Consider the following 287,092-nt stretch of genomic DNA (forward strand, 5'->3'; position numbering starts at 1 on the left):
GAGCAGCTGGAAGGGAGGCACAAGAAGAGGAAGCTGGGTGTGCAAAGGCCCGTGGTAGAGATGGGGAGTGGGGTGTGTTTAAGGAATGGAGAGGGGGCTGATCAGCTGAAGCTTGGTAGACGAAGGGGAGAGTGGTCCAAGGTGAGGTTTCCAGAAGGCAAGGGCAAGATCACACAGGGCCTAGTTGGCTTAGTAAGGAGTTTGAAATTTTTTTTTTAAGCAGAATAGGAAGTCACCAAAGAATTCCAGCAGGGGAGAGACAGGACCAATTTTTGTGCTTAAAAATGTTCTTTCTGGAGAATGGACTGGAGGCATCCTTGGGGTTCCTTTTTTTTTTTTTTCATTTGAGTCTCACTGGCTGGATTGCAGTGGCACCATCTTGACTCACTGCAATCTCTCCGCCTCCTGGATTCAAGCAATTCTCATGCCTCAGCCTCCCAGGTAGTTGGGATGGCAAGTGTGCGCCACCACTAATTTTTAGTAGAGACAGGGTTTCGCCATGTTGGCCAGGCTGGTCTCGAACTGCTGGCCTCAAGTGATCCGCCCACCTTAGCCTCCCAAAGTGCTGGGATTACAGGCATGAGTCATCACACCCGGCTGGGGTTCCTTTTTTGTGAACCCATTTTTGTGGGAAGAGGGGTCCTCTCCAGATGTTATCATCTGTGGCCAGCAAAGAGTTCAGGGACCTGGGAGACGGAGGGAGAGAGTCACTCAAACCCAGATGCTTGCTTGGCCACATTTAACATGGCGACTTTCCCATCATAAACCAACAAAAGATGTGCCCGGCTTCGAGCAGCATCTTGGGATGAGCAGAGCCTGGCTGGGCTGGAGGATGCAGCAGCTTGCCAACGCTCTCTCTCCAGGATTTCAAAAGTGGAATTAGAAGACTGGAATTACAGACAGATGCATTTCAGTCCTCTATTACTCTATTAACATCTTTTTTTTTTTTTTATCACCTGAACTCTTTTCCGGTCTCCCGGCTCCACAGCAGGGGTCCTCATGTGATTTCTGCCGGGATCCACCCCCACTTTCAGGGAGCAGGGTTTGAGGTGCTGCCCCTCCACTTTTCAAAGCCTTCCCCCTGGTCATCAGAGAGTGTCTCCTCGGGGCTGGGCTCTGTGAAACAGGGGACTTTCTCTCCACGCCCCCTCCCTACCTCTCCCTTCTCTCCACCCCTCCATTTTCTCTTCTCCTTTATATTGAGTTATCTATTCAAAGCAAAGCCATCTCCTGGAACTGCCCGGATGGGATCCTGTCTCCCATCAAAGCTGCAGAGTCTTTCTCTGGCCCAGCTAGTTGTGTCTGTTAAAACTTTAACTGCCACAGCCTTTGGGGGTGGCTCAGCCTGGTGGTTAGGGATGTGGTTTGCTGATTACAGCGAGGCCTGAGCTGGCTGCACAGACTACCTGTAACACAGACAGCCTCGGTGAGTAAAATGAGCATGGGCTCTGGAGTCACACTGCTTCAGTTCACCATCTGGCTACACTGTTGACTGGCAGTGGGACAGCAGCGGGCAAGTTAACCTCTCTGAGACTCAGTGTCCCCATCTGTAAAATGGGGATATGGATTGTAGCATCTTCTTCATAGGGCTATTAAGGGGATTAAAAAATATTAAGAGGCATGTGAAGCACTTAGCACGTGGACATATTCAAGGAAGTTCCCTGTCATAGCAACCAGTAAAATTCCACCAGATTCTCGGGAAGCTGAGATCATGGAAACATAGAAGTTTCCAGAGATGCCACAGGAAGCAAAGGGAAGGGGAAGGATCCCCTAACTTTGCACTTCCTTCTGTCCACCAGTCTTTCATTAGCGCCCTTCAGTGGCCAAACCCATCTGGAAGCCAGAAAGAGAGCCTGATCTTTTTTTTTTTAAGTTCTGGGATACAGGTGTAGAACGTGCAGGTCTGCTACACGTGCCATGGTGGTTTACTGCACCTATCAACCTGTCATCTAGGTTTTAAGCCCCACATGCATTAGGTATTTGTCCTAATGCTCTCCCTCCCCTTGTCCCTCACTCACCAACAGGCCCTGGTGTGTGATGATCCGCTCCCTGTGTCCATGTATTCTTATTGTTCAACTCCCAATTATGAGTGAAAATATGTGGTGTTTGGCTTTCTGTTCCTGTGTTAGTTTGCTGAGAATGATGGCTTCCAGCTTCATCCATGTCCTGCAAAGAATCTGAACTCATTCTTTTTTATGGCTGCATAGTATTCCATGGTGTATATGTGCCACATTTTCTTTATCCAGTCTATCATTGATGGGCATTTGGGTTGGTTCCAAGTCTTTGCTATTGTAAACAGTGCTCCAATAAACATACATGTGCATGTGTCTTTATAGTAGAATGATTTATATTCCTTTGAGTATAGAGTCTAATCTTTTGCCATTACTTTCAATGACAAAAACCACAATTACTTTTGCACCAACCTAATAGCTCCTTCCAGTGCAAAGTAAGGCAGCAGAGGAACAGGCAGGAATGGGGAGTGGATCCAGGAACAAGCAGACGTCACATACAGTGTGCGTGCATGTTGATAAAAGATAAACCTCAGCCGAATTAAATTTAAAGGAGTTTAATTGAACAATGAATGAATCGCGAATCGGCAGACCCCAGAATCACAGATTCACAGAAGCTCCGGGGGTGGCTCATAGTCAGAATAAATTTATAGACAAAAAAGGTAAAGTGACATACAGGAATCAGAAGTGAGCTACAAAATAGCAAGATTGGTTACAGCTCAGCGTTTGCCTTATTTGAACGCAGTTTGAACACTCAGCAGTCTATGAGTGGTTGAAGTATGGCTGTTGGGATTGGCCAACACTCAGCTATTGCTAGGGGTGCATATGATTAAGTTAGGTTTTCAATTTTGTCTGACTATTAAACTAGGTTACAGTTCATCCGCAAGGACTCAAATATAGAAGTACGGAGTCCTTCTCAAGCCATATTTAGTTTGCTGTAACAGTGTGCATGTTTCACTTTGTGGGGATGCAGTCTAGGTTGCACGTTCATAGATATAACACATCAAGGCCAGGCATGGTGGCTCACACCTGTAATCCCAGCACTTTGGGAAGCTGAGGCAGGTGGATCATTTGGGGTCAGGAGTTCAAAACCAGCCTGGCCAACACAGTGAAACCCTGTCTCTTCTAAAAGTACAAAAATTAGCCAGGCATCGTGGTGCACACCTATAAACCCAGCTACTCGAGAGGCTGAGGCAGGAGAATTACTTGAGCCCAGGAGGCGGAGTTTGCAGTGAGCACAGATCATGCCACTGCACTCCAGCCTGGGCAACAGAGCGAGACTCTGTCTCAAAAAAAAAGGGAGGGGGAGGGGGGTCTACCCTATATGATCTTCACCAAAACCCTGTAAAGTAGGGAAACTAAGGCTCAGAGCGACTGCTTTATCCTTTATCAGGGGCCACATGAGCCTTTAAGCCCGTTTCCAGAGTGGCAGTCCAGCCAGTTTTACCCAGCACCTGCGCTCCTGACTGACCCCATTTGGCCCTGAAAGTTAGCTCAAGTGAGACTTTTGGTCAAACTGCAGTCTCAGAGTTAAACAATGGGTACTCATGGACATAAAGACAGGATCAATAGACACTGGGAACTGCTAGAAGTGGGAGGGAATGAGAGGAGCAAGGGTTGAAAATGGGGGGATGCAGTCTAGGTTGCATGTTGGGTACTATGCTTGGTACCTGGGTGACGGGATCATTTGTACCCCAAATCTCAGCATCACACAATATACCCGTGTAACAAACCTGCACATGTACACCCGAATCTAAAATAAAAGTTGAAAAAGAAAAATGACACTGTGGTGTTGCCACATTGTGAAGTGGCTGAAGGTGACTATACTCTCAGTAACTCAGATCTGCTCCTTCAGGAGGGCAAACTCTGAGACAAATACCCCAGGGTAGCTGCTCCCACTTGAATTTTTCTTATATATAGGCTTTAGCACTTAGACTTGCTTCCCCAGCGACACTCAGCCTAGTAACATAGAAAAGGTAAAAAGAAGGCCAGGAGTGGTGGCTCACACCGATAATCCCAGTACTTTGGGAGGCTGAGGTGGGCAGATCACTTGAGGTCAGGAGTTCAAGACCAGCCTGGCTAATAAGGTGAAACTCCGCCTCTACTAAAATGACAAGAATTAGCTGGGCGTGGTGGTGAGCACCCAGCTACTTGGGAGGCTGATGCAGGAGAATCACTTTAACACAGGAGGCAGAGGTTGCAGAGAGCTGAGATTGCCCCATTGCACTCCAGCCTGGGCAGCAGAGTGAGACTCCGTCTCAAAAAAAAAAAAAAATCCCAAAAGCAAAAGGTAAAAAGAATTAATTACAATAGATAGAGAGTTGGTAGAGAGTTGGATAGATGATAGCTTTGGGGAAGAAGAATATTTAATTCAGTTCAGATTAAAATGCAGCATAAATTAGTTGCCGACAAGAAATCCAAACTGTTGCCCTCCCTTTCTGTCACCCCTCCCAAAGGCTCCAGGTAAGTCTGGGCAGGGCCAGGAGGGAGGACTGTGGCTGCCTGTCCTGTCCCTGCCCTCCCTCAACCCAGGCAGCAAGCCCCCACCCAGGCCTGTTTTTCCTCAGCACCAAAGTCCAGGGTCTAAGGGGAAGTCGGCAGGTATTTATTAGGACGGTGCAAAAGTAATTGCGGTTTTTGCATTACTTTTAATAAGTAATGCATGCATATGCATGCTTCACTTTGGGGGCATGCAGTCTAGGTTGCATGTTCATAAATACAACACATCAAGAAACAACAGCAAAGCATATTGCATGGTCTACCCCATGTGATGCTCACCAAAACCCTATATGGTAAGGAAACTAAGGGTCAGAGGGACTGCTTTATCCGAGGCCATGCAAGCCTTAAGCATGTTTTGAGAATGGCAGCCCAGTCATCCTTACCTGGCACCTGCACCCCTGACTGTCACCATTTGGCCCCAAAAGTTAAGAGCAAGCATGCCAGAAAGCGTTTTTCTTTTTTCTTTTCCTTTTCTTTGGGGGATGCTTGGGGAGAGGGGTTGGGAAGAGGAAGGATGATCTCATCTCTTATTTTAATAATGAATCACTGGGGCCCTTGCTAGTGGGAAGTCCAGACTCTGCACCCCTCAAGCCTCCCACTCCTGAATTGTGTAATCACCCTGGGGGCTTACCCAGTCCAAAGGGAGAATCAGCCTGGAATCCAGAAACCAGGAAGAGAGAAAGCTGGGAGCAGAAAACACAGGTCAGAAGCTGGCCTGCAGATGTGCTTCAGGTGACAGACACCATGTTGCCCCACACAGGTTAAACATCAATGAATTGTTATCAACTTTTGGGTATCAGGAGCATTTTGAATTTCTGGCTTCTTTTGAAAAGTGAATTGTCAGGCCGGGCACGGTGGCTCATGCCTGTAATCCCAGCACTTTGGGAGGCCAAGGCGGGTGGATCACCTGAGGTCAGGAGTTTGAGACCAGCCTGGCCAACATAGTGAAACCCCATCTCTACTAAAAATACAAAAAATTAGCTCGGCATGGTGGCAGGTGCCTGTAATCCCAGCTACTCAAGAAGGCTGAGGCAAGAGAATTGCTTCAACCCAGGAAGCAGAGGTTGAGGTGAGCCAAGATCACACCATCACACTCCAGCCTGGGCAACAGTGTGAGGCTCTGCCAGAAAAGAAAAGAAAAGAAAAGAAAAGAGAGAAAGAAGGAAGGAAAGAGAAAGAAAGAAAGAAGGAAAGAAAAGAAAGAAAGAAAGAAAGAAAGAAAGAAAGAAAGAGAAAGAAACAAGGAAAGAAAGAAAGATAGAAAGAAAGAAAGAAAAGAAAGAGAGAAAGGAAAGAAGGAAGAGAAAAAGAGAGAAAGAAAGAAAAATGAGCTGTCTGGCCACATGAGGCTCACATTCCTGCAGGGCAAAGATGCTGACACTGGATGGGACTGCCTCCTTACCTCAGGCCTGAGATCCCCAGCTAGCTGTAGTCTCCACCACTCCCTAGTGATCCCCCAACCTTCCAGTTAATTGTCATTTGTCCCAGTTCTCAGGCTGTGTTCCTCTGCCTCCCTCGTTCTACTCATTTCAGATGACCTGCCCTGTAGGCATCTGCATTTGCGGGTCCCAGTCTCATTCACCTACTGTCTTGTTTCTGTCCTTGCCACTTGCCACCAGCTCCCCTGGCACCACACAGAGCCCCAGACCTGCCCTCCCCAAGTTCCCTCCCACTCTGCTTCCTCATGAGACCTCCGTGTGGAGGAGGAGTTTCCTCTCCATTCTTTAAACATGCACTTCCCTCCTACCTCCAAGCCTTTGCTCATGTTGTTACCCTTGCCTGTTTTCCCTATTTCTCCTTTAGCAACTAATTTTAGCCTATTAGTTGTTCTTTATTTCTACCATAACAAATGATCATACTTAGTGGCTTAAGCAACACATATTTGTTCTTTTATAGTTCTGTAAGTCAGACACACGTGTCAGCAGGGCTGTGTCTCTGATCCCTATTTTCTTGCTGGCTGTTGGCTTCTAGAGGCCACCTATGTCCTTGGCTCGTGAACTCCTTTCTCTACCTCCAAAGTCTAGTCTTTCTCATACTTGGAATCTCTCCTTCTTTTCTCTTCTCTTCTCTTCTCTTCTCTTCTCTTCTTCTCTTCTCCAGCTCCATCGTTCCTGCCTGTGATCACCAGCCCTTGAGATGAGCTCGCAGCAAAGATCTGAGTGGGAGCCAGGGGATGAGTCAGACTGGAGCCACAACCCGCAGGAACCAGAGTATTGACAGCCCAGGGAGGCCTCTGTTTCTGCAAGAATCAATTCCCAGGAGCCTATTGACAAATGTGTCCCTTACTTATGTGCTGTCATTGCCTTTTCTATTGACTTAGCCCCGAGGCTAAAGAGGTGAAAGATAAACTGGATCTGTGGGCCCGTCATCTCCTGGCTTCTAAGGCTGCCTCCCCACGCCCCTCCTTCTCCTTCCGTTTTTATTCTTCTAAATGCCCCTCTGAGATCCCTGTTATCACACACACCCCTAAGGTGATATCAACACATCCATTTCATTCAGCAATGATTGAGCACCTACTGTATGCCACATGTGCTGGGCATCCAAAGATGAGAGAACCACAGTCAAGGCCTCAAAGTGTCCTCAGAAGTGACACACCAGGGTCTCAAGACCATAAATTCACAAGATCCCAGAGGAGTCCTCAGAGTAGAGAGCTGACTCTGATTCTAGGGGAAGAAAGCTTCACACAGGGGCCCCTCAAGCTGTGTCTTGTTTTGGTTTTTGTGAGACATGGTTTCACTCTGTTGCCCAGGCTGGACTGCAGTGGCACATTCTCGGCTCACTACAACTTCTGCCTCCTTGGTTCAAGTGATTCTCCTGCCTCAGCCTCCCAAGTAGCTAGGATTACAGGCATGCACCACCACGCCCAGCTAATTTTTATATTTTTAGTAGAGACAGGGTTTCACCATGTTGGCCAGGCTGGTCTCGAACTCCTGACCTCAAGAGATCCACTTGCCTCAGTCTTCCAAAGTGCTGGGATTACAGTTGTGAGCCACAGCGCCATGCCTCAAGCTGTGTTTTTAAAGAGAAAAGAGTAGAGCTCTCCAAGGACCAGAGGTGGAAGAAGACTCTTCTAGAGTGCAAATAAATGAAGGTATCAGACAAGGCTAGAGTTTAGGATATGTATCAGGGGAGCGGAGATGGTGAGGAATAAAGCTGGGTGGAGAGAAGAAGAAGCAAAAGTTGCCAGGAGCCAGATTGGCAGGGCATTCTGTGTCACCCTAATCAGTCTGGACTTAGTCCCATAGGCAATGAGGCATGGAGGATGAGTTTTAGGCAGATAAGTGACACAACCAGATTGGTATTTTAGAAGATGACTCCTCTGGCACCATGAAGACTGGGTTTGAGGGCAGGGCTGAGAAATTGGAGGCTACTGCAAAGGTCCAGGCAGAGATGTTGAGACCCTGAGCCACAGGCAGGGCAGTGAGAGAGTGCTGAGAGGACAGATGCAAGGGATATGTTGTGGGTGCCCAAACAGGTGTCCCGCAGATGTCCTCTGCAGAGATCCCTGCCTGGGGGTGAGCCAGGCCTGAGAGCTGGAAGATTGACATCCTGCAGACTGGGCGGGTTGGAGGAGAAAATGAACTCTGGAGAAAGGGGACTATTCAGGGCAAAATCACCTGTCTCCAGGCCAACTGATAAGCACTGCACAAACTGACTGTGCAAACAATCGCAGGGATGGCTGCTCAACACGAAGCACTGTGACAGCACAGGGATCAATAATCAACATTGAGAAAGAGGGAGATCCGTAGGGGCAAGGAAATAAGAAACGCCTACATTTGGGCCAGGCATTATGTTTAGGAAGCATTCCAGCTCCTTAATTACTACATTGGCAAAAATGGATCAAATGAACTACATTTTACAGTTGAGAAAACTGAGGCTTAGGGGCGTTTCTGATTTGCCCAGGAATGCAAAGCTGATACAGAAGGGAACTGGCACTAAATCCCAGTCCCTGGAGGCCAAGTTTAACTCTGGCTACACTCTCCTGACCTTGCTCTTTGCAAATTCTGGGGCTTCTCAAATGTCATCTGTTCCATGTGATCTAACACTTGACCATTCTCTAATTATGCTACTGGGTAGTAGTGGCTGAACATGGGAGAGCTATGCTATGTGGCAGGAACTGTTCTAAACACTTCAGCTGTTGTGAACTGACCTAAGCCAATTTGCCCATTCAACAGCTGTCAGGCTCTTTTTGGAAATAATAGGGGTCTCTGATAATTAGAGGAAGGTGGGAGCTATACATCTCCCCCTATCAACCTTGCTACCTGGTGGTTTTACAATGAAAGTCGTTCTGCCACATGTACAAAGAGGCAGAAAATCACCCACATGTGGGTCCCAGTAAGTCCCACTCTGCCTCTGCAGCACTCTGACACACATTTTGCAGGAAAGAATCATTTTGCAGTCATAGCTCAACAGCAGGGTCAGCTGGCCTTCTGGTTGGACCAGAAGTCAGAAGAAAGACCAAATGGAGGTCTAGACCTAGAAATTTCCTCTGAAAGTGTCAGGCAGCCAGCTTTGCCAGATTCTTTTATCTTGTACATTCCAGGGCAAAAGTGTCTGTTCAGTCATTTTAGCCAACCTCCTATCTTTTTTTTTTTTTTTTTTTTTGAGATGGAGTCCTGCTCTGTCGCCCAGGCTGGAGAGCAGTGGCACGATCTCGGCTCACTGCAATCTCCGCCTCCCAGTTTCCAGCGATTCTCTTGCCTCAGCCTCCGAAGGAGCTGGGATTGCAGGCACCCGCCACCACACCTGGCTAATTTTCGTATTTTTAGTAGAGATGGGGTTTTGCCATGTTGGCCAGGCTGGTCTTGAACTCCTGACCTGAAGTGATCTGCCCACTTCGGCCTCCCAAAGTGCTGGGATTACAGACATGAGCCACCGCAGCCGGCCTTAACCATCTATCTTGAGTATTGCTCACTTCGTCAATGAAATGCATTTTTTAACATTCTTTATGCTAATGAACTGTACCATGGATGCACATTTAAATAGCAATATTTGAAGCCCCTGCCATGGATACTCCAGAAGGTGGATCGTTTAACAAATGCTCTCAGAGCACTCCCTAGGTGATGGCATGGTTCCAAGCACTTTGAACTTTACACATCCTAACCCATGTCATTGTCACAACAATCCCATAAGGTATGTACAATTTTTATCTTCATGTCACAGGTGAGGAAACTGAGGCATGGAGAAGATGACCATGGCTGAGGTCTGTTCTCCCCTCTCTATCCACAGAGCCAAACTGGATACTGGGAACACAATAAATAAATACCTGTTGGTAATAGGTAATAATCACCAAAATGGAGATTGGTTCCACTGAATGGCCTGAGATTGGACTGTGTGGTAGAGGATGGGTAGCAGCTGAGAGCTAGCCTGTCATGACTGATGGAACCCATTTCACACTTATCATGCTTCCCACGTGCCTACCTCCAATTCTCTTGCATCCTTCATGGGTAGGAGTTGGCCTTGGCCAGGGCCTGGTTGCCTAAGTGTCTGCAGAGTTGCCTATTTGGGCTTTCGCCAACAGAGACAGAAGTATATTATGCATCTTAGGATTCTGTATTACCCAGCACTCAATCAATTCTTCTAAAATGAGTGAATAAATGCATGACTCAGGGAGAGGAACCACACAGCTCTGTGTGTGGTGTTGTTTCCACTTTTGTTTAACTCCTTTTATGAAAATTTGCTCTTTCGATTATCATGCCAATTTGGAGGAAAATACATGGTTCTCATAATAAATTTGAAATAAATCAAGCAATGCAATAGGAAAAGAGAGGAAGATAAATGAATATGGATCCAGAACCTACTGTGTGCCAGGCATTTTCACATATGTCATCTCAAAAATATATCATCAGAAATATATCATCACACGAAACTTATTCAAGACAGGCTCAGAGAGGTTAAGTGACTTGCCTAAGATCACACAGCTAGTAAATGGCTTTTCTGCTGACTCTGTCTGATGCCAACCCAGGCTCTTGCTAGCACACTACAGAGCTAGCATACAAATGTGCTTAGGGAAGGTGGCAATGCCAGGAAGTGTCTAGAAGTACATTTTAGAGAGGTGCTCAGAGGTCTGCCTTCCTCAAAAGTAAAAAGGCTTTTGAAACTATCACAGCATACTCTATTCAGAAAGTCAACAAATCGAGACAGAAAGGGACACCCAAATCTCAAGATCCCTGCTCTCTTTCAGGTTTTCTATTACACAGAAGGGAAGGGGGTAGCTTTCCAACATGCAAAATGCATGCAGAATTTTATGCAAAAATGTTTAATAAATCAATGATGCACTTAGAACAAGAAGCATCACATGGCCCAGGTGCTGTTTGTGAGGCTGGAGATCCAAGGAGGCTGACTTGTGTTTCCACAGAGCTGATTATGGGATGGGAGAGATGCACGAGTGTGATAAACTCTCCTCCATAGACAATCACTGAACAGAGGAAATTTAAAATGTGAGAGGGAAGATTGAAGCCCCACTGAAAGATTAAAGAAAGGAAGGAAGTACAAATGGGCAGATCAATGATTCTGAGGTGTTTAATTCACACTGGGCTGTGCCACATTTGGAGGCTGCAAGTCGTACTGCATCAATGGCTCTTATCTTTCCAAACTTCGTAGATCACAGGAGTCCGAACCACCAATGACTTAAAGCTAGGGATCCTTATGGAAATAGGGAGGCACCTCTGAATTTGGAGTCCATGGCTTGGCCATGAGCTGTAGCCAAGAGAGGGATTTCTGTCTGTCTTCATTCATTTATTTTTCCTAAGAGACAGAGTCTGACTCTGTCACCCAGGCTGGAATGTAGTAACATGATCATAGCTTACTGTAACCTCCAACTCCTGGGCTCAAGCAATCTTCTTGCCTCACCTTGTCCTGCTTGGGACAGCTAGGAGTTTTATAAGCAGCTAGGACTACAGATGTGCACCACCACACTTAGCTAATTTTTAATATTTTGACATAGAGATGGGGTCTGGCTATGTTGCCCAGGCTGGTCTCAAATTCCTGGCCTCAAGCTATCCTCCCGCCTCAGCCTTCCAAAGTGCTGGGCCTACTATCTTTTGATCAAACATGGTTGCCCACTGTTCTTCCCCAATGCTGCCCCTGACTTAGTCCAAGCCCATGCCATCTCCTGCCTCACCTGCTGAGGTAGCCCCCTCCTGGCTCTGTCTGTTTCTGCTTCTGCCTCTTATTAAATCCATCCTCCCATCTAGTTGCATTTATCTTATAAAAACCTCATCAGAGGCCAGGTGCGGTGGCTCATGCCTGTAATCCCAGCACTTTGGGAGGCCAAGGCAGGTGGATCACCTGAGGTCGGGAGTTTGAGACCAGCCTGACCAACATGGGAAGAACCCCATCTCTACTAAAAATACAAAATTAGCCGGGCGTGGTGGCACATGCCTGTAATCGCAGCTACTGATGCTTACTCTGCACCAGGTCCTGAGTGAGGACATAAAAATCGGGCAATGGACATGACTGACATGGTCCCTGGCCTTATGAAGAACAGCACGTGAGTGATGAGGGCACAAAATGAGGCTGGAAAAGTAAACAGAGGTCAGATCAAGCAGGGTCTCCATAAGAAATGGGGATTTTATTCAAAGTGCAAAGGAGGCTGGGCATGGTGGCTCACGCCTGTAATCCCAGCACTTTGGGAGGCTGAGGTTGGGGGATCACCTGAGGTCAAGAGTTTGAGACCAGCCTGGCCAACATGGTGAAACCCTATCTCTACTAAAAATACAAAAATTAGCCAGGTGTGGTGGCACGCACCTGTAGTCCTAGCTTCTCGAGAGGCTGAGGCACAAGAATCGCTTGAATCTGGGAGGCAGAGGTTGCAGTCAGCCGAGATCATGCCGTTGCACTCCAGCCTGGGCAACAAGAGCAAAATTCCATCTCAAAACAAACAAAAAAACAAAGTGCAAAGGAAAGGTCTTGAAGAGATTTTTTTCTTTTTTTTTGAGATGGAGTCTCGCTCTGTCACCCAGGCTGGAGTGCAGTGGCACAATCTCGGCTCACTGCAAGCTCCGCCTCCTGGGTTCATGCCATTCTCCTGCCTCAGCCTCTCAAGTAGCTAGGACTACAGGTGCCCGTCACCATGCCCGGCTAATTTTTTGTATTTTTAGTAGAGATGGGGTTTCACCATGTTAGCCAGGATGGTCTCGATCTCCTGACCTCGTGATCTGCCCGCCTCAGCCTCCAAAAGTGCTGGGATTACAGGTGTAAAGGACTGCGCCTGGCCAGATCTTGAAGAGTTTTAAGCAGGGGTGTGATATAATCTGATGAGGTTTCTTTTTTGTTTTGTTTTTGTTTTTGTTTTTGTTTTGACAGAGTTTTGCTCTTGTTGCCCAGGCTGGAGTGCAGTGGCACAATCCTGGCTCACCGCAACCTCCATCTCCCGTGTTCAAGTGATTCTCCTGCCTCAGCCTCCCTAGTAGCTGGGATTACAGGCATGTGCCACCACGCCCGGCTAATTTTGTATTTTTAGTAGAGACGGAGTTTTTCCATGTTGGTCAGACTGGTCTCAAACTCCCAACCTCAGGCTATCTGCCCGCCTCGGCCTCCCAAAGTGCTGGGATTAAAGGCGTGAGCCACTGCACCTGGCCTCTGATGACGTTTTTATAAGATAAATGCAACTAGATGGGAGGATGGATTTAACAAGAGGCAGAAGCGGAAACAGACAGAGCCAGGAGCAGACTACATCAGCAGGTGAGGCAGGAGATGGCATGGGCTTGGACTAGGTTGGAGGTAACAGAAGTGGAAGGTGCCGGAAGGATTTGAAATGCATTTTGGAGGTAGAAACATGCCAATAATTTGGATTTGGGAAGGGGGAGGAAAAGAAGAGCCCACGATTTCTCAGGTTTCTGACTTGAAAAGCTGTGTGTGTACTAGAGCCCTTGTCTAAGGGAGCAGAGGAAGTGGCTGTTCATTCCTCCTGCTTCCCAGCTGGCACTGCTTGAGCACCGACTGTGTGCTGGACACTCAACACCTGCTTCTGCAAAAAGAAGAGAATCAGTATCGCGGGTTCATCCAGACTCATGCTCAGCCTCATAGACAGGCACGCTTCGTCTGGCCGTGCTGAGGGGCCACATGGAATTCACGATTGTCACTATGTCCTAGGGGCTTCCTTCTCCTGCTTAACCAACTCCAACCTGTGCTCACTACCTCATAAGGTTTTTGTAAAAATGAAAACTGACCTGGAATTGACCATGGGGGGATAAAATGTTATTTTTCCTATAAAATTCACTTACATGATAATGTAAATCATGCCAAATGATCAAATTTTTCTTTTTTCTTTGGCCAACAAGAAGATTAGCTACAAATTTGTAGCTCAGATTAATGACTGTGTAGAGCTGATGGTTTCCACAATAGCATTCTGGTTTTCTCCTTGATATTGATTAATCCAACTACACATCCTTGCCTGTCTGCCCCGTGGATCAGCCTAGCCATGTTTGTGGCCCCAGCCATCTCTGAGGAGACTAAATATAGATTGTGATGTTCACCCAACATCTGGCTGAGCCATTCAGGTTTCCTGATTTGGGTACTTGGGCTAAGGGATGTGGAATGAATTTCCAGCTAATAGTTGGAGTGGGTGCTGTGTGTGCCCACAGGTCCCCTCTTCACAAACGAGGAACCCTTTCTTTCAGCTGCCAGGTGTAAGCTGCAGAGGGCTCTCAGCTGAGGATTACCCTTAACCAAATTATTATTATAATATAATTTGGTTATATAGTATATAGAATAATTTCATCCAGTTATTTTCTGAGGACTGTTCTTAACCAAAGAGAATTGCCCAAAGTCACACCTCTTCCAGGAGGGCAGCTCCTATCCAATGGTAGGACCATCCCAGTACAAAGGTCCAGTCCTCTTGGGTCATCACAGGACAACACTGAGGCCATCCTAGATCCAGAACTTTCTGTGGATGGGCCTCTGTTGCAACTGCATTGCAACCCCTTCTTCTTCTGCCCAGTCCTGCTTTCCTCCCTCCCCCATGTGTACGGAACCCAAGACTACGCCCCTGTCAAACTTTCTGCACACAATCTCAGTGGCTCTATTTCCCAGCAAACCCAACCTAAGATGGTAGTGGCTGCAGTTGCTGGAGGGGCACTGGAAAGGCATCATTTCTTTAATAAACACTGGGCCCATTGCCACAGCTAAAGAGTAATATAGTAAGGAAGAAGAGAAAATGAAAACTGGCCAGGCAATGGGAAGTCTTAGCTTTTCAATATATTGTTTTCTTCAATAAGTGCTCAGGTAGCCCTACTCCAGGCCCTGGAGTCCATGCAGTAGAGTGGCAAAAGCAGTTGGCTTGAAGTCAGAAGACTTCAAATCCTGGCCCTGTTTTAAGCTATGTGCCCTTGGGCAATTTATTATATCTAACCTCTCTGAGCCTCACTTTCTTTAACTGCAAAATGGGCCAAATTACCTTACAGAGTAGTTATAAAGCCTTGTAGGAGCTCAGGATTGGAAAACCACTTGAAACACAGAAGCTCTTCAATACGTATGCTCAAAAATGCATTCCTTTCACAAATGTGGGGGCATCCTAGTGCCTTCCAGGTCAGAGAATGGGACGTGCAGTACCAATGAATTTCCAGTGGATATGAACATACTGAACTGAGCTTGGGGCCTTGCAGCAGAGCTGGGAAGGGCTCATGCCCAGTTAACAAGGCATTTCCATTGCTCCTTCCTCCCAAAAGTGGAAGTTAATGGAACAGGCAGGGGGGCTATGAGACCACAAGAAAAAGCAGGGACTTCCCTGCAGGATGTCTTCTCTGATCAATGAAGATTTTAGGAATTTATCTGAAGACCAGCCACGTGACTGAGCAATTTCATTGTGAAAATGTAACTCCACAAGGCTGGAACCCAACCTGTCTTCTTTACTCCCTAGAGCACTGCTGGGCACATAGTAGGTGCTCAGTAAACACTTGTGGAATGAATGACTGAATGATCTTTAGTTCCTCACCCCGCAAAAAAGTCTGATGATTTCCAGATGTGGTGTGTGTGCATAATTTCTGGGTAAATGCTTTGAGGGCAGCATTGTGGCAACAGCCCAGGGGCCCCTCCCATGTCTCTGTGTGCCTCCATTGTTTTCCAGTATCCCCTCTAGCTGTGCAATGCTTTGGCTGCATCACTTTCTCCCAAAGCGGTGTCTGCAAACCAAGGCCCTCTTTTAGTAAATACAGTTTTATAGGAACATAATCATGTCCATTAGCATAAGTGTCACTTGGGGCTGCTTTTGTGCTACCACTGCAGGATTGAGCAGTTGCAGCAGAAAATTACTCTCTGGCCCTTTCAGAAAGTGTACATTGATCCCATCCTAAAGAGATCAAATTAGACAAGGGTTCATCCCCAGAAGGTGGTCATTCCTTCCCTGGGTTGGAGACTAGACTTACCGAGAACCAGGCCCTTTCATCTCTGAGGGGCTCAGCAAGTCTCATCCCATGGAAAGACTTCACTGATTTCAAAGCCAGGGTGTTGTGCAAAGGTCTGTTCTATGCCCACTGTGGCACTAGGCACCTTACCTTTATGCTCCCATATACACCTCTCAGTAACGCCACGAAGAAAGAGCTACATTATCCCTATTTTATAGATGAGGAAACGGAGGCCCAGAAAGGATAAATGACTGGCCTGAGGTCACACAGTGGGGAGGTGGCAGAGCTGGGGCTCAACCCCAGGTCTGTTCTGAGTCCAAGCTGCTGCTTTTAGGTGCTTCTCTAGGCTGCCTCCCCTTCCTGAAGGCTTAGCAGGAAGAAGCCTCAAGGTACTTGAGGAAAACAAACGTGAAACACGTTTGTTCAGGCCCAACAGGTGATTGCTGCATAAAAACAATCCCTCAGTTGGTCATGGTGGCTCACACCTGCGATCCCAGGGCTTTGGGCGGCTAAGGCAGGAGGATCACTTGACCTCAGGAGTTCAAGACCTGCCTGGGCAACAGAGTGAGACCCCCGTCTCTACAAAAAATTTAAAAATTAACTGGGCATGGTGGCAAGTGTCTGTAGTCCCAACTACTTAGGAGGCTGAGGCAGGAGGATCACTTGAGCCTGGGAGGTTGAGGTTTCAGTGAGCCACAATCGTACCACTGGACTCCAGCCTGGGCAACAGAGTAAGATCCTGTCTCTTAAAACAAAAACAAAAACAAAAACCGATCCCTTGCCTAGAACATCAAAGGGTGGGTGTCTGGCAAGGGCCTTGTGAAGAAGCCTTTCCTTTTGGTAAAGAATCAGCCAACTAGAGAAACCAGACTCCCAAGGCCTCCCATGCAGGGCAGGGACTCCCTCCAGCGGTACGTAACCCAACACGTGAGAAAATGTCACCCAGGGAACAGAGAGACCAGATTAACTTGATAACATCTGAAACCCCCATCTGGATGAGCACTAAAGCCTTTGTGTTTGGATTTAAAAACCAGAGATCCCAGGTAGGTTAGTTCCAGCTCCCCAGCTAAAGACGTATTACGTGATTAGCCAGCCTCTTTTTCCTTCTAAATTAAAAGGATTAAGTATATTTTAGAGAATGTTCTCCTTTAGGACTAACTGTAGAAATTTATTTAATTTCACTTTGTCATGATAACAACACTTTAGGGAAATAAGAGACAATATGTGGAAGGCCTGCAGTTATTACAAAAAGAGCAAAAGTGTTCCCTTTTTGTTTGAAATAAAGAGAAGATTACATGTCAGGGAAATTAATCTCATTACAAAGATGAACAGCAAACTCACCAGGTCACTTCCTGTTGACACAGGAAGAAAAGCTTCTGGCTTGTTTTCTGGGAATCTCTCCACAAAGTCAGAAGGTCAGTAATTCATGCGAGGCAGTGGAGGGGAAAAGAGACGCCTGAGTCACATGAGTGATTTCATGGTTTGACTTGTCTGAACATTTCCGTTTTTGTTTTTTACCGTCTGTACAAACACTGTGAAGACTCCAGCAAAGTCCTCATGTGTGCTGCCTCCTTGGCCCTTGCTCTGGGATCAAGTAACCACCAACAAAATCCTCAGCACTGCACCGATGTCCTGTTTAGCCACCATGTCACCGTGGCCACCATGTCATGGTAACCACCTCCCATCGTCCCGCCCATGAGGATTGCTATTCCATCGCCTTGTTTCACTCTTTTTCATAGAAACCACTAACGAAAATTAACTGTTTACTTTTTCACTGTCTGCCCATCTCCTCCTCAACCAGTTCACATCTGCCTCCTTCATCCCCACATCACCAATGCCTGGCTCACAGCAGAGCTTCTGTAAGTATTTGATGAATATTAATGGAGTGTTCATGAATAAGTTGAAGTGTGCTTAAAATTTCACAAATACTTTTAGTTTTCCACATCCAGTTTTTCCTTTCACATTGAGTTGGCTATGCTATCTAAGGCATCCTGGTGATAACATGTCCAACTGTCACATGGATAAAGTGGTCATTCATTTGTTCATTTCATCCAACATAAACTTATTGAGCGTCTATCCAGTGCTGGGCATCTATGCCAAGGATTCAATGGTGATTGAAACAGAGTGCCTGCTCTCCTGAGTTTTCAGTCTAATGGGGACAATGGGAAACAAATATTAATGAAATAGCAATACGGCTGTGACATTACAACCTCATAAATGCTGTAAAGAAGAAATGCATGCAGGGCTTCTGAGGAAGTAATGTTTGGGCTAAGAGATGAAAGATGCATTAACTAGGAGAGTTAACTAAATTAACTTGCTCAGGAGTGAGCAGGGTTCCAGTTAACAAATTTATGGTTGTCATAAGGATTAGGGGAAGGACAGAGTAGGGCTAGAGAAGAACTTTCTAGGAAAAGGGACTACAGCCAGGCGCAGTGGCTTATGCCTATAATCCTAGCACTTTGGGAGCCTGAGGCGGGTGGATCACCTGAGGTCAGGAGTTTGAGACCAGCCTGGCCAAGATGGCGAAATGCCGTCTCTACTAAAAATACAAAAATTAGCCAGCCATGGTGGCATACACCTGTATTCCCAGCTATTCAGGAGGCTGAGGCAGGAGAATCACTTGAATCCAGGAGGCAGAGGTTGCAGTGAGCCAAGATCACGCCACTGCACTTCAGCCTGGATGACAGAGTGAGACTCTGTCTCAAAATAATAATAATAATAATAATAAAAAGAAAAAGGGACTACTAACATGGGCTTGTATTATGGTGATCAGGTGGATGTTGATGGTATAGGAGGCGGGGTGGGGGGAGTTGATGGCTGCCTAAAATAGGATGGAGACAAAAATATGTGGATAAAAGAAAATAATGTGGAAGTCATTTAGGAGGTAAAATGGCAGGACCAGGACTTGGCTAGTCCTTCAAGGCTCATCTGGTGACTGGGGCATTCTTTTGGGCTGGGATCTGTGGGGCCCTCCCCGGCTAGCAACTTGGCTTTCAGAAGTAGATGCAGCCACTGATGCAGTCCACGTGCCAAACAGGGATGGCAGGTAGGGGCAGGGCTGGGCAGGGGGGCACAGGTGAGCACATGCCTCCGCTGGCAGCAGCATTTCAAAACCTGGATTTATGACTCAAGTCAGGAGGATTCCTGGAACCCAGGCATAGATTTCTGTGGGCAGTCAGTTGTTTACAGGAGATTAAGATCATGCCTATTAAAGAGATCAATTGTGTCCACAAGAACCCACACTTAATAGGTAATTGCTGCTTGACAGAACTCTACCTGCAACCAGCATAGCTAAATAAGGAACATAGGAAACAATTGTCCTGAAATATGAACACCATGTTTTTTTTCCTCCGCTTGATCAAAGAAAGACTCCAGCAAAAGGGGAAAAAATAATTAAAAAGTAAAAGTCTTACCTAATGAGGTTTAAAACAAAACTTTTGAAGCCAACAAGCAACTGTGGGCAACACTTCAAAGGGCCCAGAATCAATGTTTGTCAATAGCAGTTTTGCATCCTTTAATTTATGTCTCATGAATATAAAGTGTGATGTTATTAGGAGCCCATCCATGCCTTAATTCTGTTTGAGATTTGATGAACCAGAAGTCTATTAACATTCTGTACAAATCAGCACTGGCAGAGGCCTGTGGCACAGGCTTCACCTGATCTTTTATCCTGAGGCTGGGATGCTAGTCACGCTGTCAGGCTTCCTGCTCGGAACACCCAGCAGCTGTCATGTGCACCGTGGAGCCAGGGGGCTATGTCAGCTACTTTCTTTGGAGAGTTTCTCCCCAGAAGAGAAACCACTTCATGACTCAGCCCAGCCCCAAAGTTGCCATTTGTTTAATCAAGATAGTTAGTTTGCAAAACATTAAACATTAAACAGTATTTGATGCCTAGTTAATAATTTGCATCCTCTTCATTTGTTCCTGAATCCTTGGAGACTGACATTTTTCCCCCCTAAAGGCATAGACAACAAAAGAAATTTTATTGAGAGGAAAACACAAGTCCTTAAACTGCAAAGATGTTTGCCAGGATGTCTGATCTCCATGTTCTGCTGTTAATGGCTCTGGTGGGAAAGACAGCCTGTGGGGTAAGTGTTCTTTTCTAATATTTGTAGTTGAGAGACTCCGAAGTTTACTAGGAGGACCAAGCTAGGCTGGGAGTGATGAGAAACTTTAGAGTGAAAGGCTGGAGTTGCCAAGTTGGAGATGTTCTAACTACAAGAACCAATGCAGGCCTGTGGCTTGGTTTCTTTTGAGCAGCCACTCCCATGGGAACAGGTGTCTGACTTGAGCCATCTTGGAGCGGAGCCTCCATGAATGCATTCCAGCAAAGGAGACTGGGGCAAGAAAATGTGCCCCAGGGCATGGATTGTAATCTGTCATGGATCTCATAGACCCCTTTGAGAAGCCATGGAAAGCTATAAACTCTCTCCCCAGGAAAATATACCTATCTATTGGTGCTGACACACACAGTTTTCCAGCGATTTGTGGCTGACACTAGGGTAAGAAGCAATGTGCTATGGCCTTAGAGGGGAAGCCTGCTGACTGCAAAAGATCCTGGCAGTGGGTCTGCATAAATAGTTTGGATTTGGGGAGAAGCTTTGTGTTTAGTACTTTGTCTCCTTTTCCCTGTGACAGCAGCAGATGAGGCAGAGAAGGTGAGCAGGGGCCCAAGGGAGGTTGCAGTGCGCAGGGAAGGGAAGTCCCATCAGAGAGTCTTGAACGGGGGACTCAGGACCTTCCGGAGCAGATGACTTGTCAAGATGTTAGTTCCTTCTGTGTGCCATGGTCCAAGAGTGTCAGATGGATCTCTGTGGGCATGGAAAGAGGACCTTGCACAGAAATAGAGTCTCCTTGGAGTTCCGTGCTGGTTGTGGTCTGAGGCATGAATGTGGGCTTTGGAGCCAGGGTTCGAATCTCAGCTTTGCCACATTCTAGCTGTGGAATGTTGGGCAAGGAACATAATCTCTCTGAGCCTCAGTGTTGTCTTCTGCAAATCAAGTGCTAACCTCTCATAGATTTGGGGAGGGCCACAAGTAAACGAGGTCATGTATGTGGCTTGCAAATAAATGTGAGCTCTACTCCCTTAAAATGTCAAGAATGAACACAACTTCTCCATAAAAATCAGAGAATGCTCCGCCTTGTTCGGGAGGGGTGGTAGAAAGTGGGCAGAGGATAAGAACTAAAATAACAGTCATAACCTCTCTGTCTTATTAAGTACCTTTGCATTTTGTTCCCCATTTCACTCCATAGAGCGTTTCCTGAATGAAGCAGATTAAGTTACAGTTTTCTGATTAGCATGTTTTTAAAACAATAGCTTCTCCTTTCTTTTCCGTCAACTGTGCTCAGACACCTATCTTAGCTCTGTATTAAGTTGCCAAGTGACTCACTTCTGAAAGGGTTTTCTTTTCAAATCATGACTTGTGTGTGTGTGGTGGTTGTAATTACAAATTGTTGTCAAGCCCCTACATCATTTGATGGCTTGTTGGTGTCTGAGGCCGAGACACAGCAGAAATACCACAGGTCTAGAGAAAGGCAGGAGAAATCATCGGAGGCCCACGCGGGGCCCAGAGAACATACCAGTCGGAAAGAATTAGATCCTAAACTTTGCGGGCAAGGAGAAACGTTGACACGGTATGTTTGAAGTTCACAAAAGGATAATGGTCCCGAAAAATCCCTTTTTTGCAAACCCCATTGAATTTTTAGGGTTAGCAATGAAATTATAAGTCAATAATGGATAAAAGAGAAAATATGAGAGTTAGCCTTCAGGCAATGAGCTTAGTCAATTCCAAAGAGAGGATTCGGGGCTTTGGAATGCTTTCTTACCCCAGATGTGTGCCAGACAGGTGGTCGGGAAGGCGGCTTGTGTTCCACAGGCTGGCATACAGACATCAGGGGAAAGTGGCCAAGTCGTTCAGATGCTTTGGAGAGTTTGGGGCGTCATGGGGGTAAAGAAGCCACATAGCCAGCTGGGCTGGGTGGCCTCTCCAGCCCCACACAGCTAAAAGTCATAACTAACTGCTACCATTTAATGAGAAGTCCTGAGTGCTAGCCCCTGAACTTTCCATGAATTGGTTCATCTCTGGAAGGACCCCAAGAAGTAATTCCTACTATGCTCCCATTTTACAGAAACGAAGCTGGAAAACTGGGCCTGTCCCAAGTCATACAGCTGATGAGTGGCAGAGCTGAGCTCTGGATTACAGACTGGTTTCCGTGTAGCCAGTCTCCTGTCTGGGGCCCTGGGTGAGGATGAGATTTCTTTGGTTCGTACAGCTTCAGGGACATGGCTTTTCCTGTAGGGAAAGGCCTCTTAGACCAGGCACATGTTTGCTGGGTGGAGTGTAATGGACTCCACGTGTCTCTGAAACTCCAAAGAAAGGCAGCTATAGGATCTGTGGTCACTATTCATTGGAAAGACACCCAGGTACTCTCCCATGAATTCAGATCATGTAGCAAATGAGGACTGTTCTTTGGGATCATCTGTCATGGAGATTTTTATTCTGATATCCACTAGCCCAAGAGATATGGGTCAAAAATCATTGCTGTGAACTCCAGGGCATCATTCATTGTGCCTTGCTGTTCTACTCGAGGTTTGGTTTTCCTAACATATCATTTTTGAGCACCTGTCCAGCACAACCTCATATCATTATCCCTGTTTTATGGATGAGATACAAACCCAGAGATGTTAAAATGACTTTCTGGCCAGGATTGGGGCCAGGTCTGTCTGACTCCACATTCATCACAGGAGGCCTGCTTAACTGTAAATAAGGCGTGGACTGTCTTAGAAATCTCTTCTTGCTAGGATTCTTAGAGTGATTTGGGGCCCAGCTGGGCTCAGCCATAATGGAATTTGGCCTCTCCAAGCCCAGAAACCAGAGGACAATGTTTGTCAAGCTTGCCTGCTTATCTCAGCCCATCCCTAGAAAGAAGAAAGACAAAGGCTTCTCCTCTCCCCTGCAAAGGAGGTGCTTTCAATTAAAACAATGTTTACATTTCTGGGCTTTTAAAACCCTAGAACTCTAGAATCTTCCCAGGGATAGAGCCACAAAACAGTTTGCATAGGTCAGAAGTTGCAAATTGGCAGCTTGAAATACACTCTGCTCACAGCTCAAGTTTAACTTGGTGGATAGAAGATTGACTCCAAGAGTATTTTAGTTTTATTTTAATTGCTTGGCCACATTTGAAAATCGGAACACAGAACATTTCCCATTAAAGATACAGATTCCCAGCTTTTCTTGAAAATCAGACATTTGAGTAGCATTGGGTTCACATTCTTGGCTGGCACCATGGAGAGGGGTAGCCACCGCTGCTGTTATTAGATGAAGTTTGAGGCCAGGCATGGTAGCTCATGCCTGTAATCCCAGCACTTTGGGAGTCCAAGGTGGGAGGATTGCTTGAGGCCAGGAGTTTGAGACTAGCAACATAGCAAGACTCTGTCTCTATCAAAAAAAATTTTTTTTAAATTAAGCGGGTGTGGTGGTACATGTCTGTAGTCTCAGCTACTTGGGAGGCTGAGGCAGAAGCGTCACTTGAACCCAGGAGGTAGAGATTGCAATGAGCAGAGAAGGTGCCATTGCATCCTGCCTTGGCAACAGAGCAAGACTCCATCTCAAAAAAAGTTTAAAAAAAAAAAGAAAGAAAGAAAAAAGAAGCTTGAGTTTCCCAGATCCTGCTCCTCTCTCTTTCTTTGATTCTTTTATTCTTTTTTTTTTTTTTTTTTTTGTAGAGACTGGTTTTTGCTATTTTGCACAAAGCTGGTGTTGAACTCCTGACCTTAAGTGATCCTCTAGCCTTGGCCTCTCAAAGTGCTGAGATGACAGGTGTGAAGCATCATGCCTGGCCCCCATACTATCTAGAACTCTTCCTCTTGACCAATGTGCATTGTCTGCCTGGTTCTGCCTTACTGCACTTCTCTGGTTATTGCTCAGAAATGCTGTGGATATTGACTTATCGGACCAAGTTTGGGATGGGCAAGTGACCAGGCTCAGCATCCGATTAATTCAAGCATCCACACCTGCATGGGCTCCAGGACCAAACAAGGTCTTGGACAGGAAGATGGGAGCCACTCTTTTCAAAGCCTCCAGAATGCCAGTCTCTTTCGGGCCTAGGAGAGACTGAAGAGGCATTCCTCCCTCTTACTGCCATCTACACGGTCTTAGGGAAAGGGGAGGGACTGATTTTCACTGCAAATTCTCATAGATTTTTTTTTAACTGATCTGAAGCACAAATCCAACTCATTACCTTTAGCGGTGTACACTGGTATTTAGGGAAATCAGGTCGCAGGAAATCACATGTGTATACAGGCACGGGTATATTTATATTTTAAATTCATTAGAGTTTCCTAAATGCAAGAGCAATTCTGCTGTCACAGAGAAACAGCATGGCAGAATATTTGGCAGCCGGGATTTTAAATAAAACATGCTTTTTCTTCATAATTAATATAACAAGGTTTCCTGGCTTAGGACTTGGCAACGATCCCAGGAAAAATGGTTGGCGGGGAGGGGGTTGGTGCGCCATGCCTGTGACCCGCAAACAAGTTCCAGGAAAAGTTGATGCTGAGTAAGTTCTCCTTAGTCGGCTCTTCCGGCACTCTGAGAAAACAGAACAAACTCACTGACAACAGTGGCTATTAATAATAGGAGTAGTAAGAGTAATCGTAATAATTAATAGTAGCAGCAACCACGTATGAAGTCTTTACATTTGCCAGATGTGGCATGCTTTATGTTTATTATCTCATTTAAGCTTCTCTCAAACCCTATGAGTTAGGGACCAATGTCATTCTCATTTTACAGACAAGAAACTAAGCATAGAGCAGTTAAATCATCTACTCAAGATGGCACCTCTGGGAGGTTACAGCTCTGGGATTCAAGGTCTGCCCAACGCCTAGTTCTATGCTCACAAGCACTGTGGTTGAGATCATCATGCCTGGCACTGCCCAAAGACAAACAAGACCGTTTTGTGTGGTATCAAAGGTGTCAAAATGGGCAGCAGCCTGAGACTCCAGCTTCCAGCAGGAGACAAAGTCGCTCCCATCTGGACGTTCCCTCAATAGCCCCGAAGCTTTGCTTTCCCTTTGCTTTCCGACACCACAAGGATCGAGTCTTGCCGGCTAGCAAACCAGTTCGTTCAGTGTTTTCAAAACTTCAGTCATGAATGAAGCCATCTTCAGAAATTCTGCCAAAGCCCAAATTAGTTTCTTAATACTTTTGTTAAAGACTCACCTTTTCTCTACCTAAATTGATTTAGTTCTAAAGGAAATTGTCATTACTACAAAGAAAGCGAAGTGATGTCATTGAATTCTAGCTGGCTGCTGTTGACATGCTAAAGGTCTGAGCCTGAAGCGGCTTTATCCTCCTTAGAGGAAAGATCAGCAGGAGGCAGAGGATAGAGACACCAGCACCCGCCAGTCCTTCCCCCTGGTGGGATTGGAAGGCTTGACAGTCAACCTGAGAAAAGAAAGACTTTCTCACGCTGTGTTTTCTGTTTTATTCTAATGCTGTTACTTCACATCCTGGCTAGGCACCATCTCAATCAACTCAGATACCCGCAGTGGCTCACATCTGATGCCACGGAAAGCGCAGGAGTGAGCACAGCTTCAGCAGAGGTGGTGCTGATGCCTAGCGGGGGAGTTACCTTCCTGAAGCCCTGGGCTATTTGCTGGGGCTGACTGACCAAAAAGGGAAACATGGGGGCTTGTGCTTATGAGGCGGCCCCACGCTCAGCTGTGCTTTGGTTTTGTCCACTTGCTTGTCTTAATTTTTTTTTTTTCTTAGACGGAGTCTCGCTCTGTTGCCCAGGCTGGAGTGCAATGGCGCAATCTTGGCTCAATGCAACCTCTGCCTGCCAGGTTAAAGCGATTCTCCTGACTCAGCCTCCTGAGTAGCTGGGATTACAGGCAACTGCCACCACGCCCAGCTAATTTTTGTATTCTTAGCAGAGACAGGGTTTCACCATCCTGGCCAGGCTGGTGTCAAACTCCTGACCTTAAGTGATCCACCCGCCCTGGCCTCCCAAAGTGCTGGGATTACCGGCGTGAGCCACCGTGCCCAGCCTTCGCTTGCCTTTTAAAAGGGCTTCCAAGAGCATTATCATATGCAGAATTTTTACCCAGTCTCCTTGTCTTGGATGGCCTCACTCCCTAACCTTCAAAGCTCCCCTCCACCACCATCTGTTTGCACCAAGTCCCTGGGATGAGCCATTTGTACAGATATTTCTCACCAAGTCTCACCTGCGGAGTAATCATTGCAAATGCCATATTCTTCCTGAGCAGCCAAAGTTCCTTGAATAAAACATTGGAATTGGGAAAGGGAATTCTTACTTTTATAATTGGGGAAACTGAGGCACAGAGAGACTCAACAAATTGCACAGGAGCAAAGATAGGCCCTGAGTCTCCTCAGCCAGAAGCTTCACACCCAAGAGAGCTTGGTATAACCAAAGCGTGGCCAAGGGCAGAGTCGCCTGGGCACTGGAGGAAGATGTGTGTTGTGTTCCCAGCCCACCTCAGACCCATGGACGCCAAACCTCTGCGGGTGGGCCCCAGGGATCTGTATTTTTATCAAGTTCCCCAGACAATTCTTATGCACATTGAGGTTTAAGAACCAATGTCTTTAAAATGGAAATTCTCCGGATGTAACAAATGGGACTCTTCTCTTTCTGCCCATTGCCCCTGTCCCATCTCTGCCTGCCACTGTCACACGAAGCTGCAGCTCAGCCCTTAGCTGGGTAGGGTCTGAGTGGCCAGCTCTGGGCTTTAGAGCAGGGAAGCTGCACAGAATCCCTCTGAGCCAGGCATAGGTGATCGGCGTCAGAGCCAGGAGACTTGAGCCTGAGTCCCTCCCCTGCCCCAATGTGTCCATGTCCTTACACAAGCCACTTCACCATGCTGGGCCTCATCTTCCTCCTCTGCAGATGAAGGGTCTGAGCCAGTTCCTCTCTACAGTGGCTCCTGGCTCATCACTGTGGTCTGGTGAACAGCTTCACCCAGGTGTCCAGGAAGGAAACCACCCACAGGCACTGCTGGCCAGCACCTTCACCTTTGGCTTCCACATTCTCCCTTGAGAGTTTTGCCCCCTTCCCCTGAGCTTCAGGTGAAAGCAAAGCTGCAGTGAACCTGCCAGTCTTGAGACGGCATTGAGCAATGTGTGCAAAAGCCAGAAGGGCAAGATTCCTGTGCCTACGAAGGGATGGAGTTGCACCACTTCACACCTATTAGGATGGCTCACTTCATACCTATTAGGATGGCTATCATTTTCGAGAATGGGGAATAACAAGTGTGGGTGAGAATGTGGAGTAATTGGAACCCTCAGGCCTCGCTGGTAGGTATGTAAAATGGTGCAGCCACTGTGGAAAACAGTATGGCGGTCCCTGACAAAGTTAATCGTAGAACTACCCTAGGACCCAGCAATTCCACATCTAAGTACATATCTGAAAGAACTGAAAGCAGAGACTTGAACAGAAATCTGTACACCAATGTTCATAGCAGTATTATTCACAATAGCCAAAAGGTGTAAATGACCCATGTCCATCAAGAGATGAATGCATAAACAACATGTGATTAGATAGAGACAATGGAATACTATTTAGCTGTAAAAAGGAAGGAAAGTTTGATACATGCTACCTAGAAGACCTTGGAAACACGATGCACAGTGAAATAAAGGCAGTCCCAGAAGGACAAATATTGTAGGATTCCGCTTCCATGAGATACTTAGAATTGCCAAATGCACAGAGACAGAAAGTAGGCTAGAGATTAGCAGGGCTGAGGGAGAATAAGAAGGAGGCGTTTCTGTTCAACGAGTACAGTCCATGCTGGGGATGACGAAAAAGTTTGGGGATTAGAGAGTGGTGATGGGTACACAGCATTGTGAATGTAATTAGTATCACTGAAAGGTACACTTACAAATGGTCAAAACGATAAATGTGATGTTCTGTATATGTTACCACAATTTTCAAATAAAAGGACTGAGTGGCTTGGCACAACTGCTCATCTTAGTGTCTTCTAGGATAAAGTTGGTTAGACAGAAAGTCAAGGAGGGGCAGAGAGAGAAGGAGCCCGTGTCTCTGAATCCTACTGATTTACAGTGTAATCTTCTTGGGGGTGGGGAGTGTATACGTCTAGTCTATTTTGTCCTATCTTTAATCCAGTGATGATTTCAACTCAGGCTGAAATGACATCGCTTATCTTTGTAGCAGGAGCCAGAGAAGAACAACATGAGGGAGGATTTGGCCTGGGCACTGGCAGCCACTGCCCTCTGCCACCTCCACTACTCGCTCTGGCCTTGAGCTCTTTGCCCAGCAAGGGGACTGGCCCTGCTGAACTGTGCACACTTGTCCCTGTCCACCTTCCAGTCCAGAGGTTGCAGCCTCAACCATGGCCATGGTACAGAGGTCTCTCCTCCCCAGCTGCCCTTGGGAGTAACGCACCTCCCTGGTGGTTGGCAACATGTGGCCTACCACCAGGCATAGGGTAGAACATGCAAGGAAGAAGAGATGGTGTGATTAGAGTCCCAACCTTTTATCCAGCAAGCAGAAGATTTCTCTGCTCTTAGTTCATTCGGAGCTGAGCCTCTGTCCCCAAAAGACAAATCTGGCCCTATCTCCCCCATCACTGCCTCCTAATCCCTCTGAGAACATTTTCTACCAACGAATTTCTGGAACACATCAACTCAGACTGTTAGGCTTTTTGTTTTGTCTTCCAGAAGTTTTGGAATTCTGGAAGGCAGAGGAAGAATCTTAGTTGAAATAATCACTGGATTAAATATAGGACAAAATAGACTTGATGTATGTGCACCCCACCCACAAGGAGATTACACTGTAAATCAGTAAGACTCAGAGACTCGGGATCCTTTTCTCCCTGCCTTCCTCACTAACCAACCTTAACCTGGGAGGACACCAGACTTTGAGACTCTGGTGGCTTAGGGAGTTTAACATTGCTAAGGGCCTGCTCCTAACCTTGAAGTCAGTGTCCTGAGCCAGGGATCCATTGAGAAAGCCCAAGTGCGGAGTAGAATAAACAGTCGTTGGATCTAGAATGGTCTTGCTAAATATACTACAAAGCAGCTACCTTACCATGTGCAGAAGCAGCAGCGTCCACCCTTTAAGAGAAGACGGGTCAGCTGGGACCATGTGCTATTTTAGCCCTGTTGAAACTAGGAATGGATGTGGTGGGAGAAGTGGGCAGTGGCTTACGTGCCTTTTGATCTGAGTGAAGATGTTTGTTAAGATGTGTTTACCGCAGTAGGCTGGCCAAGGCTCAATCTGACTTTTGTACTTTCTCCAGCTGTCACTGGGGCCAAGTAGGCCCTCTCTGTGGCCTGCCAGGCCTAGGCCAGATTGGATAAGCTTTTTTTTTTTTTTTTTTTTTAAGACAGAGTCTCATTCTTTCACCCAAGCTGGAGTGCAGTGGCACGATCTCTGCTCACTGCAGCCTCCACTTCTCAGGTTCAAGCGATTCTTGTGCCTCAGCCACCCGAGTAGCTGGGACTACAGGCTCCTGCCCTCACGCCTGGCTAATTTTTGTATTTTTAGTAGAGATGGGGTTTTGCCATGTTGGCCAAGCTGGTCTCCAACTCCTGGCCTCAAGTGATCTGCCCACCTCGGCCTCCCAAAGTGTTGGGATTACAGGCGTAAGCCACTGCGCCCGGCCCACAGATAAGCCTTTTTATAAAGCATTCCAAGAACAGTGCCCCTGATTTTGAACCTAGCTCAACACCTGCCTCTCAAGGTTAATGAGCTTTTCTGTTTCTTTCTCCTCCATCCTTGCTTTATTACTGTGTACACGTGGCAGCTTCCTGGTCCCTCACAATGGTGACTAAGAGCAAGGACTCTGATGTGAGACTGACAGTCTCCTGTTCTGGCTCCAGCATTTCCTAGTTAAGTTATTTTAGACAACTTAATATCTGAAAACCTCAGTTTTGTCACCTCTAAATTGGATATAATCATAATACCTAAATTATGAAGTATTGTGTGCAACAAACAAGACAAAATGTCCGTAAAATATTTAACACAGTTGATGGCACATTGTCAGCTCTAAAGGAATGTGAACTGAGATAACAGTTTTCTCCCTAGTTATCTCTTCCTCCTACTCTTCCATCGATCTTTCTCTTTGAATGTGCAAGTCTCAGGAGTAAGGGTTCTTCTATCATTTTCTTGTCTCTGGGAGAAGAGATAATGGAATGATGGAATGAAAGGAGGCAAATACTGTGTCCACCCTTCCCACCTACCATCATCCAGGTTAGTTTCAGGGATCCGGATATAGGCATAAGTAATTGACTATCAGCCTGGACTTTCCCATACGGTCCCTAAATATCCAGCCAGGTGTTCGGACTACCAGTTTCCACATTGCACCACGGCCCCTCTCTGTGGGTGGACACTGTGAGTCACAAAATGAGTGACTTGCTTCAGATTCCGGCGACCCCCTGACAGGCAGCCCAAGCTGCACATCGGCTTCAGGCTCCCCGAGAGCCCAGCCCAGGAAGTCTCGGCTTTCTTTTTGTTTGGTTTCCCTCCGAGCGCCAGCTCCTAGGAAGGGCACGTCTGCCACCTGCTGGCTGTAGGCAGCATGGCACCCGGCTGTCCCTCAGGCTCCAGCTGGAGCCAGGATGCGCAATGCTGGCCCAGGTGCAGGTCCTGGAGGGCCCTTCCTTGCTGGACCCCGAGGAAGGATGTCCCTCAAAGTCTTCTGCCCACTTCTTAGGACATGGCCCACCCTGTTCGGCTCAAAGAGAAGAATTCGTAGGGAATCTCCAAAGGACTGGGTGGAGACAGGTCTAGACAGACAGGCCCTGCCCTGAGAAAGGCAAGGCAGGGAGCAAAGACCAGGACCAAGGCCCAGATGACTGGGGGTGATGAGGGCGAGATTGAAGAAGGGGTAACCTTTGTCCTTGAAGTCTTAGTGTATTAGTCCATTCTCATGCTGCTAATAAAGACATACCCAAGACTGGGTAATTTATAAAGAAAAAGAGGTTTAATAGACTCACAGTTCCACATGGCTGGGGAGGCCTCACAATCATGGCAGAAGGTGAAAGACACGTCTTACATGGTGGCAGGCAAAACAGTGTATGCAGGGGAACTGCGCATTATAAAACCATCAGATCTCCTGAGACTTAATCACTATCATGAGAACAGCACAGGAAAAACACACCCCCATGATTCAATTACCTCCCACATGGTCCCTCCTATGACACATGGGAATTATGGGAGCTACAATTCAAGATGAGATTTGGGTAGGGACACAGCCAAACCATATTAGGGTCCCCTCATGGCACCTCTCTGGCACTCAACCCCAGAGGTACCCATTTCTGGCAATCCTTCACCCTAAGCCCAGGAGCACCCCTAAGGCCTAAGCTGCCCTTCCTCTGCCAGGCCTCCCCACTGCCAACCCCCACCCTCAGCCCCAAACAGAACACCTGTCCCATCTCACTGCCTGCAGAAACAGGGTGTGGGGGAGGTGGTTAGCCAGGAAGTCATTAGACAGAGGCACAGTCCCCGATAACAAATGACCTCTCTTCCTTTTTTTGCATTCCTTTCCCCTCACCAACATGTTATTTTGTAATTTTTTAAACCTACAGAAAAGTGGGAAGAATAATGCAATGAATATTCTTCATCCAGATAGATGCCACAATTGTTAACATGTCGTTATGGTTGCTGTGTCTCTCATTCTCCTGTGTGTATAGTTGTTTTGTTTGTTTGTTTGCTGAATCATTTGCAAGTAAATTGTAGACATCACTCTACCTCACCACGCATCTCTCTCTTTTGTTTTTTTCTTAGATGGAGTCTCGCTCTGTAGCCCAGGCTGGAGTGCAGTGGCACAATCTTGGCTCGCTGCAAGCTCTGCCTCCTGGGCTCACCCCATTCTCCTGCCTCAGCCTCCCGAGTAGCTAGGACTACAGGCCCCCGCTGCCACATCCAGCTAATTTTTTGTACTTTTAGTGGAGACGGGGTTTCACTGTTAGCCAGGATGGTCTTGATCTCCTGACCTTGTGATCCACCCACCTCGGCCTCCCAAAGTGCTGGGATTACAGGCGTGAGCCACCACGCCCAGCCAGCGTCTCTTAAGAATAAGTACATTTTCCTACAGAACTACAATACCATTGTTTACTCTCAAGAAAGTCAACATTGACACAATAATATTGTCTAATATGTCTATATTCAAATTTCCCACTTGTTTCAGTATCTTAGTCCATTTTGTGTTGCTACAAAGGAATACCTGAGGCTGGGTGATGTATTTTTTTTAAAAAAGAGGTTTATTTGGCTTGGATTTCTGAGGACTGGAAAGTCCAGGATTGGGCAGCTGCTTTTGGCAAGGGCCTCAAGCTGCCTCCACTCATGGCAAAAGGGAAAGGGGAGCCAATGTACAGAGATCACATGGCAAGAGGGGAAGCAAGAGGGAGGGATGGAAGTGCCAGGCTCTTTTTAACAACCAGCTCTCCTAGGAACTAATAGAGTGAAACCTTGCTTACCCTGAGGGTGAGTACTAATCCATTTGTAATGGATCCACCCCTATGCCCCAACATTGAGGCCCCACCTCCAACATTGGGGATCAAATTTCAGCACGAGGTTTGGAGAGGACAAATATCCAAGTCAGCCCAAACCACAGCACTCAATGTCCTTTTTGCCATTGTTTTTAAATCCAGGATCCAATTAAGAGTCACACACTGCATTTCGTTGCCATGTCCTTTACTAAAAATACAGTCCTCCCATCTTTTTTTGTCTTTTATGGTGTTGATGTTTTTCTGGAGGCTAGGCTAGGTGTTTTGTAGAATGCCCTGCAATTTGAATCTCACAATTTGGATCTGTCATGTTCCTCATGAGTAAATTCAGGGTAACTATTTTTGCCAAGAGTACTATCTGTTGATATTTTACATCCTCAGTACATCATATCAGGATGCATTATTTCTTTTTATTTTTCTTTCCTAATTTATCATCTACCTAATTCCCAAAATCATGTAAGGAAGCCTACAGTAAAACAGAAAATTAGAAATTCTGCAGAGGGTAGAAGCAGCAAATATACCAAACTGCCTAGCTTGATGTATCTCATTGATCTCAGCTTTCTGGCGGCCAAGACCCAAAGGGAAAGCTGTCTAGTGGTAGAACTCGCATTTCTTTAAATCAGGGTTCAGCAAACTTTGTAAAATGTCAGATAGTAAATGTTTGGGGTTATACTTTCTCTCTACAAAAGCAGCCATAAACAAACAGGCATGGTTGTTTTCCAATAAAACTTTATTTACAAAAACAAAACTGCTAGGCTTGGCCCAAGGGCCCTTATTTGCTGACCCCTGATTAAAGTGGAAGAGAGCATACTCCAGTTATTAAATGAGTAATACTTTCTTTTTCAGGTTGAGTACTGCATATTAAAGGAAATATTTATGTCATTATTTATTTATTCAGCAAATCTTTTTGAGGAATGCCATGTGCCAAGCTCTATGCTAGGTATTGGGTAATACATCAATGACAAAACAGACAAAATCCCTGCCTTTCTGGAGGACAGAGTCTGATGTGAGAGACAGGTGACATGCAAATAAACAAATGTAAATCTATGCACTGCAGTAAGGATTATGGAGGGAATAAGCGGGTGCAGTGACAAAACAGTGGGGATAGGGAAATGTCATATTGATGGGATATTTCAGGGAAGATGACACTTAAACTGAGACCTAGCGAAGGTCATAGAGGGGGGCTTCCAGGCAGAGGCAACAATAATTGCCAAGGCCCTGAGGTGGGAGGAATTTATCTTGCGCCATTTTGAAGCCAGGTGTGGCTGAAGCTTAGTAAAGGGGCAATGGGAGGGAGGAGTATGGGAGGAGATTTGTAGGTCATGGCAGGTGTTTGCATTTTATTCTAAGAACAACGAGAAGCCACTGAAGGGTTTTAAGCATCTGTCCATCCCCAATCCCCAGGAACTGTCACCTGAAGAAATCACCTAGATTTCAGCATGAATTCCGAATCCTATCACAGCTATGTGACCTCCGAGTCCAAATTTTCTCATCTGTAAACAAGGCTGATGCAAGCCTCTTCATAGGGCTGTTATAAGTATGAAATGCAGCAATGTGTGATCAGGCAGGGAGTAGATGAAACTCACTGCACCTGACGAGCACACCAGTACCTGGGCAGCCGTGTTCCAAAGCAAGGACAGGTGCAGACAACTGACACGAACCCCTGCTGTGGAGAAGGACAATGCTTCAGTACTCAGCGCGCACAGGTGGTGGTGGTGGAGGGGGTGTATCTTCAAATAGACCCCATTGCCCCTCCCTTCAACCTCTAGCCCAGCCACAACCATCAGAAAGCACGCAGTGCACCTGCACCCCATACGATCTCCTCTGGCTGACAGCTAAGGAGCACGCCCGGCAGAGCTCCATCTCAACGCTGATCTGCTGTGTTGTTTTGTTTTTCAGTTCTCCCTGATGTCTTTATTGGAAAGCCTGGACCCAGGTAAGTGTGCTGATCTCCCTGGGGCTTCCCACCAATCCCAGGCTGGTTCTGGGCTGGTGAAAAGGAGGCCTAAGTATGGAAGTGTTGGAGGGACCTCAGGGTTCAACTGGTTCCAGGTTGTCACAGGCACCTTTGAGAACTTGCCCTCAAAATTTGTGCACCCACAATGCTTTACACAATTTTGAGTTTCCTGTGGACACTGATGAGCCCAGGCTCAGGATCCCAAGGGAAATACTGCCTACGTACTTAAAACCCTTGATTTTATAAAGAACTGAGGCCTAGAGGGGAAGCAATTTACTCCTGGCCACACAGCGAATTGGAGGCTGAGATGAGGTGAAAGGCTGAGGCAAAGTGAGGGCGAGATGAAAAATGCATGGCTCCAGGCAGGCCGCTCCACCTCTTTTTGTGCGAGGGCGGCCTCCGGGCTGACCTGCCCTGGTGATACCCTCACACCAGCACCTCTGCTGTTGTCTTCTCTGCCCAAATGGTTTGCTTCCTCAGGCTCGACGCGTCTACCACCAGGTGGGTCCTGTATCTTCACAAGGGCTCTCTGTCTCACAGACTCGCTCTCTTATTGTCTCCCTTTCCTGTGTCCTCGGCCTTGTGCCCACAGCGTGCGCAAGCTAAGCAGGGCCACCCCTTCCACATCATGCACTCCTAGTCCTTTGGCTCTGGGTTCGAGTCTCCCTTTGCAGCTCTGAGCCGCAGTGGAGAAAATTCTGCTCGCCACTCCATCTGGCCAGAGGCCAACAACCCCACTGGTAGAGATCTATGCTGGTCACCCACAGAGCGCCATAGCCAGGCAGACAACACATGGAGACTGTGGCCACATCTGAACCTTGAATCAAGGATTTATTTGGCACAAAGATGGCAGTAACTGGGCCAAAGTCAGTTTGACAGTCAATATTGTCCAGCAGCAAACCCTGGATGGGCAGAAAGATGAGGCCAGGTCTTCATTCTGTCCCAGGTGCTCAGAGGATATTTGTGGAGTTGAAGAGAAATATATATTGGCATGGTGTGTGGGGTTTTGAGAAAATCCGTGTCTTTCCCCAACACGAAGGATATTCAACGACACATAGTTCAGTTCCTCTGAAGGCGCGTATTTCAGAGAGTTATCCCCTAGCTGATGAACACACCACCACCCACACGTGGAGTCCAGGGAGGAGCCAAGACCAAGGGGCTGGAAGGGTGGCCTCTTCCCCAGCCTTAAGCCCAAATTGCTCAGGCACCGCTGAAGGGGATCCCTGGGTCTGATTTTCAGAGATACAGGGCTGTGGGAGCTATGGGGTGACACAGTGGAAGAAAAAGAAGTGCGGAAGACTCAAGGGCCCTTGACTTTACTGCCAGCTGCCAGAAAGTTGTAAGAGACATCTACAGTGAGTTCATGACACCCTGGAATTGTGCAGTGAACAACTTGAGCAACTGTAAGCAGTGGCCCTACTGAACAGAGACCATGGAAAGGGAGTGGAGTTAGCCAATGTGCCCATAGATTTATAGCTTTAATCAAACAGACTGGGAGCTACAGGGTCAGATTTGATCTGCAAACAGGAAGAACTTTCTCACTATCAGAGTTGTTCAAAAATCTGAATGGGCCACTGGGCTCTCAGGAGGTAATGAGTTTCCCATCACTGGAGGCTTTTTAAGCACAGGCTGAAAAACCTCTTATAGGGAGTGAAGAGTATTTAATTTAACCCTCAAGAAACTACCTTCAGACAGTTTGGTATATAAATGAAGGGACCCTGAAGCAGACTTCTCCTGGGATCCAGAGTCCATCTCGAGGTGTCATAGCCTCCAGGGAGTGGGCTGAGTTGTAGAGATTGGGCCTTTTTGCAAAGAGTAGATTCAGTTTAAAAACATCCCTGTTCAGTGTCCGACTTAACCTCTCACAGGGGTTGTGCTTTGATGGTATTTGTCAGCTCCCTGCTGGCTCTAGACAACAGCATGGCGAAAGAGACCCCGTGCTCGTGCCCGTGGGCAAGTTGCTTCTTTGGTTGATCTTGCTGGAGACAGCGCACGGTGAGGGCCTTGCTGGAGCAGAAGGTGCGCATTCCACAGTCCCCAGTGGGTGGTGGAGGAGGTAGCCAGCAAACAGCACAGACTCTGCCAATCTCCCCAAAGCAGGTGCCACGACAGCCAGCAGGCCTGTGGAAATGCCTCTTCAAAGCTGGCTTGGCTCTGCCCAGCAATGCAGGCTGAGCCCATCCATCAGCTGTCCTACTGCCTGCCAGCGAGAGTGTCTGCTGGGCTTGCCCCGCCAGCCAGATTGGAAGTGTCAAATGCAGGCCGACAGGGCTGGGGTTTGGAGGAGGCCCTCAGAGGAGCCGTCTGTGCCACAGTGATGGATGACACCAACAGGGACGACATTCCGGGGATTTTGATTCTGTTCCACACATCTGGCAAGCTCCTTAACCAGAGCAGCTGCAAAGCTCCCATCGCAGGAACTCTGAGCATTTTCTGAGAGACCCCAAACATGGACTGAGTTAATCCTGGTCAAGGGACCTGGAGCATGTGCTTAAGAAGGTTTCCCAATGCATGCTACTTCCTGAAAGCTAAAACCCAAGGACTTTCATGAAACCCAAACCTATAAGAGATTCCAGGATCGTAAAAAGGCAAATAAAACTTGGAGTTAGGTAGACCTGGGTTATGATGTCATCTCATTTGGCCTTCATTTTTCCTTATCTGCAAAATAGGAATAATAATACCTATGCTATAGGGTTGCTTTAAGGTGAAGTAAGATTGTGGGCAACCACATTTATTTAGTTTAGTGTCTGATACATAGAAAATACTCAACACATTATAACCTATTATTAGGATAATTTGGCTTAACTCAGGATACTCTCATGATTCTTCCTGATAATTTCTAGAAACAGACTGAAAACTAGACAAACTCACAAGAATTTCTTTTTATTCCTGATAGAAAATTCTTGAACAGCTGCCCCTTTCTTTCCCAAAGCTCCTCCCTTTTCTATAGCCTAGAGAAAGTCACAAATAATCTATGTTTAAACCTGAACTGTTTTTCTACAATCTACCAGTGGAACCAAAATTTATGGCAGGCTACTGTGCCTCTCTACCCAGGAAAATATGTGGACGAGTTTCTAGATCGCTACAGAGCTCATCAGGTATTTTCTTTGCCAAGTACATTTGACCCATTTCTTACACAGTTTCTTACTGAAATTCCCTATTTGCTCTGCTTTAAGCAGACACCATTTTTTTAGCCAGCAAAGCTGCATGCAGGCCAATCAGAAAGCAGAAAGGCTTAGCCACTAAGGGAAAAATAAATCCGTCAATCACATACATTAACTACAGGTAGGGCTTTGTGCTGGGCACTCTGGGGTTAAAAGAGGAATGGAAATGGCCCTTCCTTTTAAGAAACTAACTATCAAGTTGGAGGAAACAAATAAGATAGACCAAATACCCAAGAGAGGTGCCATCTGAGGTCTAGCTATGACACTTAAAACTCTCCAGCCAACTGGGCCACAGAGGAATGCTCTTGAAACTAAAATTCTTATCCCATTAGCAATCTAATATCAATCAAGCCCTGTGTGTCGGTTTGTTATTATTGCATAATACGCTACCCCAAACTTAGTAGCTTAAACCACTGACCATGTATTTAGGTCACAATTCTTTGGGTTGACAATTTTGGCTGGGTTCAGCTGGGCAGTTCTTCTGGGCTGCATCGGGCTCAGTTGATCTTGACTGGGCTTGCTCATGTGTCTGCAGAAGCTGGCAGATTGGCTGGCCTCTTATCTTGCTGAATATTGGCTGGGCTTTCTTATATGTCTGAGGCCTCAGCTAGGACCACTAGGCCAGCCGTTGTCCACATGTTCTCATTTGCTCTTGCAGAATAGGCCAAACTGTTCACATGGCAGTCATGTGGGTCCAGGAGTGGGAGAGATACAGAGTCGAGAGAGAACAAGACTTCTTAAGGCCCAGGCTCTGAGCTGGCACACCGTCCTTCCATCACACATGCTATTGGCCAAAGCATGTCCTAAGGCCAACCCAGAACCAAGGGGCAGGGAAACTGACTCCATCTCTTGGTGGGAGAAACTGAAAAGTCACATTGCAAAGGGTGTGGGTGCAGGGAGGGGTGGAGAATCAAGGGCTATTTTTGTCATCAGATTGGCTCATACTGAAGCAGAGTTTCACTGTGGAACTTGAGGGCGCCAGGCCTAGACTTGGTCACTTCTAGCTCCCTCACCTCTTCACTACTCTTTAATCTCCTTCCTTAGCTGGCTTTCATCCCCCACCCAACCTTGGCTGGAGGCTTCCTTGAGGACAAGGCCACATCCTACTCTTATTTGTATAACTCTGCACCATTCCCAATGCCATCCTGAACCTGGCATAACACTTGGTCCATTGTAGGTTCACAAGACAAGTTACATATGCAGACAATAGGATTAAGTGCCAACATAATGGGAAAGACAAAATAAGGTTTAATCCTAGAAGTGGAGAAACCCTCCCAGATGATACTCCTGTAAAGCACCTTCAAATCACATGGCAGCCCATCCCAAATGGAAAGGATCTTTGTGACTTTCCTTGCACAGCCACCAGCTGGATGGCTTCTTCCACCCTGGCTACCTGGGGCCACTGAGCTCTGCTCGTTCTATCCATCTTGACTGAGGCCCATGGGCCCTAGAGAATAGGAAGCCTTTCTTAGCAGCAATATGATTCAAAGCCTATGTATTTTATTTCTTCTTTGGCTTCACTGAGAGGTAAGCAGACCTTGTTAATAGGTCTGGATTCAAGTCAAAATCCTCTAACAGACATTTCATTCATCCCTCGTCACCTGGAAAAGTCACACCATACCATCTACATCAGAATCTTCCCCATTTCTAAATATCTGCAAAAGAAGTAATTCTTAATGGCCTTGCCAAGATTAGCTGGTCTGACTGCCAACCTGTGGGAGAGATGGGAGAAATTACAGAAGCAACCTGAAGGGCATTTATCTATAAACATCTGTTGGAAAAACAAAAATAAATTCTTCAAAGAACAAGAAATAACTAAGCAATGCAATCAGCTCCTTATCAAACCCCATTGTCTCTCCTAAATGTCAGTTTGAAATCTTTCATGTCAAACTCAGAAAAACATTTTTTTCCTCATTTTCTCCCTCTCTTTCTCTGCTTTATCACGCTAGATGGAGGAAAACTTTATTTGCTCCAGGAAGACAATGGCCTTATCTTCAACCTGGATCCTCAGCCCTAAAAAGGTGGCCTCCCCTGGGAGCATTTTCATAGTGGGGAAAAGCACTTCGGGAGAAATAATGAGCAAGCCAAGGGAGTCTTGACTTGACACTGTGATAAATGAGGTGAAACTTTGGCAAGAAACCAGAGTTGGCGTATTCAAAAAAGAAATAAAAAGCTAGTTCCATTTTAATGGGAAATATAAAACAGCCATTGTGCAAAAGTCGATTTTTCAAAAGCCAGAGAGATAAAGACTCTAACAGAATGACTGAGAGACGAGTAAGATAATGTGGTTGATAATCAGGCTTAGGTAAAGTGCCATCCTCCAAGCCATCAGCTGGCTCCGTAGGAGTGCCTTTTCAAGTCAGCTATCTGCATTTGCTCGCGCCTCATTATCATATGCATCTCTGGACAGCTTCCTTGCAGCTTCAACTTGCCGACTTGCCATACTCCAGCCGGCTGGAGAGAGCAAAGTCAACCTGACTTTCTTCAAATCCCAAACTTCCACAGACCTACCAGCCACAGAGCTACCAGGATCTCCCCGCCAAGGCCCCAGAGAGCAAAGAGCTTGAGTCCAGCCAACCTTACACATACCTGTTTTTTTTCCCAATGACCAGTCTAGTGTGAGGTTTACAACTGTAGGCAAGATCCATGAACTTTTATAAGGTTATCCTTGGGAAATTCCTAATGAGCAGGCTGGATAGTCAATGGGGATGGTGGGACACATTTTCCCAAGGGTAAGTGTGGGAGTACCCAAGGCAATGTAAGACCCCAGTTGAAACAGTTGAGTGCTACAGTTGAGCTAGTGAGATTTAGGGGTTGTACGGAGACAAACTGCCATAGTTCATATCCTGCCCTTTAGTAACTATGTGTCCTTGGCCAAGTTACTCAATCTCTGTCAGCCTCAGGTTTCTCAACTTAGAGTGAACAATACACCTCCTAGATTTTTATGAAGATGAAGTTAGATGGTGCATGTAAAGTGCTTAGCACAGGGCATGGTACATAATAAAGGCTCAAAAAATGTTATCTGTTAAAATGACTCTGTAGATAATGCTTGACCATGACCAAAAGAAAAATGATGAGTTTTCTTTGATTTCATTCAGCTTGGTGACTAATGAAGTCCCATCAAGAAATATTATCCACAGGATGAGGCAACCAGGCACTCAAGTATAGTGTGATCTGACCCCGGGCAGACCCCATGTAGGACCCTGTAGACGTGCTAGGTCCCAATCCTCTTCCTGCTGTTCAAAGATGAGAAAATCAAGACTTGATAATACAGTTGGCTTTCCTAAGTTCAAGGGAGTAGAAAGCTGGACTTCGCTTCATCTCTTCACTTCCAATCAGGTGCTCATGACCCTGCTAAATGTCAACACTACCTTGCCGGGTCATAGCGTCCCCCAAGTGAAAAGATGCAAAGCCTGAGCCCTCCTTTCCACTCCCCTCACTGTGCAGAGCTGGAGAGACACATGATTCCTCCTGCAGGACTTTGAATTCTTTGGGGAAAAGGTGTCCAACTAAATAAAATGCTGGCCTATTTGAGTGTAATGATTAGGATTTCTTCTGTCCTGTTACCATCCCTGCAGACTGGACCCCTGACCAGTATGATTACAGCTACGAGGATTATAATCAGGAAGAGAACACCAGTAGCACACTTACCCACGCTGAGAATCCTGACTGGTACTACACTGAGGACCAAGCTGGTAGGTACCAAATCTCTTTCAGGGACTCTCCTGGGAGAAGGTCAGAGCGGAGTGTATGTGGGACCACATGCAAGGGCCTCTCTCTCCGCCTCTCTGGCCAGTATTGTGAAATAGCTATGGAAGAAATTATTTGGACTGGCTTTTTTTTCTGTTAGATTCATATGCTATGAGGACTGGGGAAGTTCTTAGAGACCATCTCCCCTACCCTCAAATGACAGATGAGGTAAGTGAGGCTAAGAGAGGAGCTGACTTGGCCAAGGTCATGCAGCAAGTTAATGCAGCATTGTCCAGGTTTCCTGATGCTGTGAATAGCAGCTGTATTCAAAATCACTCCCATAGCTTAGATTACAGGTCAGACCCTAAGGATGCAGGAAGTCCATGTCAGCCTTGAGTACCAGACTGTAGCATGTACACATTCAGCTTTGGGACTTTCCTTCCCTCATGCCTTTGCCAGAACTTTTCCTTCCCTTCCACTTTTTCTTTCTCCCTTCACTCTTTAGAAGCTTTCCACAATTGTTAGATTGTGTGTGTGTATGTGTGCATATGTGTGTGTGTGTATTCATACACATGTGCTCCTACCACACTTGTTTTTGTTTTTGTGGCTTCTTAACCCAAGCAGTGGGACAGAAAAGAAGAAGCTGGGTCCAAGCAATGCCATGTGACTAAACCAGGAGAAGGAATGGAAAGCACTTAGCAGCTGGAATAAAAGCTGTGTAACTGTGCAAAGTGGCCTGGAAGGCAGGGCCAAGATACAGGGCATGGGGGAACATCAGAAGGGACCATCAAAACAAGAGCAGGGCCCAGGGATCCTAGTTCCTGAACCAAAGAACAATGTGTGTGAACAGAAGGATAAAGAATTCCCCAAGGGAAGATCCATTCAGACAACCATGAAAAGCCACAGGCACAGATGAAATATGACAAAATCTAACTGAACAAGTAGTTGAAGAAAGATGAAGGCCACTGGGTCATTTCCTCCTTGCCGCCAATTCTTCTGTCACCCTCTTGCCTTTGGTCTTCTCTCCTGATGTTCAGAAAGCTTGCGTTTCATTAGGGGTGGGTTTTCTTTCCCCACTCCTGACCTCCACCCCTGGGCACTGGAAGTAGGGGAGGTCTTCAGGCTTGTGAAATACCTTCAGCATCAGAGACAGACCCTGTGGCACTCCCAGCAAGACTGGGAGGAGAAAAACACTGATGAGGGAAAAGGGGAGTTTCTCAATGAGAAAGGCCCCGTCCAAAGCCAGGCCGAGGGGAGACAGTCGTGGTTCCTTCTCGCCTCTCCTCTCACTAACCTGAATCCCTCTCTCTGGTCAGGTGACTGCAGTTTTCCTTGCTGTTTAGGGACAACATATGTTTTCCTCCTTTCCCCAGTTTCTGGCTCAGTAGTTACTCTCTCATTTGGGGCAGGAGACTGAAATTTGATGAAAAATTTGGAGGGGGGCGCTTCTCACCTGCCTTTCCTTACCAACATTGCCTTCTTCCTGTGTGTCTTAGATCCATGCCAGCCCAACCCCTGTGAACACGGTGGGGACTGCCTCGTCCATGGGAGCACCTTCACATGCAGCTGCCTGGCTCCTTTCTCTGGGAATAAGTGTCAGAAAGGTGAGTCCGTCATCACTAGTCCACTCTTCCCTCTGAGTTAAACAAGAGGCAGTCCTTTCTGTGTGAGAAAGCACTGCGCAATGCCATGGAAAGGATTATAACTGCAATACTGTATCATGCATAGTGTATTCCTCTGCAGGGTCCCAGGCAGCCTCTCACTGGATCCTCACCCCTGCACTGTGAGATGGAACTAGTACATCCATTCTCCAGATGGGAAGATTGAGGCTGAGAGGGGATAAGGGCTGGACTCTAACCAAGATATATCCCAAACTCAGGACTTTGTGCTTAGAGTTTAGTCTAACTGCAACAGAGCCATGTTGTCCTCAAATGGGAGAGCAGGGAGGATCTCAGGGCACATGAGACCCAACCCAGTTAGAGAAAGGGAACCCAGAGAGTGGGGGCATTTGATCAAGGTCACACAGCTAGCTAGATGTAGAGCAGAAATTAGAGCCCTCGTGCCTGACTTCTGGCCCATGCTCATTCATTCTACCATACTCACTGTGTCTGCTGCCAGTGAACTCTTGTGGGCATAACATGAGGCAGTGGAATAAAGCATCAGGAATAGGACTCCTAGGGGCTAATTTTACCCCTAGAGAAAAGCTGTATTCGGGCTGCTCTAGCAACCATCTTACTTCGTGGAGGGAAGTGGGGCCTTAGGTATATGTACAGCTTTGTGGTTGACTTCTTCCCTCGGTGCCCTCTTCACTTATTCTTTTCATTTTCAATCCTGCAATTTCTTCAGTAAATTTTTCAGGATGGTTGAGAATATCGAGTATAAACACAGTGTCTGGGCTCACTCCTCAACTTCTCAGAAAAGTGACAAAACTGTAAATGCATTCTGAAGTTAGCTAGAAAATGGAGAGACTAAAATTGCAGCTCTGTTTGGTGAAGGTGTAACAATTATCAAAGTTTTTTTATTAAGATATAAAAATTAAGACTATGGGCATGGGAAGCAATGTGGGAGACAATCCTCCATGACCCAAAAATTAGACAGAAGCCTTGTCCTGGCATAGCCCAGTGTTTCAGGACCACGGACAAGGCTACAGACACTGTCAGTCACCCCACCCTCAAACATTGTTTTATACATGTATCCCTCTAAGGAAAATGTGCCCCAAATAATGTCTTATGTTATGGATCTCCTACAGTGCAAAATACGTGCAAGGACAACCCATGTGGCCGGGGCCAATGTCTCATTACCCAGAGTCCTCCCTACTACCGCTGTGTCTGTAAACACCCTTACACAGGTCCCAGCTGCTCCCAAGGTAAGTGGTGGAGGCCCCTTCGACGCTAGACTTTCTGTGCCCTATCTTGTACCTGCACCCTTCTGCATGGAAGGCCAGATGCATCTGATGTTTTTGTGGCAGGCACCCAAGATGGTCCTTTTCCCTAGGCTTTCTAAAGATTCATTATCCCTGGATTGACTCCACCCAGTGGGAATTGACTGGTCTGTGTCCCTTCCCACCCAAAAAGAATCATCTTGAAACTCACTTCTTCCAGGAAGTAGACCCTGATCTATTCCTGAGAGGGACCAAGTAGGGGAATGAATACATATCGAGTCCCTGCTGTGAGGCAGGCATTGTCTCAGGAAATTTACGTTCTCTTTTGCTTTCTCCAAAGACACCTCAAGGAGGAGCTTTACAGATGAAGAACCTGAAATGTAGACAGATTAACTCATTTGCTCATGGCCACATGGGTATCAGCAGGCAGAGCTCTACCTAGCTCAGACAGGGCCCACCACTCCTGCTCCGTCCATGCTTCTTTGTTTCCTTACTGACTGACCCATCTACTTATGCACTTAGGCATGGCCTCCAGCCAGATTGCTTCATCCACATTTGCTTATGTTCTTAAGGCTTCTGTGTACACTTACTAGAGTGTCAGTGGATCTGTCTTTCCCATCTGGTGACCCATCTTTCGCGAAAGGATGGACACCAGTAGAATGCCACCAATGTCTCCTTGTCATCTCAGACATGGGCTGCAACTCCTTCTGAAGAGCCTTCCTGGCCCCATTCCTGTGTTCACAGTGGTTCCTGTATGCAGGCCAAACCCCTGCCAGAATGGGGCTACCTGCTCCCGGCATAAGCGGAGATCCAAGTTCACCTGTGCCTGTCCCGACCAGTTCAAGGGGAAATTCTGTGAAATAGGTATGGGTCTCTGCCACCATCAGGGCCACAAGTGAGGCCTCTGGAACCCTTTCCTCTCTGGGTTTTGTTGCCAGAATGTGGTTCAAATCAAGTTTCCCAAACTCGACTATTGCCTCAGCCTTCTCACCTAAAGGGATAGGGCGTGTCTGGCTTCCTGTAAAGAAAGTAATAAACTGGGGTGTAGTGCAGGCAAGTCAAACCACTTGGGCATCCCTAGGCCCTAGCCCACCTTCCATCAGTTCTTGTGTGAGCCAGAATTAAAGAACTAAGCTCCCACACCCTACAACCACTATATTTCATGTTTTAAGCAGGATTAAATGTGGGACATTCAACACTTTTTTTTCTGAAATTCGTGGTGAAATCTCAGGGCGATAAATATGCAGGTCCAGTTCTCTCACCATGTCACATACCCACCAAGCCCTTTTTGGGAGTGGCATGCCAATGGCTGTTGGTTCTCACATTGCTACCTGCTCTCTCGGAGGTTCTGATGACTGCTATGTTGGCGATGGCTACTCTTACCGAGGGAAAATGAATAGGACAGTCAACCAGCATGCGTGCCTTTACTGGAACTCCCACCTCCTCTTGCAGGAGAATTACAACATGTTTATGGAGGATGCTGAAACCCATGGGATTGGGGAACACAATTTCTGCAGGTAACATTTACCTTATTTATGCTCAGTTGATTTTGGTCACTTATTTTAAAACAGATCATTGAAATTCATCAGCCTCCTTTCTAGGAAGATTTTCTTACTCAGCAAGGCAATGTTATGCTGCTGTAGTAAACAACTGCCAAATGTCAGTGGCTCAAATACATCAAAGTCTATTTCTGGGCTGGTTGCTGTGGTTCATGCCTGTAATCCTAGCACTTTCAGAGGCTGATGCAGGCAGATTGCTTGAGCCCAGGAGTTTGAGGCCAGCCTGAGCAAAATGGCAAAACCCCGTCTCTACCAAAAAAAAAAAAAAAATAGCTGAATGTGGTGGTCAGCACCTGTAGCCCCAGCTAATCAGGAGGCTGAGATGGGAGGATCATCTGAACCCAGGAGGTCGAGGCTGTAGTGAGCCACTGCACTCCAGCCTGGGTGACAGAGTGAGACCCTGTCTCAAAAAAAGAAAAAAAAAAAAGAAAAAATGTCTATTTCTTACTAATGTTCCATGTGTCATGTGGGTTGGTGGTGATGATGGCAGGGGATTCAGCTCCACAGGCTTACTCAAATATTCAGGATCAGCAAGAAGAGACTGGGAAATGAAGCATGAGTTTTTCTCTACCTCAACCTAGAAGGGACACATCCTCTTCCCACACATACTTTGTTGGTCAGAAATAATCACATGAGCCCACGTAACTTCTAGGCAGAGATGGAGAAGAGCAAGTGGAAGGTCTGTTGAAGGTGATGGTCTCTGGCCCAAGGATGTTCAGGCTTTCCCATGTGAGGCTAATGCCACCACCCTCCCTGGTGGTGATCTAGTTTCCTTCTTCCTTTTCTGCTGCCTCCAGGCCACTCTGTTGGCTTCCTGCCACTACCCTTTGTCTGGCCAAGGCCAATGAGTCAGATGAGTTGCAGGTGAGGGGGTCTTTGTATGGCTTTGAACTGGCTTCATAAATGAGGATTTTTTCTTGTTTTTTTTTTTTGTTTGTTTGTTTTTGTTTTTGTTTTTTTGAGATGGAGTCTCACTCTGTCACCCAGGCTAGAGTGCAGTGGCACCATCTCAGCTCACTGCAACCTCTGCCTCTCAGGTTCAAGCAATTCTCCTGCCTCAGCCTTCCAAGTAGCTGGGATTACAGGTGCGCACCACCACACCCGGCTAATTTTTGTATTTTTAGTAGAGATGGGTTTCACCATCTTGGCCAGCCTGGTCTCGAACTCTTGACCTCATGATCCACCTGCCTTGGCCTCCCAAAGTGCTGGGATTACAGGCATGAGCCACTGCACCCGGCCATGAAGATTTTTTTTTTTCACAAAACACTAGTACTTTCCACTTGCACTCACCTTGAGCTGTTCCCTTTGTGGAGCTGTCTTCGGGGGCGGGGGGAGGGGGGGCCTCTTGGCAGCCTTTCTCAGAGGATTCCCATGCATAGAATTCAAAGCCTCAGGCAGAGGAACCCAACTCTCACCATGTTTATGTGATGATTTTACTCTCCTGATATAGAAAGGTCTTCATCAGGGATCTCATTTCTTTTCCTACAAATAATTTGGTATGTCCTGTGGATCTGGCATGAGACTTGGGACCGCTTTCTTGTCCTTGAGATTTTCCTCTAGAAGAAAAGATTTTGCCAGAAAAAATACTATAAACACCCTTCTGTTCTAAGGTTTTGTAACCTGATGGAGGATTCAAAGAAATGTGGTCCCAGGGGGAGCACAAGAGTCTAGCACCTTCTTATCCAAAGGTTCTTTAATAAGATCCAGTGTGTTCATCAAGCCTTGACTCTGAGTTGTTTTGTTTTGTATTTTAGAAACCCAGATGCGGACGAAAAGCCCTGGTGCTTTATTAAAGTTACCAATGACAAGGTGAAATGGGAATACTGTGATGTCTCAGCCTGCTCAGCCCAGGGTAAAGGCCATGGCTGTTCAGAAGCCCAGGGGGTGGGGGGGATGGAGATTTGTAGGGAGATGTCCCTGGCACCTGGTCCCTCCCTCACCCTGTTCTTCCTCCACACCTGCTTTACCAATTCCCATCCCAGTGCCAGCCCAACTGCCCAACTGTCTGCACCCACCAGGATGCCAAGCAGGTCTGGATACCTTTGTGGGTTTAGGTCAGGTAGTCCAACTCTAAACTCATGGTTTCTGACTCCAAATCAGTGCCCTCAACAGATATTTACCCATCTCTTGCTGTTTGCCAGCCACTATGCTGGGCACTGGGTGTGCAATGGTGATCAAACTGGCTGGGCTCCCATAGCCTCTTAGGATGCAAAGCATTCAAATTCCAGCCTCACAGTCTTCCTGGCCATCTGTCCTGGCCCCGCTCTGTGCCCACATCTAGAATGATGTGCCCTTCCACCCTGACCAGTGGGATTCCTTCCCTGAGCAGTTTCACATATGTGCCTTTGATCTTATGGTTACTTCTGTCTATAACATACCATCCCATATCTGTTCTTGTCCATATACAACTATTCTTTGAGAACCAACTCAAATATCCCCTCCTCCAGGAAGTCCTCCTTGATTTCTCAAGTAAAATGTTATCTCTGCCTCCTTACAAACCCTAAGGAACAGGACAAGGCACCACCTATACAACATTTACTGCTCTCTCCTTTTGTGTCACAGTCATCTGTGCAAATGTCTTATCTCACCTATTCTAGTTCATCTGAATATCCTCCCCTCTACCCTGAAAAAGCCTCCACAATTGTAAGTGTGCACTAATAATGAAAGGTGCATTGATGATGCACATTTATAATTGTGGGGGCTTTGTCAAGGTGAAGTACATACCCAGTGAGGGATTTGTATATTTACATAAACATAATGTGTGTGTGTACATGTCAATCTTAGGAGTCACATACTTTGAAATGGACAAGAAAAAACTACATTGTTAATTCTATAGACTTGCTTTATGTTACGCAATGTATTCAACAAATATCAACTGTGCACCTACTGCATGCCCACCCTGTCTGCACCAGTGCAGTCTCTCAGCTCTGGACCCCTGCTCAGCTGTTGGGCTCAGAGTCATACCTCTGCCTGAGCCCTGCTGAGGAACTGGAGGGAGGCTGAATAGCACAATTTATCTTTCTTGTGTCCCACAGACGTTGCCTACCCAGAGGAAAGCCCCACTGAGCCATCAACCAAGCTTCCGGGGTTTGACTCCTGTGGAAAGACTGAGATAGCAGAGAGGAAGATCAAGAGAATCTATGGAGGCTTTAAGAGCACGGCGGGCAAGCACCCATGGCAGGCGTCCCTCCAGTCCTCGCTGCCTCTGACCATCTCCATGCCCCAGGGCCACTTCTGTGGTGGGGCGCTGATCCACCCCTGCTGGGTGCTCACTGCTGCCCACTGCACCGAGTAGGTGCCGCTGGGAGCAGGGACCAGGGTGGCTTGAGTGGCTGGGGGTGCTCTCCCCTTCCCCTCTGAGCAGCATCTTTGTAGCTCTGTCAGGATTAGGGGGTCTGATCTGTTCAAGGGCAAAAGAAGGGCTCCTGAAAGCCAGAGGGAAAATAGCTACCATGTCTGGAATGTTTACCATGGGCACTGCATTTATTATATGACATTTAATCCTTAAAGCTGTCTGCTGGAAGACAAGCTGAGGAAGGTCAGGGATTTTTATCTGTTTTATTAACTGTAGGATCTCCAGTGTCTTGAGCAGGCCTTTGTACATAGCAAGTGCTGAGTAAATATTTGTGGAGGAAAAGAGTTTATTGTTATTCCCTTTTTGTAAGTGAGGATCTTGAATCCCGGGATTCTTCCTTTACCTTGCCTGAAGTTGTATGGAAAGTTAAGTGGACAAGTAAGATGGAAACCCCATTCTATCTGCTTCTTTGACTTCTTTTGTCCTGCCCTGAATAGAGGAAAGCATGCTCCTTTGTCTGATACCATCACCAATGACCCTTCTGAGTCAGGTGTCTTCATCCATGCCTCCTGTGTGCCTTAGAGAAGCAAGTAACTTCTGGGGAGCTGAAGAGTCACCCCCTCTTCTGAGCTCCCTGTGCTCATGGTCAAGGCTGGTCCAACAAAGTCTGGGTTTTGGAGGTGGCCATGAAGGTCTTCCAGTTCACCTTATAGTAAATGATTTCTCTGGGATTCTAGGAGGTGCTCCTCAAGAGAGGTCAAGCAGGCAAACATTAGCACCTGCCAATGGATTTTAGAAGATTGGTTCAAGATGGCAATGGCTGTTTCTTTGGAAGGCCTAGGGAGAATGGGAGGTCTCCCATGAGAAGTGGGTAAAAGTTATAGCTTATATTTGGAGCTTGCTTCTGTTAATAAAGCACTTCCCTTACATAATCTTATTTGGACCCTACCACAGCAGAGTTCTGTGAGTGAGACGAGGGTTACAAATGAGGAGGCTGAGTCTGCAGAAGGTCAGATTTGCCAAAGGCCACACAGCTGAGCAGAAACAGTGCCTTCCTGACCATCTCATTTTCCCTTGCAGCATAAAAACCAGACATCTAAAGGTGGTGCTAGGGGACCAGGACCTGAAGAAAGAAGAATTTCATGAGCAGAGCTTTAGGGTGGAGAAGATATTCAAGTACAGCCACTACAATGAAAGAGATGAGATTCCCCACAATGATATTGGCAAGTTCCTCTTTCATGGCTTTCCTGAGGGTCTTGTCCTGGGTGGATTTCTCTATGACCAGAAAGCTGAAGTTTGGTTCTAGAAGGTGCTCTTGATTGTTTTTGGTCCCTGTGGACCCTGTGCGGTAGGGAATGTATTCCAGGGATTTTTAGTTTTTGAGGGTATGTGCAAATGTAGATAAATGGGCATATGCTCTTAAACTGAGGGGAAGCAATGCTAGGAACATTGTGCTATGGAATAGGCTTGGCCTGGAATCCCAGCTTCCCAACTTTATCACCAGGAGACAGCTCACCTCCTGAGCCCTCTTTTCTCTTCTATGAAATGGAAACACTGATGCACAACTCTCAGCTTCCTATGTGTCAGGAGACACAATGTGCTTGCAGGCATGCCTGGCCCCTAGCCCCTGGCAGGTGCTCCAGTGCAAATGCAATGACGTTCCTAGCTACCAGCTGCTCAGTTCTGTATCCCGTTTCCCTTTTCATGAGACACCCCCCCACCTCTCTCTCCTTCCTCAATAGCTTTTTTCCCCTCTAATGGCCTGTTTCTTAAAAAATGGATTAGAAATGATTTCAAAGTCAATTGTCATTTCTTGACATGACTCTCGCCCTGAAGTGTTACTCCTTCCTGGGTGGAAGTTCAAAATATGAAATGACCACGGAAGAAGATTTTCAGGCATGGTGGGGGCAGGTGGGGCTTTGCTGTGGCCACCTTCATGAGCAAGTTGGAGCTGGTGCTTCTCTGACAAAGAGGTGACATCGCATCCATTTTCTACCTCTCTCTCCACCTAGCATTGCTCAAGTTAAAGCCAGTGGATGGTCACTGTGCTCTAGAATCCAAATACGTGAAGACTGTGTGCTTGCCTGATGGGTCCTTTCCCTCTGGGAGTGAGTGCCACATCTCTGGCTGGGGTGTTACAGAAACAGGTGAGTCGGCCATGCACTCTCCCATGACTTAGGTGAACTACATCAACCAGAGAAGAAAGGCCAAACTCAACTGCCCTTTTGAAGTTGAAATGAGTGTCATATTCAAAATGCATCAACCAAAGAAAGCATCCACCTCATTGATCAAGCTCTGGTTAAATTCCTCCACCTGCAGGGAGCCTTCCCTGAGTTTCTCTGATCTCCATATCTGTCCCTGGCCCTACCCCTAAATACTTGAATTTTACCAAGCATTGACCCTGCATTTATGGAGCTCTTGCTCCCTTCCTAGTTAGATTGGAAAGAGGAAAGATCATGGATTTTTGAGTCAGACAGACTGGTATTCAATTCTTGACTTTGTCACTTGAACAACTGAGTTTTAGTTTCTCAATAATCATACTTACTTCCCGGGTTTGCAAGCATGATCACAGGGGATGATAGAATTCTACAGAGACATTCATTAAGTCAGCCCTTAGAAGATGGGGGTCAGGTCCCATTCATCTCTGTCTGTCTCACAGTACTTTGCTCGGGGTTCTCCACACAGTAGACATTCTATAAAATTGTGTTAAATCCAGCTGTTGATTTGTCTTTAGGATTTGGTCTAATTTTTAAAAGTAACCAAAGGATTACTTTCCTCATAGTACTGGCAACATTATACCCACTACTACAAAAAAAATTCAGAAAGGTATTTCATGTCTTTTCCAAATACTCAAAATATATTTCTCTTCCTTCGCAAATCCTGTCCTTAATAATGAATAGCGAGAATCACGATAAATAAGTCTGCAGAAATTCCACATATCTGAACAAAGTGAAATGTAATATACAACTTTGAGTCTTTTGAGAAAGATGTCTGGCTAATTGGATTTAGGGTCAGCCAGTAAACTCATTTTACAGCCATTTTCATTGTAGTCCATCTGAACTTGTCAACCTCTATTCTGCTCAATATGGTCTGGTCAGCATGGTGATGTCTCAGTTGGGAATCTTTTGGAGCCTCAGGTTAGAATTATTTTGCTTTTCATAAACAGGCTTCTAAGACTTTATGTTCAAAGCCTTTATGTTCTCTAAGACTTTATGTTCAAAACATGTTTTGATTGATGTCATTATCTTTACAGGGGAAAATGCCTGCTCTAGGAAGCAGGTAGCCTACTGCGCAGGGCACTTCATCCATCCATCCATCCATTCATTCACTAAGAATTGTGCCAGCCCTTTTGTTAGGCCTTGGGAATTTTAAAATGGTTAAGAGAGCATCTATTTCCTCCTGAACCTCATGGCCTACCTGGGGAAAGAGAGGAGGGAATATACTATCTGGTCCATGTATCATGACCAGCACAGGATTGCAGGTCTGCACTGGCATGGTGAAGGCTAAAGATGAGGCTTTTCTGCCCATATCCTGGAAAAACCCTTCCCTTCTGAGCTAAGAGTTGGTGGGCTTCTCCCTGACAATCTGGTTTCTGGTGGGGTTGGTGCCACCCTGGTCCCCACAGTAGTGACTCTTTTCTCTGCACCTTCCCCACAGGAAAAGGGTCCCGCCAGCTCCTGGATGCCAAAGTCAAGCTGATTGCCAACACTTTGTGCAACTCCCGCCAACTCTATGACCACATGATTGATGACAGTATGATCTGTGCAGGAAATCTTCAGAAACCTGGGCAAGACACCTGCCAGGTCAGAGACTCCAAGTGGTGCTTGTGGTAGGAGAGGCTAGCAGGATGTTTCACTAGGCAGAGGACCCTTAGAGCCCTGGGCTGGGAGCTAGGTTCAGAGGTCCACCTGTGGTAAAGCTAAGACACAGGTGAGCTGTGTCTGCCCCCTGGCCCTCTGGTGCATCTGCATCCGCATCAACCCAGGATGACTCAGCATAATGACCACAGAGGTCACATTGCCTGCACTGTCTAATTTAACTCTCACAACACACTGGTGAAGGTGATGTCATGATCACCATTTTACAGATGCTTAGAGAAGTTATCTTGGCCTATAGCAATTGGGTGGCCAGTGGCAGGGCTGGGATTTGAACAATACAGTCTGCAGGACACCAAAGGGGCTTGTGGCCTCAGTGTAGGGCAGCCTTTCTGAGAATCCCAGTAAACAGGGAACTGTCCAGAAGACCAGTGGCTAGAAGGAGAAAGAAGAAGGCCTAGAGCTAGAGATTTCACAGTAATATTAACTCATGATTAGGACTCATGTGTGCGTGTGTGTGTGTGTGGGGGGGGGGGGGGTGTTTTAGCCCTAGAAAACTAAGTATATCTGTAGCCTAGGGCCTTTCAGAACTCCAAGTTGCTGAGGCTTGTGACTCAGAGACACTGTTGCAGAGAGAGAAGGTGGTGGCTCCATCAACCAATGCTAAAGTGACTTCAGGCCCTGCCCCAAGTCAAAGCCCATTCCCCATAGTCCCTTTATCTGTAGGGATCACATCACACAGGGTCCTTTCTAGAATCCCAGGAACACCTCCATTTAGAATTTTCTGACTGTTGTCCCCATAAGCCTTCTAAATGTCCTGGAAAACAGCATGCCAACATTCAAATCCCAACTCCTTCAGGGAGCCTCCCCGTACAAAGGAACCCACAATGATTTGCTGGCCTTGAACTCACTTTGGGATGGGACATCAAGGTTCCTCTCTCCAGGGTTTGTGGCTCTCCTGTGACTATCTGTCTCTTCCCAGTGAGCCAAGGATGTTCACCTACTCAGAGGAGGGGCAGATGGGTGCAATTTGCCCTAAACTCCTTCCCAGAAGATGGTTAAGAAAACAGCTCATTCAGGCTGGGCATGCGTGGTGGCTCAAGCCTGTAATCCCAGCACTTTGGGAGGCTGAGGCGGGCAGATCACCTGAGGTCAGGAGTTCAAGATCAGCCTAGCCAACATGGTGAAACCCTGTCTCTACTAAAAGAAAAATACAAAAATTAGGTGGACATGGTGGCACATGCCTGTAGTCCCAGCTACTGGGGCTGAGGCAGGAGAATCGCTTGGACGTGGGAAACGGAGGTTGCAGTGAGCCAAGAGGGTGCCACTGCACTCCAGCCTGGGCAACAAAGCGAGACCCTGTCTCAAAAAAACAAAAACAAACAAACAAAAAAAAACCTCATTCAATTCCCTAGATAATTGAAGGCTTTCACTTGCAGGCTTTGGAAACAAATAGTTGTGAATTGAAACCTGTTTCTGTCTCTTACTGTATGGCTTTTATCAGTGATGAAAGCAATTCTTCAATCTCAGATGCCTAAACTATAAAATGGAAATCTATCTATAAGATCACAAGGTCGTGGCTAAGTTTAAAATAGAGAATTCATTTTTTAAAAACCTGTCAGTTGTAGTGTTTAAGCAGTATTAAGTTTTTGAGAGCTATCACCCTCAATGTCTTCTTCTCCTCACCATCATCATCCTCGCCACCTTCCGTGAGGGTTTAATATGAACCAGGCACTGTTCTATATACTTTACAAACAATCTTCACAAGAACCCTGGGGGATGGGGATCTATTGCTATCTATGGTTTACAGTGTGAGAAACTGAGGCCTAAGGTCACATGCCTGGCAGGTGGTAGGGCCTGGCTTAAAACCCAGGAGATCTAACCCCATAGACCATGCTGAGCACCTAGGCCACGCTGCCTTGGAGTCCCCAACCTCCTCCCCTATGTGTGCTGAGGGCCCCCGAGAACTCACAGTCATAACATCTGCATCACTGAGAGTTGGGAAGTGCAGCTGTGCGGCTCCTCTGTTAAGCCCGCGTGGACTCAGGGACGGAGGACACTGTTATCTTCTCTCCCTTAGAGTCTTGTATCATGTGAGATGTGGGGAGAGCCTTGTCACTGCTTTCCAGAGAAGCCCACGGAGGCTGGCAAGGGACTCCACCCCATCCCTCCCTGACACCCCCTGGAGAGAGGTGGGGGCATCTCCAGATGTCTCTGGTTCACGAGGATGAGCTTATGCCTCTGTTTCCCTTAGGGTGACTCTGGAGGCCCCCTGACCTGTGAGAAGGACGGCACCTACTACGTCTATGGGATAGTGAGCTGGGGCCTGGAGTGTGGGAAGAGGCCAGGGGTCTACACCCAAGTTACCAAATTCCTGAATTGGATCAAAGCCACCATCAAAAGTGAAAGTGGCTTCTAAGGTACTGTCTTCTGGACCTCAGAGCCCACTCTCCTTGGCACCCTGACACCGGGAGGCCTCATGGCCAACAATGGACACCTCCAGAGCCTCCAGGGGACCACACAGTAGACTATCCCTACTCTAAGCAGAGACAACTGCCACCCAGCCTGGGCCTTCCCAGACCAGCATTTGCACAATATCACCAGGCTTCTTCTGCCTCCCTTGGTAACCCAAGGAATGATGGAATCAACACAACATAGTATGTTTGCTTTCCTTACCCAATTGTACCTTCTAGAAAATCAGTGTTCACAGAGACTGCCTCCACCACAGGCATCCTGCAAATGCAGACTCCAGAATCCCCAGCATCAGCGGGAACCACCATCACATCTTTATTCCTCAGCCCAGACACTCGAGGCACTCAACAGAATCAGCCATCCACGTCTAGGTATCAGAGAGGACCACAAATACAACATTCTCCATCTGCTTTCAGAGTTATTATTTTAATAAAGGAAGATCTGGGATGGGCTGGTGGGCCATTCCAGCTTGCCGAAATCAAAGCCATCTGAAGCCTGTCTCTGGTGAACAAACTTCCTCTCTGGCCTCTCAGGAATCAGGGTGGACATGGCTCACAACAGCAGGGCCTTCTTCTTTTTGACGTGCAGAATCTCAGTGGCATCTGGGTTCACCTCCCCACTCTGATGATCTCCAGCCTCCACTGCTTCTGCCCCCCGCTGCTGAAATCAAACATACCCCAAGTTAAAATGAAGCTCCCCCACCCCCACTCCCGGCCCCGGTTCCCACAGGACACGCTAAGAAGCACAGGGAGCATTTAACAGGCTCACCCTCCCTTTCCTTTTCCCCTCTTCTACCCTCCCCAAGAAAAAGGGCCTTCAAGGCAGGAATGAGAAAGCAAAGCCAATCTCTCATTTAGACCTGGCTTCTTTCTTCTGAACAAAGTAGGGTTCAAAATGCAGACTGTCATATCCAGCGAGTCCCTGACCCTTTCTGCGAATGTAACGAGCAAGCAGTCAGCACAGCCTGGGCTGCCCTGGCCCGGGATTGATGTAGCCCCGGTAGGTTTGCCTCTGCAGAACTAATGGCTGTGACTTCAGAGAAAGCCCTGCAGGAAGTTTAACCTGCGTGTCATCTGCCTGGTCATCTCAGACCCATGAAATTAGGCGCCTTGTTTGAGCTGCGTTTCACACTTCTTTAGAGCTAGCTGACCTTTGGCCAAAAATAAACTTTGAAAAGAAACAATGAGTTTGTCTTTCCCCATGGCCTTGCAAGCCAGGGGTGGCTTTGCAGCTTGCTACTCACGTAAGCTCCCTGGAGACCCAGGCCCCTTGCGTTGGCCAGTTCCGCAGCCCGCCGAGCCATTTCCACTTTGTAGGAGCCAGGAGGGGTCCAGCCAACACCTCTGGTCAGGTTCAAGTCTGATTTATACTTGACCTTGAGGGTAAGAGGGAAGCAAGAGGAATATGTCAGCAGGGTTTGGAGCGGTTTGACCATTAAGTAAAGAAGATTAAAAAGGCAGCCACAGTATGAGACTATGTTGTCTGTCATCAGTAAAGCCAGAACAAGGGGAACAAATTTATCATAAGCAGCATCTCCCTGGCACAGGGGCCGCAATGTGCTGTGAGTCCAGCCGGCATGTTGCTGTCTCTTGCATCTTCCCATTCAAGTGACAAAAGTTACAGTTGGGAGTGGGTGGGGTAGTGACACCTGCTCCACACACTCTGTGGCCTTAGGGAAGCCACTTCCCTTCTCTGGGCTTCAGTTTCTTCCCAGAGAAAGTGCAAAGGCTGGGTTAATAGCTAAGATCCCTTGGAAACAGTTTAGCATAGCCATCGAGAGCTTGGGCCCTCACAGCAAACCAAAAGGGGTTGGTATCCCAGGTCTGCCACTTATTTGTTATGGGATCTTGAGTAAGTCACTGAACCTCTCTGAGCCTCAAGTTCCTCATCTGTAAAATGAAGCAGCCCTGGGGTTGGCATAAGTGCCAATGGCAGGAGGCTTGGAAAGCATTTGACACAGAGCCTGGCCCACAGGAGACACTCGAGAAGTGGTGGTTATTATTGTTATTCTTTCTGGCACTAAAGTGTTAGGTGTCTTGGATTCTCTCTCAGCCCAGCTCCCCCAGAAGCTAACAATGGAACGTGGCATTATGGCCATCTCTTAGGAAGAGGCACCAGGGGAAGGGCCTCAAGGGAGTGGGTGGAGGTGGCTCACATCACTCTGCAGCTGGTGGGCCTTCTGAGCATGCCTGAGGCCCAGCTGCTCCGGGTCGCAGGTGGGCTGGGGCAGGGGCTGCCTGTAGTGCACATCACTGGCCAGCTGCTGGCTCCTCTTGGCCTGAAGGAGGCCGGGCTGGTCTGTGCTGCTGTGAAACTGGGACCGACTCTTGGCAAAGTCCTTCTTGTACTCATTGTCACTCTGGAGCCTGCCAACGTTGAGGAAATGCTTCATCCTTGGGTCATCGTCGACACTGCGGTACCCGATCTGCAGGCCTCGGTCCCGCAGGAAAGCCTCTTTGTACCGGAACTGCAAGTCAGAGGAGCAGAGGCAGATCATGGGTGCCTACCTCCCCCAGGACCAGCCTCACATATGGGGCCATCCCAGGGCATTCTCAGCAGGAGGCTCAAGAGTGGGTTAGAGGCACAGGCTTTGGATTCAAATAGACCTATCTGTGTGGTCATGGGCCTGTTACTGAGTTTCTCCATGAGCCTCAGTTTCCCCATCTGATAAAATTGGAGAATGATCTACACCCCATAGGAGGTTGCGAGGATTCAACCAGATAAGGACTGAGCTTCATGTCTGGCATCAGCTCTGGCCCACTGAGTGGTGGCTACTGGTATTGTCACTATTGTAATTAATACTCCAACAGGAAGATAAATGTGCCCATTCTCACATAGGCCACTCTGCCTTTGATTCTTTCCAGCTTTTAGGGACCTAGTCCAGTGCTCCTCAAACCATCTACAGTGAAGGGCCAGTCCCATTTTGATTTGCTTTTTACATTTCCAATGCATCAAAGACCCATGTATGGTCCTATTGCATGTGGCTAGTATGTAGCAGTACCACTTGTATTTGGTAACACCCAACCTGGCCTTCACCCTTTTCAATGAGATGAGTCCAGTGATCACATGCTTGGATGTTACAACGTCTAATTGCTAAAAAATATTTCAAAAATCCCATGCTCTTAATTTCTGTACTTATCCAATTGTGGACCAGCAGGAAACTGTTCCCAGGTGCGCCTCCGTCTAGCACTGTGGACACTTGTCTAGTCAATGGTGCCCTCTCTTGCAGAATACCTGCTATGTTCCTGACACCATATACGATTTTGTTTTCATTCCTACATTAATCTGGGAGATAAGATCCCTATTTCATAGATGTAGAAAATCAAGTTCAGAGAATTTGAGCAACTTGCCCAAGACAAACAGCCAAATTTCCTAAGTGACTGAGCCAGGATTTGAACTTGTCCATCTAGGGCAAAAGCCCTATCTCTTTCTACTCTACCACACTGAACTTCAGCTAAAAGAAGTCCTTTTATTGCAAATCAACAACCCAAGCTCATATTCATGAACCTCTTGGTACTCATCCATCATCTTTTAAGAGTGCCTCTCTAAAAAGAGAATGGAAATACAGCCCTCCTTGACCACAATTTCTGCCTAAGATGCTAGAAAGTAAAGCCCTTTTTTTTTTCTTTCATTTAAAATACAGTACATGTTCAGTTTTGGTGCAGAGAGAGAGATAATCTTGACAGGTCCTGGTGGTTTGCCTTTCAACAGAACTGGGAAAACCAGAGAAAAACTCATCAGTGACCGCAGGAGAGAACATGGGGGTCTTACATCACTGGCGATCTCCCTAGATGCCCGGGCAGTCTGGAAGGGGATGGCATCCAGCCTGAAGTCATAACTGCCAGCCCGGGTCTGCTCCCAGGAGTTTCTGTAGACTTTCTAGATTGGAAAAACAAAAGCATGAGTAAGCAGGCAGTCACTCCACTGTCTTCCATGTTGCTGGTACTCAGCAGGAGTGGTTCTTAACCTTTGTTGGTTCCTAGGACGGCACAGCCTATAGCTCCATGTCCACCTTGGCGACTCCCTAGCACTGGGATTGGTGGGGTTGGCCGTAAAAGGCTTCAGCTCTAAGCCCCCAACCCGCCCACCCATTAGGCCCTGCTCCTGTGGGGCTTGTGATCTTCGGGTATGGCTCATTTGCGACACCCACTTGGTATCAGAAGCCTCCACCCCACTCCTTCCTGTCTTTGCATTCACTTTCAGTGCTTCGGGTTTGCAGCTTCTAGGTGCCAGAATTCAAGCTTCCAGAATCCAGTTTCTTCCTACATGCTGAAAGTGCTGTTCCTTGGGCCTTGGCACTCATGTGTTTGTTAGCTCCACTGACATCCGGAGGGGCCTCAGCCTGGCTTTGATGCCATGCCTTGCACCATCACTATGAGGCATGCTGCATCTCATATACACCCCTGGTGCCTGCACGAAGGGAAGAGCCTTCACCTGAATTAAATTTATTGTCAAGCACCTGACCGAGTACCTGACCCATGTGTTTCATATCTTCCTCTTTCATTTTTTCCCTTTTCAAGTTGTTCTCACACGCCCTCTGGGAGTCTGTAATCATATCCTCTTAGTCCTCAGGTAGACCCACATCACCGATAGAGGCATCAAAATCTTCTGTGCCTTCATGTAGCTAATATTTTTTTTTCAAGATAAGGGAATGGCTCTATAAAAGGAGGCATCTGGAGATCCCAGTGGAGGGCTGTTCTTTATTCAGCCACAGAGAAGGGAGACAGCAGGAGAGGCGCATCACCAACAGATGACAAAGTGACAGCCCCAGACCGTGTCGGTTGCTCACTCGTTCCACGAGCTACAGCAGGTCAGGGGGCCCTTAAGAACCGTCCTTTTGTCTCCTGGAAATGGAGGTCAAGGCTGGCACTCTGTTCTACGGGGGATTGGGGGGATTAAGCAAAGGAGGAGTGGCAGATGAAAAGCAAAGTGCCCCACCCCATCCCACAACTGGGCCTGGAACTAGAGAGGACCACAAAGTGCTTGGGCCAAGCATGGCGGATCTCATCATTTCTCTGTACTGCAGATCACACCACCTTCACCTCCATCCTCGCCTCTGACTCCAACACCCGATGCCGTAAACCCTGAGCCAAACGTCTACTGTGTTCTAGGCCCTGGAAATGCAGAACCGTTCGTTCCTGGGATAATCACCTAACTGATGAATCACAGAGCCAAAATGATTAGATTTACTGGGTCATCATTGAGTTTAGCAGTTAGGACTGAAAGACATGTAGGAATGTTCAGATTATGACAGACTGATGATCCTCTGTAGCATTCTGCTTTCTGTTTGGGTGGCCCCACAAAGGTTAGAGTAGCAAATAGAGTCAAAACCCTGATCACTCTCTCTAAGGGGCACACCATGCCTTCCTAATAAGAATGCCCGCACCAGATCTGGGCTGGTTATTGACACCAAACTTGATGCAACATCGAAGTCCAATGTCACCCCACTTTGGTGTCCAATGCACCCCAGCTTCTGAGTCTCTGTAACTCAGGGTCAACTAGAAAGCATGGCCCAGATCGGGGGTCTCCCGAGTGTGCAGGCCCCTTTCTCTGGGCGACTTCTCCCTGTGTACTATTTGCTTGGTTGTGATCACTTCCTCCCTGAGTTTTTTATTCTGTTGAGGTTTTTGCCTTGCCACTGGGAGTCTTTAGATTCCGTAGGCGCTTTGATTTGGAACCCTGGGCGTTCCTCTTCTTTATCACAGTGGGCACAGTTTTGTCCTCATCCTCACACATTAGAGTCATTTGATTTTTAGTTATTTCGGCTGCCTTACACATCTCAATGGCTTTCTTTGCCCAGGAAGGTCACTTTCCCTCCACATCTTCCTCACAGAGCACTTGATCCAATTGTGCGTATTCTACACGCCCCCGAAGAAGTGCTCTTTCAAAAGAGGTTCATGAGTTATCCATATCCGCATACCCTGGTGGCTAATTTCAGCTCCAGGACTCTGCAGACCGGCATCCCTTGTGAGAGGGAAGATGCTTCCATCACCAGCCTGGGGTGGCTCTCCTCCTCAAGCCGGGCCCCAAATGCACTGGCAGCTTTATCCCACTTTCTACAGCGATGGGTCTCCAATCGTTCCTCAAATGGAGGCCTTGCCTTCCCCCATCCTTGAAGCATTAATGAGATAGATGTTTTGTGCAGGCTCTGCTGAGGGGGAGGTCCTGCTTCCCCAGATGGAGGTCAGCCCACCAGAGCTGCTGTTCTAAAATTATCCCCTGCACATCCCTCAAAAGCATCAAATGGTCATAATAACTCATATTTACAAAGCACCATCGCATTCACTGCATGGGATCCCACAGGGCTTTACAAACGCAACAAACTAATACACACGCTAACTAGAAGGCGCCTCTCGCCAATCCCTGCAAGGCAGCCACCTCTGGGGTGAACGGTAGCAGCTGTTGATCTGCACGGAGCCCCAGGACACAATGGCCAGGCCAGGGAGGGAAGAATGGCCGGACTCTGGGAGGCCCTACGCTGCCCCAGGCCAACACACTCAGCCTGTGTTATTCTGATCTGACAGTGTCTTTTGATTCTGCCGTCTCTCTACCTGTTATCCAAGGATCACAGCTTTGCTGGCCGAGCGGCCGCCTATTCTATTACAACCAGGGGCCTCCAACCCCTGCTAACAACAAGCCTGGGTTTAGGAAACAGTAGCTTGGTTATGCACGCAAAGGGCACATGTCCAAGGGAAACGAAAGTGTTGGAGGCCACAGTCCCATGCACAAAGGAGCGAGCTGCATTTGGACGGGATGGGCTACCATTGCAGCATCTTTCCAAACTGTGGGGTGAGATAGAGCCACTCTATCTCCAGTGACACTACTCTGAATGACTACAGAGAGGGGTCCAGGAAACAAAAAGAGCAGGTGTCTACACCCACTAGGGCCAGGGGACCACTCCCCTCATGGTTACCCAGCACATCACTGAGATCTTTGGAGCCATACCCAAGTCAGAATTTTAGAGCTGGAAAGAATCTCAGTTTAGCTCAGCCCATTACCATTTTGCAGATAAAAAAAACAAAAACGAGGACCACTGAGGAAAGTGACTGAAAGTCACACAAACAGTTTCTCAGTTCAGTGTCCTTTCTGTTCCAAGTCCTCCTTCCTAGAACTTTTTTTTTTAAAAAAACGAAATCCACATTGGGCACAGATCATTTTACAAAAGTGGGCACACGTTCCATGAACCACCAGTTCACTTACGTCACTCAGATGCAGCGCATTGAGGCGAGCTCGGGTGAAATCGGGATGGTCGGGGATCAGGGTGTATCTGTGCAGGGATTCTGCATCTCCAGATCTATACATGCGCTGTAGATAAGATGGGCTCATGGTAAATAGAGAACTGTGTGGGCTGAAACCACAGGGGAATAGCAACTGACTCCCTTTCCTGCCCCTCCCACCTGAGTGCCCACCGCATAGAACAGAACCCAGTCCTGCCCATGGACAGTGTCCCTCCAGAACCCACAATTTGATGGAAGATGCCTTTATAGCCAGGGTCAGATGGGGCAGCTGGTTTTAAATAGACTGTTAAAAATATTCTTCAAGATCTGCTCCAAATAAGCCACAAACCAACATCATGGTTGGCCATACCTGGGTGTTTTACACAGTAGAAGATGTGTAGATATTTCAGAGAATCTTTGCAATTGAGCATTGGACATGCTTTTTACTAGTAACAAGATACAGCCTCAATGCCTTTGTTGTTTAACATTAATGGTGATAATTATAATATGCATAGTTAATAAGTTCTTTTTGTTATAAAACATCTTAATACATGTTCAAGAAATTAGTATTTTCATAGCCCACCTGGATCACAGGAAGACACAATTTTAAAACTCAAAGATTTATCTGGTTTCTATTTTTAAAGCAGTGATTTAAGAATTACAAACAATTTTAGGAAGTGTTTGAGTCTTATGTACTTTTAGAGGTGAAACTGTAATATTCCGATCAATTCCCAAATTTAACTGAGGCTTTACAAATATGAACCAGTCGGTACAGTAGTCGGGCTGTCTGTGAAATGGAGCAGCTCTGTCACTGTGCATGTAGAACTGAATCCCTTAATTTCAGGGGAAAAACATTAACTTCCTATTCCTTGAAATAAAGACAGGAATGAGGAAATAGGGCTAAATTATACAGAGAGTAAAATCAGGAAGAAGCTTTAAATACAGCTGTTCCTATTTTTTTCTTAACTGGGTTATATTAAGCTTTTAATTCCACTGCCATCTATCAACAAGCAACATGTATCTGACCTAGCCTTTGGCAAGGGATCATCAATAATACTTGGTATTCTTGTCATTGTGATTATGAATCAAACCATGATAAGGAGCACTTATTGAGAACTTACTGTGTTCTATGTACTTGCTAAAACTTTCTGAGCCTTTATTTAATCCTCATTTAATTCATTTAATCTTATGAAATGGTTGCTATTATTATCCTCCCCGAAACCCCAACCTCCTTCAAATAAAGGGACCAAGGTTAGAAGGGATTCAGCAACTGGCCCAAGACCATCCAGGTCATAGAAAGATTTACACACCCATCTGTCCAGATCATCCAGGTAGTAGAAAGAAGGTTTGCACCCCCATCTGTCCAGAGCCTGTGTTCTTAGACCCGGACCACTGAGCAGCAGTGCTACACTGCATGCCCGGGATGAATGACAAGAAAGGACCCACCTCATTGCAGTGCATATAGCTGTTCTTGGCATGAACCAGGTCTGGGGAGTCAACCACTGTGGTGAACTTGATACTGTCTGGTTTTTTACGGTACTTGGTCTATAAGATAAAGACAAAGATTCTCATGAAACACAGTCCAACATCATGCATCTTTCAGGGTGCAGCTTCACTCCACCTTCTCAGTACCTAACATGCCAATCATATTGTTGGAAAACAAGCCTTTCTTCTTGGTAGGTACCTAACAATCAAGAGTATAAAAAGATTCAGCTGCTTCTGTGATATGGAACATTTTACAGGTATTTACTCTCTTGAAGAGAGAGGCCACAAAATACTACGGCTCCCCACAATAAAGGAATTCAGTAAAGGGCAGTATTCAGCATCAATGTGGCCCTGCTTGGATCCTGTCCAAATACATTCTGTTATTAAGAAACTGAAGAAGGCAGTGTCACCTTCGAGGGAATTCCAGGGCAGGGATCCCCAGGCTGTTAGTATGGTAAGGAGTTCAGTTAATGTAACTATTCCTGTGCAAATTTTAACACTATCAGAAATCAGAAAACCTCTGGACACAGAGTCAACTCAGTAGATGGGTGGCAAATTCCTCCTCCTCTCCATACAAAGAATGGGCCAGTTTAGATAACGATTGTACAAAATGTATTTGTTGAGAACTTTCTAATAAATCATGCCTTCAGTTCCTCAGCAGTGAATTCATTTGGAGGGAAACCTCATTCTGTCTTGGGATTTGGTTGCACATGGCCCTCCAAAAATACTGGGAGTCCAGTGGCCATGAGGTCCTTTGGGTTCTCCACTCCATAAACAGATTCCCTCTTCAAAAGGAAATGCTAGCTTGCCCTTGTCACTTGTGGTGGGGACAGGTTGATGGTACCTCGCTGATGAGTTCTCCAGCCTTCTTTGCACTCTCCATCTGTGGGGATCTCAGCGCCAGCCATCCTATGCCCTTCATGCCGATCAGGTCTGACTTGTAGCGCAACTGCAGGGAAAAAAATCATGGGCTTTATCAGGAGAGTGCTTAAGACTAGTACAGCATTTCAAGAAGATCCTTGATTTGTAATAGCATTTATAATAATGCTTCATCACAACATTTCAACATCTTCACTGGGAGTACATTCTGCATGTCGTCAAGTCAAACTGTTTGAATTTGTACATTCTGCCAGGAATTAATTAATGCATCACATACGAGATACAAGAAGGTCCCACCAGTGAATTGGCAGGATTTAAAGCGAGAGTAACAACCTATGTGGACGATCGCATAAAGAAAGAGCTGAGATATATGCTCATATCTAAGCACCAGCTGGGATTATTTTGTTTCATTCTGCCATTGAGGCCATTACCCGCCTGCCTAAATAGAAACATTCTGCACACTGTTCAGGCTTTGAACTCTTGGGTTCAACCTGCTATGACTGGGAGCAAATCACTTTAACCAAAATGTGACTCAGTTTCTCTCTGTGATACTCGAAGTTCATAACAACCCCTCTGTTCTCATAAAAACACCTGCTAGTAGTCAGGGCTAAGAGCCACTCTTTAAGTTAGATTTTTTGTTCTTGTGATAGTGGTAGTGGAGGGGGAAAGAAGTCAATTATAGCATGACTTTAAAAACGGAAACAAATTTGGATGCCACCAGCTAATAGTGAGTAAACCATTTTAACCGCTTCATGCCTCAGTTTACCACCTCCTCCCACTGTTACTCATTATGATTTGTTTATATTCCAAAAATAGGCTAAGCCTTATTTTCTTTCCTCATTTTAAGAGCTCAGAAGTTTAGGCTATGGCATCAGTCCTGGGAGAAAATAATAAATGGTGCTTTAAGACAGTGGGTCTGACTGGTAGCCTTCCCAAATGTTGAATCTCATTACTATTCCTTGATCTGCCCACCATTACCTACAACGAGAAAGTCGCCTGAATGCTTCTCTTCTTCTCTTTATGGAAATTAGGCATTTTTTAAAGGTGGAAAAAGCCTCTCTAAGAAAATCTAAAATTTGGATCTAAACGAAGTTGATGGCATTTCTCTAATTTAGATATAAGCTCTGCTGTAACGCAAAATATCACTCCAGAAATCAGCCTCTCAGCCTTTTTAGTTCTCTTTCATTTCAGGATTCACAGCGTTCCTCACAGCTGGCCTCAAAGAGGGTCCGTTTCTGATCTACTGTCTGCTGGTTAATGCCCCTGTGCAAATTCGACTGTGCCTTCCAACTGGTGAAGGGAGACATCACTCAGGCTCAGGAGCAGGTTTCAAAACCCCATGTCAGTAAGATTGCTTTTTATACCACGATCTTTCAGTCTACACCGGCAAAGCTTTTGCCTTGCACTCTGATAAAGAACAGAGAAAATTGGATAAATTTCTAAGTTGGAGAGAATAATCCTACAGGGCCTCTTCACAGCCGGGCCTTGCTCCTTTCATAAGCGAGATGAAGTGGGGAGCGCTCTTTCAACTTGCCTTTTGTTGAGCTGAACAGTACGATCCCAGGTAAGTCAGAAAGCAAGATGCAGGTTCCCCAAAGATCTGACTATGCCTCCAACTCTCTTATAAATGGATTGTCTATTGATATCTCAGCTCCCAGCCCAGCTTTGACTATTCACGCAGACCCTAAAAACAACACACTTGCCCCAGACTTCATGATAAAAGAGGGGGCCAGGGGAGGGGAGTCAAGAAGAATCTGCTACCCAAAGATGGTTTCGAAGAAGGATTATAAGATAATGAGAGACCTTTCAAAGCTGCACAGCTGAATCTGGCTTCCCCAAATGGCAGCCTCACTTTTTTTCCCCTCTTACATACTAAGGTCTAGAAGACCTCTTCGGATTCACACATGGGGTTACCCGGCACCCCCATTTTGGAGCACTGTGTTGCAAATGCTCAAGCTGCAGCTTTCAGTCCCTGAGTTCTAATGCAGAAGGAATGATGTAAACCATTGTGCCCAGCAAGTGCCTGGGGTAAAGTATATCTTTGTCATATTAATAAGAAACATTACAATCAAGACCTTGTGTAGAGTGGGGTTTGTTTTAGACCCATTATTTCATTCAGTCCTCACACCATCCTGCAAAGAAGGGGTTATATTCTCTCTCTCTCTCTCTCTCTCTCTCTCTCTCTGGAGATGGGGTCTCTCTTGTTACCCAGGCTGGAGTGCAGTGGTGTGATCATGGTTCACTGCAGTCTTGATCTCCCAGGCTCAAGTGATCCTCCCACCTCAGCCTCTCAGAGTAGCTGGGACCACAGGTGTGCACCACCACAACTGCCTCATTTTTTTTTATTTTCTATTTTTGTAGAGATGGAGTCTCCCTATGTTGCCCAAGCTGTTCTCTAACTCCTGGGCTCAAGTAATCTTCCTGTCTCAGCTTCCCAAAATGTGGGATTACAGGTGTGAGCCACCATGCCCAGCCTAAGGAACAGTTATTCCCATTCACAGAACAATTTTGGTTTTCAAATGATTGTTCAGACTCTCAGCAGAGCCACCAGCTGCCATACTGTGGGTAAGCCACACCAGGTAGTGGTTAAGAGGACAGACACAGAGCACCTGGGTTCAGAATCCAGCCACCTGGGGAAGCCAAAGAGACTGAACCAGGAGTTAAGAGGCAAGAGCTAGAAGCCTCACTGTGCCTTGTACTAGCTGTACAGTCTTGAGCAAGTCATTTCCCTACCAGCTGTGGCCTTGGGCAAGCTACTTAGATTACTGGTGCCTTATCGCCGCATCCTGTAAAGAGAGGAGTCATACTGGTACCCACCTAGATATTAAATGAGATAGTTTACACAAAATACTTATGCCAATGCCTAGCCCAGGGTAAGCATTCCATACATTTTAGTTAGTGCTGTTGTTGTTATTTCTGAGGGAAAAACTGAGTCCCGAGAGCTTAAGGAGTCTACCTTAGGTCACACAGCTGTATGCAGAGAGGCTGGGACTGTCTCCGTGACATTTCCTGCATGTGCCTTTCCGGACTCCCAGCAGCCTGGTCTGAGACCACGGAGGGAGCAGGCAACAGCCGACTTGAGAAGCACGGAAGAGATGATGGAATCAGCACCTGCCCATGATGCAGCTTGCCTGGACCAGGCATGCATCTCAGGTGAATTTCTGAGTCAAGCAAGACTGGGCCGGGCTGGTCCGAACTGGGCAAGACATGGGAATGAACCATAGCCACGAGAACCTCAGCATCTCTGGGTCCCCTCTGGCCCTACCCAGAGCTTTCTCTCTGGCCTGGGGAGGGCAAAGTCAGGAGAAGCAGCTGAAGGCTGGGGCTGCTCCCTTGACGTAATGCCTATTTAGCACTTGTTTCCTTTTTTGCATAATAGAAACACGTGAAATGGGAGTTTTGATAATGGCTGCTATCAAGCTGAAGCCTCAGAACCAGCTGAACATTTCAGGGACTCCTGTTCACAGCTTCTTCGAATCCAGACTCTCTCATTAACCAATTTGCAGCTTAAAAGGAATGCGTACAGCATAATATGGTCATTTAAAATTTAAGCAGTCACTTCTTAGCATTTAAAAATGTAATACATATCCTGCCTTTAAAATGTCAGCATAAGATTGCCAACTACAATTTCATGGGAGGGATTCTCCATTTTAGATTATGTTCTCTCTGCTTTCTTTTTTTAGTGTGAAAATGTCCTTTCTTTTCAGAAATAACAGTGACATACATGGTAGCTTAAGGTAGTGTTTGTTTTTTTCCTTCTTCCTCAGTTAGTAAAAAAAATTTGACATTATGTGGATCCCACCATTTAAAAGCCATTTTCCCAAGAATCCCAAAGTCTAAGATGGTGGATCAAATCGAACCTCTTTGCTTTTCTTTTACTTTCTTTTTATTTTTTTGAGACAGGGTCTCTGGTTTTCTGTCACCCAGGCTGAAGTGCAGTAGCACAATCATGGCTCACTGCAACCTCTGCCTCCTGGGCTCAAGCCATCCTCCCACCTCAGCCTCCCAAGTAGCTGGGACTACAGGTGTGCACCACCACACCCAGCTAATTTTTTGTAGAGACAGGGTTTCATCATGTTGCCCAGGCTAGTCTCGAACTTCTGAACTCAAGCAATTCATTTACCCTGGCCTCCCAAAGTGCTGGAATTACAAGTGTGAGCCACCACACCCGGCCCCTTTTTGCTTTTCTGATGGAGAGATGGAGGCCTAGAAAGGGAAGTGACTGCTCATGGACACACAGTGACAGAGCTGGGCTTCCCACACACATCCTCTGACTTCCAGCTCCACCTCCCATACCTCTCCCAGGTGGCCTCTCTACCTTCCTCAGGTGCCTGTTCTGTCCCAGAAGGTTTCTGTTCTCCCAAGAAATAGGCCATTGACAAGAGGGTCCCTGGTTGGGCACCAGAGAGTCATGCTATGAGCTGTTTTGGGGGCCCTCAGGATTGCTTAGCAAATGGAAGGACTTTGTAAGTGGAACTTGGGCTGGCACTTTAGTAACTAAATCCCCTATGTGGGACCCAGATGAAGGCACCCTACTCTACACTCTGCTTGATGGTGAATGACATGATATTGCAGTTCCAGCAAACTGTGATTAATAATGCAATGATAATTAAATTAACAAAATCATTACTGCAATTAATAATAATTGATTATGTGTTTAGAATACCCCACTTGTTGCTATCGACAATTAATCTAGCAGTAGTCATTGCCCTGAAGGCAACCAGAATTGAGGGGCTTGGCGCAAGGAACGTACTCAAACAGCTACTACTTATTCTAGTGTTTCCATGGATCAGGTATCATGCTGTTTCATATAGACCAGTTCTCCACTGAGAACCAGATTCTCAACGGGGGATAACTTCGTCTCTCAGGGACATTTGTTTGGCAAGATTTAGGGGCATTTGTTGTCACACTGGGTGGTGGGGTGCTATGGACACCTAGAGGATAAAGACCACGGATGTTACTAAATATCCTGAAATGCACGGGACAGGCCCCTAAAACAAACAATTAGCCTGCAAAAATGTCAAAGGTGCAGACGTTGAGAAACCCTGACACAGATGGCTGGTTATGTTCTAAAATGAGAGCACCTTCTTCCTAGGGATGCTGTGGGCCTAGAGAGAGGATGTGAGACGCAGTGCCTGCCACACTGCAACGCAGTCCCATTGTCATTATCGTCATGTTCCATGCCATCGTTACCATGCCTGCGGCTTGGAGAGGACATGAACTTGTCCAAGGTCACCCAGCCAGTAGTGGGGGAGCTATGGTTGGAATCTCAGAAGTCTGACTCCAGAATCTTGCACCATGATGTGGGAGGGGCCAGTGCTCTCCACCAGCCTGCTTGGTGCCCCTGCTCAGGGAAGGACCTCCCTGAGGTAGCCTCAGGGTCTATGCCTGTGCTGTGAGGGGCATGGCTCCCTGCTCTGAGCTCCCCCCAAGAGAGCAGGATGGTTAAGAATGGGTTCTGGAGCCCACCCTCCCTAGGCACTTCCCACATGACCTCATCCCTAAAACAGGAGTAACAGCTGCCCCCACGTCAGACTGCTTTCGCAAGTTTAAAAGCAAAGGCGAGCAGTCAGTGAGAGTCGGCGGTGGTTACAGTCTTATCACATCACCACCCTCGTCCTTACTCCGCAGAGCCTAGGCCCTGCTCAGACCCTGTGATTCCATCCCCACTCACTCGGCCTCAAACAGGCCAAGGCTGCTCCTTCACTTCAGCCTCAAACAGGTCAAGGCTGCTCCTACTCAAGTCCTTGGCCTTTGAACTTGCTATTCAGTTTGCCTGGAGTTCCCTATCCCCTTCTGTCTTTTCCTTAAGGCTCTTGCTCAAATATCAACTTTTCAATGAGAACTACCCTAATGCCCTATTTTAAATGGCACACGTGTACGTGCACGCACACACACACACGCACACTCACACCTCCTGCCCCACTTCCCTGCTCTATATGTCTCCATAGCATGTACAACCATTGACATATTACATATTTCATGTATTCACCATGGCTTATCTCCCTCTAGTATAACAGGAGTTTCCTGAGCACAGGAATTTTTTGACTCTTTTGTTAACTGCTGCACTCTCAGGGCTTAGAATGGTGGCTAGTATACAGAAGGTGGTCAATAAAGACTGTTTTTTTTCTGAGATGAAGTCTTGTGCTGTCACCCAGGCTGGAGTGCAGTGGCGCGATCTCAGCTCACAGCAACCTCTGCCTCTCGGGTTCAAGCGATTCTCCTGCCTCAGCCTCCCAAATAGCTGGGACTACAGGTGCATGCCACCATGCCTGGCTAATTTTTGTATTTTTAATAGAGACGGGGTTTCGCCATGTTGGTCAGGCTAGTCTCAAACTCCTGACCTCGTGATCCGCCTGGCTCAGCCTCCCAAAGTGTTGGGATTACAGGTGTGAGCCACTGTGCTAGCCCTCAATAAAGATTAGTTGAATGATTCAATGAATGATTCCAACCTAAATGACATAGACCCAGCAAATCATTGTTTGGGGAAGGCAGATAGGGGCAGGAGAGCCCAAAAGACTAAGGAAGAAGCAGAGATTGACACCCGGGTTTGGTGAAAGGAGAAAGGCTGGGGGCTGGTTTGCATTCCACAAGGCCACCCCTACCTCACTCTGCAGGGCATGGGCTTTCTTGGCCCAGGCCATCTTCAGGTCCTCGGGCAGTGCTGTGAACTTGTGATACTGTGTCCTGTAGTCGTGGTCGCTGGCCAGAGCCTGGGCATTCTTGGCATGGACCAGGTGCACCATGTCCATGGGCAGATGGAACTGGGCTTGGCTGCTGGTCGCCCCCCTCCTGTACTGAAGCTCGCTCTGCAGCTGGCCCATGCGCCGGCAGTGCTGGATCCGGGGGTCGTCTCTTACACTCTGGGGCCCTATGAGTTTCCCTCGCTCCTTCACAAAGTCATGTCTGTAGAGAAACTGCAAGAAAGGGCTGGCCGGTCAAATTCTATCTGTGCGTTTTCATTGCAGACTCTAGAAAAATCACTTGTTCTTACACTAGGAGGTGATGATTATAAGAAAAACCACAGTGGGGCTGGCCTGAGAGTGTGCCTTCCTCCCTGGGGGATGAACAATTAAAACATCGCTCCATTCTTCCTATCTAATTAAAATCAGATCCTCAGAACTAAAGGAAGGGCTTCACTCCCCTTACATGTCCTATGGCCAAAAGGAATTTATCAAAAAGGGTGAAAGAGAAACTTGTGCTTTATCCGTTCGCACTTGGCAAAACATTAAACCCAAAAGACAGGATCCATTTATTTGAAGTCCACATTTTTCTGTGATTTGTTTGTGGGAAAGAGAAAGTCACCTTCATGTCCCAAAGCTATGGACGTTATCAACAGAGTGGCTGAAACACAGCCATCAAATCCTAACACCAATGCGTGAAACTACAGAGAGCCAAGAGGGAGATGTGTTCCGGCTGTATTGCAATTTCTATTGAGAGTTCTCGTTCTAAATCTGGGTGGAGTTAGAAGACAGGCAGTCATGCATTACAAGGGGACCGTCGCCTAGACGTTGCAATTAGAAATAAATCATCATCTCCTTCCTGCTAGAGACCTTTGCCTGAATTTAGCTTCTGATTAATAGAGCCTTTCTTTTCCCCCCTCAAAGAATCTCATTCATAACTAATATATTCTGCAGGTGACATCCTGTCTCACATGGTTATAGATTTGCTTTAATTCAGGAAAATCAGCCGTAGACATTGTTTTACATGAAGTTAACAGAAATTAGGCAAGATGGAAGGTCATATCATTCAACTCACATCACTGGCTATATCTCCAGAGGCCCGGGCAGCCTGGAAGGGGAGCGCTTCTATTGTCAGCTTGTAGCCTTGAGCACGAAGATTACGCCAGGACTCTTTGTATCTTGCCTAAAGTGGGAACACATGTAAATCTTTTTTAAAAAATTACATGAATCAACGAGCAAAGGCCACCCCTTTCATTTATAGCACAGTGTTCCAGAATCAATTTCTGTTTTGTGCAGCAAATCTCATTAGTACACACCCTGGGTACACTCATGGACTCATATTTGTGAGAAGGTGTATTTAACATGAGCATCTAAGCTACACATTTTAAAAAGCTTCTGTGAAGGCCAGAAAGGTCAGTGTTGGGTTACTTCACAGATGTAGACATACATGGCTTTGGAGCATGCTTGAACTTAAGTAACAAAAGGGCTTACGTCACTCAGGTTGGCTGCATTCGTTTTTGCTCGGATGAACTCGGGCAGACCCAGGGTCATTGTATACTCGTGTCTTGCATCCTCTCCAGCTGCTTTATAGAGGCGCTAGGCCAAAAAAATATAATAATAATAATGCAAGAGATAAGTGCTGTGCATTTCTGCAGTGCTGGAAGTCCCTCAACGATAGTTGAGGAAACACAATAGCAAAAAACCGTTCATTGTGTCATGGATACATCTCCAGTCTTGGGGAAGATGTTTATTTCAATAAAGACAATCATTCAGGAGTCAAATCGAGTGATGTAAAAGGAATATGTAAGGAATGGCAATGTGCTTTGCTGAATAATAGGCCAGGGAAAGAAAAATAAATTTAAGAATACTCCTGAGGTTCCTTATATCGTAGACTTTGTCCTTGAGGACAGAGCATAAAGATCATACAAAGACCTGGGAAATTTAGGAGAAGGGAGGTGGAAGGGACATCTCCAAACCCAGGCCTGTACCCTTTACTAAAGCCCCAGGATCCTTTCCACAGGTGAATCACACCAATGCTGCCCTGGATGGCCTCATCTTGTACAAAAACATCCATTCTTATGATTAGAAATGGGTCTATGAGCCAGGCGTGGTGGCTGATGCCTATAATCTCAGCACTTTGAGTGGATGAGGCCAGTGGATCACCAGGTCAGGAGTTCGAGACCAGCCTGGCCAACATGGTGAAACCTCGTCTCTACTAAAAATACAAAACTTAGGGCCAGGCGTGGTGGTTCATGCCTGTAATCCCAGCACTGTAGGAGGCTGAGGTGGATGGATCATCTAAGGTCAGGAGTTCGAGACCAGCCTGACCAAGATGGAGAAACCCCATCTCTACTAAAATACTAAATTAGCCTGACATGGTGGCGGGCGTCTGTAATCCCAGCTACTTGGGAGTCCGAGGCAGGAGAATTGCTTGAACCCAGGAGGCAGAGGTTGCAGTGAGCAAAGATCGCGCCACTGCACTCCAGCCTGGGCGACAGAGCGTGACTCTGTCTCAAACAAACAAACAAACAAACAAAAACAAAACAAAACAAAAAACAAAAAAAAATTAGCCGGGCATGGTGGCAGGCGCCTGTAACCCCAGGTACTCAGGAGGCTGAGACAGGAAAATTGCTTGAACCTGGAAGGCGGAGGTTCCAGTGAGCTGAGATAGCACCACTGCACTCCAGCCTGGGTGAAAGAGCGAAACTCCGTCAAAAAAAAAAAAAAAAAAAAAAAAAAAAAAAAAAAAAGAAAAGAAAGAAAGAAAAGAAAAAGAAAAAAAGAAATGGGTCTATGGTTGCTGAGTTGGCTAACGCCAGAGGCCATCAGAGAAGGCACTGTTATCCCACAGCACAAAGCTCATAAAGTAAGCAGAAAAGATGAAATAGGAATTTAAAAGTGATACTATCACTCTAAAAGATCATGAATTCCATCCTTAAGCCCAAGCTGCAATTTCTTGCTTTTCAGTTGAAGCAAGTAGGAACTAATAGGGTAAATAACCAAATCTCAGCTGACTTCTATAAGTTAGAGTCAGAAGGAGAATCTTAAAACCTAAAGGTGGTTCAAAATGTAATTCTCTGCCAAGCTCACCTATTTTGAACCTGTAAGAGAGCCACTAAGAAGAAGTAGAATCAATGAGGCTGGAATGATAATTTTACAGAATGAGATTCCTTCCCTTGCACCTGCCCTCTGCTGGATACATGAAAGTGTAAATTGGGTAAATGGTGAGTGAGAAGAGGAGAAGGTAGATAATTGAGAAGCCTGACAAACATCTTACAATTTAACTGTCCTTGGATAACCACAAATCCTCCCACATCAGATTGACAATGTAAAATTGGTTAGCCAATATTTGCCTAGATAGAACAAATGAATTACAGACCAGTACTTCTCAGATCTTCATGTGCCAAAGAATCATCTTATGATCCTGTCAAATGACCATTTGGAGTCAGTAGATCTGAGGTTGTGCCTTGCCAGTATGCTCCCAGGCAATGCTAATGTAGCTGGTCTGGGATTGCACTTGGAAAGCAAGACTACAGACAATCCCAGATTCCCAACTGGGCTTTCATTTCCTCTGGAAAATGTTTAGGTTCCATATAATGACATTCTTTTCTTTCCAAACCTCCACATAAACACCCATGCTCTTTCTCACCCCAAACACATTCACGTGTATTTTTAACAATCGAGCAGTTTTTAAAAAGACCATTCCAAAGCCATCAGGAGATTTTACCTCATTCGTTATCTGGTTGCTGAATTTCGCATGAAGGAGGTTGGGAGTGTCTGTCACAGCTGTGTACTTGAATGAGTGGGGATGCTGCCGATATTTACTCTGAATTCACACACAAGAAGGGAAGAAGACGACTCCGTAAGGGATAAAAACCAGAAGCAGAACCAGTTCTTTAAGTATTAGCCATAAAGCCTCGTTTTGCAAAGGCTGCAAGTCTATCACTCCAGAATCCAGATTGTCACCTGCCTTTGTGACCCCAAAACTCACTGGGATGAGGAAGCAGAGAGGAGGATAGGATGGACTGAATCAGAACCTTCTAAATGGAAAAGGGAGATTTAGTCCTTTGCCATGAATGTGAACATGACTATTTAAATTTGTGGTTTGTTCCAGATCTTTGCTGGACAGAGAACCAGTGCTCCTCTACCTTGATGGCATATCACAAACTGCAGCTTTAAAAAAACAGACATGCCAGGCATAGTGGCTCATGCCTGTAATCCCAGCACTTTAGGAGGCCAAGGCGGTGGGATCCCCTAAGGTCAGGAGTTCGAGACCATCCAGGCCAACATGGCGAAACCCTGTCTCTACTAAAAAATACAAAAATTAGCTGAGCATGGTGGTGCACATCTGTAATTCCAGCTACTTGGGAGGCTGAGGCAGGAGAATCGCTTGAACCTGGGAGGCGGAGGTTGCAGTGGGCTGAGATCGCACCATTGCACTCCAGCCTGGGTGATAGAGTGAGACTGTCTCAAATAAATAAATAAATAAACTAAAATAAAAATAAATAAAACTTTAAAATAGGTGTGCCTACACCCCACCCTGAGAGACTGGGATTCAGTAAATTAGTCAGTGGGGCCCAGGCCTCTGCATTTCTTAAGGTTTTTTAAGGTTCTGATGCACCATGAGGTACAGAGACCACTTGCTTTAGAGATTTCTCTGGAAAAGCAAAGCATGAGGTTAAATCTAAACTCCCCTAGCAGGCAAAACATAAGCTTATCTGAGCACTCAGGCTGACTGCTGAACACCTATTACTTCCAGTACCTTCCATTATCCCCTCTTGTCCCTGCATCTACCATGAATTAAAGTCCTGTCACCCTCCCAGGGGTGAGCAAGATTCCCCAGGAAATCAGAAAGCTTAGAATTCTAAGACTTCTTTATTTTTACCAAGAAATTATCACCATTTCAAGCTTATAGTAACCATTTCATATACAGCTGCCAGAAAAGCACAGTGCTTAGATTAGTGCTAATCCTCACAAAAATTAAAAGAGAGGGGTCTGAGTATACCCATTTGACTAATTAAGAAGTGGAGGCTCAGAGAGGTGTAGGTCACTGGCTTGAGGTCACACAGCAAATCAGTGCTGGCCTGGAATGTCAATCTCTCTCTGTTGGTCTTCAAAGGCTGCTTTGTTTGCATTGTACCACAGGGCCACTCTTCAAAGGGACACAGAGAGAATATCGCATGGGCCAGTGAATAATCCTTATATGTTAATAGAGGAACTGACTCCATATCCTCAAAGCTGTCTTAAATGGCATGCAGTCTGAATGGAGAATCCAGTAAGAAAAAAAAAAAAAAAAGTCCAGCCCAGGGGGTTACGGAGTGAGTCACTGCTGCTAAGAGTTTAACATCCAACTGGCTTTAGTGGTAAGAAACAAACTGATTGGCTGGGCGCAGTGGCTCACGCCTGTAATCCCAAAACTTTGGGAGGCCACAACAGGTGGATCACTTGAGGTCAGGAGTTCGAGACCAGCCTGGCCAACATGGTGAAACCCCATCTCTACTAAAAATATAAAAATTAGCCAGGCATGGTGGCACTCACCTGTAATCTCAGCTACCTAGGAGGCTGAGGCAGGAGAATCGCTTGAACCCAGGAGACGGAGGTTGCAGTGAGCAGAGATCGTGCCACTCTACTCCAGCCTGGGTGACAGAGCGAGACTCCATCTCAAATTAAAAAAAAAAAAAAAAAAAGGAAGAAAGAAAAAGGAAAGAAACAAACTGATTATCCTCTGCTGTGGAAATGTCCTGGACACTCAACACCAGCATCTGTAGTTACCTCACTGATGAGTTCCGATGCTTTCTTCCTCCCTTCAATCTCTAACGTGCCTGGAATGACACATGCAACACCTCGCATAAAGTTCAGGTCTGACCGGTACAAATTCTAGAAGAAATAATAAATACAAAGAATCAGAAAAGCCAAGCTCTCAGAACAGGGAAGCAAAGCAAAACCAGAGGTCTCATGACACAGCATCTGACAGCGTCATAATTAGAACTCAAGGCTGAACCCGTCCCTCCGGATATATTAAACTCAGCCAACGCACAAACACTTCTTGGTAAATGCTCACTAGGGGGGAAGCAATGTAGGTCAGAAGAAAATAATTCTGCTGTCACTTGTCTCAGAGTAGCTGTTCCACAGAAGCGAGACAGATTTTTATTTTAATGTGGGCTATCAAAAAATAAACACTGAAGCGGATTGTGGTTAGAAAGTCAGTTGTCTTGGGGCAAATGTGGAAATGGTCTAACAGGTCTTCTAAAACAAAACTCAGCAGCAGCGGGTGGCATTAATTAATCATGGGTTAAGAAAGAACTAATAAATAAATCCAAAAGAATCTGGCAAAGGCCTGCCTGAGTTCGTGTGGGTGGGGGCCAGTCTGTGTACCTGAATGATTCGGGCTGACAGTTTAAAGAGTTCCCACATTCACTCCCCTTCAGCCAGTGAGGCGCCCCCTGGGCGTCCTGCCTTCCAATCGCTATCACAACCAGAGGCAGGGCAAGTGAGGGCTCCGCTCAAGTGACAAACGGGCCCCCGAGATGAGCGTGGCAGCTCCCTCGTTCCTACAGCTGCTCTCAGGTTCCTGACAGTTTATGTCATTCAGTAAACGCTGTACACAGGCGTAAAATCCAAACAGACGACAGACACCCAGATCTGAGTGCCGCTCAGATCGCAGGCACTGCCAAACCAGGAAAGAGGTTTTGTGCGGAGTTTTCTTTTCCTAAGCGGGCCCATTACCTGCAAATCTCATAGCATGGAAACCTAGCAAGCTGGGAAATAAGGTGAGTAGTGAACAGGATGTGGATGCCTGTTGGGAAGAACACTCTGGCTCTCCTTGGGAGTGAGGAAGTCTCCAATGCTTCCTGACCCTCCTGGGCCTGTCTGCTTCAGAAATCGGGATCACGAGTGAGAAATGCATGTCAGAGGAGTACAAAGACTCCTCAAAGGGACCCAAGGAGGGTCTCCAGGGCCCTGATTTCCCTCTCCACTCCCTGAAGTGCGTCAGTCCTGACAGGTTCTGAGCAGCCTCTCCCAACAGATCTTAGCCCTCCTCAGAAGGCGGGTGGCACAGGAACGCATGAAGCACCAAGAGGAATCCTTCCTGAGACTTGAGGCCAGAGGCAATATCATTGGCAAATCTTAAACATGCACAACCATGAACCTTGAGGGCATCTTTGTCATTCAAACCTCAAGTTCAAATCCCAGCCCTCTCTTTCTAACTATAGCTGTGTGATCTTGGACAAGATATTTAACTTCTCTGCATTTCACTGTAATTTCTCTGTAAAATGAGAATAAACTAATGATATGGGCTGATTGTGAGATAATGCATAAAACAATGCTTAGAGTGCAGCAAAAAATAATAAATTGTGGTTATGATTAGATTTGTGTAACTGTGCTTAAGGGATGTGCAGGAACTCTCAGACTGGGTTTCAAAATAAGACTTGGGTTTAGGATTTCTCACTTCCAGAGATTTCACTGAGCCAACAGGAGCCTGGAGGTCACCACCCTGAGGTCCTAAGAGAAGAAGGGGCCCTGAGAAAGAGGCCAGGTCTCCTTACCTCACTCTGCAATTTGTGAGCTTTCTTGGCACAGCTCAGCCTCAGGTCTTCTGCCAAGGAAGTGTACTGGGGCAGTGGATGTTTGTAGTCCTGATTGCTGGCCAGGGTCTGAGCCTTCTTGGCATGCACCAGGGCGGCCATGTCCAACGGCAGATGGAACTGCGCCTTTGAGTGTTCAAAGCCTTTCTTGTAATTCACCTAGAGGGGCAGACAGAGCAACAGCAGCTATTTCAAAGCCACTATTTGCAACAGGACCATCAGGGAGGGCAACTGCAATGCAGTTGTCTGGAGGTAAGCCCAGGGGAAGTTCTTGGCAGGGCCAGTGCTCCTTTCTTGCAGAGACTGGCCTAATAACCAGGGCTTGTCTCTAGGCCCTGACACTTACCACCCCCAGCTCCTGGAGGTCATTGATCTGGATGAAGAAGGCCCATGGTTCCCTCATTTGAGGAACATACAAAAGTCCAAGGAACAGTAAATAATGTCAGTGATTCCCTTGCTCAAATCTTTAGATCTTTCTATTTTTCAGAGGCAAGAAGATGCATCGCTCCCTGCCCACCATATTTTTTCCCATCGCCCACTCAAGTTCAGACACGAGGGATTCTCCTCTCACACTAGCTTAGGAAGAGTTTCTTCAAAGCATTCAATGATTTTCCTAGCCAACGTGGGAGCCAGGAGCAGTGGGGAGGATGCTTGGAGAGTCAAGCCTCAGGGATAGGCATTCCCCAAAACCCAAAACACACCCTGGGAGAGGGAGGGGAAGACCCATTCCAGACCATAGATTCGACTATAGTCCTTGGAGGAGCTGTGTTTAAAGGTCTGGGAAACTCTGGGAATAATCAGATGCAGAATCACCACCTCTTCCTCATCCTCCTTTGTCCTTCCATTGTCTTTCATTGCTCTGGCCACCCCTCCCTGACCTCCTATCCCCACTTCCATTCATTCTGTCCTCACCCTAGCATAATGCCAAGGACAGTTCATATCCAACCTCATATTCTTAGGTCAGCAACTCAAGATGGAAAGGAAAAAAAAAAAGTTATGAATGGGGAAACTGGGGCAGAATACAAAATGGCAGAGAACACGTGAAGCTGTGGAAAGACCATGAGAGGTAGAGCTGGCTCCACGGCCTGGCTCTGCCCCTATGTAGCTGACCTTGGACAAGAGACTGAATCACTCAGAGTTTCTACTTCCCTATGAGAAAATAAGGAAGAATAACAAGATGGAGTTCCTAGAGATAGTCTGACAGTTAACTGAGACACTGTATATAAAAGCGTTTAGCCTCTGTAACATGCTGGATACAGATTTCATCACCAATGTTAGCCAACTCACATATGTGCAAGGAGACAGCACCTACACACATTTGCCAGCCTCCAGAGGGTCACAACCAACAATGACAGGGTCATTGCAAACTCAGACGCCTACAGGGGCCAGGCAGGTAGCATAAAGAAGTAAAGCAGGAAGTGAAGAGGAGGGTGGCTGCCTGGCCCACTGCATGGATCCCTTCTAAATGGAGCTGTTGGTCAGGAAGCCACTACAACCAACTGTAGCCTTAAGGAATCCAGGTCCAGCTTCTGGCCAGAAGCTTAACACTTTTATATAAAATTTTCCATTTTTAAAAATTTGCAATTAATCCACTCTGCAGACGAAATGAAAGACCCCTGGAGGCCAAATCCAGCCCAGGGTCAAATCCAGACCAGTGGCCCATGTCCACTGGTGAAAATTATAGAATGCCCAGCCCAGAAGGGAACTAAGGGGTCAACCAGTCCGGCACCTCATTTTTACAGAGGAGGAAGGTGTAGCCCAGAGGGGACAAGTGATTTAACAATGTCACGTAGCAAGTTAGCAACAGAACCAATACCCATGTCCAGAAGGACAAATGAGGTTAGGTTGCCATGCAGTGAGCGTTGTCAGGTGGGGGCCCTGCAGCCGCTGATGCCTCTCCCCCCACTTACATCACTCTGCAGTGAGGTCGCATACACTGAATGTGCAAGGCTGATATCATCTTCCAAGCTCCGGGAACCAAGCATCTGTCCTTTCATTTTCTCAAATGCCTCTTTGTATTTGTACTAAAGGGAAAGAGAGCGGGAGAGAGGAACAGCTCAGGGATAAGGGACACAGAATGGAAGAGGTGGGCATTGGGTGAAAATGTTTTGTTCTTTTGACAGTAGCTGGGTGAGTTAAAAGAAAATGCGCGGGAGTCGTCAAAAGGGCTATTCTTTCATATGCAAGACTCCCAATGACTAAAGGGCTCGGCTGTGAAATGGCAGGATGCATTAGCACGTGGGCGGCCCCGCACTGGAGGAAGGTGGGTGCATTGTTAGCCATCTCTTCACATGGACTCTCTTTATGAACACCTCGGTGGAGGGTGCATTTCATCTGCCCAGGGTCTATGTTTACAGTCCAGCATTTGGCTTTGTATCCCAGGCTGGGGAATTTTTTGTTGCAAGATATGTTCTTTCTCACTGGTCATTATCTGATTGCCCTGACACAGTCAGTTCGGAGAGGACAGGGAATTATCCACAGGCAAAAGAAGGCAGGAGTTACGGGCAAAAGGAGTGAAAACGGGTTAGTGTTGAACATTGTCACAAGAATGGGGGTGAATGCTCACATCACTTATGATTTCACCAGAAGCCTTTGCTGCTTGGAATGGAAGGGCATCCAACCTCAGTTTATAGCCACCATCTCGAAGTTTGCTCCAGGATTCCTTATAACGCGTCTGTCGGGAAGATGTGCACAAGGAAAGACCTTTAAGTGACCTGGTGGTTTCCTAAACTCTGGCTTACCAAATTGGCAATCTGGTTTGTGGTGGGTCCCCTCCCTCCCCTGGCCAGTTGGAGTTAGAGATCATGGTGGCTTAGCTAAACCCACGTGAGTTGGATCCTGCCTCGTGCCCACCTCTTTGGAGGTAGGCAGGGGATGGGGTTGGGGGGGATGGGTTGAGGCATAGAGGGGAGAGGAAGCAAAGGCTTTAGAGTCAAACAGACACAGTTTTTCTAAGCAGCAATTTGATTGGAAGAAGGCATGAGATTGCATATGCATAGTGCTTTATGTCAGATAGAGAAAAGTCAGATGTATCTACCAAAGAACAGAAATGGTGGGCAGGGGAGCTGACAGATTTTGGAGAGGAGGAGTTAAGCCCCAAGTCTTCCCTTGGTATAGCCACTGGATATACTCAGCTATATTCTGATGTTCCCACTTTCCAGCTCCTCCAAACCAATGCTCTTTGAACTAGGCAGAGAATGTCCCCAGATCATTCTTTCAAATGAGCTGGACTCTTCTGCAGGACCAGCTACATAATGTGCAGGGCCTAGTGCAGATGAAAATGTGGGGCCCCTTGTTCAAAAATATCACATATTTCAAGGTGGTGATGGCAGAACATGAAACCAGCTCAGGGGCTTCTGAGCACAGGGCATTGTGTGCCTGCCCATGACCAGCCCCGCTCTCCCGTCATTAAAACTCGTGCCCCTTGGGTCAGCCTCACCTCACTGATATTCATGGCATTCAGCTTGGCCAGCAGGACTTCAGGGAGGTCAGCAGTCGGTGTGTAATGATGCTTTATGTTTTCTCCTTGTTCCCTGTATAATCTCTGTGGATGGAAGGAGGTTTTGCATGAAACCTAGACCCCATTCCATGCAGCCATCAGCCAGGTTACGCTTCAAGAGTCCAAGCTGCTGCAGCTGCCACCTCCTCATAGAGACATGATTTCGGGCACCCTGCCTCCACCCAGATTTTACAGCTAGCACGGTGACACGCATGTCATTTCCAAGCTCTGCTTCCTAGCTCAGAACATGACAAGCTGAAGCATTCCCCTCAGTGAACGCCCCACTCATAGTAAACTGCTGAGATGGGTGTCAAATGAGAAAACGAGGTTTACTTAACACCTAGTAATAATTTGGTGATTAACTATCAGCTATGAGATGGCATCAAGATACAGAAGGCGAGAAAGAAGATGGCTCTTGTACAGGTGAGGTTTTCTCCTCCCTATCTCAATCCTCCTCCGTTCCCCCGTCTCAAATATTCTTCCCCTAAGACATGTCTCCTGGGTGGATCTGGGACTCTATTTACCCAGAACTCTGACCCAAGCTTCGGATACCCTGATAGTTAATAATGACACATGCAGTTGGCATCAGCCACCAGAGAAAGTTTCCAAACAGGGTTTTTCCATCCCAAATCTTATCAGATGTATCCAAGTTTCTACGTATCACAGCAGTGCCCCCTAGAGTTGGCTAGGATAAGGAAGAAACAGGTATTGTTTTTCTTCATACAAAAGTTCTTGTTTGACCATCTGTGTTTCTCAGAATTCAGTTTGATTCTGATGGGCTGATTATGAAGAAGTTATAAATTCCTAAATCCATAAGCTTGTAAATCATCCCATCCCAGATTCTGACAGGCACTCAGGCTGTTTCAGAATGCCTGTCAAATAAAGCGCAACCAGAATCATTTGCTCAATTGGGAAACAAGGAAGAGAATTTTGAAAGCTATGCCCCCAAGGTTTGTAAATTTTCCCCATGGAAAGTTGAATGGTTTGAAGGTATTTAAAAGCCAGGTTTGCCCTGCACAAAGATCCATGGGTATCTCTTAGCAGAATCAGCCAAACAGGGTTAATCTACATCACAAAGTGTTTTTTTTCAGCACCTCATCGTTCACTTTAGTCTCCAGCCGACCCTGCAACCCTGCACCCCAGCCAACCTTTCCCACAGAGGGAAAAGGGTCAAATCTTGGTTTTGCATCATAAAGGAGTATGGGAAATGGCTTGAAAGTTAGTCTGATGTATATAAATCAGACCCAAATCATGTTCAAAGTCTCTGGGAAATTCATAGAGCAACAATTGCTGCCCTTGGGTCCTAAAGAGCTCTAAGCACAGCGTCAGGATTCCAATTACCAAGAATTTCACCCAGTTCTGAAAACAACACTTTCAGGCAAAAGGAGAGGAGAAAACAGCCTCACCACGAATGAATCGGTGAGACATGCAAATGGGAAGGAGGGAGAGCATCTTGGGGCAGTGGGGTGGTGGAGCCCCACTTGGCATTCTAAGTGCAGTAACACCCCCATTTGCATCCTAATGAGGAAGCACCCCCCGCTAAGGGAGCCTCTGCAAAGGACAGGGAGCGCCTTCATCCTTAGGACAACAGAAGGAGCAAACCCAAGAACCCCTCCGCTTCAATCGCAGTGTTGAAAGAAGAGCCCACTCTTAGAGTCATAATGTATATACATTATCACTTACATCCACTGCTTGGGTATAACTAATTCTGGCCTGGACCATCTCCGGAGTGTCTTTAATACTGGTAAACTTCAAAGCATCTGGATGCTGACGGTACTTCTTCTGTTGAGCAGAAAAAGATCAAAGCTGTGAATTTTGTGCTGCTCTTTCATGCCATTTGAAAGAGAAAATCATAGGTTGCTTGAGATTAGAGTGAATTTGTGAACACAATTATTATTCTGCTTCCTCCATCTTTATATCCTAGGTGCCTTCAGGTTAATATTTGTTTCAATTTAAGAATAACCTCATGTCAATTAACATTAAAGTATTTCTACCTGGTGCAAAGAAAACATCTCAAAATTAGGTTATACTAGTAAAATACTGTAGGATACACACTTAGAAAAGGATTCTTTTTATAGGCTTCAAATACTTTGTCGCAGTTGTTTACATATCTTAGTTTGGGTCTTCTAAGCAAGAAAGAGCATTCAGAGTTACATTTATCCATTTAAGCTTTCTATTTTCCTTCCACAAAAAAACACTGACAGACATTATTGCAGTCAAAACCCTCACATTCAGCAGCCCGCGAGCGTATGCCGTCCAGTCACATTAGAGCCTAGTTCAGTTAACACAGGAAATAATTCTTTAAAATATTACAATAACAGGAAAAAGGGTGCTATTATTCAAAGGAGTCATCACACAGTTTGAAAGACACTGAAGCAAAAAAAAAAAAAAATCACAAAAATGCTGGCAAAGACCTAGATACCCAATTTTGAAGTATTCTGAAAATCTGTTTAAATTAATTTCTTTTTTAAAAATCAAGGTACATTTTTAGGAGACAGAAACCATAATTACTTCAATGAGATCATAGAGTTTATGCTTTCCAAAGCAGAATAATTGTCTTAAACACACTCTTCTTTATCTGGTTGGATTTTTGTACACTGGGTTGTCTTAAGACAACACAAATCAATAGCCAGCTAAATCTAGCTCACCACCTGTTTCTGTAAATAAAGTTTTATTGGAACATGGCCATGCTCATTCACTTACGTGCTGCCTATGGCCATTTTCCAGCTAGTTGTGACAGAGGCAATATGACCTACAAAGCCAAAACTATTTACTATCTGGTCCTTCACAGAAAAGGCTTTCTGACCTCTGCTTTGGATCGTAGGTGTGCGTGTGCATTTGTGGCTCTTTCAACAGTGCCGGGCATTCTCTCTGGAATTAAGAAGGTGGCCCAGGCCGAGTGCAGTGGCTCACGCCTGTAGCCCAGCACTTTGGGAGGCTGAGGAGGGCGAATCACCTGAAATCAGGAGTTTGAGACCAGCCTGGGCAACATGGTGAAACCCCGTCTCTACTAAAAATACAAGAATTAGCTGGGTGTGGTGGTGGGTGCCTGTCATCTCAGCTACTCAAGAGGCTGAGGTAGGAGAATCGCTTGAACCCAGGAGGCGGAGGTTGCAGTAAGCCAAGATCACTCCACTGCACTCCAGCCTGGTTAACAGAACAAGACTCCATCTCAAAAATAAATAAGTAAAATAAAAGAAGGTGGCCCAATTCGACAGTAACTTGTAAATGTGACAGCCTAAAATGAGATGGGGGGGAAAGTTGCTGAAAGATGCCTTGCCTTACTTACTAAACTTTGAGGACTAGTATGAGACAAGCCCATCAAAGAGGATAAGCAAATTTGTTGAGAAAGTATGCAAAATGAGGTGGCTAACTAACAACTGTGGGATACATGGTCCCCTGAAGATCCCTTGGCTGCCAGATTAAGACACACGAAGGAAATCACCCTGAAGTCTAAATTATGCAAATATGGTCTTTAGTCTTCATTTCCTTTTATGAGTGAGCCCAATATTGAGAGTTTGGGATCATGAATCCTCAAACCTAAATGTTTATTCCTGTGAGTTCTTCACATTTATCCTCCCAGAGGGCCTCTCCTGAACTAGAATGAACAAATTATAGCAGTGCTATCCCCATGGAGTTCCCAGGGTCTTCTGAGCCTTGAGTGTTGACCAAGGTCCCTAAAAATCAGGCTGATCAGCATAAGGCCACTTTTTGAAGTCAACTCTGCATTGTGCCAGGTAGTGAGAATGCCGTTCCATGGGAAAATACTAATGCTGGACAGGTGTGTTTGAAAAACCAACAAGGGTGTCTTTCTATTTTAACTATAGGTTCAGAAAGAAAGACTCCTCAAAAAAAAAAAAAAAATCCAGGAGGCTCATTGCCAAAGCTAACAACCTGTGGGACTATGGCCATTATGGTCCCCTCCCCACCCAGAAAAGTCCAGAAAGACCAGGCCTACTCTGAAGACAACTAGGCAAATGGTCACTTGTCTTCTGATCAAGTCTCCCTGCAAGCAAACATAAAGAGCACGGGTGTGAGTGGTCTGATGGTGTCCAGCCTCCTGGGAGCCTTGTCCTGTGCCTCTCCACCAGGGACAATTCTGCTTCCTGGGGGGCTTTCGGCAATGTCTCGATCCATTTTTGGTTGTCACAGAGGGCACTACTGACATCCTTGTAGGACGTCCTGCTAAACATCCTGCGGGGCACAGGATAACCCCACGACAAAGAAAAATCAAAACGTCAGTAGTGCCGAAGTTGAAAAACTCAGAAAGAGCTGCTCATTGACACTGTCCTGAAATACGAAGAAACGACTCTTTTCGCAAGCAGTGGTGCTGTAGGGTCCAGCCAAGGTGGCTATAAGTAGGCAGAACTGAGTAAACTGAAGTGAGACTCTCCCTCAAAAAAGAACCATGTCACATGGTGGCCACCACGTGAATATTCAAAAACTGTTGACTCTGTAGCAGAAAGGGAGAGGAAGAAAATGTGCCTAAAGTCACCAAAGAGCTTTTTGGGTGCCATAAATGTATCTTTTCATCATCTCTCCTGTGTTGCTTCATTAAAAAGGTAAGTTGGTGGGTAGCAATTGAGCTCTGTTTGATTGTCATTATTATTCATAATATCATTTGTCACCCACTTTGTTTTTGCCAGGGCCCCTACTGGTGTGTGTTTCGTACGTGGTTTCCCTCTAATTACCAGCCCTAGTCTGGGTTTTGAGGCCTTTCATGTGGCTTTGCCTTTTTCTTTGCCTTTTGAGTGGAAATTATTTTAATTTTATACAGAGACGCCGCACGCCTAATGCAGCCAGGCCTGTTACAGGCTGTCAGGAAATCTCACCTCGCTAATGAGTTCTCCTGCCTTCTTCGCCTGCTCCACATTTAATGACCCGGTGGCGACCCAGCCCATGCCTTTCATCCACTTCACATCTGCCCTGTATTGGTTCTGACAAAGGAGAAAGAAAAAAAAAAAAAGCAGGCCATTGTTGGTGCACAGACATTTAAAGGGCTATTAGCGGCTCCCAACACAGCCTTGGTGCCAGCTGAGTCAAATTAGATGCCACTTTTGTCTTATGCATTTCTGCAAAGTCACAGGTAGGGCTCCCAAAAGTCAATTAATTCCCCCTTTAATTGGAGCCATCCCTTGGGACAGTGGCTTTAGGCCCCATCCAACACTATTGGGGGTGACGCAGGAGGGGCCAAACCAAGCTTGCCCCTCATTACGGACGAGTCTACTCGGAAAGAAGCACGTCCTCATTGTCTGCATTACCAGTTTTCTTGTTTAAAATGACACACGGGGGACAAGAAAATGAGAATTCACAACAGAACCCAGGCGGGCGCTATTTGAGGGAATTTCACAAGGCAGCGGAGGCTTCCCACAGTGCTGATTCCTTCCTAGCCACCTCAGTGGGGGGGCAGGGTGTATTTCTTCTCATTTCTTTAGTTGCCATTGAATGAGTAGTTTTAATGGAAAGTCATTTAAATGGACACTTCTCTAAAACTAGTATATCACCATCTATCATGAAACAGCTCTACCAGGAAGGGTGTGTCTACACACACACACACACACACACACACAACCTTCCTGTGTGACAGTCTGGCTGCAGCTGACCTGCCTTTTCAGTTCACCCCCATTCTTGTGCAAGAGTTACCTGAAGACAGAAAGTAGAACTGGGAGGGGAGGATAAGGAGGACAGGGAAAGGGTTATTGAAAATTAGCAACCCACCCATTCCAAAAATGGGGACTATCAAAGTCGGGGTGAGTTATCAGCGATGCTCTCCCCTAGCAGGCCACCACTAGGAATGACACAAAGATACCTCCCCCCTGGCAATAAAAAGAAACCTGGAAAACATATGTAGTCCAGAATTCCAAGAAGGAAAAAGTAACTCTATGATTTCTTCTGTGTGTTAGTACAGAACCTAAAATCGGTCTAGTTTGAATAAAAGTTAAACCACTAGCAAAGTAAAGTGTTGCCACTTAGGGATCCAGAAACAGGTGTCCCATAGCATAAATTGTTGCACTGAATGGCTTAGGGAAACACTTGCACTAGCACACACACAACACACACATACACACACAAGTGCACACACTCACACAGAGCTTACATCACTCTGTAAGCCATAAGCCTTCTTGGCCCATTCCACCTTCATGTCTGTGGGCAAAGCCGTAAAGTGATGTTCCGCTGTCTTGTAGCCTACGTCTGTGGCTAAATGCTGAGCTTTGCGGGCATGCACGAGGTGGACCATGTCCAGGGAGACGTGGCATTGGGATTTGGTGTCCTCGAATCCCTTCTTGTACTCCAGCTCACTCTGCAGCTTGGACATTTGCAGTGAGTGGCTCATTTGCGAATCTCCCTGTACATCTTTTGCCCCAATGAGCTTCCCTCTGGATCTCTCATAATCCTCCTTGTACTTCACCTAAATAAGAGGAATAGAGCAGGGATACATTAGAACCTCCTAAAGGAATTGTTAGGCTTCAGACTCCATGCATGGGAGCTGAAACAAAGCCATTGGACAGAATCCTATTAGAATTAGAATCATATGAAAGTTTGCCTTTTTGAGCATCCGATACATTTTCTTTCATCAGTGAAAGAAAATAGTATTACCTATTATTTCCCTTTTCACCTCAGCTGCCAGAAAACTCAGGGTTATAAATAAAAGTAGCCGTGAAATGAGAAGCATACAGAATAGCCAAAGTACAATTGCTGCTCATGAAAGGAACTGAAATTAAAAGATAACTGGAGTACATACATATTTGGGGGAGTATGAGGGGCAAAAAGGAGCACATTGTTTGAAAAATAACACTAGGTCGAGAGTAACAAGGACCAGAAGCAAGAATAAATATGAAAAAGCTGTGAAAACTGTCAGAAGGCACCAGTGTGGGGCATGATTTTCAACATTATCATTGCTCTGGCCAGTGGTAGATTCCGGTTCTACTCTCAGCTCTGACAACAACAACAGTATCAATATCTGCCACCACTTATCGAACACTTGGTATAAACCAAGCACAGGACAAGCCTGTGTAACTCAAGTGCATCCACAGACCAGTGCCGATTTGTAAAATGTTACCAACTAAGAACAAGATAAAGAGCTTATGTCAGAATGTAAACCAACCACATCACCAAGCCAGTTGTTTTTGGTTCACCTGATCTTTTTTTGAAGCAAGACTTTCTCGATAAAGGAAGCAGAGTTTGACATACATCCTTGCTCAAGCTTCTTCTCTCACATCCAACTCCTAACAGATTGCATTAGGCTGTACAACACTTCATGTACGTCAGTTCATTCCATTTCGTTGTCATTATTTTGCAATTACCAATTTACCAGCAAGTTAACTGAGATTTTTAAAGTTTAAACAATCTGCCTGAAGTAACAATGCTAATGGATGATAGAGGTGGGATTTTATACAAGGTCTATCTAACACCAGAGCCTGTATTAACCATTAACAGACCACAACGTCTTTAGAAAGTCATGGAATGTCTCTGGGCATCAATTTATCTGTAAAGCGAGAAATTTGGATTCTTACTCTTGCTACTACTACAAATAATAAGTCATCACTTACTGAAAATCAGTGTGTGGCAAGCAGTTATTAAATAGATAGGCACAGATGTGATTATCTCATTGCAAGGTGATTGCTATCATCTCCATTTTACAGATAAGAATCCTGAGATTCAGAGAGATTAAGAACCTGCCCAGACACTCAGAGAATCTCCCCGGTATAAAAAGGCAGGATTCTGCGGTCTCTTGTACAAGGTGGGGACAGACTCACCTCGCTAGCCAGGTCCCTCTTGGCTTTGGCTGCCAGGAAGGTCAAGGAATCAAGACGCAGCTCAAACCCTTTTGCTTTCTGGTTTTCCCAGCTGCTCTTATACAGTTTCTAAGGGGATTTAGGAGAGAAGGTGAGTGGGTTTTCATGTGAGAGGGTTCTCACGTGAGAGCATTTCTCTAGATTCTAATGACGATTCTAGGAAAGCAATACTGATTATTACGTCCTTCTCTGAGAGCCACAGAAATCATGTAGTCTGAATACAGCCAGGCCTTCTTCCTGCCTTAAGGCCTTTTAACACATAGGGCTTCAATCAAAAAAAGCAGAAATTAAACTCCAGAAGCCTTAACAAATACTAGGAGTTTTCGTGGAAGTCTCAAAAACATGCCAAAGGCAGGATAACATCGCACAACACAGCGACATTTCTGAAAAGTCTATTCTCCATCTCTGTCCACGCACCCCACCCTGCCAGCAGCGGCTCCAGCTGCACCTCTTTCTCTTTCCTCCCGCCTTCCCCCAGCCTCTCTAGTCCACCTGGGTCTTTTCCTTGCGCCTCCTGTTCTCTCTCCTGCTCCTATCTCCAAATGTCGAGATCTTTCTTCTGGAAGCCTCCTTTCCCTTTCTGCATGTGAATCAATTTAACCTCTGTTTCTCCTCCCAATTCTCCTCCCCATCTATTTCTCAGATGAGGAACCCAAAGACCTGGGAGCTAAGCAGGGAGAGCCAAGAAAACACTTTCCCCAGAAGATACAGAGAAGGGGAAGTTGGAACTATGGATGCTTTCATGACTAACAGCTACCACTGTGCACTTGCCTCTGAGTGCTTGATGTATAGAGACTCACTGAAACCTCATGACAACCCAGTAAGGACGGGACTAATATTGGTATCATTTTACCAATGGGACACCTGGAAACAAAGAATTTGCCCAAGGTCACACACCTAGTAAGTGGCAACCGAGGATCAAACCCAGACCATTTGGAGCAAATGTCTGAGCTCTTACTCCCCTCTAACACGATTATGCTGTTTCAACTCTGGCACCTAGAATAACCCCTACCTCCAACCCCAGGATACAATCAGCAGCTCAAGTCCTCCACTAGCTCATTCCTATGAAAGCTGTCCTCCTCTCCCCCTAAAACACTGATCAGGAGCCAGATCTGCTGGGTGAGCTGTTTTTACAACAACCAGATGTATGTAACCTCAGTTGATACAGACACTATGCCATGGCTGGTGGGCTTGGTTTACCAGGTGGCTATACACAAAGGGGAGCAGAGTTCTTGCTGCCCACTCATTCTCTCTGTACCTCGCTGAGATTTGCAGCATTGGCTCGGGCCTGCAGGAAGAGAGGCTCGTCTTTGCTGATGGTATACTGATGGACAGACTGCTCATTTCCTGCCTTGTAGGCCACCTGTTGGGAAAGAGCACTGAGTCAGGAGCAGGTGGCAAGGGCGAGGTGGGCAGGGTGGCATCCCTCATGGTGTCTCTGTCTGGTTGGCACTTCTCTGACTTGCACAGAAAGTCCATTACAAAACCCACCAGATCAGACTCTGAGTGGCAGGATACAGTCAAGGAGATGATGAGAGAAGGAGAAGCAGTGGGGAGGAGCTGGGAGAAAAATGCAGCAGGGAGCCAACCTGAAAACCCCTCCAAGATTTCTCTTTTCACACCTTTCCTTTGGGATGGTATCAACCTCTGCAAGCTGTTGCTATTTACACTGTCTGTGGCCAAAAAAATACCCCACCAGGGGGTTCAGATTAGTACAGACTCCCCAGGTGGGAAAAATAAGAAGCATGCTCTGCCTCCTGCCCCTCCATAATCAACCTTAATCCATTCATGGGTACTGACACCAGGAAGTGAGCATGCGTGGACATCTCCTCCATGGCAAACTTATCACTCTTCTCTTTCTCTCTTTGCTTCCTCTCCACCCCCAACTTGAGTTTCCTGACAGTGGCTTTCTGCTGACTCTGAGTTATGTTGATAGTATCCTTTCTGGCAGGTATATCTTACCTGGACCTTTAGGAAGGAAAGCTAGGAAAGTCCTGGACAGATTGCAGCAACTATGGTCCTCCTTGGTGTAGAGAACTAATCTGTAAATAATGTGTGTGGTGCTTCTTTGTTCTGGCCCCATAAATACGCTTATGTGGGTGTGACCTGCACACACCCCAAACGCAAATGTTTTCTTCCCCCAAGATAATTCTCTCCTGGCTCCAGAATTAGAGTCTTTGATGAGAGATAGGAGTCAGAAGAAAAAAGGAACTAGAGAATATGGAAGCTGAAAAGGAATAAAGTCAGCCCTGCATCTATCCCTAATAAAATCGGGGGAGATGGTGGTGGATGAAGCAAGGGGCCTGGTGTCCAGTTCCAGAAACAGCCTGGAAGCCTGGGGAAAGCTGGGTCCAGCCTATTTAGAGGGAAGGCTCTTTGGTTTCTGGATTGTGCCTGGGCGGCACCTGCTGTTGTCCCTGGAGGTCCCCCAGGCCCATGACACAGCAGCTTGGTGGAGAAAGGGCAGCCCAGGACTCACCCCGCTCTGTAGCTCCTGGCTCTTCTTGGCGTGCTCCATCTGGGAGCTGTCGGTCACGCTGGTGAACTTCAGCTCATCGACCCTCTGCCGGTAGTTTTTCTGTTTCCAAAGGAAAGGGACCCCACAGCATTAGGATTGGGTTGCCCCTACCACCCTACTCATGTGCCCCCACACACACACACATTCTTTCTGTGGTCCAAGCATTTCCTTGGGAGGAATGTTCTAGTTGTTCCTGCAGCTTGAACAGAACCACACAGCCCTGAGACAGCCTGTTCCAGTGAACTTGATTTAGTTGCTATTACTGAATGGGAAATGTAATTTTCTTCCTCAGTAACCCTGTATTTCACCGTGTGCCCTGGGGAGGTATACATTTTATAAATATAGACCTGACATAGGAAGGTGAGGTGGAGGAAACTTGGACTTTACAATGATGAAGACTGAGGTTCAAATCTTGCCTGTACATCCTTCCAGCTTCATTACCTCCGGCACATCACTCAATCCAACCTGAGCCACCCTTGCTTGGAGTGTACAATGGGGACAACAGTAGAAGCTACTTCAGTCTAGTGGGGAGCAGAGGCTTCATCACCATGTTTTACCTGTGAGTCAGGTCCCTGGGACAGTGTTAGGACATAGCCATTGTCATGGTGTTATCACAATTGTCCAGAAAGCAGCAGATTTAAGGAAGGAGACACAGAGCCACAGACAGAAGCCTGCGGTCAGGTGAGATTCGCCTTCACAGTTTCTGATTTTCCAGATCACTGAGGTCTTGTCCTCCTAGTGTCCCCATCTCACAGCCACAAATTAATTGGCAAATTTTCAATGTGCTAATTCTGTCCCCCCTCCGGGACTTCTTGTCTTTCCTGAAGATTAGCTCCTCTGGCTTTTCCATTGAAACTGCCAAAGCTGCTGGGAAAGATGGCCACTGAAAACGGCGTGTGGAAGCAAAAGCTTCACATGGCAGGGAGATCAGAGATGAGCTCACAGCCTGGTTCTGGCAAAACTCCCCATGCCATCAGCAAGAGGGTTATAGCAACCAACTGAACCCAACACAGTGATTGGAACACTGGAAACTCCAAATTTTCTGCCTTTAGGGGAAAAAAGTTCTAGAGAAAACATTCCAAACAGTCTTCTAATTTTCCTCCCTAGTTCCACTGTGTTGAATGGGAAAACTCCTTCACCACATAACTGAAGGGAGTCACATTACCCCGCCATTGTTGGAAATTCCTAGTTAACCCAGACTATGCATTGGTCAAATCACAAGTACTTGCTGAGCAGCCAAGAAACTACTCCGTACAGAGCACAGAAGGAACATAAAAAAGGTGAAGGAAGTAATATCCTCCTGGCCTTGGAGGAGCTTAAAAATTAGTAGGTAATACAGGAAATGAGATAGAAACTGACATTCCTGAATCTCAAGGACCAACTGGCTGCATTCTCTCCCCTCTGCTACACCCCTGTCCAAGACAGACGGGGCTCTGATTGCTCCACCTGGACTTTAGTTGGTCTCCAAGAAGCTAGATAATGAAAGCCCTAAAGGGTTATGCTTTTCTCTCCACCTCATTCTATATTCTAATCCTAAATATGTCTCTGTCTCAGAGGAGGGTGAGTACAGTGGAAATATAAGAGTAAATTACAAGATAAGCTTTTGAGATACAATACTGTCTCATGGTCAAGAGCTGGGGCACCAGATCAAACACACTGGGTACAGATCCCAGCTCTTCTACTTACTTAAAGTGTAACTTAAATCTCACTTTCTTTATCTGTAAAATGGGAATATTAATAGGCTAATCATACCATCTAATCACAGAAGACTGTGGCAACCTATACATGACAGTATGTATATAATACGCCCAAAGTGATGATTCAATAATGATTATCAGCCCTTAAATGGCAGCTATTATTATCACCATTATTATAATTTGCAAGAGATATGCCGACTCAGCCTTCTTGGCCCTGAAACAAGAATCCTCTTGGAAGATTCCAAACAAAGTTCCTGAAATAGTGACACTTCCAAACGAAATGTCCTTCAAACGTCCTCCTCTGCCTGCTGCCAGAGCCAGCTTTCTATGGTGTAAAGAGAGGCAAAGGCTTAGAGCTGCAGGGACCTGGGAGAGTATCTGATCCAACCTCTTCATTTTTATTTTATTTTATTTATTCTTTCTGAGACAGAGTATCGATCTGTCGCCCAGGCTGGAGAGCAGTGGCACGATCTCGGTTCACTGCAACCTCTGCCTCCCAGGTTCAAGCAATTCTCCTGCCTCAGCCTCCTGAGTAGCTGGGATTACAGGCACGTGCCACCACACCTGGCTGATTTTTTTGTGCTTTTAGTAGAGACGGGGTTTCACCGTGTTAGCCAGGATGGTCTCGATCTCCTGACCTCGTGATCTGCCCACCTAGGCCTCCTAAAGTAGTGGGATTACAGGCCAACCTCTTCATTTTTATACGAGGGAAAGAGGATCAGGAAGGTTAAGTGACTTTTCTGAAATCTGCAGTGAATTTAAGGCACAGGCATAATGAAAACAGTATCCTCCAAATACTGGACTTTCTGATTCAAAAGGAATCACAAGCTGCTCACCTAAGAAGTGCTGTTTTCCCAGGTGCTGTATATTACACCTTTCTAAACCAAATTATTCTTTGGATGTAACTGCTACTTAAAGTAAATCAGTAGGCTTCTTTAATGACACCATCTCAGTAAGTTTAAGGGTGTGGAAAGTTAGCTGAGAATGTGCTACAGGTGTGAAATGAAGTACTCCCACTTTGAATCACAGCCAAAATAAATCTGAGGATAGAGAAAGGGAATTAGAGGCAAAGATCACCCTGCATGTGTCAGGGGCTGAGGACTACTGGAGGCCAGAGGCCCCAGTGCAGGTTACCTCGCTGACCAGCTGTCCAGCCTTCTTGGCTTGTTCCAAGTTGAGACTCCCCTCTGTCAGCCACCCAACTCCCTTCATCCATGCCAGGTCAGCCTTGTACTGCAGCTACAAAAGAAAAACCACAAAGCTCTCATTGGGCGCATGGATAGAGACAGGACAAAGTTGATGGGAGAGTTAAGAAGATCTTGATCCTGCATTTGCCTTCCTAGAAGAACTGCTCCCTGCTCCTTTATGGTCAGGCAGATCTCCACTTGGGAGGTACAGCCACCGGGCCCACCTTGTAACAAGAGTAGCATGCTCTACCTTACTGCTGAGACACCGCAACCTTAGCAAAAAGAGTGTTTCTCATATTTGTTGACCAAGGGCCTTTTTTTTGCCAACCTGCTAAATTTCCAAGATTTATTTACCATTTTAAACATTTTCTTCTCCTTGGCTCATCCCCATCACCAACACATCTTGACTTTAGCATTAGCTGTGAGCCCTCCAGTCTCCATTGTGTCAACTATATCTCTACCTCCCCATCTGCCCTTTCTGGCCCCCTGGTACATTTCCTGCAGTTCTTCCTAGTCTTCCAAGTTATGTAATAGACTCGTGCACAGGTTTGAAATCACTCTGAAAGCATGTCCAACTGCAAGAGATGCATGAAGAGAACTGATAATGTGTGGGCTCACCTCGCTCTGGAGCCCATAGGCCTTCTTGGCCCACTGAGTCTTCATATCTTCAGGCAGCACAGTGTATTCATGCAGTTTCTTCCTGTAGTCCAGGTCACTGGCGAGAGTTTGGGCCTTCTTAGCATGCCTGATGTTTACCATATCCATGGGCAGGTGAAACCGGGTCTTACTCTCTTCAAAGCCTTTCTTATATTCAACCTTGAATATACCAAAACAAGGCCCGTTTTGTTAGTTGAAGCCCACCCTTTGCAGGAGTGATGTGAAAATGCAGGAAAGATTTCCGGGCTTTCGGGAGCAGGAGAATCGGCACTCTGGGCACTGCCACCCTTCTGTCAGAAAGGCCCAAGTCCTGGCTCTGAAAGGCAGCATCATGAGGGAGCTGAGGTTCCATACTACTTTGTTTCTGGGAGGACTGTCTCTTGCCAATGCTAAACCTTTTCACCCGGCTGCTCCAGGAGAAAACTCTATTCCCAATTCTCATAGATGCTTTAAGAGATAGAATAAAGAAGCTTGGGCTGCAGAGCCAGACAAGCCTGAGTTCAAACCTGATCTGCCCTCTAACAGCAGGGTGACCTCTGGAAAGTTATGTCACCTCTCTAAGGACTTGTTTCCCTCTGGGAGACTGTTGTGATAAGTAAATGAATAATAGCTGAAACATGCTTAGTACAGGGACTGTCACATAGCAAATACTTGATAAATATTCGCATGACAATAACAATGGTGGTTCGGTGGTGATGATGATGATAGTGATAGTGGTGGTGGTGATGGTAGTGATGATGGTGATGATGGCAGCAATGATGGTGATTGATGATGGTGATGACAATGGTGATGGTAATTATGGTGTGGTGGCAATGACCATGGTGATGGTGAAGGTGATGGTGATAGTGGTGACGATGGTAGTGCTGATGGGAGAAGATAGTATGCTATAGTAGAAGGAGTGTGGTGCCAGGTAATAAGAGTTCTAGGCTCTAATTTGCTACCCCTCTACCACTACTGCTGACTACCACATGGCTTTGGGAAAGACACAGTCTTTTTGACCCCCAGCTGCTCCAACTGCAAATATGAAACACCAATGTGTTCTGTCTAAACTGAAGCCAAATTCTCAATGCCTCTTTATGCCTTATGACTATGCACTTCATTCGGCTTGTTCTGTAGACACATCCAAAATGGCGACCCAGATGCCAACCCTCTTTTGTATTCAAGCTATGGCTATTTAATGACTCATTGGATAATTACATCCAACTGTACCATCAGAGCAGCATAAGTTGGCCTCACAGCTTGGAGCAGGCAATCTTTTGTGTCTTTTTCCCTATTCAGCATCAGCAGGGAAGACTTGATTAGAAACTGGGTCTGTCTCTTCTAGCAGAACTCTCCTTTCCCAAAGCCTCTTGGTAAATGACATTTACCAAGGTTCCTCTCCAGCTATTACAGTTGTTTACAAGCATCGTCATTCCGATTGGCTGGAGCCTGGGAGGCCCCAGCTTGCTAAATATTTGAATACCATAAGTGTTGTAACCACAGGACCAGGACAGCACCACAATAAGCAGGACGCTTTTGGTCCATGAGGGAGAAACTTATTATGCGCTGTTCATTCTTATAGCCCCAGGGTCTCGACCAGTGTCTTGCCCATAGTAGTCACTTGGCAAACATTTGTGACATGAATAAATGCAATTGAACACCTTTGTACCTTGATCAGCAGATGCTGTCACCCTTAGGGCCACACTCCTTATCTATTTAAAAAAAAATAGTATGCTTTGGCAAAACAAATAAACCAAACAAACTTCTTATGCAAGCCAGGAAAGAAAGGAGTTGCAGGTAGAAGTCAATAAAAAGGTTACAGTCCCAGGTGAAGTAGGCCCAGGGAAAACTTTTAAAATAACACAACTGTAAGTGAGAGGTTGGGGGTTAGAAAAGAGTTTACCTCACTGCTCATCTTAGCAATCTGCAGGGAGTGCAGAAGCCTAGAGTCGGCTGTTCCCATGGCTTTGCCTTTTGTCTTTTCATATTCTTCTTTATATTTAATCTTGAGAGAAAGAAGAAGGTCTACTGTGAGTGAGAGAGAAACTTTGCCGTCTAAGGGGCTCTGGTTTTAACAAGTGCAAGGGGAACAATTCTGAAAAAACACCTCCCAGTCTTTCACAAATCCAGAAGAAGATTAAAGTATTGCGATGTTTACAATGTTAAGAGTCATTATTTTTTTCAGCAGGACCACTGACATTTTATTGGAACCATTTCTTATGCATTCCTGAGTTAATGAGAGGAAACGTACATTGCTAGCAAGCTCCCCAGAGGCTTTGGCGGCCAGCAGAGACATGGCATCCAGCTTCATCTCAAATCCTTTCCCCTTTGTCTTCTCCCAGCCTTCTTTATACTTAACCTGACAAACAAAACCACAAGTGAATAGGAGTTGCTACCCATATTCCTGCCAAACGTCAAAGATTTTTTCAAAGCAAAGTTGGATTTTTCCTCTATTTACAGACCAGAGGCTCGGCTGTTGTTATCAAAATGATAACAGTAATTATTAACACAGTTAATTGATTCCTTCGCTGTAGAGCTGTGCAGGCCAGTGGTAATGGAATAGGACAAAGAGAAGCCCCATGTGTTGCTCCTTGCTCTGTTGTTTTCTGATCATGTGACCTTGGCCAATAACCTCTTGGGGCCTCAATCTCCTATTTGCAAAGAGTGTATCATATTCTCTTTCTCAGGATTGCTGTGAGAATAAATTGGATAGAATATATGTAAAGAGATCTTAAACTGGTGAAGCATAACATAAGTGTGGGGTATTGACATTGCCCTGGCAATAACTACTGTTTATTGGCCTTTTCCTAAATGATTTCTACTCATTAACCACAAATCTTCACATTAGGCCTGTGAGGCTCAGAGAAATTAAAGAGCTCACCTACGGTTACATAAATTTAAAAAATGGCAATGCCAGCTTCTGAACCTAGGTCTCTCTGACACCAAAGCCCATGCCACCAACTGTGTCCCTACAATACCTTCTAGGACTTATGATAATTCCACATACACAGTGCCTGCCTCAGGATAGAACAGGCATTTAAACAATGTTAGTTCCTTTCATTTTCTTCTCCTGCCCCCAAAATTCCATCTAGAGTTAGAAGCCAATTCATAGCCCACTTGTGACTCCAGGGAGAATCTGATGATGCAGATTGATCTTCTTAAAACTTAAATTTCCTCCACACAGCAAATCACCAGTTCACTAGGGTGATGAGGATGAGCATGTAGGGGGGTGTGTGTGTGTGTTCACACATAGATTGTACACATGCTCATATAATGGGAATAAATGGCTATGACCAATTTATCACTAGTAAACTACAACGTGCCATGACATAGCAAAATTCAAAGTTACAACTTGATGGATGCCTCTGATGAGCCTTTCTCAGGGACAGACACTTCCCACTTGCTGGACCATCCTGTTATCTTTGTTTTCACATCGCTCTATAACCCCCTCCACCGTCTCCCCACATTGCTCTCTTACCTCACTGAAGAGTTTGGCATTGGTTTTGGCCTTCACCAGCTGAGGAACATCCTGGGGCAATGTGTAATTCAACTTATTTTTCTCATAGTCAGCACGGTAATTCACCTGTTGGATTTAAAATAAATCTGTAGGGTTTTTATATGGGCAGAAAGAGAACTTTAGGGACCCATAGCTCTTTCCCCCTTAGACCCATAGTTGAGAAGGAGTTTCCAGAAAAGGCATTTTACAAGGCAGCCTGTACTTTTTGTGAATGTTTTAAATTAATGAACTGAAGGTGTCAAATGAAAACTAAAGAAACTCAAAGGCACACTTGAAGTTGTGAGTTTGCAAAAGAATTCCCTGTGACTGCTTCACCAACTCCCCTTACACGCACTTGAGAATATTGAACTTTTTAAAAAACATTTGCTGCAGTGCTGAATATCTTGTTATAGGCAGGGTAATTATCAAATGCCTGCCCACAATGACAAAAATCCATCTTAAATCACACACACAAAAGACAGCCAACCAGATATGTGACTCCTGTTGGATGAATACGGCATCATCCGAGAAGCAGTCTTGACCAGAAATTAAACTTGAACTTTGGATGATTGGTGAAACTAAGAATTATTGTTAGATTTTTGATGTGATATGTTAAAATTATATAAACATGTTTTTTCTTTTTTACCTTTTAGAGATTCATACTGAAATATTTACAGATTACATTATACAATACTTGAAATTGGCTTCAAAATAATATGGAAGAGGAGAATTGGACAGGCATATAGATGAAGCAGGGTGGCCATGAGTTGATGGCTGTTGAAGATGGGTGACAGGTACATGGGGATTCATTATGCTATACTCTCTACTTTTGCATGTATTCAAAATTTTCCATAATAAAAAGTTTAAAAGAAGTGGGGGTCATTTTCTGGCTGTAATAAGACATGTGTCACAATTTATGAAAGTCAAATCCTTGGAGGTCAGATGTCCAGAGGCCTCAAAGCAGCAATTTCAAGACCCCTACATCCAGCTGGGCAGGGACAGTTACTTACATGACTCAGCTGCTGGGCATTGATTTTGGCTTGAACAATCTGTGGGGTGTCAGTCACCGAGCTGTACTTCAACTTGTCGATGCTCTGCCTATAATTGGCCTAGGTAAAAACAGGCACAAAAAGATGTCATTTGCTCTTTTCTCAAAGATTTGCTTAGCTCCCTCTCCCAAGCCCAATAAAGTGGCAATTCTCAAATGGCTACGTAGAAAAAGAGTCCAATATTCCAACTGGATACTGACAGACACTCCAAGCCCATAGATAGAAAAACAGTACATTGGAGAGTGAGACATCTAACAGGCAACTCATAAAAGAGGTGAATTAACTGGCCAGTGAACATACAGAAAGATGCTCAGCCACACTATTAATGAGAGAAAGGCATACCAAAACCACAAGATACCCCTGCACACCACCTGAAGAGCCGAAGTTAAAACTGCTGGTAACACAAAGTGTTGGCAAAGGATGAGGACTTATGAAAACTCTCACAACGGTGCTAGCAGAAGTGCAGATTGGTACAACCACTTTGGAAAACAGTACGGCATTTGGGCACATACACATATCCTGTGTCCCAACAATTCTGTGCCTAGGGCTCATTCCCAATGAAAATATATGCCTGAGGTCATTTTATAAATAATTAAAGCAGTATATCCACACATAGTATACTTTCCTATATACGTCTTATACTTCACCAAAAAAGAGGTGTTAAAAAAAGTAAAATGAAAGAGAAACAAAAAGTCCAACCAAGTTATACATGCATCTTCAAGTGGGAGACAATGGAGCATCAGCGACTCCTTGTAGGTGGCCCTAACATGTCCCCACCCCGTACACCAGCCCCTGCCTGGCCCTCACTTCCACCTTGCCAGAGTCCCCAAGGAAATTGCCCTAAGCTTAGCACTTTCGTAGAAGATGCAGGTTCAAAAGAGGAGGAGGCAGAATCGTCAGTGCAGCTGGATGCATTGACTGCCTGGTTCCCACCTCAAGACATCAAGGACTAGGAATTTTCCCCTTTGAAAATACAAATTGCCCTTTCGAATATTAAGAATTATTAGCCATTTGCACACAAGAATATATGCATCATATGCATCCAATCATCTTATTTTTCTCCAAACACACCTGACCAAGATCCACTGCAGAGGGAATGGGAACTTGGGCAGTGAAGTAAAGGAACAGGTTTGAGGCTGGATAGTAGGCGATAAGGCGTGAGGCACTAAGGTGAGCTGAGTGAAAGCCCCAGAAACCTATGCAGGTAGAAGTAAAGCTAGGATAAAGAAAAGAGGGAGAGGTTGTGGATAGCAGATAACCTCTTTCACAGTTTATTTTGATTTATTTGTTATTTAGAGACAGAGTCTCACTATGTCACCTAGGTGGGAATGCAGTGGCACGATCTCAGCTCACTGCAACCTCCTCCTCCTGGGTTCAGGTGATTCTCGCGCCTCAGCCTCCCTGGTAGCTGGAACTACAGGCGTGCACCACTATGCCTGGCTAATTTTTGTATTTTTAGTAGAGACAGGGTTTCCCCGTGTTGGCCAGGCTGGTCTGGAACCCTTGGCCTCAAGGGATCCTCCCACCTCAGCCTCCTAAAGTGCTGGGATTACAGGCGTGAGCCACCACACCTGGCCCTCTTTTAGAATTTAACCAAGGTTATCTGAAATCCAGGTAAAAGAGGAAGAAGTAAACTCATCTCTAACCCTGCTCTCCTTCCCTTATGCTCACCTGGTTCCTTTCATTCATCCACTTGCCCATCCATTTATTTCTTGAACAAACTGTCGTGGGGTTCCTACTCTGCAGAGTGAGCAAACTCAGACATTCCCTGCCCACATAGATATCTCAGATGGGTCCTCACTCCCAGGATCCCAAATTGACCCAGTGCTTCTGGACATCTGAATCTCTGTGCCCACGGGCTCCAGATTGGGCCTGTTGCCAGCTGAGCTCCCCCGGCTTGGCTCAAAGCGACAGGATCACCACTGAACACCTCATTCACAGACTTCATGTCTCTCTTTTCTTGCCCAAGGCCAAAGGCCCCACCCAGAATCCCACACAGTGTGGCAACTTCTTCAGGCCTGGGTTTTGCCTAAGAACAACACCCCTTTTCTGTGTCACCACTATCTACTGACATCTCTGCCTGGACCTCACCTATGGCCTTGGCCAGCCTCCTCTGGCAGCTGGCTCTGCCCTCCCCAAGGGCCCACACCTTGGCCACTCTTGTACTGTTCTATCATTTCCTGTCTGTCTAGACTACAGCCTGATGTCTTTGCTCTTCTGTCTTCCTCCTATCTGCTGCTAACTCCTATGGCCACCTCCCTGAGATGACAGCCCACCTCAAGGAGTCTTTGCAACCCAAAAGTCACAAATGTCTCTGGGAGCCAGATAGACCACTAGCTGGGTACAAGTCCAATGCTTGGCCTTACTGTTGGGGAAGTAAGGAGTCGAGAGGACTATGGCAAAGAGAGGCAGCTGCTGCCCAGCTCTAGGAGATTGTTGTGATGCAACAAATAGGGCGTACAGAAGCCAGATTTTCCAGTTATTCCAAAGAAACCAGAAATCCATATTATGATGCAAAATCTTGCAATTTTTAAATGCTAACAAATAGCTCAATATTTTAAAAATCCAGTGACCCGGGCCAGGGGCAGTGGCTCATGCCTGTAATCCCAGCACTTTGGGAGGCCGAGGCAGGAGGATCACGAGGTAGGGAGTTCAAGACCAGCCTCACCAACATAGTGAAACCTTGTCTCTACTAAAAATACAAAAATTAGCCGGGCGTGGTGGCTCGCGCCTGTAACCCGAGATACTCGGGAGGCTGAGGCAGGAGAATCGCTTAAATGTGGGAGGTGGAGGATGCAGTGAGCCACGATCATGCCACTGCTCTCCAGCCTGGGTGACAGAGCAAGACTTCATCTCAAAAAAAAAAAAAAAAAAAAAAATCCAGTGACCCAAGAGAAATAGGTCTAATAGCCACTTTGGCCCACTGGCTACTAACTTGTATACTCCATGTCTTCCCTGAGTCTGGGTCTTGTATTCATTTCATTTTTGCCTGTCCTAACACCAGCTCATCATAATTATGACTAACACATGGTACTTACTATGCACCCAGCACCATTCCAAGTACATCATGCATGTAACTCATTTAATCCTTCCCACCACCCTATGGTTAGGCACTATTATTATCCCTACCTTACAATGTGGAAACTGAGGCACAGAGACCGAAAGTGGCTTGCTCCAGGTCATCCAGGCAGTAAGTATCAGAGCTATGATTCAAATCCCAGGAGTCTGCCTCGCAAGGTGGCTCTATACCTATACTCTATAAACCTGGTTTGCCAAAGCTAGTGTGCTTAGAGCGATTATTTGTTATATTACAGATGGGCAAGGGGTTCCCCTTAGCCAGAGTTAGCATTGTTTAGACAGGGAAATGCATTCTAGAAACAAACAAATGACTTACAAGTGAACTTCTAGAACAGGACCTAGAAATAACGAAGTGCTCCTGACAATGGGCCGTGGAGTGTTTTGTTGGATTTGGAGATTAAAAAACATCATTAGGCTGGGTGTGGTGGCTCACGCCTGTAATCCCAGCACTTTGGGAGGCCGAGGCAGGCGGATCACCTGAGGTCAGGAGTTTGAGACCAGCCTGACCAACAGGGAGAAACACCATCTCTACTAAAAATACAAAATTAGGGAGCGTGGTGGCGCATGCCTGTAATCCCAGCTACTCGGGAGGCTGAGGCAGGAGAATTGCTTGAACCCGGGAGGCAGAGGTTGCTATGAGCCGAGATCGCACCATTACACTCCAGCTTGAGCAACAAGAGTGAAACTCTGTCTCAAAAAAAAAAAAAAATCATTTTGTGCTTTTTAGTTAATGATTCAAGGAGAAAAGTTTTTGCATGTTCTGAGTTTTGGACATGGGGTGTGTAGAGAAAATTAGGAAATATAAAGTCATTTCAATGTCAACTATTAATTAGATTAAAGTACAGTGACTTCCTAATGTATTAATTCAGGAGGCAAAATTATTATCTCATAATAGAGTCTATTAGAATTCAGAATTATGCATGATAAAATGTCACAAATACTATATTTTTAAATGGCATATTTCTTCCTGATAATTCTGCATTAAGTATGTTACTGAGCACAATTACTTTACTCTGTGGGACATAATTAAAAGTCTCCATGATTAACCACATCTTTGCAACACCACAAATGCTTGGCCATTGCTTCAGTCTACATTTTGAAGGTTTTTTTTTCTTTTTGCTAAAGATAGAGTCTCATTTTAATTCTATTAGTGTTTATAAAATCTATCTAAAGGGAATGCTCTCAAATTAAGAACCCATGCTTGCTTATTTAATTTCATGGCTATTTCACCACCTTTAAGATTACCAGACAGAGAGACCACAATTGTTCTTGTAAATGGATTCCCCAAACTTCCTGATTATTAAAATCCCTACATTATGGGTGATAAACTCAAATTCACATCAGAACCAGGAAGGTAAGCTAAAGGAGGTACAGCAACAGAGAGCAGTCACCACCCAGTCCCAGCCAATTGCTGCCTTGCAGGAACTAGGGCAGAATGTCTCAGGGTTTTCAAGAAAAGGTGAGCGTATTAGTTTTTGTCTAAAATCAGAACTTCCACATGTTGGTTCAATTAAAACAACAACAACAACAACAAAACCCACTGTGTAGCCAAACAAAGCACTTCCGTAGTGCAAATGTGGCTCATGGGCTGCCAGTGAACCCACCTCTAAACTCAATTAATATTTCTAATTCAGTCTGGTTTAAGTCTGTATCAGACTTCCCCGGGTGGGCTTCCAGGTGCCTGGTTTGACTCAGAGTCTTATCTAGATAAATGTAGTAGCAAGTCATGTCATAATGGAAGTACATCTTGCACTCTTTGTGCTACTTATTAGGCATGATTTATAGAATCCTACTGCAAAAGCACATATTCAAATTTTAATAAGGTGCCTTTGATCTGCAAGTTTCCCAGGTAATGTATATAGCAAAAAAAAAAAAAAAAAAAAAAAAATGTAGCTTTGGTAGTGGTCAAGTTTAACTTTGTGAAATGAGTAAGTCAATCCAACCAAACTTCCTGAGAAAAAGAGAAGCAAAGTTTAGGCCCCTGATCAATTCCTCAGCTTCCTTCCTCCTGTTTTATTACACATTTGGAAAGCCCCTTTCATTCAATAAATATCATTTGCCAATGATTGTCCTCTGATGTCTGGGCACTGGGTTGGACACTGGAGATAACCAACTGAATCCTACTGCCCCAACTCTGAGCAAGAGAGAGAGAGACAGATTCAGAGACTTATCTACCAGTAGCAAAACCTCAATCAATTTCTAAAGTTGTACTGATCCCAAAGGAAAGCAAAGGAAAGTAGCACTTGACTTTCATAAATATACGCTGAATTATTTGTTAAATTATTGATTGATTGGAGATAACCTTCTCTGGCAACCACAATACAACCTTTCTTCTAAGCCACCTTAAGTACTTTTTAAGCTAGTAGGTGACTTTTATCTTTTTCTTTGCACTTTTCCGTATTTTCTAAATTTTCTATAATAAACATGTAGTAAAATTCTTGTAATCAGGAAACAAGAAATTTAATTGATTGCACACATTTTGCTTGGAACAAGCCAAACCATAAATAAAATCGCTGCTGTAATAATTAAGGGATACATATACTTTTCCATGTGCTCCTGAGAAAAAATGGAGTCAATAGTACCACTTCCTCTCAACTTGTATGTAGACATTTTATTTTACTTCCTTCAACTCTTAACATACTACATAACAAACCTTTTTTTAAAGAAAGAAAACAAATCATCCTTGCTAAGGAACAAGCATTTGAAATGTGCCCAGCAGGCAAAGCTCACTGAATTCTAAGAGGAAAAACTGAACCTCAGGTTATTTTCAAGACAAAACTAGAGTTGTCCCTAGTTCACATTGAAAATCTAAGGGTGTGCAAACATGCATAAATGAACTTCCTAGTGGAAAATAGAAAAGGATTTCCCTTTCCTCAATCCCTTCAACCTCTTATGAACTGTTGTATCATGTTTCTTTCCATCTTGCTACCTACAAATCACTCCTCAGGAAGGAAGCGACAAGTGACAAAGCAGAAAGAGCTGTTGGAAAAGAACTTACATCTTTCAAGGGCACCAGTTTCATAGCTGTTTGATAGGAAGGCGTGAGAGTGGCTGGGTAGTTGTAGTCGACAATATCATGTTTATAATCAGCTTTGTAGGCAACCTAAAACAGGAAGAAAAGAAGAAGAATGGAGAAATCAATTTCTACTTTCTTTTGGCTTTGTTTGAATGCCATAAGAAATATTTTTTAAATACCCAGAAACGAATTCAGTTTCATCACCTTCAAGGAAAATTAAATTATGTTCACACTTTTGTCTTTAATGAATCTGAATTCCTCTTAATTAGTCCAAAATTAGTTAACTTCCATCTGTAGCACATTTACTTTATATTTCATATTAATTATGAAGCTGCTTGTCATTTTTGTTGAAAAGAAGCATTTTCACATGGATAGGCAATGGAAGAGCTCCTTGGCTAACCCCAAGAAAATAGATGGAAAGGTGAAGAGTCTTCAGAGTATTTAATTTTTTTTCTAAAGATCAAATTGACATTCTTAAGCAGAGAAAATCCGACATTTGTATGTTTTAATAATGAAATCAGTTTCCTTTAAGTGTCCTTTACCTCCAGGATTTACAATCTGGTATTTGTAAATCTATAAACTGGATTGACGAAGCTAAAGAGAGATTAATAGAGTATATGCTACAGGGGAAAACAAGGACTTGATCTACTCTGTTATCCCACTACCCTGACCAGTGCCAGGCCACAGTAGGTTTTCAATGAATACAATGATCAAAAAAATGAATGAAGGAACAAACCAGCTTACCAACCAACCAACTCTCAATAAATCACAAAAGCTTTGGAACCCTGGGGAATTTGGAATAAGAATCATAATTATTCATTTCTCTTTTTCTCTCAGAAATTGAAAGTGTTAACCACACTGGATTCATTATAATAGACTGAAGTACTCTTCAAATTAGAGAAAGCTAATATAAACAAATTGAAGCCTTTGAAAATTTTCAGGGATCTTACCTAGCCTTGGTTGTATCCGCTAACATTTAGAAACTCTTTTGGGTCAGTCTTTACACAGTCTTTAAAATAGAAGACAGATTTTTTTTTAAGGGGAATTTAAAAAGAATTGGCTGAATTCTTCATGCCCTGCCCCACTCCATCCCAACAGACCCTGGCATAAAAGGACTCACGTTGCTTGCCAGGCTGCCAACTTTCATAGCATGCAGAGTGCGTCTGTCCATACCAACTCCTTCATAGCGGCCTCTCATGTGGTTCTGGTAGTTTTCTTTATATTTATTCTACATGGAAACGCAAAGTTTTCAACCAAAGCATTCCCTTCACAAGTAGTTGAAGATAAACTACTCATCTTAATGCATTAAATCCAAGGCATAAATGATTAAATATAACCCATTTAAATAGTCAACGTATCACAGAATAAAAAATAAGGCAAACTTTTTTTTAATAACGTAAATTTCAACCCATCACAAGAAGTTGGAGTAAGACAGGAAGACAAGGAAACATGGGATCAGATGAGCATAGACAGCACAAAACAGACTTGACTTTCTGTGTTTGTTTTTACATTTTTAGTTTTAAATTTACCAGATTTTTCCAATGTGAAAATTTACCATGAGACAGTGGCAGGCACTGACTATGCGGACGTCACATGCAAAGCCCCATGCTGAGGCTGGTACAAATCACTGCATGCCATTACCTCCATTTCTAAATATATGAAGGACAAAACCTGAGCTTTGCCAAATTCTGTGATGTAAAAGTTGGTCACTAGTGCGACTATGTGAAATAATTATGTTATGTGTCAAATGCCACTTATCAAATAAAGAGAAGACCAAAACAGGATGACAAGAGGTCATAAATAGGAAATTTGGGGTATTAAAATCACCTAACCTGGGAGGCCATTGCATTTCTCGGTACTGCTAGTGTTTAAACAGAATACTACTTATGACTATATATCAGATATGATTCTACTTATCTGAGTTAATCTTCACAAGTACTCTATGAGGGGGAAGGAACTATTATCATCCCCATTTTAGAGTTGGGCAGAGTGGCTCAGGGAGCTTAAACAACTGCCCAAAATTGGCCACTTTGCTATTAATAACTGGGACATAAGGTATGTTGGCTCTTAAGCCACTACATTTATGCAAAATAAATTCCTCACTGTGCCTTACACAGTCCCTTGCAATTTTAAATTCTACTATTATGTGCAACTAAGCAAAAGTAAAGCATACTATCTAGTATAGGTCTTTGATGTCCATGAGGATACATCTTCAGACCTGCTCTGAGAATCTCCAAATTTGCGAATGCCCCTCTAGTACATATCTGTTCATCTGTAAGATAGGGAAATAACATCTGGCTCTCCAGGTGACTCTGAGGGTGAAATGAGGTCATATTAACTCAGAAGCACAAAGTCACATTGAGAGGGGACGTCACATGCTCAGCCAGGCCCCCTCACCAGCATTCATCACTATGAGCTGGGCACTGTGCTGCACACAAGGGAAGCAAGGGGACGGAGAGGACAGGTCCCGCCCAGAGGACTCAGGGTCAAGATTGGGGATGTGACAGAATTGAACACTATGAGGACCAATCCCAGCAGGCAACCTTAACCAAAACCCAGGCATTTATGCCTAAAAGGCCATGCTTCTCCAAGACACATAGATCCATTCCCATAGACTGTCCCTCTTAGGAGACCTAAAGACTAAGCTCACCAACAGTGCCCAAACAAAAGCTTAGCGTTAACAACTCACATCACTGGTAAATTTTGAGATCTTGCTCACGTTCCTGAATTGAGGTGTTTCACAGTAGTTGATACTGTGACCTCTACTACTTTCCAGATCCTTCTTATACTCCACCTTGGAAATCAAAACACCAGACACACAATAGAACCAAATCCGAAGTCACTCTTGAAAATGTCCCAGGACTTGACTAGGATATTTTTAGAAAACTTTCAACCCAAGATTTTAACATATCAAGCATAGAATATGCTAAGTTAGCAGGACATATTTTCCTTTATAAAAATGAATCATAATAAATAGCAAATAATTGGTTTCATTCAGAAAATTAAAAGCATATAGTCGCTTTCAAGAACAAATAATATAAGATTTCATAACTCAAAAAATGGCAAAACTGGTTTTACAACTCAGGTAGTTACTCTTGAGTGGAAATGCATTACGGGGATAAATCATATTTCCTGTAATGGAAATGTCTTAGGAGGATGTCTGGTCGTATTCTGTTTCTTGATCTGATTGCTAGTCACACAGGTGTGTCCCACTTAAGGAAATCCTTCCCACTATACATTTATGATGTATGCACATCTTTATAGGTATACTTCAATGCAATTCAACGAGGAAAGTTACTTTACAAGCAGTATAATAAATGAGACCACTCAGATGCAGAGTGTCTTCTAATTTAAAATCAGTTGGCTATTTGAGCTCTCCCGGGTGCCTGGATGTAGGATGTGAGGCTACATTTATTAAATAGACTCCAAGTCATCTCAGGTAATTAGCATGAGGCAGTTAAGGCCAACTACCACCAATAGATGGCTGGTTTGTCTTACTGACTAAACATAAGGACGTAAAGAAATGGAAGGTTCCCTTGCAACTTCTTTACCAAAGGAAATACCCCACAGTTTGTTATCATATCTTATAAAACTATATGGTGGGGGTATGTCTAATTCTAATTCTATAAATACATTTTTATATTCATCCCTTCAGTTACAGTATATTCATATAGAAAGAGGCTAAAATGGGAGTTCAAGACCAGCCTGGCCAGCAGACGGGGTTTCACCCCGTCTCTACCAAAAATACAAAAAATTAGCTGGGCATGGTGGTGGGCGCCTGTAATCCCAGCTACTCAGGAGGCTGAGGAAGGGGAATCGCTTGACGTGGGAGGTGGAGGTTGCGGTGAGCTGAGACTGCGCCATTGCACTCCAGCCTGGCCAACAAGAGTGAAACTCCCTCTCAAAAAAAAAAAAAAAAAAAAAAGGCCAAAATGTTAACAGTGTTATTCCTGGGTGGTAGAACTGCACTCCCAGTGGTATGGATCCAGTTCTGTCCCTAAAAGTCTCTACCACCCAGAATTAGATACTTTACTTTTCCAGGCGTATGACAAAGTGATAGCCTAATGATGGAAAAGGTCCCATCTAGGTCTAGTGTTCTGTGAGTGAGAGCAAAGGCCAGCAAACTTTTTCTATAAATGACCAGACAGTAAATATTTTAGGTTTGGCAGGCTACAAATTCTTTGTCAATTATTATACTCAACTCTGCCCTTGTAGCTCCAAAGCAGCCACAGATAATCCAGGAACAAATGTGATATGAATGTGTTCAAATAAAACTTATTTAAAAAGCAGGCAGTGGGCTGGATTTGTCACTGAGGTTGTAGTGTGTTGACCTCTGGTCTAGAGTACCAGAATCATCTGGAACAGTTGTTTAAAATGCAGATTCCAAAGCCTCAACAGTCATCTACCACTTCAAAGTATCTGAGGCTCCTGATGAGGCTTGGGAAAATATCACTGCTGGTGACTCAGAGCAGCCCCAAGTTAGAGGATCACGGGTTAACTAACAGTTTAGGGTAAAGGACCAGCTTTTAGAGGTTAGAGACGGAAAATATTTTTGGATATTTGCATATCTGTTTGTGAGTTGCAGATAACTTGTTATGTGAATGCTTTGAATTGCCATAATTGTTCCCGTTGCCAGAGGCTGCCAAGTCAAATGCCTTCAGAGTCCAGATAAGAAATGCAAATGAGGGAAAATGCCGTGAAGAACACACTAGGGCATGAGAAGGATATGAGGTTCTACAGGGGATATTTCCTTGCCAAACAGTCCTCACAATAAAAACGTCTTAAACGGTGGGCAAGCCAAACAAAACACACCCCTCAGGCAGCCAGTGCAGCATGTAAGGTAAGGGAAATTCACATGGAATACACAGCTTCTCAGAACTCAGACTTCAGTAATAAGAGAACGAGAGGGGTTTGACATTTGAAACATCTTTCAGATGTTTGATTTGTTTAAAAAGATGGATCCTCCAGTATTCTTTCTGGCAACTAGAAGCCTGTTGCCTGGCACTTTTGAATATTGACAGCCCTGGGAGGATTTAGGAAGTAACTTCTGAACCACCAGAGAAAGATGTAATTGGTTTGATTCTAGGCTGTCTTGTAAATTGCATTTTACCGCATATCTGTTCTTTGAAACCAGTAACCAATGGGTAGAATAGGTGGTGTCACCTTTTTTGTTGTTTGTTTGTTTGTTTTGAGATGGAGTTTCGCTTTTGTTGTCCAGGATGGAGTGCAATAGCACTATCTCGGCTCACCGCGACCTCCGCCTCCCGAGTTCAAGCAATTCTCCTGTCTCAGCCTCCTTAGTAGCTGGGATTACAGTCATGCGCCACCACACCCAGCTAATTTTGTATTTTTAGTAGAGACGGGGTTTCTCCATGTTAGTCAGGCTGATCTCGAACTCCCAACCTCAGGTGATCTGCCTGCCTCGGCCTCCCAAAGTGCTGGGATCACAGGCGTGAGCCACCGCACCTGGCCGGTGTCACACTTTTAACCAGAGCTTTTTATTATAGGGTCACCTCATTCACTGACTATAGGAGATAAAAGAGGTGATGCTCATGGGTGTGACTCTTCCCCCATACGCACCTCACTCACGAGTTTGTTTACGCTCTGAGCCTGTTTGAGAACCAAGTTGTCTTGAGCTGGAAGCGAGTGATAATGTGCAGCGCCTTTCATCTTATTGAAGTCCTGCCTGTATTTTATCTGAAAAAAAAAACACAAAACGGGGCTGGAGTTGATGTTTCCATGCTCTGGGAGGGGAATTACTCCAAAGTTATCCTGGGCTTAATGTCAACATTTACTTAATACAATTTTCTGAAAGAAAAAAAAATTCACATGGCCTTTTCTCTTCATTAAATCTATAAACTACTTTGTCCTTTTTTGTTATTAAAATTTTCCTGGCCCTTTTCACACTTTTTATACTTTATACTCTAATTCTGCGTGGGAAAAAAAAGTCTTAAAATAATCATAACAAAAGTTGTCAGTCCAAACCCATTCTGCCCTTGGTTTAAACATCATTTCCCTGCTAATGAGGGGCAGAGTAATGTCTTTTAACTTCCTTCCTCAGGCAAAGATGGTGCTGTTATGGGTCAATGGGTAATAGGTGAATAGTTCTTTGGTAAAGGAAAGAAAAGAGAGTGAAGGAAAAGGAAAGAAAAAGAAAATGGCAAGGGGCGTGAAATGAATGCTAGGTTCTGTTGAGACCAAGTTCCAGTTGGCATGCTAAGATCTGCAGTGAGCATGTCACTTTTCCAAGTTTAATTATACCCTGCCTTCCAAGGACTGCCAGCAGGCTAACATTCTGCCAATAAAAATCATTTCATCACCGGGTTACACCCAATTTGATAATCATATGACTTATTTTAATCAGCTCTTCCCCTAAATTACTCAATTTCTAATTGGGCCATTTGGCAAAACTCTCCTAACACCCCACTCTGGCTGGCCAGCCTCTGTACTTGCTTCAATGGCCTCAAGCGAGCTATGCTGGCTGTCCGTGTCCATCTCCTTGGAAGCAGACAAATGGGGCCAAAGCAGGCATCATAAATTTGGATGGGAGTTGAGGGCTAACATTCTACTTTGGCTCAGCTATAATAAATGTATCTGTGTGTAGGTTTCAGTAAGCACAGCCTTCAAAGTCTCACTTCTCTGCCTCTGGCTCTGTGGTCACACCTACATGGTACTTACGTCACTAGCGAGTTCGTGAGCTTTCTTGGCGTTCTGATATGCTGGAGTGATCATAGCTGGGAAGCTGCCCTTTCCCCTGTGCTCCTCATACTCCTCCGGGTAACCCTGCCGGGTGCATCAAAAACTTCAGTGAGTAATGCTTCCCTCCCCAGATGGGTGGGGTTCAGCAATGGTCACTCATAGAGCCTATTCTCACAGAGGTTCATCCACCTTGGGTATTTCACTGATGTCCATGTGGTAGTTTAAACATTCCTTTTAAGATGGCAGACCCTGGAGTCAGGCCCACTTACTGGTGCCCAGCACATAGTCAGCACCAAATAATGGCAACTGATATCATGATCATCATCCTTATTTCCACTAGATAAATCAGACACTCTACCACTCTCCCAGGCCCATATGTTATGAAATATTCACTTTTTAACTGACAACCAGGGAAGTCCTTTGTCTTCCAGTAGGTCTCGAACACTACCTTACTCACACCCAGTGGCAGATCTATGTAGAGACCTCCCCCGATGGTACTGTCTCCCCCGGTGGTACTGCCTCCCCAAGTGGTACTGTCTCCCCCGGTGGTACTGCCTCCCCAAGTGGTACTGTCTCCCCCGGTGGTACTGTCTCCCCCGGTGGTACTGTCTCCCCCAGTGGTACTGCCTCCCCTGGTGGTACTTCCTCCCCTAGTGGTACTGTCTCCCCCGGTGGTACTTCCTCCCCTAGTGGTACTGTCTCCCCCCGGTGGTACTGCCTCCCCCGGTGGTGCTGTCTCCCCCGGTGGTACTGTCTCCCCCAGTGGTACTGCCTTCCCCAATGGTATGTGTCATGTAACCAGAAAAGGAGTATTAAACAATGTTTGTAATATGGGAGGAAAACCTCAAATTACCATAAGATTATCTGAAATGGGACTAAATGTATATTTCAGACTAAGGATTATAATCTTTGTCTTAATCCTTTCTTTTATCTTCCCCACACCATCCATCCACTCCCAGAAAGGAAAACCTTCTCTTTCATGACACTGTCATCACATGACGGATAACCCCTCCCTGGCAGCCAGATGTACTTTAAGACCCAGCTTAGGGACAGTCTCCTCGTGGAAGTCCCTGAGTCCTCCTTCACCCCTGGACCTGCCCCAGGCAGAGTCCTCTGTGTTTTCACTGCACTTTTTGCATAAATCTGAAACAGCCCATATGGTGCCCTCATTAGGCTCACGACTCCATCTCTCTGTGGCCTCCTCCAAGCCAGGGGCCTGTCCAGCTCCAGCACCAGGGCTTTGACTGTGGCACACACATTTTCTAAAATAAAATAGTTGGGTCAGATTAGAAAGTCCAGGCTCCCCGTTATCCAACAATGAAAACTATTTAGCCCGAGTTCTCCTTTTTGCCTGGCTGACAGAAGGTTCTGGCCAAATATAATAAGTAAAAAAAGGTTAAGTTTTTTTAAAAGGTTCTCAAATTCTTTGGTAATCTGCTCTATGGCTTTGTCCATTCTGCTCTATAGTTTTGTGTTTGTAACTTTATTTTAGTTTCTCTCTCTCTCTCTCTCTCTCTCTCTCTCTATATATATATATATATATATATGTTGTAAGTGTTAATCTTTTTTCAAGACACCTAATCCTGTTGATTACATGGTATAATCCTTTTAACAAGTCTAGTTACTTGTTAAAAAGAAGAATGAATTGGTTGGCATTTAAGGCACTACAGATATTTATAGTTATCTGCCTGCTGGCTTCTCTCTCGCTCCCTCCTCCTCATGCCCTGGCGAGTCATGCTAAATCACAACAGTGAAATGCCATGCTAGACTGAGTCCTCTCAACAGCTGCTGAAGGTGCTATCAAACAACACTCACTTTGATTCTTGCATTTGTTATTTTCAGGACTGAAAACTTCAATCAAATCGTCCTACTAATCAAGAACCAGCTATGATACTATGAAGTTACATTTCATCTGTACCTACAGACATGTCTAGGTACACATATGAAATGATACATGTGTCTTATAACTACTGGTAGATAGGATTGGCCAAATACAGGACAAAATACTTTTTGCCAAATATAGAAGCCAGATTTTTTTTAAGCTGATTTTTAAAAGTTGTCCTGAGCTTTCCAAACAATATATTTAAAATACAAAACCAGTAAAAACATTTTTCACTGGTTTAAAGCACTAAAAGACCACTTAATTAACTTAGAGAATTTGATTAAATGGCCTTTTAAATTCAAAACCAAGCATTTTTGCTCTGGCAGACATTTTCAAAGGAGTCCCAACCGACCTTCACACACATCCTAAGACTCATATGAGCATATGCCTAACTATGGCAATGTGTCTTTCTAAAGAAGAGAAACAAATTCATTGTGGTTTTCTAAATCATATATGTTGTAGAGAGTCTACTTACTGACAAATAATTCAAACAACTGTCCAATTATGAATAAAAATCACTTAAACCCATGGAATGTATTCTTCCAATACACACACTTGCTCTTCCAATGTTCTTCACTTGCAACTGTGAACAATAATGCTTCCTTTCTACCCTACAACACCTGGCTAGTACCAGAAAAGACAGAGGGATGTGCAAATAATAATTAGCTTGTGATTGTCATCTTAATCTTTTTTTACTCCCTGTCAAGATGTAGTTCATCTGAGAAGTGAAATTGGAAAAAGGGTTTGCATTCTCTGGCATACTGATTTATCTACCAACCTAGATAAAAAAAATTCACTTTCTAAGAAAATGAGCACCACTACTCAGTGAAATGCTCAATATTTTTCAAGATGCATTTTGATCTCTATGTTGCTTATGATAGAGACCAGCTAAGCTTAGCCAATCTTAGTCCTAGCGACTGTTCTTCAATGGACAGATAGGAATGCTTTCTTCTTGGCCAAGCCACCATATTGGTATAAGTCATTTATTAATTTAAAAAAAGAAAGTGCCTCAATCTGTTTTCCTAAGTGGGTCAAGTTGAGCCCTGTGCAATTGTTTGTCCACTACTTTCTATCTTGGAAAATCTACCTTTCATAAAAAAGGTAAAGATAAACCAAAGCCCCACCCCTGATTAAATTGTCATAGCTGTGTCACAGCCTAGAATGGGCCAAACATGGAAAAGAGCAGGTCAGGAGATCATTTTATCACATACCTGGCCATATTGGTCTGCACATTCCCTTGTCAAGATGCCCTCAGCTCCAATGGCTGGACCAGCCATTCCCCTCATTTCTTTTTGATATTGTTGATGGTACCTCACCTGTTTTAAGGCAAAGGACAAACTCGGTGAATTTGACTCCCATGCACAGGAGCCAAAAGAGTAAAAGTGAATGTCTTAATGGAATGTTCTTTTTCTGCTTGGATCTAGGGAGTAGGTATGTCTCAGACATAAAAGTGCCAGGTCATTGTCATTGGTAAAATTGACTTAAAACTATAAAGGAAAACTACTCCCTGGCTTCAGGGTAAATGCAAAAGTCAACAGGAAGTTGGACTCCTCAGACCCAGGTTCACATTCCTCTTTCTCCCTAACATGACCACATTGTCAAGGACACTTACATCACTTGCCAGCTCATTGGCTCTTTTGGCTATCTGATAGGCGGGTGTGATCATCGCAGGGAAACTGCCTTTCCCTCTTTGTTGTTCATAGTCCTCTGTGTATCTCACCTGAAATGAAAAAACATGTGAATCACATGCCCCATGTTTATCAGATGATCTTAGTGAGATGCTCTGCTAAGGGTTCCATGACATCCTGCCCATCTCCTGTCATAGCTCATAAGGCACATAATTGGCTTACAGTTTGATGGGCCATGTGCATCTTATTCATCTTCTTATTCCCAATACCCAGCACAGTGCCTGGCACATGGAGACACCCAATGTGGAGTTCAACACATGCTTGCTAAGCACCTGGTGTGGGCCAGGCACTGGGCCTGGGCAGAGTAATAAGTCCTCAGCCCTCAAGGAGTTGTCAGCCATTTTTGGGAGACACAAGAGTCTTCTCAACCCCAGATTAAGGCTAAAGCAAGAGGAAACCATGTATGACGCAGAAGCTGGATTTGTGCTTCAATGTCCCATTCAGAACAACACTAAGTTCTTGATCTTATTATGCTGTGCAACATTTGGATTATGTAAAGGCAAGTGGTAAAAGTTGTTTAGAAATTATGTTCTCTAATTTGTAGTGGCAAGAGAGATTTCTCTCAGATAACTGAGATACATCCAATTTGGTACTAATCCAATCTAAAGTTTTCTCTTTAAAGAAGTGTTTTTGCAAGGTCTCTGCTAACTGACTTATCAAGCCCAACCATCCTTGACCTCAGGAATTTCTTCTTGTTACCCATGCAGGACTAAAATGTCTCATACATTCTCCCTCCCTCCACCTCCAAGCAAGGAAAGAATGAGGGATCTTAAGTGCAAACCACTACATCTTGGCCTTCCTCATTTCTCTCTCTTTTTTATTAATTTAATTTAATTTAAGTTCTAGAATACATGTGCAGGACGTGCAGGTTTGTTACGTAGGTAAATGTGTGCCATGGTGGTTTGCTGTACGTATCAGCCCATCACCTAGGTATTAAGCCCGGCATGCATTAGCTATTTATCCTGATGCTGTCCCTCCCCTCAACTCCCCTCTGTGGGCCCCAGTGTGTGTTGTTCCCCTCCCTGTGTCCATGTGTTCTCATTGCTCAGCTCCCACTTATAAGTGAGAACATGGGGTGTTTGGTTTTCTGTTCCTGTATTAGTCTGCTGAGGATAATGGCCTCCAGCTCCATCTGTGTCCCTGCAAAGGACATGATCTTGTTCCTTTTTATCATTCTATTATAAAGATACATGCACGTGTATGTTCATTGCAGCACTATTCACAAGAGCAAAGATGAGGAATCAACCCAAATGCCCATCAGTGATGGACTGGCCTCCCTCCTTTCTTACATCACTTTGAAGCTGTGCCCCAGCCTTGCTCCGTAGCAGCTCAGGAGTATCCACCACCGTGGAGAACCTGGAGATGCGTTCATCATGCCCTCTCTTATACTCCACCTGATGAGAAGACAGTAGAGTCAAGGGTGCACCCACCTCACAGCCTCCTCAGTGACCTCTCCCTGTGGCTCTCCTAAAGCTGCACCATCAGGCTACACTCAATGCAAACCTGTGGCAAGTCTTCTGTGGCTTGTTTCATGGGCTCCTCCTCAAAAAGCATCTATGCCAATGTGCTAAGTCCAGGAGTGTGCCAGGGACTGCCACACTCCAACAAATATTAACTTGCTTAATCTCCATAACAATCATATTTGGCAGGACTAATGTTTTCCTCACTTTACAAACGAGAAGCCAAGAAAGAGAGAAATTAAGTAATTTGTCCATGGTCACATAGCACTAAGGGATAGAGTCAGGATTCAAATTTCAACATTCTGGCTCCAAAATCTAAGCTTTTAACAAATAAACTTTGCTACTCTTCCGGTGAACCTGACATCCAGTTAAAAATTAGTGTCTTCGGCTGGCTGTGGTGGCTCACCCGAGTAATCCCAGCACTTTGGGAGGCCAAGTTGGGTGGATCACAGGGTCAAGAGATTAAGACCATCCTGGCCAACATGGTGAAACCCCATCTCTACTACTAAAAATACAAAAAAATTAGCTGGGTGTGGTGGCACGTGCCTGTAGTCCAGCTACTCGGGAGGCTGAGGCAGGAGAATCACTTGAACCCAGGAGGCAGAGGTTGCAGTGAGCCAAGAATAAAAATAAAAATAAAATAAAAATAAAAATAAATAAATAAAATAAAAATAAAAATGTAAAATAATAATGTGTTCAGTGCTAAAGCAAACTCAAGAAATCATGTGGTCCAGACTTTGGGTGAACTATACATTCTTCTCTGTATTTTATAGACATGGTCCAATCACAGCACAGAGAATACTTGACGGGGAAAAGTAAGAACACAGTTTTCTCTGTAATATGACACTAATGGTACCTACTTCCCCAAAGCACTCTCTTACTGTTTTTTCCCTAAATCACGGGGGCTCATTAATGACAAAAATTAGCATAATCAATGGTGAAAAAGCACCCAGGCACTCACTTGGCTGGCCAGCTGGTTGGCTTTCTTGGCCCTTTGATAAGCAGGTGTGATCATGGCTGGAAAGCTCCCCTTGCCCCTGGGTTGCTCATAGTCTTCTGTATATTCCTGTTGGTCAGAACCAATGTCAGCATGAGAACTGAGATGATATTGAATGACAACTAAGAAAACCGCAATAAAACCAATGAAACTAGATTCATAAAGTTCTTCGGAAATATTTCAATCACCTGTAATAAATTTAAAAATGGCTTATAATTGACCATTTGAATAAAACCATCAGCACTGAAGAACTCATATTTCCCATGTCAAAGGGGCTCCTCTTCAATGTTCATATCAAAATATGGGGACCTGGCACAACTCAAGGGCTGCCCTTTGGCTCTAAGGCCTGTAGGTACCACAGCTATTAATTAATACATGGGTGACTTTCCTGTAACTCGTCTGCTAGCAAGAGTACTACAGTATTGGAAGTAAAATGTCTCTTTTTCTTTCCTTCTGACTTTTTGAATATCTCTGATGATTAGTTTTCCTAATGAGACTTATCACCTTAGCATTTGTGTTTCTAGCATTTTCTTTCCATTTTCTAAAGAAAAGTCATGAGGACTAACAGTGTTTTCCAAAGTAGATTCTTCAAAGGGTAAGTGTACCTAGAGGTAACCAGGAGGGACCTAGTTACCTAGAGCGTAACCTGTGCAAATGATTGAGGATTTCCACAGTCTGGGCTAAAACTGTCTTCCCTATGTGAAAGCCTGCTAAGGTCTCTTATGATTTTGGAGGTCAGTACTTTAAAATGGGCCATTGGAGATGGTTCCTTCTGGAGGTTCTAGAGCATAATCTGTTTCTCTGCCTTTTCCAGCTTCTAGAGGCCCACACATTTCTAGTTCCTGCCCTACATGGATTTGGCCTCTGCTTCTGTCACCATATCACCTTTCCTCTGACTCTGACCCTCCTGGTTTCAGGGATTAGGACATGGGTATCTTTGGGGATGATAGCATCATTCTGTCTACCGAAATTGTAAAAGTCAAGGAACAGTCAAACTAATTGCTAAGTAATTGCTAAACCAATTCCTAAAGCAATTTCTAGGGTGCTTACCTCACCAAGAGACTTTCGAGCCTCAACCATCCTTACAATTTCGGGGTCTGGCAGAGCTCCTGGGCACCAAGCATTCCCTTCCCCATATCCAGTCCAATAGGCTCTCTACAAAGGAAGCACATGAAGGGATACAAACACATGCCCCAGACTCCCAGCAACACTTACATACATTGTCAAAAGAAGATATTCTTAAACATTATAAACTCCTATTGGTAAATCCTGGGTCTCAGCTAACTGAAATGTTCATTTATTTCAGGCTAGAAAATGACCTAAGATTCTAAATAATTGAACTTTCTGAGAACCACTTATGTTACAGGAAAATTTTGAATGTAACAACATTTTCTTGCACACCATTGCATCAAGATTGGGCGAGGAGGAGGGGAAATCACTGTGGACAGGTAATCTGAGATTAATCAACATTATTCAGACAAATGTCAAAAACCTACTACCTGTTATGTGCTTGACAACTGACAATGGCAATAAAAGCAAAAAAAAAAAAAAAAAAGGAAAGGCAAAGTTTCTCTTTTAAGATACTCATGACCTACCACCTTGGGAGATAAAACTAACATGAAATAAATAGCAATTAGAAAACAGTTATGTGTTTAAGTGTATTGTCTGAGTGATAAGTACAATAAGAATCTTTAAAAAGCAGTCTGTAAGAGATGGGTCCCATATGGGGCAGGAAGATAGAATTTGAGCTGTACCTCCAGGGCTGAGGGCAATTAGTAGAGGCCAAGGGAGAACGAATGGCATCCACTTTAGAAGGTCCGTTCCATGAAGGCAGGGATTTTCATGTCTGGTTTACTAACGCATCCCAAAAGCTTGGAACAGTGTGTAGCAACTCATAGACTCAATAATTATTTGTTGAATAAATTCCAGGAATGTAGGCTGCCATGAATAAAAGCATGAAGGCAGTGATGGGCTCAGTAATTAGGACCATGAGGAGCTGGGTTTGATTGGACACAAGGGAAAGAGATGGGGAGCCAGGTGGGCTGGAGGGGGGCAAGTTGGACAGGTTGGATAGAGCCAGCCTTTGGAGATCCAGAAAGACAGATTATTCATATGTGAAATTATACTCAACCTGACTAGCAATCAGGGACATCTAAATTGAAACAAGATGCAGATTGTCCAAACACTTATCTGACAATACCAAGTGATGGTTAGAATGTTGGGAAACAGGCATTCTCACACACTGCCTTTGGGAGTATAAAATGTACAGCTATTTTAGAATTCAATTTGAGCCTCCATTAAAATTTAAAAGGGACATACCCTTTGATCTAGCAACTTTGTTTTTTCATTATCTAGTCTAGAAAAACACTCACTTGTATACAAAAGAGGTCTTGAACAAGAATGTTCCTTGCAAATTTGCAATAGAAAAAAAATTTTGGAATAATCCTGTCTATCAATAGGATAGTATGGTATTGTACATCCATTTTTTTTTTTTTTTTCCCTTGAGACAGAGTCTTGCTCTGTCACCTAGGATGGAGTGCAGTGGCACTATCTCAGCTCACTGCAACCTCCGCCTCCTGGGTTCAAGCAATTCTCCTGCCTCAGCCTCCCGAGAAGCTGGGATTACAGGCATGTACCACCATGCCTGGCTAATTTTTATATTTTTAGTAGAGATGGGCCATGTTGGCCAGGCTAGTCTCGAACTCCTGACCTCAGGTGATCCACCCACCTTGGCCTCCCAAAGTGCTAGGATTACAGGTGTGAGCCATGGCACCTGGCCTTGTATATCCATACTTAATGGTGCACCTATGATACACCCATTCACGATAGCTTAAAAGGATGCTGATGTAGAAATATTTCCAAGATATTTGTTGAGTGAAAAATACACACTTCACAACAATGCATATTGTTTCATGAAAAAAGTATACATTTTAATAGAAATATACTGTAAACCAAAAATAAAATTCTAAGCCCCCTAACTATCTGAACAGATCCCTCCTCTCAGCCAAGGACATTCGAAAGTTAACCTGCAAAACTGGTTCAGGCCATGATGGAAAGGGGGAGGTCGAACATGTCTCATTATACCCGCCTCCCTTTCGGAATTCAAGAAAAGCCTACCGACCAGCATTAACACCAACACATACTCTAAGTCTGATAAGAAATATTTACAATCTATTCTCTCTGAAACCTGCTGCTTGGAGGCTTCATCTGCATGATAAAACTTTGGTCTCCACAACCCCTTATTGTAATCCAGACATTTCTTCTATTGATTTCAGGTCTTTAGTTAATAACTCTTTAAATCAATTGCCAATCAGAAAACTTTAAATCTACCTATAACCTGAAAGCCCCCACTTCGAGGTGTCCTGCCTTTCCAGATGGAACCAATGTACACCTCACATGTACTGATTGATGTCTCATGTCTCCCTAAAATGTATAAAAGCAAGCTGTACTCTGACCACCTCTGGCACAGGTTGTCAGGACCTCCTGAGGCTGTCGTGGGTGTGTCCTTAACCTTGGCAAAATAAACTTTCTAAATGGATTGAGACCTGTCTCAGATACTTTTGGGTTTATATAACATATATACATATATAATTTTCAATAACAAGTAATACTAGCTGATATTTATTGTGCCTACCACTGTTCTAAGATCTTTTGTTCATCGCAATATCATTATGTTAGGAAGTGTTTTTGAAGTTCACCTTACAGATGAGAAAGTTGAAGTAAAGAATGGTTAAATAACTCATTTAAGATCCTTCAATAAATGGTAGCATGTCCAAATGTAAATTCTAGAAAGATATGGTTTTATTTGCAAATCAATAGAGAAAAGTCTGGAAGGATGCTATCCACAAGATTGACGAGAGTGGGTACTTGTACAAAGAAAACTGGAATTGGAGGTGGTGGATAAAGGGTTAGCTTTGTACTGTTTGGATTTTTTTTTATAATAAGAATAATGCAAATTCTTATGTGTATATTATGTGTGTAAATAAAATAAATGGCTAAGGAATTCTGAAATGATGAGTCTGTCAACAGACAGGGGAGGTGGGAAGAGTAAGTCAGGGACACCTAGGAAGCTGGGAGCCTCCTGACCCATGTGAGTACAACAGGCTGGAGAGAGGCCAGCCTAGAGGAGGGAAAGCAGCCACCTTGGGAGGCCTCGTAAAGGTCCAGGCAGAAAATGATGTAGATCAGAACGGGGAGAGTGGAGAGAAAAGGGTGGAGCTGAGTGAAGTGTCAGAGAAAGACAGGGTAGCCTTGGTTTCAAACCTGGGTGATAGAAATACAGTGGTTGGAAGGGGAAGACAATGAACCTGGTCTGGGGAAGATAGAGTTCAGGTGATATTAGGACACGCTGATTGAGGTCTTCCATAGACAGCTGGAATTACAAACTGGGTGAAAGGAAACCTACTTGGTTTTCTCTAGAAGTAATAATAATAATACACTCAATTGACATAGTATGTCATTCTTTCTTTTTCCAAACCCACTTGTCACTTTTCTCTCACCTCATTTGCCAGTGGCTGCCTGTTAGGTGCACCTTCCTTATCCTTGGATTTCATGTCCCAGTGAAAAACTGATTTACACTGTTCACCATCTTCTTGGTCATGGATCTGCTCAAGGAAGATGTTGTCAGTAATGTTTCCATCAGAAAAGAGAAAAAAACATAGACAAACAATTCCTAGCTAAAATTGGGGGATTTTGCTAAGTCTCAACTGCAAAGCATCTTCACTGTGCTGCAAGGCACACTGTGCTGTCAGTCTCCCTGTGGTTTAATCTGCACCTCCAACCAGGTGGCACATATAGAGCACCTGCTGTGTGTGAAGCTCTTTGAAGCAGTGCAATTAAAGTGACTGAGATAAAGTCTTTATAAACCTACCACACAATACAAATTAGAGTAACCTCAGAAAACATTGGGCATTAGAGTACTGGTTCTTAATTTTAGTCATGTAACCATCACCCAGGGAGCTTATTAAAATGCTGGCTCCTCAATTTTATGAAGATATTCTTCTTATGCCTCACAATTTTACCTTTAACATCCTGATTTATAATACACCTTGAGTTAATTTTTACATATAGATAAGGGTCAAGGTTCATTTTTTTCTATATAAATACCTAATTACTACAGTACTGTTTATGAAAAGATCATTCTTGCTATGTTAAATTGCAGTGATGCCTTTCTTGTAAGTCAAGTGACCATATACGTGCAGCCCTATTTCTGGACCTTGTGTTGGAGTCCACTGGTCTATTTCTCTCTTCTTGTGCCAATTCTATGCTGAGTTAATAGAGTAAGTCTGCTTTTATAGAGTAAGTCTTGAAATCTGGTGAGTCCTTCAAATTTGTTCTTCAAGATTTCTTGGCTATTTTAGAAGCTTTGTGTTTTTATATTCGTTCAGAATCAGTCTGTCCATTTCCACAAAAAAACACCAGGATTTTGAATGGCACTGCCTTGAATGTATAGATTAATTGGGGGAAAACTGACCTCTCAGTAACATCTTCATAACCTTGAGATAGACAAAGATTTCTTAAATGTAAAAAGGACTAATTATAAAAGAAAAAACATCAGAAGGTCTTAGGTCCAAACTAAGATATCAAAATTTATTAGGTAGGAAGTGAGGCCCAGAAATCGGCAATTTTGGCCGGGCGCAGTACCTCACGCCTGCACTCCCAGCAATTTGGGAGGCCAAGGCAGGTGGATCACTTGAGGTCAGGAGTTTGAGACCAGCCTGGCCAACACAGTGAAATCCCATCTCTACTAAAAATAGAAAAAATTAGCTGAGCATGGTGGTGCACGCCTGTAGTCCCAACTACTCAGGAGGCTGAGATATGAGAATCACTTGAACCCAGGAGGCGGAGGTTGCAGTGAGCCGACATCACACCACTGCACTCCAGCCTGGGCAACAGAGTGAGACCCTGTCTCAAAAAAAAAAAAAAAAAAGAAAGAAAGAAAGAAATCTGAAATTTTTACAAGCTGAAGTTTAAATTCTTAATTTTAAACATAATAAGAAAACAAGCTCAGAGAAAAGTTTAAACCCAAAGGATTCTTGTTCCCTATCAAGGGCACATTCTGATATTGACTTTCCAGGGTTGCTACTGCTTAATGCTACTTGATGCATATATTTTTAAATATATACACTGAGAGATCTTTACATGCTTTTTCCTTGTATTTTTAGGAAACAATTAAATGAACATTACGTAAACTTAAAGTGGGCTTTGTTTGTTTGTTCGTTTTTTGTTTTTACCTACAAATAATACTACCAATATTTTGGGCCAGTTAATTATTTGTTGTGGAGTACTGGCTCGGGCATAGCAAGATGTTTAAGAGCATCCCAGGTCTCCACCCACCAGATGCAATAATACCCCATCAACACCAGTCACGACAATCAATATGTCCCAGACATTAACAAATGTCCCCCAGGTAGGGGTTGGGGGGAACTGCCCTCCTTGAGAACAATGTACTTTAGGAATCAGAAACACAGGACCAAAAGACCAAAATAGATATTCTGTCCACTTCTAGAAAGTTATATTTGCTGTCCTCCTTCCCCAGTGCAAATCTACCACTGGGGAGGGTTTGCCTCCCCTAGGGACCTTTCGTGAGATTCAGGATTACACCAAGGAAACAGAAAGAGGAAAAAATGCCATAAATCTTACCAGTGGGGTAAGGAAGCATGAAGGGCTAAATTTCGTTCTCTGAATAGAAGAAAACCCTAGATGTTTTATTTTTCTAAAAATTCCATTCACACCTACCAAACAGGAAATTCTGTCTTTGCAAGTATTTATTTATTTTTCAAAGGGTGACATTTAGGAGACAAAAAACCTGCAAATCTGCTTTGAATGCCAGCTTAAAATCTCTACTTTTCTCCTTCATCACCATCACTGAAAAATCTCTTTCCTTTTTTGATTTTAGCACTTTCACAATGAATTTGTTTTTTATTCAATTGTCAAAGTCTCCCAGAGATCACAGGGAGGTGAAAAGGTAATTCATAACACACCCTAGGGCAGTTGTAAGAGCTGGGCCCTGTAAGGGATATGGTTGTCCGTTTTACTTTGTCCCTGGTGGGCAAAAAGGAGAAAGTGATCTCAGTAGACAACACACACACACACACACACACACACACACACACACCATATACACATATATACATACATACATACATAAACACCATACATACATATATACACTCACTATATACACATATATACATACCACATATGCATATACATATCCCACATGCATGTACATATACATACATATGCATAAACACATACACACCAAATACATGCACACAATACACATGAACATGTGCACACACATACTCATGCACACACATCACATACACACATATAGATGTGTGTGCACACACATTCACACCTACATACACACATATACACACTCTCCGGATGCACACACACATATATATACACATATATATACACACATATACGCTGTCACATAGACGCAAACAAATACACACACGCAGGCTTCCTGGGAAGCTCACATCACTGTCTGTGGCTGGAAATAGAACCAGCAACAATCCTAGCCTTGCTCCAGGTTGGGCCTGTCATACACAGTTAAAATAAAGTGAGTCCACTCCCACCTCAAAAAGAGGAAAATAGTGTGTGACCTGTTGTGTGATTATAAGGTGGAGACATGCCTGCTGTGGCTCAGTTAGAGGAAAAATACAGACATTATGGATCTTTCTGTAGACACTGTAATAAATGCAAACAGCATTCTGAGGTAAAGTACATCTCCTCATGTTTTATGTGTCAAATCCTCGCTACACAACTGCAGAAACATATGGATATTTGAAAACATGAACAAGTGCTTTTTGTCTTCTGGAGAGTTTGCCACCCTCTGGATATATATGAAAGAGAGCCACTAATAAATATCCTAAAGTTAAACAGATCTGGATTTGTGCCCAACCAGCTGGGTAAACTAGGCAGGTTACTTAACCTCTCTGAGCTTCAGTTTCCTCAACTATAACACAATAATATTACAGAAGGTTCTTGTCAAGAACACATGAGATAATATAAAGAACTTAGCAGAGTGTTCAGTACTCTGTTTAAGTAAGAGCTAGATTCAATATTTATTGTAATTTCATGTAGCTGCTCTCAGACACCAAGAGATGAAAACAAAGTCCTAAAAGAATTAGGCTTCTCAGTAACCTAGGATTACTTGTGAATTCATAAGACTTGTGAATCCCTAGGAAGCAATGATGTCTGAGCAACAATTTGAGCCTCTGTTTCCTCACCGTAAAATGGGATAATAGTAGTATCAACTTCATTGAGTTGTGGTGTACGTTAAATTAATTAAGTGCTTCTACAGTAAATGCTATATATGCTTGTTAAATAAAAGAAATAATAAACTCACAATTAGTTCTAAGCACTTAGTGAAAATAAGGTATCTTGGCAGCATGTGTAGAGAGCCACACAGCAAGGTCACTACCTCTATCTCATACACAGTTTTTTGGGAGGAGGACAGCTGGGCAGGGAAGGGAGTCAGTATGAGGTGGAGCAACATTAGGAAGGGAATCTTGGGTAAAGAGGGATCACTAGAGAGTCTTTCACCTCATGGGTAATTTTCTAATTTTAGAAAGCCACTAAAACTTCATCCCACAGAGCAACTTCTTGTGGGCATGGGTTATAGAAGCTCAATGATTCATCATTTTAATAGGTGCAAGAGTTCCGTCGATAACTGGTTATTTGACAAAACTCCACTATTAGATTTTCAAGAGGTTGGATTTGGCAATGTGGCCTCCATATTTACCTCCCCATCTCAACCCCACACGTCCTAAACTAAACTTCCTTTCCAAAGGAAAACATCTTTGACTTATCCCCACCCCAAGGGGAAAACAGGCTGCCAATAATCATAAGTAATGACTGAATTCAGAGAGACTTAACAGTGTGAAACTAAAGGTTTTAATTTTGTGTACCAGAATGTCACAGGGAAAAGTCAAGATCCTTGTAATATGTTCCAACTACGTAAGCATTGTTTTATGTATTAAGCACCTAGTATATGCAGAGCCTACTCTATAAACTGTCATCATTTTATGAAACAGTCTTGAGCTGGTCAAGACACAAAGATTATACTGAAATCAAGGACCTCAATTATTCAATCTAGATTATCCTGTATATTGGCTCCTAATATTGTGGGAGAACAAACAGTCATATTTGTTACTCAAATGCACTTTACATGTGTATGTGGAGGAAATGGGCAGGTTCACATGCAGACAGAGACACTTAAAAACTTAACATGTGCCTAGCATTGTTAATCGGTATATAATATTTGCACATATTTATGGAGTACATATAATATTTTGTTACATATTAGAATGTGTAATGATCAAGTCAGGGCATTTAGGGTGTTTATCGGCTCGAGTATTTATCATTTCTATTCTAGCTATTTTGAAATATATGATACATTGTTGTTAATTGTGGTCATCCTACTCTGTCTGCTATAGGACATTACAACATGTTCCTTCTTTTATTTATTTAACTTTTTAAGAAATAAAGACAGGGTCTCACTATGTTGCCCAGGCTAGTCTCTAACTCCCAAGCTCAAACCATCTGCCCGCTTTGGCCTCCCAAAGTGTTGGAATTGTAGGTGTGAGCCACTGTGCCTGGCTAGAATATATTCCTTTTATCTATTTGCATGTTTCTACCCAGTAACCAATCATTCTCCATACCCTCCATCCCACTGAAAATTAAATAACTTACCCCACTGATGGCCTCTGGAAATGTCCTCACATTTAGATTTAATGGAGTGTGATAGACACTGGTGAAAGTGTTGTTCTTAGGGTTATGGCTACAACAAATAGGTATAAATCAAAATTAGAAATGTACTTTATCCAAATGATTGAGGGACTATTCTTAAAATTATTTTTAAATAATAACAGTTATTTTTAAAAAATCAATAAATGTAAAACTTAAAAATTAAGTTCGTGATTTTCCAGGCAATGCATCTTACAGAAAAAAAAGCAAATCAAATAAAATCGACATATATAACTGAAAGCCTAAATTTAACTGGAAATGATCACTTGAAAACTTTCTGAAGAAAGTAAAAAAGGATTCTGAAATTATTTAAAAGAAAATACTTCAAAGCTCTATATGCATATTTATGGCCATTACATTGTTCTGCACAGTATTTAATAATTTGACATGAGGTTATAGTGGATATATTTGATCTTTTACTTGGAAGAAATTTGAAGTTTTGTGTCCATTGCATAAAATCCCACCTTAGGTCTCTTTAATGACAGGATACAAGGGAACACTTTGGGAGAAGATATTTCTTGGATTTAACCCTGGGTTATATGATTTGAACGTTTAGTTGGCTCCTTGTTGAAAAACAAATAAAACTCAAGAGGTAGTGGTGGGGGCATCAAACACTTACGCGTGACAGTACGGCTTTTTCTGGTGACTCACAAAGTTATTAACAGACAGCATCATCTTGCAAACTTCACAGTGAAAACAGGCTTTATGCCATATCTAGAAATCATATAGAGAAGATTTAGCAATTACCCTTTTCCCCCCAGACTCAAGGTTCTTATATATTTTAGGGTAAAAAAATGAACTTCGAGGATAAAATGCTGATTTTAAAAAAATTAAAATCCACACACACAGCTATAACAACACTCACGGTTAAATAAATGGATAACTTTTTTTTTTTGAGACAACACAGAAGAAATAGAAATGTGTAGAACTAAATAAAGGTGAGAAAATATAACTTTTTCTTGTGGTTCAAAACAATTTAACTGAAAATTAAATTTCCATATTTACCTATGTCCATATGTGAGAAGGTCAATTTCCTGTGTTTGTTATTATTCACAAAAGCCAAGAAATGTCTACTGACCTGATCTATACAGCTGATCTTCTCGGCAGGATAAACCCCATACCCACACCTAGAACAGGGCTGCACATTCATCTCGAAGCCGGAAGAGAGAGGACAAAGATAGGCAACAGGCAAGAAATGCAAGGAGAACCCCCAGTCTAGTTCAAGTCTTCAAAATCCGACGACCATAAAATTCCTGTGGGCACCTCGATCTTTCAGAATCCAACTTCCACTTTCCTTTGCTGACCTTCTAGTTTGAAGTCAGCAGTTGGATGGTTTTTAAAGCTGCCACTTACTCAAGGGGCTATTTTGGCCACTCACTCAGCACGCATGTGTCTGGGAAATAAGGTGGAAGTATTTCTAGCTGACATGCTTCTCTAAATAGAAAAATGAACTCACAACAGCATCATGTTTATGTGGATAACCAAACCCTGGTGTATGATCAGGCAGCATGGAGTGGTTTAGCACTAGCTGTGATCATGACCCAAGAAAAGAACCTAAAGGAAGATGCCACACCGTCATCCAACAATCAAATTAGAAAAGCTTGCTCTATGCGTCCTATGACTAAAGCAGAAAGGCCAGCTCCCAAAAATATAGAAAATAAAATAGGATTGATTCACTCCTTTAAATGGATAAATATCACACTTGAATTTTAACTTTACCTACCCAAAGCGTTTACAACAGTTAAACTAAAAACTTAATAAGGTGTTAGTTTGTGTTTAGCTTCTACTGGAACGCAAAACTAAAAACTAATGAGAACTCTTGGTGTTTTGGCCTCTGTATTTTATTCTAGAATGTTCCAAGAAGGCCTTTGTGCTTGTTCCCTTGCCTCACAGGCCTTAAAAGAGGTGATATGAAGACAGAATCTCTCTTCCTGGCTTTGGGAAGCCTCTCATTGCCTTCAGTCTCTGCTGAAATGTCACCTTATCACCTTATAGAAATACCTGATACAAAATGGCACCTCACCTGTCCCCACTCCTATCTCATTATCTTCCATTACTCTTAGCCTGCTTGATGGTCTTCATAGTGGTAATCACAGCTGGACATATTACATGTTAATGTTTCTATTTTTAAAAATTGTGTCTCTCCCATCAAAATATGAGTTCTGTCTAAACAGGATCTTTGGTCCTTTTTGCCACTTCTATATCCCCCATGCCTAGAACAAGGTCTGCCAATAAAAGGTGCTTAATAAAGATTTATTGGATTAATGAAATAAATTTAATACTCACACCAAAATGCCTATAGAGGCCAGGTATGAAGTCTAGATAATGGTAGGAACTTTTCCAAATAGATGAGCACTCATCCCATCTGAAGCAGGCAACTGCTCCTCAGTCCCAGCCAACTGTCATCATGAAACAATCAACATTCCAGGTTGCCAAATATCCTGATTTTTCCGGAATATTTTCCAAATATTCTGAGCACACCAGAAGTCTGCATTTACAAATGAAATTCCCCTTTTTGTATATAAAACAATATAACAGAGTCGTGGGCAGTATTTGGCCAGCAGGTTACCAATTTGTGACCTTGGCCCTAAATGTTCTGAGGTTAGGTTGGTGTCCCCAGGTAGGGTGGAGTAAGATGAGTAGTATTTTGGGGTTGTGCTGAGATAGCCAGGGGGTAGGAAGAAGCTCTAAAGCCAATGAAGAAGAGTAGCATTCAAGTCCACATGAGTATAAGGGGAAGGCGGAGTCTCAGGTTTTCCCACATGGGGCTAGGGCTCTCTCAGCATGGGGAGGGGACTCAAAGCAGGGACTCCAGGCTCAGCAAAGACTCCCACACTGAAACGTGATTGGGCAGGAGGGCTGCCACCAGCCTGCAAATGAGAACAGCAATGGGCACAGCACAAAGACCTGCAGGGTTCCCCGGTTGTTTTGCTCTGCACCAGGCTTCTCAAGCCTTACTTAGTGGGTGGGGTGGAAGCTCCAATAATCACTGAAATGAACTGTACCCCAGTCCGGAGGGCTGAGGAATCAGGAGGATTTCACTTAAAAAAGAAGCTTGCAACGTTCCTTCTCTGCCTAAGCTTGTGATTGCAATCTGTAGCCGTTAAAACGGGTTGGTCACATTTGTGAACACAAGAATTACAAAATGCAAGATGCTAAACTGGATTTGTACCATCACTTCTGATTTATTAGACATCAGAAATTGCTAGGAGAAACAACCCCATAGAACTAGAAATGGGATAGTTTAAGGAACTAGAAGTAAACACTCATTTCTGGGGCAAGACAAACACAGACTTCACTGTGTAGTCGAGTCTTGGTTGGTTCACACCACCCTTCTCATGTTATATACAGCCCCTCCTGCTCCTTGGCCTAAGCCCCTCCCACTTGACGCAGGGATTACAGCAGGCCGTCCAAGCCAAGTCAGTGAGCATACCACATTCCTTTGGCCTTAGGAGTTGGTTCAGATAACATCAGTCTTAGCCTGGGTTCTCCAGAAAACAGAACCTGTGTCAAAGGCTTATATGCAAGGACTTTATTCCAAAGTATAATCCAGGGAGCAAGAGTTAGAAGGCAGGAAATGCAGGGCAGGGAACAGTTGGTATTAGGGTTGTTCTCAACGGGGCCACCAGCTGGTATAAAGTGTATTGAATGGCTTGACCATCTTCCAAGGGGCCATATAAACAACCGCTACTCAGGAACATCTACCAGAGGAAGGAAGGGTCCTGTCTCCCATTGGTGAAAGGTTTGCCCCATTGGCCATTAATGTCCATGCTGTGTATGTACACAGGGAGTCCCATGGCATCTCGCACCTCAGTATCAACAGGAAAACACCAAGGGCAGCAGAAGGCCAAAGACACTGTCAGTTGTGCCCACGTGAAGATGGCCAGAGCCCTCATAGAGACAGTGGCCACTACCGAGGCTGAGCCTGCTCAAGTAGGCAAAGGCCCTACGGAAGGTGAGGCTGAGTGAATCTAAAGCAGCCCTTCCAGGTGTCTGATGCACTGGGCTCTCAGCAGAGTCCTGGACCTGGGCTTGGTGGTGGTGAGCTGGAGCCTGATCTTGCAGAGCCTTGTGGAGCCTTGATCTGGGAACTTCGGCCCACACCACCCCACATTGCTCTGGCTTTTTTTAAGTCTTGACTCATAGGGAGCTTTTTGTTTCACATTAATGACTTTTATGTTCAGTATGTGGGCAAGTAGTTTCCTTTTGAAAGTTAAATGTAGTCCTCCTTATTTACCTCTTTTCAATTTCATCCTGTTGATGGTGGTCGCCTTGCTTTAGGCGGTTGAGGTCTTTTTGGACTTGGATTGAGTCATCCAGGATATGAGGTAATCCTTTCTAACTCTGCACCATTTCCAGGGCCCTCCAGGGCTGTGCATATGGACTGGTTTTGAAACTACAGAAAAATGATAAGAGATGTGAAATCAAGGGACAGCTGCTGACCCTTCATTCTGTCACTGTCACTCAGATTAGACGGAAGGTGTTCCTCCCATGCTGGGGGTTTGTTCCTGTTTTAATTTAGGTTGCCCCCCTCAGCAAGGCACAGGGAAGTTATTTGGGAGGTAGTCCCATGAGGCAGGAGTGAGGGTTTAAGGCAAATGAGCCAGGGAAAAGAGAAGAGTCAATAAAGAGCATATCCTAAACTAGATATTATACCACTGTGGGCAGCTGGAGCACAATCTTGCTGGGGACACTCTGAAGATTTGTGTAGAATGTGCCTCAGAATGGTCCCACTGAAGGATGGTGGCTGGGACACATCCACTCAACTCTCATCCCCCATTGGTTGAGGGCAACTGTCAGGGTCATTAACTCCCCTATACCTTTAGGGGAGACCTCTCTCCACAAGCTTAATGGACTTAGGCAGCTTGAAGAAAGCCCAGAGGCAGGGAAGTGGAGGGCCACTGCTGTGGGCGTGTAAAGAGGGCCTGGTGACATGCATGGAGATAACACTGGTGAGCGGAGGGGATGTGATACCAGGTACCCCCAGAGTGGGTCACTCAAGGAAACTGGCAGTGGACAGGGTAAGGGAAAGTACTTATATGAGATGCACCGTGAACTCTCACTGTCCTGCTCTTCCAGGCTGATGGTGTCAACCCTGTTCCATCCGTCCACTCCTCTGCACTGTACAATGCTGCGTCGACACACTTGGGGTGGAGAATTCAGGAAGCAGGGCCTTGTCTTGAGCTCTCATGCTTTCTCAGGTCAGACCTGCCCTTGCCCACCACCCTCACCCCTAACCTTGGGGGCTTCCAAGTGCCCTGGGAGAAGTTATTGGGGGTATTCTCCTGGGGTAAAGTCCCAAGGGTCCTGGCTGATGGGGGGGTCAGCGACCTCAGACTGAAGTTCTTCTGTGGCAGTCATTAAGGCCTGAGCACTAGATGGTGGTGACCTTAATTAGGCAAGGAGCTCTTACCACCCTAGGGAAACCTAAATATTGGTGAGGTTACCTAATGCCCAAGCTTCATTCTGAGAGGTTGAGCAAGTGATCTGTTGGTTTATAGAAACTGTACTCTGTCCAGGAAAATTAGAGAAATTCTACATCTCCTCAAACTTAAATCTGGCTTGAAACCACTCTGGTTTAAAGTTATATATTAGTCAGGGTTCTTCAGAGGGACAGAACCAATGGGGGACATATATGTGTATATATATATGAGATTATTAGGGAGAATTGCTTCACACAATTACAAGGCAAAGTCCCATGATAGGCCGCAAGTTGGAAAAAGGGAAAAGCCAGTAGTTTGGCTCAGTCCAAGTCTGAAAGCCCCAAAACCAGGGAAGCTGACAGTGCAGCCCTCAGTCTGAGCCCCTGGGAGGCCACTGGTGCAAGTCCCAGAGTCCAAAGGCTGAAGAACCTGGAGTCTGATGTCCAAGGGCAGGAGGAGAAGAAGCCTAGTGTGCTGAAAAGCATGGGAAGAGAGAAAGAGGGAGAAGACTCAGCAGACAAGCTTATCCACTTTCTTCCACCTGCTTTGTTCTAGCCAAGCTGGCAGCCCATTGGATGGTGCCGACCCACATTGAGGGTGGGTCTTCCTCTCTCAGACCATCAACTTAAATGTCAGTCTCCTCTGGCAGCACCCTCACAGACACATCCAGGAACAATGCTTCATCAGCCATCTAGGCATCCATCAATTCAATCAAGTTGACACCTAATATTAACCATCACAGTCATTGTTTGCTTTGAAGATGGGATTGTGTCATTTGGTGTAAGATAGGGACCCATAAACTTTTCTGTAAAAAATCAGACTGTAAATATTTTAGGCTTTGCAGGCCATATACAGTCAATCTCTGTTGCATCATCTTTTTCTTATTCTTCTTTTTTTTACGACCCTTTAAAAATGTAAAAACCATTCTTAGCTTGTGAGCTGTACAAAAACAGACCACAGGTGACCTGCAGGTGGTAGTTTGCAATCACAGGGCATCAGGAGCAACCGTGTCTGATGCTCTTGGGGAGAGGGAGTGGAGAGGAAGGCAGAGGAAAGGATTAGGAATCAGTTCAGCCCTATATGGCCTGGGCTTTGATTGCAGTAGAATCTTATTCAGGTGTGAATAATAATATTCAACTGCTACGGTTACCTTTTCCTGGGCCAGGAGACAATGACACACCCTGTGGGTGGGGTGGAAGTTCCCCTCTGAATCAAGAAATGGATAGTCGGCCGGGCACGGTGGCTCACGCCTGTAATCCCAGCACTTTGGGAGGCCGAGGTGGGCGGATCACAAGGTCAGGAGATCGAGATCGAGACCATCCTGGCTGAAACGATGAAACCCCGTCTCTACTAAAAATACAAAAAAGTAGCCGGGCGTGGTGGCAGGTGCCTGTAGTCCCAGCTACTCAGGAGGCCGAGGCAGGAGAATGGTGGGAACCCAGGAGGCAGAGGTTGCAGTGAGCCGAGATCATGCCACTGCACTCCAGCCTGGGTGACAGAGCAAGACTCCATCTCCAAAAAAAAAAAAAAGAAAAAGAAATGGATAGTCACACTGCTGAAGGCAACAGAATCAGAAATGAGGCAGGCTTGAGTGGTATCCATCTGGGTCCACTCAGGAGAGAGAAACCATACAGTAAGCTGAATTAACACAGGCATCCCTCAGTATCCATGGGGGTATTGGTTCCAGGGCCCCTGAGGATACCAAAATCCATGCATGCTCAAGTTCCTTATATAAAATGGCATAGTATTTGTATATAACCTACATATAATCTCCCATATGCATTAAATCATCTCTAGATTACTTAAAGTACCTAATACAATGTAAATGCTATGTAAGTAGCTGTTACCCTGTATTTTTTTATTTATATCATTTGTATTATTGTATTGTTATTTTTTGCTTTTTTTTAAGTATATTTGATCTGCAGTTGGTTGAATCCTCAGATCCAGAACCTGGGGATATGGAGGCTCAACTGTATAACAAATTATAAACTATAACAGCGAGTTGGAATATCAAGAGGTTGGCTAGTAAGAAGTAAAGAGAACTCTGAAAACTGTAGCAATAGCAGATATCCTTGCAAATAACATATGTGTTAGTTTGCTAGGGCTGCCATAACAAAGTGCCACAGGCTTGGTGGCTTAAACAACAGAAATTTATTTTCTCACAGTTCCAGGGGCTAGAAATCCAAGATCACGATATCAGCAGGGTTGATTTCTTCGGAGACCTCTCTCTGCTTGTAGATGGCCACTTCTCTCTGTATCCTCCCATGGTCTTCCCTCTGTATCTGTGTCCTTACTGCAACCAGTCAGACTGGTTGGGGGCTAGGTCTTCATGTGCATAGGGTGTAACTGAGTAACCAATGGGAAACCTCTAGAGGGTACTTCAGACCCCAGAAGATTCTGTAGCCAGTGCTCTTGAGCCACTTGCTCCAGCCAGCTCCCACTCTGTGGAGTATACTTTCATTTCATAAATCTGTTCTTTCATTGCTTCATTCTTTCATTCCTTTGTTTATGCATTTTGTCCAATTCTTTGTTCAAAACACCAAGACCCTGGACAACTCCTAGTCAAGACCCTCCACTGGTAACAGAGGCACTCTCTACAAAACCACCTGAAGCAGGTGCCAGGGGAAGCTGATGGCTGCTGTGTGTTCTGGCTACCAGGTACATTCCAAGAACCTGGTGCTGAGAAGCCATGCCCTCTGAAGGAGCACGCCAGACATGCCAGAACCAGGAAGCAAAACTCTTTCCATCTTATAATGAATCTCCAATGCCCTTTACCCACCAAGGTTAACATGAGGCCACAGGCAAGGGAAAACTACTTAAAGGGCCCAGTTCAATTTCTACAGAACAGACAAAAAGGGTGGATTTGAAGTTGTGAGGCAATCATTCAATAACATGTACAACATGAATTCCTTCTTCCAGGGAAGAAGGGAATTCCTCTTGGACCCTGAGCTTCCTACTCTCTCCACCTGGCAAAAGTCTGCTGGGACCTCAGCAGGGGCCAGGGTTTGGGTTTGGCCTGTGGGTGGTGAGAATGGCATTTCTGTTAATCTTGCAATGTCCTTCATGGAGTCCTGTATAAAGTCATAGCCTGGCCTGAGCTATCCAGTGGAGAATTGGAGAAGCAATCACTGGTGGCACCCCTCAGGGGTGCTATGCCCAGCAGGGTGTGGATGGGGAATTCACCAGCAACCAGAGGGGAGGGCTGGAGGGAAGATTCGGAGGGGCTGGCCCAAGAGCACCTATGAGCCCCTTTGGAAACCATCCCAATAGGGGAAGCTGGGGGACTTTTCTGGAATAAGGGGGAAGGTTCATGCTATAATCATGTGAATATAGAAAGGAAACATAAAACAATGGCATGGTCCAAGGCTGGAGAGACAAAGGAGGTACCTTTACAAGAAAACATCATTTGGATCCAAAGTGTCAGTACAATTATTACAGAGGGAAAAGTTCACAATGGTTTCTTCCCTTCTGTATTTCCCTCTTGTTGATACTGTGATAATCCAGCCTTAGAGCAGTAACTTTGGAATTTCTTGTGCCAGCCCACAATAAGTATGAGGGCAACCCACCCCCAATATTTCAACATAGGTTCTTTCTATTTTCCCTAAGTGTCAGCTGGTCTGAGAAATAAAGAGAAAGAGTACAAAGAGGAATTTTACAGCTGGGCCGCCAGAGGTGACATCATATATTGGTAGGACCGTGATGCCCACCTGAGCCACAAAACCAGCAAGTTTTTATTAAGGATTTCAAAAGGGGAGGGGGTGTATGAACAGGGAGTAGGTCACATGCTTTAAGGGGCAAAAAGCAGAGCAAAAATCACATGCTTCTGAGGAGCCAAATAAAACACAGCAGAATCCCCTGCAGACTTACATGTCCCTGTCTGACAGCTTTGAAGAGAGTAGTGGTTCTCCCAGCACACAGCTGGAGATCTGAGAACGGACAGACTGCCTCCTCAAGTGGGTCCCTGACCCCCAAGTAGCCTAACTGGGAGGCACCCCCCAGTAGGGGCAGACTGACAACTCACATGGCCGGGTACTCCTCTGAGACAAAACTTCCAGAGGAACGATCAGGCAGCAACATTTGCTGCTCACCAATATCTGCTGTTCTGCAGCCTCTGCTGCTGATACCCAGGCAAACAGGTCTGGAGTGGACCTCCAGCAAACTCCAACAGACATGCAGCTGAGGGTCCTGACTGTTAGAAGGAAAACTAACAAACAGAAAGGACATCCACACCAAAACCCCATCTGTATGTCACCATCATCAAAGACCAAAGGTAGATAAAACCACAAAGATGGGGAAAAAACAGAACAGAAAAACTGGAAACTCTAAAAATCAGAGTGCCTCTCCTTCTCCAAAGGAACGCAGCTCCTCACCAGCAATGGAACAAAGCTGGACGGAGAATGACTTTGACAAGTTGAGAGAAGAAGGCTTCAGATGATCAAACTACTTCGAGCTAAAGGAGGAAGTTCGAATCCAAGGCAAAGAAGTTAAAAACCTTGAAAAAAAATTTGACAAATGGCTAACTGGAATAACCAATGCAGAGAAGTCCTTAAAGGACCTGATGGAGATGAAAACCACAGCACGAGAACTACGTGATGAATGCACAAGCCTCAGGAGCCGATTCGATCAACTGGAGAAAGGGTATCAGTGATGGAAGATCAAATGAATGAAATGAAGTGAGAAGAGAAGTTTAGAGAAAAAAGAATAAAAAGAAACGAACAAAGCCTCCAAGAAATATGGGACTATGTGAAAAGACCAAATCTATGTCTGATTGGTGTACCTGAAAGTGACGGGGAGAATGGAACCAAGTTGGAAAACACTCTGCAGGATATTATCCAGGAGAACTTCCCCAATCTAGCAAGGCAGGCCAACATTCAAATTCGGGAAATACAGAGAACGCCACAAAGATACTCCTTGAGAAGAGCAACTCCAAGACACATAATTGTCAGATTCACCAAAGTTGAAATGAAGGAAAAAATGTTAAGGGCAGCCAGAGAGAAAGGTCAGGTTACCCACAAAGGGAAGCCCATCAGACTAACAGCTGATCTCTCGGCAGAAACTCTGCAAGCCAGAAGATAGTGGGGGCCAATATTCAACATTCTTAAAGATAAGAATTTTCAACCCAGAATTTCACATCCAGCCAAACTAAGCTTCATAAGTGAAGGAGAAATAAAATACTTTACCGACAAGCAAATGCTGAGAGATTCTGTCACCACCAGGCCTGCCCTAAAAGAGCTCCTGAAGGAAGCACTAAACATGGAAAGGAACAACTGGTACCAGCCACTGCAAAAACATGCCAAATTGTAAAGACCATCGAGGCTAGGAAGAAACTACATCAACTAACGAGCAAAATAACCAGCTAACATCATAATGGCAGGATCAAATTCACACATAACAATATTAACCTTAAATGTAAATGGGCTAAATGCTCCAATTAAAAGACACAGACTGGCAAATTGGACAAAGAGTCAAGACCCATCAGTGTGCTGTATTCAGGAAACCCATCTCACGTGCAGAGACACACATAGGCTCAAAATAAAGGGATGGAGGAAGATCTACCAAGCAAATGGAAAACAAAAAAAGGCAGGGGTTGTAATCCTAGTCTCTGATAAAACAGACTTTAAACCAACAAAGATCAAAAGAGACAAAGAAGGCCATTACATAATGGTAAAGGGATCAATTCAACAAGAAGAGCTAACTATCCTAAATATATATGCACCCAATACAGGAGCACCCAGATTCATAAAGCAAGTCCTTAGAGACCTACAAAGAGACTTAGACTCCCATACAATAATAATGGGAGACTTTAACACCCCACTGTCAATATTAGACAGATCAACGAGACAGAAAGTTAACAAGGATATCCAGGAATTGAACTCAGCTCTGCACCAAGCGGACCTAATAGATAGCTACAGAATTCTCCACCCCAAATCAACAGAATATACATTCTTCTCAGCACCACACCGCACTTATTCCAAAATTGACCACATAGTTGGAAGTAAAGCACTCCTCAGCAAATGTAAAAGAACAGAAATTACAACAAACTGTCTCTCAGACCACAGTGCAATCAAACTAGAATTCAGGATTAAGGAACTCACTCAAAACTGCTCAACTACATGGAAACTGAACAACCTGTGCCCGAACAACTACTGGGTACATAACGAAATGAAGGCAAAAATAAAGATGTTCTTTGAAACCAATGAGAACAAAGACACAACATACCGGAATCTCTGGGACACATTCAAAGCAGTGTGTAGAGGGAAATTTATAGCACTAAATGCCCACAAGAGAAAGCAGGAAAGATCTAAAATTGACACCCTAACATCACAATTAAAAGAACTAGAGAAGCAAGAGCAAACACATTCAAAAGCTAGCAGAAGGCAAGAAATAACTAAGATCAGAGCAGAACTGAAGGAAATAGAGACACAAAAAACCCTTCAAAAAATCAATGAATCCAGGAGCTGGTTTTTTGAAAAGATCAACAAAATTGATAGACCGCTAGCAAGACCAACAAAGAAGAAAAGAGAGAAGAATCAAATAGACACAATAAAAAATGATAATGGGGATATCACCACCGATCCCACAGAAATACAAACTACCATCAGAGAATACTATAAACACCTCTACGCAAATAAATTAGAAAATCTAGAAGAAATGGATAAATTCCTCAACACATACACCCTCCCAAGACTAAACCAGGAAGAAGTTGAATCTCTGAATAGACCAATAACAGGCTCTGAAATTGAGGCAATAATTAACAGCTTACCAACCAAAAAAAAGTCCAGGACCAGATAGATTCACAGCCGAATTCTACCGGAGGTACAAGGAGGAGCTGGTACCATTCCTTCTGAAACTATTCCAATCAGTAGAAAAAGAGGGAATCCTCCCTAACTCATTTGATGAGGTCAGCATCATCCTGATACCAAAGCCTGGCAGAGACACATAAAAAAAGAGAATTTTAGACCAATAGCTCTGATGAATATTGATGCAAAAATCCTCAATAAAATACTGGCAAACTGAATCCAGCATCACATCAAAAAGCTTATCCACCATGATCAAGTGGGCTTCATCCCTGGGATGCAAGGCTGGTTCAACATACGCAAATCAATAAATGTAATCCAGCATATAAACAGAACCAACGACAAAAACCATGATTATTTCAATAGATGCAGAAAAGGCCTTTGACAAAATTCAACAACGCTTCATGCTAAAAACTCTCAATAAATTAGGTATTGATGGGACGTATCTCAAAATTATAAGAGCTATCTATGACAAACCCACAGCCAATATCATACTGAATGGGCAAAAACTGGAAGCATTCCCTTTGAAAACTGGCACAAGACAGGGATGCCCTCTCTCACCACTCCTATTCAAAACAGTGTTGGAAGTTCTGGCCAGGGCAATCAGGCAGGAGAAGGAAATAAAGGGTATTCAGTTAGGAAAAGAGGAAGTCAAATTGTCCCTGTTTGCAGATGACATGATTGTATATCTAGGAAACCCCATCGTCTCAGCCCAAAATCTCCTTAAGCTGATAGGCAATGTCAGCAAAGTCTCAGGATACAAAATCAATGTGCAAAAATCACAAGCATTCTTATACACCAATAATAGACAAACACAGAGCCAAATCATGAGTGAACTCCCATTCACAATTGCTTCAAAGAGAATAAAATACTTAGGAATCCAACTTACAAGGGACGCGAAGGACCTCTTCAAGGAGAACTGCCAACCACTGCTCAATCAAATAAAAGAGGATACAAACAAATGGAAGAACATTCCATGCTCATGGGTAGGAAGAATCAATATTGTGAAAATGGCCATACTGCCCAAGGTAATTTATAGATTCAATGCCATCCCCAGCAAGCTACCAATGACTTTCTTCACAGAATTGGAAAAAACTACTTTAAAGTTCATATGGAACCAAAAAAGAGCCCGCATTGCCAAGTCAATCCTAAGCCAAAAGAACAAAGCTGAAGGCATCACGCTACCTGACTTCAAACTATACTACAAGGCTACAGTAACCAAAACAGCATGGTACTGGTACCAAAACAGAGATATAGACCAATGGAACAGAACAGAGACCTCAGAAATAATGCCGCATATCTACAACCATCTGATCTTTGACAAACCTGACAAAAACAAGAAATGGGGAAAGGATTCCCTGTTTAATAAATGGTGCTGGGAAAACTGGCTAGCCATATGTAGAAAGCTGAAACTGGATCCCTTCCTTACACCTTATATAAAAATTAATTCAAGGTAGATTAAAGACTTAAATGTTAGACCTGAAACCATAAAAACCCTAGAAGAAAACCCAGGCAATACCATTCAGGACATAGGCATGGGCTAGGACTTCGTGTCTAAAACACCAAAAGAAATGGCAACAAAAGCCAAAATTGACAAATGGGATCTAATTAAACTAAAGAACTTCTGCAGAGCAAAAGAAACTACCATCAGAGTTAACAGGCAACCTACAGAATGGGAGAAAATGTTTGCAATCTACTCATCTGACAAAGGGCTAATATCCAGAATCTACAAAGAACTCAAACAAATTTACAAGAAAAAAACAACCCCATCAAAAAGTGGCTAAAGGATATGAACAGACACTTCTCAAAAGAAGACATTTATGCAGCCAAAAGACACATGAAAAAATGCTCACCATCACTGGCCATCAGAGAAATGCAAATCAAAACCACAGTGAGATACCATCTCACACCAGTTAGAATGGCGATCATTAAAAAGTCAGGAAACAACAGGTGCTGGAGAGGATGTGGAGAAATAGGAACACTTTTACACTGTTGGTGGGACTGTAAACTAGTTCAACCATTGTGGAAGTCAGTGTGGCGATTCCTCAGGGATCTAGAACTAGAAATACCATTTGACTCAGCCATCCCATTACTGGGTATATACCCAAAGGATTATAAATCATGCTGCTATAAAGACACATGCACACGTATGTTTATTGCGGCACTATTCACAATAGCAAAGACTTGGAACCAAGCCAAATGTCCAACAATGATAGACTGGATTAAGAAAATGTGGCACATATACACCATGGAATACTATGCAGCCATAAAAAATGATGAGTTCGTGTCCTTTGTAGGGACATGGATGAAGCTGGAAACCATCATTGTCAGCAAACTATCGCAAGGGCAAAAAACCAAACACCGCATGTTCTCACTCATAGGTGGGAATTGAACAATGAGAACACATGGACACAGGAAGGGGAACATCACACACCGGGGCCTGTTGCGGGTGGGGGGAGGGGAGAGGGATAGCATTAGGAGATATATCTAATGTTAAATAACGAGTTAATGGGTGCAGCACACCAACATGGCACATGTATACATTTGTAACTAACCTGCACGTTGTGCTCATGTACCCTAAAACTTAAAGTATAATAAAAATTAAAATAAAATAAAGGCAATTTGATTCTACTTCTGCCACTAGCAAATCTGTGACGGGGGCAACTTCGCTGAGCCTCAGATTCTTTATAAAATGAACAGAGATTAGTTGTAAAAGCCTCTTTTAGTTCTAACACTGATTCACTATATTTCAGGAATAACCTGCAAGATCCTAGATTTACAAATTAGATAAATCAAAGAGTAATTTAATTGCTTTACTAATAGTATTCTTTGTTTCTCAGATGACTCACAATCGAATTTATTTTATTTTATTTTATTTTGTTTTTGAGACAGAGTCTCGCTCTGTCGCCCAGGCTGGAGTGCAGTGGCGCGATCTCGGCTCACTGCAAGCTCCTCCTCCTGGGTTCCCGCCATTCTCCTGCCTCAGCCTCCCGAGTAGCTGGGACTGCAGGCGCCCGCCACCATGCCTGGCTAATTTTTTTGTATTTTCAGTAGGGACAGGGTTTCACCGTGTTAGCCAGGATGGTCTTGATTTTCTGACCTCGTGATACGCCCGCCTCGGCCTTCCAAAGTGCTGAGATTACAGACGTAAGCCACCGCGCCTGGCCTTGAATTTCTTTACAAAGCAAATTATCTTAGCGTCTAAATGGCTTACTTTACCTCCAACATTTTGGGAACATGGGTATTAAAAAAAGACTAGGGCAGCCACATTAGAAATTGTGTCACTGCTGGTTAAAAATATTCAGGGATTCAGGATTTTCCCGTAAGTTAATCAATTATAATTATTCCCTTACACTTGCCAGGGGTCAGTCTTTTTTTTTCAAACCAAGGAAGCATCCTCACCTGGAGAGATTTGAGCGACAAATACTGAAGTCTCAGGCCCACGGGAAAGCAAGCAAACAGAAAGAGAAGATGGCGTTCTTGCCTGGTATCCGACCACTAAGCATGTACTCCATTCACGCAAGGATTTGGTGGTTCCTAAAAGTAAATACTGTGTCTCTGATATGAATAAAACTACAATTTCTTCTCAGATATTTTACACCTCAGTGTGATTGAGTTTAGTTGCTTCCCTGAGCCAGGGTGAAGAAAGACGTGTGTGTGTGTGTGTGTGTGTGTGTGTGTGTGTGTGTGTTGTGGGGTCAGGGTGAACTAGGTGCGTGTGTGTGTATGAATCCGTGTGTGTGGTGGGTTTCATGAACTAGAATCTGTGTGTTTGTGTGTGGGTGTGTTGGGTCGGGGTGAACTTGAATCCGTGTGTGTGTGTGTTGTGGGGTCAGGGTAAACTGGAATGCGTGTGTGTGTGTGTTGTGGGGTCAGGGTGAACTGGAATGCCTGTGTATGTCTTTTGTGGGGTCAGGGTGAACTGGAATGCCTGTGTATGTCTTTTGTGGGGTCAGGGTGAACGGGAATCCGTGTGTGTGTGTGTTTGGTCAGGGTGAACTGGATAACTGGAATCCGTGTGTGTGTGTGTGTGTTTTGTGGGGTCAGGGTGAACTGGAATCCGTGTGTCCGTGTGTGTGTGTGTGTGTGTGTGTGTGTGTGCGTATGCTGTGGGGTTGGGGTGAACTAGAATCCGTGGAAGTGCTCAGTCTCTCCCGTGTTTGACTGACTCCCGGCCGCATACCCAGTCCCTGACACACGGGGGCGCACAACAAATATTTCCCGAAAGATCCAGGAGCAGCATCTCCACCAGCAAGCTGGGCTGCTGGGTGGGTACTTCCTTCAAAGCTGAGGGAGCGTCCTACGCCCACGCGCGCAGGAGGGCGCCCCCCGCAAAGCAACGTCTAGGAGACCACAGTGGATGCCACAGCGGGCCCGAAGCGGATCAGCCTTGTGGGGTACGCATGCTAATGTAGGCGTGGAGTCCCCCAGGGGGACGCCAGCAGTTCCAGCTGGGATCCAGGTTTCGCTAGGGGAGAGCCTCTGGCTATGGGAAAGGGGTCTCCGAGTTGATGTGAAGGCCCAGGTCGAGGTGTACACTGGGGGCGGGGAAGTGGAGGTGACCACACGAGCGCCCCATCACTGAGCGCCGCCGCGAAATCTGCGCTCTTTGGGTCACTTGGAGCGCGGCCAGTTTGGCAGATTTGTTTTTTTCCCGGAACAACCCGCGGCGGCTCGGCTGTCCCGGGAAACTGCAAACTTTGCTGTGCGCGTTCTCCCGCGCGCGGGCTCAACTTTGTAGAGCGAGGGGCCAACTTGGCAGAGCGCGCGGCCAGCTTTGCAGAGAGCGCCCTCCAGGGACTATGCGTGCGGGGACACGGGTCGCTTTGGGCTCTTCCACCCCTGCGGAGCGCACTACCCCGAGCCAGGGGCGGTGCAAGCCCCGCCCGGCCCTACCCAGGGCGGCTCCTCCCTCCGCAGCGCCGAGACTTTTAGTTTCGCTTTCGCTAAAGGGGCCCCAGACCCTTGCTGCGGAGCGACGGAGAGAGACTGTGCCAGTCCCAGCCGCCCTACCGCCGTGGGAACGGTAACTGCAGCCCCCACCTCGGCCGGCGCCTCTCCAGCCCGCCGGCCGTGCGCGCCTTGCCTCCCTCCTTCCTGCCGGCTTCCTAGTTCCCCCCTGCGCCCCCAGCGTGGTCTAGGGGAGCCTGGTTGAGTGGGACTGAGTGGCCCCGACGGCCTGCGCTGAAACTTTGGGAAGAGGGCCCGTTCCGCTCTCTCCATCGCTTGCCTTGCTCAGCTTGTCCTCCCTTCCCTCCTAGCCGGGGGGCTAGGGGACACCTCGTACTATTCGAGATTTAGGAGAGGAGGGCTCGTGATCTGGCACAGCGGCTAACAGCGAGGGCTCCTTTGCCTGCGTTCCGGTCCCCACCCCTTGCCTGCCGGCGGTGGGACCTCAACCCTCTCTCTGTTAAATGGGAACCACGGTGATCCCCGCAGACTGTTGGCGGGGATGGACAGAGTTGATTATGGTACGCGTTTCGCGGCAGTGGCTCTGTCAAGTCTGAGTACACTGGAGCTGAGCGTCCTTGCTGCAGGGCTCTTAGAGGGACCTTGAGGAGGTGGAAACCAGGCAGGAGACATTTAGACGTGTGGAGTGTTAGGCTCCAGGTGACAGCTTTGCGGTTTATGGAGCAGTAAAATTACTTGTGGGTGATTGTGGGTGTATCATTTCCAGATCTTTATTCTTGAACTTCTGGGCTCCTGGGCTAGTTGACGTGGCCCTCCCTGTTGTCTCAACTTACAGGCTATTTCCTCCTTTTGGGTCTCGCCGGCCTGACCTTCACCCTTGGTACCGCCATTGCCTAGATTCACAGTCCACCTTCTGCCACCTGTAAACTGTGTGGCTTTGGACAGGTTACTTAACGTCTCTGAAGAAGCTAAAGTTTCTGCAATAGCAAAGTAAAGGCCCTGGTCTAGCAGTGCCATGAGCCTTGGGTGACGCAGCGGAGCGCTTGAGTGCCCAGCAGAGCCTCCCTTTCCCCCTCCCAGCTGCTAGAGGCAAGAGGGGGAGGTTTTCAGGTCTTCTCTGTGTGCCCTTTAGGAAGATTTTTATTTGGGCAAGAAGTGAGTCACAAATTGTATGATGTCACTTTTCAGGGGAAGCAGCTGCAGTCCATTTCCCCCTTCATGAAAGTAAAAAGTTCAGACAATAGCTGGGCAGTGACTTCTTACCCAGCTGTGTACCAGTTGCCCCAACATGTGGGCTCCTGTTCAACATGTTTAGAAATAATCACTACAGGAACTTTTTTTCAGTCTCTACAAAATCTTTTTAAAATATGGATGTGGTTTTTAAATATCGGCAAAGGTTGACAGTTGCATATTATCTTAGTCTCGTGGGCAGTGGTGATAATGGGAATATTTCTTGACTATTTAGATTGTGCCACCTAGCATTTTACATGCATTGTTTCATTCATCCTCCCAACCACCTGTGACATAGGTACTGTTGTTTTCCCATTTTACAGATGAGGAAACTGAGGCTTAGAGAGGTCGAGCACTTTTTCTGAGGTCCCATGGCTAATATGTGGAAGAACTGATTCAGCCCCAGATCTCAGGGTTCTCAACCACCCTCTTGGGTCTCCTTGGTTCTGCTGTTTGGACAGCAGTTTATTGAAGGGGCTGAAGGATTTGAAAATACATTTAAGTTAGATTTATAAAGAAAAATGGATTTGGTGCCTGCCATGTACCTGACATTTTTCTATGATTAAAAAAATGATTAAGATGAGGTCTCAGTCTGCAAACAGTGACAATCTTGGTGGCTAATAGTAAGAATAAGAGTTACAGTGACTAACCAAGACTTACTATGTGCCTATCATTGTTAGTGCTTTGAGTGTCTCATGTATTAATTTATTTAAAGAGAAGTTAGACATATTTAACAGTGGGATAAGCAATCTCCCTCAAATGACTGCTCTTTGCAGCCTGGACCTTAAAAAGGGGACAGATATGAGAAAATAATGCCATGTGTACCCTCTACGGACAGCTTGGCAGAACTGAGATAGGTCTGGATTTTCTTGGTGCACTGTGATGATGAAAGGAGGAAATAAGAGGTCAAAACCAGGTCTTGGTTTGACTGAAATGACGTGTCTGAGATCAGGCATTCCCCACTTGGTTACCACCCTGGGCTATGATCGCTCTTTGGAGGTTCCAAAAATCAAGCCCAGTCTCATAGGAATAAGAAAGTAACTAATTGTTTAGCTTTACAGATTTGAAAGAGCCAAGTCCCACCACTGCTGACTTGGATTGTTAGAAGAGACACTTTCTGTCACTGCAGACAGTGTTCAGCATCAACCCAGAAGGATGCGGTAGGTTTCAGACAGAAGACCTAATGGCCTACTGTTTGGAGGGAAAGTTCTAGAAAGCGTCCCATCATTGAGCCACAGAAATCAGCCTGAATTTTACATCTCAGTAGCTAAGTCCAAAGCCCTCTCTTAGTGTCTGAGAAGGATGAGTTTAAGCTATACCCATCCTTTGGTGGAACATTTCAAATGTTTAATGAGTGCACAGTTCTCTCTGCCTGCATCGCTCCCACCTACCCTCTCTGCTTCCCCCTTTTCAGTTCTCAGGTCAGACATTTCCTCCCCTGAGGAGTTTCCCTAATTTCTGTGAGGCTCTTGAGTTTCCCTGGTATGGCTACAGATTGTTCACCCTCAAGGCATACACCACAGTTGCATTTCAAACTAGACGCCATCCTTTTTTTCATGTCTGTTTCTCAACATGGCAGGACCAGGTCAATTTGCTCACAAGTATATCCCTAATTCCTAACTTCTAGTAAATATCCATTGAATGAATGAAGAAGAGTCTCCAAAAGTCTCAGCAGTCCCAATAATATCAAAACAAAGGCTTGGCTTTCTTAGGAGCCATTTTGCTTAGGGTCTTCCCCTTTTTCAAAACCACTTTATTAAGGTATAGTTGAAATATAAAAAGCTAGGCATAGTTAATGCATGCATACCTACCAAGTTTGGAGATAAGCATAGATACACCCATGAAATCATCACCACCTCAACAAAGCTACCACCTCCTAAAGTTTCCTCCCACACCGTTTAATGCTATTATTACTATTATTTTTATTACTACTATTTTTTGAGGTGGAGTCTCAATGTGTCACCAGGCTGGAGTGCAGTGGCGCAATCTCGGCTAACTGCAACTTCTGCCTCCCGGGTTCAAGCGATTCCCCTGCCTCAGCCTCCCAAATAGCTGCGACTACAGGCATGCACCACCATGCCCAGCTAATTTTTGTATTTTTAGTAGAGACGGGGTTTCACCATGTTGGCCAGGATAGTCTCAATCTCTTGACCTTGTGATCCGCCTGCCTCAGCCTCCCAAAGTGCTGGGATCACAGGTGTGAGCCACCATGCCTGGCCAAAACTAGTATTTTTTGTGTGGTAAGAACATTCACCATAAGATCTACCCTTTTAGCAAATTGTAAGTATACCATATAGTATTGTTAGCTATGGGCACTATGCTATATAGGAGATCTCTAGAATTTATTCATCTTGCACAACTGAAACTGTGTACCCTTTGACTATCACTTCCCCATTTCTTCCTCGCTGCCCCCACCCCCAACCTCTGACAACCTCCATTCTATTCTCCACTTGTATGAGTTTGACTCTGTTAGATTCCACATAGATGTGAGATCATACAGTAATTGTCTTTCTGTGTCTGGCTTATCTCACTTAGCGTAATGTTCCTTAGGTCCATCCATCTTGTCACAGATGGCAGGATTTCCTTCTTTTTTTATGGCAGAATAATATTCCATTGTGTGTGTATACCACATATTCTTTATCTATTCATTCATTGATGGACATTTAGATTGTTTCCATAATGTTACAGTGAATGTGGGAGTGCAGGTATCTTTTTGAGATCCTGATTTCAGTTTCTCTAGATATATAGCCAGAAGTGAGATTATTGGATCATATGCGATTTCTAGTTTCAATTTTTTGAGAAACCTCTAGACAGTTTTCCATAATGGCTGTACCAATTTATATTCCCACCAACAGTATAGAAGAGTTCCCTTGTTTTCACATCCTTGCTAACACTTACCTTTATACACACACACATATATACATACACATACACATTATATATGCATATGTGTATGTGTATACACACACACACACACACATATAAAATAGCTATCCTAACAGTTGCGAGATGATATCTTATTGTGGTTTTGCTTTGCATTTCCCTGATGATTAGGAACATTGAGCACCTTTTCATATACCTGTTGCCCATTTGTATGTCTTTAGAGAAATGTCTATTCGGGTTCTTTGCCCATTTTTTTAATTAGATTTTTTTTTTTTTTTTTTTTTTTTGCTATTCTGTTGTGTGAGTTCCTTGTGTATTTTGGATATTAACCCCTTTTCAGATATATGGTTTGTAAATATTTTCTCCCATTCCATAGGTTGCTTTTTCGTTTTTTGTATTGTTTCCTTGCTATGCAGAGCTTTTTAGTTTGGTGTAATCCCACTTGTTTATTTTTGCCTTTGTTGCCTGTGCATTAGCATCATATGCAAAAACTCATTGTCAAGACCAATGTCAAAGAGCTTTCTCCCTATGTTTTCTTCTAGCAGTTTTAAGGTCTCAGGTCTTATGTTGAAGTCTTTAATCCATTTTGAGTTGATTTTTTTGTATGGTGTGAAATAAGAGTCTAGTTTTATTCTTTTGCATGTGGATATCCAATTTTCCCAACACCATTTCTTGAAGAGACTATCCTTTCCATATTGAATATTTTTGGCACCCTTGTCAAAAATTAGTTGACTGTAATGTGTGGGTTTATTTCCAGACTCTCTATTCTGTTCCGTTGCTCCATGTGTCTGCTTTATGCCAGTATCATACGGTTTTGATTACTATAGCTTTGTAATATAATTTGAAGTGAGGAAATGTGATGCCTCTAGCTTTGCTCTTGCTCAAGTTTGCTTTGGCTATTTAGGGTCTTTCGTAGCTACATATGAATTTTATAATTTTTTTATATGTCTGTGAAAATGCCATTGGAATTTAGATAGGGATTGCATTGAATCTGTTCAGTGATCAATTTGAGCAGCATGGACATTTTAACATATTAATTCTTCCAATCTATGAACATGGAATATCTTTCCATTTATTTATGTCTAATTTCTTTCATCAGTGTTTTGTAGTTTTGTTGTTCTGGCTCAAAGAAGAGCAGTGTGTTGCTTAATTTCCACATATTTGTGAATTCTCTAATTTCTCTCCTGTTACTGATTTCTACTTTCATACCATTTGTGGTCAGAAAAGATACATGATATGACTTTAATCCTCCTAAATTAATTAAGACTTGTTTTGTAGCCTAGCATATGATCCATCTTGGAGAATGTTGTGTACACTTGAGAAGAATGTGTATTTTGCTGCTGTTGGATGAAATGTTGTATATATGTCTGTTAGGTCCATTTGGACTAGTGTTGTTCAAATCCACTGTTTCCTAATTGATTTTCCATTTGGATGAAATATCCATAGTTGCAAGTGAGGTTTTGAAGTCCCTTACTCTTATCTATTGCTATTTCTTTCTGTAGTTCTATTAATACTTGTTTTATATATTTAGGTGTGCTAATGTTGATGCATATATATTTACAGTTGTTATGTCTTTGGTAAATTGATATCTATAGTTATAATATAATGACCTTCTTTATCTCGAAAGTTTTTTACTTTAGTCTATTTTGTCTGATATAAGTATAGCCCCCCCTGCTCTCTTTTGGTTACCATTCATATGGATTATCTTTTTATATCCCTTCACTTTTAGCCTATGTGTGTCCTTAAATCTAAAGTGAGTCTCTTGTAAATATCATGTAGTTGGATCTTATGTTTTTACTCTATTTAGTCACTGTATGTATTTTGATTGGATAACTTAATCCATTTACATTTAAAGAAATTATTGATAGGTAAAGGGCTCACTGTTGCCATTTTGTGATTGTTTTCTGACTGTTTTATAGTTCATCTGTTTCTCTCTTCCTCTCTTGCTTCCCTCCCATGTGATTTGATCATTTTTTGTAGTGATATGCTTTGTTTCTTTTCTGTATATATTTTGCATATCTACTACAGATTTTTGCTTTGTTATTACCATGAGGCTTACACAAAACATCTTATAACGTTCTATTCTAAGTTGATAACAACTTAGTCCATTTGGGATGCTATTACAAAATACCCTAAACTGGGTAGCTTATAAACAACAGAAATATATTTCTTGTAGTTCTGGAGGCTGGCATGTTGAAGATCAAAGTGCTAACAGCATCAGTGTATAGCGAAGTTTCATTTCCTTGTTCATTTATTATATCTTATCACATGGTAGATAGGGCAGGGCAGCTCTCTTTATATAAAAGTGCTAATCCCATTTATGGAGCTTTACCCTTTTGACCTAATCATACCCCAAATGCCCCACCTCCTAATACTATGACATTGGTGAATAGATTTCAATGTGTAAATTTTGGGGGGTACGTAAACATTCAGACCATAGCAACAACTTAACTTCACGCACATTCAAAAATTCTGCAGTTTTATTCTCTCCTTCCATGTTTTATGTTATTGATGTCACAGTTTACATTTCTTTATATTGTATATCTATTAACAACTATATAGCTATGGTTATTGAAGCTAGAGTTGTTTTTAATACTTTAGTCTTTTAACTTTAGTAGAGTTCAAAGTGATTTATGCACAGCTAATACAGATGCTCCTCAACCTATGATGGGTTTACATCCCTATAAACCCAATGTAAGTTGAAAATATCATAAGCTAAAAATGCCTTTAATGCAACTAATCTATTGAATTTCAGAGCTTAGCCTAGCCTGTCTTAAACATGCTTATATCACATTAGCCTACAGCTGGGCATGAGAATCTAATACAAAGCTTATTTAATAATAAAGTGTTGAATATCTCATATAATTTATCAATACTGTACTAAAAGTAAAAACAGGATGGGTGTATGGTTACTTGAAGTATGGTTTCTACATGATGTGTTTTGCTTTTGCAGCATTGGAAAGACAAAAGATCTTAAGTAAAACCATTGTAAGTCAAAGACCACCTGTAAATTATTCACATATTCTGGATTTGACTATACACTTACTTTTACCAGTGAGTTTAAAGAATGTCCTTTCATTTCAACCTGAAGTATTCCTTTTAGCATTTCTTGTAAGGCAGGTCTAGTAGTGATGAACACTGTCATTTTCATGTGTCTCAGAAAAGTATTTATCTTTTCTTCTGAAGGACAGCTTTGCTGGATATAATATTTGTGGTTGGCAGTTTCTTTCTTTTAGCACTTTGATTATATTATCCCACTCTTTCCAGGCCTGCAAGGTTTCTGGTGAGAAATCCACCAGATGGTCTTATGGACATTTCTTTGTATGTAATGAGGTGCTTTTCCGTGTGTGTGTGTGCATGTGTGTGTGTGTATGTACATGTATACATGTACGTACATATATATGTATGTACATGTATACATGTACGTACATATATATGTACGTACATATATACATGTACATACACACACGTATATATCAATAGCTTTTGGAGTACAAGTAGATTTTGGTTACATGGATTAATTGTGTAGTGGTGAAGTCTGAGATTTTAGTGCACCTGTAACCCAAGTAGTGTACATTGCACCCAATATGTAGTTTTTAAAAATCCCACATCCTCCTCCCACTCTCCCCTCTTCTGAGTCTCCAGTATCCATTATACCAATCTGAATGCCTTTGAATGCTCATAGCTTAGCTTCCACTTACAAGTGAAAACATAGATATTTGGTTTTCCATTCCTGACTTACTTCACTTAGAATAATGGCCTCCAGCTCCATCCAAGTTACTACAAAGACATTATTGTAATGTCTCCATCTTCATTTCTCTTTCTTTCTTTCTTTCTTTCTTTCTTTCTTTCTTTCTTTCCTTTCTTTCTTTTCTTTCTTTCTTTCTTTCTTTCTTTCTTTCTTTCTTTCTTTCCTTTCTTTCTTTCTTTCCTTCCTTCTTTCCTTCCTTCCTTCCTTCCTTCCTTCCTTCCTTCCTTCCTTCCTTCCTTTCTTTCTTTCTTTTCTTTCTTTTTGAGACAGAGTCCCGCTCTGTCACCCAGGCTGGAGTGCAGTGGCGCGATCTTGGCTCACTGCAACCTCCACCTCCCGGGTTCAAGCGATTCTCCTGCCTCAGCCTCCTGAGCTGGGACTACAGCCGTGTGCCACCATGCCTAGCTAATTTTTGTATTTTTAGTAGAGACAGGGTTTCACCATGTTGGCCAGGATGGTCTCAATCTCTTGACCTATGATCCACCCGCCTCAGCCTCCCAAAGTGCTGGGATTACGGGTGTGAGCCACTGTGCCTGGCCCTCCATCTTCATTTCTGATTTAGCTTATTTGAATGTTCTCTCTTCTTTTATTGGTAAATCTAGCTAATGGTCCCCTGAGTTTATCTTTTCAAGGAAGCAACTTTTTGTTTCATTGATCTTTTGCATTTTTTGTTTCAATTTCATTTATTCTGCCTTGATCTTTGTTATTTTCTTCTGCTAGCTTTGGGTTTGGTTTGTTCTTGCTTCTCTAGTTCCAGGAGGTGTGACTTTAGGTTGTCAATTTGTCATCTTTCAGACTTTTTGATGTAGATATTTAGCACCACAAACTTTCCTCTTAGCACTGCTTCTGTTGTATCCCAGAGGTTTTGATAATGTGTGTCACTGTTATCATTCGTTTTGAAGAATTTTCAAATTTCTATCTTGATTTCATTGTTAACCCAAAAATCAGTCAGGAGCAGACTGTTTAATTTCCTTGTTTTTATATAGTTTTGAGGGTTTCTTTTGGAGTCGATTTCTAGTTTGATTCTGGTGTAGTCTGAGAAGATACTTGATATGATTTTCATTTTTAAAAATTAATTGAGACTTATTTTGTGGCCTATCACATGGTCTGTCTTAGAGAATGTTCCATATGCTGATGAGAAGAATGTATATTCTGCAGTTCTTGGGTAGAATGTTCTATAATTATCCGTTAGGTCCATTTGTTCTGGAGTGTAGTTTAAATTCAGTGTTTCTGTGTTGACTTTCTGCCTCAGTGATCTGTCTAGTGCTGTCAGTGGAGTATTGAAGTTCTCCAATATCATTATGTTGCTGTCTATCTCTTGTCTTAGGTCTAGTGGTAATTGTTTTATGAATCTAGGAGCTTCAGAGTTATGTGCATATATATTTAGGGTTATAATATCTTCCTGTTGGGTCAATCCTTTTATCATACTTTCTTTGTCTTTTTGTTTGTAAACTGTTTTTCTTTAAAGTTTGTTTTATCTGATATAAGAGTAGCAACTTCTGCTTGCTTTCGGTTTCTATTTGTGTGGAGTATCTTTTTCCACCCCTTTACCTTGATTCTATAAGAATCCTTTGTATTAATTAGCTCAGCTTCTTGAAGACAGCAGACATTTGGTTTGTGATTTTTTTTTTAATCCATTCTGCCAATCTGTATCTTTTAAGTGGAGCATTAGGCCATGTACATTCAACATTAATATTGAGGTGTGACCCAATCATCATGTTGATTGTTACCTGGATACTTTGTTTTTTTTATTGTGTTATTGTTTTATAAGCCCTGTGAGTTTTGTGTTTTTGAGAGGTTCTATTCTGTTGCATATTGACCTTTTATTTCAGCGTTTAGAATTCCTTTTAGCATTTCTTGTCGGGCTGATCTGGTAGTGGCAAATTCCTTCAGCATGTGCTTGTCTGAGAAAGACTATATCCCCTTCATTTATGAAACTTAGTTTTGCTGTATACAACGTTTTTGGCTGAGAGTTATTCTGTTTAAGGAGGCTAAAAATAGGGCCCCAATCCTTTCTGGCTTATAAGGTTTCTGCTGAGAAGTCTACTGTTAGTCTGATAGCTTTTCCTTTGCAGGTTATCTGATACTTCTGTCTTACTGCTCTTAGAATTCTTTCCTTCATGTTGACATTAGTAATAGCCTGTTGACTGTATGCCTTGGAGATGTCCATTTTGCCATGAATCTCCCCGAAGGGCTTTGACCTTCTTGTATTTGGATGTCTAAATCTCTGGCAAGGCTAGGGAAGTCTTCCTCAATTATTCCCTCAAATAAATTTTCCAAAATTTTTACTTTTTCTTCTCCCTCAGGAACACCAGTGATTCTTAGCTTTGGCCATTTTACATAATCTCATATTTCTTAGAGACTTTGTTCATTTCTTTTAGTTATTTTTTCTTTATTTTTGTCTGACTGGGTTTATTCAAAAGCCTTGTCTTCGAGCTCTGAAATTCTTTATTCTACTTGGTCTAGTCTGTTGTTAAAACTTTCCACTTGTTTTGTAACTCCCTAAATGTGTCTTTCATTTCTAGAAGTTCTGATTGTTTTTTTTTCCTCTAAAGTATCTATCTCTTTAGAAAAATTTTCATTCATATCCTGAATTTTTAAAAAACTTTCTTTATATTGGTTTTCACCTTTTTCTTGTATCTCCTTGGGTAACTTAATAATCAACCATTTGGATTCTTTATTTGGTATTTCCAAGATTTCATCTTAGTTTGGATCCATTGCTGGAAAGCTAATGTGATCTTTTGGGGGTGTTATAGAACCCTGTTTTGTCATATTGCCAGAATTATTTTTCTGGTTCCTTCTCATTTGGATAGACTGTTTCTTCTAATTATTTTTGAATTTATTTTTGATTCAACCGTTTCTTTCTAATTTCCTTTTTTCCACCTTATGGATGTGACTTCAATGATTATAGCTTATTGTAACCTAATTTGGCTCTGGGTGCTTTTGGCGGTGAAGACTCTGTATAAGTTCCTTGGTTATAGAGAGTCTTTGTATGATGGTTTTCTCAGATGTAGTAGCAATGTGCTTCGTGTGTGAGCAGGTTGACTGTCTCTTGTGGGGTTGGAATGGCAAAAGTCTCTGAAGCTCATCCCCAGTGGTGTGCACTTATTTATTTATTCATTTGTTCATTCATTCATTCATTCATTCCTCCAGTATTACTGGGTTGAACAGTTCAGGCTTCAAGTCAGTATGGGAGTTGTCCCTGGGTAAAAACTGGGTGTGCCTAAAACAGGTAGATAAATACAATACCTAATGGAGGGCAGAGGTCCCAGCCTTGACGTAGGCGGCTGGAGAAGCTGTCATTGAAAAACACTGAGGTCTTTTCAGGGGGAAGGAAGGGGCTACCCCAGCTCCCATCCCAGGCCAGCAGGAGAAAAAACTGCCTCCCATTCACACTCCTGACCCAGTGTTCTGTCCATTCAAACCAGGCAGACACCACTTTCCAGCTGCAGAAATACTGATGTTCCATGTAGAGAGGGATTATAATTACCCCTCATGCAAGCCTGAACCTTGAGGGCACTTGTCCTATGAGGATGCAGTCACCCTGAAGTGTTCTAGAAAGGCTGTCTACAGATGCACCCATGCCACGCTCTTGTGGGAGAAGCCCAAGCTGTAGCTGCAGTGGTGGGTGAGGAGGAAAAGTCTCCTTCTCCAAGACCTGTCACAAGCACCAGGGATGCCTGACTGTTGTAGTAGAGCCACAGACTTTCCCTTCTGAGTTCAGCATTGCACCTGTGCCTCTGCTGAAAAAAACTTCCCACAAGCAGAAAGCTATGGGACTCAAGCTTTGCCATCTGGATTCTTTTGTCCCATGGGTTACTCCTTTGATGTGGTGCACTCCCCCTTCCCCTAGGAGTAGGAGCCCTGAGGGCCAGACTGTTGTGAATGCTGCTGCTTCTCTGGGTCTAGCCACCCAGTGGGGCTGCCACACTCCAGGAAAGTGCCGGGGAATGTCTGCAGGGGGTCCAGTGATGCGACCTGCCCTCAAATTTCCAGCAGTAGGTACCAGCATCTGTTCTGATGGGGGTGGCAGGGAAGTGACATAGACTCTGTGAGATTCCTTATAAATAGCCTTAGTGTGTTGGCTTTCTCACACACTAGCTATAGTAGGAATGAACTGGTCATGTGGACAGACTCAGGACCTACTGATTAGCTGGGGGTAATGCAGGCAGTGGTGACAGATGGGGTCATGCGTAAGTTTTCTCCTTCCTGGGTGCTATGTTATTCTGCCAGCAGATGCTGTAATGGACTGTGTTGGTTGGCCTCCAGGCAGGAAGTGGCACTTGGAAAAGAACACCAGCTGCGGTGGTAGCAGTGGGATTTGTGCTTCTTATGTTACCCAGGTGAGGTACTCTGGTGTCTCAGACAATGCGTGAGGCCATAGAGCTTCCCAAAGTTTCTGTCCTTTGTGTTAAGCTATGGAGTAGGGGGTAAAGGGGCAAAGCCAGGTGGGGGCTGGGTCACGTAAGTACATGCTATGGCTCTCCATGTGTGGGCTCAAGCAGAGGCCCCAGTGGGGATAAGAGGGCAGTCCTCTTGCCGCAGGGGTAATGTTCCAGGGAGGAGTGCAACTGCCTGTGCTGCACAGAAAGTCCACACAGGGAGTGGGGAGTAGCAGGTGACAGTAAGCTCTGCCCAGTTCCCATGCACTTGGCAAGGTAGGTCTCACACCGGTAGTGTTCCACTAGTAGCAGCTAGCTAGGTTCCAGGCATTCTGCTCTCAGAACTCAAAACTGCCCCAGGCCATAAGCCTTCCCAGTTGAGACATACCATGGCTTTCAGGCCACGCCCCTTCTGGTCTGCCTGAGAAACAAAGGTACCCAGCTCTTGTGCTCGTGAGTATAACCCACTGCCCACTCACCCCTCGGTTCTGGCCAAGGGGGTTCATCGTCACTCGAGATTATATCACAAATGTCAATTGGGAACCTCTCTCAACCTATGACAGACTACTGAGTTTGCTGGAAGATGTCCACAAGGTCACCTGTGAGGTAGGACCTGGAATGACTTCCTTCTATCCCTGCTGGAGACCGAGAGCACATGCAATGCACATCCCAATGCTATTCCTTCTCATGTATTCCCCAGTGCTCACTAAATCAGCTTCAGTGCTGGGTAGGGTTAAGACCTTTCCCTGTGGCCTGGATTGCCAAGTTCTCCAGTGGGAATGTATGTCCCAGAGACAGTTTATCCCCCTCACACTCCAGGGACTTAGAATTTTCTACCTGGTTCACAGTATAGGCTGCAGCCCACCACTTCTTTCAAAGGCTCTGTGGTTTCTTTCAGTTTTCCTATTAAGTTCCTGTGTTGCTTCTTGGAAAAAAGTACACAGCATGAATCTCTACACACTATTTTATCTTCCCAAGTGAGAGAGGCATGCTAACAATGCCTCCAATCTGCCATCTTGGAAAAAAATCAGTTGCTTTTCTTTTGCTGCTTTCAAGATTTTCTCCTTATCTGTTTTGACTCTTACCAGTGATTGTAATGTGTCTCAGTGAAGACCTATTTATGCCCAATCTGTTTGGGGTTCTTTGGGCTTCATGAATCTAGATGTTCCTTTCCCTCTCCAGATTTGGGAAGTTTTCTGTCATAATTTCTTTAAATAAACTTTCTACCCTTTTCTCTTTGCTCCTTCTGAGACACCGATACTGCATATATTGGTTCACTTGATGGTGTCCAATAAATTGCATAGGTTTCTTCACTCTTTTTCATTCCTTTTTCTTTTTGTTCCTCTGACTGATTAATTTCAAATGATCTGTTTTCAAGTTCACTGACTCTTTCTTCTGATTGATCAAGTCTACTGTTGAAACTCTCAATTGAATTTTTTATTTCAGACATTGTATTCTTCAGCTCCATAATTTCTGTTTCGTTCATTTATTGGTTTTTATTTCTTTGTTGAACTTCTCATTTTGTTTATTTGTTGTTTTTCTGATTTCATTTATTTGTCTGTCTGCTCTCTTGTTCCTCACTGGGCTTTTTTAAGATGATTATTTTGGATTCTTTGTCAGGTAATTCATAGATCTCCATTTCTTTGGGATCAGCCACTGGAGCTTTATTTTGTTCCTTTGGTGGTGTCATATTTCCTTGATTATTTGTGTTCTTTGAAGCCTCGCATTGTGTGTTCACACTTGAAGAAGCAGTCACCTCTTCCCGTCTTTATTGACTGGCTTTAGGAGAGAAAGACCTTTGCCAGTGAGCTTAGCTAGAGATTCTGGGGATCTCTCACACTTTTTCTCTAGATATACCTGCTCCACACCTCTTGTTCCCTCTTTGGGATTATATGTGTTCTCTCAGTCCTGCAAAGGCAGACCTTGTGCTAAAAGCCTCCTGCTTATTCCTTAGGGTAGTACCCTGAAATGTTCAAAGTTATATGTCTTCTCTCAATCCATCAAAGTTGAGCTGGCTGCTAATATCCCTACCTGCTGTTGAGATCCAAGCATTGTCTGTGGTTGTGTACAGACTGTTGTGCACTGAGGTACATATCAGCTGGTTGAAGGGGTACATAGGCAAGTTGTCCTGCAGGGTTTATGGGAGGGACTTAGGGTAGCATCCATGAGCTGGGTAGCAGAATCTATAGCCGGCTTTTGATAACCATACACTATTTGCACTCCTGCTGCTGCTTCTCCTTGCTCCTGGCTGCCCCAGACGATTCAGCCGTACTATTCCCCTCAGTGTTCTGGGTGGGATGAAACAGAAGTGGGTCTCCTAGACAACATCCTTTTGGGCTGGGAAAGCTGGGTGCTCACTTCACTCTCACTTCCCCCATGGGAGAATTGTGAGCTGGAGGGACCTCTCTTGGAACTGAGCTGTGCCACCTTAGGGGAGGGGTGATGTGGGTAAAGTGAGCTGCTCTTATTATACTCTTTGATGCATCCACTCTTCGATTTTTTGCTCCACCAGTGTGCTGAAACCTCTCAGTGGACTCCTGTGGCCTCACAAAAGTATTCTTGTCCATAGGTGTAGTTGCCAAAATCAGTATTTCTATATAAGAATGAAAACTGGAACCTCCTATTCCGCTATCACACTGACATTTCTTCTTTCTTTTAAAAATAGTGGTTATATTGTGTTGTCATCATATACCCTAGATTGAGCCTTTAAGATTAACTTTAGCAAAAGGGCCAACTTGATTAACACCACATATCAAAGTTAGTGTCTTTGTCTGGTGGATTTTTTTAAAACTTTGACTTACTAGTTTTGAAAATATGTGAGTGTGTATTGTGTTAATAACAGTCTATATTGGAAAGTAACTAAGTCTATGTAAAGGAGACAAGAGAGGCTATCAGGTATTTTCTGCATGTGTGGCCTTATGCTTATCTCCTCTGTGAGTTATCTCCATTTTTGAGAAACTTTGGGTTCTAATCTGAAAAATCTGCCTCCCAACCAGAAACACATTGGTGATGATGAAGGGAGGCTCATGATGTGTTGAGAAACAAGGTGACCATCTGACTTCCCATGGTCATTGTAGAGACCTGGCAGTAGGACTTTCCCTTCTTAGCTCCCTCCCCTCTTCCCAGTTCACCCTCAGATAAGCTGGAAGGTGACACCATAATGCCATTCGGAGTGCAAGGCCACTAGGTTGTCACTTTGCCTCCTTGGACACCTCCTTCTGAACTGCATTCCTTCTCCCCACCTCCAAAAGTTATTACTTGTGCTCAGCGGCACAAAATATTCTGTAAAGTAGATGCCTTCTTGTTTTCCAACTTAATGACAGCATCCCTGGGTGAGCCCTAACTGGAATACAGAACTGCACCTGACAACCGCGGCCTGCTCAGTGAAGTTGCTCAGGGATTGTATCAGAGGCATTTGAACCGGAGCAACTCCATATTGAATAGGGGCTGGGTAAAATAAGACTGAGATCTACTGGGCTGCATTCCCAGGAGGTTAAGGCATTCTTAGTCACAGGATGAGGTAGGAGGTTAGCAGAAGGTAGAGGTCATAAAGACCTTGTTGATAAAACAGGTTGCAGTAAAGAAGCCAGCCAAAACCCAGCAAAACCAAGATGGTGACAAGAGTGACCTCTGGTCACCCTCACTGCTCATTATACACTAATTATAAGCCATTAGCATGCTAAAAGACACTCCCCCCAGCACCATGACAGTTTGCAAATGCTATAGCAATGTCTGGAAGCTACGCTATATGGTCTAAAAAGGGGAACTTCCTTAGTTCCTGGAATTTCCCACCCCTTCCTTGGAAAACTTGTGAATAGTCCACCCCTTGTTTTAGCATATAATCAAGAAATAACTATGAGTATCCCTAGTCCAGCAGCCTAAGCTGCTGCTCTGCCTATGGAGTAGCCATTCTTTTATTCCTTTACCTTATTAATAAACTTGCTTTCACTTTACTCTATGGACTCACCCTTAATTCTTTCTTGCGCGAGGTCCAAACCCTCTCTTGGGGTCTGCATCAGGACCCTTTTCTAGTAACAGTTGGGACCAGGTAGAAATTGGAGTCTGAAGTTTCTCTTTATTCCTGAAAGTTGATCCCTGATCCCTTCATGGGGAAGAAAATGGGACTTGATTTAGGAGAAGTGATTCTAATACTGGCCAGGTGCAGTGGCTCACACCTGTAATCCCAGCACTTTGGGAGGCCAGAGTTTGAGACCAGCCTGGCCAACAGCCTGGCCCTGTCTCTACTAAAAATACAAAAAAAAATTAGCCAGATGTGGTGGTGGGCACCTGTAATCCCAGCTACTCGGGAGGCTGAGGCAGGAGAATCACTTGAACCTGGGAGGCGGAGGCTGCAGTGAGCGGAGATCACACCATTGCACTCCAGCCTGGGCAACAAGAGCAAAACTCCATCTCAAAGACAAAAAAAAAAAATGATTCTAATACTGGCTCTGCCTTGGGCCAGCCACATCACCTTTAGCTAATTCTTTCCCCTTAGGGTGTGTGTTTCATCCAGCCTTCCATTCAATTAAATATTTTAGTAAGCACCTTCTGTGTTCCAGCTACCTCTGCCATAATGAACTTATATTGTCTTATAGGAGCCAAACAGCAGAGCGCAAATAAACAAGCCACATACGAAGGCTATGCGGGAAATGAAGGCAGAGGGTGGGGGTGGAAAGGGCCAGGTAGTAAATATTTTTGGCTTTGTGGCCATCACTCAACTCTGCTCGTAGAGAGGAAACAGCCATAGGCAATACATAAATGAATGGACATGGCTGTTTTCTAGTACAACTCTATTTACTGAAACAAGTGTTGGGCCATAGTATGCTGATTCCCAGACTAGATCAGAAAGGGCCTTAAAATCCAAGGAGATGGCTTTAGATTTGTACTTATAGTTAATGGGGATCTCTTGAAAATTCTCAAGCTGGAATGTAATTTGATGGAAATCTATTTTGTGTAGAACCGTGTAAAAGCATCTGACATAGAAAGAGAGCCTAATACCCCAGGTTGTCGCTGCTTTTGAATTGCGTATGAGCACTTTGTGACCTGCTAGGAATTTAGGGGGAAATTTTCATTGTTGTAAACCTTGACAGACCTTCCACTGTTTCTTGTATGCAGTGAACATACAACAAAATTGTGGTTACTGGATTAGAAGCTCCCTGAGGGCAAGGACTTTGTTTTCTTTGTTGCCATATATGTAGTCTCTGGGATGTAAGCATATTCACATATTTGAATGCATTAATGGGGCGGTAACCCTGAAGCTTAAATATGCAAAACTTCTCACCCCTAGGCGTAATGGAAAACTGTATCACCTAATGAGTGTCATTTAAAAATATCACAGTATCAGTGATGCCACTGACCTTGTGGCTTTTTTTCTCTCTTCCCAGATGGCAGATGATCAGGGCTGTATTGAAGAGCAGGGGGTTGAGGATTCAGCAAATGAAGATTCAGTGGATGCTAAGCCAGACCGGTCCTCGTTTGTACCGTCCCTCTTCAGGTAAGTTTGCTTAATCAGGGACCCTGGACCACGTCAGCCTGCCATGCCTCTGCCATCTCCACCCACCCATGGGGAGGGGGACATTCAGGGAAGGAGGTTCATGCTGAGCATGAGGTTTGCACAGGTTCTTGCTAGCTGTACGTAGCAACACTAGTGTCCTCATGTGCACCCTGTTGTCTGTGGGCCAAGCCCAGGAATGGACAAAAGCAACCACTGGGAGTCTCCTGCTCAGCCGCTGAGTGTCTGGTAGCAGTTCCTAAGTATCAGGGGCTGTTCTCATTAGAGGTGATTTGCAGGCACCTTCAGAACAGAGCCTGGGCTGCTGCTGCCAGTGGGACCAAGTTTGACAACACAGAATCCAAGGGCTGAGGGACAGGAGGTTTTAGGGTGACTCACGCCCACCCTGTGTCTCCTGAGGCATTGCACTGATGGAAGGGAGATTGCATCCTGTTCATTAGTTCCTACCTTTCCATTTCTTGAGCTCACTTTTAAAATTCTAAATTTTGCATTTAATAATATAATAGCTTCATTGATTAAACTCTTGTATGCCTGCTTGGTATTATTGCATTTAGTCTACATAATTGCACATTTAGTTTTATTGTTATCACCATTTGTCAGGTAGGGAAACTGAGGTGCTGTGAGGTTGAATAGCTTGCCTTTTTGCTGATAGTTAGTAAATGGTAAAGCTAAGATGAGAAACTAAACAATGCCAGCACCACTCACTTAAAGATTCTGCTGTGTGCTTCCCATTTAAAAGTCGGGCTAGCTTGGTGCAGTGGCTTACACCTGTAATCTCAGCACTGTGAGAGGCCAAGGAGGGAGGATCGCTTGAGCCCAGGAGTTTGGGACCAGACTGGACAACACAGTGAGAGCCCCGTCTCTACAAAAAAAGATAAGAAAATTAGCTGGGTGTGGTGGCGCGTGCTGGTAGTCTGGCTACTCGGGAAGCTGGGGCAGGAGGATCACTTGAGCCCAGGAGATCGAGGCTGCAGTGGGCCATGATTGCACCACTGCACTCCAGCCTGGGCAACAGAGTGAGACTCTGTCTCAAAAAAACAAGTTGTTTTTTTTTTTAATAAAAAATATAAGTAGGGCTGTAAGGACATGGAGGAACCCCAACCCTCCCTTAACCTTGATCATGGATGGACAGTGAGTGGAACTTCTTGAGAGACAGAAGGCAGCAGGAGTCAGACGCATCACACTTCTTTGGATTCCCTAAGCCAAGTCCTACTGGGAAAGATAGAGAGAGGGATAAAGGCCGAGGTTAGGGAGTGCTCCCAGGCAGTATTCAGGAGGGGAAGAGCTGGTGGGGATGGGCAGCCAGGCTCCCAACACCCCAGAGCAGACCTTGGGCCATATCATCCAACATAGGACTTGGAAAAGTGGGAGAACCCCAACACTGTGGACCCAGATTCCGTTGTTTGCCAGATAGAGTCAAGAATATCCAATGAAATGACCAGAAAATACAGTTCTGACTCCTGGAACTTTCCAAAACCATGAGAAATCGGTGCAGGCCAACTTACTCCCCAAGGAAAGCCCCTTAGAGCAATGGTCTTCAAATGCCTTTGCTTATATGTGCTCAAAATAATATAAAGCTGTGTGTATATTTTAAGGTAACATACACATTTTTGTCAAGATAGTTGCAAAAAATGTAATAATATTTCACTCTTCCGAACCCTTTTTGAGTATCTGACTTCAGCAAGTTGTCTACAAGTGAAAGAAACGGGAATCATTTAATAATCATTTTGTAAGTCAGTTTAAGAACAGACTAATACACAGGACTCCAGCTCAGCAAAGCCTTTTGATGTACTTCCCAGAAATTATTAAAATAAATGGTGTGTTGTAAATACTGACATTTCAAAGTCGTTTCTTTAAATGTACCCAGTGGAATCTACATCCATAGTGATTTTATAACCACCTTTATCCATTAAAAGAATACATGAACAGCTCTCCTGTAACAGCTAGAACTTTTATGTCTTTTTTCCCTTCAAACTTGGTTTTTTCATTCTCTTTTCCTCCACATTTTCTTCTGATGTAATAGATTTAGTTGCTTGAAAGTCTTATTGATCACACCACATCATATACCTATGTAACATATACATGTATGCATATGTGTATCCATATAAATTTTAAGACAGTTTTCTAGATATCATGAGTATTAAAAGAAAGTTCTCCTAGACTAAGTTACTGTTTCAGCTTTAATGAATTCACAATTGATCTGAAAAATAAATGTTAATATATCATTAATATTATTAAATTGTCATTCATCAAAATAATTATTAAATAGAAATTGCATTGAAGTTTCAACTTATAATGGAATGAAGGGGCTCTTAATAAGTTAGTTTCTAAAGAAATGGACAAATAATACTTATTGCTGGAATAAGAAAGAATTTGATATTACCTCTTTTTCCTATTTTTCATTTTTAGAGATAAGATGCACTGAGAAATCATGAATAAATACATGAGATGGTAGGAGTTTTGTTACAGTCATGTCACTTAATTCTTTGAATTCCTTCTGAGTTCTGGACCAAAAAATGACAACTTGATTAGGTCTTTCCTTAATTATGTTGGAAGAATTGGCAATTATCTAACTTACAAAAGGAATTATCATTCCGCCTTAAAGGTATTTAATTTTTTTAGTTTCTGGGAAGTACACCAAAAAACTTGTACCCAAACTTCTCAAACAGTTGTAAATTAAATTTGCTCTTCTTTTATTTAGAGGCAGTCTGTTTAACTCAAAATGTTCCAGAAAAGATAATTAAGCATTAATAAACATTTGTCAGTATCCTTTTTTTGATAAAATGCTTTTAAACCATATGCTTTTTAAAATGTATTTTTGTCAAGACGTTGGAGTTGCTAATGCAGCTCATTCATGTATGAAAATTGTCTGCTCTATAATCTAATGGACAGAGCCAGTCCCTGTCAAACCAGTTAGCCATACCACACTTGTTTGCTGTCAGTAAAGGTCTGATACCATTTTTCAGTTCAGTGAATATGTTATTAGGCATCCTTGTGACAGTCATCTTGTTTCTGAATTCTAAATTTTTATTCTTGGATAGATGAATGGATGGATGGGTAGAAGGGAAGAAGGATGAAAGGAAGAAAGAAAGGGTACCAAGCCCAGCCATGCCATGTTTACCTCCTGGAATCAGTGTTTGTTTTGTTCTCACAGGACTGATATGGTTTGGCTCTGTGTCCCCACCTAAATCTCGTCTTGAATTGTAATCACCATAATCCCTACGTGTTGAGGGAGAGACCCGGTGGGAGGTGACTGGATCATGGGGGTGGTTCCCCCATGCTGTTCTGGTGATAGTGAGTTCTCATGAGATCTGATGGTTTTATGTGTTTGACGGTTCCTCCTACACACACTCTGTCTCTCCTGCTGCCATGTAAGACATGTCTGCTCCCCCTTCCACCATGCTTCCCCAGCCATGTGGAACTGTGAGTCAATTAAACCTCTTTTCTTTATAAATTACCCAATCTCAGGTAGCATCTTCATAGCAGTTTGAGAACAGACCAATACATAGGACTCCAGCTCAATAATAAAAAATCTTTGGAAATAAGGGAACGAAAAAGGCAAAGACATTAAATAAGAACCATCATCACTTCCATTTCATTCTATTATATATATATATTTTAACACATTTTTCAGTATATACAAGCATACTTTGTTTTACTGTGCTTTGCAGATACTGCTTTTCTTTCTTTCTTTTTTTTTTTTTTTTGAGACAGAGTCTCACTCTGTTGTCCAGGCTGGAGTGCAGTGGTGTGATCTTGGCTCACTGCAGCCTCCGCCTCCCAGGTACAAGCGATTCTCCTGCCTCAGCCTCCCAAGTAGCCAGACTACAGGCGTATGCCACCACGCCTAGCTAATTTTTATATGTATTTTAGTAAAGACAGGATTTTGCCATGTTTCCCAGGCTGGTCTTGAACTCCTGACCTTAAGTGATCCACCCCCCGCTTGGCCTCCCAAAGTGCTGGGATTACAGGCATGAGCCACCACACCTGGCCCAGATATTGCATTTTTAATAAATGGAAGGTTTGTGGCAACCCTGCAAACCTATTGGCTCCATTTTTCCAACAGCATATGCTCACTTTGTATCTCTATGTTACATTTTGGTAATTCTCACAACATTTTAAGTTTTTTAATTAGTGTTATATCTGTTACTATGATCTGTGATCAGTAATCTTTTTTGTTGTCGTTGTTCAAATCCAGGATAATCTCTGTAAATGTGATGAGTGATCTTTGATGTTACTATTGTAATTGCTTTGGGGTGCCACAAAGCACACCTGTATAAGACAGCAGACTTAAATGATAAATGTTAAGTGTGTTCTGACTGTTCCACCCACTGGCCATTCCTGTCTCTCTCCTTCTCCTTGGGCCTCCCTATTCCCTGAGGCAATATTGAAATTGGGCCAATTAATAGCCCTACAATGGCCTCTAGGTGTCTATTGAAAGGAAGAGTGATATGTCTGTCACTTTAAATCAAAAGCTAGAAGTGATTCAACTTAGTGAAGGCATGTTGAAGCCAAGACAGGCTGAAAGCTAGGCCTCCTGTGCCAAACAGCCAAGTTGTGAATGCAAAGGAAAAGTTCTTGAAGGAAATTAAAAGTGCTATTCCAGTGAACACACGGATAATAACATTATTGCTAATTATTGCTGACTTGGAGAAAGTTTGAGTGGTCTGGATAGAAGATCAAACCAGCCCCAACTTTTTCTTAAGCTAAAGCCTAAGCCAGAGCAAGGCCCTAACTCTGCAGTTCTTTGAAGGCTGAGAGAGGTGAGAAAGCTGCAAAAGAAAAGTTTGAAGCTAGCAATGGTTGATCCATGAGGTTTAAGGAAAGAAGCCTTCTCCATAAAATAGAAGTTCAACATGAAGCAGCAAGTGCTGATGTAGAAGCTACAGCAAATTATCCAGAAGATCTAGCTAAGATCATTGGTGAGAGTGGCTACACTAAACAACAGATTCTCAATGTAGACAAAGCAGCCTTCTATAGGAAGAAGATGCCATCTAAGATTGTCCTAGCTAGAGAAGAGAAGTCAATGCCTGACTTCAGTGCTTTATAAGGATGCTTGACTCTCTTGTTAGGCAGACTGGTGACTTTAAGCCGAAGCCAATGCTCATTGACCAGTCTGAAAATCCTTAAGAATTATGCTAAATCTATACTCTTTCTGTGCCCTATAAATGGAAGAACAAAGCCTGGATGACACCTGTTTATAGCATGGTTTACTGGATATTTTAAGCACACTGTTGAGACCTACTGCTCATTAAAATAAGATTCCTTTCATTGACATTGCACCTGGTCACCCAGGAGCTCTGGTGAAGATGCAGAAGGAGATTAATGTTTTTATGCCTGCTAAAACATCCATTCTGCAGCTCATAGATCAAGGAGTAATTTCAACTTCCAAGTCTTATTACTTAAGAAATAATGTCTTACTATTTGAGAAATATTATTTCAGAAATACATTTTATAAGGCTATAGTTGCCATAAATAATGTTGGGAATAACATTATAGCTATAGTGTTACCGCTGATGGATCTGGGCAGTTAATTGAAAACCTTCTGGAAAGGATGCACCATTCTAGATGCCAGTAAGAACATTTGCGATTTATGGGAGGATGTCTGAACATTAATAGGAGTTTGGAAGAAGTTGATTCCAACCCTCATGGATGACTTTGATGGGTTCAAGACTTCCTTCAATGGAGGAAGTAACTGCAGGTGTGCCAATCATGGTGGAAATAGCAAGAGAACTAGAATTAGAAGTAGACCTGAAGATGTGGCTGAATTGCTGCAATCTTATGATAAAACTTGAACAGATAAGGAGTTTCTTCTTATGAATAAGCCAAGTAAGTGGTTTCTTGAGATGGAATCTACTGCTGGTGAATGTGCTGATACATTTTTGAAATATACATTTAGAATATTACATAAACTTAGTTGGTAAAGCAGCCACAGAGTTTGAGAGGATTGACATGAATTTTGTATGTGTTTTAACTCTTTTTTTGTTTGTTTTCTTTTAAACTTTTTCCTTTTTTTTTTTTTTTTTTTTTTTTAACGAACACTTTCGTTGAGGGCTGACTTTCAATAGATCGCAGTGAGGGAGCTGCTCTGCTACATACGAAACCCCAACCCAGAAGCAGGTCATCTTTGAATGGTTTAGTGCCAGGTTCGCCAGGAACATGCATTGCGTGACAGGCGAGGGGACAATCACCTTTCTGTTGACTTGAATTTTGAATGAAGTTGTACTGTGAATAAAATGCTATCAAACAGAATGGTATGCTACAGAGAAATTGTTCATAAAAGGAAGAATCATTTGATGCAGCGAACTTCATTGCTGTCTTATTTTAAGAAATTGTCACAGCCACCCTAATTTTCGGCAGCCACCACCAGATTAATCAGCAGGCATCAGTGCTGAGGCCAGATCCTCCACCAGCCCAACAGTTACAACCCACTGAAGGCTCAAATGATTGTTAGCATTTTTTAGCAATAAAGTATGTTTTAATTAAGATATGTATTTTTTGGACATAATGCTGTTGCGTATACTCAGACTGGAGTACAGTGTGAACATAACTTTTCTACCCACTGGGAAACCAAAAAAGTCAGGCGACTCCATTTATTGCAATATTTGCTTTCCTGTGGTGGTCTGAAACTGAGCCGACGGTATATCTGAGTTGTGCCTATATTTGAATTTGGAACAGCCCAGTGTGGTCCCACGTACCCCCATTACTAGTGACATACTTCCCCTTTATCAGACTCATGTATAAGTAAGAAGCCCACCACAGTGCCTGATTCAAGGAGACTCACAGATACATCTTGTTTGTCTCTTTGTGGATGACCTGGAGGTTTCATCACCCTGTAAGTGAGGTTCAGGGTGGGTGAGAAAGTCTGCCCTTCTTTTACACAGTGGGAGATGGGAGAATGGGCAAGGGAAAAGTGGTATCTCTGACAGACCAGTTTTAGAAAAAAATACAAGTGGCAGTTGAGGACCTGGCCATTTATTCTTCCCTTAAGACTGTGCACCCCTGGGAAAGTTTTTGAGTACCTTGCTGGAAGACTTCTGCCTAAAAGACCTTTTATTTTGCAAAAATAGATGTGGTCTGTGGTATGTCCCCCCCACCCCTCAGCTTTAAGTTCTTTGGAAAGATAAATAAGCCTGGAGGGTCTACATTCTGGTCCACTCTACCTTTTTCATAGCATGACTGATGTTGACGTCATTAAAATAAACAGTAAGTATCCCGAGGTCCTCTCTGCAGTTTCAGGAGCACCATGTGACCCAATGACAGATGTGGGGTGCGATGCATGGGAGTGCCACTGGCTCCTCTGGATGTTCGTTGTAGCTGAAGGTGCTCCGCCCCCCCCCCACACCCCTACAACCTTCCCTCCCATCCCATCCCACCCTATTCCAGCTCCCTTCTCTAAGGAGCTCAGAATCACTGTTAGGCAGTGGAGGAGGCAGTAGCATCTCTGACCTGACTCTAATCAAGGACCAGACTGCTCACCTGCCCTCCCCTGGAGACATGAAGGATCCTGGGTTGCAGAAAGAAATATCCCCTTCCCCAAAAAGCCAGGGTGGGACTCAGGTTTCAAATACTAACAGTTTCAAGCCCCTAGACTTGTCTTGGCCTTTTTTTTTGCCTCACAGCCACTAGATGGCAGGACAGCATCGTTTTATTTCCAGTCCATAGGCACTAAAAATCCAGCCTGTTCTTTAAAAAAATATTTAGTGATTTTGTAATTTTCTGATTATTGAAGAACATTTGGAAAACACAGAAAAGCACAAAAAAAATCCAAATATCTTAAAATTTGTAAAGCATTCAGATTTTTAGTTATTTAGAGGAAATCATTGTGGGGCCAGTCCATATTCATTATGAACCACAGTTTATAGAACAGGGTCTAGGGTCCTCCTTGCACTTGAACAGGGTTCTGTCTTGATGTAAATATAACCCTATAGTCCTTGCCCTGGATATAAAGTCAAAGTTTTAACCAAATGCCTAGGCACAGCTACAGAAAATAATAACTAATTGCTGAATTGTAGGACATAGCCTTGGAGCTGTGGGAGGTTGAGGAGGGAAGGATAAGGAAGGACTGGAGGAGGAGCTGAAACTTGAGTTGTCAGGAAAAGCAGGGGGGGTATCAGGGGACCGGTGGAACCTCAGGGCCAGGGTGGAGATGATGGTCAGGCAAGGCCACCGATGTGGCTTCTGCCTAGGAAAGTGGGCAAAATCTGCTGGACAGGGTGAGTTAGGTCTTAATAGCATAGGCCACAAGGAGCCATTGTAGGTCCAAGACCAAGCCCTGGCCAGCAGCCTAGAAGATATTCTCTCCTAGGAACCTGAGAAATCAGAGGCTCCCTTCTGAGCTCTGCTCAAGGTCAGAATTCAAGAAAAGGAAAAAAAGGGGAAAACAGGTTTCCCGCAGTCTCAGATTACCCCTGGGCCTCCGTGGAGTCTCGTGTGTCTCTGCTGAGGAGTTTGTTTACCCTTCTGGTTTCCCAGTGGAAGAGAGCAGGAGAAAAGATCTATTCTCAACATTTGCTAAACTCCCTATTTTCCAGGCACTGGCTCGGATCACATGGGTTTTACCCTTGGCATCATCTCTGTTTTCCAGCCTTTGCCCCCTGGAGGGTGGTTAATAAATGCCACTTGGTTATAATTCTCTCTCCTGGAGGCATCTTGGGCTTCTTCACCAGTGAGTGAAGATATGTAAACACATCCCTATAAAAAATGTGTTATTTGTATAATTATAAGGAAGATTCAAGTGGCATCCTTTTTCATTTGGAGAGGGGTTAAAAAACTGTTTTAGAAGACGCAATGCTTTGGAATTAGAGACAAGAACAAAGAAGGCAGACCTTAATTCATTCCAAAGAATACATTCCAAGTTAAGCAAAAATTGTGCCATGATGCCCATTGATTGAAAGGGGCCAGATCTGGGCCCACTAAAGAAAATATGAACATTGAAATTTATGCAGGGCGTTTACTTTTCAATAAAGGAAGGATTCAAATTCAGCTTCCAGAAAATTGGATGCCTGTCTCCCAAATTTGTACATAGAGAATGATAAAGATTTAATGCTGTATTTGAAGCAGTGATGACACTATGTAAAATAATAGAAGTAGCAAAGTTGAGTCAGACAACCGGGGTTCAGATCCTGGCCCTTCCTCCCACTTACTATTTGAGGGACTATAGCAAGTCACGTGACCTTCCTGTGCCTCAGCTTCCTTATCTGCATAATAGAGATATTGATCTCTGCCCACGGGATTGTTATGAGAATCAGAGTAACCGTCAGCTTCCTGAATTACCTGAATGTGCCTGCTGAGGAAGAAATCATAGAATCATGATTTTAACACTGGGAGAACTTACCTAATTCCCTTCATTATGATCAAGGAAAGGAAGACCAGAGAGGTGATACGTAGCCACCCAAGAGGACCAGGACCGAGACACAGGCCTAACTTGTCCAGTGCTTCCCCCCAGCGTCAGGTGGCACCCACGACTTTGGTGGCACCAGGCTGTTCATCCACATTAATCCACCCACAGAGTGCTTTTTTCCTTCCACCCAAGTGGGTCAGCAAATTTTCTTCGTGTACACGGCTTCTTCTCTGCTTCACTTTGGCAGAGGGATGGTATAGGGACAGCTGTCCCAGCAGGGCGAGCAGTGGGCTTTCCAGTGGCGGAGGGATGGCATAGGGACAGCTGTCCCAGCAGGGCGAGCCATGGGCTTTCCAGCGGCGGACGGATGGCATAGGGACGCTGTCCCAGCAGGGCGAGCAGTGGGCTTTCCAGTGAAGAGGGCCAAGTGTACGTTTCAGGAGCAGCAAGCACAGGACACCAAAACGTGGGCAGAGGTCTAGAAACTGCAAAGCTGTAGCTTCTGCATGTGTGGGATACCTCCAGTTCTTTTCAGTTATTGCTCTTCTAGAGGGGATAAATTAAAGTGAAAAGGTAAGGTAAATCATCAGCTTTTCACAGTAATAGAAACCTAGAACACTATTAGCAGAGAAAAATTAAGCCTAGTAATAGAAAAGTACTATGAAAACATAACCAGTTGCTTCTCACATGAACATGTGATCACAGACAGGAAATGTGAGCGTGGCATTGCATGTTTAACCCCTGAGCTGCTGGTTTTCTTTCTCTCAAGGATCTGTGATGATGAGAATTTTGTTTGTTTTGTTTTGAGACAGAGTCTCACTCTGTTGCCCAGGCTGGAGTGCAGTGGTGTGATCTCACCTCCCTGCAACCTCCACCTCCCAGGTTCAAGCAATTCTCGTGCCTCAGCCTCCCGAGTAGCTGGGATTATAGGCGCGTGCCACCACTCCTGGCTAATTTTTTTGTATTTTTAGTAGAGACAGGGTTTCACCATGTTGGCTAGACTGGTCTCAAACTCCTGACATCAGGTAATCTGCCTGCCTCAGCCTCCCAAAGTGCTGGGATTATGGGCGTGAGCCACCCTGCCCGCCAATGGTCAGTTTTAAGGGGAAAAGATGGGTGGAGTGATTAAGGACTGAAGTATGTTAGCTGTTCTAATGCTGGACCCTGCAGCCGTAATACAGACGTATTGTATCCTCCATTCAGTCTATTAGGCTATTTAAAGACAATTCAGCCTTTTCTACCCCCTGGATGATTTGTTTTAAAGTCATTTGTCAATTTTTATTGTCAGGGACCCTACTGGTTTTGTTTTTTTGTTTTTTTTTTTTAGGGGAAAGAGGGAAATGTGGAGGTTGGTATGTTTTGGGGAGGGGGATCTATTCTTCTCCTTAGCCTCTTTTAAACTGAGTTTGCTTCCCCATGTTTATATTTTTGCAACTGACTTTCAGAGAAAAAAATGTATAGAGCGAATTTTCTCTCCTGTTCACAGACCTGAGGATGGCAGGTGATCAAGAGGCTTGTGCAGGGTAGCAGGTGTCATAACCTCATTGTATCAGCTTCATACCCTTTCTAGACTGTGGTCCTGAACCAAGAAATGGAGAAAAGCGTTGCTGAGCCGTTCACTTTATAAGTGTTTGGTTTTTATGTGTTTGCATTTTCCTTGTTGCATTTGGAGGGTTGAGATGGGGAAATACAGCAACTCCTGGATCGTTCACTTTATGCAAGATCATTGAAAAATGTTTGTATGCCTCATTTAAAAATGAAGGGCTTTGGTATGCTTCCGTGGTCTCCTATTATTTTTATTCACTTGAGTACCTTTAAAGGAAAAACATAACCTAATGAACTTGAACTCTTTAATTCACCACACACTCACTTCCTGTTTTTGTTGATTAACTTACATATAGTTTGACATGTTTTGCCGTCATGTGAGTGCCGTTTTGCAGCCTGGTGTAGATTTGGGACTTCGGTGGGTTGACCATGTGTGATGCTCATCAACTTGAACTGTATGATGGTTTGTTCTGTTGATACTCTGTCTCTTGCTTAGCTATTCCCCTGTCGTTCCCAATTTTTCACTCTTAAAGATTGTGCTCCTGGCTGCATGTTTATGGAAATTTTGTTTTCTTTTTTCCTTTGGACCCCACGCTCACAGACAGTTGCTTTTTTCCACAGGAGCCATCCCAGGGTTGGGGGATGCTACAATGGGGAGCCGGGGCATTTCTGCCGGTCAGCAGAGAAGGGAGAGGCCAGTGTGACCTTCCCAGCCCGAGTTTGAATGGTCCTGTGGAAAACTCCAGCGTGCAGTTCACTGCTGATTCAGTCACAGGCCTTCAGGGCCAGGCAGCCTGTGCCAGTCTTCTATCCCCTGCTGAGCTCCGAGCATGTTGAGTTTTTATTATTACAGAGAAGAAGGAAACTCACTTCCTGTCGTCGCAGAGCACAGCCTAGTTCTGATGCAGAGGGGACTGTTTTCAGATGGAGACACTAGGTACTACTACCTGCACTCTTTCTTTTCTTCTCTGTCTTGCTCTGTGCCTTAATATGTTAGGACTGTGGGGATGCCCTCTGTTGAGATGTTGAGACCATGAATGAATCATCCCAAAAATATTTAGACAAAGTGGCTACGAAAACCAGAGCTCTAGTTCCGAATGAAACAGCTCTGGGGAAATGTGAGCCTGGTGGTGTGTTTACTTTCATGCTGATGAATGTCTGCAGGCAGATAGAGCTACTGGGAATCCTATTCATGGTGATGCTTTAGAAAATTAATCGCAGTGGGCTTCTTGCATGCTTATATTCCTTTCCAAATATAGAAAGGCATAATTCACATTTTGAGTAGCCCAGGGGATCCATAAGAGGATAAAACCTGTATTTATCCACTCCAGTGATGGGGAAAATTACACTTGCACCCGGAGTGGATTGTAAAAATCCATTGTACTCTTTCTAAGGTTTTTCACTTCTTTGTAAAGTAGGCAGAATATTTTTATCCTATAACGTTTTCTGATACAAGTTGCTGTAGGCTCTTCAAGGATGTCTTTTTATCTAAATAATCATGAGAGCTTGGTTATAATTTTTTGACTCTTGACTGTTGTAGTGAAAATGACTGAGTTGACCTCACACTGTGAAATTAGAAGTTGCAGGAAATGGCTCTCTACCTAAGAAGTTAGGACACTCTGGTTCCTTCCTGATAGTTGATGCTGGCATTATTTGTGTTCCTAGCAGAGATTTATGCTTATCTGAACACATCTGGAAATGAAGATAGTGGTACTTGCCCATACTGGCGAAGAAGCTCAACATGAAGAAAGAGATGGGATGGTTAGGAAGCACTGGGTTCAACCTGCTGTGTTAACTTTCCTTTGCATTTTAGTGTACACTTAAGTGCACTTAATAAGTCATTCTACCAAGATATTGTAGTGTGTTGTGATCTTGCTTGTCTGGCTCTAAGCATAGTGATTTAGTAGCCAGGTTTCTTTTTTTAAATCTGCAGTGAATTGTGGAACACAGAAGCTTTTAAGCGGATTTAGAACTTTCAATTCACTGCTCTGGTTTATCTTGGACTTTGCACTTAATGGCAGGTTCCAAAACAAGAATCCTATGTTTCTTCGCAAAGTAATCTTAGTAAAAGTCTTCCGAATATAAACGGGGCCAAAGTAAAGGTAGTTGCATCAGCAGTTAGCAAAGAGAGGAAAAAGAGGAGGATGGATAGAATGGGAAGCGACAAACTCTGGAGGAAAAACTACCCTGGCCAGTTTTATTTGCCTTGTCTTTCTTTGCCTCTCATCTGTACTTTGCAGAATCAGTGGGATAATGATTGTTAATTCAATTTGTAAAGCATAAGCCTATAAAAATATTCATACTTCTTCATGGTGACTTAAAAAATATCTGAAGTGGTTCCTCCACCGTTTGTGTCGTTCATCAGCTTCGGAAGAAAGACTCATACCCGTTGATCTGGACTTGAAAGAATCTCAGTGGCCTTTTCCTCCTGCCCCTCCGTTTGGCGGGGTACAGCAGTTCTCACATGCTTCAGCATCTTCTGCAGTGAGGTCCTAGGAACCTGGAGAAACAACAACAGCCACTTTTAGAAAATCATGTCTTTGGGGATGATTGCCAGCTGAAGAAGTTTCTAATCTGGACCTTTGAAAGCATTTTATTTTCCTTCTTTTTCCCTCCCCAGCTCCCACCCCTGGGAGAACCTGCTGGACTGAGCTATGGACTGTTGCCTTCTTTGTGCCATTGGCTAATTAATTAGCACAATCTCCTGGGAGCCCTTGAGGCCCTTTCTTCTGTCCAATAGCAGTTGTTTAGCTGATGATCTGCTCGACTCCAGCAGCTGATTTCCAAGCAGACAGTAACTCTTTTATTCGCTGCTGGGACTGAGATCACAAAGCATGTCTCCTCTGACTGTGCTGAGAGTGAATTACTGCTCACACCTAGGCTGCCCTGGGGACTCTACACAGTTTGTTACAAAGGAAGGAGACTCTAAGGATGACACTGCCTGCTGGGGCATTTCCTGGAAGGATTTTGGTGGTGGCATTAAAGGAATTTCAGTTTAATGTTCAGCTCAGCTGTCATTGCTGGGAGACCTTGCAGGTTCCAAGGAGAGTTGTAAATTGCCCCCGTGGCCCTAAACATACCCTCACTGCTGCAGAGGGGCACCTTCCAGAGGCCGTGCTTCCTGAGGTATGTCAGGTTCCATCTCCTGGCCAAGAGCCAAGGAGCCAAAAGGCTGTGCACAGCTGGAGAGGTGTTTGATACCGTAGAGCGAGCTGGTGTTCTCCGCCCCACACAGGAGTGTGAATCGGCACCACGCAGGAATGTGGGGCCAACATCTTCCATCAACTTCTCCACTTCCACGGGCTCTGGAAGTAGGCGAGGGGCTTGAAACAAGATCAGAGACAGCAATGAAAGGTCAGAGCCAAGAGGGCCTATGCAGTGGGCGGACAGGCTTGTCATCGTGACCCTCAAGCTTCAGAGGGTCCGAGATGCTCAGACCCTCTGCTGCTGCCATTGATCAGCATGTTGCTTTTGTTCTGTGCTTAACACTACTTATTGGAGATCATCCCAGGAGAACGCCCACACCTGACCTGAGACTCATTCTGTAGGTCTAGAGCAAAGCATAGGATTCCGAATTTTAACAAAGTTGAGAAACTCTGGAATAGGAGACTTGGGGTTACACCTTGGAATGAATCCAGGCTCTATTCCTCTCTAGCTTTGTAATTTTGGACAAGCTGATTTCATCCCTCTCTGTGAAATGGAACTAATACCTCACAGAACTCTTGAAGATTAAATGAGATAATATATGTAAAGTGGTAAATGATCAAAAAATGATGTTTATTATAACTGTATTTATTATTGTTGTTATTGCTGACACAGTGGAGTAAGAAGTTTAAAAGGCTAGGCAGAGGGATAAAGTCACAGTGAAAAATAGAAAAACGGGGTGTCTAGGGAGCCCCCTCAATTAGCACAAAAAAGTATGAATCCAGTGATCTTCAAAATAAGCCAGATCTTGAAATCCGTTTGTAGCAAGCAAGAGACTTTTAACTGTTAAATGGCAATTATTAGTTTAGTGTTTTAAATAACTTATTTGCATATAATAAAAAGTTACACAGAGTTCTTCCACTCTTGCCTACTGTCTGCTCCCAGCTCCCTGTAACACAGATAACCACGCTGAAAGATAGACATAATAATGAACCGGCGTCAGTGTCGGGAGTAAATACCCAAGATTCATTGTCTCACGGCCACGGAAAACTAAGACACAGACACACAAATACTGAGGTTCAGAGTGGAAGTTTAATAAGCAAAAGAAAGAGAAGAGCTCTCTCTACTGCAGAGAGAGGGGTCCAAGAGAAATGGATTGCTGGTTCCGCAGTGGAATGCAAGGCGTTTCATAGATGAGCTTGAGGAGGCAGTGGCTGATTTACATAGGATGCAAAAGATTGGTTGAACCAGGTGTGTCATTTGCATAGGGCACCAAAAACTGTTTAGGGCTAGGTGTGTCATTTGCGTAGGGCATGAAAAAGCTGGCCACCCCACACTCATCTTTTATTATGCAGCTGGTTCTCCACCTGGCCAGCGCCATGTTACCTGTTTCCTTACTGTACATGTGGTGGCAAAGAAAAGGGAAGAGTGGAGCCTCCATGTTAAACATACCTGGCCCTTACGTAGCCCTTTTCTACTGGCATAGCTGCCGGTGTTCACCCGTGCAAGCTTCCAGCTTGCTTATCTATGTCTGCAGCTTGATTTTTCAGACTGCTCTTTGTTAAAAAAAAAGAAATTATTTGGGGCCTGCTTTTTGTTAAAAGGGAAATTCTGTGGAGGACTCTTATACCCTTACTATCTGCCTAAATAATTTCTATCTCCTGTATCAATAACAGTAATAATCATGATGTTTATTTACCACTTACAACAGGACACACACTGTTCTAAATGCTTTGTGAAGATTAACTTGTTTACAGGCTCTGAGCAAATGCTGTTATTTTGTCCTTTTAACAAATGAGGAAGCACAAGCACAGAGAGGTTAAGTAATTTGCCCACAGTCACACAGCTATGCAGTAGAATAGGGAGTCAAATCCACACAGCCCAGCCCCTGAATCCATGGATTTATCTACTGCACCATCCTTCAAGTGTCTCTTTATGCAGATACGAGCAAATCTAAACATATTTTCTTTTCTTCTTTTTTTTTTCCAAAAGGTAGCACACTGCTGCCATTGTTCTGCAATTTGGTTTTGTTCTGCACTTAACACGACTTATTGGAGATTGTCCCACATCAGAACATAAAGAGGTTCCTCATTCTTGTTTACTGTACTGTGTGATTTTGATTAAAGAACCCTCCCTTTATGATCCAACCTGGTTATTATGGGAGCGAGTGACTAATTGAATAAGCTTATGTCTGCCAGATAGCTCTTGTAATTGAAGTGTGCTATGAAGGTTCAACACTGGAAATGGGAGAGTCAGGGGAAATGAGGGAAGAAAACTTATTACTCCAAAAATGTTTCCAGGTAGTATTAGGTCTCCCACCTGAAAGAAATACTCAAGCAAGAGTTGTCCTGCGTTCGGGCTGCCCTAAATTAACTCCCTCTCAGAAATCTGTTCTCTTCCTATATGTGAGCTTTGAGCCTAATGAGGCTGTACCTAATGAGTGTCTCTGCAGCAGCCTTGCAACAAGAATTGGCAAAATGGAAGTGCGGGTACCAGTGTGCCTGCCCCTCCCTCACCTGCCCCTGACATGTCCTGCTGGTCACCAGGCAGGACGGCAGCTCCATTTAGCTGATCACCTAAACAGAGGTGGCCCAGGGCCTCTGACTGTGGTGTTTCTTCAGCACGAAACGCTCTTCACTCATTCACAAAACACTGTTGAGCACCTGCTATGTGTCTGGCACTGTTGTAGAAGCTGGGGGAACTGCAGTGAAGTAGTCCAGGTCCTGCCCTCATAGAGTTTACACTCTAGCAGGAGACAACATAGCTCTGTAATTTGAGGTCAGGTGATGAATTTAAAAATTAAAGCAGGGGCCGGCGTGGTGGCTTACACCTGTAATCCCAGCACCTCGGGAGGCCGAGGTGGGCAGATTACCTGAGGTCAGGAGTTCGAGACCAACCTAGCCAACATGATGAAACCCCATCTCTACTAACAAAATACAAAAAAAATTGCCCGGTTATGGTGGCGTGCACGTGTAATCCCAGCTACTCCTGAGGCTGAGGCAGGAGTGGGAAGGAAAAAGTGGATATAATAGGGGTAGTAACTCATGTAGGCCCTGTGGGCTGTGGTCAGGACCCTGGAGTTCCTTCCCAGCATATGGGAAAACCACTGGATGGCTCTGGGCAAGGAACTAATCTGACTGGATTTATATATTTTTTTTTTTTTAAATACAGGGTCTCCGTTGCCGAGGCTGGAATGCAGTGGCGCGATCTCGGCTCACTGCAGCCTCTGCCTCCCAGGCTCAAGTGATCCTCCCACCTCAGCCTCCCAAGCAGCTGGGACTATAGGCGTGCACCACCACGCCTGGCTAAAATTATTTATTTATTTGTTTGTTTGTTTGTATTTTTTGTGGAGACCAAGTTTCTCCCTGTCGAACTCCTGGACTCAAGTGATCTGCCCACACTGGCCTTGGAAAGTGTTGGGATTACAGGCACGAGCTACCGCACCTGGCCTTACCATTTTATTTAAAAGCTCACTTTGGAGAGAAGCCAGTTAGGAGGCAATGGTGGACAACAGGTCAGAAGATGATGTACCTTGAGCGTTCCAGGGTCCTGGCCTGAGGGAGCAAGCAGCATGATGCCCAATGAACTAGGGTTGTTGTGTGCAGAGACAAGAGACCCAGGGATAGTGGCCAGCTCCACCGGGTGGGAGCCATCGTGGGTGCCCTGGGTCCTGCCATGCCCTGTGATCCTCCGCAAGCAGGTCTGAGCCGTGCAGGGGAGAGCTGCACCAGGACTGGGGCCGACAGGCCAGCAGGGACACCCTGAAGGCTTCAGAAACCCTGGAACGGAGTTTCACAGGGAGCCCTGGGAGGGCTTTAAGTGGTGATGGTGGAATCTGATTTTTGTTGTTGTTGTTGTTGAGACAGTCTTGTTCTGTCACCCAGGCTGGAGTGCAATGGCATGATCTCGGCTTACTCAAACCTCCGCCTCCCGGATTCAAGTGATTCTTCTGCCTCAGCCTCCCGAGTAGCTTGGGATTACAGGCACAAGCCACCACGCCCAGCTAATTTTTGTAGAGATGGGGTTTCGCCACGTTGGCCAGGCTGGTCTTGAATTCCCTACCTCAGGTGATCTGCCCGCCTCAGCCTCCCAAAGTGCTGGGAATACAGACGTGAGCCACTGTGCCCAGCTTGATTTCTCTTTTTAAAGGAACGCTCAGGCTCACAGGAATCTTGGGTGAACGTTACCCACTCTCCTCTTCCATTCCCACATTTCTCTTATCCATTGGCTTTGTTCTGCCCAATCTTTGCCAGTCTGTCCTCTTGGCTCCTCAAGCCACATGGTAAAACATGGCGGCCACCAACTCTCATTTTAACCACCTTGACAGAATGACTCTTTTTCTCAATTTCAATTCTCAAATTCCCAGGGAAGAGGGCTGATTGACCCAGCCTAGGGATCAGGTGCCCCCTGGACCAATCAGTGGTGGCTGCAAGGTCAAGGGGACAGGATGGCAAATCACTTTCTACCAATATGGTGGCTCTCACTGTAGCCTCAAAGGGAGAATAGGGATGAAAGGGATTTAATCCCCAGGGGAAAGAAGGTGCCTTAAAACATCACAGCTTAGGTGGAAGCCTAATCTCTTGGACTCTCATTCTTGCAGAATATATCTATAAGCAGTGGACTTTTAGTCCCTCTCCCCTTTTTTCTGGTGCTTTCCTCCTGATGCCTTCTAGACAATCATTTGCACCTTTTCTTTGTCTGTCTCCAGTTACATGTTTTAATCATCGGGGTTTGCTTCCTCAAAGTTAAGCTATGGATGGAGTTTTCCCAAGGCCAGCTCTTCTTAGGAGGATGAATTGAATTCATCCTCCTAAGAAGAGATTGAATTGATAGTCACTCACAAACACACATCTGTGGTCTGGGAAGATGTGGGTTTAACAAAAAGCTATTTTGGTTAGAAGGAAAAATTAATATTGACTGACTCAAATCCAGAAAGAGGAAGCAGATACCAAGTTCATTTTGAAAAATAAGAGTTCATTTTAGGGGCAGACTAGCTAAGCTCTTTTGCTTAGAAGGAGAAATTAATATTGGCGGACTCAAATCCAGAAGGAGGAAGCAGATATTAAGTTCATTTTGAAAAATAGGAGTTCAATTTAGGGGCAGGCTAGGTATCACCCTTTTGAGATATTTACCAGGAGTGAGGACCACATTTCATATTCAGTTGTAAGGTACTTTTCATAACCATGGACAGTGTTTTCTTAAAGTGTTTCTCTTTCTTCCCCTATTGTGTTCTTTTTATGTAACCAGTTAATTTTCCAAATTTTATTCTGATAGAACCAGAGTCCTTTTATTTTTTACATAACATATCTAATTCTGTTTTTCTCTTAAAGGATGCTTGCTGGTTTTGTTTTGTTCATCACTGAGGATGAGCTAATGACAGCTTTTAAAACATCCCAGCTTGTTTTTTACTTGGATATCATCATAGAGATCCATACCACAGAAGAAAGAAGTAGGACTTTTATCTCTGAAAGGATTTTAGTGCATAAACTGTGACTTCCAGCCTGCTAGACTTCATGCTAGTCTTAGGATCTTTGAATAGCCTTAAATTAGCTGCAGGATCCAGGAAGCTTGCTCTGAAATTCAGTTGACATGGTAAGAACCCTACTTTAGGCCAGATGTGGTAGCTCACACCTGTAATCCCAATACTTTGGGAGGGCGAGGCGGGTGGATCACCTGAGGTCATGAGTTCAAGACCAGCCTTGGCAACATGGTGAAAACCTGTCTACTAAAAATACAAAAATTAGCTGGGCGTGGTGGTGCACACCTGTAATCACAGCTACTCAGGAGGCCGAGGCATGAGAATCACTTGAACCTGGGAGGCGGAGGTTGCGGTGAGCCGAGATCACGCCACTGCACTCCAGCCTGAGCGACAGAGAGAGACTCCATCTCAAAAATAAATAAATAAATAAAAACTCTACTTTACCTATTCAGTGTTCTTTTCTTTTATCCCATTCTGGCATTTTCTGAAGGGTTGCAGAGAGCACTGGTTGAAGCCTATCCTGAAGCTACCTTGGTAGAGGAGTTAATTGCACCAGGAGACCTAATTTCAGAAAGGTCACAGATTATATTCCACCCTCCACAAAAGTAACCTGGAAGATGAGTAAGTCCTGTCCTAAATTTTAGTACCAAAAACAGTGTTTGCTCAAAGAAAAAATAGTCTAGTAGAGAAAAGCACACCCTTTGGGGTCAGACCACCAGGAATCACATACAAACTCTGAACCTGAATTTTCTTATCTACACGAAGGCAGCATGGCTGTGAGAACATGCAGTGATTTTATAAAACTCCTGGCCCATAGGTGGCAGGTATTAATAGGAAATAGCTACGTAAATATACTTCTTCTGGACTTAGGTACTGTTTTTGCATTGGTCACCTCTGCTTTTGAGTCTCACTCAAGAAATCTTTGCCCAGACCAATGTCCTGGAGAGTTTCCCCAACATTTTCTTCTAGTATTTTCATAGTTTCAGGTCTTAGCTTTAAATCTTCCATCCATTTTGATTTAATTTTTGTATATGGCAAGAGTTAGGGGTCCAGTTTCATTCTTTTGCATATGGCTATCTAGTTTTCCCAGCACCATTTATTGAAGACATTGTCCTTACCCCAATGTATGCTCTTAGCCCCTTTGTTGAAAATGAGTTTACTGTAAATGCATAGATTTCTTTCTGGATTTTCTCTTTTTTTTTCCATTGGTCCGTGTGTCTTGTTTTTATGCAAGTCCTATGCTGTTTTGGTTATTATAGCTTTGTAGTATAATCTGAACTCAGGTAATGTGATTTCTCCAGTTTTGTTCCTTTTGCTCAGGATGGCTTTGGTTATTCTGGGTCTTTTGTGGTTTCATATAAATTTTAGAATTTTTTCTTCTATCTCTGAAGAATGTCATTGGTATTTTGATAGGGATTGCATGGAATCTGTAGATTGCTTTGAGCAGTATGGAGATTTTTAACAATTTTAATTCTTTGAATCCATGGCCAACTTGCTTGGATTTGGACTTGCTGTGCCCCCTCACAACCCTGAGCTAGTTACTTGCCCACCCCAAGCCTCCGCAGCTCATCCTTAAAGGGGGTTACGATGATATCTGCCTCCCTCTTTGAGTTGCTATCAGAATTCAGTGAGGACATGCAGATGAGAGTTTTAACAATATCTGGGCCCCTAGTAAGCACTGACAAATGTTAATTATTATTGTTACTTGTAAAATGGGCATGATTATCCCCCACTACCTACCTCTGAGGCACCTATCGAACACCAGAGATTTTGTGTGTTCGAAAGACTGTGCACACATTATTTTAAAAAGTACAGAGGACACTGTCAATAGCAGTCATTAACAGGGTGGCAATAAGGAAATCCTATTGCTGCCTGAATGGTGTGTCCTTGAACAGTGCAGAAACTCCCTTTGCTGATACATCTCCAAGGGGCAGGGGGTGGGGATACATCACAGGAAGTACCTGCTGCCACTGCAACTCCCATCTAATTTTGCGACAGTCACGAAATGCGTCACCTACTGCATGCAACTGACTGCGTCACATGAGAGGAAGTTGGTTTTCTGCAAAGGGTAACAACTCACCGGATCAGGTCACACGGGCGGGTGGACGCAGAGCTCCGACTAGCCGCAAGTCCAGCGCTCTTTTGTGCTGCTTCTTTGTGGAAGGAAATGTGAAGAAAACCCAGCGTCACCCTGTAAACCAGACAAAATACAAAACAGTGGAGAAGCCCAGAGAAGGCAAAACAGATTCCGGATATTTCTCTTTTAAAAGTAAAATGGCATCATGGAAGAAATTTGGCCTTCCGAAAGTGGAGGATAAAGTCATGTTCAAGGGGAAGAACAGCAATACAGCATCTGCGGCTTAGACATACAGAGCTCGTCTGTAATTTGGAGTAAGATAGGAGTGGGGGCGGAGAGGGGGAAGGCCATGCCCTTTCAGAGATTCTGAGAAACTCCAACCATAAAAGTCCATGACAACTCAAGTGCAGTACCCGTGACCCCATGTTTGTCAGGTAACAAGCTGGGTTTTGACTTTTATTTTGCTGCTTCTAACTCTGGCTGGGCGCCATGGGAGAAGGGCGGGCAGATCACTCTATTGAATACTCCAGGGGACAGTGTTGCAGACTGGGACCCACCCTTCACTAGCTGGGTGACCTGGGACAATCCCCGTCTCCCCATGGACCTCAGTTTCCGTATCTGTAAAATGAAGTGGATACAATTCTATTCATTCATTTATATAACAAATATTTATTCAGCAACTTATATGTTGGGCATTGTTCTCCCTATTGGGGATTCAGTGATTTTCAGAACGGAGAAATGTCTCCCTCCTGGAGCTCACGTTGGCATAGATGGCTGGCAAGACAGCTTCCCACCCTCATTGGAAATGTGTCCCTCTGCCCGCTCCATGGTGCCTCATGCCCCACCACACTGCCTACCTGCTAGACTTTTGGCAAACTGGACCACCAGTTGTCTGGAGATTGGAAAGAGCCTACTTTTTTGTTGTAATCCTTCTGTTCCTTTTTCCCCCTTTTAATGTAAATGTTATTAAAACATAACATCCACATAGAAAGTGCACATACTGATAAATTTTCACCAACAGAAACACACATGTAACCAGCACCCACACCAAGAAACAAAATATGACTCACACTGAAGAAAGACCCCATGTCCCTCTGGTCTCTGATCTCCACCGTAGGGAAAACCATCTCCAGATTTCTGATCCTAGGTATTAGTTTTGTTCTTTTTAACTTTGTCTTTGTATATACCCTTTTGTATGTCAGTTCTTTCACTCATTGTTATATTTGTGAGGTTTATTCATGTTGCTTCACATTGTGGTGGTTTGTTTATTCTCGTATAGTATTTCATTAGACGAACGTTCAACAATGTGTGCATTTGACTGTGAATGGACGTACAGATTATTTTCTGCTGGAGGCCATCGCTGAATGGTATTGCTGTGACGTGTGGACCTATCTTAGTGAACGTGTTTGCTTTTCCCAGGGGAGTTGCTGTGGCATAGGTTATGTATACATTCCATTTCAGTACATTCTGCTGGTTTTCCACAATGGGTGTACAAAGTAGGTTCCCACCAGCAATGTTTGATAATCCAGGGAGCTGAACATTTTGCATCTTTTACGCTGTAGCCATTCTGGTAAGTGTGTACTGGTATCACATGGTGATTTTAATTTGCATTTTTCTGGCATCTAATAAAATTTGCCAGGGGACCCTGTTCCACTTAAACATGACAATTAAACAGAGCCGTCTGTCCACGCCAGGTCTTTTCTTCAAGGATACTGCAGTTTTCTTAGGCATCCCCCGCTTTCACACTAGTAGTAAAATGAAGAGACGTTACTATACACACTTCTTCCACAGCCCCTGACTCTGGAACTTTATATTTCACCAGTAAGAAGAAGAAAAATGTCACCATGCGATCCATCAAGACCACCCGGGACCGAGTGCCTACATATCAGTACAACATGAATTTTGAAAAGCTGGGCAAATGCATCATAATAAACAACAAGAACTTTGATAAAGTGACAGGTGGGTGTGTGGGCATGGGCTCATCTTTCCGGTTCCCTTTCATCTTCTCCTATTTGTATCAGACATTTATGGGAGAAATGCTGCACCTACCTACTGTGGCAGACAGCCCCTCTGAAGGCAAGGTTCCTGTATTCAGGGGAAAGGGTTATGCGGAAATCAAGAATGTTCAGTCTAAGGCCCCACCACGTGTATTAGCTGATGCGGGGCTTTGACCAAAGGGCTAAGAATCCAGGGGAACCTTGGCTTTGATGGGAGCTGAATGTTACCAGGAGGCTCACCTGTTGCGGGCAGGTGGCACTGTTAGCCTCCCCTTTGAGTTTGCTTCAGTTCATTTAAATTGTGGCCTTGGAAGGCATTGTATATACTTGGAGTGTTTCTGCTGCAGCTGGCACCAGTACATTTAGCACCCGGCCCACTGGCGCCCGCATGTAGTATTCAGCCAGGGGATGCTCACCTGTGGATTCATTGCTTGATTCCCACAGGTATGGGCGTTCGAAACGGAACAGACAAAGATGCCGAGGCGCTCTTCAAGTGCTTCCGAAGCCTGGGTTTTGACGTGATTGTCTATAATGACTGCTCTTGTGCCAAGATGCAAGATCTGCTTAAAAAAGGTGAGTGCTGCCAGGAGTGGTGGCTCATGCCTGCAATCCCAGAACTTTGGGAGGCCAAGGTGGGAGGATCACTTGAACCCAGGAGTGCAAGACTAGCCTGGGCAAAATGGCAACACCCTATCTTGAAATTTTTTTTTTTTTTTAAGTAGCCAGGCATGATGGCATGTGCCTGTAGTCCCAGCTACTTGAGAGGCTGAGGTGGAAGGATTGCTTGAGCCTAGGAGGTTAAGGGTGCAGTGAGCCATGATAACACCATTGCACTCCAGCCTGGGTGACAGAGTGAGGCCCTGTCACAAAAAAAGAAAAGTTGAGCCCTTACCGCCCCTCCATCTATCTTCTTCCTGTACCCAAGGGAGGCGATCCGCCCACCATGGCCAGGCCCATCTCAGAAGGATGCCTGTGCAGGGCAGAGGAATTTCAGTGTGAGAAACCTCCCTCCCTCTTGACCAGTCCATACCTGTCCTGGAGTAGGCAGGTTTCCTTGAGGAGCCTTCAATCTCTTTGTAAAATGATGAAATCAGCTTAAAGTCCAGCAAAAGAAATAGATTATTTGTATACAGAATGGTCACAATTTCAAAAGACTCATTCCTGGGAAGTAACAAATCTGTGTCATCCTTTCTAGAATGAAGTGTAAGCGTAAACTTTTCCCTTGTGGCAGATAGAGAATAATAATTCCATATACTTTAGAACTATGTTATTTTTTATATAGCATGTTCACAAAATTATTTCATTAGATCTTTAACAGAAGCCCTGCAATGTTGGGCAACAGAATATTATGCTCATTTTATAAATATAGGGGTGGGCCACGTGTGGTGTCTCACACCTGTAATCCCAGCAGTTTGGGAGGCCAAGGCAGGAGGATTGCTTGAGGCCAGGAGTTCGAGACCAGCCTGGCCAACATGATGAAACCCCGTCTCTACTTAAAAATACAAAAATTAGCTAAGTGTGGCGACACACACCTGTAATCACAGCTACTCGGGAGGCTGAGGCATGAGAATCACTTGAACCCGGGAACCCAGGAGGCAGAGGTTGCAGTGAGCCAAGATGGCACCACTGCACTGCAGCCTGGGTGACAGAGCAGGACTCTGTCTCAAAAAAAAATAATAATAATAAAATAAAAAATAAAATAAAAGAAGGGGTGGAGCTTCAGAGAGGAAGAAAGATACACTGAAGGGTGCAGTTAGTAGGGGCAGAACCGAAACCCACGCTCTGGTCTTCTAACTCCAGGACAAATGCGTTTCCTATTACACGACCCTCTCTAATGGATGCCACCTAAGGTATTCTGGCATTTAGGGCAAGTGTTTGAAAGTAACATCCTATCAATTCACTAGACACAGACCCACAGGAAGTAGATAGGAACACAATCTAAATCACTGCTATTTTTCTTAACCTCACAGCTAAAACAAAAAAAGTCCCCACCATCTTTTTTTTTTTTTAAAACTAGGCATTTTTCCTAATTTCCTCCAACTTGACTCTTACAAGCTGACCTTTTGTACCCTAGTAGGTTATGTCCTAGACCAGACTAGAAATCAGGAGTCTGAGATCTGGGTCTGGCCCAAGTTCTAACAGGCAACCCAGGCAAGGCAACCACATCATCCTGATTTTTTTGCTTTCCTGAAAGGCAGATTATGATACCAGCTCCTGCTGTTTCTTGGGGATGGAGTGAGGAAGCCTGTGAGCCAAGAGGAATTTTGTGAGCGTGCTTCGAGAAGTATAATGGCCCAGATAGGCATATGAACTTGTCCCAATTGTAGTTTCTGTTTGGTTTTTGTTTGTTTGTTTTGTTTTGTTTTGTTTGAGACGGAGTCTCACTCTGTCGCCCAGGCTTGAGTGCAGTGGTGCAATCTCGGCTCACTGCAACCTCCACCTCCCGGGTTCAAGCAATTCTCCTGCCTCAGCCTCCCAGGTAGCTGGCATTACAGATGCGTGCCACCATGCCTGGCTAATTTTTTTTTTTTTTTTTTAGTAGAGATGGGGTATTACCATGCTGGCCAGGCTGGTCTCAAACTCATGACCTCATGATCCGCCTGCCTTGGCCTCCCAAAGTGCTGGGATTACAGGCGTGAGCCACTGCGCCCGGCCGTTTCTGTTCTTTTGAAAGGTGATTCATTCTGCCCAAGTCCAGAGCATGTCACAATCAGAGAATTCTTGCTTATTGTCCTATCAAACTAGTAAAGCACTTATTTTTTCTGACTTTACATGCAGTCAGTTCCAGTGAAGACAAAACTCCCATTTTCTAACTGTCCTAATTTGTGTACTCTTAAAATAAGCTAAGAACTCCAGCTTTCATCACCATCACCTTGTACCTCTACTGTCAAAACTAATACAAGAATCACTGGGGAGATAATGCAAAGTGTCTTGGTAATTCGAATGGGAGAGGCCACTCTTACTCTGCCTGGAACTGGTGAGGTAGCTGGACTTTGCAGTGTCCTGGGCTTGAAAAACGGCCCCAAGGCTCCAACGTGTTCTACCACCTTTGGGGAAGGTTATGAGACCTCTCCGAGATTCCATTTTTTTAAATCAGTGAAATAAAGATAAATGAGGCCTACTTCCAGTCTTGTAGGAATTAAAAATAACTCATGTAAAGTACCTAGATCAGTGTCTGCACATAGTATTTGCTCAAGAAATTCTAAATATTATTCCTTCCCCCCTCATTAATCATAGAGAAGAAGAAAGGATATGTGTATTAGCTAGTTATAGGTTGGTGCAAAAGTAATTGCGGTTTTTGGCATTAAAAGTAATGGTTAGTTCACCTATAGCTGGTTAGTTAGTATCATAGAACCTTTGGTGAGTTCTAGCTGGGCCAACTAGCTACATGGTTTATGATTCCTCTCCTCAGTATCCTAAATGGACAGCCAAGCTAGTATTTTTATTTATTTTTCTTTAATTTTGTTTAATTGTGGTAAAATACACATAACGTAAAATTACCATCATAACCATTTTTAAATGTATAGATCAGAATGACTTCACATGGTTGTGTCACCATCACCACCATCCATCTCAGGCTTTCTTTCATCTTCCGTAACTGAAACTTTATCTCCATTAAACACTAACTGGCTATTTCCCCTTCCCTCCAGCCCCTGGCAACCACCGTTCTATATTCTGTGATCTTGACTACTCAGGGTACCTCCTGAAAGTGGAATCATGCGATGCTTGCCCTTTAGTGACTGGCTTATTGCACTTAGCGTAATATTTTATTCTCTTTAACAAACACTTGCATGATGCTTATTATGTGGCGTGTTTTACAAATATTAACTCATTTAATGAGTTAATATTGATCTTCAATGTACAGATAAGGAAATCAAGGCACAAAATGGTTCAGTAACATTCCTGATGTCACAGAACTAGCCAACAGCAGGGCCACACACATCAGCCCCCATACACTGTACCTATCCCTCTCTCTTAACGTCTTAGATAAGTCTGATCCTTTGAAAGGAGCCCAGTCCCCAGCTCCTCCCCTCCCCTCCCTTGTAACCCTCTAATAGTCAGAGGCAGCTGCCAGGCTGCCTCTGAAAATGCTGCATCTGAGGCTCCCCAGAACTTAGACCTTAATTCTTCAATGTTCGTATTATTTGCTTGCAGCTTCTGAAGAGGACCATACAAATGCCGCCTGCTTCGCCTGCATCCTCTTAAGCCATGGAGAAGAAAATGTAATTTATGGGAAAGATGGTGTCACACCAATAAAGGATTTGACAGCCCACTTTAGGGGGGATAGATGCAAAACCCTTTTAGAGAAACCCAAACTCTTCTTCATTCAGGTAATCTCTTTTCAATGCCAATACACTTGAAAATGGGAAAGATTGCAGAGTGACGGGGATGGCATCATTTTTACAAATCCAAATGCTGCTTCCATATTCAAATTAGGGTTTTATTTTTCTGGGAAAGATTACAGAGTGACGGGGATGGCATCATTTTTACAAATCCAAATGCTGCTTCCATATTCAAATTAGGGTTTTATTTTTCTATCTCTGAATGGTTAGCATATGTGTTTCCACTGGATCACAAATTATGAAGGTTTCTTTTTTTTTTTCTTTGAGATGGAATCTTGCTCTGTCACCCAGGCTGGAGTGCAGCGGCGTGATCTCGGAAGACTGCAACCTCCACCTCCCAGGTTCAAGCAATACTCCTGCCTCAGCCTCCTGAGTAGCTGGGATTACAGGCACGCACCACCACGCCTGGCTAATTTTTGTATTTTTAGAAGAGAGGGGTTTCGCCATGTTGGCCAGGCTGGTCTCAAACTCCTGGCGTCAAGTGATCCACCCACCTCAGGCTCCCAAAGTGCTGGGATTACAGGTGTGAGCCTCCACACCCAGCCACAAATTATGAAGGTTTCTTTAAGACATTGCAATACTTTTATTTGCTTTGCTTAGTCATTTGAAACACATTCATTCATTTATCTTTTCATCAAATTATCATTGAGCTCCTAAGTATGCCAGGCACAGTTCTAGGTATCAGGACACAGCAGTGAACAGCACGTACATTTCTGTTCCCAACTGCATAGAATGATGTCTGCTTTGATATTTAGGCTTGCCGAGGGACCGAGCTTGATGATGGCATCCAGGCCGACTCGGGGCCCATCAATGACACAGATGCTAATCCTCGATACAAGATCCCAGTGGAAGCTGACTTCCTCTTCGCCTATTCCACGGTTCCAGGTATCATGTCCATTGTCTGCCAAGCATACTTCAGTCCATTCCATCATCAAAACACAGATTTGGGGACTGTATTCGTTTCCTCTTGCTGCAGTAATACATTACTACAAACACAGTGGCTTAAAATACACAAATGTATTATCTTGCAGTTCTGGAGGTCAGAATTCCAAAATAGGTTGGCAGGGCTACGTTCCTTTTGGAGGCTCAAGGGAAAATCCATTTCCCAGCCTTTACGTGGCATGTTAGAACCACCTGCATTCCTTGGCTGTGGCCCCTTCCTTCATCTTCAAAGCCAGCAACTTTGCATCTCTCTGACCCTTCTGTCGTTTACCGTGCTCTCTTTCTGACCACAGCTGAGAAAGGACACCTGTGATTAGATGGAACCCACCTGGATGCTCCAGGATCATCTCCCCATGTCAGTCCGATACCCTTAACCACATCTGCAAAGTCCTTTCTTCCACATAAGGTTTCATGTTCATAGGTTCCAGGGTTAGGGCGTGGACATCTTTGGGCACCATTATTCTGCCTACCACAGAAATGCATTCACTTTTCTCTCCAGGAAAGCTGAATTCTCTCATTTGTTATTATTATTATTGTTTTAGTAGTTATAAGGACAAACATTTCTGTAGTACTTTGCAATATAGAGTATCTTTCATGTGTTTTTTCTCATATACAATAATACCGTAAGTATTTAGGAAAGGTGTTATTCCTGTCCTGATTTTACAGGTAAAATAAAAGAATTTTTAGTTTGGATGAATCTAAGTGATATGCCTAAGGTCAGGTAGAGATTTCAGTGCACAGTAGAGCTGTGAGTCAGCCAAGGTTCCTTTACACGGCAGCCTGTACACAGATACCAGAAAACGCCAGCAATGGGCAAGCCTACTCACTATTTACCAAGCACTACATTTGACTGAATCTGTTCAATGAAAGTCCTTCCTTTGTTTTGGGTACAAACCAGCACTAAGTTAGAATTTTCCCAGCTGTAATAGTAGTTGTGTCAAGTATTTGGCACAAGGGTACTGGTTACAGTAAATAGGTTGATGTGTTTGGAAAACCAGCTCTGGCAGGATCTACAGATGAGATTTTGTGAGAGCGATAACTTCACAAGTTTTAAGGATGGCATAAGATCGAAAATAATTTGGTCTTTCTGCTCTTGAGAGGGAGGTGGTGTAATGGGGGCATATGTCTGTGTAAACAAACCCAGTGGTAGAGTTGTAGTTGCTCTGAGCAAGGAGGCAGTTGAGAAAAGCTATGTTAAAAAGGAGCTGCTGGGCCGGGCACGGTGGCTCACATCTGTAATCCCAGCACTTTGGGAGGCCAGGGCAGGTGGATCTCAAGGTCAGGAGATTGAGACCATCCTGGCTAACACAGTGAAACCCCATCTCTACTAAAAATACAAAAAAAAAAAAAAATAGCTGGGCATGGTGGTGGGCGCCTGTAATCCCAGCTACTCGGGAGGCTGAGGCAGGAGAATGGCGTGAACTTGGGAGGCGGAGCTTGCAGTGAGCCAAGATCGCACCACTGCACTCCAGCCTGGGCAACAGAGCAAGACTCCGTCTCAAAAAAAAAAAAAAAAAAAAAGGAGCTGCTATAACTGAGCCTAAAATTTCAAACAACATAGGTAAAAGAAGGATGGCTTGTCAGACGGAGTGCTGAGGGGCTGGATAGCCCAGTGCATTTGGTAAAACTCGGGGCTGGATCTCAGGGTATATCAGTCTTCTTGGGCTGCTATAGCAAAATACCTTAGACAAGGTGGCTTAAACAACAGACATTTATTTCTCTAAGTTATGGATGCTGGGAAGTCCAAGATCAAGGTGCCGGCTAAGTTGCTTTCTGGTGAGGGCTCCCTTTCTAGCTCATAAATGGTCACGTTCTTGCTATAGCCTCATATGGCAGAGATTGAGAGCAAGACTGAGTGAGGTCTGTTGTGTCTCTTCTTATAAGGACACCAATCCTCTTGGATCAGAGCCCTACCCTAGTGACCTCATTGGACCTTAATTACCTCCATAAAGACCCTGCCTCTAAACACAGTCACATTATGGGGTGCGGCTTCAATAAATGAATTTTGGGAAGACATAGTTCAGTCCATAGCAAGGGATATGACAGGGCATGGCCAGGGTCAAACCAGGACAGGTAGGCAGGTGGCCCTGTCATGGTGGAACCTGTGTGCTATGTCAAGCAGCCTGAACTTTACTCAGATAAAGTGGCGCAAGGGAACGGTTTTAGGTTAGGGAGTTATAGGATGAGATTTGCCCTCCCGGGTCATCAGGCTCTCCTGGCCCTGCCCCTCAGACAATTGGGCATTCAGCTTCCTTGTGCCTCTAGATTTCTTCAGCAAGGTCCAACTCTACTCCTATGTATCCCAGCAGCAGGAACACATCTCAGAATTCCTTGAGGTTCTCTGCAAATTCCTTCTCTAGTAGGCTTGGATTAGGAAGTAGCACTGACCCCTAAAGGATAGTGAGGAGTTCCAGAGTTATGGAATAGACCTCCAGCATTTCCTTTGGAAGTCTGCACATGCAGATCTGTCTCACACCCACGTATCTGATATTTATCAGGTGGGTACGTCCATCAAAACTGACACAAGAGAGTACCCTGGCAACATCCACCAATGCTGGCCCTTAGTGATGCTGTCTGTCATGGGATTTCCATGCTGAAATACTCAAAGCATTTTCTAGCATCTTCATGCCAGCCGTTAAATCTCAGATGTTTGCTCTCTGAGCACACCAGCATAATTCTCATTAATGACTTGTGTGCAGAGTAGAGTGAAATAGTTTCTGAAAAGCAGGTGTGAAAGTGCCATATACTCATTCTCATTGGTGAGTGGAGCAGCTGTCAGAATTAGCTGATTTGGTCGTCTCCTTTCTTTCCTGTTGAAGGCTATTACTCGTGGAGGAGCCCAGGAAGAGGCTCCTGGTTTGTGCAAGCCCTCTGCTCCATCCTGGAGGAGCACGGAAAAGACCTGGAAATCATGCAGATCCTCACCAGGGTGAATGACAGAGTTGCCAGGCACTTTGAGTCTCAGTCTGATGACCCACACTTCCATGAGAAGAAGCAGATCCCCTGTGTGGTCTCCATGCTCACCAAGGAACTCTACTTCAGTCAATAGCCATATCAGGGGTACATTCTAGCTGAGAAGCAATGGGTCACTCATTAATGAATCACATTTTTTTATGCTCTTGAAATATTCAGAAATTCTCCAGGATTTTAATTTCAGGAAAATGTATTGATTCAACAGGGAAGAAACTTTCTGGTGCTGTCTTTTGTTCTCTGAATTTTCAGAGACTTTTTTTATAATGTTATTCATTTGGTGACTGTGTAACTTTCTCTTAAGATTAATTTTCTCTTTGTATGTCTGTTACCTTGTTAATAGACTTAATACATGCAACAGAAGTGACTTCTGGAGAAAGCTCATGGCTGTGTCCACTGCAATTGGTGGTAACAGTGGTAGAGTCATGTTTGCACTTGGCAAAAAGAATCCCAATGTTTGACAAAACACAGCCAAGGGGATATTTACTGCTCTTTATTGCAGAATGTGGGTATTGAGTGTGATTTGAATGATTTTTCATTGGCTTAGGGCAGATTTTCATGCAAAAGTTCTCATATGAGTTAGAGGAGAAAAAGCTTAATGATTCTGATATGTATCCATCAGGATCCAGTCTGGAAAACAGAAACCATTCTAGGTGTTTCAACAGAGGGAGTTTAATACAGGAAATTGACTTACATAGATGATAAAAGAGAAGCCAAACAGCAAGAAGCTGTTACCACACCCAGGGCTATGAGGATAATGGGAAGAGGTTTGGTTTCCTGTGTCCAGTAGTGGGATCATCCAGAGGAGCTGGAACCATGGTGGGGGCTGCCTAGTGGGAGTTAGGACCACCAATGGATTGTGGAAAATGGAGCCATGACAAGAACAAAGCCACTGACTGAGATGGAGTGAGCTGAGACAGATAAGAGAATACCTTGGTCTCACCTATCCTGCCCTCACATCTTCCACCAGCACCTTACTGCCCAGGCCTATCTGGAAGCCACCTCACCAAGGACCTTGGAAGAGCAAGGGACAGTGAGGCAGGAGAAGAACAAGAAATGGATGTAAGCCTGGCCCATAATGTGAACATAAGTAATCACTAATGCTCAACAATTTATCCATTCAATCATTTATTCATTGGGTTGTCAGATAGTCTATGTATGTGTAAAACAATCTGTTTTGGCTTTATGTGCAAAATCTGTTATAGCTTTAAAATATATCTGGAACTTTTTAGATTATTCCAAGCCTTATTTTGAGTAAATATTTGTTACTTTTAGTTCTATAAGTGAGGAAGAGTTTATGGCAAAGATTTTTGGCACTTTGTTTTCAAGATGGTGTTATCTTTTGAATTCTTGATAAATGACTGTTTTTTTCTGCCTAATAGTAACTGGTTAAAAAACAAATGTTCATATTTATTGATTAAAAATGTGGTTGCTTAATTCCTAACCAGTCCAGTTTGCTTTCCTTTTGAAGTTATTTATGGCAATGGAGAAATGAGAAAAGAGAAAACAGGATAAGAATTGACCCTATTGGCTGGGCGCAGTGGCTCATGCCTGTAATCCCAGCACTTTGGGAGGCCGAGGTGGGTGGATCATTTGAGGTCAGGAGTTCGAGACCAGCCTGGCCAACATGATGAAACCCCACTTCTACTAAAAATACAAAAAAATTAGCCAGGTGTGATGGTGGGCACCTGTAGTCCCAGCTGCTCAGGAGGCTGAGGCAGGACAATCGCTTGAACCCAGGAAGTGGAGGTTGCAGTGAGCCGAGATCGAGCCACTGCACTCCAGCCTAGGCGACAGAGTGAGACTCTGTCTCAAAAAAAAAAAAAAAAGAAGAAGAAGATTTGACCCTATTGACTTGACCTCAACACATAATATATAATTTTTTTGAAGTGAGTACACTAGTAAGTAAATTATCACTTGGGAAGCCAGGACTCTTCACATAAAGGGTTAATCAATTTAGAAAGATGTTTGTGATGGGCTGCCATTTATTAATTTTGGCAATAAAATCAGGTAACATAAAAGTATCTTCTTTCAAATAAGAAAACTAATTTTGGGTGTGTTTACTAGACTTGTCCTTGGTTTCCTGCCATCTAAAATATGCCACATGTTCAAAATTGGAGATCATAACAGACATCTACACTACTATTCCCAGAATTCACAGGCTGTTCTTTGGAAAATAAGCTATCTAATAAAGGTCTCTATCACAGAAATCAAAGGGCCTAAGTGCATTGCAATTTGAAGTAAACACCATACAATCTACTTATTTGCCTTGTAACCTTCATTAAAGGGAAAGAAATGCTCCCAAGTGTCAGGATTAATTTTTCCTGAATTCTCTGGGAAGTTATACCTTACAGATAATGAATATTACCTTATATCCCTTAGACTTTTAATAAAGAGTCTTAGTCCTTGAATACTTCCATGGGCAGACACTTATTTATTGAGATCAGAAATCCGAGTTCAACTTGGGAATGTGTTCAGTGATACCACTTTCATTCTAAACTTTCCAGACTTTTTATATTCCGAAATTCTGAGGACAAGTTACCCTAAAGGAGAACTCGGTCCTGGTGAATATACATTCCCAATTCTCATCGTTGTTGAGAACCCCAGTTCCTCCTCACAGGAGTATCAGACAGGGCACTGCCCTTGTCCTATGGGAAGACAGTGCAGACTACAGCATCCCCACTGGCTTTATGAGCTCAAAGCTGGATTTCTGTTTGGATTTTCATTTTCCTCAGGGTGCCATTAGGTTATTTAAATTTTTAGCTATTGGGTCAGGCACGGTGGCTCATGCCTGTAATCCTAGCACTTTGGGAGGCCAATGCGGGCAGATCACTTGAGGTCAGGAGTTTACAGGAGTTTAAGACCAGCCTGGCCAACATGGTGAAACCCTGTCGCTACTAAAAATACAAAAATTAGCCAGGCACCAGTGGTGGGCACCTGTAGTCCCAGCTACTCCGGAGGCTGAGACAGGAGAATAGCTTGAACCTGGGAGGCGGAGGTTGCAGTGAGCTGAGATCTTGTCACTGCACTCTAGCAACAAAGCAAGACTCCATCTCAAAAAATAAAAAAATTAAAAAAAAATAAATGTATTTTTTAAATATATTAACTATTAATACATTCACAGACAGCTTTGGGCTCTGCCCTGGGCTTTTTCTCTGAGCAAATTTCCACAAGCTGTCATCAGCCCAATGTGTTTATGAACTGCTACAAATCGGTCTGAAAGTCCTGCGGTCACTGAATTTACATGATTTAAAACCTCGAGGAAACCAAGGCCTCTCTGTGAGAAAGAAAACAACATCCACCAAAATGTCCTAGACACTGGCTGACAAATCCCTTATTTTGCCCAGTCTTGCAGTGCGTCACCTGAAATCTTTTATTACCAGCTACTCTGGTGACCAAGGATTGATTGCCTTTGACTTCCTCGAAGCACACCATTTTTGCCAGCTTTTCATCTTTCAGGCCCTTTTCCAGAAAACCTCTGGCCAGGTAAGAGGCTGTGTTGGTCATCAGTTTATAGCAAAAATTCTTCTGTGTTAATTAGCCACTGGACAAATAGCAGCAGCCCAGGTATCCTAAAGAATTCTTCGAAGACATGCAGATCAGAAAGCTACTTTATACTGTTTGCTTGTAAATGTTTTAGTGCCTTGCAACATTGAGCGAGTGCCTGGACTGGCCACATCAGCATCCCCTGGGAGCTTGTCAGAAATGCAGACTCTCAACCCCGCCCCAGACCTACTCAACGTGAATCTGCATTTTAACCAGATTCCCAAGTGGTCCATGTGTACATTACAGTTTAGGAAGCTCTATTTTGAGGACAAGGACCACATGTATATATATATATATATTTTTTTTTGGTCTCCCCTCTGCACTGAACATGGAGCTGATAGTACATGCCTACAAAGGATTAATAAAAGAATATTTTGGAGCTTTCATGGAAGACAGGTTTTCAAGCTCTCCTAACCTCTTTTAAAATTCCACGATACCCTTAAAGTACATAGTACACTTTTTACACTCTTTGCCCAGCTCCATGTTAAATAAGCCTTTGCTGAGTGGCATAAAAGGATTATTTATATGATCTCAAAGTGTCTGTGAATGTGAATTGCAGCCTTTAAAATGTTTTCATAAACATAATAGGATTAAAGGAGCCATTTCTTGCATGCTTTTTTTGGTGGCAGGACTGCTGAGCATTGAGGCTTCAGAGCTTTCTTTTCCACCTGTCCTATCCCTAGAGCCCAGTGGACACTGGGAGAATTATTATTTCTCCTTGACAGTGTGCCCTCAAGCCATAGGTCACCTTTTTGATAGACCTCAGGGCTTTGTTTTGGATCAGGTGGCAAATAATTCTTTTTGATTCATAAATCATTAACACAAACACACCAAGGACATATTTGGAAAGCCCAGCCACCACCACAGTACTGAGGTGGACATGGAAACTCCATTAACTTGTAGGTTCATGCATGATCGGCTCTCTAAAAGTACGCAACAAACATCAGAAAACACAAAAGCCAAATACGATGAGTTTGCTTCGGCATAACTTTTGGTTTTTATGGCACTATGAATATTTATGGCACTGCAGTTTTCTAACAAATATTTGTTGTAATCATTTAAAGCCAAACTGTCAAAGAATTTAAATTTGGAAGGCACATGGGGTTATGGCTGCAAATAAACGAGGCTGAGCATTTCGCGAGCTTTAAGTGTCTGACCCAAGTAAATAGTATAAGATTCGAGAAAGAGTTGGGAAAGAGGAAGGTGTACATGGTGAGATAGGTTTGGTCTCCGTTGCTAGTTCTAGCTTCCGTTATTTTAAGTAGATCTCAATTAGTATAGCATCAAACGTTTTAGCAGAGGTGCTTTTAACCATTCATGTTTAAAAATTAGGCTCTGAGTCTGATCCAAGTTCTAATCCTAACTCTGTCATTTAACCATTTAATACTCACATAACCCACATAACCTTAGGCAGTCCTTCAGTTTCCTCATCTACATATGAAGATGGTAATGTGAAAATTAATGAGATAATGTACATGAAATGCTTAGTACAATGCCTGGCACAAAGTTGTAACCGAAAGAGGATCTGGCTGCTCACCACTTACAGAAAGAAGCCAAAATAACAAGAACAAGGTGTGATCAAAGGAGAGTGAATTTTATTATCCAATGCCAACAAGGGGAAAAGGTCAGAATCCTTTCTGAAAATTGCCACCTTTTCAGTTTCTGGAGAGTGGGCAATGGTTTAAGAATAGAGGCTTGGAATACAGGGAGGGGGAGGGGCTCGGAGGTGCCAGGTGGCATGTTTCACTCCGATGGCTTATCTTAAATTATTGCTCCAACTGGCGAAGGGGCCAGCACCATCTTGGGCCCAACCAGCTTACAAATTAATTGCAGTCAATTGTGCAGTTAATGTCTCGCTGGGAGTGAACTCCGTCCTTGAAGTCATCTCCCGCTAGGGGGAGAGTTCCAGAGATGCCTCGTCCATGTCAGGATTCGGCCCCTGAAGCTTCTAAGGAAATACATGACCAGATAAGTGGGCATGGTGTGAGCTTAACAAGAATCTAGGTAAATAACTGTGCATAGGCATGGGAGCATAAGGTGGAAAAGGAAAGGAAAAAAGTTCTTAAAACAGTTTGAAACTAAGCTGCTCAGTTACAAAGTAATCGACAAGTAGTAGATATCAAAGATGATGGTGATGAATGATGATGATGACGATGACATGAGGCTCATGGAGGGGCAAGAACGGAAGATGCCCCCCTGGATGCCTCACTTGCTCTTTCTGCCTCCAGGTCTCTTCCTTAGTCATGCTTTTCAGTCTATGCTTTCAACCTGAGGTCTCCCAGAAGTGAAGGGATTAGATCAGCGACTGCTTTATTTAGCAAACATTCAGAGTCCTACTAGATGCCAGATGTCATATTAGGGATGGGGCTAGAAAGATGACCAAGAAAGGATGCTTATACCAAAGGAGGTGAACAAATCACTCTAGGGCTTAGTGGCTGTAACACAGTCATGTGTACATTACCCAGGAATACAGAGGGGGTGCATCCTGCCTGGGGATTCCAAGAGAGGTTCCAAAGGAACTGTTTTCATCATCTTCCATTCCAGCCTCCAAAAAAGGCTGAAGGGAAGGTGGTGGAGAGGAAATTAAGGTTAGCAGGTAGAAGATGGCCTGAGAATTCCTGGAAGATCGGTTTAGGAAGGAAATCACTATGTCCCACTGCATCCTCATTGCAAATCAATAGGTCTAGGGTGGAGACCAGGAATCTGCATGTTTAACCAACCTGCCTAGATATTCTGAGGCAGGTGGTCCTCAGACAACATGGATTATTCTGATACCAAAAGACTCCCTTGCAGATCTGCAGGAGTGGCAGCAAAGCCCAAATTAAACAGCTGGAAAAGATCACCCAGGGGCCAGCAGCGCATTGGCTGTTCAAAGACCTGGCTAGCCATCCTATCCCCAGATTGAATAGCAAAGGATTCAGGGCATAAATGAGTTCAGTACTGGAGCATTCTTGTCCAGAAACTTCCAGAGGCTGCACAGGAATGCCAAGCCCTTGTTGGCCAGGCAGGTTTGAGGAAGACTGTGAAGTGTGAGGGAGGGGTGGATCAGCAGACAGCTTTCACTGAATGGGTCCAGGTGCACTGACTTCTCCAGCTGGTGTCAGCAGGCACACGTCTTTCTCTTCCTCTCGATTGCATCACTTAGGCAATCATTTCTAGACAAGATGGGCCACTCATGTATTCCCTCTCCTCCAGTGCCTCATAGGTGCCACAATGCAAAATGCTCCCCTTAACAACATTTTGAGGTTGACATTTTTAAAGGAACTTTTCTCTACAGCACCTTTTGTAATTAACTAGATTAATGTTAAGTAGGGAAGGGAACACAGAATTCTCAAGTGAATGTGGTTTTTAAAAATATATTAGGATATAGGACCCATTCTCAACCGCTTAGGAAAATCAGCTTTTGCAAATTATCTTTTCTGAAGCTTCCAGCTGCCTTAAGTGCTGACAGTTTTTAAGCACTGAGATGAAAGAGACAAATTCTTTTTCTTTTGTGTTACTAATTACAATTTTGCTTGGCATAATGTAGCCTGCTTTCCTCTTGAGACATTTGCCAGCATACATTAATTGCACAAATATTTACAGAGGGCTAAAGCACAGGAGAAGCTTATACCAAAAAAGATACTGAACACTTGGAAAAAAGCCTCTTTGACACATATTTGTGGCCAGCTACCCAGAATCGTATAAACTATTTGCCCCTTAGCCTCAGCAAATGTGTTTAAAGAGCAAGTCCCTGGGTTGACTTAGTGTTGACTTTGCTGGCAATGACTGCTGAAATCTTTCTTCAAGAGCCTTGTGGTGACACTTTTTTTTTCAGGGTTAAAAATAAGGTTTCCAAGAATATGCATGCATCTTATGGGTTGCTATATTGTCAACACTTTTTATCTCTCTAGCCACCCACATGGAATGGAAAAGGTTTATCCAATGATTGTTCCAAACCCCAGGAGTTGCAGAAAGCCAAATTGAGCAAGTCTGGAAAACTTGAATGGCTAAGCCACAAGGTCCTCAATACCATCTTCTTGTTTTCCTAGCATGCTAATTAAGAAAAAAAAGGCCCTGGTGTCAGATAGCCCCAGGTTCAAATCCCAACTTCGGCACTTCCAAGCTATATGACCTTGAGGAGTCTCTTAATCTCTCCAAACCTTTCTTCTTTCATCCTCAAATAGAATTAGTCCTATGTGAGTACCTAGGAAATAATACCTACCTCCACAGGTCTTGTGCCCACCTCACAGGGATGTTAGGTGGAGCCAGGGAAATAACACACAGAAATGGCTTTGCAAAACTCCCCAAAAATCTAAAATCAAATAAGGAGACATTTCCTTTGTTGGATGTTGTTATGAAAACTAAGACATCAAGCAAAAGTCAAGTAAATGTTGGGTTGTGTTTTTTAAACCAGCTTGATCTTATCAATAATTGAGGCCACAGAAAGGAGATTAGGATGAAGAAAAGAAAAAAGGACATGCAAATGATGCTGACATACAGAAGAGGTTCTTTCTGAGGATAACGGCTACCCATGCAGTGGAGAGGAAGAACGTCTTCCAAAAGCGGATGTAGTCAAGCTGCTGGAGATCATAGGCAGGAAAGAGAAGGGCATAAGACGCTGGCCTGAGCTTTAGAAGAGGACACATTTCATATGTAGAGTTGCCATATGAAATAGAAGATGCCCAGTTAAATTGGAATTTCAGCTAGAACAACCATTTTTTAATATATATATCCCAAAATATTGCACAAAATATACTAAAAACTTATTTGTTATCTAAAATTTCAATTTAAATGGGTGTCCGGTGTGGGTGGGTTTTTTGTTGTTTTTTGTTTTGAGGCAGTCTAGCTCTGCTGCCCAGGCTGAAGCGCTGTGGCACAATCTCGGCTCACTGCAACCTCCACCTCCCGGGTTCAAACGATTCTCCTGCCTCAGCCTGCCCAACTAGCTGAGATTACAGGCGTGCACCACCATGCCTGGCTAGGGTTATTTTTTGTTGTATTTCTTTGTTTTCCTAAGTTTGGCAGCCCTAGCCTAACTCTGTAGACCATTGCTCTAGCTCCATTGCCTCATCTTAACCCTGAATGCCCACCTCACAGTGATGTTGGGAGGAGCCAGGGAAATAACACACAAAAATGGCTTTGCAAACTCCCAAAAAAATCTAAAATCAAGTAAGGAGACATTTCCTTTGGTGGGTGTTCTTATGAAAACTGAGTCATCAAGCAAAAGGCAAGTCTTTGTGAATTTAGGAAGTATGGAAAATTTCAAGGAGTCTATGGAGTTTAGTTTTTGTTTTTTTGTTTTGTTTTGTTTTGTTTTTGTTTTTGTTTTTGTTTTAGATAAAGTAGCCCAGCTCTGTAGCCCAGGCTGGAGTGCAATGGAGTGATTTTGGCTCACTGCAACCTCCACCTTCCGGATTCAAACGATTCTCCTGCCTCAGCCTCCCGAGTAGCTGGGATTACAGGCATGGGCCACCATGCCCGGCTAATTTTTGTAGTTTTAGTAGAGACGGGATTTCACCATGTTGGTCAGGCTGGTCTCGAACTCCTGACCTCAGGCGATCCACCTGCCTTGGCCTCCCAAAGTGCTGAGATTACAGGCATGAGTCACCATGTCCAACTAGTGGAGTTGATTCTTAAGAGGAGTTCTAAAGACTCTAATGAGAGGGACTAGATGTGATGACTGTCAACACTAGCAACACCTTAGAGTCACCTGGAGAGGTTTCCAATCTCAATGCCCAGGCAGCACCCCAGACCAACTAAATCAGGATCTCTCAGGCTGGCACCCGGGAAGCAGTGTTGTTAAACCTTTCCAGGAGATTCCCATTTGCAGCCAATCTTATCACCAGTGGTAGAATAGTCCCAAAAGGGTGAGTTGAACAGTTTAGAAACTTTAGAGTATAAGGAGAGTCCTAAGGGATATCTACACCCTTTATGAGACTGGTTATAAGAGGGGGAAGAGGAAAGAAAAAACAAAACAAAAAGCAGGAGAGAATTTGCAAAAAATAGATATATTCTATCAGCTTTTTCAAAAATGTAGTACCAAGGGCAAAAGAGCATGATCGTTTTAAAAACCAGGAAATTTGGGTATGTGCTAGAAATAGTTGATTAAGTAAGAATGCCAGGTAAGAATTTGCTATAATTAATCAACCAGCACTTAACAGTGTCCCACATACTCAACAGGGACAATGGTCCCTCTCATTTGAGAGCACAAAAAGATCCTTCAGTGATCGAAAGGGACTGTGTTGGAGGATTTGTACTTTCAATGAAATTACTGTTGGTTCACAATTTCTCTTCTAGCTTGACAGGACTTGTGGGAGCTGAAGACCAATTTCTCTTTCAGGCATAAAGATATAAGAGATGTGGGTGGCTCTGTAAAAATGCACAAATCCGTGTTCTAGGTAAACCACAGCTACGTGGGTAGTCACCACTTACCCTTAACTGTCCATGACATCCAAAAGGAAGTAATCATATAAATAACCATATGTGTGTGTGTGCGTGTGTTTCAATTAACAAATATTTATTGAACTATGTGCCAAGCACTGTTGTTGGCACTGAACAAAACAATCTTAGTCCTCGTAGGATTTATCTTTTAGTGGGGAAGACAGACAGTTCTAGAGAGAGTGACAGAGAGAGGAGTGTTATGAAGAAAGATAAAGTAGGAGAAGGAGCTCAGAAACAGTGACGTGGGAGAGAGGAGTCCATGTCAGACAGAGTGGCTGGGAAATGTCTCTTTGAGGAGAATACAGCTGGGCAGACACGGGAGTGGAGTGAGGGAGTGGACCACGTGACTGTGTGTAAGAGCTTGGTTCTTGGTGGAGCAAGCAGTGAATGCAAAGGCCCTGGGGCAGCTACAACCTGGGCCTCTTTGAGAAGCATCAGAAAAGCCAGGGTTTGCTGGTGGGAATGTAAACTAGTACAGCTGCTATGGAAAACAGTGTGGAGATTCTTTAAAGAACTAAAAGTAGAACTACCATTTGATCCAGCAATCCCACTACTGGGTATCTACCCAGAGGAAAATAAGTTATTATTCGAAAAAGATACTTGTGCACACATGTTTATAGCAGCACAATTCACAACTGCAAAATCGTGGAACCAACGCAAATCCCCATCAATCAACAAGTGGATAAAGAAACTGTGAGAAATATATATATGTGATGGAATACTACTCAGCTATAAAAAGGAATGAATTAACAGCATTTGCAGTGTCCTGGATTAGATTGGAGACTCTTATTCTAAGTGAAGTAACTCAGGAATGGAAAACCAAATATCATATGTTCTCACTGATATGTGGGAGCTAAGCTATGAGGACGCAAAGGCACAAGAATGATACAGTGGACTTTGGGGACTTGGGGGGAAGAGTGGGAGGGGGATGAGGGATAAAAGACAACATACATGGTGCAGTGTGTACTGCTCAGCTGACGGATGCACCAGGATCTCACAAATCACCACTAATGAACTTATGTAACCAAATACCTCCTGTACCCCAATAACTTATGGAAAAATAAAATAAAATAATAATTTTTTAAAAAGTATTGCAGAGCAGGGTGCTGGAAGCAGGGGCAAAAGGCAGGCAGGGCCAGATCAGTCAGGCTTTCAACTGTGGAAAGCACATTGGATTCCTTCTAATGAAACGGGAAACCACTGGAGGGATTGGAGCAGGGGAGTGACAGGATCTGATGTACAATTGTGAAAGACACTCTGGAGAATGGATTAGCGGGAGAATGAGTGGAGCAGGGAGCGAGGTGGGAGGCTGCTGCAGTCATGACCTAGGTGGAAATGATGGCAGGTGGAATGGGTCATGAGAAGGCATCCGATTTGGGCGTGGCCTTTAAAAAAAAAAACACTTTATTGAGGTATGATTGATATGCAAAAAGCTGTGCATATATAATATATACAACTCAGTGAGTTTGGGGATAAGTATACACCTACTGAGGAAGAGCCAGTAGGATTTGCTGACAAATTTGAGGTGGGAATGTGAGGAAAGGCTAGAAATCATTAGCTGGGTGTGGTGGCACAAGCCTGTAGTCCCAGCTACTTGTAAGGCTGAGGCATGAGAACCACTTGAACCCAGGAGGCGGAGGTTGCGGTGAGCCAAGCTCGAGCCACTGCACTCCAGCCTGGATGACAGAGCAAGACTCCATCTCAAAACAAAACAAAAACAGGCTGGAAATCCAGGATGACCTCAAGGCTTATGGCTTAAGCAGGTGGAAGACATGGGGCTGTTTCCTGAGATTGGGAACAGCTTTGATGCAAGAGGTAAGAATGACGAAAATCAAAGTTTGTTTTATGCAAGCTGTTCAAGATACCTGCTAGATATCTGTGGTAGACTCTTCCATTAACCCACCCAATATCCACTCTCTCTGTATTAGTTTCCAATTGCTACTGTAAGAGACTATCACAAATTTAGTGACTTAAAACAATACAAATTGATTCTCTTTGAGTTATTGAAGTCAGAAGTTTAAAATCAAGATGTCAGCATGGCTGGGTACAGTGGCTCACACCTGTAATCCCAGTATTTTGGGAGGCCAAAGCAGGAGGATAGCTTGAACTCAGGAGTTCAAGACCAGCCTGGGCAACATAGTGAAACCTTTTGTATTTCTAAAAAAAATACAAAAAGTAGCCAGGCATGGTGGCATGCACCTGTAGTCCCAGTTACTCGGGAGGCTCAGGTGGGAAGATGGCTTGAGCCCCAGAGGTTCAGGCTGCAGTGAGCCAAGATCATACCACAGCACTCCAGCCTGGACAATAGAGTGAGACCCTGTCTCAAAAAAAAAAAAGACGGGGCACAGTGACTCACGCCTGTAATCCCAGCATTTTGGGAGGCCAAGGCGGGTGGATCGCCTGAGGTCAGAAGTTCAAGACCAGCCTGGTCAACATGATGAAACCCTGTCACTACTAAAAATACAAAAATTAGCTGGGCATGGTAGCGAGCACGTGTAATCCCAGCTACTCAGGAGGCTGAGGCATGAGAATTGCTTGACCTGGGAGGCAGAGGTTGCAGTGAGCCGAGATCACACCACTGCACTCCAGCCTGGGTGACAGAGCAAGACTTGTCTCAAAAAAAAAAAAAAAAAAAATCAAGATGTCCACAGAGCTGGTTCCTTCTGTAGGCTCTAGAAAAGAATACATTTTCCTTTCCTTTTCCAGTTTCTAGAACCTGCCCACATTCCTTGGCTCCTGGCCCCTTCTCCTACCTTCAGAGCCATCAGAATAGCATTTCCCCCCACCCTCTGGCCTTCCCCCTCCCTCTTGTAAGGACCCTTGTGATTATGCCGGGCCTGCCTTGAGGTTACAGGCATCCCCATTCTACCTGAACCAGTTTCATTTTCCCATCCCAAGATTCTAAGCTTCATTTGCAAAGTCTGTTTTGCCATGTAAGGCAACTGAGTTCAGAATAGCAATGTACTCAACTAAAATCACATTTTACACATCTATTTGCAAGTAGAGATGACAAGAGCACCTTCCCAAGAAGACTGTAGCAGATGCTGATGGTGGCTGCCCATATCTCCTCATACTAATCATGTCAGTGCACTGGCCTTTTCTCAACTGCCAGAATCCATGTGTTTTTGCCCCAAGGATTCCTCTGGTCCCTTGAGCCCACTTTGCTACATGTATGACAGGCTAGAAATGCCAATAAATTAATGTTCTCTGATGACTGGCACGGTTGGTATGTAAATACCCCAGCTCCCTCCCCACTGTATAGAATAACACTGAGGCAGGTGTTTTCCACCAGCTCCCAGAGTTTCCCAGTGCGATTCAACTCCTGTTACCCTCAGGGATAACATACCTGACATAAAAGCTTTCATCAGCTGGCTTCCCTTCTTGGTTGTAAAACAGGGAAAATAATATCCATACTGCCTGTCTGACAAGGTTTTTATATGAGCAGAAGACGCTGTCCAAATGCTTGGTAAATGCTAAACTGTAGAATCAATTACAGTGGTGTTATTATGAAACTATGAGGTCTGTTAGGTACCTGAAGATCATCTGGTCAACCCCCATACCCTTAAGAAGAAGAAAGGGGACAGACTTGAGGTCTTCAGTGAGTTGAAGCAGAGCAGAAGCATAAACTCAGGGTCCTAATTCTTGGTCTCCTGGGCTTTAACTCCATCATGATGTTTATTATCAGATTCTCTCTTAAATGATTTTGATCTTCCTGAAACCTCTATTTACTCATATGAAACATGGAAAGAATTACCTGACACCCACATTGTCACTACATAAAGTATTTGGAGAGTCTTCACACTCCGAGAGGAGCCCAGCCCCTCTCTTTACAGGTGGGACTCATGAACAAGTTCAGTTGTAAAGTACAGACACGAGGCCCTTCATTTATTGGACAAGCACTTATAATGTGTTTTCTCTATGTCAAACACTGCTCTAAGTTCTTTACAAGTATAAGTTCATTTAATTCTCATTACATCTCTATCAAGTATACTATCATTCTCATTTTATAGACAAGGAAACTGAGGCATAGAGAGGTTGAGTAGCTTCTCCAAATCACGGAACATAGCAATGGACCCAGGAAGTCTGACTCTATGCTAGTACATACTATGTTATATTGAATCACCTTCCTTTTTCTTATATTTTCTCTGCCTCCAAACTCCCTCCCCTCATCTTCACCCTTGGACCAATTACCTAATGTCCAAATCATAATAGCTCTCAATCAAGATGTTTTACATTTCACAAAACAATTTAATGAAAACTGACTTAAACAGTTAGGACATTTTTAGTTTCCCATAATGAGAAAGTGCAGAGGAAGTATGGAATTCAAGCACAGTTTGGTCCAGAGTTTGCCAAGTCATCCTGACTGCTGCTCTGTATCTCTGTGACTTTCAGTTTTGCCCTTGTCCTGTGTCATCTTCATTGCAAGGCTAGCTTCCCTCAAGGAAGCAAAATGCTCTCCCATCCCCATGGCCCTGCCAAGAGAAAGAGAGGGATCCTTTGACCCAGTTTCCCTCTTAGGCTCCCTCTGCCTCTGAACCATGACTGGGCCATTGCTGGGGTCAAGAGTGTGTCTGCTGTCCACGAGTTACATGGGTACCCAGGGCAATTGAGACATGGAGGGGTGGGGGGCATTAAATGGAAACTGTTGGCCACACCAGCCTGTAGGACCCAGCCAAGACACCATCTTCTCCATGAGATCTCCCTCTGTCTCTTTCTCTTCCTGCTTTGGGAGAATGGCTCTCTTCTCTGAATCCCATGCTCTTGCTCTGCCTTGCCCTGACAGCACTGGCCACTTAATATCCTCATATTATACTCCTTCTGGATTATCTCCACTTGCCCCTCCAGAGTCCCTCTCCACTCTCTTCCACCATTTGTTGCCGTGAGGGTCCTCAACAGATGGGCCATTTCTCTAGTTAACCTGCTCCAATCAGACTTTTGCTCCACACCACTCACCAAATGGTTCTCGCCAAAGCCGCAATTGTCCTTACCCTACCAAATCCATCTCACCCTTCCTCTTGGCAGCATGTGAGGTGGCTGCCCCCCACCCACCCAAACCTTGTCTCTACTGCTAGACGCCACACACTCCTGGTTTTTCACATGCTCCTCTGAATGCTTCTTGTTAATCTCCTCTGCTGGCTTCTTCCCATCCTACCCCACCCCAGCCCCCCTGCTCCCTCCATGCTGTGCCATGGTCTGGACAAGTAACCATATATCTTGACTACGGCCACTACCCCTATAGTGTAGGTTTATCTCATGACTTCAGCTTTCATCAAAATTGGGTAATACTTCTCCCTCCTTTCATCCCTGCAAGCCTAGAGGAGGTGAAGTCTTCCCACTCTTGCTACACCACCATCCCACCACCATTTCTTGCTGCTCCTTTAACCCTGCCTCCACCTCTGCAGACAGACCCTGCAATAACTCTCTTCAATAAATCCTTTGAGCATGCTGTTTCCTGCTGGGACCCTGACTGACACATTATTTCTGTACAGATTTATCTGCCATATTAGTTTATAAGGTCCCTAAGAGCAAAGTCTATGTTTAATTCTTTTTTCAAAATTCCCAACTGTGCCTGTTATGCAAGTGGTACCAATAAATGCTGAAAGGAAATATTCTTTCTTATTAACTGCCTTCAACTTAAATAGAAGGTGAAAGGAATGAAAACGTTTTAAAAATATATACATCTCTTGGAACAATAAACGTTTAGAAGTTGAGTTCAGAAGAATAAAAAACTTTAGAAGAATAAAACACGATGCTAAGTGGGATGTGTGGTCTGATTTCATGGGCTTTACCTGATTCTTCAAATTCATGATTCATACAGAATCCATATGGAATATGTTCTTTCTTCTCCAGGTCCCAGAAATGAAATAGGGTTGCTTCTGTTATGATAGCAGTTGAAGTGCCAAAAAAAAAAAAAAAAAATTGGGCTGCTCCTAGATCCAGAGCAGCAGGGAAGCTCTATCACTGACCAACAGGAGTTCTAGGAAACATAGGGTTCCAGGGTTACACCACACCCTACAGATGTGATGGGCTGGTGGGAAAGAGGCCACTGCACAGGACCATCAATTTGGGGGTTTCCTTCCTACTCCACTTTTTCTTCGACTGCACTGCCACCCCTTCCTTACCAACACTGACCCTTTTGGCCCAGTGCCAAGCAAGTTGGACCTACTAAGATTCAGGGCCATAATGGGAAAGAAAGGAAAGAAAAAAGAGGAAGAACTCATCATCCCTCCCTCTGCCCCAGTGGTGGTCTCATTGGCTGACTCCCAGTCCGAAATCTTTGGGCCATCCTCTATCACCTGTATACATTCCCTAATCCCCAGAAACTGGACCCAGGTGTTCTCTTTAAATAAGGAAGATTCTGACTTCAATCTTCTGTGGATCTCGAAGTCCTCTTTTGGCATCTACATCTGCTTTTGCTCTAACAAATGAATCTAAATACAAAAATAGACACTGGTATGTGTGTGTATTGGGGGAAGCAGGTAGAGTTAATTACCTTTATTCCGTTTCTCATGTTTTTAAAATGTTTAGAGAACTTTAAAAGGACTTTGCTCCATCAACTGGACAACCATGTGGATGGCCAAACACTTTAGCCCCTCAGTTCCTTGACCTCCTCGTCACCAATGACCTTCTACGCTACATAGCTAAGCTACCTGCGCCTTGCAATTTCTCTATTTTAAGATCGATCAAGCATATTCTCTCCAAGCACTACTTCCTATCCTTCAGTCAGCTTGTACCATCTGTCTTTGACGGCACATCTCACCAGGAATCACTACCCAGGATGCCCGTCCCCAAGAATCTCCTCCTATCTCCTTTATCTCTTTATCTCCTTAGTTATTTCCTCCTTATGACCCTCTGATTCCATGAGTCAACATTTTGAGCATTCTTCAGCAAGTATGCTAAACTCCCTTGCTGCCTTCCTTCTGTGGCATTTTCCTAGCAAAAATGCTAAGCTGAAATGAACCCCAGGCCCTGGCTCCCCCATGCCTGCTCCTGAACAGCTGAAGGCCACTGGAGGAAATCACACATCAGGACTCTTGCCAAATTTACGGTCACCAACCTCAATGGACCCACACTATTTCCAGCATTGAGAAATACTTGCAAAGTAAGGAAATACAGTATCTAAGGAAGGAACTCTGGGGACTCCAAAAAGTAAAGATTGCATGCTGGTAGAAAACCCAGCAAACAAAACAAAGAAATAGATCAGTATAGTGAGAACCAAGTGAGAGAGTAACTTGGAAGCAAAGAGAAGAGAAAATTTCAGCAAGGGTTGGCTCGCTGCCATTGCCTCTTCTGAGCAAAGTTCTTTGTGTCAGGCCTCTCCCTGGGTCAAAAGCCAGCCAATAGAGGGGCAGTCCTAGGGTAAGGTGCTCACCCTGATCCCATCAGTAGTTATTCTTGTGCAAAGTTCAACCCAGCTTATTTCCTTTTGCAGGCAGTTGAGAGAGTGGCAGTTTCAGCTGCTAATGGACACTGATCTCAGCAGACATACTGAAAGAACGAGGAAGGGTCCAGAATCTTGAGGTCTTGGAGAGGCTGAAGTGAAGAAATGTAAAGCATAGAAGGAAGGGAGATTGCAGTTGGAAAGTGGAGCACCCCAGTCAAAGTTATCGAAGTTCATGCAAGAATGGGTAGTTCCAAGGTCCAGAGTGTAATCATAAGAATTGAACAATGAGAACACTTGGACACAGGGTGGGGAACATCACACACCAGGGCCTGTCGTGGGGTGGGGGGAGGGGGGAGGGATAGCATTAGGAGAAATACCTAATGTAAATGATGAGTTAACAGGTGCAGCACACCAACATGGCACATGCATACATATGTAACAAAACTGCACATTGTGCACATGTACCCTAGAACTTAAAGTATAAAAAAATGAAATTAAATTTAAAAAGTGAGGTACAACAGTGAAGTAGGAGGGATTACCAATGGAGTATTAAAGTTAGTTTTCTCTGGATCTCCCTGGTCAAATTATGAGCTCTCAAAAAACACTAATCTTTCCATTTTTCTATTATCTATAACATCTGGCATATAGTAGGCACACTGTAAATAAATAAAGAATGGATAGGCATTTAAGCTAGCTACTGGGGATACACTGGTCAGAAGAAACAGACACAGTACTAATGGATTATACAGTCTTGTGGAGGAAGAGACAGACATTAACCAAATAATCAGACAAATGCATCTAAAATTACAAATGGCAAAATGTGTACTGAGGTTAACATTGCACCATGATAATGTGTCATAAAGAATCTGGCCTTGTCTGGGGAGAGAAGGAATCACTGAGAAGTGATGTTGGAGTGAGAGCTGAAGGATGTGTAGTAGTTAGCCAGTGGAAGAAACAGGAGAAGAGTGGGCCAGAGAGAGGGAGCAGCATGTACAAAGGCCAAGGTGCTTAGCGTGCAGAGACCAGGAGTAAGAGTTCTTGGAAACAATCTTGAGGGGAGGCAGGGGACGATGGAGGGAGAGAGGGATGATAATGTCTGTAACAGTCATGGTCCATCTTCTTGGCTAGCAGAACCCCAATTTTGTTCAGACGGCAAGGGAAATTATCATGATTGATGCAAGCCAATGAAATCTCATTTCCTCTTGGCCAATGACTGGTCTTCTTGAGGTAATAGCTGACCAATCCAATCAGATGTAAGAGAAAGTCTTATTCAGGCCTTGTAGGAGGAATTTTTCTCCCTGAAGTGAAAAGCACATAAGGAGAATGCTCATTTTCCCCCAACACTTCCCTGCTGCTTGAGATAGTGTGTTGTGGAAACATGATGCTTATGGCAGCCAACTTCTGACCATATGGAAAAGGCCAAGAAAATCAGACACATAACCTTAGTTCTAACATCACTGAATCGTCAAAATAAGTCTGGAAATGCTTCACTCCAGACTTCTTGCATGATGTATGATAAATAAATTATAAGCCACTATTGTTGAGTTTTGGGTTTTTTTAAGAGCCAAAAGCAATCCTAACTATAGAGCAATTTCCAAAATCAGTCATGGAAGAGAACCATATAAAATTATACAAAATGCTTTATATCATCAGTTCCTTTCTCTTTACAAACATCAGATGATTCAGACTACTACCAAACAGATGATAGAAAATAGGTCTTGGTTTGATACCATTTTTAATATAATCTAAAAGATACCTTTGTTATTACTTTGTTCTGTGTACAGCTTTCTCCTTGCTTTCCTTGAATTCTTTGTTCCAGAGAAGAGGTATAGTAAGGATGCTTTGAAGTGATGTCATTGATGTCACTCCTTTACCGGTGTCACTGACAAAGACACATTTACTATCCACATGGACAATGAGCACGCAGCATGGAGTGAAATGGCCTGCACGCTAATAAGCCCTTGACTTTGATTCAAAGGCATAATCATAATCAGAGATGAATGGGTACTTAGAGCTCTTTGGGGAAGGACAGTAATGGGATTATGAGGCCCAATATCTGGCAATCTACGCAATGTCACACAGTCAGAGTAGGCCGAGACCCGAGGCCAACTGATCTCAGCCCAGGACTCACATAGTGTAGCATATGAAAGAACACACACAGGCTTCGGAGTCAAGACAGACCAGTCTGATTTCTGTGTGTCACTTACTAGCTGCATGATCCTTAGCTAGTTATTTAATCTCTCTAAATTTAAATTTCCTCTTTTAAAATTAGGATTAATAGATTTTATCCTGCAACAAGGTAGAATTAAATGAGATATTCTATGTAAAACAAAAATCCCCAATAAGTAGTAGGTATTGCCATGCCATATAAACTGTTCGGTTGTGTTTTGGTTAAGAGGCAGCAGAACTCAAGAGCATCTTCATGACAGGAAAGCGCAATTAACAAAGTCATGGAATAACTCATCTGATATTTCAGATGAACAGGCGATTGCTTTTTGTGACAGGTAATTGATACCTTGTTTACAGGTCATTGGAAACAACTTTTAAAAACCTATGCTTGGCCGGGCGCGGTGGCTCACGCCTGTAATCCCAGCACTTTGGGAGGCCGAGGCGGGCGGATCACGAGGTCAGGAGATCGAGACCATCCTGGCTAACACGGTGAAACCCCGTCTCTGCTAAAAATACAAAAAATTAGCCGGGCGTGGTAGCGGGCGCCTGTAGTCCCAGCTACTCGGGAGGCTGAGGCAGGAGAATGGCGTGAACCCGGGAGGCGGAGCTTGCAGTGAGCCGAGATCGCGCCACTGCACTCCAGCCTGGGCGACAGAGCTAGACTCCGTCTCAAAAAAAAAAAAAAAAAAAAAAAACCTATGCTTGTGTTTCATAGGTATGTTTGTTTTGCAAGTTTAGTATTTGGTGTCTGTGCCAGTTTTTGTTTGCTTTTCAGTTTATATTTCATGGGTTTATCTACAGTACAAATAGCTTTGTTAGGCTTCTTCCTCCAAAGAGTTTTGTAATACTATTGGAAAAATAATACAAAAAAGCCTAGAATAGGGTGGGTTGGATGGGTGGGTAGGTGGAGGGACAGACAGATGAACAGGTTGCTGATGGAAAGCACATCTAACTGTTTCATCGGTATCCTTTCCAAAGGAACACAAGTCTTACAGTAATTTTCCCTCTTCCCCTTTTTGGTTAGGTCTCTATATTATAACAATAGGCTGTCTGGACTTTATAGTTCCCAAGTAAGTGGAAATCAGCACAAGCTTTTTATGAACTACTTAGAGCTACAACTGGTATCTGATTAAAATTCTAATGTAAAGACATTAAGACTATCTCCAGAATTATCAAAAGTTAGCCCAAAAGAACATCCAGGAAATTCTGTTAGGTCTATCTCTGTCTTGTTATAAAGAAATACCTGAGATTTGATAATTTATAAAGAAAAGAGGTTTAATTGGCCCATGGTTCTGCAAGCTGTACAGGAAGCATAGTCCTGGCATCTCTCAGCTTCTGAGAAGACCTCAGGGGGCTTTCTTTTACGCATGGTGGAAGGTGAGGCGGGAGTAGCCATGTCACCTGGTGGGAGTGGGAGCAGTAGAGTTGGGGGAGATGCCACACACTTTTAAATAAAGACCTCAGTACAACTCACTATCTCAGACACAGAACCAAGCCATGAGGGATCCACCCCCAGGACCCAACACCTCCAGCCAGACTCCACCTCCATCACTGGGGATTACATCTCAACATGAGATTTGGAGGGGACATCCAAACTATATCAAAATTAAGAAATTGTTTTTCCTAAATCAAGCAAAACTGGTCCTGTGCAGGAAGCAAACAATATATCAATAATTTCTGTATGCCTGAAGTCCAGCTAGGTTTGCTAAATGAAGAAACCAATAACATCTACCCTCCATAGGATGCAAAAGAGAAAAACAAAGAAATACCCTCTGTTGAATGCTAACTGTGGATAAAGCACTGTGCTAGATGCTTTTTATATGTGAAATTTTACTTAACTTTAAAAAAAAATCCTGTGAAGTCAGTATTATCTGTTCCATTTTGCAGATGAGGAAACAGACTCAGAGAACTCCAGTTAACTTGCCAAGACCACACAATGGATCCATGGCAGAGCTGATTCCAGACCAGCTACCCTCGTGAGGATGAGGATTCAAATGATGTACTTTTACTTCTAAAGGCAGTAGAACAGGATAAAATTCATCATCACTTCTTCCTCTCCCCTAGAAATCTGTAATACACATGAAAATATACCTAAGACCCTTTGGTGGCTGGATACCACTCACCAGGTCTAAGAATGATGGTTTGCTCAATTGCTGTTGGTGGCTGTGCAGGGGAACATGCCTAGCGCCACCCTGTTGATGGTAACACTCTGTCATGGCTGAATGAGCAACTCTTCCTGGAAACCATTGGCATGTACAAGTGTTTAGAGAAGCCAGGCTTTTGTTTCCTCATCTGGTACAAAGGAACCCTTTCTACCCTTCCCAGGAAGACATTGGTTAAGATATGGCTGAGGGAGGCATAGGGATTTTTTTTCAATGGTAGTCACCACAGACGGTTGAGGGTAAATTGGCGTTGTTCTCAATAAGGGTTATTGTGACCATGGTCCAAAGTCTGGCAGGAATTTTTTTTTATTATTAATGTGTTTGCTTTCATTTTTGGTGCTAGGCAGCTGGGACACCAAGGAGAGTTCTGTGGCAAGCCACAAGTATGAAGGCCCAGAACTTCCCCTGAGGGCATAGCTTCCATTTCAGTTTGGGGCAAGAATAAAATCTGCTCAAGGATATTAGTTTGGGAACTTCCTGGTGGTTCAGATTTCAAGCAGAGTTTGTGCTTAATCCTCACCCAGGCACCAAGGCTCAGAGTCAGCAGGAGTGAGTTCAGGAATCCTCGGGACAAGGCACTTTCCTGAGCACTGGACCAGCGACCTCTTGGCTTCCAGTAAGTACTGCTTGGTGTATCTGGTTTGGACTTCCAAGGCTGGGATGATCTAGAAGCTTTTTTGCAATTGAACAATTGCAAAATTGGAAATGGAAAATTTTGCAGATATGCTGTATTTCTGTTATGGGCACTTTCTTCATAAGCTTCCTAGGCTATACTATAGTCAGAGGGAAATAGGACTGACCTCTTGGTATACTGTATTCACCAAATCCAAAATAATGTTATAATAAATGGGTCAGGCAGTGACTGTGGGGAGATTCTCCTGAATGAGATCAAACAGCTAAATCAGAAAGGCTTTCTTTTTTGTTTGGGGGCAATGACAAGAAAAACAAGCAGAACTATGAAAAGACTTAATTCTACTTTCTTAGATAGGAGGAAAAGCAAAGTAGTTAAGGCCAGCTCTCAAGCTAGAATTCTGGTTCTGCTTCTTTTTAATTACATGATCAAAGTAAAGTTGTTTAATCTCTCCGATAACCATTTCCTCGTCTGTAAATGGGCATTGTATCATTGTGAAAACAGTGCAAGCTTTAGAGTACGGTTATGAGGTTAGGATGAGATTTTATATGTATATGTGAAATTATATGTATACATATACATAAAATCTTTCATATACATATTGCTTAGAAGTGCCTGGAATGTATTAAGTACTCAAAAAATGCTACCCATTATTAAACAACCATAGAATCATAGAATATCTGAGCTGGAAAGGACCTAACAACTAGCATTTATTGAGCTTCTATTATGTACTGAGGAGTGCTCATCAACAGGGTATCTCAAGTGATACTCCCAGCAATCTGATGAGGGTAGTAATAACCTTCATGTTACAGATGAAGAAATGGAGGTGTAGAGAAGTATTATAAAGTATCCAAGATCACATTCCTCATAATTCATGGAGATGAAATTTAAACCCAGATGCCAGAGCTAACACTCTAAACCACCACACCCTACTGCCTTATCTGTCCTCTCATTTTACGGTGGGTGGGGAGATGAAGGAGGAATGGTTGCAGCACATGACTCTGGAGCCCTTTGCAGACACTGGAAGGACAGAGATGTCCTCCAAAGCACACTTTGACATCCACAGGGCACAGGGAGGGCAAATGTTATTTGGGAGTGTCCATGAGCATGAATGTGGTGCTGTGTGGAGTTCTGCCAGGGGACCTAGGTCCAAGTCATCTCAGTCTTCTCTCAAATGCAGCTTTTCATTTGTAAAATGAGCTATCTCAGAATGAAGCCATTCTGAACACAAAAAAATAATGTATGCAAATGCATTTTATAAACTTTAAAGGCTTTAGAAATATTTTTTAAAATGATTTTTTGGCTTTTTGACAAACAGCAGCTCAAAAACAGCTTGCAGTAAACACTGCTTTAAAATATGCCACCCACAGCTAATCTCTCCTGCACATTTCTCCGATTGGATCCTTGAGGGCCATCACTCATTAGGCTAACAGCTGCATAGGGGGCGTGGCCAAGTCCTATAAACATGGACAGAGGGAAAGGTGATGGGTTGAAAACCGCTTGTCCCCAGCTCTTCAGGCAGTGAAATCCTTGAAACTGGAAAGAACCTCATGGATTTGATAAGAAATCTCAGGGATAATTTTTTAAATATTATCCATGCATTTTGGGGAGTGGGCAAGGTTTTGAAGAGGTTACGTTCTCTTTCTCACACAGAATTGCTCTTCCAGGAAACAACAGCCTTCGGCCTCAATAGCTTGGCATCTTTCCCAGGCATTATAGCTCATTGCACAGAGCTGAGTGTGCCCGCTACAGCAGGCGAGGGCTAAGGGCACCGGTTCTTCAACATATGCCTTCAGATGCCCGAGAAAAGTTGTAATTTGTTCAAATGATCACTACTGTGATTATACAGGATACCTCAAGGGAGAAAATCTTTCCCTAGGGGCAGGGTAGGTATGATTCCAGGGTCCAGGAAAGCCATCCCACTGGTCTTCAAAGAGCTTCCAAATGCTCTGACAAACCACCAAAAGCATATCTTAGAACTTGTCTTAATCTTAGGATTTTCATCTCTGAACACATATATATATATATTTGTATTATATATTTTTTTTATTTGAGATGGAGTCTTGCTCTATCACGCAGGCTGGAGTGCAGTAATGTGATCTCGGCTCACTACCTCTGCCTTCTGGGTTCATGTGATTCTTCTGCCTCAGCCTCCCAAGTAGCTGGGATTACAGGTGCCCGCCACCACGCTCGGCCAATTTTTGTACTTTTAGTAGAGATGGGGTTTTGCCATGTTGGCCAGGCTGGTCTGGAATTCCTGACCTCAAACAATCCGCCCACCTCAACCTCCCAAAGTACTGGGATTACAGGCATGAGCCACTGCACCCAGCCTGAATATATGTATTTTTTCATCTCTGTATATGCATATACACACACGTAATTAAAGAATTGCTGTAAGTCATCTACATGTTAGGAAGGAAGAATGAGTTTATGTTGAAGAAAGGGAGAGGTCAGGAGGGTCAAGGGCCTCTGCTTCCTCCCCCATCTTACTTGGGGCTGCTTGGGCACCTCCCTTTTCAGGGCCTTCTATTTTGAGAGTCTTACTAACTTAAGGTAAAAGTTAGTCATACCAAATTTGTGGTTTCAAAGACCTCACTTGCCCTGCAGCCCTTCCCCTGAGGGAGTCCCTTCTCTCCATCCTATGATGGTCATAGGATCGCCAGCAGCTGGCCAGGAAAGGATGCTGCCTCTCAGATTCAGTTTCTCCAGGTTATCCTCAGGAGTCTTGCTCTGTCGCCCAGGCTGGAGTGCAGTGGAGTGATCTCGGCTCACTGCAACCTCCGCCTCCCGGGTTCAAGCGACTCTCCTACCTCAGCCTCCTGAGGGATTACAGGCGAGCACTAGGATTACAGGTGCCCACCACCACACCCGGCTAATTTTTGTATTTTTAGTAGAGATGGGGTTTCACCATGTTGGTCAGGCTGGTCTCGAACTCCTGACCTCATGATCTACCCGCCTCAGCCTCCCAAAGTGCTGGGATTACAGGCATGAGCCACCGTGCCTGGCGGTCCTTGTTCTTAAGTTTCCCCTGGAGAAAGCAAGCCCCTGGGCATGGAGAAAGGCTTATCTTGGGCTTCCTCTCAGCCAGTGATGCTTTCTCGGCTACGTTGGCTCCATGGCATCCTGCCCTTTGCCCTGTTCTTATCTCTCCTTTGTGTTGCCATCCGCCAGCTCTCTTATCAAAGCAGTAAGAACAGAGAAAATCCCAGGAAGACAAGCTCCTTCAGTCTTCTCAACAACACCTCCGCAGAACCACCCACTGTGTGAGGACAAGCTGCTTAGATGTGTCCCCGTTACTGCAGCTACCGTCAGCCTCAGGAACAGGGAGGGAAATACTAAAGAAAGGATGGGAATGGGAGACTCACAACCCATCTCAGCAACATTCGTGAGCACAATCCTGATACTCACTGACCAGCGGTGGCTGGTCAATGAAACACACGTAGTGTTGTTTGGGGACTAACACTAACCCTTCCTTTTGACAGGGGAGGACACACAGCCATCATGGAACCCAAACCTCAGAAGAGTCCAGGTACCCGAGGGGTATAATCGCAGAAGCAGAAATCTTTTTATTGAAAATGCCCCACGGTTTCCTTCAAGCTAACCAGGATACAGAACTTGGTGGTTTTTGTGTATGTTGTTTTGTTTTGTTTTGTTTGAGACAGTCTTGCTCTGTTGCGTAGGCTGGAGTACAGTGGCACGATCTAAGCTCACTGCAACCTGCCAGCTCAAGTGATCCTCTAACCTCAGCCTCCCGAGGAGCTGGCACTACAGGCATATGCCACCATGCCTGCCTAATTTTCGTATTTTTAGTAGAGACGGGGTTTCTCCATGTTGGTCAGGCTGGTCTCAAACTCCCGGCCTAGGTGATTCCCCACCTCTCAGCCTCCCAAAGTGCTGAGATTACAGGCATAAGCCACCATGTACAGCCCCAGAACCCAGGTGGGGATAATGGGTGGCATTCTGTGACAATGATTCTTGGTTTGGAGAATGTAGCAGGAACTGTTGGATTCAATTAATTATTGTGTAAGAGTTTACCTGTCTAGAAGTTTAGCATTTTCTGATTTTCATGAGCCAAATTTTCCATTCATTGCCCAAAGATGATGTTAATAGCAAACTATGGGCCAGCAAAGACTGGAGAACATTTTCTTAATTTTACGTGAAACTCACACTTAGAGAAGTGCCTGCATTGTCACCAGGGCTTATTATGAGGGTAGCTCAATGTATGGTATCAAGTATCCTTGCTCTTATTCATACACTTCTTTGTAGATGAGTGGATAGAAAAGCTAAGTTTAGGATGAAGTCACTTAGAAGTTAAATTATCCAATTCAACTCAAAAATGTTTACAAAGCACCTATTACTAGTGAGTCTTTGTGCTTTATGTTGCAGGGGATATACAGATTAATAAATAAGAGTCATTGCCCTCAAAGAGTTTTAAAATGTTGTTGGTGGGAGGCTGAGGCAGGTGGATCACTTGAGATCAGGAGTTTGAGGCCAGCTTGGCCAACATGGTGAAACCTCGTCTCTATTAAAAATACAAAAATTTGCTGGGCGTGGTGCGCCTGTAATCCCAGCTAATCAAGAGGCTGAGGCAGGAGAACCGCTTGAACCTGGGAGGCAGAGGTTGCAGAGAGCCAAGATCGCACCACTGCACTCCAGACTGGGTAACAGAGCGAGACTCTGTCTCAAAAAAATAAAATAAATTCTTGTCAAGAACTTAAACACATGCAAGTCACTGTGCTGGGAAATTAAGATTAGGCTGTGATGGAAATCATGAAATAAGTACAAATGCTATGGAGTCTGAAGAAGAAAAAGCATGTAAGTAGTAATGAGAATCCAGAGAGGTTTTACAGGAAAGGCATTTGAGCTAGACCCTATAGGAGGAGTAGGGATTTTAAAGAAATCAGAAAAAAGAGCACATTCCAGCAGAAGGAATGGCATGACCAAAGCAATGAAATGGTATAGAAGCAGAATGTGTCAAAGCAGAATATACTTATAAGGTAGGAGAAGGGAAAATAGAGGATGAGGCTGCAGAAAGGTGTTGCCAAATTGTGCCAGACCTTGACCGCGTATGACAAGTAACTGTTGAAGCATTTTGAGCATGGAAGTGGCATGGTCAGATCCACATTTTAGATTGGTCTTTTTTTTTTTTTTTTTTTTTGAGACGGAGTCTCACTCTGTCGCTCAGGCTGGAGTGCAGTGGTGCGATCTCAACTCACTGCAACCTCTGCCTCCCGGGTTCAAGCAATTATCTGCCTCAGCCTCCCGAGTAGCTAGGAGGCGCCTGCCACCATGCCTGGCTCATTTTTTTGTGTGTTTTTAGTAGATACAGGGTTTCACCATCGTGGCCAGGCTGGTCTTGAACGCCTGACCTCGTGATCCACCCGCCTTGGCCTCCCAAAGTGCTGGGATTACAGGCATGAGCACCGCACTGTTGGCTGATTGGCCATATTTTTAATAGCTTTATTGTAGTTTATTGTAATTGGCATACAATAAGCTATTATATATCTAAAGTGTACAATTTGATAGAAGTTTTGATATGAAACATATACAAGCACACCTCAGAGATATTTCAAGTTTGTTTCCATGCCAATACAACCAAGCAAATATCACAATAAAGCTAGTCACATGAATTTATTGGATTCCATAAAAGCTATGCGTACACTATACTGTAGTCGAGTGTGTAATAGCATTATGTCTAAGTAAATAATTTGCATACCTTAATTAAAGATATTTTATTGCTAAGATTTGCTAACAATTATCTGAGCCTTCAGTGAGTCACAATCTTTTTGCTGGCAGAGGGTCTTGCCTCGATGTTGACGGCTGCTGAGTAATCAGGCAGGTTGTTGCTGAAGATGCGCTGGCTGTGGCAATTTCTTAAAATAAGACAACAATGAAGTTGACCACATCGATTGATTGTACTTTCATGAAAAATTTCTCTGTAGCAAGTGGTGCTGTTTGATAACATTTTATCCACAGTGGAACTTCTTTCAAAATTGAAATCAATCCTCTCAAACCCTGACACTGATTTATCAACTAAGTTTATGTAATATTTTAAATCCTTTATTGTGATTTCAAAAATAAACAGCATGTTCACCAGCTGTAGATTCCATCTCAAGAAAACACTTTCTTTTCATATCCCGTAAGAAGCAGCTCCTCATCTGTTGAAGTTTGATCATGAGATTGCAGCAATTCAGTCACATCTTCAGGGTTCACTTCTAATTCTAGTTCTCTTGTTATTTTCACCACATCTGCAGTGACTTCCTCCACTGAAGGAAGTTTTGAACCCCTCAAAGTCATCGAGGAGTATTGGAATCCACTTCCTCCAGACTCCTGTTGATGTTGATATTTTGACCTCCTTCTAGGAATCATGAATATTTTTATGACATCTAGAATGGTGAATCCTTTCCAGAAGGTTTTCAATTAACTTTGCCCAGATCCATCAGAGGAATCACGATCTACAACAGCTATAGCCTTATGAAATGTATTTCTTAAATAATAAGACTTAAAAGTTGAAATTACTCCTTGATCTAGGGGCTACAGAATAGATGTTGTGTTAGCAGGCATGTAAACAGCATTAGTCTCCTTGTACATCTCCATCAGAGCTCTTGGGTGACCAGGTGTATTGTCAATGATCAGTAATATTTTGAAAGGAATCTTTTTTTTTCTAAGTAGCAGGTCTCTGCAGTGGGCTTCTAGAAATATTCATTAAACCATGTTATAAACAGATATGCTGTCACCCAGGCTTTGTTGTTGCACTGATAGAGCACAAGTAGAGTAGATTTAGTATAATTCTTAAGGGCCTTAGGATTTTCTAGCTTTTAATTGAAAGTGAGAGACATGTAACTCACCTTTCACTTGACACTCGCCTTCACTTAGAGGCCATTGTAAAGTTATTAATTGGCCTAATTTCAATATTGTTGAGTCTCATTGAATAGGGAGGTCCAAGGAGAGGAGAGAGATGGGGGAATAGCCAGTCAGTGGAGCAATCAGAACACACACAACATTTTTGAAGTTCACCATCTTATATGGGCACCATTCATACTGTCCCAAAACAATTACTCAAAGATCACTCATTGCTGGTCACTCTAATAGATATGATGATGATGAAAATGTTTGAGATATTGCAAGAATTGCCAAAATGTGACACAGAGACACTAAGTAAGCATATGCTCTTGAAAAAATGGTCCCAGTAGACTTGCTCAGTGCAGGGTTGCCATAAACCTTCAATTTGTAAATAAAAAAAAAAGCAATATATGCAAAGCACAATAAAGTGAAGTGCAACAAAATGAGGTCTGCCTGTATTTGATATGTGTGACACCTGGGAAATCATCAAGATGGTAAATGTGGCCGGGTGCGGTGGCTCACGCCTGTAATCCTAGCACTTTGGAAGGCTGAGGTGGGCAGATCACTTGAGGTCAGGAGTTCAAGACCAGCCTGGCCAACATGGTGAAGCCCCATCTCTACTAAAAATACAAATATTAGCCAGGTGTGATGGCCGGCACCTGTAATCCCAGCTACTCAGGAGGCTGAGGCAAGAGAATCACCTGAACTGGGAGGCAGAGGTTGCAGTGAGCCAAGATCATACCACTGCACTCCAGCCTGGGTAATAGTAAACACACTCATCACTCTTGATGTTTTCTTGTGCCTGTTTGTAATCCTTTTCTGCACACCCAATCCCAGTCCCCATTGTTCTGTTTTCTCTCACTGTAAGTTTGTTTGTATTTATTAGAGTTTAACATAAATGGAATCATACAGCATACACCCTTTTGTCTGACTTTTTTCACTCAGCATAATTTTTTAAAAATATATCCCTGGTATTGAGTGCACCAATAGTGCAAAAATAGTTCATTTTTTTGATGAGTAGTATTCCATTATATGGATGTACTACAATTTGTTGATTCATTCACCTGTTGAATATCCAGGTTGCTTCCAGTCTTCGCCTATTATAAAGCTAATATGAACATTTGTGCATTAATTTTTGTAAAATCATATATTTCTTTATTTTACCTAGAATCAAAATGGCTGGGTCATATGGTTGGAGTATGCTTACTTTTCATTCAAATTTGTTAGATTTTTTAAAAAGCTTTATTGAGGTATAATTGACATACAGTAGGCTGACATGTTTAAAGTCTACAATTTAATAAGTTTTGGCAAATGTACACAGCCATAAAATTATCACCTAAATCAGGATAATAAGCATATTCATCAACCTCACAAGTTTTCTTGGTCCCCTGCCTCCCACTCTTCCATGCAGTCATACTTCCCCAGACAACCCCTGATCTGCTTTCTATCCCTATATGTTAGTTTGTATAGAACTTTATATAATCATGCAGTATGAACACTTTCTGTCTGACATCTTTTTCACTCAGCATAATTATCTTGAGATTTACCCATGTCGTTGCATCTGTCAATAGTTTGTTTCTTTTTATTCCCATATAGTATTCCATTGTATAGATGTATCACAATGTGTTAATCCTTTCACCTGTTGATGAACATCAGGGTTGCTTCCAGTCTTTGGCTATTACAAATAAAGCTGCTATCAACATTCATGACCAGCTTTTGTATTTGTATATTCCTTTACTTAAGAGTAGAATGGGCCAGGTGTGGTGGCTCACGCCTATAATCCCAGTACTTTGGGAGGCCAAGGCAGTAGTATTGCTTGAGCACATGAGTTCCAGACCAACCTGGGCTACATCTCAAAAAAAAAAGAAAAAAGTTATAGCCATCCTAGTGAGCATGAAGTGGTTTCTTATTTTAATTTTGATCTACATTTCCTTAATGACTAAATGTATTGCACAGCTTTTCTTGTGCTTATTGGCTATTTGCTTATTTTCTTTAGAAGAATGTCTGTTCAAGTTCTTTGTTCACTTTTTAGTTGAGTTGTTTGTCTTTTTGTGTTGCATTGTAAGAGTTCTTTATATATTCTGGATAGTAGGCCCTGGTCAGATATATGATTTTTGAATATTTTATCCCATTCTGTAGGTAGTCTTTTCACTTTCTTAATAATATCCTTTGATGCACAAAAGTTTTTAATTTTGATGAAGTCTAGTTTATCTTTTTTGTTTGTTGCTTGTGCTTTTGGTATCATATCTAAGAATACATTGTCAAATCCAAGATTATAAAAATTTACACCTATGTTTTCTACTAAAAGTTTTATGGTTTTAGCTCTCATGTTAAGGTCATTTATTTGAGTTAACTTCATTATTTGGGATGACATAGGGGTCCAAATTCATTCTTTTGCATGTGAATACTCAGTTGGCCCAGCACCATTTATTGAAAAGACTGTTCTCTCCCCATTGAATGGCCGTGACCACTAATGTATGGGTTTGTTTCTGGACTCTGAATTCTATTCCATTGGCCTATGTGTCTTATCTGTCCTTATACCAAAACGACACTCTTGATTATTGTAGCTTTGTAGTAAGTTTTGAAATTGGGAAGTGTGTGTACTCTTTGTTCTTCTTGAAGATTATTTTGGATATTCAGGGCCCCTTGGTATTTTTGATGATTTTGAGGATTAGCTTTTCTAGTTTTACAAGATAAAAAATGCCATTGGGATTTTAATAGAGATTGCATTGAATTTATAGATTGCTTTAGGTAGTATTTATATCTTAACAGTATTAAGTCTTTCAATTCATAAATATGGAATGTTTTCCCATTAATTTATGTCTCTTTATTTCAGCAATTTTTCTAGTTTGCAGTGTACCAGTCTTTTTATCTGCCTAGTTAAATTTAACCCTAGGTACTTTTTTCTTTTGGATGCTATTGTAAATGGAACTGTTTTCATAATTTTATTTTTGGATTATTTATTGCTGGTTTATAGAAATATAGCTAATTTTTGTCTGTTGTTCTTGAATACTGCTGAATTTATTAGCTCTAGTAGTTTTTGGGGATTCTTTGGGATTTTTAACATATGAGATTATGTCACTTGCAAATAGAAATGATTTTATTTCATTCTTTTCCATTTGGATGTTTTATTTATTTTTACTTATTTTGGATGCATTTTTTAATGTTTTAAATAAGTTTGCTAAGAGTTTTCAATCAAGAAGAGTAATGCTAGCCTCATAGAATGAGTTGAGAAATATTCCCTTCTCTTCAATTTTTTTGGGAGGCTTTGTGTAGAATTGATTATTTCTTGCTTACATGTTTGATCAAAGAGAACAGTACAGCCACTTGGGCCTATATGAAGAATTTTTAACTACAACTCCAATTTCTTTAATAACTATAGGAGGCTATTCAGGTTATCTATTTCTTCTTCAGTGACCTTTGTTGGTGTAGTTCAAGGAATTTTTCAGTTTACCTAAGTTGCCAAATTTATTGGAATAAAGTTGTCTATAATATTTCTTTATTATCCTTTTAATATCAGTAGACTCTGTAGATATGTCCCCTCTCTCCTCCTAATATTGGCAAATTGTGTTTTCTCTCCAGTTTTTCTGGTCTATCTGCCTAGGTAGAGGTTTGTTAACTTAATCTTTTTAATGGATTAACTTTGGTTTCATTGGTTGTCTCTGTTGTTTTTCTGTGTTCTCTTTCATTGAATTCCACTTTTATCTTTATTATCTCCCTTCCTCTATTGACTTTAGATTTGTTCCTTTTTTTTTTTTTTTTTTTTTCAGTTTAGTTTCCTGAAACGTTTCAGGTGGAAGCTGAGGTAATTAATTTGAGACTTTTGTTCTTTTCAAACATGGCCATTTCTAACATAGCCATTAAAAAATTTTTCCCTAAGTACTGCTTTAGTGGCATCCACAAATTCTGATACCTTGTGTTTTAATTTTCATCCAGTTCAAAAAACTTTCTAATTTATTTTTGGGATTTTTTAAATTTAGAGATTATTTATTTCAGGATCTTTTAAGAGGTCTGTTATTGATTTATAATTTGATTTCATAGTGCTCTGAAAACATGATTTATATGATTTGAATGCTTTTAAATTTATTGAGACTTGTTTTATGGCCCAGAATACATCTATATTAATAAATGTTGCATGTGCCCTTGAGAAGAATGTATACTCTATTGTCATTGAGTGGAATGTTCTATAAATATCAATCAGTTAAAGTTGGTTGGTAGTGTTGTTCAAGCCTACTGTATTCTTGCTGATTTTCTACAAAATTGAAGAGAAGGGAATATTTCTCTACTCATTCTATGAGGCCAGCATTACTCTTCTTGAATGAAAACTCTTAGCAAACTTATTATTTAAAACATTAAAAATGCATCCAAAATTTAAAAAATCAATTTTAGCACTATTTGTTCTATCAGTTCTTGAGAGAGGGATATTGAAATCTCTATAATTGCGGATGTGTCCATTTATTCATGCAGTTCTATCAGTTTTTGCTTCATGTATTTTGAAGCTATGTTATAAGGGCATATATGTTTAAATTTTTATGTCCTCTTAGGATTAATTCATCCCTTTATTATGAAATGATATTCTTTGTCCTTGGTAATATTATTTGCTTTAAAATCTACATTGATGTTAATATAGGCACTCCAGCTTTCTTTGACTAGCGTTGGCATAGCATATCTTTTTTTCCAGTTATTTCCTTGTAACCCACTTGTATCTTCATCTTTAAAGTGTGTTTCTTACAGGCAGCATAGAGTTGAGTCTTGCTTTTTTATCCAATCTGGTCATCTCTGTTTTTTAATTGAGGTGTTTAGACCATTTACGTTTAACATAATTACTGATATAGTCAGGTTTAAATGTATCATATTGTTATTTATTTTCTGTTTGTCCTATTTGTTGTTTGTTCTCCCTTTCCCCCTTTTCTGCCTTCTTTTGGAATAATCGAATTTTTTATGAATCCATTTTATCTCCTTTGTTGGCTTATTAGTCATTACTTTCTGTTTTGTTATTTTAGTGATTGCTTTAGGGTTTATACACATCACAGTCTAACTTCAAGTGATAGTATACCAATTCACATATAATAAAAGAACTTTACAAAAGCGTATTTCCATTTTTCCCTATTGGCCTTTATGCTACTGTTGGAATGCATTTTACTTGTACATATGTTATAATCTGCACAATACATTGTCTTTATTTTTGTTCAGTTAATGTTTTAATGTTTTCAATAATAAGAAAATAATTTCATACATTTACCCCAGTAGTTACCATTTCAGTGCTTTCAATTTGTTTAAATTCAGATTTTTATGTTATCATTTCCCTTCTTCCTGGACTTCCCTTCACATTTTTTATACTGCAAGCCTCCTAATGATGAATTATTTCAGCCTTTATATATCTAAAAAGTCTTTAAATTGCCTTCATTTTTAAAAGACATTTTTGCTGAATATAGAATTTTGAATGAGAGTATTTTTTCAGTACTTTAAATATAGTTTGCTTGTTTGTTTGTTTGTTTTGAGATGGAGTCTCACTCTATCGCCCAGGCTGGAGTGCAGTGGCGCTATCTCGGCTCACTGCAACCTCTGCCTCCCAGGTTCAAGCCATTCTCCTGCCTCAGCCTCCCAAGTAGCTGGGACTACAGGCTTGCACCACCATGCCCGGCTAATTTTTGTATTTTTGTAGAGACAGGGTTTCACCATGTTGGGCAAGCTGGTCTCAAACCCCTGATCTCAGGAAATCCACCACCTCAGCCTCCCAAAGTGCTGGGATTACAGTTGTGAGCCACCACACCCAACCCTTAAATATATTGTTTTACTTTTTCTTGCTTGCATTTTTTTTCTGATGAGAAATCAATATCTCTGTTTCTTGTCTTTTTTCTGTATGCAATAGGTCTTTTCTTCCTCTGGCTACTTTTAAGATTTGTTTTCTTTATTGCTGGTTTTGAACAATTGAGTTATGACATGCCTTGGTGTACTTTTCTTTGTGTATCTTGTGCCGAGATTCATTGAACTGCTTGGATCTCTGGGATTATAGTTTTAGGTTTATAAAATTGTTAGCATTATTACTTCAGATATTTTTTATTTCTCCCTCTCTCACTTCAGGGACTCCTATTACTTATATACTAGGCTACTTGAAATTGTCCACAGTGTACTGGTGCTCTTTCTGAGTTTTAAATTATGTTCTAACTCTTTGTTTATGTTGTTAGTTACAGTTGCCATGCCTTTAAGTGCACTAATCTTTTCTTGTACAATATTTAATCTGCTCTTACTCCCATCCAGTGTTGTTGCTGTTTTTTTGAGACATTGTAGTTTTCATCTTTAAAATTTCACTTTAGGTCTTCTTTATATCTTTTATATCTCTCCCTAACTTTTTGAAAATATAGTGATAATAACTGCTTTAATTACTTTCTCTGCCAATTCTAACATCTGTGTCAGTTCTAGGCCTGTTTTGATTGATTGACTTTCTTCTCATTATTGATCATGTTTTCCTTCCTCTTTGTATGCCTGGTAAACTTTGATTGACTGCCAAACATCGCAAATTTTACCTTGTTGTTTCCTGAATATCTTTGTATTCCTATGAATCTTGAGCTTTGTTCTGGGATACAGTTAAATTTTTTGGGAACAACTTTCTTCTAAGTCTTTCATGATTTTTTAGGTGGGTTTGGAGCAGTGCTCAGTGTAGAACTAGTAATTAGTGTAGAGCTAATTATTCCTCACACTGAGGCAAGACATTCCTGAGTACTCTACCCAATGCCCTGTAAATTATAAGTTTTTCCAGTATGGCTGGAGGTAACAAGCACTTTTTCTGAATCTCTGATGTATTTTAATGGTTCTTTCTCTGGCCTCAGGTAGTTTCAGCACACACATGTGTTAATCGACACTCTTGAATACTTGAGGGAGACAGTATATATTGCCCTTTGGCTTAGCAGACAAAAGCAAAACCACTCACTATTGAAAACGGGGTGGCAGAAGTGATTAAATAAAGAAGTTTCTAAAATGTTAACTGCTTCTCTATAAGTGATGAAATTATAGGCAGTTTTAATATTTTCTATATTTTCTAAAATGTCTACAATAAATATGTATCATATTCACTATTTAGAAAAACACAATGTTGTTAAACACAGTGTTGTTATTTTTGTTTTCATTTTGGGTTTGTTTTTGTTTTTGTTTTAGCTTGGATTTGCTTTCACATCCAGGCTATAGGTTTAGTTTGTCCTCAGTTTTGGAAAGGGCAGTCTTTACTAAAAAAATTAGAGCTTCTTTATTAAGTGAAAACAGACTTAAGATTTGGTAATACAGTATTTGGTAATAGCTGGGGCTATTAGGATAGTATCCAGTAATTCTGGGGAGGTGGCTGTGTTTACCTTCACTCCTTTTCCAACTTCTGCAGCAACTCTACCTGTCCCCCTTCCCCAGATAGTTTTTGCCACTTCATTTTTAATAGCAGGTGCTTTTGCTCTTGTTTGCTAAGCCAAAGGGCAATGCAGAATTATCATGCTTCTGCAATGGAAATACAGCCAAATCTTTGCTCACACGTAGAGAGCCAACGACATACTCTAGAAACAGAAAGCCAGACAGGTGTGAGCTGAATTAACATGGTTTCAAATGTTGTTTGAATGAAGGTCTCGGCTGTGGAGGAATAAGAATCATACATTTGGTCCTTTGTTTTCTTGGGTTATTATAGGTGTCCTTTTCCATAACTACTGAATAATCTGAAGGTCTTTCCAGAGATAAACAGTGTTTTCCAATTGAGGCAGTTCTTTTCAGAAATTTATGAGGAACAAACTGAGTTCTGTTCACTTTTATTAGGCAAACAATTTACATTTTCTTATGAAAATGAAGTCTGCAAACAAGATTACTTTATTAAATCACCACCTTCTCAGCTGTTCTCCTCTGTGGTAAGTATTTGCTGTGATTTAACAAGCCTCCCACCAGCCTCATGAGCATTTTTAAAAATCATTTCTTTTCCTCTGAGATTTAACTAAGACATAAAATCTTTTTATTTTTCAGACCTCTTGGAAAAAGCGGTTTTTCATCCTGTCAAAGGCTGGGGAAAAGAGCTTTAGTCTTTCCTATTATAAAGACCATCATCACCGAGGTTCCATTGAAATTGATCAGTGTGTATCCAAGCAGGAAAACTTTTATAACAACAAATACTATAAAGTCAAACAGTAACAAGTTGCATGCAAATTGAAATTTACATAATTGACCAAAGGAACCTGCTTCAAGCTGATTATAATATTTGTGACTGAATAGGAGCTAAAATAGTGAGCACTTTGAGTTAAAAGATAGTTGAATATTTGTTTCATATTGTATGTCATACTTGATAAGTCTTTAATTAACAGGCATTCAGTTAAGGAGTTTGATTCACATAATTTGTGGATGAGAGGGAGCAGATGAAATTGTCATTTTATAAAGTCAAGATAGAGTTTTAAAAAATATTTAGATCAGCTTTTTTTGGTCTTCTCTTTAATAAATTGTGCACCCCAAAATTGAAAAACATAATTTGTGGAATCAAGAATCCAATTAAAATAGAAATTTTTGAATCTTAGGCTAAACAAAATAATTTCAATTAATTAACCAGATCAAAAAATCCAAACTTATCTTCTAAAATTATTGGACAATCTTGGAAACATGGATCCAGCACATCTAAAGTTTTATTCCATTTGAATCCCAATATAAAATATTAGTTTTCTATTTCTGTATTTACCTTGGTTTAATACTTTGTGTCTATATCTAATAGAAATTCCAGTGTAGAAGTTGGCATAAGTAGCCAGGAAAAGATGCAATCTGTGCAGAAGATGTTTAAATGCCACCCTGATGAGGTCATGTCCATCAGAACCACTAACAGGGAATACTTCCTCATTGGCCACGACAGGTGAGAGAAGTAAGATAACACAGAATATCTACTGCATGCAAAACAAAAACAAACCAAAAAACAAAACATTTTATACCAATAAACATGTTCTGAACCCACGCTACAAACCTCAAATGCCATCTTGGCAATCTTAGTTATTTTTAAAAATATCTTGAAAAGTTACTGAGCTAGTTTCCTAGGGCTGCTATAACAAAGAACCTCATCCTGGATAACTTTGAACAACAGAAATTTATTGTCTCACTGTTCCAGGGGCTAGGAGTCCGAAATTAAGGTATGGGTAGAGCCATGCTCTCTCTGAAGACTCCAAGGAAAGATTTGTTCCAGGGGCCTCTCCTAACTATTGGTAGTTCCCTTGGCTTGAGGCAACATAACTCCAGTCTTCACATGGCGTTCTCCCTGTGTGCATAGCTCTGTGTCCAAATTTCCCCTTTTTATAAGAACATCAGTAATATTGGATTTGGAGCCCTCTCTATTCCAGTATGACCTCATCTTGACCAATTACATCTGCAACAACCCTCTTTCCAAATAAGGTCACATTCTGAAGTATTGGGATACGGAACTGAAACATACAAATTCATTGTATTTTTGCGGGGAGGGTACATTTCAACCGATAACAGTCACCATCACCCCAGAAGCATTCCATGTAAAAGAACCCAATACAAAAACATCTACACAAGCTACATATATTAGGGAGGAACTAGGCTTGCCCCCAAAGTAGTCTGCAGTTTTTAAGAGGGGCTTCTGGTCCTAGCAAAGGTGCCTAGTGGACTCTTCATGGATGATTATCTGCTTGAGGGAGAGGCAAAGCGGGTGTGGGAGAGACTGTGCAGAGGAGGCGGACAATGCCAAAGCCAACATATGAAAAACCCTGATCTGTTTCAGATTGACCAAAGCTTCCTTTTAAGTTGTCCTGTGAGTCCATAGAAAAGATGTGATTATACAAATTCACTCAAGCACATTCTTCATCAACACATGCACTCCCTAAGGGAAGGCCCACCTGCATAGTTACACAAAAATGACACTGACAGGTTAGGGGGCTTGCTTGAGAACACAAAGGAAATCAATGTCAAAGCCGAAAGCCCCAAACCCTGTGATTACTACTATTATTTTCTACTTTTCTTCCCTTTCTCTGAGCTTTCCTTGCAGAGGTGGCTGAGCATTAATTCTAGTGTGCAAATGTGGAGGTGGCGAGGCCATTTAAGCTACTTAGGAAAAATTCTTATTTCGCTGGTACCTGCTCTCACCACCATTCTAACATTCATAAAAGAATCCTTCTCTGGTTCAAAAGGCACTATTGTTGCCACATGCCAACTGAAAGTTTATTCCTGTCAACAGGGAGAAGATTAAAGACTGGGTCTCCTTCATGTCATCATTTCGCCAGGATATAAAAGCAACACAGCAGAACACAGAGGTGACTCCATATCACTAATAAAATAACAGGGCACCTGAACACAACCCTCTTTCAATAGAAAACAATGGTAGCTTTCCTTTGCCTCCTTAGTAACTGGCTTTAATACAAGGAATAAATAAATGAGAAAATGTACATCCTTATTACTTTTTATGATTAACAGAAAAAAATTCTTTTGTGTTTTGTGAGAGAGCTAAAGTACAGACACTTCAGATTTTTATTATTGTGTTAGAGGGAAGAAAAGTTAACTGTGACATTTTTAAGTAGTAGCTAGAATATAGTATTTTCCATCATTGTTATTCAAGGTGCATGACAAGCTCCCTTTTGAATGACTAAGTCTAGGGCAGTTTCTATAAAAATGTTTTACATGTATCTTGCATTTTTAATATAATGTATCTTTCATGTACATGCTTAGCAGTTTTAAGTTTTAAACTTATTTCAAAAGGGCCTCTGCTAATGTTCCTTTCTCAGGGCAGACCTTTATAGATGGAACTTTGGTCCCTAGGTATCTTTTTTTGACATGTTTTCTAGGTTGTTCCATGCTTACAGCAAAAGCCAAAGAGAAGGAGAAATCAAGGCATGTCTTCAAGTAGACTGAAGTGATTAGAGCAAAGGGAACTGGGGTGGAGGGTGTCAGAAAGAGACACAGTTGAGGAGACAAGTTGAGGGAAACGCTGGTCATCTCTGAGGGTCAGGCTAAATGTCCTCAAGGGTTTGGAAACAGGAGAGAGACAAGTTCGGCTCTTGTCTTGGTGAAATAATGCTGGCAGGCCAGCGGCATGAATGTTAGATTGCTATGGGAAAAGACAGGAGGCAAGGAGCCCGGTAGAGAGGCTGCCGTTTCATTCCAGACAGAGATCAACTGTGCCCTGACTGATTCCTTTTTTTGTGAGCAGGAGGAACTCTCATTGGGTAATAAAAGAACCCTCTTCTACTCCAGCCCTCTCCTTGGCCCTTCCAGCACATCAGAGGCTGTTGGCTCCAGCTCACCAAGAAATGGTCTCCAAGACAAGGTAATGGGGCTCACTTCTTTCTCAGGACACCACACCTGGGAGGCAGCTAATGCCTAAAAATCTTACCAATTAGCAATTGAATTTAACCATGCCCACCTTCCTCAAAGCCCGATGCACTATAAGAAAGATTCTTAGCCCTGATGTTTATCCCATACCACAGATGAGCCTCACTGAGGGCTTGCCCTGAATACCTCTCAGTGTATTCATTCATTTTAGATGCTCTTGATATGCTTTGGGTATGCTAGGGTAAGACCCCTTTGCTAAACCAAAACCTAGCTGGCAACTTGCTTCCTTTCTTTCACACAGAGGGCACAGATCCCTCTGCCAAAAGATTTCCCAGACACTACCTGATTTCTGCCCATTCTGTCTGTACTCCTCAGGCAAAGGCTGAGTTTCTTGTTAATCTCTTCCCTTTACCCTGATCAATCTCGCTTCTCATTCATTATAGCTGTCTATCACTTCTTCCTCATTTCTAATGAAATCCATTTGAAGACATAAAATATAATGTACCTGCCTCTTGAAAGCGACTTGTAATTGGACCTTCAGCTTTCTTGGATTTGCAATGTTCCCAACTTGGGATATTAGTCATAAACATGCTGAGTGGTTTTGTTCTCTGGCACGGATACTATTTTGTCTCTTAGAGACTTATCCATTGACTTTACCCTGTCCATGTATACCAAGCACATCTAATGAGTCCTAGTCCCTTGTTTTATCTAGTTGGTAGCTCTCCAACTATTTTGAAAGCTTTTTGTAGCATATCAAATTCACCATGCCAAACACCTCACCTCAGTTCTTCATTTAGCGAGTAGAAACGGTGGTATGCAGCAGTTAGGAAGCTTCACCCTTGTCTGTAAGTGCCTCTTGCTTTTCACTCATGATATCTCCCTCCCCCTAGAGATAACATTATTGGTCACTTTGCCTTTTCACACTATAGATCCAGTGATTTTTAAACCAGCTCGAGTTAACAGTACTGTTTGCCTTGCTGGGTGGTGTTGTTGTTGGTTAAATTAAGTGGGCTGCCTTTACCCCCAACTCAGCATGATCCGGCTCCATGAGCTTGGAACTTAAAACATGGACAGAACTTAAACACACCTGTATTTTAAAACTTGACTTTTTTTCTAGAGAACATTCAGGGTCTTTTCCAAACCCCCTGCTCTGAGGCATTGTTCTTGGAATTTTTCTGCCATGCAAAGAAGCTACTTTAGTAGAATATTCTGTATCTATGGGGAAGGGGAGGCAATAGTGGTTGAATCTAGATCACCTGGAAACCCATAATTCATACTATCATATGATCAACACAACCAAATTCCATTGCTGTGGAAACAATAGAAGTGTGTGAACAGAACACAAAAGAAAAATATGGAGCAGGAACAGGAAAGGTGCAACGCCTTGATTCTGGGTTAATTACATTCTTAGATGGCACTGGATGATTACAGGAAAAAGATGAGGGTAGCAACTCCAGAGCTTAGTGACTTAGAATGCTACCCACAGGGCTGGTCATGGTGGCTCATGCTTGTAATCTCAGCACTTTGGGAGGCTGAGGCGGGTGGATCACGAGGTCAGGAGTTTGAGACCAGCCTGGCCAATATGGTGAAACCCCATCTCTACTAAAAAATATACAAAAATTAGCTATGCATGGTGATGCGCGCCTGTATTCCCAGCTACTCAGGAGGCTGAGGCAGGAGAATCACTTGAACCCAGGAGGTGGAGGTTGCTGTGAGCCGAGATCGCGCCACTGCACTCCAGCCTGGGGGACAGAGTGAGACTCTGTCTCAAAAAAAAAAAAAAAAAAAAAGAATACCACCCACAGGAGAAAACCACTTGTTCTGAGTGACTGTTCCAAACGGTAGAGAAAAAAAGCCTGAGTGATGTGCTTATATGTTTTCATCCTCAGTGGTGACCCAGACTCAAGAGGCAAGTTCAAGTTGTGTGAGCTTCTGGATGTAATCTTGGAAGACCCTCTGGTCTTTTTTAACCCAACTAATTTATTACGGCTTTTCTAGAATGCATGTGATTTAATTCTATCTCTTGCAAAGAAAAAGCAAAGCATTTTTATCTCTTTTCTTCAGCATTTAATGGAACAAAGTTCTCCAGGATTTAGGCAAACTCACCTACAAGATTTATCAGAAGCCACTCAAGATGTGAAGGAAGAGAATCATTATCTTACTCCTCGAAGTGTTCTTTTAGAGGTAACCCCTTCTTGTCCATTCATCATTTGTTTCTTTAACAAATATTTACTGAAACCCTGCCATGCACTTTTCGTGCAATATTAGGCTATGGTCAGTGGGAACACAGAAGTAAATCAAATACAGATGACGTGCTCATGGTGCTGACACTTGACTAGGAGACAGCTGTAATACAAGACAGAGGGTTCTATGCTGAAGAGAGATGCTTATAAAATACCAGGGGTGCATGAGCTATGGGAGGAGGAGATGACTTTCAAACAAAAGATCAGGAAGATTTCAGGGACGAGATGACATTAGGCCATACATGATGAGTAAAATTTGGATGTGGGGGATTGCCTTGAGGAGTCTTTCTGCATTCTTAGCAGAAAGAATAATATGAGCCAAGGTCCTTGGGTGATCAGTTGTGTGCTGTGTATCGATCAGTCTATTGATCAGTAGGAAGCCCTTACTGAATGCCTTCTGAGCACTAGTCACTGTACTGTACTGGGCATGGTGGCTAAAGTAATGAGCCTGACATCACCCTGCTGTCAGAGTGCATAGTCTTGTCAGTTACCACAGGATAACGCTGCACAAAAGACGTGGTCCGTGTGCTCTGGAAGCAATAGAAAAAGAACAGATTTTCTCTATCAGAGTCAAGGAAGGCTTCTGGGATGAAGTGCCATTTGATACATGTATGGGGAATAGTTCAGTGAGGCTGCAACCTAGAGTGCGTGAAAGGCATAGTGGGAGATAAACAGAAGAAAAGGGCCAGCCCATGATGGGTCTTGAATGCCAAGTTGACTTCATTCTGTAGACAGCATAGGGGAAGCGATGGCTTCTGAGTTGGGAAATCTCAAAACCTGAATTATCCTCCATTAGTATTAACTGAGCAGCTATATCTGCCATGGACTATAGAGAGAAGAGAATGGAAGTGAGAGATAGGAAGACAGAATGGAGGGTGGGAATGCTGCGTCATTTCCCAAACTGGGGGTTTTCCGTAAGATGGTGACGTATGTTTATATAAAAGAAACATTCTGGGGTCAAATAAGTTCCGGAAACACCCAGTTAAAATAAGTTAAACAAGCTTCTTAGCAGAATTCTCAGAGCATTTAGTATGCAGTGGTGCATTGTAAATAGTCAAGTCAGATACAACACATGGCATTTCCCAAGCTCCTTTGAGCACAGAGTTCTTCTTTCACCAAAATATTTTCATATTTCTGTTTCCTGGGATGCAGTCTTTTATGATAGTTCAGCCAACCAATCAGATGTGTACTGAGCATCAGTTATAGGCCTGGCCTTTGCTAGGTACTTTATGATAAGTAAAGTCTAGTAAAGCAGACAAAACAGCTAAAAAGACCAAAGATAAATAAATAAATAAATAAGTAAAAAAACTATGCAATGGAAATTGAGAGAAAGGAGAGCTCTGCCGTAGCTGAGGTGATCAGAGTGGGCTGTGGGACTTCAGCCAGGCCTGAACATGATTTCAGTAGGCCGAAAGGAAAGATGGCACTCGAGGTGAAGAAGAGAGCACGAACATGGCGATGGAACAGCACCATTTGCAGGGGGCCAATGGGAAGACTGGCTTGACTGGAAGGAAGGTTTCCATCATGGGTTAACGGTGAACTTAGGTAGGCCTTAGGGTTTTTGAGCAATCATTGCCACAAGTGACTCTCTTTGTTCTAAGGGGGCTATGGAGAGCTTCCTAAGGGCAGTATTTTTCTAGAACATTGCAATGTCCCTGAAGCCACTTGGGCTGCCTGTGAGCATAGTAACCTGAGACCAGCTTCACATTGTGTCAGAGTCTTTGTCCCAGCCAAGTGCCATGATTCTATAGTAGAACTGATTGGGGAAATGCTTTCATGTCATTAAGTGCCGAATGGTGAAACAGAAAGATAAACAGCAATTTAGCTCAATAGAAATAACACTTGTATCCGGAGCATGAGGGATCCAGGAGAAGAAAATTGACTTTGAGTCCTCCAGAAGCTTTGCTGGTTCAGTCTCGCGGAGGTAAGGTTGGTTGATATTTCTCAAATGAGAACCACGTTCATCCACTGGAAACTGTACCTCTATGTCAGAGCCCAGAGCTGTTAATACTAGAAATAAGAAGGTACCTGACTTATCGGTAAACTGGGATTCTTACATCTATTCCTTTTATCTGCAGTTGGATAATATCATTGCTTCCAGTGATTCTGGTGAATCCATTGAAACTGATGGTCCAGACCAGGTCTCTGGAAGAATTGAGTGTCATTATGAGCCAATGGAATCCTAGTAAGTCAAAATGCCGTTTCAAAATTTGATGTTTGCTCATCTGCTGTTAAGGAACAATGATTGTCAGTTCATTTCAATAGTTGATAAACTGATGCCAAACATTACCAGAGACCAGTTTCCACATATTATTCAGTCGTCTCAACACACAAAAAATGAGGGAGTCATGTCTCTTCCCACAGAAAACCACCGATGACATCCTCAGGACCTTTTCCGTCTCCTGAGGAAGTTATCTTCTACTTTGCATTTATGTCTCTCACACTCTCACTTCTGTCCTCCAAACACTGTAAAGGGTAATTTTGATTCCATATCTATTTTTAGAAGGAAAGTTTGTTGAATTTGATGCTAGCTGTGGCTGTGATTCTGATAGTTGGACATACGTCAAGACCTTGCTAGTCTTCACATGGCTGTTAGCTACTTAAATCTGACACACACAGGGGAACACTGTAAAAACACATGCTAAAATAGGGCTTGTTTTAACTTCTTATGCTCTAGTTTTTTCAAAGAGACATCCCATGAGTCTGTGGATAGCAGCAAAGAGGAACCCCAGACCCTTCCAGAGACCCAGGATGGGGACCTCCACCTGCAAGAACAAGGCTCAGGAATTGATTGGTGTCTTTCCCCTGCCGATGTGGAAGCACAGACCACAAATGACCAAAAGGGGTCGGCCTCACTAACTGTTGTGCAATTGTCTATATTAATCAAGTAAAGCTCTAATTTCTAAAACTTGATGGGCCCTAAGAGCAAGGCAGCCTCCCTCCCACTTTTTTTTTTAACTTAGAATTTAAATTTTAAAGCTGTTCCTAAAAATCTCCAAGTCAGCCAAAAACTTGACCATCTTCTCCCTGTCATTGATGTTGTGGCCAAGGAGAGGGGATGATAGATCTCAAGTAAAGCAGTTCCTGGGGCGGGGGGTGGCATTTTCAGCTATTTTTAAAAATTCCCCCTTGGCTACTCTTTCAGGTCCCAGGACTTGGGATCCACACCAATCTGAGTAGCATGTCACTCAGTTTTCCCATGAGTGTAATTATGGACATGCAAGTTGCATGAGACTTAGTTATAGACCAGGAGGGGGTTATTTAGGCTTTAAGTGATACCAAGAGCATTTGGTACGATTGATGTAATTTTAACTCTTTTCCATGCCTTCTTCTATGGAATCATTTCCAGCAGAGAAATATGCAGACTGGCCTGATGTGGACAGTTACATAACCAATTTAGTCCATTTTTCCCTCTGTTCCCATAGCCTACCATCCGCTACCACATCCCAAGAGGATTTTTCAGTAACTTAAATTTATATTATTCTCCAAATGTTTTGAACAACCTTTACCTGGACAATGTCATCTCAGAAATAGAGGCCAAAAGTCTACTCAGAAAGTACAGTTGAGAGCCAAGGTCAGTTGCCTGATGTGACTTTTACAAATGTCTTGTTCATAGTAATATCCCCGATGAAAGCCAAGTGGAGAAACTGAACGTTTTCCTTTCTCCTCCTGATGTCATCAACTATCTTGCTCTCACAGAAGCCACAGGACGGATATGGTAGGTTGGAGATTTGACTGTTGTGGATTATAAATGGGGCTGGAAGCTTTGAAGAGAACAATTACATCTTGAAACAGTGTATTTGGCAACACTGACTAGGTTTGGGGCGGGGGAGCTTGGACTGTTGACTGGCTGTTGTTACAAAAAAATCTTTGAGGCAGAAATCAGGGTCTTGTTGTGCAGAAAAGTCAGCCTGGAGGTGAGCAGGGGGAATAACAGGACCCAAAAGTTCAGGAAGCAGCCATTTCTGACTCCTCTAAGGGAGGAAGAAGGGGCTGGGATACAGGTGGCCCAAGGACATCATTTCCAATCACTGTACAATGAGTATTTGATGAATGAGTGAAATTAGTGAAGTCAACAAGAATCAGAGGCCTAAAAGAAGAAAGCACATCAGCTTCTAAGACTTCCAGACACAAGGTTAAAAAAAAACAAAAAACAAAAACTGCTAGTCACAGACACAGACACAAAAGACTGTGTGGCAGAGAATTTTCTTAAAGCAATCACTGTCTATTTGATATGGCATTTTTTTAAAACACTTTGTAATTTATTTTGATGGAAGATTTCATCTTCATAAGGGAAGAAAACTCTTTAATGTAAACACTACACATTAATTGTCTTATAAGTTCTAAGAAGGGAGGAAACACACCTTCCATTTTTTTAAATAGTCCACAATCTAAGGCTCAATACACACTTGACTGAAACTGTGGACTCCTCCATAACTGAGCTGCTACATTCCTTAATTCATTTATTTGTTCATTATATATTCATTGTATAATCATTACACCCTCACTTCCAACAAACGCTGAGCACTCTTTCTTTACTTGGAACCATGGGGTTTTAAAAATTAAAAAACAAAACAAACAAAAAGGTGACATCATACTTCTGGGGTCATGTAACCTGGTAAGAAAAAGACAGCCACAAAAACAAGTAAATGTAAAATGCATTTTATTTAAAAATGTAACAAATCAGGTACTCACACAATGTAATAGAAGTCCAGGGGTAGGGGAGATGAATTATAGCAGAGGAATGGGATGTAGGATTTCATGGGCCTTTGTAAGGGTGGTATAATTTGAGCTGGGCTTTGGAGGAAGGGTTAGGCTCCTATTGTAGTGACAGAGGAAACAATATTCTAAACAGAAGGAGATAGTCTACTTCAGAGGTGGTGCCACGTGACCTAGAATCAGGAGACCCTGCGTGCCCTGCCCTCCTGGCCAGCTGAGCCTCACACTGGTATTGGATGTTGTATTCCCACTGCAGTGTGTCTCAGTGGGAAGGCCCCCCACGTTTGGGATGCATATTTTGCCACGGAGATCATCTTCTGGCAGTGAATGACCTGAAACCCCAGAGCCTGGAGGAGGTCTCCCTGTTTCTTACCCGGTCCATCCAGAAGGAGGTGAGTCGTACTGACCAGCCCTGAACAGGGCAAATCAGTACCAGAAGGAAAAAGATCAGGGTCTTAGATGGAGTCTGAGAAGTACCCTGAATACAAATAAGGTTCCTCATTCTTCCACCATCAAGTGCAAATAACAGAATGTGCTTTCAGGACTCTTTCAGGATTCTTTCATATCAAGTAGCATTTGGAGAAGGCACTGAGCTAAGAGACAGAGCACCTGGGTTCAGGACCTCAGATCGGCATGATGTAGCAAAAAGAGCTTGCATGGAATCAGACTGGTGCAGGGATTCCAAAACAGCTCCTTCAACCAATTTGTGCCTCAGTTTTCTTTTCTGTAAAATTATGACTAATGATGGTGCTGGTTGTTGGATAATTAAATGAGGTAATATGTGTAACGTGCTTACAAAGGTGACTGGCACATATTAGGTGCTCAATAAAGCTACTAGTTACTTTTACTTCTACTACAACTGACCATGGAATGTTATTCAAGCCCATTTTTTAAAGCCTCAGTTTCATTATCTCAGAAATCGTCACAGCCCTAACTTCCTCATAGAATATTGCAAGAATTAAACATAATATGTGGTGCTGGGCACGGTGGCTTACACCTGTAATCCCAGCACTTCGGAAGGCCAAGGCAGGAGAATCAATTGAGCCCAGGAATTCAAGGTTACAGTGTGCTATGATTGCACCACTGCACTCCAGCCTGGAAGACAGAGCGAGACCCTGTCTCAAAAGAAAAACAACAACAGACCACCCCTAATATTATATGGGTATGCACTAAGTATGTTGTTTTTTCAAGGACTAGCTATTGTCCTGCATATCACTGCAGTCTTCATGTGTTAATTCCTTCCCTGGTCTACTTTTCTTTCTAACTAGCCCTGTGACCTTAGGAAATTCACTGCCTTCTCTGGGCTTCAGCTTATTCTCACTAAAGTGAGAGGCTGGTTTTCAAACTGTGCTTCTTGCATCCCCAGGATGGAGGTGAAAGGAGAGGAGAGGAAGGAGAGAGTATGCTGGGTCTTCAACTGGAGAAGCTTACATTTATCTTTTATCTTTTATGAAAAAAAGATTAGTCCAAAATATTGGACTTTCCTGTTAGCTTTCCTTAAAAAACAGTTCTTTGGCTTCAAATTTCTGAAAACCATTGTATTAGATGATTTCCAAATTTCTTCCAGCTCTAGGAATTTTGTGATTGTGTAGCATATCTATATTAAGAACACATCTTATCTCTTCTGCACTACGTAATAATCCCATTGGTCACACAAATTGTGCCATCCCTATTACTCATTACCCTAAATGAGTAATTCCAGTGAGGATAAGTGAATGAGTTGTCTAAGATATATAACTAGTTAGTGGCAGGGCAAGTACACATTCGTTCACTTTCTTTTTTTTTTTTTTTTTTGAGACGGAGTCTCGCTCTTTCGCCCAGGCTGGAGTGCAGTGGCGCAAACTCGGCTCACTGCAAGCTCCGCCTGCCGGGTTCACACCATTCTCCTGCCTCAGCCTCCTGAGTAGCTGGGACTACAGGCGCCGGCCACTACGCCCAGCTAATTTTTTGTATTTTTAGTAGAAACAGGGTTTCACCGTGGTCTCAATCTCCTGACCTCGTGATCCGCCCGCCTCGGCCTCCCAAAGTGCTGGGATTACAGGCGAGAGCCACTGCGCCCGGCCCATTCACTATTTATTGAGCATCTGCTGGGTGCTGTATACTGTGCTAAATTCAAGAGCTACAAAAATGGCCTCAGCCTGAGCTGAAGCTCACAGATTAGTGGATGAAGCAGGCATGTTATGTGCTACTTGCTATACAGTGTGTGCCCTGAGATATGAACACAGGGCCATAGGATCACAGAGGTAGAATGGAGTAAATCTACATGAAGGAGGCCAGGAAGGTGTCTCAAAGAAAGTGGTGTTTGGCTTAGGTTTTGAAGACTGGATAGGAGACTGCATGGTGGAAAAGAAGTAGATTTCAGGGCCCTAGTCCAACAATCTGGTAACTATAGTACATTTTCTCTGCCAAAGATCCACACTGGGCTGGGTGTGGTGGCTCACACCTGTAACCCCAGCACTTTGGGAGGCGGAGGTGGGCAGATCATGAGGTCAGGAATTCGAGACCAGCCTGGCCAATATAGTGAAACCCCGTCTGTATGAAAAATACAAAAAATTAGCTGGGCATGGTGGCGGGTGCCTGTTATCCCAGCTACTGGGGAGGCTGAGGCAGGAGAATAGCTTGAACCCAGGAAGCGGAGGTTGCAGTGAGCCGAGATTGCACCATTGCACTCCAGCCCTGGGAACAGTGTGAGACTCTGTCTCAAAAAAAAAAAAAAAGGATCCACATACACTGGGGCCAAGTGGTCAATATAAGCTTCTGAACTCTTCTGAAAGTTACCAAACACTACTCTGACCCAAAGATCCAGGCATTAATTCAGAAGCCAAGAAAAGGGTTTTTGCCTGTGAGCAGATCCAGGAACTGTACCTGGGTGTTGCTGACTGCAGTTTATCCTGACTGCCTTTCTAGACTGTGGAGTCATTGCATTTCTCTTGTGCTCGTTCTGCCTTCCCTTTCTAATTGATAACAGCCCCTACATGCTATTGAGAAATATGCAGTATTCATCTTCATGATTATCTGGAAGATAGAAAATTCCCTTACTTTCCCACTGCCTCCATTCCTGATTTCTTTGTGTTGATGGGTATCCACTGCTCTTTTAAAATTCAAACACATAGTCCCTGGAAGGAAAAAGAATATTGGAAAAGGGAGATATGGAACCAAAGGAAGAACAGCCATTGGCCCTTGATGTTTTAAAGTGCCTGAGCCAATCCCATTTACTCTCCTTCCTGTTATGCTACAGATGAGGGAAGTGGAGGTTGGGGTGGGGATGGGGCAGGGATTGGGAGGGGAGAGAACTGAGATTTTCAAGGGAAGGGGAGAAGGTGTGTGCAGGGGAAGGACATGACAGGTTGCAGGAGAAACTGATCAAGTTTAAGTTTCCTCCCAATCTTGTCTGGGGGAGTCCTGTCTGGTGGTTTCATTTTGATTCACTTGTTTGAAGAGGCCTTTTTAATTCTTGGTGCAATTGGACCCCTTAGAGCACCATCAATGCTACCTGGATCCTTCCTTAAAAGCTCAGCTTCCTTTTCAGGCCATGGATGCCAGAAAATAAAAATCCACCTTCCACCTAACTAGCCAAGTAAGTCATCCCTGTCTATTTCTGGCCCAGATATTACAGTTCACTGCAGGACTTTCTTCAATACCAGCTCCCAAGGGTATGAATGAGGACAGATTGGGAAGCAACAATCTTAAAGATAATCTTTAGCCATTTAACTTTCTTCTTTCTTGTGTTTTAGAAATTAAAGCTTACCATCGGCAGGATCCCAAATTCAGAGACATTCCATGCTGCATCCTGTATGTGTCCCTCAAAATGCCAAAGTGCTGCACCTTCTCAGCTGGATAAGCCTAGACTGAACAGAGCTCCCAAGAGGAGTCCGGCCATTAAAAAGAGCCAGCAGAAAGGAGCCAGGGAGTAACGCACCCCAGACCCATGGCAGCAGAACCAGGATGGAGCTGGGACTGTCCAGCTCTGCCCCCTGCTGCTGCCATGTGATAGGAGACAGTCGGCACCCCCCTCTGAATTTCTGCATCTGCATCTTAACAATGGGGATGACTATCCCCTCTCTGGTTATTGTATCAGAGATGCTAAGAGGGTCATGTGGCATGATTGGAGAACCTGGGGGAATTGGAAGGCCTTATTATCTCAGCTATTGTCCCAAACACCACAGACACAGATTGGGTCAGTCCTTCATGTAATACATGCTGTGTTCTGTGAGGATGTGGTCCACACAATTCCTTCTTTGTTAAGGGACATACAGTTGCAAATACTCACTGCATGAAGGCAAGATTCCCAAGGGAGATGTGATAGCTGATCAGGCTTCCCAGACACCTCCTTCCCAAACACCTCCTTCCCAACACCTCCTTCCCCAACATCCTTCCCAACACCTCCTTCCCAACACCTCCTTCCCAAACACCTCCTTCCCAAACACCTCCTTCCCAACACCTCCTTCCCCAACACCTCCTTCCCAAACACCTCTTTCCCAAACACCTCCTTCCCAGACACCTCCTTCCCAACACCTCCTTCCCAACACCTCCTTCCCAAACCCCTCTTTCCCAAACACCTCCTTCCCCAACACCTCCTTCCCAACACCTCCTTCCCCCTTCCCCAACACCTCCTTCCCCAACACCTCCTTCCCAACACCTCCTTCCCAAACCCCTCCTTCCCCAACATCCTTCCCAACACCTCCTTCCCAACACCTCCTTCCCAAACACCTCCTTCCCAAACACCTCCTTCCCAACACCTCCTTCCCCAACACCTCCTTCCCAAACACCTCTTTCCCAAACACCTCCTTCCCAGACACCTCCTTCCCAACACCGCCTTCCCAACACCTCCTTCCCAAACCCCTCTTTCCCAAACACCTCCTTCCCCAACACCTCCTTCCCCAACACCTCCTTCCCAACACCTCCTTCCCCCTTCCCCAACAACTCCTTCCCCAACACCTCCTTCCCAAACATCCCCTTCCCAAACACCTGCCTCTCTTCAACCCCACAGGCCAGAGTGCTGAGACAGAGTGGCCTTTTGGATTCAATAAGTATCTTGTTCTCTTAAAGACTCAGCAACGATTTTAGAAGTCGCAGCAGTTTTACATCACATGCAGCCAAGATCAGCTTGCTCTACAAGCAATAACAGAACTACTTAGCACTTCAAGGTTGAAAGTTCTTCACTAATGGATCCATTGACTAATTGATCCTGGAAGGCCAAAGGAATAAAATTCTTTTATATAAATAGGAAAACAAAGGCAGAGAGCTAAAGCACTAATCAAATCGGGGGGTGTTAGAGCAAAAACAGGCTTCAGAAAGAGTATTTTACCATGCTTCACATGGAAAAAATCGAGCCCCGGAGCGATGAAAGGCATATTTTCTTTGTTTCTCCAAGTTTCATAACCGTTCAGTTGCAGAACCAAGAATCTAAAACCAGCTCTGGGAAACAAATGTCCAGATGCCAGCCTCATAGTTGAACTTGGATTTGAAAATACCTTCAGCACTTAGAAGAGACATTCAAATACATTTCATTTCCTGTTACCCAGATTGTTCGGAAAGTATTAAAAATTTTTCATTTACATGCTGATACGGTTTGGATCTGTGTCCCTAACAAATCCCATGTCGAGCTGTGGTCCCCGGTGTTGGAGATGGAGCCTGGTGGGAGGCAGCTGGATCGTGAGGTCGTGGGGGTGGAGTTCTCACGAAGGAGTTAGCATCATCCCCTTGGCGCTGTTCTCGTGATAGTAAGTTCTCGTGAGATCTGGTTGTTTAAAAGTGTGCAGCACCTCTCCGCTCACTCTCTTCCTCCTGCTCCTGCCGTGTAAGATGCCTGCTCTGTCTGCCACAAGTGAAAGCTTCCTGAGGTCTCCCCGGAAGCAGATGCTGCCACGCTTCCTGTACAGCCTGCAGAACTGTGGACCAATCAAACCTCTTTTCTTATAAATTACCTGGTCTTGGGGATTTCTTTATTTAATGTGAGAACGCATGCCCTTTTGGATCTGCTGTTTCTACTTTTATAAATTTATCATGCAGAAATACACAAATACACAAAGATACATGTAAAAAAAGTAGTTTACTGCAGTACTGTTTGTAATAATAAAAAATCAGGCTGGACGTGGTGGTTCATGCCTATAATTCCAACCCTTTGGGAGGCCGGGACAGGTGGATCACCTGAGGTCTGGAGCTCGAGAACAACCTGACCAACATGGAGAAACCCTGTCTCTACTAAAAATACAAAACTAGCTGGGCATTGTGGCACATGCCTGCAATCCCAGCTACTTGAGAGGCTGGGGCAGGAGAATCACTAGAACCGGGAGGCGGAAGTTGCAGTGAGCCAAGATCATGCCATTGCACTCCAGCCTGGGCAACAAGAGGAAAACCCAGTCTCAAAAAAAAAAAAAAAATCATGTGGGTATTGCTTAATTCTGATTTCATATCATTGAACACTGTAGATATTAAAATGTTCAGCAGGCACAGTTCTGTAAAATTGTTCGTGATACATTAAGAATGAAAGAATCAAGTTGTATAATAAGGATAACATCATCCCACTTTTGTACAAATAAATGTTTGGTGTTTGTGTGTATGTATATGTGTATATCAAATTTCTTCAACCCTTACTAGAGTGAGAGGTCCGTACCTCCCAGGGCTACTGTGAGGTTTCCTTATAAGTACACTGCCTGATCAGGAGTAAACACTCCATAGGTGTTCTTTGTCCCACTTTTGCTCTACGTGCTTTTTTAAAAAATTAAAACTTAGAGTCAAATTTTTAGTAAAGAGTTATCTCTGAGAAATACGATCAGGGTTGGCCATGGGAAGAGAGGCATTTCTGTAATGTTTGAATACTTTTTTTTGCAATGTGCATATGTCACTTTTATAATACAAAAATACAAGCGTGGGAATGTATATATAAATATATATGCACATTTTTTTTCTTTTAAAACAGAGTCTTGCTCTGTCATCCAGGTTGGAGTGCAGTGGTGTGATCTCGGCTTACTGCAACATCCGCCTCCCAGGTTCAAGCGATTCTCCTACTTCAGTCTCCCAAGTAGCTGGGATTACAGGCGCCCGCCACCACACCTGGCTAATTTTTTTGTACTTTTAGTAGAGACTAGGTTTGGCCATGTTGGCCAGGCTGGTCTTGAACTCCTGACCTCAGGTGATTCGCCCGCCTCGGCCCCCCCCAAGTGCTGGGATTACAGGCATGAGCCACCGTGCTCGGCCACATGTACATATTTTTTAAACTTTCAGAAATGAGAAGCCAAGCCACTACAATGAAAGAAATAAAAAAAAAAACCTGCAGGTAAAACCACCTGGCAACCAATAGTGTGGGTGGATACACGGCTTTGAAGCCCAAAGATCCTTCCCTGGGCCTGCTCAGAGGCCACACTACCAGGCCAATAAATGCTAAATGGAGGCTGGTGGACAAGCCTTACCCACCAGTCTTTCCACCCCCTCAATGAGGCAAAGAACAGCGGGAGGCCTCAGGAGTTGAATCACTGACATGGCTCAAGGAAGTGCCGGGCCCAGAACACAGAACTCCTGGCTCCCAATCCCATGCTCTTCCCAGCCCAGCACGGGGAGATCAGCCAACTTACCCTTGGCCCTCTCTTAATCCCAAAACTTTCCTCCAACATCAGGGCCAGCTGGGGTCCTTGTTATTAGGATCCTGCTCTGGGGGCTTCTCTCACATGAGGAGTTTGTTCTCAAGGAAAATCTCAGGGCAGATTCCAAGGCTTCCCCAACTGAAAGATTCTGATTCTGCAGATCCGGTGTGGGGCTGTGGAATCTGCATTCTAACAGCCACCTTCCCTGAAGGGGATCTGACTGCAGGTGGAACAGGGAACATACACTGGGGAGCATTGTGCCTGGGGTCCCGTGGAGAGGCACGCGAGTCCTCCCAAGAGGCTGCAGAATGTGGAGGACGCACACGGGCGTTATTGAGGGGAGAAGGCCCACAGTTTCCAATAGTTCCGAAAGACGTTAATGGCTGTCACCCCCTCCCCACCTGCAAAAAGGCTTGATTCCTGAAGGGAGAAGCCTGGCTTTCACTCCTTGCTATCTGTTACTTAGGGAAGGGTACAACCAGTGCCTGGAGGAACTGGGCACTGCCACATGCTGTTGTGCAGTTGAGGTGGAGAGAGGAGCCCACAGCTTTGGCTTCAGCAAAGCCACTTCTGCCTGCCGCTCCTCAGGGCCCGGGTTCACTCCTCTATGCCCCTTCTTTCCCAGGCCTGGGGACCACACTTCCCCAGGGGTCCAACAAGGCTCTTTCTCCTGAAAATGGGAGTGGCCCCAAGGGAAGCTCATGACCAAACTGGCCCCAAAGCCCAGTCATCAAGCCATTTGTCTCAGACCTCAGCTTTTAGAGCCCTCTTCTGCTGCACGGCTAAGAAAAGAAAGGTATAGGACAGGCTGCTGGGAGATGCAGACAGTTCCCAGGCCGAGGCTAGAAAAACACTTGTGCCTCATATATATATATATATATATATATATATATATATATATATATATATATATATATATATAATTATATGATTCTGCCAGAGCTAAGAGGGTGGGACAGACCCTCCTGACACACTGCCCACCACAGCCACGTCCACACCCACCCTCAGTTTCTTCTGCCACCTGTGATATTTCCCCTTCCAGAACTGCCCTTGATATTTGTCCCGACCTGGTTCTAGGTGGGTGAATGTGGGGCTGGGGACTACAAAGTGATTGGCTCAGCTGTCCTGCCAGGATGGCCCTGTCTGGCAGATTTCTGGAGGAAAGGAGGTCATGAGAATGGACTGGAGCAATTCTTGGCCATCACATCCTCGGCTCAAATCTGGTGCAGCCCTTCAGTCTTGCTGGAGAAGAAACCAGAGCCCAGACATGTGGAGATATTGGCCTGGGCTTCCCCAGCTCCATGCCATGCCTCCACCTCCCAGGCCAACACCTTCCCTGCACTCACACTTCTCAGCAGGGCATCTGGAGCTACCACCTCTCCGGCCTGCTCTCCCTTCCAAATGCTTGCCTTATGCCTGCAGAACAGGCCACAGAGGGAGTCTATATATTTCCACTTTGTTCTCTCGGCTGAGGATGCAAACCCTTCAGAGTGAAATCTTAAAAGCAGCTGGTAGGATAAGGAATGAATGCAGAGGGCCAAATACATGCATCCTTACTTGAAGCTGTCAACATGTGAGTGTAGATTCCAGCAAGGTATTCTTCTCTACCTAGAGATTGAGCCACTGTACATTCAATATATGTACCTAAATGTGTGTGTGTCTGTGTATATTGAGGGGGAGTGGAGAGGACAGGTGGAGAATCACAATAATTCTTTAATAAGGTAAGATGATGGCGCACCACGATCCCCCCACCTCCATCCCATTTCTCTCCAGAGCTTGTGCCAAGTGACTTTCCCTTGAGATGATAAGAGGAATTTAAAGTATCATAAACAGGCCCAAAGGGAGAGGATGCTCAGATTCAGCTGTATTAACTCAGAGTTCTTCAGTGAAGTTGAACTTTGTGGATATGCAAGATATGTGTTTTACTGAAAAAGCTCTTTAAAATGTCTGAGTTAATGAAGTCTTTGTCTAATGATCAAGAATCTGGTAGGACTTAGGGGCCGTTCTCCATATCAACTCTGGTTAGATGGTTCTAGAAAATGAAGGGAGGTTTAAGGGGCCCCCTTGCAGTCACAGCACTGGGCTCTGGAGCTGTGCTGCCTCATATGAAGCCACTAGTTTCATGGGGCCATTTAACTGTAACTAATGCAAATTAAATAAAATTTAAAATTCAGTTTCTCAGTTGCACTAGCCATATTTGAAGCATTCAATAACCCTGTATGGCAATTTGGTACTGTATTAGATGGCACAGATGTGAAATATTTTCATCATCACAGAAACTTCTAGAGGCCAGCACTGATCCAGAGTATTAAGCCCCCAAGAGGAAAATAATTCACATCTTTCTTATTCACCACCATATTCCTAGCATATAAATATAGGGCATGGCACATAACAAGTACTCAATAAGTATATGTTAAAAGAAGGAATGTTCTGTTAAATATAATTCACAAACCTTGTTCATAAATTGGTATTTATTAATTGCATCTGACCCCAGCACCACCCCCCGCCCCCCCCCCCCCCACCACCACAAAAAATGTTATCAGAGTCATTCCAATGTGAGGCTAATAACTACTTTTTGGTCTGGGGTCAGATGCAATTAATTGAAAATCAAGCTATGGGCTTTTTTTTTTTTTTTTTTTTTTTTTTTTTTTTTTTTGAGACAGCGTCTTGTTCCTGTCACCCAGGCTGGAGTGCAGTGGCAGGATCTTGGCTCACTGCAGCCTTGATTTCCCAGACTCAAGCGATCCTCTCACCTCAACCTCCTGAGTAGCTGAAACTATAGGCAAACACCACTGCACCTGGCTAATTTTGTGTGTGTGTTTTTTGTAGAGATGAGGTCTCACTACGTTGCAGGTTGGTCTCGAGCTCCTGAGCTCAAGTGATTTGCCTGCCTCAGCTTCCCAAAGTGTTGGGATTCCAGGCATGAACCACCATGCCGGGCCTTTTTAATGTAAGCTATTTTTTCAACAATTAAGAGATTTCTAAGGTTCCTATGCAGCAGTTAATAGGCTTGGTGCTGTTATGGGGACATAAAAGAAATAGAAGATCTAAAACTCTCTTAAAAAGAGCTTACTACACAGTGAGGAAGAGAAAAGTTGAGCATACCATGATCTTTTGTTTACCTGATATGATTTGAGATGGCACTATTCTGTAAGTTTAATTTTTAGCTTATATGAATCATAATCTTTCTAAAATTTCTTAACACTTTCCTGTATTCTTAAACTCCTCCCACTCAGGGACATGGTTATGGGCATTCTAAGTATCTACCACACTCTAAATATTTCCTAAGGAGTACTGAGCTGTGGGGGACTATTCCCACCTATGCCAATTGATCCTAGACTGCTTTGTTTATGCTGTGGGCTGCAAAAGCAGAGGATGCAGCTTGTTCTAACCATACACACTAGGAATCAATAGGCTTTGAGTGTAGGTCCAAGAGGTTTTATGAGTAAAGATGTTGGTTCTTAATCCAGGGGTTCTGTGACACTGATTTAGAGTTCTCAGTTGCCTTGGTGCTAGTGGTGGTGGTGGCGGTGGAGGTATTGCCATTTGCTTGCCTCTTGGCTCTCAAGTATGTTCTGGATAGGTGAGACCACCAGAAAAATAATTAGAGGCAGTGTAAAATCACTCTCCAAGAAAAATCAGAGGACAATGAACTATCAAACTACATGGTGATAGCAGGGTTCAGAAAGGAAGGAGATCGTGATGGAACAGAATGCCAACCATGACTAACATGCAGAGAGTGCCTTCTATCTGCCGGGCAATATTCAAACACTCTACTGACTCCTATAAAAGCCCTGTGGGCCAGGTGCAGTGGCTCACATCTGTAATCCCAGCACTTTGGGAGGCCGAGGCAGGTGGATCACTTGAGGTCAGGAGTTCAAGACCAGCTTGGCCAATATGGAGAAACCCTGTCTCTACAAAAATACAAAAATAAGCTGGGCGTCGTGGCGGGCATCTGTAATCCCACCTGCTCGGGAGTCTGAGGCAGGAGAATCGCTTGAGCTTGAACTCGGGAGGTGGAGGTTGCGGTGAGCTGAGATACTGCCACTACGCTCCAGCCTGGGTGAGAGAGCGAGACCCTCTCTCAAAACAAAAACAAAACAAAAAACAGCCCTGCGAGACCAGGACTCTTATTGTCCCCGGGTTTCGGATGGGGAGACAAAGCACAGAGAAGATACATCGCTTGCTCAGGGCTATGGCTAGTACCAGACAGAGCCAGAACTCAGACCAGAAAGACTGGCTTTGGAGACCACAGGCGTCCTGAAAGAGGAGCTGAAACTGAGCTCTGGAAGAGAATAATCCAGCAAGGGACGGCGGTGCAGACAGGATCAGACATGGAGCTCACTTTCCAAAAGTAAAAACAGGGAACATGTTGGAATGACTCATAGAATGACTCAGCGTTTTTATACATCTCTCATTTCAGTAACACGCATTCATCTTTGGGCCTATTGCCCAGAAGAATCACAAAAGTGGTTCCTTTTGTGGTTCCGGGAGCCAGGGGAATTCTGTGGCAGCTTCTGTTATGACTAGTAAACGCGTTTCATAACCCTCCTTTGAGTTGGCCATCTGGCTCTATATTATACTCAAGTTAATACAAAACTAATGCATACTTCTAGTGACAAAGGCATTAGGCTAGTCCTCTGGACAGGAGATAATAAAGAATCCTTGGCTTTGTAGACCTCGTCATCAAGTGAAGGTAATAAAAACATACACATAGATACCTACAAGGCAAATATGATTATCCTAAATCCTTTGTTAAAGTCACAACTCAATGTTACAAACACAAAAGGCTTAAAGACTAATTCTATCTAGTTGGTTTGGAAAAAGCTTCAAGGGAGGGATATATTTGGGGTGCAGAGATGTAGTGGGAGGGATTTCATGTCTTGAAGAATGAATAGGATTCACTTAATATTCTAGAACAGGTCAAACCCCCAGTGCACAGCCACCAGAATGTAACTGGAGGGCCAAAGAAGTTCTCAAGCGTCCTGTAGAACTCCCTAATCCCTGTCGGCTGTCACTGTCATCACTTTTCCAGCATCTTCTGGGTTCAGGGGACTGTCAGGCACTGGTGATATTAACAGGAATAAAATATGTTCCCTCAGGGAGGTGATAGCCTAATTAAGGATACAGGTGTGAAAATTGTTTAGGGGTAAAAAGTTCCCTTGTAGAATGAAAATATATGTCCACACATAAACGTGTGTATGAATGTTCATAGTAGCGTTATTCATAACAGCCAAAAAGTGAAAATGTCCATTAACTGAGGAATAGATAAATAAAATGTGATATATTCATGGAATAAATAATATGGGATATTATTTAGTCATAAAAAAGAGGCCGGGCATGGTGGCTCATGCCTGTAATCCCAGCATTTTGGGAGGCCAAGGCGGATGCATCTCCTGAGCTCAGGAGTTTGAGACAAGCCTGGGCAATATGGCAAAATCCCGTCTCTATCAAAAATATAAAAAATTAGCTGGACATGGTGGCACACACCTGTGGTCCCAGCTACTCAGGAGGCTGAGGTGGAAGGATCACTTGAGTCTTGGGAGGCGGAGGTTACAGTGAGCCGAGATAGTGCCACTGCATTCCGAACTGAGTGACAGAGTGAGACTCTGTCTCAAGAAAAAAAACAAACAAACAAGAATGAAGTACTGATACATGCTACAACATGGATGAACCTTGAAGACATCATGCTAAGTGAAAGAAGCCAGACATAAAAGGTCACATATTGCATGATTCTGTTTATATACAATGTCTAGCACAGACAAATCCATAGAGACAAAAAGTAGATTACTGGTTGCCAGAGAATGGGGGAAGGGAGAATGAAGTGATTGTTAATGGGTTTCTTTTTGGGGTGATTAAAATATTCTGAAATTGGGCTGTGTGCGGTGGCTCATGCTTGTTATCCCAGCACTTTGGGAGGCCAAGGGAGGGGGATCACGAGGTCAGGAGTTTGAGACCAGCCTGGCCAACACAGTGAAACCCCATCTCTACTAAAAATACAAAAATTAGTTGGGTGTGGTGGTGGGCACCTGTAATCGCAGCTACTTGGGAGGCTGAGGCAGGAGAATCGCTTGAACCTGGGAGGCAGAGGTTGCAGTGAGCTGAGATTGCACCACTGCACTCCAGTCTGGGTGACAGAGCTAGACTCCATCTCAAAAAAAAAAAAATTCTGAAATTGGATAGCGAGGTTGATTGTACAACTACATGAATATACTTAAAACCACTGAATTGTACTCTTTAAGAAGGTGAATGTTATGGTATGTAAATTTATATGGCATATATAAAAAATACAAAAGAAAATTTCCCTCTTAGACTCTAAACCGGGGTAGGGAAGTTTTATATTAAGGCATCTTTCAATGTTGGAAATGGGCTTCATTTATAGTTCATACAGAAAAAAGGCAGGAGTCACTTTCCCGTGGAGTAATTAAGCAGCCTTTTCTAAAACAGTACTTCATGTGAATCTCCTAAGAGTTTCCCCGCAGAAGAAACAGTTGACTACCTGCTCAATGAGAATCTTTAACTCCTTTATAGTTAATAATTACTATAATCATCAAATCTTAAAATAAAATTACCCCCAACAACCAGGGGTTCCACTTGAAGATCCGTTTATACTAAAGTGTAAATGACTATATGCATCTTAACAGAGCAAAAAGATGGCAAGAAAGGACAAGAGGGCACTCAGTGCCCAGAAGAGCAGGATGTGCGAAGCTAGATTTCAGAGAAAGTGGAAAGATACCAGTAAAGCACCCAAGACAAATGGCATATTTCTCAACTTATCAATAGCTAAGTAGCTATTGACAGTGGCTAAAGTAGCTAGAAATTACACTTTCTCCCCTAAAGCCTTCTTTTGGAAGTTGATAAGAAAACATAATTGCTATTTTTGCATATTTGGGACTGGCAGGATTTTGCTGCGCTCCAAAGAAAGGTAACCCCTTGACCAAATGTTTTGTTTTGGGGTTTCTTGGTGCGTGTGTGTGTATGTGTGTTTTCCTTATATGCTAATCCAACCCTGATTTCTCATAGACTGTCTTGCAATCCCATTATCTTGCCAGGCAAAATCACATAAAATTTAACACTGTAGGAGAAAAGGTCTTCAAAAGTCTAAATAATGACCAAATCATAAGGCCTAGCTAGGAGACGAGAAGCTCTAACTGCGAGCTAAGTGGAGGAGGCGTGGGCTTAAACTCAAGAAGAGGGATATTTAGGAAGAAATTAGTCTTGAGCGATTACAGATTGCTAGCAAGATGTTGCCAGCACAAATCAGCCTAGATGCTATAATCTACCTTTTCCTTAATTAATATCTTACACTTTTGAAGTGAGTGAAACTGCAAAGGGCTCTGCCAAGATTCCTCCCAGTTTACATAAGCCAAACTTGAGCTGGGTTGTGGATTTATTAGGCAGTGCTGTGAACATGTTTAATGCAGTCTTTATTTATTGAGCTATATAAATAGACTTGATACTAGTGTCGCCATCAATTCAGGAAGGATGCTTCCCTTCACATGGTCTCATGGTGGCTGTTAGGCATTTGCATGCTATTCATGATCATCAGAGCATTTTCACCTCTGCAACCCTCCTTTCCCCTGCTATCCCTCCTTCCCAATTCGCTAGATTTTGAGAATGTAGATCACCCAGATCATTAAAACAATATCAGGATTGCCTTATTAACTCTCTGTGATCTAGGAATTAAAGAGAAAAGAAGCATGAAGCATATTGCAGTGCTCTGAACGATTTTAATAAAGTATGTATTTACTTGGTAAACATTCAACCCACAGGGTCTAGCTCAAATGTCATGCTTCTCAACAGCTCTCTTTGCTTCTCCTTCCTGGACCTAATTGATTGTCCCATCTGTATTTCCACATCACTTTGTATCCATTCCCTCTGCAGCATGCAAATCTATTGAGGTTATTTGTAAATATATCTGTTATTCCACACAAATCCATGGATTCTTTGAGGACAAAACCACACCTTGGTCGTGTTTATATTTAAGAGTCTTTAAAAATAAAATTTAAAAACCACAAGAGTCTTTAAGAGTGCTTGAAATAATAACAATTGCATGTCAAATTGAAGTGAAATATGAGGTAACCATCTCACAATGCAAAGCCTTCCACAAAGTGCAGCTGCAATGCCCACGGGTACCCCAAGTCTCTAGTTGCTTTTGCTTATGTAGATGAGTTCTTAGAGCTGTATAGTTCAGAGACTCTAGGGATAATAGAGTTCTAACATTTGTCACTAGCAAAAGCCCTCCACTTTGCCCTTGAGTCATTAAACCAAGAATTTATTCAGTGCTGCTTAATATAGGTTTGGAATGTAGATGCTATAAAAGGTATCTTCTTTATTCCTAAAGACGCAGAAAGAAATGGGCCAGTTGCGGTGGCTCACATCTGTAATCCCAGCACTTCAGGGTGGGTGGGTCACTTGAGGTCAAGAGTTTGAAACCAGCCTGGCCAATATGGTGAAACCCTGTCTCTACTAAAAATAAAGAAATTAGTCAGGCTGTTGGTGCACACCTATAGTCCCAGCTACTCAGGAGGCTGAGGCAGGAGGATCACTTGAAGATTACAGTGAGCCGAGATTATGCCACTGTACTCCAGCCTGGGTGACAGAGAAAGACTCGGTCTGAAAACCAACAAAATGAATGAAAGGGATCTGATTTTTTGAACATCTACTCAACAATGTGAGGTGCTGTGCTAGGACTTTATAAACATTATTCCATTTAATCTCCTCAACAACTGCAAGGTAAGTACTGTCAACGTCATTTTTCAGATCAGAGAGGTTAAATAACTGTGTTGAGGTGATGGATTCTCACTCAGGTTGGCCTCCCTTCAAGGCCCACTGTATAAGGCACAGTCTTTAGAGTCCTACTGATGTACCACTGAGTTTGATCTTTAGCCTGGAAAATTCACTTCACCTTTCTAGGTCACAATCACTGCATCAGTAAAATGGAAATTTTTTTTGACAAATGGTAATGTAATCTTTTAAGAAACCCATGAAACCCTAAGGCCTATCAGTCTAAATCCATTCACGGAAATATGAATAATTAGCATGAACTAAGTATTGTGAAACAGAAGAGAGAATGTATTTAGGTGCCTAACCCACCATATAAACCATAAGTGATGCAAGAATTCAGAGAAAGTGAACATGCATACAAGCTATTGTACTCAAAGAAGGCTCCCTGAAACAAGCAGGTCTTAAATTGGGACTTAAAGGATGAATGACATTTGGAAAGACAAGTAGATTGAGCATAGGGAGAAAAATGACTTAAAATGAACATAATAGTGAAGAGACACTGCACATAAAAATAATGAAAACTACCATCTGTTGAGTGATTACAGCAGGAAGCGAGCCAAGCCCTCTGTAAGCATTGTTTCACTTAATCCTCCCAATAATTTTTATAAGGTTGGGTGTTGGATTATTCCCATTTTACTGATGGGGAAACTAAAGATCAGAGAGGTCATACAGTTATTAAGTTGTAGAACTAAGATCTAACTCCACATTCTTGTCTAACTAGGAAAGACAGTCCATGTTGGAGAGAGGTTATGGAGAGGAATATGGGAAGTCCAGATGGTTTCTACAGTCACTGGGATTTATCAGTCTATGTGAACTAATTTTCCCCACAAAATGTTAACAGATGCAACATCTCACCCAGATTCCTAAAACTTGCCCTACCCTTTGATGGAAAAACAAATCCCACTCATTTGTCTTGACTTTCTCTGGGTATCACTGAAACATTTCATTTTTGCCAATGTCAATAGACGTCATGTTTTGTTTGTCATATCTTGATGTCAACACAAAATCAAGGTGGTTTCCAGTACCTACTTTTCTTCCCACTTGAAAATTATCCTTTCTTCTCCTTTTTAAAGTTAATATCCAAAAACCTTTTAACTTAATAACTTGTCTATTATTTCATGTTGAGAGAACAATAATGACAGGCTGGCTGGTCAACGAATCAGCAGATTTATTTCCTTAATTTCATCTGACAGATGGCAGCCACATGACATACTTTCCAGAGACACATTTCCCAAAAATTCTTCAGAGGAAGATAGTTATTTGAGGTCTTTGTTTTGCAGTCAAAATTTATTTTAATCCCATTATGCTTAAAAAAGTGTTCCACATTTGATTATTGTTATAATCTTAGACTCATTCTCTTGTGTGCCTATTGATATTTGTCTCTTTCTATCTTTCTCTCAGGATTTTTAATCCTTTGTTCATTTCTTTGAGCCCTTAAACAAATACAACTCTTTCTGCATGATATTGTATCAGAGAATGTCTAGGCTAGAAGCTTGGGTTCTATCATATTTTCAGTCCTTGTGCCCCAAGCAGTTCAAGAATTTAAAGCTAGACCTCTAATATAGAAATGACATGATCTAAAAAAGTCACTTCCCTCATTGTCCTTCACAAAATAAAGCAATCAAATCCTGTGACTATGTGACTTCAGGGTTCTGGAAGTGATCTGGCTTCAAAGTAAGCCAACATTGGTTATTGTCTTTTAGGTTGAGAAAGAACTACTTTTCTCATCACCACCATGGCTTGAAGCATCCACACCTGCTTCTGTTCATCTATAATGGCAGTCAGTCTACTTGTCACCCAGCTTCTCAGTATAAATGCTGTGCCTTCAAGGTCGGGGTCCCCAGCAGTTAGTGGGAGTTTCTGCCTCGAGTGCATGGTACGAGGGAATCACTTAAAGACTCAGGGACCATCAGGTGAAGCTGCTACCGTTAAACGCTCTGTTGATTTTCTTGGGATGCCAATTATTAAAGACTAAATGAATATTTAGGAAAAACGTATGTCTTTTCAGATGGGAAAATTCTGGATCCCATCACTCTAGACACGAAGATTGCCACTTGGAAAGGAAGCAAAGTGTATAGAAAGTTAGCATTCAAAAACACTGCAGTGACTTTAAAGAATGTGGACTGATAGGACAGGGGAAGGTGTAGTGAGGAGGTGGAAAGTGCATTCACTGTACCCACTCCTTGAGTGCCCAACTGCCCCTGGTGCCATCCTATGAAAATTCAGCCATGAAGTCTCCCCTGCTGTGTGACATGAGCCCTGCTTAGGTGGGGGCAGCACAGGGCAAACTTAGCCAGTAAGTGTCAACCTACCTGACTCTCATATCGAAATGCTTATTAACCACAGTATCTTAATACAACATAAATCCACTGTAAAACCACATGGGAAAGCATGCAGCTAGCACTTCCTTAGAAAATGACAGGCAGGTAGAGAGGAATTGTGCAGCATTTCCCATATGTTAACTGATTTTCATTTCAGGTCTGGAAATAAAACCAAACTTAATCATTGTGGCAGGACTGAATAACAATATGTCTATGTGTTCAGCGCTTATGTCGTTCCTTTCCCAGAATAAAATTTGCCAAGAAAAATAGAAAGCTATGCTTAAAACGTAAGTTGCCTATTCCAACACAACTCTATAAGTATGCACTGAATACCCACTATGCACAAGACACCCTGAAGACATAAAGACACATTAAATATAACCCCTCTTTCTATTGCCATCTCTGGCATTGCAAACTGTCAAGGTGAGCACGTGGCTGCACATACAGGGGCTGAAGATTTGGTAAAAACAAAATCAACATCAAAACCAAATTCCCTTCCTTAATCCCAAATTGATGAAACCTGAAAATAGGAATAAGCTCTAAGTACTAAGTGCTCTTTAGCTTTGGTAAGTTGTCCACAATTTTAGTTTTGTCTACTTGCTAGCCAATTTGTATCAGTTTAAGAAAAGCCGTTCACTCAACAAATATTTCTAGGACCAATCACATTCCAAGTACTAATCAAGGCACCAGAACTGTAAGAGTTCGAGACCATCCTGGCCAACATGGTGAAACCCCATCTCTACTAAAAATACAAAAATTAGCCAGGCGTGGTGGCGCGTGCCTGTAGTCCCAGCTACTCAGGAGGCTGAGGCAGGAGAATCGCTTGAACCCGGGAGGCAGAGGCTGCAGTGAGCCGAGATCACACCACTGCACTCTGGCCTGGCGACAGAGCAAGACTCCATCTAAAAAACAAACAAACAACAACAAAACAGACCAAAGAAGTAAAAAAATTGCTGATCTCATGGAGCTTACATTTTGGTAAAATCATCAATTCCAGCATAAAAATTATAATAATAGATCTGTTTTCCACACAAAGTTCTTAGAAGCTATATATTTCCTGCCAATTATTTTAGGGACTTTTTAATGACTGACATCTGAATTGAAAATTAATAGTGAGGCCGCGTGCAGTGGCTCACGCCTATAATCCCAGCACTTTGGGAGGCCGAGGCAGGTGGATCACTTGAGCTCGAGACCAGCCTGGCCAACATGGCAAAACATCATCTCTACAAAAAATACAAAAATTAGCCAGGTGCGGTGGCATGCACCTATAGTCCTAGCTACCCTGGAGGCTGAGGCAGGAGACTTGCTTGAGCCCGGGAGGTGGAGGTTGCAATAAGCCAAGATTGTGCCATTGCACTCCAGCCTGAGCAATGGGAGGGAAACCCTGTCTCAAAAAAAGAAGAAAGAAAGAAAAGAAAGAAAAAGAAGAAAGAAAAGGAAGGGAGGGAGGGAGGGAAGAAGGAAGGAAGGAAGGAAAGAAAATTAATAGTGTACTTATGCTAAAATTAAGTATAATTATGCTATGGACTAAATACACATATTTTAAATTAATCATCTAAAATTTTTCAATAGATTTAACATACTGATAACATCAAAACCCTTTTGTGAATTTGCTGTTATTCCTAAAATCTTGGGTCTTGCTAGACTGGGTTTCTGCTGCCAGCATAATCTTGCCTTTCTCCTTTTTTGTCTGACAAATGTAATCTTTTGAATAACTTGTCTTTGTCCTGAGAAATAGCAGTCCCACATGAGTACCCTTGTAAAGCCTCCAAATATTTTTTTGCTTCATAATTTTGCTGTATTTCTGCAAGGCGGTTGGAATGGATCAGACATTTCCTAGTGACATCTTTTGGAATAAAGAGCTCTGGAATTTAACATTCAAATGACAGAGTGCACAGTTTGAAAAAGGCAAGAAATTGGTTTAAAATCTGCAGAGGTTTGCATTTATCAAGAGAACTAAAATGAGAGTATTGTCACTAATGAGTTCAACAGCGGGGTTCCCAAGGCAATGGAATATTGGTGACCACCAAAACATCTGAAGTTAGTCCCACCCTCCCCATTTACTCACTGTACAACACTGAATATGTTTTAAGTTCTCTATGTCTCACCTTGATTTTAAACCTGTCTGCCCTCCAAATAACGAAACTTCCCTTCCAAACAATTTGGTGATGTTTAAATCCAGTAAACTGGATTTCCGTGAGTAATCCTGTTTAGTTTTAAATAGTTTAAATAGGTATGACAATTCATTTTAGTGATAATATTTTGGTTGAGATTGACACTAATCTCAGGAATTTAAAACTAGCTGTTTACATTTCAGTATCGAAGGGCGCTGAAATGGTTTCCTTCCATGTACAAAATAATTTTAACAGAAATTTTAAAAATCACATTATCCCCCTAGGTCTGTTGTAAATAATCAGAATTAGAATCTTAATCTAATCAAGTATGGCTAAAAATACTCACCAAAGACATAGCCATTGTTCTAAACCTCTAATTTTAATTAATATTGAGAAATTCACCAGGACAATCATTTAATCTTCTAGATAAAATAAGGGTGAGAGATTGGGCTAGTGGGTTGTTTTCAAATTATTTCAAGATCACATCTCTCTAGTTTTGTAACTCATTTCTTCAGCCATGGAAATAATTACATGATATTTTTAGAACTTAAACCAAGTTGAAATCAGGCAATAAAACCGAAAACAACTGAATTTACTCTGCCTTTCTTTCATGTTGCCTTAATTTTTGTAAGGTTAGTATTTACTGGAAATCTTTTAAGTTCAGTGAAAATTTCAGATCCATCTTGTTCAAGAATTGCTTATGTTCTATTATATTATTTCCCCAAAAAGTTACCATTGGGGCTAACAGTGACAAGTCTCTCTCATCAGACTGAAAAATCACTCCTTAACAAGATTGTGAATTTTGTGTGGTGTTCCTAAAAGTTTTAAAGCTCAAAGTCTAAAAGCCAAAAGCTACTAAGAGGGTTTTTTGTTGTTGTTTGGTTGGTTTGTTGGTTAGTTGGTTTTGATTTTGGTTCTGTTTTTCCAGAAAGCTCACATAGTTAAGGAGAAAATGCCACAGCTTCGGTGTCCCTAGTTCCAGGTGGCTCAGCAAGTCAGAGGTACAGGCAATGATTAAAAAAAAACTGACATTCTCTACTGACAACATGGAAAGCATTCCAACAATTATGAGAATCTATTAGAATATGCACATCACATTTCCATTTGGGCTACTTGAGATTGGGGTTAGCTGGGGTCTAGGGGCGCTTCCTGACCCTCAGACCTACAGAATATCTCCTGGGAAAACAGGATTGATGCTTGCTTATTTTATTAGATATTCTTTGGATCATTTGTTAAATTCACTTCCAAGAATATCAAACCCTTATGTCCCACTCATTTGAAATATGTAAAAATACATAGGATCTGTACATAATGTATTGTGTGTGTATAAAGCTTATATTATTTTCTTCTGCAAATTTTCAGTTTTCCTCATGATTAGACAGAAATTCAATCTCAAATAAATTGCCTTTTCAATCTATCTGCTTACAAAGTAATCAAGCTTCTGATTTTTTAGTCTAACTTCAATGTGGAAAAGGGATGCAACATTTATAGGAACATTAATATAAAATACAAGCCTACTTCTTTCTGAATTATACCTTTTTCAGAACTCATTTTATTTTTAGTACTTGTTTATATCATAGCTTATAATATGAAATGTGGAAAAAATAATAAAGCTGATTTACTTTAGGGTGTATTCCTGTTTAATCATGAGGAAAATCCTGAAAGACTGCAAATAATTGATTTCAATTTTTTAATCCATAAAAAGCACATAGAGTTGGAGTGAGTTATATTAACAGTATAAAATGAGTTGGAGAACTCATCTAGATATGACCAAATTGAATGCAGATTTTCCTTGGTTACATTAACTTTCCCATTATCTGTACTAGTTAGACTTGATTGTTTAGGCCAGTGGGTCTCACTGGCTACATATTACGTATTAACTCTCTGGTGAACTTTTCAGAAAATACTGGTGATCGTTTCCAAATTAAATGAATCTGAATCTCTAGGGGTGGGACTTGGGCATTAATACTTTTGAAAATGTCCCATATGATTCTAATATGCAGCTGGAATTGAGAATCACTTAAGTTTTACAGAGAGTCTGACCCAAGGAACACGAATGATCTTGTGGCTTATGTTCTGGAAGATGCCACTGCAGATGTACTACCAGCAGATGGCAGAAGAGGGAAATTAAAAACAGGCCGGACGCTAGCCCTGATTAAGAAGCACACCGGACACCAAAAGGAATCTTTAAGGACTGAAGAATTTCTTAAAATTATTCTCAAGGATTGGTGTGGAGTTTTCTGGCTTTTCCTGAAATTCATACTTGGGTCTGATATTTGGGAAGTTCAATGCATGCAACCGAGGCAAGGTATGTGAAAGCCTGGAAAAGTATGGGGAAGAAAAATGTCACTGAATAAAGGATTTCTTCTTTCTTGAGGACTTTTTTGTTTTGAGATGTAATTTTCACTCTTGTCACCCAGGCTGGAGTGCAGTGGCATGATCTCAGCTCACTGCAACCTCTGCCTCCTGGGTTCAAGTGATTCTCCTGTCTCAGCCTCCCAAGCAGCTGGGATTACAGGCACCTGCCATCGCTCCCGGCTAATTTTTGTATTTTTAGTAGAGATGGGGTTTCACCATGTTGGCCAGGCTGGTCTTGAACTCCTGACCTCAGGTAATCCACCCATCTCAGCCTCCCAAAGTGCTGGGATTACAGGTGTAAGCCACTGTGCCCAGCCCTCTCGAGGACTTCTTTACCTCCAAAGAATGCAAAGTTATTAGGAGAAATATATCTATTTATCTATTCTTATAGTATGCATAAAATATAGATATTTATATAGATATAGATATGGTGATATATATAGATATATATGATGTTTATGTAGAGATATATGGAGATTTTTTGATATATGTATATATTATAGAATTATTAAATCAAATAATTGATGTATCCATCACCTCACATACCTAGCATTTTTGTGATGAGAACATTTAAAGTCTACTCCCGTAGCAGTTTTCAAGTATACTATCTATATATTGTTATTGATTATAGTCACCATGCTGTATAATAGATTTCCAGAACTTATTCCTCCTAACTGAAGCTTTGTACTCCTTAACCAGCATCTCTATCTGTGTTTATGTCTGCATTTATCTGTGTTTAAAATCATCAGCACTTTGGAAAGAATCACGGAATTTTAAGTTAAAGGTAGAGGACTCTTGATGCCATGAAAATGTGATCTTGAGCAGATTAATCTCCATAAATCTCAGTTTTTTCCTTTGTAAACTAGGGTTTAGATGAGAAAATAATGGAAATGCAAACGACTTTTATAATGTTCAAGTGCACCAGTGTTAATTATTTTCTTTTTCTTTTTTCTTTTTTTTTTGAGATGGAGTCTTGCTCTGTTGCCCAGGCTAGAGTGCAGTGGCGAGATCTCGGCTCACTACAACCTCCACCTCCTGGGTTCAGGTTCTGCCTTAGCCTCCCAAGTAGCTGGGATTACAGGCACCTGCCACCATGCCCGGCTAATTTTTGTATTTTTAGTAAAGACAGGGTTTCACCATTTTGGGCAGGCTGGTCTTGAACTCCTGACCTCATGATCCATCCACCTTGGCCTCCCAAAGTGCTAAGATTACAGGCGAGAGCCACTGCGCCTGGCCTATTTTCTTTAATTCAAGTTGGCTTTCAGGTACACTGGAATTTCAGGGGAAATCCCCTAACAATAATTTTTTTGAGGGTCTTCCATGTGGAGAGGCCTAAACTAAGGGCTGTTATTTAATGGGAACCCTGGTGCATTATCAAGTGTGGCTAAGAACACTCACCCAAAACGTAGCTATTGTTCCAAATACCTGTGCATGCCCTGACTTTTTCTTGGTGTTTCAAGAACTAGCTAATAGGAGTTAAGGTTCAATTAAAGTTACTTAAATGTGACTAAAATAGGACATTAACTTTTCAGCAACTGGAAAGAAGACTGCTGCATTTCCGAGTGCTGGCTTCTGGAGAGCAGCCGAGTTTTAAAATGTTTATATCCCCATGTCCGCCTGCCCCAAAGGCTTAATAAAGATTCTGGTTGGAATTAAATTTACAATATGGTGACTGGACATTTCATTCCAATAAAATCCCCTTAGAGTATTGTATTTCATCCATGTAAATATCTACAATTTGCAAACATCTGTCCCTACGCTAACAAATTGCAAAAGAGTTGATGATATTTGGCCTCCCAAGAGCTCACAGACTTGTTTACGAATTGCATTCAGTATTATTTTCCAGTGCTGCAGTCAAAATTGTGAGTCTCAGCCATCAACGGCCTGGGCATTCCATGACACATAGCCTCATACTGATAACACTGTGTGGTGCCTTCACTCCCCAACTGCACTCTAGTTACTGAGGAGCAGGTACCAAGACTCTGTCTCACTCATAGCAGGCACTCGAAGCTTCTCTATAATACATGGCGTGCTGGGATTGGACAGAGTATGGGAGGCCATCCAATCTAACGTTCTCATCTACAGAATGAGGTTTAAGGACCCCAGGAAGTTGAAAGACTTGCCCAAGTTGACTCAGTTAGTAGCAAAATAAGAACTTGAACCTAGGACTCCTAACTTCTAGATCTGTTGTTTGAATCAATAGGGAGCACTGAGAAGCTCGAAGATGATCTGGTGATTTCAAAGGCTGCTGTTGAAAAGGAGTAAAGGATGTGGAGTCCTTCTTCTTCCCCTCCTGGTTCTCTGCAGGCCCCCTATGATGGAAGAACACTAAGCTACACGTCTGAGTAGAACAAACAAAAGCAGAGTAGCAGCATTTGGGAAGAGACAAGGATATGGGGAGAAAGTGGGAGACTTCTTCTAACCCAGCCTGCTTCTAGGAACTTTCTTAGCTGGTCCAAACCTGGTTCTGGAAAGAAAAGAACAAACTGGTTTACCAAAGCTCTGAGTAAGGGCTATCAGGACAGCTGCACAGGTTGGTCTGGGTTTGGCTAAGTGAGATGACTGGGGCAAGGCTTTGTAAGTAATAAAGCAGTAGATGAGCAAGAGGAAGATTAATGTCAGTCATTTATTTTAATCCAAAAAAGGCTTGGCTTTCATTGTACTGTTGGAATTTGGAGTCAGAACAAAACAGTACCAAGAATGTTACAGAATCCAATCAATCTTGGCTTTTAAAATGCAGAATGGCTTCACTGCTATTTTTCTTTTTCTCTTTCTCTGTCTCTCTTTATCTTTCTTTTCTCTTTCTTTCTTTCTTTGAGACAGGGTCCCACTCTGTCATGAAGGCTGGAATGGAGTGGTGTGATCACAGCTCACCGCAGCCTTGATCTTCCCAGCTCAAGAGATCCTCCTGCCTTAGCTTCCCCAGTAGCTGGGACTACAGGCACATGCCACCACGCCCAGCTAATTTTTGTATTTTCTTTTTTTTTTTTTAGAAATGGGATCTTACTATGTTGCCCAGTTGGTCTCAAACTCCTGGGTTCAAGCAATCCTTCCACCTCGGCCTCCCAAAGTGTTAGGATTACAGGCATGAGCCACCACATGTGGCCTACACTGTTATTTCCATCACGAGAGAGACCCAGCTTGCTATCAGTGAAGTTCCCTTGCTACTTCCTCATTCCACGGTACATAGGAAGTATGTATCTCTTATTGGATTCACGTCCACACATGGTTAATCTTTCAAAGGCTGACAAAACACACAAACAGAAGAACAGCTTTGCAAGTAGTTCTTGTTTAATGTAATCATTTGGGGCATTCTGGCACTGGGAAGTTTACAAAGTTAAATATCAATTTCAGTTCTGTTGCTTGATTCATGACAAGAAATCTCTGAGGTAGTAAAGACAGGAAAACAACACTGGGGTTGTAATTCATGTCTCCCTAGCACAAGACCTAGCATGGATATGCTGGCACAACGCCTGGCAAAAAGACAATTAGAGGAACAGCTAACCTGAGTGTGTTACTGAGGGTCTAAACTGAAGGCTGTGCTTATCCCCAATCATGGGGCTCAGGAGCCAGAATTTAATCATGCAAAAAGCCAAATATCAGATATGGATAGAGTGACCACGTAAAGTTAAAATGCAAGTTAGCTCAGGCACATGGATTTAGTGCCTAAAACAAAATAAATCCAGGCCTGAAGAACTGAGAACTCAGCCAAAGACTGGGGAAAGATGGATGATTCTTCTTTGAATAGAAAAACTGCAAATACTAATGACCTCCCAGGCATTTGTGCTAGAATTAGTCTTAAATTTCTATAAGTAATTCAGAATTGAGATCTCCAAGTTTGCACATCACGATACGTTTTCTAGAGAAGCAGAATGTCAAGCTACTAAGAATAAATGGCAAAACAGCTCACTAAGTTCTGAGAGCGGCCAGAATAGAAGTAGAAAATTTCAAGGTAAGCAAGAGAACAAGGAAATCACACTTAAATAATTATGGGATTCAGCAATCCCTGTGAGTTATCCTTATGGAGTTTCCTGTGAGCTCAAAGTACTGGAACTAAAAACAAACGCCAACTAAATGTAAAGCATCCTCAGAAAGGGATATGCAAGCTAAACTCTGTAAATTACAGTGTATCTAGAATCTTTGAAACAATTTCAATTGCCACATTCCAAGGCTCATTGGAGAGGAGTCAGAATGCCTCTGAAGGGTCTGAATGGAATTGGGAGCGCGGGCTGCCATATCAAGATTCCTCAGGATGAAAGCTTGGAGGGGCCTTCAACATGACATTCTGTAAAGTGGGAGCATGACTAGGGAAGGTCAGAGCAAACATTCCAGGGTGCTGATTGCACCTGCTCTGTGCTAAACACCTAGCACACATGAATCTTCTCACTTATAATGTAGTGGCTCCATGGAGTGAAGACTAATTAGTAGCTTATTTTATAGAAGGAACTAAGGTGTAGAGGAGTTAAATAACCTTCTACTAAGGGGTAAGAATTCCAACCAAGGCTGTTTGACTCCCAAGCCACTGATGACACTAAACTGCTTTTCTTTAGTGTTTTTATAAAATGTTGATTTCCTTTCTTCCAGGAGTCCAAACCAGCCATTAGTAATCAGTGGCTCCTTTTTGATTTGTGCTTGGGTAATTGCACTCCTTCTGCATCCCCTCCTCCTATCCTCAACAATTTCTCTTCAAAAGGTACAAAAGGGGTTGCTCTCCCTTCTTCTTGCAATGCTCCCGAGAAAGAGAAGACACTGAGACACTGAGATTGGGTAGAGACACAGTAGAGCACTAGTGATATTTTGAAAGTGTAATTTGAAAGAAGTGAATTTAGGATAAACAAATTTCTGAATTTCTAAAAAAAAAAAAAAAAATCGAGAAACTCCTCATTCCATGGGGAGGTGCAGGTTGAAAACAGATGAGTTTAAGAAAGTTTTAAATAAGTTTTTGAGTCAATGATATATCCAAATGGCTTATTCGAGGACATGGGGAATGTCAGAGGGACATCTCTAATCCTTTGGAAATGTATAGTGTTGAAATTGAAATCACATCCCTCAGTGTTACCATCAAAGGTCATTTTTACACTGCATGAATTTAGAGGCTAGCCTAGTTGGAAAATTTTTACTTAGCTTTCTTTAGGATCCTGAGCATCAACAATTTTGGGCAGAGAGTATATAAAAAAACAAACAAACATGTAGTTAACCACTCCGAAATTCTGTAGCTATTTTATGACAACATTTTCCGTTGTTTCCATTCATTGGAGTCATATTTTCCTCCTCATGCATTTCTTTTGATAATGTTTTACAGACATTGCTGATTGACATTTATTATCTGAATGTCTCCTTCCCAGACTGAAGTATGATCTTCGTTAGCCATAAGCAGTCAGCAAGCATCTCCTATGACTTGGGGTCCTGGGCTAGTTGCTGGCTACCTTTTCAGTTATTCCCAAAGTGTGGTCATTGCTTTAAGAATTCATTTATTTCAAAATAATACAAGGTCTACTCAATTAGTAGCAACAAAGAGTCAACCAACCCTAAAAATCAAGATAACAACAAAATAGGGACTATTACATTTTCCTCTTATTCTTTTTATTTTATTTTGAGACAGGGTCTTGCTCTGTCACCCAGGCTGGAGTGTGATGGCACAACCTAAGCTCACCGCAACCTCTGCCTCCCAGGTTCAAGCAATTCTCCCACCTCAACCTCCTGAGTAGCTGGGATTACAGGCATGTGCCACCATGCCCAGTTAATTTTTACATTTTTATAGAAACAGGTTTTCACCATGTTGGCCAGGCTGGACTTGAACTCCTGGGTTCAAGTGATCCACACATCTCGGCCTCCCAAAGTGCTGGGATTACAGGCGTGAGCCACTGCACTGGCCTTATTCTATTTTTCTTTATTGCAAATTTTGAGAAACAAGTTTGTATCTGGAATATGTGGATCAGGTTACTCCCAGTGTATTCTGTTAGCACTCTATCACCCTTAGCATAAAACTCAACTTCTTTGCTATAGTCAGCCAGGTCCTGTACAATAACATCGCTTCCAGCATCGTCACTGTCTCCAGAGCGCCCACACTCCACCCATACTGGTTTCCGTTTGTACCTCAAATGCTTCAAGCTTTTTTCCCCCACAGCAAGCTGTTTGTACATGCTGTTCCCTCTTCCTTTCCAGCTTTTTCTTCCTCTGCCTTTGCCAGCTAGATCTTTCTCATTTATTGCCTCTTTAGAAAAACCAAAATGCAAAACAAAAATACATGTATGGGGCCAAGAGGTGAGCACTATTTCCCAAAACTTATTAGGATTGAGTAATAATGGAAAACAGTTTAGCAACATAAACCTTTATAAATAAAAAGCAGAGAGCTGTCTTAAGTTTTTAATCATTCATCTCAATTATTTATTTAAAACAGCTTATTTTTGATAAACTGCAGTTTGGTTTAAGTTTAAATAAATACGAGTCTTCTACTCCCACCCATGAAAAATGAAGTCTAACAGGTGATTAAGGAGTATAAAATAGGCTGGGTGCTGTAGCTCATGCCTGTCATCCCAGCACTTTGGGAAGCTGAAGCAGAAAGATCACTTGAGCTCAGAAGTTTGAGACAAGCCTGGGCAACATAGCAAGACCCCCATCTCTACAAAAAATACAAAAATTAGCTGAGCGTGGGGGTGCACGCCTGTGGTTCCAGCTACTCAAGAGGCTGAAGCAGGAAGACGGCTTGAGCCCATGAACTGGGGGCTGCAGTGAGCCATCATCGCACCACTGAACTTTAGCCTGGGCAACAGAGCAAGACCCTCAACCCATACCAAAAAAAAAAAAGGAATATAAAATAGAAAACACAGGAGCTTTTTTGTTTGTTTCTTTTTTGCCTTGGGTTATTCTCAGATGCCAGGTTTTCAGGTGTGTTTGGTGATATTTTATCTTTCACCACATTGTTAGCTGGATGGTCCTCTCCCCTGATGCTTCCTTCCCTCCCCTCCCCTGTGTGGGTCATTTATGATCATCTTCTAGGAGCTCCTGCATATTAAGCCACAGGAGAGAAAACCCAGCAGCATGGGTTCCATGACGAGGCTATGCCAGCCACCTGGCTGGGCACTAAATCTCAATGTCTTTCCACCTCATAATACTATTAATACTATTAAAAGTTGGCTGTGGCCGGACACAGTGGCTCAGGCCTGTAATCCCAGCACTTTGGGAGGCAGAAGAGGGCAGATCACTTAAAGTCAGGAGTTCAAGACCAGCCTGGCCAACATGGTGAAACCCCATTTCTACTAAAAACACAAAAATTAGCTGGGCATGGTGGCGCGTGCCTGTAGTCCCAGCTACTCAGGAGGCTGAGGCACAAGAATCGCTTGACCTGGGAGGATGAGGTTGCAGTAAGCCGAGATCATGCCACTGCACTCCGATCTAGGTGGCAGAGCGAGACTTCATCTTAAAAATAAATAAATAGGCCAGGTGCGGTGGCTCACGCCTATAATGCCAGCACTTTGGGAGGCCAAGGCGGGTGGATCACAAGGTCAAGAGATTGAGACCATCCTGGTCAACATGGTGAAACCCCGTTTCTACTAAAAATACAAAAATTAGCTGGGTATGGTGGTGTGCACCTGTAGTTCCAGCTACTCGGGAGGCTGACGCAGGAGAATCACTTGAACCCAGGAGGCAGAGGTTACAGTGAGCTGAGATCGCGCCACTGCACTCCAGTTTTAATTCCTTATTAAAACTTTGTTTCAGGTATATCATCTTATTTATACATGTTTATATTCTTAAGCTCCCAGCAGATGAGGCTCCCAAATCTTATTCTTTAGAGACCTGTTATGCTGGTATCTTTTATGCTGTCTGTGGCGTAGCAATGCAGAAGCTTTTTCCTCTTTCGGTATTTGCACATACATATTTCTTTAATATTTCAGGAGGCTTAGAGCTAAGCAACACCCACATTTCTTGCCTGATGATTCAGGTGCTAAAAAAAAAACTGCTAAATTTTCTGTGTTTTTTTCTTTTTCTTTTCTTTTTCTTTTTTTTTTTTTAAGTCTTGCCGAATTAAGCAGAACTAAATTTTATCTTTTACAGGGAGAAAAACAGAGTTCTGGGACCTACGGATTAAAGCAGATTCTCGAATTTTTTGTTGGCATCAAGAAACATCTGAAGGCCTTGTCTCTTTCAAACAAAAGCAAAAAAGCCCTGCAGATTACAAATTCCCAGGTCCCACTCCTAGAGATGCTGATTTCGGCTCAGGAATTTGTCTATTTTTTTTAAAGCTAGGGCCCTAGGTAATTCTGAGAAAGACTCACAGACTATGCTCTGAGAAACCTTAGAATGAAGATGAGTGGTTTCAGGTATTCTCACCTAATTGTCCAGCTGCCATCAAGGGTAATTTCGGTCTGAGCTCAGAAAGAAACCCACACAAGTCCTTCTGTGAGTGAACTGAATATTCTACAATAAGTGGTTTTAGATGCCTTGGGAAGAGAGAAAGGCAAATGTTTTGTTTCAAAAAAGTAGCCTTATTTCACACTCTACCGTCTTGTTCTTCTTGTCCTCTTCTTCTTCCTTTTCTTTTGCCTTCTCTTCCTCATCTCCCTTATCCCCCTCTTCTTCCTCTTCTTCCCTTTCTTCTTCCTTTCTTCCTCCTTCTTCTTTTTTGGTTCATTTGGGCAAATGTTATTTTCTCCTCTCCTTATCCAATCTCCTTTTTCAGAGGCTGAAGTGAAGTCTGCCACAAAACTCTTAAGAAGATGAGGTAGGTACGTCTCTACTGCTAGCAGAACTTAAAGGTAGGACTCAGAACTTAAGAGACCACTCTCTGCAGAGTCCTGGAATTGGCTGGGAATAAATCACCTTTCTTATTTTTCAAGACGAATCTGATAGGCATGACGTAAAATAGTGGAGAAATTCAGGAATGCACCATTGCTTGGATCCTAGCAAAGGAGCATTGCTCTCTATCCCACTCCATACACCATAACAGGAACAGGCAAACAGGTGGCAGTCCGTGGAGTGCCACTACATTCAAACAAGTTCAAAGCCATCACACACAGGAGCTAAGGAAGAGGCTGCCACAAGATTCTCAGGCAGCCCCAGTAGTATCCTCTAGGAACTGATTATCAGGATTAGCACCCAGAGTATAACTCATAGCCTAGGAAGGGAGCAGTGCTTTTGAAGGAGCCATTGGGGAATGGGAGGGTAGCAAGACTAATTTAAGAGATTGTGCGCTGGGCACGGTGGCTCATGCCCGTAATCCCAGCACTTTGGGAGGCTGAGGCGGGTGGCTTGAGGTCAGGAGTTCAAGACCAGCCTGGCCAACATGGTGAAACCCTGTCTCTACTAAAAATTCAAAAAACTCTGGGAGTGGTGGTGGGTGCCTGTAATCCCAGCTACTCAGGAAGCTGAGGCAGGAGAATCGTTTGAACTCGGGAGGTGGAGGTTGCAGTGAGCCAAGATGGTGCCACTGCACTCTAGCCTGGGTGACAAGAGGGAAACTCCATCTCAAAAAAAAAAAAAGAGAGAGAGAGAGAGATTGTGAACACAGACAAAACTATTTACAAACAAGTTCCTTCATTCTTTTGTCGGTGAAGCAAATCTGCTGCCTGTTAGTCTTGACGCTGTCATCTGAGCGGACGGTTAGCAACATCTCTCTCACTGAACCAGGAAAGGGTGACAAAGTATCTCCATGGACCCCTTGAGGGATAAATGGGTGGGTTGAGGGAAGGAGTGCTCATTGTCTTTTGAACATTTAGCTGTTGGAAAGGGAAGAAAGGAGTTGCAAAAAATGGGTGAACAATGAACAGTGGGGTTTGAATCCCGGCAGTGTCTGTACTCACCTCCTTGTAGTCAGAGGTGCTGTCCTGGGAGAGAAAAGAGAACTTTTAACAACTACTCTTTTTTTTTTTTTTTTTTCGAGAAGTGGAATAGCTCTGTCCTCTGTGCCCTCACTAGGAGTCAGACCCCTGGATGGACTTGCCAGATAGGGAATTAACCCATTTTCCATCTGGGAACCTGGCTCTCCTACGACTAAAGAAGGTATCTGGAGTACATGGCAGGGAATGGCATGAAAGAGCGCTCTCCTGTGAGTAGGAGATGAGCAGTTCTTACTCAGGGTCACTCAGCTTCTATAGGTTTCAACTTCCGATTCTCCCTAAAGCCACATGAAACCTTCAAATGTATCCTTTCTGTTCATGTCTCTTGGGCCATCAATTTATTCTACGTGCAGGGGAGGAGCAGATACTGCGGTGTGTTTATTGTCCAACAGGAATCACCAAAGACATTCCATAGGCTGCTAAAAGGCTGTTCATGTGTTACACCACTAACTTGAATCTGGAAACTGCAGTTCTGAACTGTAAGCCATTGTTTGGCAACTGATGTAAGATACATAGGTTTCACCAAGTATTTGTATCAACACATTGCTAGTCAGAATGAATAATCTGTATTGATGGATGTGCTCAGTGCCTGTGTGCTCACCCTGGGAGTGCTGAAGAGTTAGTGTGCCGTGCTCTCTAAACTCTTTCACTCACTTACTACTGGGCTGCTCTGTTGCTGTCAGCTCACTGCCTCATTTTATGGTTAATACAACCATTTTACACTTTACACCACCATGAGGGATTGATTCTTCCACTGTTGTACCTCCAGGCCCCAAACCCAAGCTGGGGGAAGTTCTGCTGTTTTATTTTTTATCTTTTTATTTTTGAGACAGAGTCTTACTCTGTTGCCCAGGCTGGAGTGCAAAGGCATGATTTCAGCTCACTGCAACCTCCGCCTCCCGGTTCAAGTGATCCTCCTGCCTCAGCCTCCTGAGTAGCTGGGACTACAGGTGTGCACCACCACGCCCAGCTAATTTGTGTATTTTTAGTAGAGACAGGGTTTCACCATGTTGGTCAGGCTGGTCTTGAACTCATAGCCACTACACCCAGCCAGTTCTGCTGTTTATATATTATATCAAAAAGCATTAGATAAATACATATTAATAAGTAAAATAAACATATTAGCTCAAAACATTTTCTCACCTGACATATCTTAATATTATAGCATACATCCATTGTGATAATTAGCTTGAAAAATATGATCATGTCCAAGCCCTGGCAAACCATGCAATACTTTGAAAAAAAAAAATAGCAATGAAGCTAACAGACTCATAGAATCTTCCAGGCAGGACCTAAGATCAATTACTTCTCATTCTAGTGGAGGAAACTGAGATGCAGGATAGTGGACTAAGTTGCCCAGTGTCACAAAGTTAGTGGCAGAACCAGGCCTACCTAAATTATAGTCTCTGAACACTAAGTCAACAGCTTTCATTACTATACTGGCTGATTAAGCAATATCTCTTTTCAAAGAATACTAAATAATTAGAAGTTGTGTGATCATATCTATGGCCCGGGGACAGGGCCAAGATGGCTGACTAGAAGCAGCAGCATTTGCAGGCTCCCATTGGGAAAAAACATAATAAGCGTGTGAATCCTTCACTGACAACCAAGGTATCCAGGTTCTCTCATCAAAATTGACTAGAAGCTGGTGTGACCCACAGAGGGAAGGAAGAGCAGTGTGGTGTGGCAGCCCACCTGAGAGCCACACAGGGAAGGGGAACCCCCTCCCCCCAGCCAAGGGAGGCAGTGAGTGAGCGTGCTGCCCAGCAGGGAAAACTGTGCTTTTCTCACGGAACTGTGCAACCCACAGATCAGAAGAGCCCACTTGTGAACCCACACCACCGGATATTCAGGACTTTAACTCGGCTCTGGATCAAGTGGACCTAGTAGACATCTACAGAACTCTCTACCCCCAATCAACAGAATATACATTCTTCTAAGTGCCACATAGCACTTATTCTAAAACCAACCACATAATTGCAAGTAAAACACTCCTCAGCAAATGCAAAAGAACTGAAATCATAACAAACAGTCTCTCAGACCACAGTACAATCAAATTAGAACTCAAGATTAAGAAACTCACTCAAAACCACACAATTTCATGGAAATTGAACAACCTGCTCCTGAATGAATCCTGGGTAAATAATGAAATTAAGGCAGAAATCAAGAAGTTATTTGAAACCAATGAGAACAAAGAGACAACGTACAAGAATCTATGGGACACAGTTAAAGCAGTGTTAAGAGGGAAATTTATAGCACTAAATACCCACATCAGAAAGCTAGAAATATCTTAAATGGACACCCAACATCACAATTAAAAGACCTAGAAAGGCAAGAGCAAACTAATCCAAAAGCTAGCAGAAGACAAGAAATAACTAAGATCAGAGAAGAATTGAAGGAGATAGAGACATGAAAATCCCTCCAAAAAATCAAATGAATCTAGGAGCTGTCTTTTGAAAAAATTAACAAAATAGATAGACCACCAGTAGACTAATAAAGAAGAGAGAGAAGAATCAGATAGACACAATAAAAAGTGATAAAGGGGATATCACTACTGACCCCACAGAAATACAAACTACCACCAGAGAATACTATAATGCAAATAAACTAGAAAATCTAGAAGAAATGGATAAATTCCTGTATATATACACCCTAACAAGACTAAACCAGGAAGAAGTCAAATCTCTGAATAGAGCAATAAGAAGCTCTGAAATTGAGGCAGTAATTAATAGCCTATCAACCAAAAAAGTCCAGGGCCAGACAGATTCACAGCTGAATTCTACCAGAAATACAAAGTGGAGCTGGTACCATTCCCTCTGAAACTATTTCAAACAATGAGAAAGGAGAGCCTCCTCCCTAACTCATTTTATGAAGCCAGCATCATCCTGATACCAAAACCGGGAAGAGACACAGCAAAGAAAGAAAACTTCAGGCCAATATCCCTGATGAACATCAAAGCGAAAATCCTCAATAAAATACTGGCAAACTGAATCCGGCAGCACATCAAAAAACTTATCCACCACAATCAAGTTGGCTTCATCCCTTGGATGCAAGTCTGGTTCAACATACACAAATCAATAAATGTAATCCATCACATGAACAGAACCAAAGACAAAAACTATATGATTATCTCAATAGATGCAGAAAAAGCCTTTGAAAAAATTCAACATCCCTTCATGTTAAAAACTCCCAATGAACTAGGTATTGATGGAACATATCTCAAAATCATAAGTTGTTTATGACAAACCCACAACAAATATCATATTGAATGGGCAAAAGATGGAAGCATTCCCTTTGAAAAATGGTAAAGACAAGGATGACCTCTCTCACCACTCCTATTCAACATAGTATTGGAAGTTCTGGCCAAGGCAATCAGGCAAGAGAAAGAAATAAAGGTAATTGAATAGGAAGAGAGGAAGTCAAGTTGTCTCTGTTTGCAGACGACATGATTTTATATTTAGAAAACTCCATCGTCTCAGCGCCAAAACTTCTTGGAACTTATAAGCAACTTCAGCAAAGTCTCAGGATACAAAATCAATGTGCAAAAATCACAAGCATTCCTATACACCAATAATAGACAAACAGAAAGTCAAATCATGAATGAACTCCCATTCACAAATCTACAAAGAGAATAAAATACCTAGGAATACAGCTAACAAGGGATTTGAAGGACCTCTTCAAGGAGAACTACAAACTACTGCTCAAGGAAATAAGAGAGGACACAAATGGAAAAACATTCCATCCTTATGGAATAGGAAAAATCAATATTGTGAAAATGGCCGTGCTGTCCGAAAGTAATTTATAGATTCAATGCTGTTCCCATCAAACTACTATTGACATTCTTCACAGAATTAGTAAAAACTACTTTACATTTCATTTGGAATCAAAGAAGAGCACATATAGCCAAGACAATCCTAAGCAAAAAGAATAAAGCTGGAAGCATCACGCTACCTGACTTCAAACTATACTACAAGGCTACAGTAACCAAAATAGCAAGGTACTGATAACAAAATAGACATATAGACCAATGGAGCAGAACAGAGACCTCAGAAATAACACCACACATCTACAACCATCTGATCTTCGACAAACCTGACAAAAACAAGCAATGGGGAAAGGATCTTATATTCAGTAAATGGTGCTGGGAAAACAAGCTAGCCATATGCAGAAAACTGACACTGGACCCCTTCCTTATACCTCATACAAAGACTAACTCAAGATGGATTAAAGATTTAAATGTAAAACCCAAACCCATAAAACCCCTAGAAGAAAACCTAGGCAATACCATTCTGGACATAGGCATGGGCAAAGACTTCATGACAAAAATGCCAAAAGCAATTGCAACAAAAGCCAGAATTGATAAATGGGATCTACTTAAACTAAAGAACTTCTGCGCAGCAAAATAAACTATCATCAGAGTGAACAACCTACAGAATGGGGGAAAATTTTTGCAATCTACCCATCTGACAAAGGTCTAATATCCAGAATTTACAAGGAACTTAAACATATTTACAAGAAAAAAAAACATCAAAAGTGAACAAAACATCTGAACAGACACTTCTCAAAAGAAGATATTTATGTGGCTAACAAACATATGAAAAAAAGCTCAACATCACTTATCATCAGAGAAATGCAAATCAAAACCACAATGAGATACCATCTCACACCAGTCAGAATGGCAATTATTAAAACGTCAGGAAACAATAGATGCTGGCGTGGCTGTGGAGAAATAGGAATGCTTTTACACTGTTGATGGGAATGTAAATTAGTTCAACCATTGTGGAAGACAGTATGACAATTCCTCAAGGATCTAGAACCAGAAATACCATTTGATCCAGCAATCCCATTACTGGGTATATACCCAAAGGAATATAAATCATTCCATTATAAAGACACATGCACACGTATGTTTATTGCACCACTATTTACAATAGCAAAGACATGGAACCAACCCAAATGCCCATCAATGATAGGCTGGATAAAGAAAAAGTGGTACATATAGACCATGGAATACTATGCAGCCATAAAAAGGAATGAGATCATGTCCTTTGCAGGGACACAGATGAAGTTGGAAGCCATCAACCTCAGCAAACTAACACAGGAAGAGAAAACCAAACACCACATGTTCTCACTCATAAGTGGGAGATGAACATTGAGAACACATGGACACAAAGAGGGGAACAACACACACCAGGGCCTGTTGGGGGAGTGGGGGTTGAGGGGAGGGAACTTAGAGGACGGGTCAATAGGTGCAGCAAACCACCATGGCACATGTATACCTATGGAACAAACCAGCATGTTCTGCACATGTACCCTTTTTTTGTTTGTTTTGTTCTTTTTTAGAATAAAGAAAAAATAAAAATAATAAAAAATAGAAAATAAATCATACTGATGGCCTTTTTGCAGAGCTAACCCCTGAACCCTCTGATCATCATGAAATGGTGCTAACATCCTGTTATGATTTGAATTTTTTATCTCCTCAAAACTTCATGTTGAAACGTAATCTCCAATGCAATAGTGTTAAGAAGTGGGGTCTTGAGGAGGTGATTCGGTCATGGGAGCTCCTTCCTAGTCAATGGGATTAAGGCCCTAGGAAAGTGGCTTCTCACAGGATTTGGCTTTTTTGCCTTTCTATCCCTTCCACCATTTGAGGACACAGCCTTCCAGGTGCCATTGTGGACAAAAAGACAGGAACCTCATCAGACTCTGAACCTGCTGGCACCTTTATCCTGGACTTTCCAGCCTCCAGAACTGGAATTTCTATTATTTATAAATGTCTACTATTTCTATAAATTTCTATTACTTATAAATTACCCAGTCTCAGGTATTTTGTTATAGCAGCACAAACAGACTAAAGATACGTCCCCAGCTCATTTGGCTAATTTCACCTTGTTTAATTGGAGCCGGCAAAATTTTCCTCCTCTTTTGGTTGGTGGCCTTTTCAACCAAAAGTGTTTAGTCATCTAAAGAGCCAGGCAGGGCAGTGGGGGTGCTTTACCCATTCATGGACATCTTTAAAAGGTCCCCAGGACCTGCCATCTACCACTTTGTCTGCCCCTGTCTGAGTGTGTCTATTGGCAGAGACCATGTCCTTGAGGAAAGCTGTCATGGCTTTATCTCCAGGGCTTTCCAAGGGTAAGGGTCTAACCTCATCTCTTCCTCTCCCCCAAAACCTTCTGATGGTATTCATGGCTGCCTGAGGCTTCTCATTTATCACAGACTAATCAAACAGCTACTAGGTGCAAGGTACTGAGCTGAGACCTGTATCTGCTATTGATATCTACAGTACGTGCAGGGTACTTACTCACCACCCAGGTGGTGTCAATAAATCTACAGAATGTACAGGGTACTTACCACCCAGGTGGTGTCAATAAATCTACAGACTGTACAGGGTACTTACCACCCAGGTGGTGTCAATAAATCTACAGTACGTACAGGGTACTTACCACCCGGGTGGTGTCAATAAACTGTTTTCGAATAAATTTCTGACAAAACAGGTAGTATACAATTAAAAACATTTTGTTTGAACATAGTACACTCTACCACAAAACAATCAGGCTCTTAATATTCCTGTGCAATTTGCTAAATAATTTATTGCTTCCAAGAGTTATTTACAAAGGGGCCAGGCACAGTGGCTCACACCTGTAATCTCAGCAGTTTGGGAGGCCGAGGCAGGCAGATCACTTGAGGCCAGAAGTTTGAGACCAGCTGGCCAATATGGTGAAGCCCTGTTTCTACTAAAAATACAAAAATTAGCCAGGCATGGTGGTGCACACATGTAATCCCAGCTACTTGAGAGGCTGAGGCTTGAACCCGGGAGACAGAGGTTGCAGTGAGCTGAGATCACGCCACTGCACTCCAGCTGGGGCAACAGAGTGAGACTCTGCCCACCCCCACCAAAAAGAAGTTATTTACAAAGAAAAAATCATGAAACACAAGAGGGAAAGATGACAGACAGAATTCATGCTATTCAAGTAGAAGCAAGAAACAGGCTGGTTAATTGTAAGGGAAAAAGTCCTGTTCTGGGGTGGTGATAAAAATAGCAATAATATATTGAAGGAAGAAAGAAGAGGGGAATAAAAGCTGTATTCAGGAAATAACTATGTGCTGAGAATATTCTTGGCCAAGAAAATTTGGAAAAATACACAATCCAAATGTCAATCAATAATCAAGAATATAATGGCAGCATAATTTTTCATGCCATAATTTTTCATGTCAGTCCTTTTCTGGAGTGTGTGTGTGTGTGTGTGTGTGTGTGTGTGTGTGTGTATCTTTGTTCTAGGAAAGATGAAAAAGATACACACGAACTGTAAATGCAGTCATAAAGCAAGAAAGCCAAGTATTTGGAGGCCTGGTTTTGTGGGACCCACATTCTGAACCAGCACAAACAAGTCTCTGTCAGCTTACTGATAGTGACCTGATTAAAAATTTGACCAAGTGGAAAAACTTCCCTGCTGCCAAACTAGTCACTGGAACTTTGATAAGAAGCTGACAATCTAGTGGTGGGTACAAGTCCAGAGACTCATTAAAATTAAAGGAGAAAAAGTTAAAAAGGAGGAAAAAGTGGCAGATTAGTCATTCAGCCTTCTTAACAAAATGGTTCCCAGTCTCTAATTTTTTATATATATTCCAAAGCACCTCAAGTGATCATCACTAACAACTTATTTGTTCTAAATACAACGGACGATGTTTAGAGCCCACCTTCATGCTGTATCGGCAGCATTTCTTACTGCTGATCGTCCCTTATTCTGTGACAGCAGATTGTCCCTCCTGCCTCTCTGCTGCTCCTTTGTCTTCTCCTCCATAGGCCCCTGTCCTTTAATTTTGGAATTGCTTGGAGGTTCTGTCGTATCATCTCTCGTCTCTCAATGCTATATACTGTTTTTGTTTTTATTTTGTTTTGTTTTTTGAGACACAGTCTCACTCTGTCACCCAGGCTGGAGTGCAGTGGCACAATCTCAGCTCACTTGCAACCTCCACTTCCTGGGCTCAAGCAATTCTCTTGCCTCAGCCTCCCAAGTGGCTGGGATTACAGTTGCCTGCCACCACACCTGGCTAATTTTTGTATTTTCAGTAGAGACAGGGTTTTACCATGTTGGCCAAGCTGGTCTTGAACTCCTGGCCTCAAGTAATCCACCCGCCTCAGCCTCTCAAAATGCTGGGATTACAGGCATGAGCCACCATGCCTGGCCTATAGTGACCTATTACTCTTCTAATAAAGTATTATTCACCCTCTGCCTAAAGGTACCATCCGTATGCTGAGGACCCTTAAGCCTATCCCTTGCCAAGATCTTCTAGACTTGGACAGCCAACTGCTCATTGATTACCTTCCCTGGAATGAACACCAGGCATCTACAACCCAGCAGGTCCAGAGTATCTCCTTCTACCCACACTGGTCCTCCTGTCATGCTCAGTGAACAACCTGTGGTTCACCAGGCAACCTGGCCAGACTTCCAAGCCGCATCCTTCATCATTTTTTCTTCTTAAGATCACAAATATTTCCTGAGTGTCAATATGCACCCGCACTGTGCTAGGCAGGCCCAGGACAGAGTACTAAACAAGGTCAAAGTGGTCCTTGCCCTCATGGAGCTTATAGCCTTGGAGCCTTCTTCGCTTCCGCCAAGACTGCCAACCCTCTGCGCTGTTCTGCAGACAGTCCTCTTCTCTCTGACCTGACTGCTGCTTTCCTGTTTTAAGCATCCATCATTTCTTGCCTTGATTGACTTAATAGCTTCCTAATTATTTTTCTGATTCCAAGCTCGCTTTTTAAAGCCATTTTCACAAATCTGCCTAAAAACAATCTTATACCACTGCTGCTAAACATACTTCACTGGCTCCTTACTGTTCTTAGGATAAGGGCAAAACTCCTCACTAAGTGGCTAAAAAGAAGGATTGGACAAAGGCCCGTAGGAGTTCTGGGAAGGAAGACACTGTGTTGTCCCTTCAAACCTGAAGTCTTTTAGTATTCATTCAACATTGTTAACCAGGAAACACTGGTTCTATTAATAAAAATAGCATATTCATTTATATCTAAAGTTAGGAATTGGCTGTATGCATGAACTATAAAAGCATCTTTTTAAAGCTGTGTGCTTCATACATGTATAAAAATTGAGTCTTGCTCTACATATGATATACTGTCATATTATAGATGTCATTCCATGTCATTAAGCATTCTTCTACCATATCATTTTAATGACTACAGAGTATTTATTTATTTACTTATTTAGACATGGAGTCTCACTCTGTTGCCCAGGCTGGAGTGCAACGGCACAATCTCGGCTCACTGCAACCTCCGCGTCCCAGGTTCAAGCAATTATCTTGCCTCAGCCTCCCGAGTAGCTGGGATTAAAGGTATGCACCACCGTGCCTGGCTAATTTTTGTATTTTTAGTAGAGATGGGGTTTTGCCATGCTAGCCAGGCTGGTCTGGAATTCCTGACCTCAAGTGATGCGCGTGCCTTGGCCTCCCAAAGTGCTGGCATTACAGGCATGAAGCCACCGTGTGTGGCCTCTTAATTATTTCTTAAATTTGGTCTTTTCCAAAATAATATATGCACAAGTTTAAAAATCTAATAGTATCAAAAGGTTTTTTTTAAAAAAAAAAAAAAAAGCAGTCTGTCTCACCTGTTCTCACTTCAGCCCTGATCCCCAGAAGCAACCACTTAAGAATATTTTAGCTGTTGCTTTTCCGAATGTATGTCTGTATGTCCGAACAGTGTGCGTATGTCACTTTTTACTGATTTATTTACTTTATCTACTGACCTCTCATCTACTGAATTCCCATCTGATGTAGTCAATCGCGCAGCAAATATATATTGCGCACCCACTATGTGCCAGGCACTGTTCCACGCATTAGGAATCCAGCAATGAGCAAGACAACAAGGTCACTGCATTCATGAAACTTATAATCTAGGAGAAAGACAAGTAAAAAGCAAACAACGAAATAAAACGATTCCATATACTGCTGTGTGCTATCAAGAAAATAAAAGAGTGACAGAGATTTAACCGCCTGACTTTCAGTAGAGTGGTCAGAAACATTTCTCTAAGGCGATGTCGGAGTTGAGCCCCTAAATGATAAGCAGGGCCTGCCATGTGAAGCTCTATGGGAAGTGCCGTGATAGGCATCAGCACATGTAACAGAGACCCTCTAACAATGGCATAAGCAAGTAAGTTTATTGTTTGCCTCATGTGGTAGCCTGAGGATAGGCCATCCAGGGACCCAGCCTCCTTCAGTCCTTCATCTGTAAGGTCCCAGGTGGCTCCACCACCTCTGTGTTCCAAACAGCAAGACGGAGGAAGAAGGAGAAGGGCAGTTCTTGATAAGGACACAACTCAGCAATTTCCCATCTCTTCTGCTCACATCTTTTTGGCCAGACCTTAGTCACATAAGCACACCTAGCTGCAAGAGAAACTTGAAATGTAATTTCTATTCTGGGCAGCTACATGCCGAGCGAAAATTCTCTTACTGTGGAAGAG

At 43.4% G+C, this 287,092-nt stretch overlaps 4 protein-coding genes, 1 long non-coding RNA gene and 1 other non-coding gene across 38 annotated transcripts, besides 12 other annotated features; 3 read left to right on the plus strand and 3 right to left on the minus strand.

Annotated features, from left to right (window-relative positions):
* HABP2 (hyaluronan binding protein 2) lies at positions 17,582-56,353 on the plus strand. 2 transcript variants are annotated; one of them, NM_001177660.3, is made up of 13 exons: positions 17,582-17,712; positions 34,240-34,276; positions 41,040-41,156; positions 42,648-42,755; positions 43,901-44,017; positions 44,777-44,896; positions 45,378-45,549; positions 47,346-47,443; positions 48,627-48,882; positions 49,967-50,109; positions 50,899-51,033; positions 52,544-52,689; positions 54,956-56,353. In NM_001177660.3, the coding sequence occupies exons 2-13, from the start codon at positions 34,249-34,251 to the stop codon at positions 55,118-55,120; spliced, it is 1,605 nt and encodes a 534-aa protein (NP_001171131.1). In that variant the 5' UTR covers positions 17,582-17,712; positions 34,240-34,248; the 3' UTR covers positions 55,121-56,353. The 2 variants fall into 2 exon arrangements, with proteins under 2 accessions (NP_001171131.1, NP_004123.1); NM_004132.5 differs by lacking the exon at positions 17,582-17,712 and adding an exon at positions 19,804-19,941.
* Positions 24,278-24,958: an enhancer, noted in NCBI's record as "NANOG-H3K27ac hESC enhancer chr10:115317286-115317966 (GRCh37/hg19 assembly coordinates)". NCBI's record gives its function as "activates a minimal SCP1, AML or CMV promoter by ChIP-STARR-seq in primed H9 embryonic stem cells {active_cell/tissue: H9 hESC(primed)}" and the evidence as "EXISTENCE:reporter gene assay evidence [ECO:0000049][PMID:30033119]".
* Positions 24,959-25,639: an enhancer, noted in NCBI's record as "OCT4-NANOG-H3K27ac-H3K4me1 hESC enhancer chr10:115317967-115318647 (GRCh37/hg19 assembly coordinates)". NCBI's record gives its function as "activates a minimal SCP1, AML or CMV promoter by ChIP-STARR-seq in naive and primed H9 embryonic stem cells {active_cell/tissue: H9 hESC(naive and primed)}" and the evidence as "EXISTENCE:reporter gene assay evidence [ECO:0000049][PMID:30033119]".
* Positions 26,161-26,455: a silencer, noted in NCBI's record as "tiled region #9721; K562 Repressive non-DNase unmatched - State 23:Low". NCBI's record gives its function as "represses a minimal TATA promoter and a strong SV40 promoter by Sharpr-MPRA in K562 cells {active_cell/tissue: K562}" and the evidence as "EXISTENCE:reporter gene assay evidence [ECO:0000049][PMID:27701403]".
* Positions 43,708-43,908: a silencer, noted in NCBI's record as "peak1095 fragment used in MPRA reporter construct". NCBI's record gives its function as "represses an SCP1 promoter by STARR-seq MPRAs in K562 erythroleukemia cells {active_cell/tissue: K562}" and the evidence as "EXISTENCE:reporter gene assay evidence [ECO:0000049][PMID:32103011]".
* NRAP (nebulin related anchoring protein) lies at positions 55,465-130,792 on the minus strand. 11 transcript variants are annotated; one of them, NM_198060.4, is made up of 42 exons: positions 130,562-130,792; positions 130,103-130,197; positions 129,430-129,517; positions 124,221-124,325; positions 120,772-120,876; positions 119,686-119,790; positions 118,554-118,658; positions 117,189-117,296; positions 116,788-116,892; positions 113,674-113,778; positions 112,576-112,692; positions 109,685-109,789; positions 108,116-108,223; positions 106,978-107,082; positions 100,863-100,961; positions 99,835-99,939; positions 98,608-98,715; positions 98,260-98,361; positions 96,339-96,536; positions 95,668-95,772; positions 92,798-92,896; positions 91,577-91,681; positions 90,280-90,387; positions 88,620-88,931; positions 87,355-87,459; positions 84,206-84,304; positions 82,463-82,567; positions 81,590-81,697; positions 80,934-81,047; positions 78,985-79,182; positions 77,210-77,314; positions 75,165-75,263; positions 72,929-73,033; positions 72,513-72,620; positions 71,360-71,671; positions 64,720-64,824; positions 63,837-63,935; positions 62,374-62,478; positions 58,945-59,052; positions 57,329-57,640; positions 56,417-56,548; positions 55,465-55,830 (listed from the first exon to the last, which is right to left on the minus strand). In NM_198060.4, exons 1-42 carry the CDS (start codon positions 130,631-130,633, stop codon positions 55,726-55,728), a joined length of 5,193 nt encoding a protein of 1,730 aa, NP_932326.2. In that variant the 5' UTR covers positions 130,634-130,792; the 3' UTR covers positions 55,465-55,725. The 11 variants fall into 11 exon arrangements, with proteins under 11 accessions (NP_932326.2, NP_006166.3, NP_001309874.1 ...); NM_001261463.2 differs by having other exon boundaries at positions 55,581-55,833; NM_006175.5 differs by lacking the exon at positions 109,685-109,789.
* Positions 77,761-78,055: a silencer, noted in NCBI's record as "tiled region #959; K562 Repressive non-DNase unmatched - State 13:Ctcf". NCBI's record gives its function as "represses a minimal TATA promoter and a strong SV40 promoter by Sharpr-MPRA in K562 cells {active_cell/tissue: K562}" and the evidence as "EXISTENCE:reporter gene assay evidence [ECO:0000049][PMID:27701403]".
* Positions 83,442-83,943: an enhancer, noted in NCBI's record as "OCT4 hESC enhancer chr10:115376450-115376951 (GRCh37/hg19 assembly coordinates)". NCBI's record gives its function as "activates a minimal SCP1, AML or CMV promoter by ChIP-STARR-seq in primed H9 embryonic stem cells {active_cell/tissue: H9 hESC(primed)}" and the evidence as "EXISTENCE:reporter gene assay evidence [ECO:0000049][PMID:30033119]".
* A 15,152-nt stretch (positions 130,793-145,944) lies between the features above and the next one.
* On the plus strand, positions 145,945-197,660 carry CASP7 (caspase 7). 11 transcript variants are annotated; one of them, NM_033340.4, is made up of 8 exons: positions 145,945-146,100; positions 164,245-164,354; positions 187,783-187,919; positions 188,402-188,530; positions 192,113-192,180; positions 192,568-192,641; positions 193,056-193,185; positions 196,062-197,656. In NM_033340.4, exons 2-8 carry the CDS (start codon positions 164,245-164,247, stop codon positions 196,173-196,175), a joined length of 762 nt encoding a protein of 253 aa, NP_203126.1. In that variant the 5' UTR covers positions 145,945-146,100; the 3' UTR covers positions 196,176-197,656. The 11 variants fall into 11 exon arrangements, with proteins under 11 accessions (NP_203126.1, NP_001307840.1, NP_001253985.1 ...); NM_033338.6 differs by lacking the exons at positions 145,945-146,100; positions 192,568-192,641 and adding exons at positions 146,663-146,729; positions 158,715-158,821 and having other exon boundaries at positions 192,113-192,288; NM_033339.5 differs by lacking the exons at positions 145,945-146,100; positions 192,568-192,641 and adding exons at positions 146,663-146,729; positions 158,748-158,821 and having other exon boundaries at positions 192,113-192,288.
* Positions 147,249-147,538: an enhancer, noted in NCBI's record as "active region_4070". NCBI's record gives its function as "activates an Ori minimal core promoter by ATAC-STARR-seq in GM12878 lymphoblastoid cells {active_cell/tissue: GM12878}" and the evidence as "EXISTENCE:reporter gene assay evidence [ECO:0000049][PMID:35858748]".
* Positions 149,157-149,286: an enhancer, noted in NCBI's record as "active region_4071". NCBI's record gives its function as "activates an Ori minimal core promoter by ATAC-STARR-seq in GM12878 lymphoblastoid cells {active_cell/tissue: GM12878}" and the evidence as "EXISTENCE:reporter gene assay evidence [ECO:0000049][PMID:35858748]".
* Positions 177,432-178,600, minus strand: LOC124902505 (uncharacterized). Its single transcript, XR_007062294.1, has 2 exons — positions 178,341-178,600; positions 177,432-177,760 (listed from the first exon to the last, which is right to left on the minus strand). It is a non-coding gene; the product is annotated as an uncharacterized LOC124902505 (long non-coding RNA).
* Positions 186,374-186,547: a silencer, noted in NCBI's record as "fragment chr10:115479382-115479555 (GRCh37/hg19 assembly coordinates)". NCBI's record gives its function as "represses an EF-1alpha promoter that drives an FKBP-Casp9 reporter gene in an ReSE screen in HepG2 liver carcinoma cells {active_cell/tissue: HepG2}" and the evidence as "EXISTENCE:reporter gene assay evidence [ECO:0000049][PMID:32094911]".
* Positions 187,720-188,919: an enhancer, noted in NCBI's record as "CDK7 strongly-dependent group 2 enhancer chr10:115480728-115481927 (GRCh37/hg19 assembly coordinates)". NCBI's record gives its function as "activates an origin of replication core promoter dependent on BRD2, BRD4, P300/CBP, MED14 and CDK7 cofactors, with strong dependence on CDK7, by STARR-seq in HCT116 cells {active_cell/tissue: HCT116}" and the evidence as "EXISTENCE:reporter gene assay evidence [ECO:0000049][PMID:35650434]".
* Positions 197,661-218,432: 20,772 nt separating the features above from the next.
* On the plus strand, positions 218,433-250,180 carry PLEKHS1 (pleckstrin homology domain containing S1). 12 transcript variants are annotated; one of them, NM_001193434.2, is made up of 13 exons: positions 218,433-218,512; positions 222,010-222,156; positions 233,162-233,250; positions 233,363-233,469; positions 234,096-234,230; positions 235,566-235,641; positions 236,535-236,651; positions 238,721-238,840; positions 240,978-241,084; positions 241,577-241,744; positions 242,516-242,617; positions 243,875-244,010; positions 247,353-250,180. In NM_001193434.2, exons 5-13 carry the CDS (start codon positions 234,136-234,138, stop codon positions 247,530-247,532), a joined length of 1,101 nt encoding a protein of 366 aa, NP_001180363.1. In that variant the 5' UTR covers positions 218,433-218,512; positions 222,010-222,156; positions 233,162-233,250; positions 233,363-233,469; positions 234,096-234,135; the 3' UTR covers positions 247,533-250,180. The 12 variants fall into 12 exon arrangements, with proteins under 12 accessions (NP_001180363.1, NP_001381997.1, XP_005270220.1 ...); NM_001395068.1 differs by having other exon boundaries at positions 222,010-222,056; positions 241,577-241,786; XM_005270163.3 differs by having other exon boundaries at positions 222,010-222,056.
* Positions 239,365-240,564: an enhancer, noted in NCBI's record as "BRD4-independent group 4 enhancer chr10:115532373-115533572 (GRCh37/hg19 assembly coordinates)". NCBI's record gives its function as "activates an origin of replication core promoter dependent on BRD2, P300/CBP, MED14 and CDK7 cofactors, and independent of BRD4, by STARR-seq in HCT116 cells {active_cell/tissue: HCT116}" and the evidence as "EXISTENCE:reporter gene assay evidence [ECO:0000049][PMID:35650434]".
* On the minus strand, positions 244,744-244,805 carry MIR4483 (microRNA 4483). Its single transcript, NR_039703.1, has one exon. It is a non-coding gene; the product is annotated as a microRNA 4483 (primary transcript).
* Positions 287,083-287,092: part of an enhancer, noted in NCBI's record as "H3K27ac hESC enhancer chr10:115580091-115580590 (GRCh37/hg19 assembly coordinates)", that runs on past the window's edge. NCBI's record gives its function as "activates a minimal SCP1, AML or CMV promoter by ChIP-STARR-seq in naive H9 embryonic stem cells {active_cell/tissue: H9 hESC(naive)}" and the evidence as "EXISTENCE:reporter gene assay evidence [ECO:0000049][PMID:30033119]".

This window comes from Homo sapiens, chromosome 10, assembly GCF_000001405.40.
Source record: "Homo sapiens chromosome 10, GRCh38.p14 Primary Assembly".
NCBI lineage: Eukaryota > Metazoa > Chordata > Mammalia > Primates > Hominidae > Homo > Homo sapiens.

What these genes read in the sequence shown, in the direction of transcription:
- NRAP (NM_001261463.2), bottom strand. Translation starts at nt 130,633, where the DNA reads ATGAATGTGCAGCCCTGTTCTAGGTGTGGGTATGGGGTTTATCCTGCC. An exon ending in TTCCAGAGGCCATCAGTGGG is followed by an intron (nt 124,326 to 129,429) that starts GTAAGTTATTTA and finishes TTCCTTGAGCAG; the next exon opens with ATCCATGACCAAGAAGATGG. An exon ending in GGCAGCCACTGGCAAATGAG is followed by an intron (nt 120,877 to 124,220) that starts GTGAGAGAAAAG and finishes CTTCCTTTGTAG; the next exon opens with AGAGCCTATTGGACTGGATA.
- PLEKHS1 (XM_011540171.2), top strand. Translation starts at nt 222,029, where the DNA reads ATGGAACCCAAACCTCAGAAGAGTCCAG. An exon ending in GAAATGGTCTCCAAGACAAG is followed by an intron (nt 236,652 to 238,720) that starts GTAATGGGGCTC and finishes TCTTTTCTTCAG; the next exon opens with CATTTAATGGAACAAAGTTC. An exon ending in TATGAGCCAATGGAATCCTA is followed by an intron (nt 241,085 to 241,576) that starts GTAAGTCAAAAT and finishes CTTATGCTCTAG; the next exon opens with TTTTTTCAAAGAGACATCCC.
- HABP2 (NM_004132.5), top strand. Translation starts at nt 19,873, where the DNA reads ATGTTTGCCAGGATGTCTGATCTCCATGTTCTGCTGTTAATGGCTCTG. An exon ending in CTACACTGAGGACCAAGCTG is followed by an intron (nt 41,157 to 42,647) that starts GTAGGTACCAAA and finishes TGTGTGTCTTAG; the next exon opens with ATCCATGCCAGCCCAACCCC. An exon ending in GATTCCCCACAATGATATTG is followed by an intron (nt 50,110 to 50,898) that starts GCAAGTTCCTCT and finishes CTCTCCACCTAG; the next exon opens with CATTGCTCAAGTTAAAGCCA.
- CASP7 (NM_001267057.1), top strand. Translation starts at nt 146,506, where the DNA reads ATGCGTGCGGGGACACGGGTCGCTTTGGGCTCTTCCACCCCTGCGGAG. An exon ending in GAACTTTGATAAAGTGACAG is followed by an intron (nt 187,920 to 188,401) that starts GTGGGTGTGTGG and finishes TGATTCCCACAG; the next exon opens with GTATGGGCGTTCGAAACGGA. An exon ending in CCAAACTCTTCTTCATTCAG is followed by an intron (nt 192,289 to 193,055) that starts GTAATCTCTTTT and finishes TTTGATATTTAG; the next exon opens with GCTTGCCGAGGGACCGAGCT.